Here is a 288,358-nt window from a genome sequence, read left to right as displayed (position 1 = left end):
GCGCTTGGGAATCGGCTAAATAACCTAATGATGCCACCATGTTGAACTAGCTTAGGAAGGGGACATTACAGCCACCTAGAAAATGCAGGTGGGAACTTGGATGGGAATGCCATTATTTGGAAGCATGATACTATGTCGTTCAAAGGTTAGGAATATTAATAATTATCAGTCAATCGATAATAGTTCACTGGACAAACATCTTACTCCTGATCATTAGTTTAGTTGGTGATCATTTTAGAGTATTTAAACAATCATGTGTTTTGATGGTTACATCTAGTCATTCCATTGAGAACAAAGAAAATAATAAATATCAAAAAGTAAAACTAGTTAAATGTTTAAATGAACAAAAAGTATGGAGTTCTATACAACCTAAAAAATTAAAAATTAAAAATAGAAAAAACTATAACTACTGATGAAAATTTCACTGAAAGCAAAGACATATTATATTGGTATTTGATAGTCATCATTATAATGCAAGCTGTTAAATTTTTAATAATAGCCACCTAGAAAAAGCTAATGAGAACTAGGATAAGAATGGCCTTATTTAAAAACATGATAAGGTGCCACTCAGTGATTGGCAATATTAGAATCAATCAATAAAACTTCAGTGGAAAAACATCTTAGTCCTTTTTATTGTTTCTCTCCTTACTAATACCTTGCTGGGAGCTGAGAATATTTTATACTAGAAAAATCTGTACAATTAAATGCAAAACGTAAAAACAACCTCAAGTCCTATTGTATATCTTTAGTGCTTTTAGCCCTTGCCAACAAAATATCGACAGTTAGGAAGATAACCAATGTGATTTATACATAAAAGAATAAGAAACTTCTGTAGGAAGATCTTGATTTCTAAGAGAGATTTGAAGAAACTTCATCTGAAGTCTCTTGACTTCTGGAGACATATTACTGTGATACGGAGAAATTTCTTATGCTCTCATCCGTGTAACTCCCTCAGTTATGTCAACTGTTTAACTACCCAAGTTTCCCAACAACAAATTCTAACTAATTAAAGAAGATACTGCAAAACTAGATTTTCAGTGAATTTTGTGGATTTTAGGCATCAGAATTCTTCATTTGTCCATTATATGGTTGAAATTCCAAACTTTTTGTATGACAATTCTAAGATCAGTATTTTCTGTAATGGATAGTATGTGCAGACGGAGACACATCTAATGCCCAGGGTAGTTGTTGATTGTCATTGTAGTAAAATGTAGTAATGTATACTGAGTTGTGTGAACTTATTATGATTTATAATTAGCATATTTACTAGTATTTAAACTTTTGTTTGTGCAGGTGAATCTCCTTGTTCATCAGCGTCTGATGTTGACAACTTGAATTGCCATGCATTAACAGTAGCGAATCAACAAAAACGAGTTGCATCTCTAAATGCATCAGGAAATTATGTGATTGATACACAACACTACCAACACTATAACCATTTGTTACAATTTGTAAGTTGAAAATTGCCTTGGGGCATTTGGTAGATGATACATGTTGTTCTAGAATATGAAATTGCACTGTGACATTGATCCATGTAATTTAGCTTTGCTTTATCCTCTGCACATTTTTTTGTACTTATTTCTCAGTCTCTATTAGTTAAAGCATGTAAGAGAATATTTTTATACTTGCAGGTTGATGATGCTAGTGCATCATTTGCAGCTTTTGCAAAAGCAGGTAGTGCTTTGGATGCTGCTAGTGATTCAAGTTATAGAGAACATGAAATATCTGTGGTGAAAAAGGCTATCAATATGAACTTTCATAATCTTGATGGACTGCTCAGTCTTGTAATCCCTCTCATGGAATCTGCATCTTTATGTTGACATCTATTATGGCTTCAACAACAATTTTTGCAGAAATAAGGAGGTAATAAGGATTATGGAGCAATATGCATGAAATTATTTCTACCATTTACTTACATGAATAGGTTGTGTATGAGTTACGACTAGTGTAAATTATGTAAATTACTATGTTATCTTGCTTGAAGAATCAGAAATGTGCAAGTAGGCAGGATTTGAACTGTGAACGAAAAATGCATGTATCCTGAAGCTATTTGTAAGAGATTTCATGTGATGTTCTTGATATAAAATATAAACATTACTTTTGAATTCCTTCCTGGATCTTCAAGTCAATTTCATATGAAGTGTTTTAGGAGTCTTATCGTTTGTGGAATGTACTGCAAATTCTGAAATATTTTCAATCAATATACATTTGACTACTAATTTTCATTCTCTCCTCTAAGGGGAGTTTACATACTTTGAAAGACATCGATGGATTCAATTTGACTCATAATTCGTAGCTCTAGATTGTGACACTTTTTATTTTGATACAGGTGCAAACATGCTCGAGTTACCCAATAATTCATGGCTGGTTATTATTCCTTAGTCACTGGTGGTTGGATAAGGTGTATTTTTTGGCTCTTCAACGCATTTTAATTTTTATATTATTCATGATTTGGTTAATAAATTGGGCATCATTTTGCATTGCAGGGCTTGTTTTAATGTCTCTATTCTGCAAGATTTCTTGCCAGTTTTATTTTAAGCCAATCTACAAATGCTAATACAGCTAACAGATTCACTTACAAATAAATGTGAACATTAGGACACCTGGCAATTGATATTTTTGGTAAAATAAAATTATTTAACTGTGCTTCCATGAGAAAACTCTGTAAGATCAGGATGGACATGAACAAGGTATCAGAGTTGTGCAAAAATGCAAGTTTATACAATTTGTAATTTTCTCAAGTGTAAAATACTAGATAATATGTATTGATGCAATTTTGGTGACTGACTATTTTGTGAAGTTTTCCACAAAAACTTACATACAATAAAATAAAATTATAATATGAAGGAAAAAAACATTTTTGCAGTTTATTACTAGTTATCCATCTTTTGTTTGTCTGGGAATATCTGTTCCCCGGTTGCACTTTTTCTTGTTGGTAACTTAGCAAACACATATTAAAAGAGAAATTTATCCATCGGGTTCCAATTGTGGAGTGATAGATTAAGCTTTACAGATTGCTACTTTGGAAAATAAAATTGTATCTTAATTAAATATCAGGTTTTCTTTTGGGGCCCTATCTTTGAAATTGTGAGGGTTTGTTTACAGGGTCCACATCTCATACATATCTTTGAAAGGACACTACTTTAACTAGTGCCCTATCGTCAATGGATATTGTTGTAATTGCAGTTCATCCTGAGTAGATCCTTCTTGCCACCTCCAACTTCACTTTTGGGCCTAGCAGTTACACAATCTCCAATTTGTGCTCCAACTTGAATGCTTATTCTACCTGTTTTCTCCTTTGGCCAGGCATCTACTACAGCTCTCCTCCATCTCCCTTCCACATCCATTTGGTGTGCTCTAGGTTAAAAACTTATACTTCAATGTACTCCAATAGTGCATCTACGTATTCCTCTCTCTCTTATATGCATTACTCAAGCATGCTTCACTGACATCATCTAGAAGACTATTGCTCTTTATCAATTGATTAGGGATCCTCATTTTAGCATGCTTCCTAGTGCTAAGATGTTAATTAGGGAGATATGAAGGTTTTTGAACTTTTATATCCAATGTGAGAACCAAACAGCTCTAGCAAAAACTGTAGAAATATCTAGATTATCACTTATATTGCTGACAATGTTAAGTTGCATTGCCCCTATGTTTTGTCACAGGGGCATGTTGGTGTTTGGTTGAATGTAACCATTTGTATGAAAAGTTTGTAAACAGTTGTCATGGAGGAAACTTGTAGGAATTTACAAATTAGATAGATCCTAAAGTAGTAATCTTTCTATAACAAGGACCAATCATATTGTTTACAATTATCAAGGTGATCTTACTGAAAGAAGCTCTATTTTTCTTTGTTTAAAGACAAATTGTGATGTAGACTGGAACATGATTTTAGAAGGCTCGGCAAGCACCAACTGTGTTCGTTTCAATTATCAAGGCCAGTTTATTGAAAGGGGCTCATTTTTTCTTTGTTTAGAGACAACGGAGTAGGATGGATGGTGATTAGAAGCAGATTATTTGTTTTGAATTTGAACAAAATGTTTTGACAAAAAATGTATAGTATGATAGAGGAGGCATTAGGCTTTTGGAACCCCTTCATAGCTTTCATCCTCAAGTATTATATACTTTAAAATGCTATAGAGCTTTTGACCAATGTGGTACGGATCAATCCTCTTTCTTAGCCTTGGTTAACAAATGGGTGGACACAAAGGATAGCTTGAACTCTATCCTCAAGCTTTCATAGTGCCTTCCCTCTCCTCTCTCCTCAATTGACCTTGATAGGAATGGTGTGGATTTCTAAAATTATTTTCCTTGCAAGGTTATAATCTCATTTTATATTTGCATATATTTTTGTTTCATGTGGTATTTAATAATACTCATACACGTACATTTCTCGCATGATTACTTTAAACTTTGATTACATGATTCTTTGCAGACCAATTGGAATTATTTCGTCTACATCCCCACATGTTCAACATTTTCATGTGCGTAAACATAGGGAAGGCTTGTTTCTTAAGGCATAACCAAAGCTTTCTTCCTTGGGGTTTTAGTCATACTTTTACATAGACTTCTTTGTTGTAGGTCTTCTAAAGTATTGGTTTGATGGTTTTTTTTTTTTTTTTTTGGATTATCTAACTTTTAAGATTGTATATAATGACTCTTTGTGAACCCTTTGGTAGGAATTGTGATCCCATTTTAAAGGGGATTCCTAATCTCTAAATCTCATTGAGATCATTTCGAACATGTCGAGTTTTGGAGACATTCCCGTGGAATGGTTTCTAATGTTTTGTTTGTGTTGGAGTCGACAGTGCCATTTAAGTTTCTTCCTAGCCTATAACTCTAGACATTAAAAATGGTGGTCCAATGAACCAATAATTTGCATTATAAGGGGGATGAAAATGTTCTTCACAAAAAAATCTAATGAATGCAAATGAGAATGTGGATTCAACCTCACACACCGAAAACACTAATGTCTTGCAATGTGTCATCACATCAATATAATCAAACCAAGTAGCTTACCTCATTACAAAGACAAAGTGAAAAATTGAAAATAAGTAGAAAAATTTTAATCAGTCAATAGAAGGCATCGAAGGGTGGAGGACTCAAATAAGTATGAATTATGGGTATTTTGCAGTAGACTGCTCTCGAAAGATAAACTAATCAATGAAACTTGGAGAGAACGATTTGTTTTTTGGAATAACAACATAAGGTTATCCCCTAATAATGATGTTAGGAGGAGGATTGATAGTCAAAATCACGGGCCACAACAAAAGCATTATTTTGGTATTAATTTTTTTTTTCCAATTTTTTTTGTGGATGTGTCTTCAAAATATAATTTGTCAAAGATATTTTGAAATGGAAAATTCTCATTATGTCAAATCGAATCACACACACTAAAGGGATTTGAATTTCTTTAAGGTCGATCAGTGTGCTAAGAGAGCCTTAGCATGATAACAATTGAAGTACAAAGTACAAAGATAATGCAAAGTCAATAAATGGAAATTTATTGTCAATCAGTGTATTCTACAATGGATATAGGTAATGAAGGTAAATCTTTAGTTTGTATATATATTTTGGTTAGTAGATGTATTAAAATTACAAAATATGAGGATTATTGTACACTAATACGATAGACTAAGGGTACTCTTTTAGATCTAATGCAAGATCATGGACTATTCATATACAACAAATTCTTTGGTTTTCTTCTTTGTTGAAGAAAATGAGTTTTCTTGTAGATTTGAACTGTCTATGTACTCCTGAATTTCTCGACCCTTGAATGATATGCTTATTGACTGAAATTTCTATCTTGCGAGTTGCAATCAAAATATGGATAATTTTTTTTTTTTTAATATAGAAATGACAAACAATATTATTAAATTCTATTTATTATTTTAACAAATTTTAATATGATTGAATGATCAATCTCCAAGAGGATTTCACTAATTGATTTCAGTGTTCCTCTAGGTCCAATCGGATCTCATATAAGTATATGTTATTTTGATTGGAAGGGACATGCCTTTTGGATTAGTGTCATTTCACTTCTCAAACTAGTCCCAGACTACTTTTGGGGTTTACACATTGACTTCCAATTACAAACTGTGTGTTGATACCATAATCAATGATCTACACAGGTAATGATATTATACTCGATTTGATTGGAATCTCTACACTACTAATCATGGCTTGATTGGAATTATATGTGGAACATGAAATAATAATCTATAAGATTAAATGCACATCACCATTATACTTGGAACCGCTTATATATGATATTTTGATTTGGTGTATGAATGATAGCCAATGTCAAATATTAGATCAATACGATGATATAATTCCAAGAATTTAGATATGTGTGTGTATCGATATACACAATGTATATTGATATATATACATACATATATATATACATATACATACATATATATTTATATCGTATTATTGATTAATATCATTCATATGTCTAACTGAAGCTATCATTTTTCAACACTCCCTCTTAGCTAGGGAAGATACAAGTTTAACAAGTATACAACAATATCACCTTACTCATGATATCAAAAGATATGGTATGTTTACGAATATGAAGTCATGTGACATTCTTCGTAACACAAATATCCATATTATGGTATGTGTAATGACATCAAGTCTCATGATGTCTACCATAATGAATCATTGTATATCCATGAATACATTATCCACTACCATTATCTCTTAAGGATCATAATTGTCTCTAGATGATATCAAGTCTCATGATATCTATTAGAATGTTGAAGAGATACTAACTATCATGTCATTTTATATCCATGGATATCAAGTCACGTGATATCCATCACAATAGTGAAACAAATCATTGTAAAGTTGTCACCTTATAATGTCAAATACAAGTGTTCGTTGTCTGAAAGATTGTCACCTTTCAATAATGTCCACAGGGGCCCATAAATTCATGGTGTCACACACATGATGACAAAAGAGTTTACACATTATAAATATTTTATATAAGCCTTGTTGCATTCTATATACCTGTCCACTAGCTAATTATTTTGAACCAGGGAAATGAGAGAATTTTATCGCTTGGTGCATTGATTCAATCAATCAAGAAGCAGATGCTTTTTCCCCCATCACACTCACCTCTATTAAAAAGTTCTAAATTGTTCACGATACTACAAACTAACTACCCTCCATACAACAAAAACATGGTGTGCTAACCCTCAGAGGTGAAGGGTACCCCCTACCATTCTATAGATGACGTGGGCCCCAAATATATTATCGCATGGTGCTAGAAGACCTTCCTTTTTAAGCTTTTTTACCTTGATAGATGGCATAGGCATTGATAGGGATAGTGGAATAGACAAAGATAGTAGTAGCAAGCCAAACAGATTGTGATCATTCCAAATATTGTGCAAGCCCCTACGACATAATTGTTAGGGGTTTGCTGGAAGGGTCCCAAAATTCAAGTGCAAAGACATGGGCAACTTTGGTATAGGCATCGCCCACATAGGCAATGGTTGCCAATGGCAATCCCACTACTACTAGTAATCATATATAATGGATGACAAGTGTGTATTGATTATATTCTGGATTGAGACCCCCCTATACTAGTAGTTAAGTTGATTCAATTGTGGGTTGGAAGATATAGTAGAGGATAAATTAATTTGTGGGTGGCGAAGAAGGGGCAATCATGCATTAGAAGACTCGATCCGCACATCTGACCAAAATTTATGGGTTGCCCTACTAAAACTACTAACAATAATAATTTTGAGACTCAATCTCAAATTTGACTTACATTTTCAACCATACTATGTTTTTTTTGAGTGTTCAACTTTTACCTTGGATATAGGCTTGGTGAGAATGTCTCTTGTTTGATCACTTGAACTAATATACTCCAACAAAATCACATTCCTTGCTACTATGTCTCTCACATAGTGATAAGGAATCTCTATGTCTTTTGATCTATCATTTAACATTGGATTCACAAAAAGCTTGATACAATTCTGATTAACTCACCAAATAATTGTAGGATTCAAGGGCTCACCAAATTATCCCTCAAACAATCTACAAAGCCATACTGCTTCTCTTGCTCCCTTAGAGGTTGCAATGTATTAGGCTTCTGTAGAGCTTTATGCAATTGATGATTGTTTCATATTGATCCATGAGATCATTGCCAATCCTAAATTGAAACAACAACTTGATGTTCTTTTTCAATTGGTAACGCTTTCAGCCCAATCTAAATTAGAGTATCCATGTAGATCTAGGTCAATATTTTTGTATGTAAGACCATACCCAATTGTACCTTTAGGGTATCTCAAAATATATTTTTCAACAACAAGATGTATCTCCTTTTTTTCACACATAAACCATCATAGAGCATTCATTGCATAACATGTATTTGGTCTTGTGTTGACCAAATATGTCAATGATCCAATTATCTATCTACAGAGTGGGATTTGCAAATTTTGATTCTTCCATTGTTTCCTTCAATTGGAAAATTGGTTTCCATAGGTGTAGAGATGGGTCTACAGTCTAACATTTCTCCTCCATGTCTTTAGGAGGATCTAGAATTTCTATCTCACAAGAGCTCTTGGATCTCTTGAATGCAATGTCTTCCTCAAAAATGACATCTATGTTGAGTTCAATAAATTTTTGTTTAGGTATGTATATTCTATAGGCTTTTTATTTTTCACTATAACCCACAAATATCCCTTTCTTTTTAGTGGGTTCTAACTTAGACCTCTTTTCTTTAGGCACATGAATGTAGATAGGACAATCAAAAAACCTTAGGTGACTTATGTTAGGTTTTACAATGGTGAATGCTTCTTCAAGAGTTTTTTTAAATCTAGGTGTGAGTGTGGGCATCTATTTTAAATGTAGACGACTATCTATAGGCTTCAGTCCAAAATGAATTTTCTATGTTTTTATCGTACAACATGGCTCTAGTAGCTTTTATAATTTTTGTATTCTCTCTCTCTCTCTCTCTCTCTCAAATTCCATTTTGTTGTGGATTATGAGGTACAATAAACTCCCTCTTATTCCTAACATTCACACAAAATTCTTTGACTTTTTTGAAAGTGTACTCTTTTCCATATCTGTGCTCAGTACTTTGAGTTTCTTCCCAAAAATGTTTCTTGTAAGAGCTTTGAATTCCTTGAACCTTATAAGGATTTCCTTGGATTCTTTACATTTAAGAAACTATATCCAAGTCATTCTAGAGAAATCGTATACAAAGATTATATAATATAAGAATTCTCCCATTAAGGGTACAGACATGGGTCCACATAAATTAGAATGAATTAATTTGAATACATTTTTAGTTTTACCAATACAATTTAGGAAATTCCCCTTTATATTCTTTCCTAGGGCACACCTTTTGCATGCTTCTTTATGGGATTGATTAGTCTGGGCAACCCAGTTACTATTTTTTCCAGTGAAGACAAAGCACAAAAATGAAGATGTCCTAGTCTTCAGTGCCAAATTCACTTGAGTCATATTTCTTATGAATTAGTGCAAAATTTGTAAAGACGTCCTTTTCTTATTCCTATAGTTTGTGCTTTCTTTATGGTGGAGTTCTTTGTCCATGCCAAAAATTCTCTATCTATAAAGGTAACTCTATTCCCTTTGTCTTCAAGAGCAAAAATAGAGACTAAGTTTCTTTTAATCCCTAGTACATATAGTACTCCAATGAGTTGAAGGGATATGTCTAACTTCAAATTTATGATGCAAGTTCTAATCCCCTTTACTTGACAATCTGAATCATCCCCAATAGTCACTTTGTTGGATGTCTTATTGGTAAATTGAGATACTGAAGGGTGGGGGGTGAATTAGGATCACAAAAACTTTAGCCTTAAAAACAGTGTGACTGTATTCACCACATTATCCATCTCATATCTGGATTATGCATAACATAACTTAAAACTTCAAATGCTAAAATAGATCTAAGTATCACATCCATGAAAATGTAAACACATACACAAGAGATTTTGGTTACCCAAAAACCCTCCAAGGCAAATGTAAAACTAGGGTGGGGATGACACCCAGAAATTTTCATTGCTGCAGTAACAAAGTTAGCCTATTAGGACTACAAGTTTGATCACTTCTGATGATCTACCCTATGAGGGGTCTGCCTTGTTAGGAGCTTTATAAAGACTATTAAGTCTACCTTGATTAAATGATTTAACACTTAGAATGAAGTAAGGAATCTATTAAGAGATTTGCATAGATTTGTTAGAAACACTTTGTTAAGAGATTTACATAGATCTGTTAGAACCACTATGTTAAGAGATTTACCCTGACTCAATCTACCAAAATTGATTTAGTACCTAATCCTTAGTCTGCACTTACAATGTTGATTACATGTCTTGTATTTGCAATCAGTGGCCTGCTCTTTTATTTGATTTATCTTTAATTTGTCCTCCATTGCTTCACTAGGTCGCTAACTTTGTTGCCTCACAACTCTCGGTTGCATCCTTTAAAACCTAATTCCTTTGCATAATACTTCACTTCCTTTCTCTTTCCATATTACAAATAGGGTTTGGATCTACCCTTTTAAAGACATTTGTAGAGTCTTTTAGAATAAGATCAACGGTCCAAATGTTTCCTTTTGCCTCTTCATCTGATTGGTTGTCCTACCTTCATAGGGATCGATGATCCACATCCAACACATAACAACCTCTGTAACAAACTCTACGATCATTAAATGTTATTTACATGTTGGCTCAAAATGGTTTACCTCAAAGTTTGTACGATTTTAAATATTTTTGTTCACTCTGTATTACTTGACACATATTGTCTATGATGCTCAGTCGTAATGGTTCTTCCTAGCATTATTCAACCTTAACTCACTCGGCTCCTTCTGTATGACACAACATCCATATGCTCTATTTTTTTGGCATTTACTGAAATCGTCTTGTATAGAAATACTTGGTGACCAAAGACTTGCTCAGCTCCTATAGAGGTCGACATATACAAGATTATTTAAAAGTCTATACAAATACATGACTCGACCTATATAGAGTAACTCAGTTGCAGTGAAACCAGAACTAAGAGCATGGAAATTATATAATAGAATAAGGAAGGAGTCAAGTTTAACAGATGGAGCTGATTTGAGTATGGCAATCGGGTGGAAAGTTGAAATGTTATTACTGAATGTACCATGTCACAACAAGGCAGTCGGGTGTAATTTAAAGGATGTTCATCTACCATACATGGCTTCGGCTTAAAGGAAAGAATCATGCCTTCTTGGCTTTTGTAACATAAAAGATTATTTGTCAATTCAAATTGCGAAGTGTTAAATCGGTTGAAAAGAAAGGAAAAATAAAAGGGTTAAGTCTTCTCCTGCAATCACCCTTGAAAACGCTTCCACCATAATAAAAATTCTATAATAATTTCATATAAACATTTCAAAAGACTTTAAATTATTAATCTTTATTTCAAAATTAAGCAATTGCTAACATCAAATAACAGTTGATGGTTAACAACCATCTTCATTAATAGTTAATACATTGTATATAATTAACTACCTATTTCACATGATCATGAAAGAATAATCCGTTAACTCCAACGGTCATGAGCAAGTTTAAAATTAGGTCAAAATTTTGGGATTTAACAACTTTCTTCTTTACTTTGACATCACATGGTCTTCTTTTTGTCAAATGTTGGGTATCTTATGATAGCATGATTAATCTTCTTTATGAGCTTGACCGACCCATTCTCTAGCCATAACTCCATATCGTGAATTCAACTTAGTGTAACCTTAACCCATTCAATTTTAAAATTTCTTAGAAAATCTAGGGCACACATTAACCCTTTCTTCTCAACAATCTTGAATTTGTCCTTAAGTACTCCTTCATCACACAAGTTCTGATATGCTATATGAATTTCATAATCTCCCACTTCACCAATTTTGCACATATAATCGCTCTATACATCGTGAATCATAATAACTTTAGATGGTATTGATGATAATGCACACATTGAATCTCCTTTCATAGAAATTCTAGGAATACACAATATTTAGGTGGAGGACAAGTGGCACTCTTCACCAATTGAATATTGCTTACCTCTTCTCCTTGATTCTTTGCCGCTAATGATGATGGTGATTCTATTTTCACGTTAAGGTTTTCATTTTGCTTTCTAAACAACTTAGCACAACTTAAGATCAATACTTGATCACACTTCAACAACAAACTCCCTTTCAATTTCCTTAAAAATTGCTTCACAATTTGCCCAAATCGCTCTGGACTCTTGAAATCTAAATGCAAGGTCTATAAAATGCCTTCAAATTTTTTATATATACCTTCATTCATTCATTCAAATTAAGGATCTCATAAATGTTTTGTACTTAGTTAGGTGGAATCCAATTGTCTTGGTCATTGTTAAACTTTTAACTAGGTCTCCATTATACAGCTCAACCAATACCATCTAACTTGGCCTATAAATTAGTTTGGTCATTTAGGTGCTCGGTCCACATTGCAATGCTCAGTCAATATAGACAAAAATTACTGATGATTGACGCTCAATAATGTGAATGATTCCATTATACTATCTTTTCCATAAATCTATTCTAATGCATATTGTCCTATGCAGATATAAACTTTGGCACAATTTATGTTAGGAACTGATGTAAGATAAGTCATTAAATATACATTTCCTTAGATAGCTTTCTTGATCAGTTTGAGAGAGTGTGATCACCTTCTCCTTAGGATTGGGTAATATTAGCTTGATTTAATCCATTGCTTCCAACTTCTACCTTTTTCTTCCAAGTTTGATTCATCTCCTTCTTATTTTCTTCTACATCCACTTTGCCTTTTACCTTGACATGTTCATTGTTTAGTGCTTGTGTTCGGGTCCTGCAATTCTTGCTCACATGTCCAACCTTTTGACAACTAAAACAAACTATGTTTCCATTCAACCATTTCTTTTAATTGCCTATGAAATGCCATGTATTGTTATCTCAATTGTAAGAGTTACCTTTCTTAGGTACTTTGTCTTGGTTCTTGGTTGTCCTGTTAGACTTTGCCTGTGATCTACATTTGTGTGCTCTACGTCCATATTTTTGACAATTATAACAATATCCCTTAAATCTAGGTGCAGTAGGTGTATTGTTGACTTTTGATCTCCATTCATGTGTTTGATGACCTTGCTTCTTGCAATTGAAATAGTAACCAGTAAACTTAGGTTTAGGGTTTTGCATACCATTTTTGATTCTACAAATGTTTGTTGTATGTCCAAGTTTACCACAATGATAACAAGTAGGTTTTCCTTTTGACTTTGCATTTCTTTTCTCTCGACTCTTGGATGATTCTCCTTCTTCAATAGATGAATTGTGCTTGGATGTTCTAAACCAAAAGTGTCACTAGATGACCTAGGTGATCTCATCAGTTCTTCAAAATATCTAATTGCTTTGCTAGGCTTGTTCATCCTTTCCACAGGTTCTTCTTCATATCTTAGCTCATTCCTCAATTGATCACTTTGTGATCTTAGATTTTCTATCCCCGTGTCTTTCCTGTTTAGTTCTTGATTTGCAAGTATCAATTGATTCGTCATATCTATCTGAGTGCTTGTAAGATTTTGTACATCAAATGACCTTTCTTCAAGTCTTATAACCATTTTTATTTTGTCTTCTTCACCCATACCTTTGTCTTCTTCAACTTTCTTCCTTTTTTTAGTCACTTCACATAGCCTTACTGAGTGAATTCCATGTTCTATTTTCAGTCCTTTGGCTTCTTCATTTAGAGTATTTTTATTTTCCAGTAGGTTTGCAATGACTCCATCACTTTCACTGGAACATCCTATTGGAATAAGTATATGGGAAACAAGATACTGAGAGGGGGGGGGGGGAGGTGAATCAGGATATTAAACTTTTAGCTTCAAAAACAATATATAAATTCACACCTAATTCATCTCACAAATCTACCATTAAAACTAAAATGTTGTAACATAAATGAAATACATCACACCCATAAATAGTTCAACACATAACACATTGACTTGGTAACCCAAAAACACTTCAAGATAAAGGTAAAACTTGGGTGGGGATGAAACCCACAAATCTTCATTATTGCAACAATAAAGTTAACCTGTTAGGGTTACAACGTTTGATCATAAATATGATCTACAATATGAGGGATTTGCCCTATTATAATATTAAGAGACTATTAGGTCTCACCTTGTTAAAGGATTTTACACTCACAATGAAGTAAGGACTTTTTTAGGAGATTTACATAGGCCTGTTGGGACCAGTTTGTTAAGAGATTTACCTTGTCTCAATTAACAATAACTTATTCAACACCTAACCCTCAGTATGCTATGCAAGCTGATATTGGGTCTCCTTCTTGTTGTATCACTGATTTGATTCTCCTAATCTGGTAACTTTGTTCAGTCCTTCATTGCTCTGATTTATCTATGTTTGCTCTACTCTCATACCTTTCCTACTTCATATTGTAGACACCTAAATTTGATTACACTATTTTAGTAATCCTATTTAGTTATCTAAAAAGGCATTATTAATTAAATTTCTATTTAATTAATCCTTTGTCATCCCCTAGTTGATTAATTTAATTAATCATCTATAGTCCTAATTGATAAATCAAATAATCTATTATTTATCAATTAAATCTTATTCTTCTATCTAATTCCGAAAATCCCCATTTATTAAGTAAATCTATTTGATAAATGAAATCCTCAAATTCAAAAACCCCTAACCTATCTCTAATCCTCCATTTAGCCTAATCCACCCCATCCACCCATACTAACCAAGTTTAGCCACTAACTCACCCACCCCCATTAATGCCATCCACTTGCACATCTCTAACTTCCCTAATCTAATCCTTAACCCAAGCCTAATCCACCCCCTAATGTTGTCACATTCCTTAAACAAGTTTAAGACTTTCCTAATCCAAAACAAAGTCTCCCCTCAAAAAACCCAACCACTAAGTCATGAGTGCTCTTACAAAACATAAAAGACTCTTACAAACCCACTCATGACTCTTACACCCATCTTCCACACTCTTCCCTCTTCCACACTCATTCCTCTTACATCCCTCTTACATACTCAACCCCACTCATCATGACTTTAACCAACCCTTAACCCTACCCTCTCACACTCATCCTCCTTGTGACAAGTGTCACCTTCCCATTGGTGCTAAACAAGCACAATCCATGTGCTCCCCTTTGAGTGCATCTTAGCCCTCCTTAAGCCTTCATCCATCCTTGCATCTAAGCCCTCCATCCCTCTACCCCTTAGCCTATAAATTGAATCCCATCCCAAGCCATTTCATCAACAATCTTTGAGCTAAAGTTACCATGCTATTTTGAGAACCAAAGCCATCAACCATACCCTTATAATGCCAAATTGAGAGCTCACAAAGCTACCAATTTGCCATTACCCATCTCCATTGAAGCAACTTTTGAGCATCTTGAGCATACATCCACAGCAAAAGGACACATCTACAGAATCAAGAAAGCATGGAGTGTTTTCTCTTGTGAGGTTTGCACTTCTTATTTTCTTTCTTAGTCTAAGCATATATGTCAATTTAGTTTTTGGTTTGTGAATGTTTACTTCATTTGTTAATGTTCTTTGCATATTGATTCTGGTTCTACACATATGATCACAATCTCTCTTTCATATGATTTGAGGGTTATAATCCTCCTTAAATAGACATTCTGCGAAGGTTTTAGAGCTTGATCGACAGTTTACACTTCACAATCTTTTGTTGTTTACATCCTTTTTTCTAATTGGTTGAATCAGTCACCTAGGGATCATTACTTTCTACAATGACATGTAATCAACATCTTAGCTGGCTTTTCAAATATTAAATATCATAGAAAATTCAGCCCAAATGGTATACATATGAGTTTGTGCCATTACAAACTCTCATATCAAAACTGAACTACTCGGCACATGAATGCTCTAATGCTTGGTCATGCATAAACCTCTATGTTGTTACTCAGCTTCTATATAATTTTTTTCTCGACTCTTGATAACTTATCACTATATTAATTCTTCATTATATTTCTTGGTTCATATCTCTATTTAGTCTCTACTGAATGCTTGACAATGACTATTATGCTCGGTATAAGTGTTGTATGCTCGGCCTTTACTAGATAACTCAATCATAGTTATGACCTTTTAATCTTTCCTAGTAAATGACTAATTGTTTGGACACTAATTGGTAACATAGTCTTAGAGATCAACAATTTCACCCTTTGACATTAGTGGCAAAAACTCTTTGTCATGAAATCATTTTGTTCAAAAAAATGTATACTCCCCCTGAGACTATAATGTGATCCTATAAAATCTAATATCTAATCTTTGATCTGCAAATTGACTCTCCTTGTCTTGTTCTCTCATATCCTCACATATCATCTCCATTTCCCCCTTATTTTTTTCATTGATGCAACTTGGAGCTGTTTGGGTTAGCTGATACTTATCAAAGAATTATTAATGACTTGCCACAGTATTGGCATAGCCTTTGTTCCATGTCTCATGTACTTGTTCCAAAATTTGAAATTAAATTTCTAGCTCAACAACTAGATCAATGAATCCTGTAAGATTGGAAACATGTGTCTTTTTCTTCAAAATATCTCTAACCACAAATATTACCTTCTAAATTATCTCTATATGCGACAATGAGTAAAGTTGAATCAATGCCAACTTGTGCCTTATCTCTATATATTTATTCATGAGCTCATCTAACCTCTTTTGATTGAATGTTAGGTCACAATAAGAGGATGAGCTTGAACTTGTGTTCTTGCCCAATGTAATAACATTAGGTCTTACATCCACATTCAATAGCTCTAATGAGAGTGTAGTATCTGTTGTAAAGAAATATATATCACACAATTTTAAATATAAAGAATTGATGGTCTTTGAAATTGTTTCCAACTGTGTAATATATGTAGAAAGCTCGACTTGTCTCTATACAAGTTCTTGTGAAACTTTTGTAACACTATATGCTCCATTCTTCTCTTAGACCATTATAATAACTTCACATTTGGGTGTTGCATAATTTTTAGCTTCTTCAATCATCTTTCTACCCCAAAGTGGTCTCTTTTTCTTTTGTTAGGTTCATCTACTAGAGTCCTTTGATTTTAATTTATAGTTTGTCCGTAAGACTCCCTCTGAACCTCAGGAGCATGATTCTCCTCCATGTCTTTAGGAGGATCTTGAATTTCTATCTCACAAGAGCTCTTGGATCTCTTGAATGCAATGTCTTCCTAAAAAATGACATCTATGTTGAGTTCAATAAATTTGTGTTTAGGTATGTATATTCTATAGGCTTTTTATTTTTCACTATAACCCACAAATATCCCTTTCTTTTTAGTGGGTTCTAACTTAGACCTCTTTTCTTTAGGCACATGAATGTAGATAGGACAATCAAAAAACCTTAGGTGACTTATGTTAGGTTTTACAATGGTGAATGCTTCTTCAAGAGTTTTTTTTAAATCTAGCTATGAGTGTGGCCATCTATTTGTAAATGTAGACGACTATCTATAGGCTTCGGTCAAAAATGAATTTTCTATGTTTTTATCGTACAACATGGCTCTAGTAGCTTTTATAATTTTTGTATTCTCTCTCTCTCTCTCTCTCTCTCTCTCTCTCTCTCTCTCTCTCTCTCTCTCTCTCTCTCTCTCTCTCTCTCTCGCTCTCTCTCTCTCTCTCTCTCTCTCTCTCTCTCTCAAATTCCATTTTGTTGTGGATTATAAGTTACAATAAACTCCCTCTTATTCCTAACATTCACACAAAATTCTTTGACTTTTTTGAAAGTGTACTCTTTTCCATATCTGTGCTCAGTACTTTGAGTTTCTTCCCAAAAATGTTTCTTGTAAGAGCTTTGAATTCCTTGAACCTTATAAGGATTTCCTTGGATTCTTTACATTTAAGAAACTATATCCAAGTCTTTCTAGAGAAATCGTATACAAAGATTATATAATATAAGAATTCTCCCATTAAGGGTACAGACATGGGTCCACATAAATTAGAATGAATTAATTTGAATACATTTTTAGTTTTACCAATACAATTTAGGAAATTCCCCTTTGTATTCTTTCCTAGGGCACACCTTTTGCATGCTTCTTTATGGGATTGATTAGTCTGGGCAACCCAGTTACCATTTTTTCCAGTGAAGACAAAACACAAAAATGAAGATGTCCTAGTCTTCAGTGCCAATTTCACTTGAGTCATATTTCTTATGAATTAGTGCAAAATTTGTAAAGACGTCCTTTTCTTATTCCTATAGTTTGTGCTTTCTTTATGGTGGAGTTCTTTGGCCATGCCAAAAATTCTCTATCTATAAAGGTAACTCTATTCCCTTTGTCTTCAAGAGCAAAAATAGAGACTAAGTTTCTTTTAATCCCTAGTACATATAGTACTCCAATGAGTTGAAGGGATATGTCTGACTTCAAATTTATGATGCAAGTTCGAATCCCCTTTACTTGACAATCTGAATCATCCCCAATAGTCACTTTGTTGGATGTCTTATTGGTAAATACAGATACTGATGGGTGGGGGGTGAATTAGGATCACAAAAACTTTAGCCTTAAAAACAGCGTGACTGTATTCACCACATTATCCATCTCATATCTGGATTATGCATAACATAACTTAAAACTTCAAATGCTGAAATAGATCTAATATCACATCCATGAAAATGTAAACACATACACAATAGATTTTGGTTACCCAAAAACCCTCCAAGGCAAATGTAAAACTAGGGTGGGGATGACACCCACAAATTTTCACTGCTGCAGTAACAAAGTTAGCCTATTAGGACTACAAGTTTGATCACTTCTGATGATCTACCCTATGAGGGGTCTGCCCTGTTAGGAGCTTTATAAAAACTGTTAAGTCTACCTTGATTAAATGATTTAACACTTAGAATGAAGTAAGGAATCTATTAAGAGATTTGCATAGATCTGTTAAAAACACGTTGTTAAGAGATTTACATAGATCTGTTAGAACCACTATGTTAAGAGATTTACCCTGACTCAATCTACCAAAATTGATTTAGTACCTAATCCCTTAGTCTGCACTTACAATGTTGATTACATGTCTTGTATTTGCAATCAGTGGTCTGCTCTTTTATTTGATTTGACTTTAATTTGTCCTCCATTGCTTCACTAGGTCGCTAACTTTGTTGCCTCACAACTCTCGGTTGCAACCTTTAAAACCTAACTCCTTTGCATAATACTTCACTTCGTTTCTCTTTCCATATTACAAATAGGGTTTGGATCTACCCTTTTAAGGACATTTGTAGAGTCTTTTAGAATAAGATCAACAATCCAGATGTTTCCTTTTCCCTCTTCATCTGATTGGTTGTCCTACCTTCATAGGGATCGATGATCGACATCAAACACATAATAACCTCTGTAACAAACTCTACGATCATTAAATGTTATTTACATGTTGGCTCAAAATGGTTTACCTCAAAGTTTGTATGATTTTAAATATTTTTGTTCACTCTGTATTACTTGACACATATTGTCTATGATGCTCTGTCGTAATGGTTCTTCCTAGCATTATTCAACCTTAACTCACTCAGCTCCTTCTGTATGACACAACATCCATATGCTCTATTTTTTTGGCATTTACTGAAATCGTCTTGTATAGAAATACTTGGTGACCAAAGACTTGCTCAGCTCCTATAGAGGTCAACATATACAAGATTATTTACAAGTCTTTACAAATACATGACTCGACCTATATAGAGTAACTCAGTTGTAGTGAAACCAGAACTAAGAGCATGGAAATTATATAATAGAATGAGGAAGGAGTCGGGTTTAACAGATGGAGCTGATTTGAGTATGGCAATCGGGTGGAAAGTTGAAATGTTATTACTGAATGTACCATGTCACAACAAGGCAGTCGGGTGTAATTTAAAGGATGTTCATCTACCATGCATGGCTTCGGCTTAAAGGAAAGAATCATGCCTTCTTGGCTTTTGTAACATAAAAGATTATTTGTCAATTCAAATTGCCAAGTGTTAAATCGGTTGAAAAGAAAGGAAAAATAAAAGGGTGGAAGAAAGAGTTGGAAAAATTATAATTCATTTTATTTTTATAATATATATTTACATATGTTCATGTAAATATATCAATGGGGTGACATCATTTTATTAAGTTATTATAATATAATGGTGCCATTATATATATATATATATATATATATATATATATATATATATATATATATATATATATATATATATATATATATATATATATATATATATATATATATATATATATATATATATATATATATATATATATATATATATATATATATATATATATGAAAGATCAATTAAAATCCCTTGAGGTATGTTTTATATTTTAATTAGATTATTTTATGTTTTCTTAGATTATTTTCTTAATAGCTCATGTGGGTCCCACAAATGTATCCTGTGTTCAAGTTGTTGGGTCTTTACCAAAGAAGTTTAAGGTCATACTTGGTAATCTTGATGACTAAACTAAGCGAGCATCCCATTTCGATATATGAATAGAATGTGTGTAAACATTGATGCAGAGCCACACCTTGGAAAACTCAGGAGGAATCAGTCACTCAACTGAGTTGCTTCAAGGGGCATCTACAACCTTCAGGATCACACACTAAAATCAGATTCAAAACAAAACTTTGAAAATAAAATCCCCCAAAATATCTTCTTGCTGCCTTCAGATAGACCCGCACTCAGACATGAATAACTTTCGAACCAAAAACGATTTACTCAATCCAACCGTTGATATTTGGCATAACTAGGTTTCAAACAACATATAAAGCTTTGAGAGAAATCCAACGGTTCAAACGTGAGTTATTGACCCCACATCAGAGTACATTTTTTCTAAAAATAAATACCCCAAAAAATCTTCTTGCTGCCTTCGGATACACCCACACTCAGACATGAATAACTTTCGAACCAGAAACGATTTACTCAATCCAACCGTTGATATTTGGTGTAACTAGGTTTCAAACAAGATATAAAAATTTGAGAGAAATCCAACAGTTCAAACCGAAACTATTGACCCCGCATCAGAGTACATTTTTTCTACAATTGTTATTCCCTAAACTGATTGCCATGAGAAATATATGAAGCATAACAGTAGAACCATAATCTTGAAAAAAAACGCAAGAAACCAAAGGAGACATAAAACTTCCCATTCCTCCCCAAGTTCGAATCCTTCTTTACATAAAAGATTGGCTTTTTAATAACCAAAGTCTGACTGGCCTTGCTGTCCAGTAGTAATAAAAATGTTTTCTTTTCCATCTAAGAATAGGAATCTGAAAGACGTTTTACCATCAATACCATGTAGCAATCATGGATATTCTTGTAATTGCTAAGAATAGGAATCTGAAAGATGCTTTACCATCAATACAATGCAGCAATCATGGATATTCTTGTAACTGCTAAGAATAGGAATCTGAAAGATGCTTTACCATCAATACCATGCAGCAATCATGGATATTCTTGGCAAAAACTCTTTGTCATGAAATCATTTCGTTCAAAAAAATGTATACTCCCCCTGAGACCATAATGTGATCCTATAAAATCTAATATCTGATCTTTGATCTGCAAATTGACTCTCCTTGTCTTGTTCTCTCATATCCTCACATATCATCTCCATTTCCCCCTTATTTTTTTCATTGATGGAACTTGGAGTTGTTTGGGTTAGCTGATACTTATCAAAGAATTATTAATGACTTGCCACAGTATTGGCATAGCCTTTGTTCCATGTCTCATGTACTTGTTCCAAAATTTGAAATTAAATTTCTAGCTCAACAACTAGATCAATGAATCCTGTAAGATTCAAAACACGTGTCTCTTTCTTCAAAATATCTCTAACCACAAATATTACCTTCTAAATTATCTCTATATGCGACAATGAGTAAAGTTGAATCAATGCCAACTTGTGCCTTATCTCTATATATTTATTCATGAGCTCATCTAACCTCTTTTGATTGAATGTTAGGTCACAATAAGAGGATGAGCTTGAACTTGTGTTCTTGCCCAATGTAATAACATTAGGTCTTACATCCACATTCAATAGCTCTAATGAGAGTGTAGTATATGTTGTAAAGAAATATATATCACACAATTTTAAATATAAAGAATTGATGGTCTTTGAAATTGTTTCCAACTGTGTAATATATGTAGAAAGCTCGACTTGTCTCTATACAAGTTCCTGTGAAACTTTTTGTAACACTATATGCTACATTCTTCTCTTAGACCATTGTAATAACTTCACATTTGTATCTATGTCATCTACCTGAATTCAGTCAACTACATACACTAGCTGATCCAAAATTGTATACTGATTGTTCACATCTATAATTCTAAATGCATTTTTTAAAATATCATTTATAGTATGAAGTACTTGTCTTCTCTTCTGCTCTCTTCATAGCTATTCTTTTTTTCCTTACGGCTCAACAAGATTTGCAATTCTTGCATTTTCTCTAGTGTAAGATTATTCAAATCATATGTACTTAATGTAATTACCTCATTGAGTTTCACTAACTCATAATCTTCCTCATCCGCATGAGTCACATCGTAAGATCTGGATGGTGTATCACTTGGCAATGATATTAGCAATTGCTTCTCCTTTTCACTTGATCTCACCTTTGGTTGCAACACTGGTGTAGATATCACCTGTTATATAGGTATCACTTGTGTTCGTTCTCTAGCCTTTGCACTTGACAATTGAATAAGAGCTTGAGCCTCTTGCTCTTTTTGTTTTATTTCATCTTCTACCAATTGAATGCAATAATCTTTCTCAAAGTTTACAATATTTTGCAAAGTTGGAATATAAGTTGGTGGCGTATATACAATTAATGCCTTACCAAGTTGTTCGGCACTTGGATCCTCTACAACTGATGTGACATTAACATCATCAATCCTCTTGACTTAAAGTTTATAATATGGTATTGGGGAAGGGGTCTTACATCCTCCCCCCTTGCATTTTCTCTAACGTAAGATTATTCAAATCATATGTACTTAATGTAATTACCTCATTATGTTTCACATTTATCTCTATGTCATCTACTTGAATTCGGTCAACTAGATAGACTAGTTGATCCAAAATTGTATATTGATTGTTCACATCTGTGATTCAAAATGCATTTCTAAAAATATCTTTTATAGTATAAAGTAACTGTCTTCTCTTCTGCTCCCTTCATAACAATTCTTTTTTTCCTTACGGCTCAACAAGATTTGCAATTCTTGCATTTTCTCTAGTGTAAGATTATTCAAATCATATGTACTTAATGTAATTACCTCATTAAGTTTCACTAATTCATAATCTTCCTCATCTGCATGAGTCACATCCTAAGATCTGGATGGTGTATCACTTGGCAGTGATAGTTGCAATTACTTCTCCTTTTCACTTGATCTCACCTTTGGTTGCAGCACTGGTGTGGATATCACCTATTGTATAGGTATCACTTATGTTTGTTCTCTAGTCTTTGCACTCAACAGTTGAATAAGAGCTAGAGCCTCTTGCTCTTTTTTTTTAATTTCATCTTCTTCTGATTGAATGCAAGAACCTTTCTCAAAGTTTGAAATCTTTTGCAAAATTGGAATATAAGTTGGTGGCATATATACAATTAACACCTTACCAAGTTTCTCAAAACTTGGATCCTCTACAACTGATGTGACATTAACATCATTACCTCATTAAGTTTCACATTTGTCTCTATGTCATCTACCTGAATTCGGTCAACTACATACACTAGTTGATCCAAAATTGTATACTGATCATTCACATCTGTGATTCCAAATGCATTTGTAAAAATATCTTTTATAGTATGAAGTACCCGTCTTCTCTTATGCTCCCTTTGTAGCTATTCTTTTTTTCCTTACGGCTGAACAAGATTTGCAATTCTTGTGTTTTCTCTAGCGTGAGATTATTCAAATCATATGTACTTAATGTAATTACCTCATTAAGTTTCACTAACTCATAATCTTCCTCATCTACATGAGTCACATCCTAAGATCTGGATGGTGTATCACTTGGTAGCGATAGTTGCAATTGCTTCTCCTTTTCACTTGATATCACCTTTGGCTACAACACTGGTGTAGATATCACCTGTTGTATAGGTGTCACTTGTGTTCATTCTCTAGCCTTTGCACTAAAAATATCTTTTATAGTATGAAGTACCTAACTTCTCTCTTGCTCCCTTCATAGCTATTCTTTTTTTCCCTTATGGCTCAACAAGATTTGCAATTCTTGCATTTTCTCTAGCGTAAGATTATTCAAATCATATGTACTTAATGTAATTACCTCATTAAGTTTCACTAACTCATAATCTTCCTCATCCGCATGAATCACATCCTAATATCTAGATGGTGTATCACTTAGCAGTGGTAGTTGCAATTGCTTCTCCATTTCACTTAATCTCACCTTTGGTTGCAGCACTGGTGTAGATATCACGTATTGTATAGGTATCACTTGTGTTTGTTCTCTAGCCTTTGCACTCGATAGTTGAATAAGAGCTCTAGCATCTTGCCCTTTTTGTTTTATTCCATCTTCTATCAATTGAATGCAAGAATCTTTCTCAAAGTTTGCAATCTTTTTCAAAATTGGAATATAAGATGGTGGCATATATACAATTAATGGCTTACCAAGTTGCTCGGTACTTGGATCCTCTACAACTAATGTGACATTAACATCATCAGTCTTCTTTACCTCAAGCTTTGGATATTCAACTATTTGTAGAAAAATTGGGTTAGTACAGAGTTTTCTTGAGTCTATCTTTAAACTTTGAATCTCTTCTTTTATCAGTATGTTTGGATTCGGTGGAGGGGTGTTAGTGTCATCTTCAATTGTTACAGAGTCTTTATATTCATACTCACTGACAAGTTGTTGGATCTCCCCAATCAGCTTGACTATTTCTTGCTTGTATTCATCTTTGAATTCAATAGCATCTCAACCTTCCCTCATCTCCACAGATGGAGTAAACACTCCAAATGCTTCTTTCCATTCTCTAATGTTGTCCTGCTCAACTTTATGAGCTTTATTCTTCAAAACTTTGTATGTCTTATCCCTTGGCATAAAATTCTTAACAAAATCTTTAAGGGTTGTAGACATGTGTGTCCTCCCTAAATCTGGCATTACTTGCGCCAATTTTTTTTCTCTTATTTTCTTCTCAGTGGATAATGGCCATTTCCACTTAGCATCCACTCTTTTGTACAATCCCACTGGATAACCAATTCCTAATTCCAGGGGTGTGCGGTTGAACTTGATCATCATATCAATCATTGTGCCTTCAAGCTTAACTTGAGCATCATTATTCAAACAATCATATTAAATATCTTTGAAACCCAAGATGCTTTAAGATTCTACTAGTTTTACACATACCTGATCCACAGTCATTGGAGGGACTATGTTCACTACTTGAAGTTTGGTAGTCTCATCAAACTCAGTATTTTCTTCATCTTCCTCCTCTTGTGCAACGATAAGAAAGAGTTTTACATGGAAGGGAGAGATGGGAGTCATGTATCTCACATAGACCCTTTAGAATAAGGTTATAAGACTCACTCTTCATGGGGACTCTTTGTGAAAGTGGCCCATGAGTCCCCCTTGACCATATGAGGTGGTTTGACCATGCACTAGATTATAGGCAAGGTGGTATAGTCTTGGTTACATGAAGATAAGAGTCCATGGGACTAAGTCTTATGAAAATAAGTGTCCATAGGAGTAAGCCACATGAAGACACATACCCTTCCTTGACCCCTTAAAAATAGGACTTGTGGGTGATGATAAATAGGGTTAGTTAATAATTAATTTAAGTTAATTATTGGAGCAAAGGGTGATGTGTCACATGACTAGGATAGATGAGGTGGGCTAGATGACTTAGTCAAAAGGTAAATGTGTAATTAGTAATTGATTAAATTACTTAAATAAGACTAATTGGGAGACTTAAGAATAAGATGAATAGACTAAATGAATTAACCAAATAAATTAAATAATTTATTTAGCCAATATAGGAAATAAGCATTAATTAAATAATAAATATTTAATTAATTTACTAAGCCAATTTTAAGTATGAACATTTTGCCTCTCCTTCAAATGATGTGCTTGTCACATTGTTTAAAATAATTTCTAGTGTGCACCTTGTTTCCTTGTTTCCCCTGCACTAGTCAAGAAGATCTTGAGCATGCCCCCTTGAGAGATTGATCAACAATTTATGATTTTTGGGCTTTAAATTTTTATTTATTTTTAATATATATATATATATGAAATTTTTTAATCTCATAATAAGTTTAGCAAAACTCGGGTGAAAATGTGAGAAAAAGAAAGAACATAAAAAATAAGTATGAAGAAGTCAACACCCCAAGCAATTAGGTCACCGTGAGGCTATCAATAGAAGAAAAGAATGAAAATGGGGCATCATTTGTACACTTAGCATTTGGAGAGATAGATGGAGAACACCAAGTTAATGAAGTATCAAATCATCGATTCAAGCATTTCCAATACCATACTAGAAGCCCACTGACTACTAAGAGGCAGCAGGTAATTAAGACCTCCTATGTGATTTAGTTGATGAACATGAATGTCATTGATAGATTTAATAGATTTTTTAGATTTATGTAGAATTGATTTTTTATTTTAAATTTTAATTAGAGTCATACGTATGCACAATTACAACATATGTGTGCATGGTGAGGTAACATGTATGGACAAGATTTGTCACAAATGTGCAACCAAGGAATTTGTTGCTTATGTTGCGCATATATGAATAGAATATGTGTAAACATTAATTTTGCACAAATGTGTGGGGCATTTGTGCATCTATGCAATTTAGGTGCACATATATAATTGTTTACCAGTGTTTGATTAATTGCACTTTTATTTAAAAAAGGTGTGCATGTATTTGAATGTAGCCTTTGACTTGGTTTTTTTTGCAACCACATCTATGTGTTGCACATTCGTGGTAATTTGATAGATTTGATGAAAAAATAAGAAGATCTATTAAACTTGTTAATTAATGGTTTCAAAAAGACAAGGAGTATGATTTTGCAATTATGAAATATATAAACTAATTTTACTTTATTAGTCAACATGGTCACAAAGTGTGTTAGCTAACAGACTACATAAGGAAAATGTTAGATTTTTACGACAAAAATGTAATAGGATCATTTGTAGGATAAATAAATAGATCATAGGTTTGATATAAATATATTTCATGATGTTTATAATAGTAGGAGGATATCACAGATGTATTAGTGTCAAGGGAGAGATAGCAACTGACAGAAGCCTTTAGACTTTCTATATTAGAGATATATGTTTTTTTGATTGCATGTATCAACTTTCACCATGTTCTTTATATGATCGAGATTAGGTATAACCTTGGCATGGTGATAGCACTCATAGAGAGATGGAATTATGTGACTAACACTTTTCATCTCCCTACAAGAGAGATGTCAGTCACCTTAGAGGATGTATATCACATTCTTTGACTTCTCATTATAAGTGAACTGATAAAGTAATTATTGTCATGGAGGCTTAGCAATATGAATAAAGGTTTCTTGGGATGATGATATAGATTAGTCAAAGATCATTCAGGAGGAAATAGTTGAAATTTCTTAGCAAGAGTCATTGAAGGATATGTGTGTCTAGATTAAAGGTCACATAGATTTGCATTTGGATGGGGGAGGACTCTACAAAGGATATTTGAGGAGGCTGCCTATTTTTCTTAAGGGTGTGTGTCTACTTGGATTCCTTTATCATGATCTTAATTAGGTTGTATACCATAGAGGAGTGTCATTTCCAATTGGTGTTAAATTGATGCATGTTTGGGCATGAGAACACGTAACTATTACATGTTTATTTTCTATGAAATAGGCTAGAAGTGGAGAGAGAGAGAGAGAGAGATAGAGAGAGATAGAGAGAGAGAGAGAGAGAGAGAGAGATGCAAAATAGGGAAAATAAGGCAGATCCATGCAAAGACTCATTCAAGGTGCTTGACATGACCCCGAACCACTTACTCGGAGGGCTAAACACTCTTAACGTAGAAGTGCCTCTATTTTAAGATGATATATTTAGCCCCCACTTTAGCAAGAGTATGGACTCGATGCAAACTCTTGGTAAAGTATATTATGATGAAAATATAATCTTATTAAAATCAAAGAGACAAAGAGATCCTTAGGCCCCCAGAGACTTAAGTCTTTGTCAACTCTGAGATGATAATAATAGAGACATCTCTAGAAAAAGAGTGTGATTATCTTGTCCAATGAGAACTTATGTCCCATTGTGAACCACACAAAGAACTATGCAATTGGAAAGATGACATTGAATAGCCTATTGAATGTGGCTATTCACTAGTTAACCCATCAAGAATTCACTCTTAAGAATATTTTATTCTACAAGAGTAAAACCAAAAAGTAAAAAGAGATCAAATCTTAAGGACACATTTGACCTTAAGGGATCAAAAATATATTTGAAACTGGATAGATGAAGAGATCCTAACATATAAATCCATGCTTTAAGGATTAGTGACTTATCGAAAAAGGAAGAAAGAGTATCTTGAAAAATAATATATGTATATTAAAAAGTGTGTGTGTGTGTGTGCAATAAGTGAGCAGAGCATATGCCCCCATGTTAAATTCATTGTTAACAATTTAAAAGGAGCAATAGCTTTGACAAAAACATAATCAACTCCATTGATTATGTTTCCACTATGAGATGCCCCCAAACAAAGACAAATAAAGGGAAATAGCACATAAACATACAAAGAGCATGTAGTGCCTACCCCTAAGTTACATTTTTTGCTATCATTGCCAAACTCGTTTAGGCTAGTTTTATGTTTGATGGTTAGTAGTATTGTTTTAAGATCATCAGATATTGTTTTACATTCAGTTTATTATATAGTGAGATTACTTGGTACTCTATATTTCACATATGTATGATGATTATTTAGTGTTTTCAGTTATCGATGATGATTAGTTAGATGGTTTATTATCACATGTGTTTTCTTATGGATACTTACCCCATACTGCATGTGTATGGTGTGTGTGTTCATTTTCTTTATGTATGGTGTTTCTAATGTGGTTAAGGAAGGGAATTGTAGTCACCTTCTAGTTGGGATCTACACGATGCACCAGTTCCTGCCATTACTTGTTTAGCTTAGAACATTGTGTCTCTACATGCATGGATTTTATGCAGGTTGCAGGTACTGGGTATCGACTTCCTTGAATTGTCAGGATGTGTTAGAATTCTTTAGAATAATTGAGATATGGGGGGTGAATCAGTTATTCAAAGTCCAAATTCCCTAATAATACTTTTTCACTACTTTTAATGAATCCATATAGTTTTCATCCATCCAAACTTAAATCAACCATATTAGCAAGTTACAGTAAATCAACATGCAATGATAAAATATGCAAGATCAACACATGACACAATGATTTATGTGGAAACCCAATTTGGGTAAAACCACTAGTAACATGCTACTTGATTCTCACTCTTCTAAAGTGATGCTATGTTAAAAGCCTGCCTTGTTAAAGGCTTATAACACATTGTTAAATGTGACCTTGTTAGAGGATTTCACCAAACTATTAGGAATGGGCCTGGTTAAAGGACTTTAGAACATTCACTTAGAATGTCACCCTGTTAAAGGATTTATCTCATGGCTATTAAACCAACCTAAGTCCATAGGATTTAAACTAACTGTTACAATTGCTAGAGAGTAACGATAATAGCCTTTTGATCTGATATAACTTACAACATACTTTGCAGATTTTAGATCACACTTTCAGTTCAATCCTTATGCTTGGCTTCAATCACTTCATCTTTGATTGCTTGTCTTCCTCTCAAGCTTCGTCTCCTTGAGTCTTCTTACTCATCATACCAATGCATCCATTTTTGGGGTCTTCTTATTGAAACAGAGTAACTATGCTCTCTTTCCTCCTTAGCACCTCCTTCAACATTTTATGTTTTCATGCTTGACCGTCTCTATATTCTTCATGAACTTATGACTCCTTTAAATAGAAATCTAATTTGCCATTGCCACTCAATTCTCCCTCTCCAATTTTAGGGTTTCAAATGGATTAGGTAGGATACAATGTATCTACCTCATATCTTGTTCTCATCTAGAAACTTCATCAGTTGTATCTTTAAAAACATTTTACATGGTGTTCTGTGCCACCAACTCATCATTCTTATCTTCCATTTAATTCACAAACTTCTAGATAACAACCTTGTCGACTTAGATCTAGCGAATCTTCGATTTTCAAAATAATGCAACAATTTGGCATTATTGATTTACTGGTGCTCGCCACCTCTGTGTTACTCGACACTATTAGTTTACTGGTGCTTGGCACCTCTGTGTTACTGGCACTTGATAAACTCTGTATCACTTGGCATCTAAAGTTTACTCCGCATCTGAAGTTTACTCGGCATCTGAACTTGCTCTGCATCTGAAGTTTACTCGGCATCTGAACTTGCTCTGCATCTGAAGTTTACTCGGCATCTGAACTTGCTCGGCTTCAACTAGGAATCTGTTCAGCACCTACTAGCTTGCTCGGCTCCCTCTCTCGAATGAACCTAGTTGGGCTTTACAAAAGACTTAGCTAAAGCTTTACATTTTGATATGTTTTAGTGTGCCCATTCTCTGTGTCTTATAGTATGTCATCAACACACTTTTTCATCAATGGCTTAGCTAATCCTTGTACTTCATTACAACATCATAACTTCAACCTTTCTCTAGGTGTTCTAGTTATATTTCATTGATTGCCTCCTCCTTGTCAATCAACTAATTGATAGTATTTGGATCACTAAAGCAATTGTCATTCCTGCGAGTAGCAAGTTTGACATCAATGACAAAACAATGATTGAGAGCATTCTTTACCAGTTCTATATGATCATTCCAACAACTTTCCTCATGATCTTTTCAATCATTTCCAACAATCTCCCTCTTTGGCATTGATGGCAAACCAAACTGATCAATTAATCAACTTAGTTACCACCAAGATTGTATACGTTATCTGCTACTTTTCTTGGCTGCTGCATCTTTACTAGCTGATCTCATATATCTCCCTCTTTCATATATATATATATATATATATATATATATATATATATATATATATATATATATATATATATATATATATATATATATATATATATATCCCACTTGTTTTGTATTGATCAGGTTTCTGCATATTTCTCCCTCTTTGACATAAATGCCAAAGATGTAGCATCTTTATCATGCAAAATATAAGCTTTAGCTTCTTGATGTTTTCTCCCTCTGTCACCATGTTTGTGACTAATTTGGAGTTTCTACTCCTGTTGTTATCCTCTACATCATTCTGTTGATATTTTATTGTTTTGTTGTTGTTGTTGATGCAAGGTAGCATCCTTGTTGCTTTAAACTGCTTGAGTTAGGGGTTTTACCCCCAACTTGCCTCTAAGATATTCATAAGCATCCTTGGGCAATGGTTTGGTAAAGATATCTGCAGTTTGTTCCTTTGTATGAATGTATTCCAACTTCACTTGTTTGTCTTCTACCAATTCTCTGACATAATAATACTTGATTGTGATATGCTTGGTTTTTGCATGCATTACTGGATTTTTGGATATATTTATAGCAGTTGTGTTATCACAATACAATATCACAGGTTTTGTTACCTCTTCTTTCATTCCTTTCCATAGATGTGTGAGCCACACAATGTTTGTGCAATTGACTGTTGTTGCCACATATTTTGATTCTATAGTGGACTAGGATGTGCATGTTTGTTTCTTGCTAGTTCAGGTAACAAGCCTTTTTCCTAAAAATAATGCACCTCCACTTGTGCTTTTTCTATCATCAATGTTGCCTCCCCAATTTGCATCTGTATATGCATTGAACTCAAATTTTCCATTCTTTTTGTAGTATAGACCAAAGTTATCAATTCCTTTAAGATATATCATTATTCTTTTTATTGCTATGAGATGATTTTCTTTAGGATTAGCAGAGAATCTAGCCACTATTCCAACTACTAATGCTATGTCTAGTTTACTATGTACAACATATTGTAGTTTTCCAATCATAGATTTGTACATTATTTGATTGACTTCAGCTGATTCATCATTTTTGGACAGCTTATTTCCTGTTGCCATTGGTGTGCTGACTGGTTTGGACTCCTCCAATCCAAACGTTTTAAGAATCTTTTTGATGTACTTTGATTGTGTCACAAATCTACCATGTTTGAGTTGATGTACTTGCAATCCAACAAAAAAATTGATTTCTCCAAACATAGAAATCTCAAATTCATGTTTCATTTTGTCAGCAAAGCCTTTACAAAGCACTTCCTTTCCTCCAAACACTATGTCATTCACAAAGATTTTAGACACAATAATATCCTTTCCTTCTTCTGCTTTGATGTACATGTTGTTGTTATCATCAGTTCTTTCAAATCTTATTTGTATTAGATACTTGTGAAGTCTCTCATACCATGCTCTAGGTGCTTGTTTCAAACCATAGAGTGCTTTATGTAGTTTACAAACCATATCCCTATTGTTTTCATCAACAAATCCTTCTGGTTGTTCAATGTAGACTTCTTCTTCTAGTATACCATTTTAAAAAGTAGACTTTGCATCCACCTGGTAGACTTTAAAATCTTTATATGCAGCATATGCAAGTAAAGTTCTTACTCCTTCCATTCTAGCAACAGGGGAGAATGTTTCCCCATAGTCTAGTCCTTCTTCTTGAGCATAACCCTTGCATACTAGTCTAGCTTTGTTTTTGGTAATCTCACCATTCTCATCTAGCTTGTTTCTGAATACCCACTTGGTGCCAATCACATTCTTGTCAACTGGTCTGAAAACCAAACTCCAAGTTTTGTTTTTCTTTATTTGATCAATCTCTTCTTCCATAGCTTTATACTAGTCATCATCTTTTAATGCACCATATACTGTCTTGGGTTCAGATTTGCTGACTAGACATGATTTATGTCTTAGTCAGTTCCTTGTCATTGGTCTTGCATCTTTGTCACCAATTATCTATTCAGCAGGGTGATGTCTTTTTACATATTTGGATAATCTTGGCTCTGTCCTTGTTTCCATGTTTGATCTCCTTTTCCTATCAGTTTACCATCAATATCATAGATTTTTGCAATTTTATTTCAAAATTCTACTTTGCATCCTATATTGCCTAACTGTGAGACACTCAGCAAATTGTAGTTTAATCCTTCAACATAGTATGCATTATCACATGAAATTTTCTCTGTGAGCTTAATGGAACCTTTTCCTTTGATTTGACATGGAGCATCATTACCAAATCTAACACTATTTCCATCATACTGAATAAAGTTAACAAACTTACTTTTGTCTCCTGTCATGTGATGTGAGCATCTACTGTCTATGATCCACCTGTCATTCTTGTTCATACATGTTACCAGTGCTGTGGGCTCTTCTTCATCAGATTGATCCTTCATGGCTACATAAAAAACTTCATCATCATTATCATTAGAATTTTTTTCAACAATATAACACTTCTTTCCTTTTTCTTTGTAATCTCTTTTGTCATCATCTCTTCTGTATTTGTTTTTGTTGCCTTACTTGTAATCCTTTTTCTATGTACACTTGGCAGCAATATGACCTACTTCATTGCAATTGAAACAAATGATAGGCATCTTACCTTTGAATTTTCCTTTACCTCTGTGAAATATTCTAGCAAGCAATGCTTCCAATTGTTCCACATCTTCCTCATCAGTGCTACTGTCACTAGATACATACTTCATTTTTCTTCCTTTCTTTGATTTCACCTATTCGGCATCTTTTAGTGATAACTTGGCCTTAAAGGCAGATTCAACATTCTTTGGTCTGTAGTTGTCAAAATTAGATAACTCAAATGCAATGAGTCTACCTATTATACCTTCAAAACTTAGATTGTTTCTTGGTACACATCTTAGCTCTTCTATTGCTGATACTCTAATAGCATAGATAGGGAGCAAGGTTCTTAAGAACTTACTATTAACATTATCTTCATCCAATTGACCACTCAAGCATCTTATTGCACTTACCACTTCCTTTATTCTTGCGCTATATTGAGCAACATTCTCATTTTTTTCCATTTTCATATCATTAAACTTTCCTCTGAGACTTTCTCTTTTTGCTCTTTGTACATTCTGATCTCCTTCACATCCTTTGATATCATCAAATTCAGCATAGTTGAGTGCAGAGGCAATTTCTAGCATTGTCTGATTGTGTTCGTGCTTGTTTTTCATGTCTTTTGCAGTAAGAGTACCAGTTGGATCTACATGTTCAGTAACAATTGAATTTTGGGCATAATCTCCTATGGATCCAAGATGTAGCTTCATTGAACTTTGCCATGCAACAAAGTTGTCTTTGTTAAGCTTGGGAACTTCTCTCTTAGGCATTTTGATCTTTTCTACTTATAGTCCCTTTAAACTAAATCAACAGTCTAGCTCTGATACCAATTGTTAGAATTATTTAAAATAACTGAAAGGGGGGAGGGGGTGAATCAGTTATTCAAGGTCCAAATGCCCTAATAATACTTTTTCACTACTTTTAATGAATCCATATAGTTTTCATCCATCCAAACTTAAATCAACCATATTAGCAAGTTACAGTAAATCAACATGCAAGATCAACACATGACACGATGATTTACGTAGAAACCCAATTTGGGAAAAACCACCAGTAACATGCTACTTGATTCTCACTCTTCTAAAGTGATGCTCTGTTAAAAGCCTGCCCTATTAAAGGCTTACAACACACTGTTAAATGTGACCTTGTTAGAGGATTTTACCAAACTGTTAGGAATGGGCCTGGTTAAAGGACTTTAGAACATTCACTTGGAATGTCACCCTGTTAAAGGATTTATCTCATGGCTATTAAACCAACCTAAGTCCATAGGATTTAAACTAACTGTTACAATTGCTAGAGAGTAATGATAATGGCCTTTTGATCTAATATAACTTAAAACATACTTTGTAGATTTCATATCACACTTTCAGTTCAATCCTTATGCTTGGCTTCAATCACTTCAGCTTTGACTGCTTGTCTTCCTCTCAAGCTTCATCTCCTTGAGTCTTCTTACTCATCATACCAATGCATCCATATCTGGGGTCTTCTTATTGAAACAGAGTAACTATGCTCTCTTTCCTCCTTCAGCATTTTATGCTTTCATGCTTGACTGCCTCTATATTCTTCATGAACTTATGACTCCATTAAATAGAAATTTGATTTGCCTTTGCTGCTCAATTCTCCCTCTCCAATTTTAGGGTTTCAAATGGATTAGGTAGGATACAATGTATCTACCTCATATCTTGTTCTCATCTAGAAACTTCGTCAGTTATATCTTTAAAAATGTTTTGCATGGTGTTCTATGCCACCAGCTCATCATTCTTATCTTCCATTTAATTCACAAACTTCTAGATAACAACCTTTTTGGCTTAGATCTGGAAAATCTTCGATTTTCAAAATAATGCAGTAATTCGGCGTTATTGATTTATCGGTGCTCGGCACCTCTGTGTTACTCGGCACTATTAGTTTACTGGTGCTCAGCACCTCTATGTTACTTAGCACTTGATAAACTTTGTATCACTTGGCATCTAAAGTTTACTCCGCATCTGAAGTTTACTCGGCATCTAAACTTGCTCGACATCTGAAGTTTACTTGGCATCTGGAGTTTACTTGGCTTCAACTAGGAATCTATTCAGCACCTACTAGCTTGCTCGGCTCCCTCTCTCTAATGAACTTAGTTGGGCTTTACAAAAGACTTAGCTAAAGCTTTACATTTTGATATGTTTTAGTGTGCCCATTCTCTGTGTCTTATAGTATGTCATCAACACACTTTTTCATCAATGGCTTAGTTGATCCTTGTACTTCATTACAACATCATAACTTCAACCTTTCTCTAGGTGTTCTAGTTACATCTTATTGATTGCCTCCTCCTTGTCAATCAACTAATTGATAGTATTTGGATCACTAAAGCAATTGTCATTCTTGCGAGTAGCAAGTTTGACATCAATGACAAAACAATGATTGAGAGCATTCTTTACCAGTTCTATATGATCATTCCAACAACTTTTCTCATGATCTTTTCAATCATTTCCAACAGGATGAGTGTACCCTATCGCAATATCTCAATGGTAAGAGAGGGGAGATAAATCTTAAGTCCAAATCCTAAACCCTTTAGCCATTTGTCCTAATTGATAATTAGGACAAGTATCAGAGTTGAGTACCCTCTAAATGCGTCGAATGACATTAATTTGTGATTATAACCCTTTAGTTTGATTTTTTATGTGTTCTTCTATGATGGGTTTTTTGTATGTTGTTTATGAGTCCTTGTTATATTTTCTATTAATTAAATATAATTAAAAGATTAATTAATGATTTAATTTTATAGAAAATTATTATGACATTTTAATATTTAATGATATTTAACAAAATGAGAAATTAATTAAATAAAAATAATTGAATTTTGAGATAAAAGTTTAAGGATAAATTTAGAACGTCATAATATTTATTTAATTTAATAATAATATATTTAGAGTTCATTTTTAAATAAATACTAAATATTATTCTAATTTAAGTTAATTAAATATTTTATCAATTAAGTTTCTAAAATAAATTAAAAGTAAAAAGATATTAAACTTATAAGAATTTTCCTAAGGGCAAAATTCACCCAGGAACTAAGAACTCAAACACTAGCACACAATAGACCAAAGTAGACAGAGAGTATGATCAAAATAACAATGTATTCAATAACTGGTTCATCATAAGAGTACACTAGGAGTGTCTGAATATAAAGGCCTCAAGAGAGATTCTAGAATGCATAGAAGTAGGCATCATGATGTGTCATACAACCAAGCACATGTCCACCAAATATGGTTTATCCTCCATTAAGCACGGAAGTAAGTGCAGTGATGTGAAGATAAGCCTACAAGGGTGTGATACGCAAAACATTGTTGTAGACACCATGTGCTTAAATAGAGTTGCGTACTCCTGTGTTGTCTACATGACAACTCAAAAGGTGTGCAAACTCCTAAGTGTCTCACAAATAAAAATAATAAAATAATGCAAAATAATTAAATAATGCATTAACCTACGTAAACTTAAGTAAGTGTAATAAGTAAATACTTATTTACGCCAACACCCCCCCTTAAGTGCAACTTAGGGGAATGCCCTTAAGCTTACGAACTAGGATGAAGATGCATAATGGGTCCTGGCTACTAGGCCATGTTAGGTACCCATGTACATAATGAAAATGCAATCTCCCATAAAGCAGGGAAAGAGGGAAAACCTCATGGGAAAAACCCTCCCCCAAAAAGAGAGATAAGTAAGGATGCATCGATGGATGGAGTAATCAAGACCCCCCCATTATGACATACATTTTTTATATACATAAGAGAATAAGAGAAGCAAGAGAGACAGAATAGGCTCCTCCCCCAAGGGAAGAATGCCAACAAGTGAAAGTTGCTCCAATGAAGAAGCTGGTCCAAGAATGCAAAATGATGTTCCTCCCCTTAGGAAGAAACAGAGTCAAAGGTACACGCTTGAAGATGTATGCTGGCCTTGAAACCTGGTCAAGTATCCCTATACTGATGCTAAATTTCATCCCTTCCAACTGTGCTGAAAAGAATGAATGCAGATCTGACAAGGATGTCTGTTGAACCTGTTCCATTGAACCATTAGTCTCCTCAACTGACAAAGAGACCTCAACTAATTGTTGTTCATAAGGATCCACAATCACGCCAACCTATTTAGATTGATCATGTAGAGAATGGACATGAGGGTCAGAGTGAGCCCTCGCAACAATTGTAGAAGAATCATCATCAATGAGAAGATGTAAGTCCTCAAGTCTGTCTCCCAAGTCAAGTGAAGCTGGAGCTAGAAGACGAAATGTACCATGTTGTGATGGACCTTTCACTGTGGCAATGTAAGCACATAGACTGGACTGATGTGACTTCACACTGCAACTATCGATAGAACCCCACGTGTCTGAACCTGTTGAAGCACTATCGCTGATGTCACTATCATTTTCCACTATATATATTATGTGCAGAGAGGAGTTGAGGACAAGCTTGGTGAACTCTCCTCACAATGAACATCCTTCTCCACAAAAATCTCATGAGTCTCTGGATCCATAACTCTGTAAGCCTTCACATTATCTTCATAACCAATAAAGGTACAAGGCCTAAGTGTCGGTGCCTTGCAACTCCTGGAAGATAGGTTTGCCCATGCTAGACAACCGAAGACTCTTAGGTGACTCACAACTAGTTTTTTACCGCACCATGCCTCAAAAGGAGTCTTACCATCAAAGGCTAGATGAGGAGACATGTTAAGTATGTGAGTAGCACTGCTAATGGCTTCAACTTCAAGTGTAGGATCGAGAGACTTGGCCTTAATCATGCAACTTGCCATGGTCTTGAGAGTCCTAATCCTCATAGCTGCAACATTTGTCTTGTGTGGACTGAATGCTGGTGAGTTCTGAAGATCAATCCCCTCAATTCTGCAAAAGTTCTTAAGTCTTCTGTCTACATATCTGTGCTCATTGTCCACCCTTAGTACTTTGATGGCTTTCCTTGAATTGTGTTCAACATGAGTCTTGAAGTCTTGAAGCTTATGAACCACTTCATTCTTATGATGAAGGAAGAAGACCCAAGTGAATCTCGAAAAGTCATCAACAAATGTGAGTATGTAGCGACCTTGGCTGACTGAAGTCACTACAAAGGGTCCTGCTAATACCATGTGAACTAGCTGAAGAACAACTAGAGCTCGAGAAGACTTCCCTTTATCATACTTCTCCTTGAGATTCATATCCATTAAACAAGATGAACACTCTCCATTAGAAAAGTTGATATTAGGTAGACCTTTTACCATGCGTTTTGAGAAAAGTTGTTGAAGAGAGCGGAAGTCAAGGTGACCAAACCGCTCATGCTATAAATTGATTTGTGAAGTAGAGTGAGTTAACAAGGCTTGGGAAGGACCTTTAGGCACAAAGTGGGAGAAGGAGTATAACCTCTTATCATCATTGACTTTCCCCATTGCTACCAATGAATCATCTTTGAGACTTCGCACCATCACTGAATCTGGAAGGAACTCAACCTTATGACCATCTCCAAGTTGAGTGATTTGGTAAACTGATAGGAGATTAGAGCTTAGATTTGGAACATAGAGAACATCTTTGAATTCCCCATTTTCCATTTCCACATGTCCTTTCCCTTCAACTTCCATCTTAGTATTATGTCCCAGAAAGATGTGTGGCACCTTTGACTGCTTCAATGAAGAAAAGTCTTCCCTTGAAGAACCCATGTGGTAAGAGGCACTTGAGTCAAGTATCCATTCCAAAGAAAAAAAATTGTTTGCCATAAGTGCTTGAATTTTACCCTTCGAAGAGGTTGGAGTAGAATCCTTGGAACTACCTGGCACTTGAATCTTGTTCTTCTTGAGTAGATTTTCTAACTCATCGATTCTTTTTGTCTTGCAATAATGCTCGTCATGATTTGGCTTTTTGCAGTATGCACAAAAAAGTTTGTCCTTCTTTTCATTACTTCCCTTCTTGTTTGAAGAAGAACTACCTTGTTGAGAGGAGGATTGTTGTGTCTCAAATTGTGTTTTTTGCTTCCACTACTTCTTCTTGTTGTTGCTTTTTCCCCCTTGACTTGATTTGGAATCATCATTAGACACCAAGGCTTTGGTCTTAGATGACTTGAGAAGGCCAAAATCCACCAACTGAGATTGTTCAACAATTAACATGTCTGCGAAGCCATCAAAGGAAGGCTTATGGTAAGCAGATCCCATGGTTAACCTATGAGTATTAAAGCTCGAAACAAAGTTGGCATACTCAGAAGGTATCTTCTTCAGGATGTGATGAATCAACCTATCATCCTTTATGGTATTTCCACAATCTTTGAGAAGTGCCCTATACTCATTGACTTTGATGATATAATCATTAATTGTGTCATAATTCTTAGGATCCAAGAGAAATAGATCATCCTCAATTTGAAATCTCTTTTCTTCATCCACTTTACCATACAACTGTTCAAGTTTGTCCCAAGCTTCCTTAGATTCTGAACAATTTTTAATATGAAAGAGAAGATCCCCATGTACACAACTCTTGATAACACCTAAAGCTTGTCGGTCTAGATTTGTCCAATCAATGAGTTCTTTAGCATCAGTAGGTTTGGTAATTGTACCATCTACATAAAGACTATCTTTTTTCCATTAATCTACTCCATGCAATATCTTTCCATGTAGAATAGTTGCGTGAAGTTAAAGGAGGACATTTAAAACCCATGATTCAGAAATGAAAAGAGTACAAAATAGAGACACAAGAAACATAGTACACACCCCCCCTTTTCACTCAATCAAAAGACCCCCCCAAAAAAGATGCTTTGGCACTTTATAAGTAGTGTGTTTACAATGGGCCACTTGTCAAAATGAACAAAGTGGACTTTCTACTTTTGCTTTTACAATTGCCTTATAAGGTTGAAATCTGTCACTTAAGCACTGTAGCTTAGATTTACAACAATTTTGAAAAAGAATCAAAGCTTTACAATGCCAAAGAAGGCCTAATTCTGAAAGTGAGAAAATGGTCCACACAACCCTAGAATCTAACTTCAGATCTGGAAAGTAGACAAAAAATACGCACTTTCAAAAAAAATAGGACCTAAAAAAATGACCAGATGTGCCCGTACAGAGCTTCTGAAGTTGCAAAATGTAAGATTATGCAGTATAGTCACCAAAAAATGCAATTTCTGCAAAATATGTGGACCAAAACTAGAAAACAACACCACCAATGGAAAATTCAGGAAGTTCTACCTGATTTCAAAAAAAATTACACCTGAATCAGAGTCTGGATGTCCAAGTTATGGGCTCGCAAAGTCAGGCTGCCAAACTGAAAAGCAAACTGGAGAGGGGTCTGGAGGAGAAATTGTGAGTCTAAATTTGATGGTCAAACGGTCATCACAATAGTTGTAAAATGCCTAGAAATGACGATCAAATGGTCATCAATTTTAACATAGTGAAATGATGGTATCAACAATAAATTCGTGCCCTTGGGTGGCATGGCAAGCTGAGTCAAATTTTCTTACTGTATGGAAATTACGTGGCACGTATGGCTAGGTTCCATGGGTGATGTGGCAGTCCTGGGTTTGCATGGCAAAAGAAGACTAACGTGTCTAATGTACATGTGCCAGTCATTGGAGGCAATAAGAAAATGTCATGTGTCTTTCCGTGTACCTGCGACTGCTATTGGAGGGTGGGAAAAGTTTCAGTCCATTTAACGCCAAAAAGGCATTGACTGACGTCGGAGACTCACTGACCCCATGCTGGAAAAAGGTACTGTAATCGTGTACTTGGGCGGGAGTAGAGGAAATAGCTGCATTGAAAATCTAAAAAAGCCACGGCAAAAGCTCAATGCGTGGGAACAGTCTAACACGTTGGGAATGGAACTGCGCAGGCGGGCCGAGAGTCTGCAATCGTCAAAAAATATAGATCTGTGGAGCTGAGTTCAGGAAATCACCTACGATGTTGAAAATCTTGCAATTTCACCGAAGGTTGAAGTCTGCGACCACATAATGGTATTCTACCACCACCGAAAATAAGACTGCTTGGACCGTCGGGAAACAAGGCTACCGCTGGAAAACTTGCACAGTGCACAGAGGAAACAAAGACTCACTGAGATTCGTAGAGAGATGCGCTGAAAATTGCCTTCGCTGAAGGGAATCTACAGGCGAAATATGCCTATCTTGCCGGAGGTATTTGAGACATCGAGTTTTTAAACCCTTTGTCCCACATACATTGTGGGCTGGCACTCAATGCTGTTAAAAAATAAATTGCCACGGACGGTGAAACAAAGAGACTATCGAAGGTGTCCCTCCCATCGATGAGGGTTGTTGCTAGGATCCATGCTGCTCATCTGCCGAGTTGTTGAAGGATTTGTGGCCACAGTGGATTTGGGTAGTATGGCCTGATCCGTTTAAAAATAACTCCTGTGGAATTAATAACAAACTCTCCAAAATGGCAGATCTGGGGTGTCACTACCCGGGCCTGCTAAAAAAAATTTCTCTGAAATTTCAACAAATAATGTGACGAAAAAATAACAAAGAATGCAAATCTGAAAAATCAAATTACAGATCTGAAAATAAGATCATACCCATACCGCAAATCGGGGCCTCCGAGTTCCGATTTGCAAAAAAAATTTGCCTCACGATCAACTTTGGGCCAAGGTAGCTGAGTTTATAGTCAATTTTTACCGGTTCAACATTCCGGACGCAATGGCAAGGTCAGATCTGATGCTAGGCACTCCCAATTTCTGTAGCACTCCGAATTCAGGCTGAGGTGATGAAGCAAGCAAGAGGTCTCGAACAGCTTGTGATGAGAAAATCTCCAAGTCACTCTGATACCATGTAAGAATTTACCTAAGGGAAAAATTCACCTAGGAACTAAGAACTCAAACACAAGTACACAGTAGACCAAAGTAGACAGAGAGTATGATAAGAATAACAATGTATTCAATAATTGGTTCATCATAAGAGTACACTAAGAGTGCCTGAATATAAAGGCCTCAGGAGAGCTTCTAGAATGCATAGAAGTTAGCATCATGATGTGTCATACAACCAAACACATGTCCACCAGATATGGGTTATCCTCCATTAAGCACGGAAGTAAGTGTGTTGATGTGAGGATAAGCTTACAAGGGTGTGACACGCAAAATAGTGTTGTAGACACCATGTGCTTAAATAGAGTTGCGTACTCTTGTGTTGTCTACATGACAACTCAAAAGGTGTGCAAACTCCTAAGTGTCTCACAAATAAAAATAATAAAATAATGTAAAATAATTAAATAATGCATTAACCTAAGTAAACTTAAGTAAGTGTAATAAGTAAATACTTATTTACACCAACAAAACTATTAAAAGATTCTAGATCGCATGATGCAAGCATGAGTTGAAAATAAAAAATAATAATTAAAAAGATAAAATAAGTGAAAATAATAATGTTATTTTAATTTCATAAAGTGCACATGGGATTAAAAGTAATAAATTAATTAAAAATAAAAGTCAAGTGGAAAATTAAATAAAGTTATTTAATAATTCAGTTAACGTGCATGAAAAGATAAAGCAAAAATTAATAAAAGTTAATTTTGAGTTTGAGTCTTGTGAGCAAGGAGTCCTCTCAGGTGAACGCACAATTAGTGCCCCGATTTGAGGAGGAAACTCCTTATCACAACTTTGGGGGTTCATTTTGAGGGACCATGAATTTTTGGAGACAAAATTTTTGGAAGCAAATTTCAGAAGGAGAATTCTAGGAAAGATTTTCAGCGAAAAGTTATTGAAGAGGAGAAAATTCTCTCACAGTTTTTCGTGGATTGCATATTAGCATCAGGATTAGGTAGGGTCTTGTGTTTTTTGATCATTGATTTATTACACAATTATCCTTTCTTGTCTTCTTCGTGCATGTGGATTGTAAATCCAAATTCTCTGTGATGAACACTTAATCATTTCAATATTGTAAATTATTAAATGCTCACTAAGATCTTCTGCATACATAGAGATTAGAAAAGTAATCAGAAACCCTCGTTTTCTAGATTAAAGAAAGTAGGATTTAAATTGGGAAGGATTCGAATTTAAAAATGAAATTCTAAATTGAAAATTTGGATGGTTGGCAATATTTCCTTTATCAGAGTAATGTGGTGATCAAATTTTTTTTTTTAAAAATATTAAGAGAGTTATTTAATTAATTTTTTTATAATTATAATTTGTATTAATTAAATAACAATGTTTTAAATGTTTCACATTATATAATTTTTTTTAATGGGTGGGGCTATCCCACGCACCCCCCCCCACACTTAATATTGAGTATAGCAAGCCGACTGTGACAACAGCTTGCGCTACGATTACTGCAATTAGCGATTTGAATATCGCTTGGTATGTTTTAAAAAAAAAACTTATATGTATATTAATGTTGTTTTTATATGAAGTTTTACTTATTAGCTTTGTTAATAGTTTTTAGATATTAATTTATAATTATTATTTTAATTAATATTAATTGTTATAAATATGCTTTGTATTTATTATTTAATTTACTAATAATTTTTGTATTATATTATAAATTTAGTTAATTTTTAATTAATGGATTTTATTAATAAACTTTATTAAAATTTAGTATTTTTATAAATAATTAATAAGTATTTTCATTAATATTATTTAATCAATAAATAATTAAATAATATTAAAATGGTTTTTTTAAAGAAATGCAAGTATTAATTAATTTAGTTAACATTTTATTTAACTAAGATTAATAAAGGAATGATCTTAATAACTTGTAAATTATTCTATTTGGAAATCGACAGATATTATTTAATAATTTGAATAAATTATTACTCACTGGTTATCTTGGGGAAAATTTACTTAAATCAAATAGGGATAATTTGTGAAAACTATTTAGAATAAGAATGGGTTAAGTGAGAAGGGTGAACTATGAAACTTAATTACTTGAAACATATGTTAACTGAAAACTAGGACCTTACTTCAACTCAACTATATGCTTTCATATCAAATCCAAACTGTGAGACTATGATGTTTTCTATGTACTGTCTGTGTTTTTGAAGTTTTTGGGGTTTGTCCTAGTGTTGACGAGTTTTAGGTTGTTACCAGAGGCTTGGGGGTTATACGATTATGATATTATGATGATTTGTTCTCAATCTTTATAAACCCAACCATGGTGATATGATTAAGTATGCTCTATGATGTGATGTGTTTACTGTTTGTTATTGCTTTCCAATCTTCTTGTGTGAAGCTGAGGTGTATGTATATGAGATACCTATCTTACCCATTTTCGAGTCTCAATCAGTTATATTTGATAACCATTTTTGAGTCTTGATCAGTTATACTTGGAAGCTTGTCAGTGACTCTCATGAGGATCATGGGAGAATCGAGAGACAAGTCTAACCACAAAGGAAATATCATGACATCTGTGTATCAGGTACAACAAACTACCCACAAGTTGTCTGTATAAAGTGGAATCCACTGTAGGAGTAAAGCAAGTGGTAGATAAAAAAACACTTGACTAAAAAGATGTGGGAGTAGGATTGTAATCAATCATTCCAAATGTTTGAAGCATATCAGGAGCATACTTCTCCTAGAGTATAACAATCCCATGTGAAGATTGAATAATCTATAGGCCCAAACAATAGTGTAGAAGTCCAAGATGTGTCATCTCAAACTACTCTCTCAAATGATTGTTGAACACCCTATATCATGGAGACTGAGCTTCCTATGATGATGAGGTAATTGACATAAAGTATAAGTATCAGTAAGTCAGCCCCATGATGTTGAATGTAAATTGTAGGATCAAAATGACACCAAGTGAACTGTGAAGCAAGCAAGAAGGAATCCATCTTCTCATACCAATCCCTAAGGGCATGTTTGAGACCATATAAAGACCTCCAAATTCAACATACCAATGAAGATTCATGCACAAAATCATGAGGCTACTCTATATAGATCTCCTCAAGAAGGTTTCCATGCAAGAAAGCACTTTTCACATCCATCTGAAAAATTGTCCATCCCTGTGAAGCTAGAAGAGAGAGTACAAGGAAAATAGAATTCATCTTGGCAATAAGGGAAAAGGTCTCAGAGTGTAATGTTCCTTTTTTAGCATTCATAGCATGTTGTTGTTGTTGGCCTATTTCCCCACTGTCTCGTAGGCTAACCAGGACATTAAAGGGACTTCGAGGCCATTTGGCCTAGATAGTTTTAGTTGCAAGTCTTTCTGATGGGTTTTGAGGCAACTTTGGGCATACTTACTATTTATAGTAAGTCATCTTGGACATGGTCGGACATCCAGTGGCAGCAGTATGTCGATGGTAATTGTTTAAAATCAACAAGAAGACTTGTTTATCATTAATAAGATTTGTTATGCATTGATCAAGCTATTTTATAAAGTTAAATTTAAATATTTAACTTTATTAATGCATAGACTATAGTTTGTGGGAAATATTTAAATTAAAAAAGTCCCCTTTATTTTATAACACATTGGAGACATAAGTTACATAAAGGGAGTTATGTTTTATCCTACATTGAGAAAACAAAGGATGGAGCTCTTGTGAGAACACTATAAAAGAAATGAAAGAGCTTCTTTTATGCATGCTTGGAAATATCAAAAAAATTGGGAAATTTTTTGGAGATTATGTCTCAATAGTTTGAAGGACAAAATCCCTTTAGGCTGGAAATCTTGACGGCATTGAAAGATATGGTCTTGAGATTCAACATTGTAGCAGTTTGAAAAAGCAAATACGAAAAAGCAGCCCGAAAAAGCAGAACCGAAAAAGCAGGCCGAAAAAGCAATCCGTAAAAGCAGTTCAAAAAGCGGATCCGAAAAAGCAGTCGAAAAAGAAAATTAGAAAAGAAAAGTAGAAGGGGCAGCATTGAAGGAAATTATTACAGCCATCTACAACCAGGTTCTTTTGTTAGTATTGCTTTTTAGGGTGTTATAAGCTCTCAGTTGTAAGTGTGCATTATACCAACATTATCATTTTGTAATCCATGTAAATGCCAAAGTCTTGGCTATATTTCATGAGCATTGTAATTTTCATTGCAATTAAGAAGATAATAGTTGTTGGTGTCATTTAAGCAATTTAATATCACTATTTATCAGCTAGCTAGTTTGCATACCAACTGTTTGTAAAAATGTCAGTTGGTTGTAGGTGTTCATTTCTCATGCTTAGATCATATATATGCACTGAATATTGTCAAAACTAGTAGCACACTCATCTTAGGTCATTGTGTAGTCCATTGTAGTCTTTTAGTACAAGATTCTCATTGATGCAAATTGAAGAAAAAGTCATTTGAAGCAAGCTGAAATACTATATCAGTCATACGTCCCTTGCATGTGAATTGTTTGATGAAATTCTTTGAGCTTTCATTAGCATTTTTTGAGGGTAGATTTGAGGAGGGTTATTACAGTGGTATCAGAGCGTTTTCCTGCCATCCTATGGAGGTCTTATTGGGAATTTGGAATAGCCAGATAGAGAGAAAAATGTTTGACAAAATGAATGCCGGTCCAGATCAGGGAAAGGAAAGATTGTTACAGTTATTAAACACCTTAGCACAGGGATAGCGATCAACAGAGCAGAGGACACAGGAACAAAGTCAGCGATTGGAGCTTATGATGCAGATGATGGCTCGTCAAATGGGGTTGAACGCTAACATAGGTGGAGGAAATAATCAGAATGGTATCAATTAGAATGGGGATAATCAGGATGGGACACATAATGGAGGTAAACAAGTTGGGAACAATTTCGGTCATGCACCCGAGCAAATTAGGACAATGAGTTCGAGGCCCATTATTCCCACATTTCATCCTAGAGCTCTAGAGCAGCCCGTACCAGAGCCTCAGACCACTGATATACAGGACCAGCTGAGGAGAGATTGGGAAGTCGGAGGTCCAAATTTTATTGTTGTAATTACCTTTAGGGAGTATATAGATGTGCAGATGAAGCATATGCCATGTGGACATGACAGGAACCAGAGTTATGAGCTACGGAAGAAAGTAGGGAAACTTCAGTTACCATATTATGATGGCTCGGGGAAGTCTATAGCAAGAGCTTGAGTTCAAAAGCTTGACACATACTCTCAAATGAACCCTATGCCTGAGGAAGAAGCTATTAAGTATGTAGCAATTCACCTGGATGGGTTAGCACACGAGTGGTGGCATCATGGTATGGTCACTATGGGTCATGCACACATTACCTCATATGTGGAGTTTACGGAGAGACTGATTGAACATTTTGATAGGCCTAAGGATCATACCTTCCCTATGATAGGCAGAAACTTGTATGAGGAGTTTAACAAACATGTTGATTCAATACAGGGAGACATTAGCACATCTTCAAGTAATGGTTTATCTGCATCATCTTCACAAGTAGAAGGGGTTTCAGATGTTGTGCAGGTTGAGCCAGTTGCATCAGAAGGTGATATCATAGGCACATCGAATTGCGTGATTGACACAAATAGTGATTCCTGTATAGTTGGGTTGGATGAAGTTACAACAGTTGAGGATATTGTCATGTTTGAGGATAGTACAGTTGATCAGAAAGTGAGCATTCAGGACATTGCAGAAAATGAGTATCAAGCACAGTTGGATGCTTCTTCACATGAGATAGAAGCTAATAGCTCTTCACTTGGTTTGGCAAGCCAGTTGAAGACAGGGGACAAGGATATTGTCATGGCTTTATCTCATCATGACAGGATGCATGGATTGATTGAGAATCACATTTGGATGATTCAACTGCAGGAGAGACAGAAAGAAGTCACAACAGGTTCTTCTTGTGACGACTTACAACAGATCAAGGAAGACATGGAGGCAATGAAGGAAAGTTACATACACCTACTTTCAGATCACGATCATCTCCTTAATCTTGCAGGCATCTATTTAGATGCATTGAAGAAGAAGGAGGAGGAGGTTGACCGGCTTTCTCATGAGCTGGAGGATACTTGAAATTCCTTCGTGTGTATTTAGTTGGCTCTCCAGGATTCTGAGAGACATGTGGACGAACTTTATCTTGAGTTGAGCTCAGTTCAGGAGTTAGCACGTATAGTAGGGACTCAATTTTCTTTTATAGTGAGGTCACATGTTGATGATTTATCAGAGATGACAGAGTTTACAGGAGAGTCCCAGGATCTGAGTATTACAGATGATAGTTATTCTAAGGTTACTCCTTTGGACAGTTTACTAGGGATAGAGTATAGGAGTTCAACCAATTGACACACTAATGTGTCTAGTCAGCTAAGAGTTGGCAAGCGAGACATTTCTATTGCATTCGAACATTTTGATGCTGCTTGCCAGTTGTTAGCAATTTATGGATGGGGTTCTCCTACTAGTGATGAGTAGGGAGGCAGTTATCTTTCCTTGACGGAGATCCACTCTTTATGGGAGGCTATTCGAATTTTGAGACAGAATTATATGTAGTTGGTAGCCGACAGAGATTATCTTATGGAGTTGGGGAGTACAGCATACGAAGCATTATTGGCCAAGGAAGATGAGGTGGGTGAGCTTACTCAGCAGCTCGAGGTGACTTCTGAAATTCTTGAGAGTACACAGTTAGCTTTTGAGGAGTCACAATTTTATTTGGCTAAGGTGACCGTGGAGTTAGAGCGACTTCAGTCTTTACCAGATTCTCTACAGTCACAAGATGTGGTGTCTGGTGATCCAAGGATGTCCATGGTCGAGATTGTCAAAGACAGTGGAGATGAGAATGCATCCATCCTTGATACTAACATTGGCATATTGGGTTCGTTCCCACTAGAGTCAGGATCAGTTGAGTTGGGTGTTGCAGCAGATTGTTGTGGTATGCCTGACATGGTGGTGGTCTCTAGTACTGATGGCACGAAGACTAGAGATGTTGTATCAAAGATCATGTGTGATATTGGTGAGCCGGCAGTTGGCATGGTTCCTGCTAGTAATACTACTCCCTTGGTGATGTCTTCGAAGGTAGTAGTCAGTTCCAACATGGTTAATGATCGATTGCAGTCTGAGCCATTGACTAATATTGGTGCATTCTATCGGCATTACACTGTGAGGTATGCTCATAAATTTAACTTTGATGACGATGTTGATGAGATGATGATACAGAGATGTACTTTGGTTCCTAGTGCTTGTCATCAGTTATGGGATAGTTTGATGCCTCAGGATGAGAATTGTGATGGGCATGACATGGTGATAGGTTCTGCAGTTGACAGCTTGATAATACATCACTTAGAGCAGGAGTTTGGGAGTGATGCTTCAGTGGTTGTTGTTATTGATTCTACACCTTTGGCTATGACATCTCCTGACTTAACTGGTGATCATTCACAATGGGTTGTATCACTTGTTCATGGTGAGTTGTTGATTGATGTTGGTTCTTTTTATCAGCATTATACTGTAGGGTATTTACATCTGTTAGCATTTGATCCTTGTGTTGAGGAGTTGATGGCAGGCAAATTTGGTTTGGGTTCTATTTCTTGCTGTTTATCTTGTGATGTCTTTTCACCATCAGCGGTGCATGGGAGTTATGGTTATGAGACAATGGTCGGTGATTTGCAGAGTTGTGTTGACTGCAGGAGTTGTGTAGTGTGTGGATTCTCCATACTTGGTGTAGTTTCATTTAGGAGCATTCACCATTGTTTTAGAGTTGGATTATACATTCTGTATAGGCCAGTGGGATGCGTTGATGGTATTTACTGTGTTGGTAGCTTGATTTTTCCACTTTACTTGGGTTCTGATGTTCTTAGAGTTTGTGTCTCATGGGTTTCTGACTGTGGTAGTTGTGATTTTGGAGTTTGGTTGAGCTGTAGTTGTCAATTTGATTATGGATTCCTCTTGGTTAATTTTCAAAGGTTGTTGAAGGAGCCTATGTTGACTGACAACAGTATAGTTCATGACTACATTTGGGATCCAGGTGGATTGATTGGGTTGTTGTTCAACCATTGCTTGGGGACAAGCAATTTTGGGAAGGGCAGACTATAATGTTCCTTTTTTAGCATTCATAGCATGTTTTTGTCGTTGGCCTATTTCCCCACTGTCCCATAGGCTAACCAGGACATTAAAGGGACTTCGAGCTCATTTGGCCTAGATAGTTTTAGTTGCAGGTCTTTCTGATGGGTTCTGAGGCAACTTTGGGAATACTTACTATTTATAGTAAGTCATCTTGGACATGGTCAGACATCCAGTGGCAGCAGTATGTCGATGGTAATTGTTTAAAATTGACAAGAAGACTTGTTTATCATTAATAAGATTTGTTATTCATTGATAAAGCTATTTTATAAAGTTAAATTTAAATATTTAACTTTATTAATGCATAGACTATAGTTTGTGAGAAATATTTAAATTAAAAGTGTCCCCTTTATTTTATAACACATTGGAGACATAAGTTACATAAAGGGAGTTATGTTTTATCCCACATTGAGAAAACAAAGGATGGAGCTCTTGTGAGAACACTATAAAAGAAATGAAAGAGCTTCTTTTATGCATGCTTGGAAATATCAAAAAAAATTGGGAAATTTTTTGGAGATTATGTCTCAATAGTTTGAAAGACGAAATCCCTTCAGGTTGGAAATCTTGACGCCATTGAAAGATATGATCTTGAGATTCAACATTGTAGCAGTCTGAAAAAGCAACCCGAAAAAGCGAAATCAAAAAAGCAGATCGAAAAAGCAATCCGTAAAAGCAGTTCAAAAAGCGGATCCAAAAAAGCAAATTGGAAAAGCAAAGTAGAAGGGGTAGCATTGAAGGAAATTATTACAGCCATTTACAACTAGGTTCTTTTGTTAGTATTGCTTAGTGTTATAAGCTTTCAATTGTAAGTGTACATTATACTAGCATTATCATTTTGTAATTCATGTAAATGCCAAAGTCTTGGCCATATTTCATGAGCATTGTAATTTTTATTGCAATTAAGAAGATAATAGTTGCTGGTGTCATTTAAGCAATTTAATATCATTATTTATCAACTAGTTAGTTTGCATACCAACTGTTTGTAAAAATGCCAGTTGGCTGTAGGTGTTCATTTCTCATGCTTAGATCATATATATGCACTGAATATTGTCAAAATTAGTAGCACACTCATCTTAGGTCATTGTGTAGTCCATTGTAGTCTTCTAGCACAAGATTCTCATTGATGCAAATTGAAGAAAAAGTCATTTGAAGCTAGCTGAAATACTATATCAGTCATACGTCCCTTGCATGTGAATTGTTTGATGAAATTCCTTGAGCTTTCATCAACATTTTTTGAGGGCATATTTGAGGAGGGTTATTACACAGAGTAATCAATACCCTCAACCTATGAAAAACCATTTGTAACAAGATGTTCCTTGCACCTATCAATAGAACCATCTGTAGCATACTTGGTATGGTACACCCATCGACACCAAACCAACTTTCTTCCTTTCGGAAGAGCACAAAGATCCCATGTGTGGTTCTTCATCAAAGAAGAGTACTCCTCATCCATAGTCATATCCCATTTTGAGCATCCTATCACTTGTGAAAAACTTTGAGGATCATTTGAAATGGCATGACTGAAAAGACCACTACCTATAGTTTGAGCATGAGTACGACGAGCATTTGTAGGATCACCTGCCAAAGGTCCAACTGCATCAATAGTATCATGAACCCACTTGCAAACTCTCAGAATATTTGGTGGAGGTGGTGAAGGGGGGTCAATGTCTATATCTTCCTTAGAGGATGTCTAATCCTATAGAGGAGTAGAGGAAGTACTAGGTAGTGAGGAAGAAACTAGAGATGGAGGATCCATCAGAGGATAACATTTATCAAACTAAACATCTCGCCTAAACAAGACATCTCTAGAATTAGGATCAAACAACCTATACACCTTCACATCCTCACAGTATCTAACAAAAAGGAATAGTCAACTCTTCTTCTCCATGGATTTTTGCTGAGCATCTGTAATAAATGCCCAAGCCTCACTGCCAAAAATGCAGAAATTAGAAACGTCAAGCTTGACATGAGTCCAAGCCTCCTCAGGAGTCATGTGTCAGAATACCAAGTATGAGGCATCTGATTCTAAATATAGTTGGCATAATTGATAACTTCAGCCCATAATGAAGAACTCATAGATCTAGACTGAATCATATAAATGGCCATCTCATGTATTGTCCTATTCTTTCTCTCTACAACCCCATTCTACTAAGGTATATAGGGAACATAGAACTAATGTTGCAAACCATGATCGATACAAAAATCTTTGAAAAATTTGATTCACATATTCGCCCCATTGTCAATGTGTATATGCCTAACAAAAAGACCAAATTGCTTCTCCACAAATGTCTTAAAGATTTGAAAGGAATCGAAGACATCAAACTTGTACTTCAAAAAGTACACCCATGTGCATCTAGAGAAGTCATCTATGAAGGTGAACACATATCAAGCACCTAAAAAAGATGGAGTGGGAAATGACATAAGATCATTGTGTATCAACTCCAATTGTGCTTTAGTACATGTGGATCTACCTGTTAGAAAAGGATCTTTGTGATGTTTGGCAAATACACAACCTTGACACACACTGTCAATACAAGATATATGAGGCAACCCAGTCACTAGCTCCTATGTACTCATCTAGTGTAGAAATTTGTAGTTGACATGGGCAAAACACTCATGCCAAAGCTTGCTCACTTTGTCTGCATGAGAAATGAGAGAAACACACCTGTAGAATCGAAGCTCTCAAAGCCATTGAACTAATAGAAGTGAGACTAATTATCAACACTCCCTATAGCAATAACCAAATTAGGATCATGGAGGTCTCAAATAACCACATCATGCGGTGAGAACTCAATTGTCTTTCTAGAGCTTGAATGACAAATTTGAAAGACAGATAAGAAGTTCGTAGAAATGGTCGAAACTAAGAGAACATCTTGTAGTGAACCACCTTCTAAAGAGATAGTTCCTAAACTGTGATTGAAAGCTTAGAGGAATCACCAACTACAATCTATGTAGTAACACTACGAGCAAGTGAGGTAACCAAATTAGGTGAGTGTGTCATATGATGGGAAGCTTCAAAATCAAGAATCCAAGAAGTTGTAGAAGATAATGCTTGTGTGAAAGAGCATGTCCTTTGCCTATAGGTGGAGGTGGAGGCTTCAGAGAAGCAATACTAGAATGTTGCATGGCCTCCTCTAATGCCTCAAGACATTTCCAACACCTGGAAATTGGATTTCTTTCCTCGCCACAAAAACTGAAAAATTCACCTGTGTACTTCTTAGTGTTGGAGGAAGACTCACCAAACTTAGAAGAATTACCCTTCAAAGAGGATTTTTTAGCATCTGATTTGGGAGAAGGCTTGGAGGAACTCTCACTACATGTTGAATATAACTTATGCTTCAATTTTTTCTTTATCTTTCTTGTAGATGTTTGAGCTACCAATGCCTTCATCTTAGAACTAGTCATAACATCCAATTGTGTAAGCTTTGACTTCTCTCTAGTAAAGCGATCACAAAAGACCTCAAAAGTAGGCATATCAAATCTATTCCCCAAAGCATCTTTCATGGAATAGAAGGTGGAAACGAAAATCTAAAATTTCCCTTGAAGCCTAGAGAGAATCAAATAGATGCACTCAGCATCAATCTTCGTCTTTCTAAAACCCTACAACATGGATCTCTATTGATTAAAATTCATCAAGAAGTCATCAATAGTTAGAGAGGAAATTGGTAAAAGAGAGGTACATTGTGCCTCTATCTGAAGTACCCTGAACTCATTCACAATACCAAACAAGCCATGAATCTTGGTCCATATATCTAGAGGAGCATCACACCCGTTCAAATGAAACTGTAGACTATCTGATACCTATAATGCAATCAATCTGATTGCCTCATCCATCTTGTTTCGGTGTTGCATGATCTCATAAGGCCTCTGAAAAATAGGTTGCACAACATCTAAACATGACCATAACTCTTTTGACTAGAGAAGTCGATTCATCGAGGTCTTCTAAGTGTGGTAATTGTGAGGGGTTAGAAGTTCTAGACAAGAAGAGGTCTTGGCCATTGTTTTAGAAGGGATTTTTGATATTTTCTGATATGTTGATATAATAACATTAAGCAATATCAAAATACCCCCCACAATGCAAATAACCCAACCCTAGCTTATAGAAAGGATGTGTGAATGAGTGAAGAGCAAAAAATCTTCTAAAATGAATCAAAAATACTTGGTACAAAATACTAGTGAAATTACAGAGAATCTAGAAAGTGCTCGAGAAGAGCTTTCGAGAACTCTTTTTAGAACAAAGAAGTTATGCCCCTCGGAAGATAAAAGTCATCAATAGACATCAAGTGCCAAAATAGGTACCAGATTAGAAAAAAATCCCCACAAATACCTACACCATTGTCTTTGTCTTGAAACCAGCTTTGCGATGCTTCTTTCAAATCGAGAAAAGACCCCTGTATGCTCGAGATATTGCAAGAAAACTGATAAAGCCCCCAAAAATGCAAGAATTTTTTTTTAAAAAAATAAATAAATAAAAATTTCAAAAAAAACATTGCTTACCAGCAGTGGTGGTGGGGCAGAGAGCCAAAGTCATGGGTTAAGCCGCTGGTGGAGATGCTAAGCAGTGCCACGGTGGCTAACCACTAGTGGAGACCGCAGTGGTAACCACAATAGTGTCGCTATAGTTATGTGACCACAATGGTATTAAAACTGCTTTAAAAAAATTGTGATTTTTGAGAAAAATAATGCCTCATAGTGTGTGTAGAGGTTGTACGACCCTATTATGCAAAACATTTTTGCCTCCTGGATTAATGTTGTCCAAAATTGACAAACTTTATATGAAAATAGGGGTTTTGACACCTTTTGAATCATTCCGTGAGGTCTATTTGGCCTCAAAGTGCTCCAAAAATCAAAGACCCCATTGTTTTCACAAGAAATGCCTGAAAAACTTCAAAAAAAAAATTTCAAACCCTAGTTCTCCTTTTTCTCTAAATAATGAACAAGTTATAACAAATCTAGCTCTGATACCATGAAGGATTTGATCAATACAAATCCAAAAAGCCCGAAGAATCCTTGTATGTAAAAACCTATCACAGAAGAAAAATATGAGAGGATGCAAGGGTTTTGCTCTAAAAATATGCAAACTGTAGTATTAGAAATGAAAAAGATATAAGATAAATACAAATGATCTATCCTTATAGAAGGAGATCGAAACCTGAAAAGGGTAACCTAAAAGGTAAATGTTATTTAATAATTACTAAATAATTATTAAATGAGAATGCAAAAGGTGCATAAAGTGAAATGTTAAGAAGGGAGTAAAGGGCATTTAATAAATGAAATGAAATTAACACTTTACTCTAATAGATCCTTCATAGGTTCTATAGGAGGATTAATAGGAGATTGACAAACAACAAGAGGAGCTTAATTAACATTTGTAGAAGCCATAGATAAAGGAGTTATGGAAGGTGTAGAAAAAATACCATGGTTAAGATCCTTAGGAGGTAAACTTAACTCGAGAATCTTATGATGCTTATAGAATTGATATGAATGAAAAAGATGATCAGGTCGAAAAGGACATGAATTAGGTAAAGAAGGACAAAAGAAGTCAATGATAGCAAAATCCCTAGGCCTAAAAGTATGATATAAACTATGATTAACTGTCTTGACTTCATCATAATAAATAAACTTTAGACATTTATGAATAGGTGAAGCAACAACATGCATGGCATTTAACCATGGTAAACCAAGTTTAACTTGAAACTGATCAGAAGTAGGAACAACAACAAAGGTGGTGTTCACAATCTTTTTGTTGGAATTCCAATAGGAAAGATAAACTTCTAGGGGGGTGGGGGGTGGAGGAGTGAATCAATACTTTAAACTTTGACCCATAAAACATTCACCACACATCCATCTCATACATTCAATGAGTAAATTGAAATATCATGCAAAGCATGTATATCTAAAGCATGTAAACAAATAAGAATTCACACATATATGACACTAGATATGATTACCCAGAAAACCTACAATGAGAAGGTAAAATTAGGGTGGGGATGGCACCCACAAATCTTCATTACTGCAGTAATAAAGTGTATCCAATGAAGGTTACAATGTTTGATCATGAAACATGATCTACCCTATGAAAGGTCTGCCCTATTAAAGGCTTACAAAGGCGGTTAGGTCTTACCCTGTCAAAGGATTTCAACACCCTATTAAAAGTGTGTATTGTTAAAGGACTTCAACTCACAAAAAAGTAAGCACCTTGTTAGAGAATTTCAATATAGACTATTAGGACTACTCAATTAAGAGATTTAAGTGATTCAGCTATTAGAATGTCTCAGCATTGATCCTATAGTTAGCACTTTGTTTCTTGATGATAGATCACCTCTAAACTAATGTATTCCTGATCCTTCTTGATCAAATGTCTCTCTATTGTTCACTATTTCCTTCTTTTGTTCTCCTTTAACTGATTCTGCAATGCAATTTTAGATCATAATGCCTTGGTCACCATGAATGTCCTGGTTTGTGCATGCAAAACTCTCCTTTATCATTCATACATTTCCTTTCATGCTCACAAGAAGTTTAGGGTTTTTCCTCCTTAAGAAGACCTGGGTGACTTAGGTTTAGGTATGAATCAATGGCTATGATTCACCCATATTTCCACTTAAACCTTCCCTTTGTTTGATTTGATGCATGTAATGCATAGGGATTCCAAATTAAGATTCATCCTTACCACCAAAATATCATAATTTAATGTATAAGTCAACTAAAAAATGGTTTACATAGTAGTTTGTGCTAATACAAACAACTATGACAAAATTGTGTTACTCAAAATCTGAAGTCTCTGATGCTCAATATATACTGATTTTGAATACTGTGACTTGGTATGCACTTCTTGCTCAACTCTTGAATCACTCGGCATATACTATTTGCTCGGCACTTAAGTCACTTGGCACATGAGTGACTTGGCACTCATTGTTGACTCAACATGCTCTAACTTATACATGTTGTGTTTGGCATATACTATTTGTTTGACATGAACTAAGTAAATGAATTAAGTGTATAGACACTCACTTGTCAAAACCAATCTAAGATCAACCCTTTCCACAAAGTTGAACCGGTAAATAAATAGAACCAAATGATGGATAAAGAAAACCATTACAAGTTTGAGTCCATACATCTAATTTATCATAAAAATCACGTTGCAAAATTTTCATAAAAATATTGTCTTCTATAATAACATTAACTAAGGAGGTAGGATCAATAAGACAACCATGAGTGGGCATCTTAGCAATCTTAGCATAAAAATAAAGGGGACCATCAAAAGCTTTAATAGTCTCAGAATCATCAAAGGTAATTAAAACTTCTAGAGATCATTTTTTCTTAGATTGTTGTCAAGGTTTAGGTTGAGGTTTAGGTTTCGGTTGAGGTGGAAGATTAGACTGAAGTGGAGATACAGATTGAACCACATGCTCCACTTGATTAACCACATGATTAAGATCATCCATCTTTGAATCATACACAATATCCATAGAATTTGGATGAGCAATAGTATTAATATCATGTGTAGGTAAAGGTTCGTATAGACTTGAAAATTTTGATTAGGAGGAGAAACATATTTATTCCCACTACCATCAAAATTATCAACAAATAAAGCATTATAATCAATAAATTCTTGAACCTTATGTTTTAAAGAATAACATTTTTTAGTATCATGACCATTATGGCGATAATATTGAAAAAAAGCTTTTAGATTAATAGGTTTGGCTACCATTGTAGCAAGTAAAAGAGGTTGAATATGAGGTAAAGTAATCATATTCATAGTTAACAACATATTCATAATAGAATGCAAAGATTCAAAAAGAGGTGTAAACATACGATTCAAATGAAAAGCAGTGGATGTAGAAGTGGCATTATGAGATGCAACAACAACTTGATCAACAATTGTTTGCTTGTTTATTTATCTTGACATAATTGTTGAAGTTTTGAACTTTATTTAGATTAGGAGTAGCATCACTTTTATCAATAGGAATATGATCCATTGGAGTGGTGCTTCAAATTGACTCACTTGTAATTGATAATGATGAAGCATTGCACAAAGTTGTTGAAAACAAGTAAATTCAGTAAGAAAAATCTTATCTCTAGTATCCTTTTGCAAATTTGAAATAAACATACATTGAATATCAATATCAGGAACAAGCTAGGAAATCTAGCCATGCAAATACTTAAATCTACCAATAAATTCAGTCAATTTGTCTTTAGAGTTTTGTTTACAATGCATCAAATTAGTCAAAGACACTTGTGGGCCAATGTTGTTTTGAAATTGTTGAATACAAGAATTAGCAAGTTGAGGAAATGAACTAATAGAATAAGGAAACAAAGAAAAAAAACCATTGTAAGGCCTTGTCAAGAAAAAATTGAGCCAATAAATTAGCTAAAGTCCTATGATCATGAGCGCAATCACTACAAAGGTTTTGAAAGGTTTTAACATGATAAATAGGGTCCCCCTTACCATTATAATTCTCAAGACAAGGCATATTGACTTGTTAAGGAATGAGAGTATGAATAATATCCCTAAACAAAGGACTTCCCATGTCATAAGTAGGGATACTAAACTTGTTTTGAGTTAAGGATGCAAGTTGGTTTTGTAAAGATGACACAATTTGAACTAAACTGATAATTGTAGAATCATGAGAAGAAATAGGAGGAATAACAACATTAGATACACTAGGTAAAGTTTAAGAAGCTACAAGAGTGGAAGACACAACTGGAGGAACACTAAGAACTATAGTTGGTAGAGGAGTAGAATAAGTAAAAAGAACAATATGATAAAAAGGTTGTGATGTAGGAAAAGACATAGCGAAACCTCATAGGAACAGAGGGAACTGATGCAGTCACCAAAGAAGGAGTATAAATAGGAACACTAGGAAGAGGAATAAAAGAAGGTTCTACACTACTAACAAGAGGAAACAACCCTAAATCTTGAGCTTCTTGAGCTAAAGGTTTAACATTGGAATGTGCAAGGTGAGTAATACTACACAATAGATTAACACCTTGGTCACTATCACGAAGAACTTTCTTAAAAGCCTCAATAGCCTAAATGGAATCTTGATTATGGTTTTCTTGAAGAAGCCAATTACCTATTTTATCAAGTTTGTTTGGAAGTTTTTGGACTTGTTTAGGAGGAACTCTTAAAGCATCATCCTCATCATGAAATGAGTGAGAAGAGTTTTGCTCCATAACATGATGAGAATCAGGAAGAATCAAAGTTTCATTCGGAATCCTAAGGAAAGGAGAAGAAGACATAGGCTTAAAAGTGCCCATAAGTCTATGACTGTGTCTAACCCTAAGATTAGAAGTAGGACTAGAAGTAATAAAGCTCATAAACCAATACAATGTAAATAACCTAAACTAAGAACACATAAAGCATACATATTTTTGTATTTTGAAAGAAATTTTGCAATATTTTTGTATTTTTGAATTTTAAAATGCAAGAGCATAAATGGAATCTAATCTTAATGAAGAAAAAACCTAACAAGTATGAAATGAAATATAACACCGCAAAACACAATAGGGCATATAATTCCATAAAAGAAAAGAGGGTAAGCATGTCGAATTCACCAAAATGAATAGGAAGAAACTAAGACCTTATTTTCAATGTGATGATCCAAATTGATTAAGCACAAGAAAGTGATCGATGCAGAAATGGACCATGTGATGAAAAATAGGGAGAGAGGAGATTATATAATATTTCTATTATGAGGGGTGTATGTTCTTAGATCCTGAAATAGATAAAAGACAAATAATAACCTTGAATCTGGAAAGTGTTTTTTTCTCTATATATAGTTTTTGAAAAATCTGCAACCTATTTCAGACTGGAAATGTTGAGATAGAGAAAACCCATAAATCTTTTATATTTTTGAAGGGAGGTCAACCTTGACCTTAATAGTGGGGAAAAATCCTACCTCGGGACATAATTCTACCTTGGAAATTTGACCTTGACCTACACTGCTTTGACAAAAAAATTGTTCATGGATCTCGCAAGTTCAATGAAGAGGGTATCTGAATATGCTCTTAAATTCGTTGTTCCACACCTTTATCTACAAGAAAAATGGTTTTACTTGTTTGATGGGGGGTTTGTCTTGGTCAAACCCTATTTTGGAATCAACCTTGAAATTGAATTGAAATTGCAGTATATGTAAACAAAGTAAATGAAATAATTCACCTTGTTTATATTGAAATCTTTGTGGAGGATTCGAATCCTTGAATCCACAAGTATTGATGCTCCAAATGGATGTAGGATGTCTCAAATCAATGGCATTAGATCTTCAACACCAATATTGAATGTACCTTTGCATAGGAAGAGGCTTGGATGAATGTGGATGGAGAAATCTTCAACAAGGGGGCTCCATAGAGATTGAATCCTTCAATGGCTAACAATAGATCTCCTTGATGAATTGGATCTTTGAACACTTGAATGCTTGAATGCTTGATAGATAGTAGATCTTCACTTCATATAGGTGAATGCTCAAATAATAATCAGATAGCTTGTGTGTCATAGATAGATTGTAGATGATAACTTTGCTCATAGATAGTGAATGTCAAAATGAGGGAAGAAGGCTTCCTTATATAGAGATCTAGGGAACTAACTCCTAGAGAAGGCCAACATAGGAGCATTAAATCCCATTTAACCTTAACCCCTAGGAATAGACTTAGATTAAATGTAACTTAAGAGTCTACCATTCTGAAACCCAAAACAATCAACCCGAAAGCGAGAAAAAGAAACTTTCTAAAGCCTAATGTCCTGATACTCCCAAAAATTGAAAAATGAACCTAGGGTCAAGGACAAGGTCGACCCTACCCTAGGTCAAGTTCAAGGTCATCCTTGACATAGGTCAGGGTTGAGATTGAGGTCAACCTTGATCCACTAGGTTGTTCTTGACTTAGAAGTCAAAGTTCTCAGTTTCATAGAGTATGTTGTTAGCAATAGGCTAAAAATGGAGATAGAGAAGCAAAACAGAGGGAAAATAGGCAGATCCATGCAAAGACTCGTTCAAGGCACTTGACATGACCCCAAACCACTACTTGCATAGATAATGATATCAAACTTGATTTGAGTGTAATATTTTCACTATTGATCATGTCTTGATCAAAATTATATGCAGAACAAGAAATAATAATATGTAATATTTGTTGAAAAAGGAGATTGTTGAAAATAGATTGATACAAGTATGATAAATGTGTTTAAATCATTATTTATCACTAATATCAAACCTACTTTTTTCTGGTAAGACAATTGCTTATATGATTTAAATACTATCACTTGTTTGATTGATGAAGAGGATTTGATAAAAAAGATGAAACAATAGCACCTAGAGGAAAGGTTGAGTTATGATATACGAAGGAGTACAAGAATCCTCTAAGATAGTGATATCATTGTGAATTAATAATCCACTTAAGGTTGCAAAGGTTGGTTACACTAAGCAAGTTCAAAAGAACAAGTTAAACAAAGTTTGTCTACCAAGCTTGATTGAATGGATAGTAGGTGCCAAGCAAAGTTAGTGTAAGCCGCGCATAAAATCAGTTGGAGTCAAATAAAAGTTCATTTTAGTTTATGTCATGCAAAATAGCGGATGTAGAGTAAATTTTAGTTGATGCTAAGCAACAATAAAATTTAACTAATGCCAAGTAAATTTTTAGAGGATGTTGAGCAATACAGTATGTGTCGAGCATCAGAAACAAGTTTATGCCGAGTGCCAACATTATTAGAAAGATCATGAATTCGATGGATTTGAGCTGACAAGTTTGTTTTATTGGATTATGTGAATCAAGTGGAAGACAAGATTGATGAGCTAGTAGCACAAAATTCATGGTAAACTATCTTGAAGTGAATTCAAAGAGGATTGAAGGAGAAGTTTCTATAAGTGATATGGAATGAGGGGTAGATTCATTGAATCCTATCTAATCTGGCCTAACCCTAAATTGGATGATGGAGAAAGAATAAAAAAAGATCTTAATTCTCTATTTATAGGGATGGCTAGTTAGAAGCAAGGGTTGTCATGTGCAAGAACCTAAGGAAGACAAGGAGTCAAAGGTATTGCTTCATCAAGTGACCTAAGTGAAGAGTTTGCATTGGCATGTTGAGCAGGAAGGCTTAAGTGTATAAATGCTTGAAGGGAAAACAAGCTATTAGAGTTGAAATGTGTGAAAGCCAAGTAGAATGGAGGACTGAAACAAAGATCCGTGATTTGCAAATGGAGTTGTAAGTTGTTATCAGATCAAAGCCTTACTGTTACTCTATAATAATTGTATTGGTCTAGGGTAGATCCTTTGGATTAGGGTTGACCTAACAGTCATTTGTAAATTCTTTAACTAGGTGACATTCCAAGTGAATGGTCTAAAGTCCTCTAACAAGGCTCACTCCTAATAAGGTGATTGAAATCCTTTGACAGGGTCACATTTAACAGTGTGTATTGTAACCTTTAAAGGGTTGGCCTTTCACATGGCATCACTTGAAAAGAGTGAAAAAAAGTAGCATGTTACTGGTGGTTTTTCCCAAATTGGATTTCCATGTAAATCATTGTGTCAAATGTGTTACTAAATCTGTTATGTTTCATGTTTACATTTCTGCAAATTGATTTGACAGCAACCTACAAGTTTTAAGTGATTGCATAATCTTATGGATACATGCATGATGATAAATGTTTTACAGGTTCACTAAGCTGTGAAAAGTTTTATTTATACATCTAGACCTTGGATAATTGATTCACTGCCCCCACACCCTCTCAGTTATTTTAAAGAATTCCAACAATATTAAATGTAGACCACCATTATACTTGGAATTGATTATATATGATATTTCAATATGGTGTATGAATGATAACCAATGTCAAATATAATATCAATACGATGATATTATTTCAAGCATTTAAATATGCATGTAAACGTATACCAATATACATTGTGTGTGTGTGTGTGTGTGTGTGTGTGTGTGTGTGTGTGTGTGTGTGTGTGTGTGTATTTCTATCACAGTATTGATTATCATCAATCACATATCTAACCAAAGCTATGAAGTTTCAGCATTCTTCATGTACATAGTTTGAAATTAATTTGATTCAATTGTGTGGGTTGATGAATGGTGTATAAATATTCTAGACTCATTTGAGATGTATTATCTCTTGATAGTGATACAACTCATACAAGTGATACCAACTATTGACTTTGACCACATATTTTAGATCTAGTCAAATTGGGTGTTATCCACATGTGAATTTGTTAAAATTCCATGTTTTATTTTATTTTATGTTTTTTTCTTTTTTATTTATATAATTTTAATTATATATATTTTGAATGCATATATAACACAAGGAATATTTATGCAATTATTATAATTAAAGACAATCGCAATGGGAGGACTTATTATTTGTTACTTTATTGTGGAAAAAAGTAAAATTGGACAATATAATATACATACATAAAACCTCAAGTACCAAGAAGACCAATAGTTGTTATTAGAACATGACAACAAGCAATTCCTAACACAAACAAAGAGAAAACTTACAACTATGGGGTTGTGTTTTCCTAGTGTAGAAAATATTCAATTTCATAATAGAATGAACAATTGTTTGAGTGTCTCCTACACTTGCACATTTTATTGTGTTACTTGAGCTCATTGTATGAGTGTGTATCCTTTCCCCTCATATGCTCATGCAACTTTGGGTGTAAGAGAAACACATAATGATGACCTTTTTTAATTTGCAATAGGAGACCTACATGGATCCTCATGACATAATAGTTCATCCTTATGTAATGTCTCACTCAAGAACCCAAGAGAAATTAACCTACTATGTTACTATTAGAATATATAGTCCACCAATATAATTGAGAGGTGGGGGGGTGAATCAGTTATCCAACTATTGTCACAATTATCAACCTTAATAAAACTTAACCATGTGAGCAATGTAAATATAAACCACAACAAGATACTTAGGCACAATAACACTAGATATGTTAACCAGGGAAACCATTGATCAGAGGGAAAACCCCAGTGGGGATGGTACCCACAAGATGATGTACTAATATAAATATTCCTTGTTAGAGGATGAAATTTGTGAGGAGTCTATAACAACATCCAATACATATCAATCCTTGTTAGGAGATTTTGAATCCCTATTAGGAGATTCCAACCCTATTAGGAGTTGTAGAAGGCAGATGGACCCACTGTCCAAACAACTTCAGGGGCAAGACCAATGAATCCACTCTCCAAATGATCTATGTATTATTCCTTGTAGAATAAGAGAATTGAATAGTACTAATCCTTCCTCTTTATTTGTCTTGTCAACCAAACTCCTGCTCCTTGTGACCTTGTTACTGGACCCCAAACATTACATCTAATAATCCCTTGGATCACTTACTCATATTCACCAAACACTCTTCTCCTTTTTGCACTAGAACTTGTTCAACATACTTACAAACAAGGAAGACATCTTTCCTTTATACCATATCTTAAAAATAATTCCTTGAGTCGGCCTTGAGGCTTTCCTAATTAATTATAATAAGATAATTTATTATTTTAGAATTACAATAGCACTATCAACTCATAATCTATACAAAACTTCACATTACGATACTAGGGCTTGCACACTTGCTGACATCACTGTAAGATTGCCTTCTGTCATTGGCTGATTCCACATCACCACAGTATATCTCCACTAGAAGATATAATAGGATCATCAAAAACTTCTTTCCATGCACTCTGTCTCTACACTACTCTATGTAAATCACTTATAGATTTCGTACATCTTTGACTTAGACTATGCACATATAACCTCGTCATCAAGATAGTGGGTACAACATGTCCTTAAACATGCTTCACTTGTACATCAAAATGATGTCTGTACAAGTATGATCTCTATCTGCTATTCTGCCAAACTTCATAGAATTACTGCTATGGTGACATCAATGACAAACACAAGCATGAATGCAACATGTCAGTTCTCTCCAATGCTTGGGAATACCATCAAAATTCATGCTAATAGTCTCCCCCTTTACATTGATGGCAACATAGATGAAAAACATATAAGTTCCAAGAATACCAAACAACTCTATTGTTGCTGGTGTTGCTTTCATCTTTTCAAATCCTCTTCATCAATCAAATCTAAAATCCTCTGGAACACTACTATGTTCTATATCTTCACTATGTATATCTCCCCCATAGTGATATTCATGAATCTTTCTACATCTCCCTAATAGAGATATGTACAATTTTCTCTCCCCCATTCAACTAGAGGATTTTTTTCATGCACTCTTCTCCCCCATCGACATCAATGGCAAAGGCCTCATTATGTCAATTATCCACTCCAAGTTTACAACCAACTCAAGTGTCCAAAGACACTATTTAATACCAAATACTAAGAGTCCTTAATGACTCTGCTCACATAGATACTCCCCCATACCAGAAGCATCAACATTTAGTCTAGTCAAACAATAATGCTTTGTACCACTGGACTAATGCAATCTCTACATCATCTACTCTAAAGTAGGTAGTGACATAACCCCAAGCATACCTATTAAGTACTCAAATGTATCTGTAGGTAAGGGCTTCATAAAGATATCTGCAATATGATCCTTATTACTCACATACTCCAATATGATCTCCTTCTCTGCTATCTTATCTCTCAAAACATGATAATTAATAGATATATGCTCAGTCTTAGAATGTAATACATGATTACTTGTGTTATCATAGTATATGATAATAGGTTCTGAAAATTCTATCCTAATATTTTTTAGCATCTGCTTCATCCACATCACTTGATTATAATTATTTGATGTTGCCACATACTTTGCCTCAGCTGTACTTTGCGAGATACAATCTTGTTTCTTGCTCAACCAAGAAACCAATCTTCCTCCAAGAAAGAATGTTACACCATCGGTGCTCTTTCTGTCATCCATACTGTCCAATCTGCAACTAAAAATGCACATAGAATGAAATCGCTCGATCTATTATACCATATCCCATAATTAGATGTTCCCTTCAAACATCTAAATATCCTTTTTACTATTGCATAATGATACTCCTTAGGATCAACTTGAAATCTAGCTACAATCCCAACTGCATTTGCTATATTTGGTTCAAAGCCTCAACGGGCCGTTAGGAGTTAATATTGAAATTATAGAATGTATGCAAGCTGAGTCCACTACCCAAACATGCAATACACAATAATATCCAGTATACATAAGAGTAGATAAAAACCTCTTTACAATTTGCTAATATCTTCAATATTTGATTTGACCTTTATAGCGCACTATGCCAACTTCACATACTTTTTCTTTGCACTACTTTGATAGCAAGTTCACATTACAAAAAAATTGCATTCAATCATCACATCATATTCACACTTGTACACAACTTCACATTTCAAAAACTTTCCTCTATACCCTAATATTTTATTATAACCAGCACGGTCAACCTTCATACCTTTACACGTTTGCCAAAATACAAAACTATACCTTGCTCACTTAGTTAACATCTAGGATATCATCCCTAATTAGTCAAGTAATTATTTGGTTACCAAAACAATTCCTTAACATAAAATACTTGATTCCTTATCTTTATCATTTTTAGTCGGCTCATTACTACAATTGGAAAAACTGCAGTAACTCTGTCTATACTACCTTGCGCACATACTTGTGGTATTTTGACATATTGTGCTTGATGTAGTTAAGAGCACATGTGCCAATATTTCCTCTATGAATTGCACCAAGCAAATCTCTAGCTATACTACCATATAAACTTTGTGATACTTATGCTGTGAAGACTAGAGGTGCCATCACTAGTTGATAGTCTCAACTATAGGCAAGTGAGGCACCAACCACACGTATTCCATCTTAGGCTTGTAATTGACAAGAGGAGTACACATATACCATTTCTAGTCCTTCTACTAGGGTTTGACTGGCTGGATGCCCAACTTGTGAAGCAAATGTGGTGGTAAATCAAATACTCATAAATCAAATGTTTGACAAGCTGGATGAGTCAGATCAAGCTAAACCTGCATATCTTCCAATGATCTAATATTCATGGTATCTATAGAAAAGAGATCTTTGGGAGTCTTGGTGTTACATTTGAAAAAACACAATGCATTGACACCCTAAATCTTGGCAAGGGGCACACCCTCGATAACAAACAAGGGTGACCACCACAGGTTGTGTTGATTCATGGAGAACCCATTGATTTTTTATGATCATTGTATGGTTACAAGTTTCCTTAAAATTTACATGTCTAATTTATGTTGGTTTTGAACATAGGGTTTTTAAGGGGTTGAATTAATAAGAAATGTCCCCTGACAACTAAACAAAAAGAAAATATTTCTAAATATCATCATTTTTTAGAGAAAATATAAGCAAACTAGCATAGTTACAAACTAGGGGTACATATTTAGTAATTTCATATTTATATGGTGTAGGATGAGCATGCGCATGATGAGAAGTAGACTTGAAAAATCAACCTAAGGTAGAGTACAAATTTAACATGCAAAACAACGAGTTGCTGAAGCACTCATACACCATTTTTAAATTAGAAATAGTTCGAGTATCATAATCTACACCAAAATCATACATATCTAATTATATAGTTAAGAATCCTTTATTTGGTATGTATGTACTTTAGCATTTACTATTTCAAAATACAAATATCCTGAATTAATTATCAACATCTAGGTTTGTAAGAATTTGGTATAGCTATGATACCATGAAGAATTTGCCTTAGGACAAAATAATGCCAAGATCAAGAAGCACAAGACTAGCACAATATGGACCAAATAATGTATGATCAGAATAACAATATGAGAATGAATATATGATTATCTTTGGATATCAGATCATTCGATAATAAATAAATTGATGGTGTATTGATGTTGATGTACACTAGGAGTGCCTGAATATAAAGGCCTCTAGAATGCTTCTAGAATGTCTAGGAGTTAGCAATATGATAAGCCTCACAACTAAGCACATGTCCACCAAGAGTGGATTATCCTCCATTAAGAATAGGAGTTAGTGCAGTGATAAGAGGATAAGCCTACAAAGGTGTGTCACGTAAAATTATGTTGTAGACACCATGTGCTTAATTTAGAGTGCAAATAACTATGTTGTCAATATGACAACTTAGTTAATTATGCAAACTCCAGTGTTGTAGACACCATGTGCTAAAATAGAGTTGCTAACTCTTGTCTTGTCAACATGACAACTCATATGAGTATGCAAACTCCTAGGTGTCTAACCTAATAAATAATAAAATAATGCATTTATCCTAAGTAAACTTAAGCAAAGTGTAAATAATTATTATTTACACTAAAACCCCCCCTTAAGTGCAACTTAGGGGAATGCACTTAAGCTCATAAAAGCTATGATGAAAATGCATAATGGGTCCCGGCTTGTAGGCCATGTTAGGTACCCAAATACAAATGCAATGCAATGAAATCTCTCTACAAATGGAGAAAGAGGGAAAACCACATGGGAAAAACCCTCTCCCAAAAAGAAAGATAAGTACAATAAAGAAAGATGCATGAATGGATGGAGTAATCAAGACCCCCCCCAGATTTGAACCATCTTCTACAAGTCCATATACACTCAAGTTCAGGCCTAAAGTTGAGATTTGTGGTCCACCATAATCCTTAAATGAATTTTCCTTTGAATTTGATGCTCACTTGAATAATCCCCCTAATAATCTTATAAGTGATGTATACATGAGAATCATTTTTCCATCTCCAATACTTTGCATACAAATCCTTTATTGTCAAATACATGTCTTGGAAGATAAAACTAAAAATAAAAACCAAACATGCATGTACCAATATTCAAAGCATCATCTAAAGACAAACATAATATATTGTTCAATTTTATCAAGACTAAGCTTTCTTTTTTTTCCTCAAGTGAGAATTTCATAGTCACCATAGCCAACTGGCAGCAAAGTTAAGCCAAAATAGTATAATTAAAAGCATATCTTGGCAACCTCAATGGTTCTTCATCAAAGTCTCCTAATATGAGCTAGGTAAACCTAGGGAATTGAGTAAATAAACTACCATACATCTGAACCAACTATAAGGCTTCTTGTGAAACTCTTTGCTCCATTCAACCTATTAATAGAGAATCCCTTGATGAAATCCCCCCCTTAGTAAAGGATCTCGTGATGATGAGTGCTTGAAGACAAAAGTAAATCCAATGCCGACAAACAACATTTCTCCTTTATGAAGAAGATACACCAAGTATAGGTGCAAATATGCTTCCTACTGTGGATAGGAAGATGGAAGAGGGATCCATATGTAGTATGTTGTGAATGTTGCCTCTGAAGTCTACTTATGTGTAGACAAGTCCTTGATGAATGAAAATGCCACACACCAATATGGTGAATGCCCAAAAGAAGGTGCCAAACAAGGTAACATGTCCATGTATGACATTGAATCAACCTCCAAAGACAATGAAGCATCCTTATAGGAAGATGTAGGAAGAGAAGCAATGTTGCTTCCCCTCAATGATGTATGCACACCCATGATAGAAGCTCCTTGATGAATGAAGAAGCTGCACCATGAAAGCTAAATGATATTCCTCCTTGTACGAAGAAATGGTACCATAGGTGTAGTAGAGAATGCTCCCCAACTGATAGGAAGAATCCTTAGAAAATATGATGTCTGAGGAAACTGGAAGACAATCTCCAAAGATTGATATGTATCCTCTAAAGTGAAAAAGTCCTTCTCCATCTACTGTAAAGAAATGTTTGCAATCATTTTAGTCTTGAAAGACAACTCAAGTGGTTGAGGGTCAGAGTGATCCCTCACAACAAGTGAAGAAGAAGTCCCTACAACAAAGAGAAGATGGATGTCATTGATGATGTCTCCCACATCTTCAATGTGAGACTCCACGAACAACAATGCAATGTCTGGAAGGAGGTCATCCCATGAAGCTGAAGTAGGAAGACATGGTATTTCCTACTGCACTGAATCAGGAGCATCTACAGCTAGAACTGGATTAGTAGAATCAATAGGAGCATTAGGATGTGGGATCTCGTCTAGAGTTGGAGGTACCATAACTAGAGTGATTGGAGGTAGAATGCCCTCTAAAAATGGAGGAATTGAAGGATCTCCATATGCTTTCCAAAGAGCCATCCAAATGTCATAAGGATCACTGAACTTATCAATGACATCAAAGCAATAAGGATTGACACTGAAATAAATGATATCTACAAATATTTTAATAGGGGTACGATCATCAAAGGGCAGTTCTTTGGAACATATATAAGGAAATACTTCCTTATGCCCTCTTCTTAGATGATCAATGATCAAGGCACTCCATTTGTGATAGTTCCCCTTTGTCAACCTCGATCTAACACCAAACTGACATGTGAAATAAAATTCCATGAGATCAATAAATGTATGCACCCCCCAAAATATAGAAATAATCAATCAACCCCCCTAATATATGATTTGGCACTTAGTGCGATTATAATAGGCACTTGCCAATTTTGGCCATAGTGGTCTTCTGATTTGTTGTTTACAACCTTGTCTTGAAGTTCAAATCTAGAACGTTGCATTTTAGCTCAAACATACAAAAATTTTGAAGTAATACAATGCAAAGAAAGGACCTATTTCTAAAAGTGATATTTCTATCCACACAAGCCTATTATTTGATTGCAGATTTGGAAAGTAGATGAAAAATTATGCACTTTAAAAAAAACAAAACCTGCTTATGTGTCTAGATAAGCTCGTACTAAGCATTTGAGGTTGAAAAAATTGGGATTTGCGAGTTGTAGAAAAATTCAAGAACAAAGATATCAAACATCCTGCAACAATGTGTAGATCACGAAATTCTACCCCAAAACAAAAAAATTATTCAGAAAAGGGAGAGAAAAAGGAGTCCGTTCGAGGGAGATATTGCTATTTGAAAATCACCTTTGTAATTATTTTTTCCTGAATCGCCGCTGTCATGCCTCCAAAAATCAAATGACTCTTAATTTCACCTCAGATGTTTGATTTTGATGAAACAAAAGTCAGTTTGGGGTTTTTTTGACCATTTGAATATGATGCAAATATCAGATTAGCACCAACAAGCTCTAACCTTCACATGCAAAAAATCTCTCCTACTAGCCTAATGGCCAATTTTTTTTCAAAAAAAATGTAGATCCAAAAAAAATTATAGAGATACAAATAAAAAATGCAGATATGAAAAATAATTGCACAAATCTAATGAGATCATACCAATTTCACAAATCTGGCCTTCGGGTTCCAGTTTGCAATTTTTTTTGGCCTCATATTTGACTATGGCCTAGGGTAAGCAAAATTATAATCAAAATTCACCAAATTGACACTCTGAACGCAATGGTGAGGTCCGCTTTGGCTCTAGACACTCCCATTAGTTGTGGATACTCCAAATTTGAATCGAGGTGTCCTTAGAGAGGTGAAGCAAGAACGGTCTCCAATGGCTATGAAATGATGCTCCTATGGCTCTGATACCATGTAAGAATTTGGTATAGCTCTAATATCGTGTAAGAATTTGGTATAACTATGATACCATGAAGAATTTTCCTTAGGGTAAAATAACACCAAGATCAAGAAGCACAAGACTAGCACAATATGGACCAAATAATGTATGATCAGAATAACAATATGAGAATGAATATCTGATTATCTTTGGATATCAGACCATTTGATAATAGAAAAAATGATGTTGTATTGATGTTGATGTACACTAGGAGTGCCTAAACATAAATGCCTCTAGAATGCTTCTAGAATGTTTAGGAGTTAGAAATATGATAAGCCTCACACCTAAGCACATGTCCACCAAGAGTGGATTATGCTCCATTAAGCACAAGAGTTAGTGCGATGATGAGAGGATAGCCTAGAAAGGTGTGTCATGTAAAATTATGTTGTAGACACTATGTGCTTAATTAAGAGTGTGAATAACTGTGTTGTCAATATGACAACTCAATTAATTATGCAAACTCCAGTGTTGTAGACACCATGTGCTAAAATAGAGTTGCTAACTCTTGTCTTGTCAACATGACAACTCATATGAGTACGCAAACTCCTAGGTGTCTAACCTAATAAATAATAAAATAATGTATTTATCCTAAGTAAACTTAAGTAAAGTGTAAATAATAATTATTTACATTAACAAGGTTGACTTCTACCTAAGTGGAGGCATTTATTTTAATTACCCGAGATTTACTTGAGGGGATGTTTATTTTCCCTCACACTAATATCATTACGAGCTAAATTGATGCAACTAATAATTTGTTTTAGTTCATGATTTGATCAATGTTACAACAAATGTGAAAGGGATCCCTTGATGCATTCATATGAAGAGGTTGATTTTCATTTCTGGACTCCTTGCCTTTTCTATTACACTTCTTCTTACTTGCACATTTTATTACTAGCACTTTTTACTCATGTACTTGAACCCACAAATCACTTTTATCAATTACTAGAATGACATGTACTTATTAATTAACAAACCTATTCAAACCTTATTGCAATTAGAAGAACAATAGATAAACCCAAATAATTAATTTTTCATACATTTTGAGAAAATGAAGTTGTAAAAAAGATTTTTGTATATGCTTTTTGAACAATGAGAAATTAACCTCACCAACTAAGAAAAACTTGTATTTTTAAAATGAGGTGGCAAGTTCAATCTCCCAAGACAAATTTGTTCTCCCGCCCTCTATAATAATATCCATCACAATAAGATTAATTTTGTATTATCACAAACATATAAGTTAAGATAAACATTATATTTAAAAAAAAAAATTACAATGACTTAATAAAAATAACAAATAATAAATATAAATAACTTTTTAATTTTTAGAAATGTTTAAAATATTACTCTTAGAAACTAACTATATATTACTTGTTTTTGAATTGAACAAGAGACGCAATGCGTCATAATTCCTGCCCAATGCATAATGGTTGTAGAGGTGTAGATGAGTGAGAATAAGGTTAAATAGTTATAAATTAACATTGTGAATGCATTAGTTTTTGCCTAGAAGTGCACTTGTGATATGGTAGGATGACTCATATTTTGTTGTTAAGTTCTTGTGTTATTATATATTTGGGCATTTAAGCCCAAGAATAAGAGGCCAAAGTCCTTAATATGGCACTAAGTACCTAATATCATACTACGATCAATACATATGCTTTAGACAAATTTGCACCTTCTACATTGACAACTTAAAATATGTGCAATGAGGAAAGTTATCCATACCAATATTTGAATTATAGAACTTGAAGAAGTGACGAAGCATTTGGAGTATCACATTATATGTTTAAGCATGTTATGCATGCTACTAGAGAACCATAAGTAGTTGGAAAACCCCCCCAACGATCAATGCATATAAATTTGATGTTGATGAATAAATATGATGTAATAAATAAGAAATAGAATATAGCTATTTAATTTTATTACATAGTTTATAAAAACTTAATAATAATTTACATATCTTTTAGAATTGAACTATTTCCTTTTTGTGGTTATTTCCTTTAGTATGTTTTTTAATGTAAAATATAATTATTAATTTAATATCAAAATATACATTTAAGTTTTAAATATATTTAAACTAAATGATAAATTGTTTAAATATAAAATATTAATAATAATAAATGATATAATTTACAAATTGTAACACTTATCAATTATACATATTACAAACACTATTATAAAATATAATTAAAAAAAATATTTTTTTAATTTATTTGTACAAAAGTAAAATAATACTAATAATTTAACAACTTTTATTAAAAATTCAAAGTTTTAAAAAAATTAGAAATTCAAATAGAAAGATATAAAATATTGAAATTATATTTTTATTGAGAATAAATATTGATTAGACGTGTGGGGTGGAAGATAAAATGATTGTAAAAAATAAATCTTATCAACTTGTTACAAATGTGGAAATAATAAAGTTGTAATTAATGCATTCATTAATGCAAATGAAGTTGTTAGAAAATATCTGTATTTTGTTGAGGAAAATTAATTTTCTCTCCCACCAAAAATAATATGGATCAATAGAATGATTAAAAAATGTGATTTATAAAATAATGAAAAATTAAAAAAATATATAAACATTTGAAATTTCATATAATGTTTTAAATTCTTTGATTTGATTACTTAGTGTAAATGTCATAAGTATTCGCAGGAACTAATATTCCTGCCTTTGGCAAGAACTAACAAAGGTAAATGATTATAATTAAAAAATAGCCATCCTAATACAGAAGTTTTCCCTTTTCGATTTTTTTATTCAGTGATATGAAACGCACATTTCGACTATGTGAGTACTGGACTCTAAAACTTCCCGGCTTCACTGTTGTGAGCCAATTAACTTCCTTTTGAAACCCGCTGTTCGCAGATGAACAATAATCTTACCGACGCCGTTGGAAGCATTCTCAATCCTTTGCGTAAGGGAGGCGCCAGTTGCTGCTTTTCAGACGCTGAATCGAAAAATGTCTTCTCCCGTGAGCCAAACATCTGAAGCCACTTCAGCAGAAGCCGAAATACAGCTCTGCTCTGAAGTTCTAAAGCAGACGAGTCTCGAACTCCCGACTTATTTGAGATCTTCCCCCTCTTTCAAATCTCCTCGGCTATCGTCAAGTCCTAAGAGCTTTACGAATCCGACGCCTCTTAATGACAAAATAATTCACGACAAAATGGACGCAGATCCTCTGGCCGACGACGAAATTAGGCCTCTACTCTTTCCTCCGTCAGCTGACGATAACTCTGTCGTCGGAGTTGTCATCGATGCAGGTGTTGTTCAGCCTTCAAAGATGTCGATATTTTCTGTGCCTTATGGAAGGCCTAGAAAGGTAAACACAGTTAATTTATGTTGAAAACCTGTAAATTTTCTGGCATTAATTTTCAATGAAAATGCATTTCCATAAAGTCCAAGTCTTTATTTTAATTTATATTTTCAATAAAATGCTAGGCAAGCAACATTAATAAACCTTAAGTACAATATCTTTTAACTCACTCACTTATTTGACGCACTGGGCTACTTCTCTGCAAACTTTCAGGGCAAGGTCTTGTGCAATTGCTTAGTCTATTTTGACTAATAGTCATTGCATAAGTCTTTAAGAGAAATATTAGAACTAGTGACCCATGCAACTGCTTATTTTGAAGCAGTCATTTTTTAATATTAGTTTTTCCTTATAAAATTTGGAGGAAAATATGGTGATAAAGGAAAGAGACAGAATTTTGGGGAAGTAAAGAAGGGAAATAAATTGAAAATACTTGGCCAGTTTTTTCAATAAGCCGCCATTGTTTATATTAAGCACTCTCTTTTTTTTTAATTGCATATTTTAATTTTCTAAATAAAAGCTGCTATACTATCCTTTTTCCATTTTTATTTATCTATGGGAGCACAGCTACTGCTGAAATTTGAGCACAAAATACACTTAAGCAATTGCATGCAAACATGACGTTAGTCTAGCTTATTTAAATCAAGTTAGCTTTCATATCTATAGATTATCTTCAGTATTTCATCTTGTATATTTTATGTGTAATCTGTAAAATTCTTACAATTCTTTCATCAAAGCCAAATGTTTTGATTTATCAAACTTAGTCCTTATATATTTACTGTTCGGGTTACAAATATTGTATTGGATTCATGTTCATGCTATACCTCTAGATGTCTTCTATGTTTGATCTTCTTTTAAGAGTTTATTTCATAGTTAAAAAACTTGGGCTTGACATACTATAACATTTTAAAATTTTTGGTTTGATCAAAGACTTGTCAAATTTTTGCCAAGCAAACTTCCAAATATTAAAAGTAATAAACTAAATTTTAGGATTCTCCAAAAATGAAGCTAATCCAAATCTCTATTATAAAAAGGATAAAGATGATATGATAATTTTGATATTGTAGGTTGATGTTATCTAATAATAGGTGATGATCATCTTATAGATCAATGCAAGAAAGATTTAATCAGAGAATTTGAAATGAAAGTTTTAGGACTCCATTACTTCCTAGGACAGGAAGTATGGCAGAACACTGATAGCATCATACTTAATCAAGGAAAGTATACATTAGACATCTTGAAGAGATTTTGAATGTGGTACTGCAGACCTATGTCTTCTCCTATGGAGACTAATCTACACAAACTTAAGGAAGCAGCAATAGAATCACGCTTCATAGATTCTACTCTTTATATATAGATGATTGGGTCTCTTATGCACTTGGTAAATACAAGACCTAATATTTGTTATGCTGTTAATGCCTTAAGTCAGTTTATGTGTGAACCAAAGGAGATTCACCTAGTTGCAGTTAAACACATTATGAGATACTTACAACGGGCTCAAGTATGAGAAAGTTGGCTTGGACTTACATGGGTTCACAGACTAAGATTGGGCTAGAAGTGTTACTAATAGGAAAAGCACTCCAGGATGCTGTTTTAGTTTAGACTCAGCGATGATATCATGGGTATGCAGAAAGCAGGCATTAGTAGCACAGAGTTCCACAAAAGCTGCATACATTGCAACAACAATGGCCTCTCGGGAAGTAGTTTGGCTTAGAAAGTTACTTGTGAGATTATTTGGTCAACCCATGAATCCCACTATTATTCACTGTGATAATCAAAGTTCCATCAAGCTTTCTCTGAATCCAATTCTTCATGACAGTTCCAAGCATATTGAAATTCCTTATCATTATGTAAGAGATATGGTAGATAGGAAAACTGTCAAGTTAGAATACATTTGCATTGCTTATCAGATATTAGATATTCTTACCAAACCTTTCTCTCAAGTGAAGATAGATCACTTTAGGAAAAGACTTGGTATGGTTGAATTATAATACAGTTGTATTCATTAATTATTAATAAAATAATTGTGTTAAAATTATTATTGTCAGGTTATTTACCGTTGTGGGCTTCACCATTTGTATTCATTATCTAAGAGGTGACGATCTCTGAGATAATGAACACTTGTATAAAAAACATTATGAGAGATGACAATCTCTAAGATAATGTACTGAACAGTAGAGAACTACTATCAGATCTGTATGAGTTCAAGATCACATTGTGATGTAGACATTTCTATGCCTATGAGTCACAACTTGGATAAAGGAAGAACTAATCATTCTCTGGATTTTATCCTGTGTACTAGTAGAACTTAAGTCAAGATCATAGTGTGATATAGGCCTTCTAGTACCTATGAGTCAGAACTTGGATAAAGGAAGAATTTAACCATTCTCTGGATTTTATCCTGCATTATTGCATTCCATGCAATATTGTTATCACAAGTATAAGTGATAAGTCATATCACAGATTTAGTAATATGACATAGTATCATGTGTTCAATGATACCACATGCTTAGAAGATTCAGATATAGATTATCAATCTATGCTTATTCATCTTAATTGATGGTGCTAGATATGTTATCTCTTAGTATGATTATCAAGTTAAGAGGCAGTGTTAATTTTGTAATACTGGTCTGATTCAAATCGTACAGATCTGATAATGCACGAAATCCCTTACTAATAAAGGCCTATATATATAATTGTCTTTTTCCTTAGTTGTGATCGACATCTCCTGGGGCAATATTGTTGAAGACTAAACTTGATCAACTTGGTTAGTTTAATCACTAACAAAAATGTCTTCCTCCATTAGACGTCAATTTCAAGAAAACAATTAAGGCTGACCCAAGGAGAGACATGTCCTTTCTAGGGACATACCCCTTGGTTGCTATATTTATGTAGGGTGTGATTGTGGATAAAGAACACACATTGAACCTAAGTCTGTTCCTTTAGCATTCACTGCCTCATATGACTTATAGCAGAAATATATATTATTGCAGAACTGTACATCATAGTAAGAAGAATACACCGTTTGGTATTGATAAAGACCTTTTTCAGCAATAGTAAAGGCATTATATCCGTATTGACCTATCAAAATTTGCAGAAAACTTACTAAACAATTGTGGTAAGAGTGGAGGAAATTGGTTGATGAGATTGGAAGCTTGCAAGAGCGGCAAGGGCGGCAAGTGCATGGTTTTAATGTAGTGCATCCTTGTAGGCGGTAGTCTACTAGACTTCGTCGGCGTCAGATGGTGGTGAAAGTGGAATTTCCTGGAGGGGATTGAAGGGGTGGACATGGCGCTGTAAAATTTTGGCAATGTTGACAATTTTGGGTTAATGAATATGAAAGTTGAAAGAATAGCTAATGAAGCAGAAGGCTTTTTGAAACTAGCCTAACGAATATAGATGATGTTTTGATTGAAGGCTGTTAGGGATAGGGTTTTGATGGAGGAATGAAGGTTAATCCAATGAATGCAGTAAGGAGAGATGGAGGATGAGGTAGGATGCACGAAAATTATGGAATATGCTTGGTTTTCTTGTGGAACAAGTTGGTTGGGTGACTGTGAAGATTTGATCCTGCAAAGCGTCAGCAAAGGGTCATGGGTTTTTGCAAGAATTGGAATCGGTGAACAGGAAACATGAAAGTGAAGGCGAGAAAATTCGAAACGTGGGGGGTCTATTTTGGTTGATGATGTCATAGGTAAGACTGTTTGTGTATAGGCCTTTAGTCTCTTGGTATAAAAATGGAGGGTGGTATAGGGAGACTTTTTTATGATATGTAAAGGGATAATGATATAGGTTGTAGTTTTAGATAGTGGTTAAAGTCATGGGATGTAATGCCCACTTTTGATGATCTTTATATGTAATGCTTTCTTTAAAGATGAATAAAAATACACTTATTATTAACCAAAAAAAGCACATGTTTGTAAAATTATCTTAAAAAACAAGCTTAGAATTGCATTTTCAATTTTCATAAGTAGACTTTCCTTTCTCTATAGATAAAAAATTTAGCTTAAATCGTACCTTGTTGTCACATTGTTATAACTTACATACACATTAATATATTACAATTTCCATAAATGAAAACCATGGGCTCAATTTGTTTTTAACTTAACTTTTTTTCCTTTTAAAACCAGGGTGGACATTTGAGGATGGAATCCATAGTGGAGTTGATGGATGATGCCCACGGGGGTTTGAGCACATAGCAACTTTGTGGGGTTGGAGGGTAGAGCCCCTAGGAAGGTTTGGGGGCACATGCCTTACCCTATCACATTATAGGTTGGCTTGAGGGTGGATCCCCAATGTCAAGAGCAAATTAAGCTTTTGAGACATGCAAACCTTCATAATGCATGCTTGAGGATACAAAACATTCCAAATGCTCAGAATGAAAATGTTAAAAAAGAAGGTTGTTCACATGGAAACTATTTATGAAGAGTTTTTGATGTTGCAAGTTTTTCTCAAGTTATTGTTGAGTATGTTGCCATTGATGTCAAAGGTTGATGATCAAGGTTGTATAAATTTTAGAGAATTGGATTAAGCTGTTTGAGGTGCTTGAGCTTGTTGCTTGTCAAAGTCAACAGCTTAGTTGTCCATTCTTTGTGCCAAATCAGTCTTAATGCCATGTCAGATATTATGTCCTGTCAAACAAGTGAATTTACAAAGGATCGACCCCTATGTTTTATATATATTCATCAAATATATATTGGTTTAAGAGTTTGAAAGATTTCTTTTGTAATGTTTGAAGAGCATTGAATATATGTTTGTAGTGTATGGATTTTGGAAGCCAATGTTAAATATGATCAGATTTGTGTGTTATCGGGTTTTAATGTTGCTGAGATATGATATATTGGACTGCTGTATCTTTGCTTTCACTTATTGATTTCTGTACATGCAAGATACTTGGATTGATCATTACATATATGATAGTGTGGAAACATGTCTCTATGTGAGACACATCTCATGACCGATCACTAACTAATCAATATATTAATTGATATTTATGCTGTTTAATCGATCCTCGTTATCGATTTAAGTTATAATTAATATTAACATTAAGATAAATAGTAACAACAAGTTTAATATCAAGAGCATCATCAATAATTGTTATATCAAACTCAACCATGTATATTACGTCTATTTAATAATATACATTACAATATAAAATATATCTATATATATATATACATATAGATATATACATCTATATATACATATATATACATATATATGTATATGTATATATATATCTACATCTATATATACATATAGATATATATATATATACATATGTATATATATATATACATATGTATATATATATGCATGATTGTTAATTTACTAATATTAATCATGTTTTGTGATAATTATAGTCATAACAGCATACAAAAGAAGGATAGTAATCAAAATGCTGAAGGCTGATAGGTCACTTATGCATTTGATTTCATCGATAGGAATATCCGACCGAAGCTACAATTCATTAACGCTCCCTCTTAGCTAGGGAGAATGATTACTATCCTCAAGTAAGCACAATAGATCCATATATTGTGTGAGAGATATCACCTCAATGTGATGTCAAGAGTTTTGGCACATCTATGAATATTAGGTCTCATGATATCCACAATAAATAATGTCACCCCACAGTGATATTAGTATTATGGCATACCCACAAATATCAAGAGTTTTGGCACATCTACGGATATCAGGTCTCATGATATCCATAATAAATAATGTCACCTCATAGTGATATTAATATTATGGCATACCCACAAATATCAAGTCACATGATAGTATCGTAGTAACGAGACTCGTCGCGAGTCATGCGAGTCACCCAGGTCGGTGAGTCGGGTTACCTCTGTTAGGTCAAAATGACCTGTGACCCTGACCCGCGAAGTCATCAAATACTTTATATTTCTCTAAGGTATTTCTATTAATATGCCCTAACTCACCGAGTCACTGCCAAGTCATGACCGAGTCTGGGGCAGGTCACGAGTCAAGTTGTCCTTGCTGAGTCAGAGCCGGGTCTGAGTCTTGTTACTTTGCATGATACTCACTATACACACAATATTCGTTATGGTATGTGCACATGCATCAAGTCACATGATGCCTACCATAAGGATATCTCTTCATGGCATATCCACGGATATTAGGTCAGATAATATCTACCATGAAATATCTCAGTAATATAACTCCTTGTGGCTATCCTTAAATATTAATTCTCATGATATCCACCACTCAGTTAATATCGCTTAAGATATATCAACTATCATGACATGTCCACTGATATCAAGTCTTATGATATCCATCATAATAGATTTTCATAGATATCACCTCATGTGATACACATGATATACACCATTATGGATTTTCAAAGATCTCACCTTATGTGATATCCGCCATTATTGTGAGATCGTCACCTCAGAATGATGGTAAGATGTACAAGTGTTCATCATTGAGAGATTGTCACCTCTTAATGATGTTTACATGGGCCCATTTAATCATTTGAACAAATGGACTCACACATATGACACCCACCATGAAACATATCAGAGGGTGGATCTACCATGGCTCATCCTAGAGAGTGGAAACAAGTACTTTCACCTCAAATTTTTGCCTTAAAGGGAAGAATGCATAAAGATACAAATAATAGGCCACCGGTGCTGAAATTCCCTTTCAGCCAAGGCTTCATTCTCCAATGTATCAAACTTATCCCGAAAGTACACAAACTTCTCTCTAGCATGAGGCTTGGTGAGAATGTTGACCATCTATTTTTCTGTAATAATCTACCTCAACTAAATGTTAGAGAAACCATCTCGACATGGTCTACACCCTTTGAATCAATATCGTTAGATGTTAATTGAAATAGATCCTTAAATTGCTCCCTCTGTCACGGAGGGACCTCTACGATAGAATGAAGCGATGTATTATCTGCATTATCTGGATAAAAAATATCCACTCTATTTTGATCAACTTTTGAACAAGATCCTTCAAACCCATTCTCGAAGGCTTTCGCAGCTACAAAACTTGTGGCTGCTTCAATCTCTCAGAGCAATGTCCAAAAGCATGTCTTCATCAACGTTCTTGGTGTCCACCAATTGATCATGAACAATGACCTCTCTTGCTGCTGAATTGAGAGAACAATCTTGCCAATGTCGTCCATTAAAGCAAAGTAAAGCGGGGTTTAGCCATTGTTGTCTTTAAAATTCTCTACATGGTACACAAATATCGGTAGGTTTGCGATTACATTTTTTTCAAGCTCGACTATGTGAAGTCTTCGTGTCTCAAGAAGGCCAATCAGCAACAGTAAGACAATCCACCTTGCTGGCGATTCATTCCTAGCACTGACGAGGATTTCATAACTGAATGTAGTCTAGCACTTTGCAACACCTTTTCTACCGCTAATTATAGTGTCATCTATTCCATCTCCAGTTAGCATTCTATTATATTTGTTACCTAGCATATTAACACATTCCTTATAAGCTTTAGTAGTCACATGGACAATCAATCAACTTTTACCATGGTTATATTGCCCTGGGGGACGACAAAATGAGGGGACAAGTTTCCAAGGTAGGGGGACAGAGGGGCCTCAATTTGGGGACGGTAGGGGACAGGGGCATTGTAGTACTTAAAATGCTAGTTAAGAAAATATGTATTGCAATATAAGATATAAAGATGTAAAAGAGTGAATACTTGAACATTGCATTGAATTGGAACATCGAACATTGAACGTAGAACATAAATAGTCGAATCAGCAAATAGTCAACACTGAGACATCCCTCCATCGTTGGCGAACTATGGTGGCGCTGCTGGCGATGAGGGCATGGAGTCCTCAAGTCCCCAATGCATCCCTATCTCCGAGATGTGGGGCAAAAGGGGGGGGGGACCCATCTCCATGTTACTATGACTTTCACTCATCTTTGCAATTGCGTTAATAGAAACAATAATACTTGTATAATCACCACTACTATCCTTTGCCACTCTCACCACATTTACCATCAATTTCACGCCCCTGGCTACATGAGCAATCTTATATCCCCACAATACATTTGAATAGTTTGCTTTATTGTCAATCATTGAGTTTTCTAAATGGTTTAGTTTTGGCATATTGTTTCTTCCAAGTTTGCAAGTCTAATTGATTCAAATTAGTAGACCATTCTTGATTGCAACATCCTTCAATTTGAAGAAAATGCCAAATTGTAGTATGTACTTATGAGTCCACAATATTTTGGATTAGCATCCAGTCATAATGCCCATCTATTGTATATGGTGGCTGGAAAAGCTAGTTAAAGATTATGCCACCTAGATAGAACTCTTCAACATCCTTAATCTCACACTTATGCTCTAGAAATGCCTAGTAATTCTATAATTTCTACCACAAATATATTCTTGTCTAGACTCCTTTCAATAGGAGCCAATGCTATGTTGTTTTCCTGAGGAACCCACAACATCAAACCCAATACCTGCTAAGAAAGTGAAACAATTCTTTCTTGCTTCTTCCTTTTCTGAAGAGTTGAGGAATACACCTCCCTATATGATGTGCTTTTTTCAATTTAATACCCTTTTAATAAAGATAAATATTTCTTGTGTCCATTGTCTCTTCAATACTTATCGTGATGTCCACCCCAATACTCAAGCCTGATTTTAGTCTTTCAAGGATTAACCAATGGGCCTTAAGACATCATGATATTATATATATGCCCTCAATTATTTTTCCTCATGCGATGATGTTCCATCTGTAGATTCAAGTATGAGTGAACAAAATGAGATAGCTCCTTCCTTATTCTTTGCCCTAGCCCTGACTAATTGGAACAACTATATATCAACCGAATCCCTTCTATCACCTTCAATTATATTCCAGCGATTTGTATCAGGCAATATAATGATTGTAGACTAGTTTGTAAAGACCTTGGGTATTTATTTATTTGTTTTCTGACATAGTATCATCAAAATCTTATATTTGATCAACTATCCAAAGTATGAGATCTGTGTTTGCTAATGTTATACAATCCTCCTTGAGAGTCCTTGTTCACTTAAGGAATTGATAGATCTTTGATATTAAGTCATTCCTCTATTATTTCTCATGCATCACCTGTGGAAGGTATTTAGTTTTAGCCTCAAATTATCTTGCTTGGTAATATGCACAAGCATGGAGAAGCAACAATTCTAGTCTATTCCCTACAAGAGCTATATACCAACTCAATCTCTGTTAAGCCTCATGATCATAGGCTACCATGACAAGTATGGTATCATTTTTAATCACCCAATGAGCTTCCCTTGATTTCCAAATCATTCACAACACAAGATTTCGGACTTAATCATCATTCGTGCTGTAACGCTCTATGAGATAGATTATTTTTGGGGGTTTGAGATGTAAAATTTCCACCCTAATCTTAGATTGAATCGACTGCTTCTTTAATAGATGGTCCATAGTATCATAACAACTAGGGAAGTTGAATCAGATTAGCATCCAACCATTCCTATGTTGCAACCAAGGAGGGATGCAAAATCTCAAGTTTATAGGCTGAGTTGAAGGAATGTCTAAAGTGGTTGCTATTTCAGATTCCCCACGTGATATTATTGAGTCTGAACACAACCGCTTCGAAATTGATTGGTTTTAATGATGTGGAAAGTGCAATTGTTGATGTCAATATGACCTTCGTCAAATTTATAGCAGAGTCCTCTTCTTGTCCTTTTCCTATATGTGTCCACTTCTTAATTTCTAAAAGTTTGTGAATGTCTCAATTGACGAATAGTGAAGTTAGAGGGAGAACCTACAAACTTGAAGATCTAACATGGGTGCTTTAACCAAGAAAGAAAAATTCAAGTCGAACCTCCCTTTTACCAAACGGTCAACACAATCAACCTATTGGCACCTAAAGTAGCTATAGGATAGTTCTATTCTCAATGTAAATTAAACTCCCATTGGATTTTCTCAATAGTCATCTCCATATAACATAAGGCCTTCTCAAAATATTATTTCTTCCAATTTGCCCCTATGCGATATAATCAAATTAATTTCCAATGTGATATAATTAGATTAATAAGTAGGAGATATTTTCCACAAGTCAAATTGGGATATTTCTATTAGGATTTAACGGTGTAGTTTTTGAGTCAAACTCATTGACTCGTGTTTCTTGAGTAGTGATTCACATGAATCCATCACTCATGAGAATAACTGAAACACTTAATGCTCATTTGATTTAGGCGATCCTCACAAAGGTGAAGCACCAAGACTTCTTGGGAGGTCACCCATCCTAGTACTACTCCAACTTCTTAGTGCTCATTTGATCTAGGTGATGCTCATAGAGGTGAAGCACTGAGACTTCCTGGGAGGTCACCCATCCCAGTACTACTCTAGCTTGAGTGTGCTTAACTATGTGAGCATCACCTGGATCCAATAAGTGCTAAGTGTTCCATTTATTCTCATGAGCGATGGATTCATGTGAATCACTACTCATGAAACACGGGTCAATGAGTTTGACTCAAAAAATACACAGTTAAATCTTGATAGAAATATCACAATTTGACTTGCTGTGGAAAATATCTCCTAATCAATTGATGAGCTTAAGGGGCTTTCTAATGAATGGTTCATAAGGCACAACACTTGGTGAAGGTTTTGCAAATGGGGTCACAAGCAAAGTGGTTTTAACCATGGCGGAAACTCCGTAGTTAAGTGTGCTCAAGCTAGAGTAGTACTGGGATGGTGACCTCCTGGGAAGTCCCGGTGCTTCACCTTTGTGAGCATCACCTAGATCCAATGAGTGCTAGGTGTTCCATTTATTCTCATGAGCAATGGATTCATGTGAATCATTACTCATGAAACACGAGTCAATGCGTTTGACTCAAAAACTACACAGTTAAATCCTGATAGAAATATCGCAATAATCAGATTCATTTCGCACATGAGGGATGTCCATAATATGATTCTAAAATAGAGTTTATGCACAAGTATATATATTTGGGACGCCATATTCAACTCCTTTTGTGTCAGGAACAGTGTATGATGGTGATCAATGGCAATGGGCTAGCAATCACTAGTAATGGAAGGATGAATTTTCCCCTTGAATAGACACCCAAATTCTTCAACTCATAGGCGACGTAATAATCAAAACCTCCACCTTGACAATTGTCACTATGCATCATGCCCTGTTAAGATTAGGACTTTTCACGGTAGCGCTGAAGTGTTTGCTTCTGAATTAGATTTGTTTCTGGTTAACTCTTCTTCAAATCCTTTTAATTGCTCATAAATCTCACAAATCCTACAAAGGAACTTGGCTCTAATATAATGTTAAATTTGATCAGATTTATATGTTATCGGATTTTAATGTTGATGAGATATGATATATTAGACTGCTGTATATTTTCTTTCCACTTATTGATTTTTGTACATGCAAGATACTTGGATCGATCATTATATATATAATAGTGTGGAGACTTGTCTTTGTGAGACATGTCTCATGACCGATCACTAACAAATCAATATGTTAATTGATATGTATGTTGTTTAATCGATACTAAATATCAATTTAAGTTCTAATGAATGTCAACAACATGATTAATAATTGTTATATCAAACTTAATCATGTATATATGTATATTTAATAGTATACATATGGACTATATATATACATATATATTTGATTGTTAATTTACTAATTATTAATCATGTATTGTGATAATCATAATCATAGCAGTATGCAGAAGAACGATAGTAATCAAAATGCTCTAGGCCTTTAGGCCACTTGTGTATTTGATTTCATTGATAGAAATGATCCGACCGAAGCTACAATTCATTAACAACTAGGGTCATCTTCCCTTTTTGGCAAGGACATTTTATTAATGTTGTCGTTTTTATTTGAAACAAATAAATTTATTCTTCCATCTTATTTTGGAGTGGGGTGACTGTTGGATATGTGCTATCGATAGCTGTGTAAAAAGATGGCATTATATAGTCATGCCTTTCTAAATGGTTTGGGTGGTGAAATATTTATCGTTGATAAAATAGGTTTTGATTTTTTGAATGTACAGAGATAGAGATTTGAGAAAAGTAAGGGCATCGGATGTAGTGAGCATGTGATTTGAAAATAGTTGACTTGTTGTATTTGCAGCATACAGGTTACAAGCTGTAGCATTAATTAATTTTTTCAACTGTTGATCTTTTTATAAGTTGCAGCATTATAAACAGGATGATAAGGAATCAATAAATATAGCAGCCCAACAATGTCTTGTTGGTTACTCATCAGGGCTGTGGAAAAGTTTGGACAGTATGTAGCTAAGTCAAAATGTTTGTCAAATTTTCGGCTTCATATTCGAAATTTGGCAAACCCCAAAAAATGAAAAAAAAATTCACTAAATTCGTTTGAAGATTTGTACGGAAATGCTTCCCTTATCATTTTGCATAAAACAATATGCGTTTGAAGGTGTCTGAGGTTTACTGTTCAACCTAGCACAACAATGACTACTCATCTTTGGCATCTGAAATTGCCGTTCATCTTTGGTCTTTGAAGTTTTCGTTCATCTGTGGTTGCTCTTCTCCTCTGCTTAGCAATTTGAAGCTTGCATTTATTTTTTAGACTGTTAATCCTGATGCCCAACGATCTCCCAGTAGCGGCAGCTCTACCATTACCAAACTTGCCTAGTCATCGACGGTCGGCTATGTTGGAGTAAAGTATTTTTTTATTAATTAAATCATATTGATTTAATTATTAAGTCATTTATTATCTCAGGTTTACTTAAGCTAAACTTTAGGCATATAATAATTAATTCTTTTATTAATTATTATCATGCAACCAAGGTTAGCTACCTATTAGGGTTTTGATCTCCTTTTATAAGGATTGATCTCCTTGTAATTTATTCATTCACTTTTGATAATAGCAATCTCTCTTTTTGCTCATTAAGAATGTCTTATTTGTGGATCTGGGGATTCCAGCCGCCATAGCTTTTGCTTCTCTTGCTGTGACAGGGGTTTGCATGCAGGTGATTCTTGGGAGCTGTGGGGTTGATCTTTCATCAACTTCAATAAGCTATGTAACATATTTATCAAATTTTCATTTTGTTTTAGAGGTTGGAAGTTTATTAGTTTTCTATTTATTCTTATTCAACAATAAAATATTATTACAAGTTTAAACATTTCTAATAATATATGCTATTTTTATTAATTTTTTTCAAAGCAAAATATTTTATGTATTGTTTTTACGAAAACATATATATATATTGCTAGTAATATATTAATGTTTTGTATGTATATTTTATTTCTTTATTATTAGTAATATATTAATGTTTTGTATGTTTAGTTATGATTATTAATATTTTTTGGTAAAGTATTTTTTATTGTATAAGATTAAATAGGAAGATTATTATCTTTTATTTTGTTTATTAGTAAAGAGAAATAATTTTTTTATACTTCAATTTTATATTTTAAATAATTTAGTTGATTTTATTTTGTTATGTTTTAATATATGATTTATTGCACATGTTTTTTATGGCTCATATCTTATAAATGATATTTTCTATGTAATGATTTCAAATCTATTTTGTAATGTCAAACTATTTTGATAATTTATTGTATATGCAGTTGGAGAGATGTTTTGTTTGTAGATTTGATTTGAAAAGTTATTTGCATTTGTTAAAACTTGAGCCCCAAAAAAACAAAGATAAACAACAATAAGAAAATAGCCAAAACTGAAACAATAAAACACCATAAATACCTTAGGAAAACCCTTCCAGAATGAAGGGAAAAACCCATCAACCAATATAAGATCTTCTTTATTGATGATAAATATTCTAGTGTACATTGCATATCGCTTGATGCGATATATATAACCTAAAGAGAGACTCTTCACATCCCAACCAAAGGTCTGTCCAATTTCCCAAAACGTGACTCTTTATTACAATTACAATTACAACTCTTCAAATTTCCATGCCTCAACACATGTTTAATGACACGCGTCATTACATTTAATATTACAATTTAAACATAAGTGTCCTTTTCATCTGAAGGTGACAATAACTATAAGAATGTCCATATTTCCAAAGATAAAGATCTCTATCGCAGCTACAATTTTCAACACTCCCTCTTAGCCAAATAGAGATATTTAAGCTGAGCAATCACACAGGACTATAGTCAAAATGTTAATGATAAAATCTCATCATATAGATCCTATAAAATTCATGGAATCAATCAACATGAAAACTTGTAACCAGTACTCATATTCATGGAATCACTCAACATGACAAATTTGAAACCCTTACTCATATTCATGGAATCATTCAACATAAAAACCTAGAACAATTATTCATTGTTAATAATCATAGAATCACTAAACATGACAAATTTGTAACCATTACTCATATTCATGAAATCACTCAACATGAAAACCTGGAACAATTACTCATTGTTAATAATCATGGAATCTCTCAACATGAAAACTAGGAGCAATTACTCATTGTTAATAATCATGGAATCACTCAACATGACAAATTTGTAAGACTCAAAGCTAAGCACGGACTGTCTCAATGTGAATTCTCATGGAATCTCTCAACATGACATCCAACCCCCATCACAGAATCTCACAACGTGATGACATCATGGACTATCTCAACATGATGTTCACTAACACATATGAAAGATTTATCATACCTAATCTTACAATCTCATTCACACAAGAACAAAAAATAAGACTTAGTTCCATTTAAGTCTCAAATTCAACCATATCTAGCTTGTTTCCAAAATAAGAGAATTTGACATGCATAAACTCACAATTTAAACTATTTTGCAAAACGATTCTCAAAATTACAAGCATTAGAAGCATGTATAATAAAGGCAAGGATTCCATAAATACTCCCTCTTAATCAAGAATTATTTTGATCAGAACAATAAGCAAGATGATACAACCTTCCGACTGAGCATCTCCCTCTTAATTATAGCAACATCCTCTTCTCATTGTTTTTCTTGTTGCATCCTGCAACAAGGAGAGTTTAGTAAATCTATTATAGATAGAAATGAATACTGGAATAAAACATACTACCAATTGTAAAAATTACGATAAAATACTTATCTTTATGTAGTCTTACTCTCTTTTTATGTGTATTATAGCCAATACCCATCCCTCCGAGAAGATAAACAATGCATGCATGTATAAGGCATGCACTTCTAACGAATCCAAAACTGGTGTAAAATCAATAGGACGCCTTATGCAAATAATTGTACACATCTACTCTGCCTGTAGATGTATAGCTTTGGGAGCTAAAGAATTCTAGCGAACATGGAGAATTTCTATACTTGTAATAATCCTTAGTAGACATCCTTTTGTGAAGATGTAGAAGAACTACTCTGTCATCACTATTGATCTCCCTCTAAAGAGAATACATCTTCAAGCGATCTTCTGTTTGAAAAGAGGATATAGCAAAGCGAGAGGTAGATGACCAAGGATAGGAAAGCTATCGACCGACATGGACTAACATGAAACGCCTATTTTGAACCATTACTTATATCACAATAATATTGACAAATCATTGATAATGTAACGTTCAAAGACCCAAGCGAGTTAAAATATGCAGCTACACTTGCCATCAAGTCACACTCTGACTGTCAAAGTAATCGTGAACCAATCGGCACATATAGAAATCTAACAAAAGATTCGATGATACCTAGAAAGATAGAAAGAGAGAATAAAGACGAAACCAAAATGACAATATAAATGAAATTGATAAATGTCGTTGGAGCAGAGTGGCCTTCCGACTCAGCCTCAACTTCAAAAAGATACAAACAAATATTCGAGAAAATATAAAAAAAACTTACTGTGAAGACGATACTGGCAAACTCTTTAATTAATTATCGACAAATGACAAATACGAACCATTACCAGTCTTCACCATCAACTTTCGCTCTAATAGCTCACACACTTGTCAATTCTCTCTGATTAAACCTATTTAGTGTAACTGCAAGGACTCTAGTAATGTAGAGAGTCTTGGCACATAGCACACATGATGCTATTTCAGAATGAAATGCATAGAACAAAGCTCATATTTGTACAACTCAACAATGATGAAAGAAATGATCTTAAGATGTGATGCCATCTCAATATCCGAAACTCATACAGAATGCTTGGAATGCTACCGAAGTGTAGAACCACATCAGCGAGAGAGCTACCGAGGTTGCACACAAGTTGTAATACTCATTCTAGAGAGTACTCCTTGTCTAAAACTTCTTTCTCAAGAACATAATTGAACATGTCTGCACTGCTCCTTTTATTGTTGTTGGGGAAAAATTTAGGATGCAATGATCCCCTTGCATGCTCAACAATGCCACCAAGGCCAAGCACAAGATCATCTTCATATTCTCCTGCTTTGCTCGGAGTAGAAGCCAAATAAATAGGGTCTATTGTATTTGAGATGCCGCTCTGCTGTACCTACTAGCCTTGCTAAAATTACATCACTTTGAATCGTGGGCCACTCGAGGCCATCTTATGAATGCTCACCAAAAACTTTGATTTGTATTCAGCGTATCAATATTGTATTCAACATATCTCTTAAAGGCTGCTATCTAACCTGGCTCTAATACCATGTTAAAAATTGAGCCCAAAAAAACAAAGATAAACAACAATAAGAAAATAACCAACATTGAAACAATAAAACACCAGAAATACCCTGGGAAAACCTTTCCAGAATGAACGGAAAAACCTAGCAACCCAATAAAAGATCTTCTTTATTGATGATAAATATTCAAGTGTACATTGCATGATGTGATATATATAACCTAAGGAGAGATTCTTCACATCCCAACTGAAGGTCTCTCCAATTTCCCCAAACGTGACTCTTTATTACAATTACAATTACAACTCTTCGAATTTCCATGTCTCAACACATGTCTAATGACACATGTGATTACATTTAGTATTACAATTTAAACATAAGTGTCCTTTTCAGTTGAAGTTGACAATAATTGTAATAATGTCCATATTTCCAGAGATAAAGATCTGTATTGCAGCTACAATTTTCAACAGCATTAAACCTATAAACATTTAAAAATTATGTATATATATATATATATATTTTTGAAATTATACAAGGCAAATTAAATATCGATTTTTTTCAATTTTTTTGGCTTGTCGAACTTCATCTGAACTACATAGCTGTCAAACACGAACTCAAACTTGAACCTTTGACTTAGGTATGTAGGATATAAAAGTCCACAGTTAAAAAAAAAAATATAGAGAGATATCACTGAAGAGTATGCAGCTGAGTTTGTGGAAGTGGTGTAGCAAGAAAATAGGATTGAGCAGAATATACACAATAGGAAACTCCGTAGTTAAGCGCGCTCAGGCTGGAGTAGTACTGGGATGGGTGACCTCCCGGGAAGTCCCGGTGCTTCACCCCTGTGAGCATCACCTAGATCCAATGAGTGCTAAGTGTTCCATTTATTCTCATGAGAGATGGATTCATGTTGAATCACTACTCATGAAATATGGGTCATCGAGTTTGACTCAAAATCACACAGTTAAATCCTGATATTCATATCACAATTTGACTAGCTGTGGAAATTATCTCCTACTTATCAATTGATGAGCTTAAGGGGCTTTCTAATGAATGGTTCATAAGGCACAACACTTGGTGAAGGTTTTGCAAATGGGGTTGCAAGCTTTGGGTTTAACTAAGGAGGAAACTCCGTAGTTAAGCGCGCTCAGGCTGGAGTAGTACTGGGATGGGTGACCTCCCGGGAAGTCCCGATGCTTCACCCCTGTGAGCATCACCTAGATCCAATGAGTGCTAAGTGTTCCATTTATTCTCATGAGAGATGGATTCATGTTGAATCACTACTCATGAAATATGGGTCATCGAGTTTGACTCAAAATCACACAGTTAAATCCTGATATTCATATCACAATATGAAATGTGTTAATTTTTGGTGATTGAGTGGAGCTGCTGGGCTTGAAAGGAAAAGATTGGTATAGAGTTGCTGTTTCAGTTTCAGTAATTATTGAGTTTTGCATTTAACGTTGGTTCCTCAGCTGGCTGGAGTTGGTGCTTCAGTTGTTCAAAGTTGGTGTTTCAAAGAGGGTCGGTGCTCACTTTTGTAATTTGGGTTGTGCCCATTTTTCCTCAATAATAGCTATTGTATGTTGTGTTTGTTTAGCTGAAAGGATTTTCCACAAGGAATCTGGTGTATGTGTCTTGATGGTTGCTCTCATTATGTTTTATGTGGTTTATGTATTTAGATGTTCTAAAATACTCACTCCCCTGCCCACCTTCCCAGTGTTGCAGTGTGCTCTTCAGTTACTTGGTGATTAACTTGTAATCCTAAGTGACTTGTGAGTATTCACAAGCCGTGCAAATTTTCTATTGTTTTTTCAAATGTGGTTTATAGTTATTGTAAACTCTTTAGTGAAGATCTAGTTAATAACCATATTAGACCTTTAGTTGATTATTTGATATCCTTTAACTTGTTCTACATGGTTTGTTGTTGATTCTGTAAATTCTTTGCAAAAAACCTATGTTATTGGGTTCCATTGACCAACCATCCCACACCCTTTATTTACTTCTATGTGTATGGTTTGGGTCCGGGTCCGGGTCTAGGTCTGGGTTCCTCACTAGTTAAGAAAAAAAGAGAAAAAGAAGAAAAGTAACTTTTTAAAAACAAAAAATGCTTGCATGCATAATTTCGTCCCTATGTGATAAAATTTGGAAATCGTCACATGTCGTTAAGGCTAGCATTTTCTAAAATACTGACTTCCCTGCCCCCCCTTCCCCAATATTTCCAATTTTCTCTTTAGTTATTTGGCGATTAACTTGTAAGCCTCAATGACTTGTGAGTATTCATGAGTCATGCTAATTTTCTATTATTTTTCAACTGTGGTTTATAGTTATTGTAAATTCTTTAGTGAAGATCTAGTTAATAACTATATTAGACCTTTAGTTGATTATTTGATAACCTTTAACTCGATCTACATGGTTTGTTGTTGATTTTGTAAATTCTCTTCTAAAGCATATGTTATTGGGTTCCATTGACCAACCATCCCACCCCTTTATTTACTTGTATGTGTATGGTTTGGGTCCGGGTCCGGGTTCCGCACTAGTTAAGAAAAAAAAGAGAAAAAGAAGAAAAGTAACTTTAATCAAAAATATTTTAATAAACAAAAAATGCTTGCATGCATAATTTTGCCCCAAAGTGATAAATTTGGAAAATGTCACACATCGTAAAGGCTAGTTTCTCAAAGGCCTTAATTTGGGCTTGGTAGGGATGGGCTTTGCCTCTTGACCCTATCATATATTGGCACAGGGAATGTGCTACGGATGTTGCCCTCAAACCTTGCCAGGGGAGTTGCCTCTTGATTCCATTGGGGTTGATGTTTCCAGACCTCTGCGAGGGTTACTGCCCCTCAATCCCATTGGGTTTTTTGAGACCATAGGCCCCCATGAGGGGTGCTGCCCCTCATCTTCGTTGGGGTCTCCAGTTCCCAACCTCCTCTAGTTATTATGATTACTTGTCATATAAGAAACTTGATTACAATGAGGGGATTTGGAGGAATTGAGAACTAATTCATGAGGGTGACGACTTAGACATTCTTCTGATACTTGTCGAAAAATATCTTTACATGGGCAAGCTTATACAATATATGGCTAGTGAGAATGGAATTGTAACTTATTGTGGTTTGATTGAAGCAAACATTGAAATTGATGCTTTTGATGCAGAGAAATATGAAGACTATTAAATATTGCTTGTAATTTTCATTATGTATTAACATGTGGCAAATCATTAAATTATGAGTTGCTGTGTTTTCATTTATTTTGCAAATTATGAGATATTTTAATTAATTTATTTTTTAATTGACAATTGTGAGTAACATTGTTTTGTATTATATAATTAATCATAGACCCTTTTTGTGTTGAAAATGTTGATTCAGAAATCTATATAATGTTTGATGTAGAATCTACACGAATTTCTGATATTTTGCTAATATTGTGTTTATATCATAATAATCAGTGAAAATTCAAGCCTGTAGGTCATTAATAGTTATATCTGGTATTACTATTTCTCTATATACATATACATATAGGTGAACTTTTACCTATGTTGGCTTACTCTAAGGTCAAACCTTTACTTGTACCCAAGTAAAAATACCAGATTGCCATGCCCAAGCCTTGAACCCATACCTATTTCTGTACTAGGTTTGGTACCTTAGTTAAAAACATGCTCACATAAATATCAAACCTCTTTGATTGTATTTTGTATATTATGCATTGCTTTGCAAATTCTTAATTGAGCTTTTTGTTGTTATATGCCCATATCTGTCAAGTTGTGGGCTGCCTTAATGTAAGGATTCAAACACGGGCCATTCTTTTGGATGCCTTATTTTGATTTCTTGGTAAGATTTTATAGAGGTTTTTGCTCTCTGACAATGGTATTTCTTCTACATTTGGATAATAGCATAATATCTGAAGGAATCATGGGATAAAAGTAGTGGGAGAGTTTATATAAATTCAAACTTAAATGTGATATAGCACAAAAAAGAGACACAGAGTATCCAGAAACCTTTTCAGCATGTGACAGATTATAGACATGTACAATGGAAGATGCAAAAACTTTTCGGGGTTCTTTTAAGTTACAGGAAGGCTCCTTTTACATGCTTTTGTTAGGTGTTAGTTGTAGCAGCACTGTTGCTGGTGTTGGCTGCACTGCCATTTTTACAATTTTGGTTTATTTTGTTAATCTTAACTTCTTTAACATTTTTATCAAAAATTGAATATTTGGTATTTAACTATATAAAGGCGTTGTGTATGTACTATATATAATTAGGACATATTGTTTTGATGTTTGTAAAGCTGGACATATGTTTTTGAATCTTTATTAGATGCGAGAGTATTATGTAAGTAGAAGATATGCACTTTTTCAGAAGGTTAATTTGATTATCTATTTTACATTTATCGTTTCTTTACATTTCAAGCTTCTGAAGTTATAAATATTAATCTGTTCAACTTTCATGTGAACTCTATTGTTGTGTATTAAGGATTTTATAATGTATATGTCAATATGATGAGTGATTATTGTGATTTTATCAATTTATCATATGAATATTTGAAAATTTCTTTTATTTTAAAAAATTTCCTTTTTTTTTTTATGGCCATCCCCTAGCATCCCAAAAATGGCCTTGAAAAGTCGATCCCCAAAATGTGTGCCCATGCTGAGAACTTGGTGGAACATATCCACCCACACATGCTTTCCTATGCAAGCATGTGCAGTAACATGCACACATGCTCTCTCTCACACACACAGATGAACACATCCTCACTGACGCATGCACATGCTTACACGTGCATGTGCATACATGCACACTGTACACATGCTGTGTATGTGTGCACAAGTGCTTGCATGCTTATAGGTACTTACTCTGTCTCTATCTCCTCTGTCTCTGTCTCTCTCTATCACACACACCCGCACCCACGCACACATGGTAAACATGCTGCACCTATGTTCTATGTAACTCTTAAAATTTATTTAGTTATGCAACTAATGGAATCTGCATAAAATCTACTTGCATTTGTTTTGCAGGAAAAAAGGGACAAACTAACAGAACCAAAATTTTCAAGCTTTGATGACTTTCTAGTATGGGCATGGGGTGGATCAAGACATTCAGGAGTTATTTGTATGGCCTTCTCATCATTTATCTACAGTATAATGGGGCTTTTGGTGGAGTATTTTGCAGGTTTGCAACTCACATCAGAATCATGTTTCCTATAATAGCCAACTTTTTCTAAGTGTTGGCTGAATTGGAAGCAAAGCAATTATTTTTCACCACTACTTTGGTGTTATTTGGATTGAACATTATGTTTAGATTTATGGATCCTTATCTACTCTGTCCATTGGTCTTCTGCAAAGCTAAACATCTCATTACATGCATCTATGCATTCTAACATTTAGTACGAATGTAGACAAATTACAGAGGAAGGGCCATTGCTTGGTTAGGACTCGCTGAAAGATTTGTTCAAATTTTCTTTTGAGTGGAATTTTGGCAGAACTATCTTTTATTGATAACAGTCCTAGATAGGTGCTTCTCTCATTTTTGCTTTGACTTTTCTGTGCTATTCTTGAATGACACAGATGCATGCATGTATAAGGTTTAAACATAGCATAGGGGTTCGTCTTGTAGAATTTTTAACTATGCATAGATAAGATAGATTTATCTTATCTTATCTATCTAGAACTAAAACCTTTTGAATTTTTTCCTACGTCCTATTATGTCATGTATATTCTATGTGCTGCATTTAAATTCTTTTTCATTTCTCGTTTATTTAGATATGAAGAAAACAAATTGAAAATAGAATATGCTTTCAGATAGGTCCTAAACTACATGAAAGTTTTGGACAAGACAGACCTTATTCTAATGATCTATGTCATATGTTTATTTGTAAATAAAACTTATTTGTTGCCCTACAGTTAACTTGATCTTTATCTCTTATATAACTATATTTAAAAATAGTTCTTTCCTAGATATTTAAGACATTTTGTGAATCTATCGAGCATGTAATTTCTAGACTTCTAATTCTTCTCGTGAACAGAGTGAGCATACTATTCTTTATCTAATGGGTCAAAGATTTTGGCTGAAAACTATGCATCAAATTGGTATAAAACGTCATATAATTATATGCCTGCTCAGGCTCTCTGAAAATAATGGTGGTTGGTTTATAGAAGTGATCTCAAGAAAAAAGACTAATTCTCTATGACCATAAGTCATAACTAAGTTTAATTTTTTAAATGATCAACAGTTACAGCAATTCCATCTTCCGAAACTATATTTATAAGGTGTGCAGTCATCCTTGTTGCTTCTTTTATTTGGATCAGAAGGACTGGACAACCTCTGATTGGATTACCTCATGTTAGAGGCCTTCTGGTTGCCAGAGCAGTTGCAGGATACCTGTCTCTTTTAGGATTCTTTTACAGGTGAGCTCTCAAACTTTCTCTTAGTTATTTCATGGATATAACCTTTGCTCGGGGACTTTCATAATAGCTTTTAGGTTAGTTTGTTCTAGAGCATGTTACTTTTTATTTGTATTTATACTAGATTCAAATAATATTTTGTTCCATCAATAAGGTAATTTCTATTTGACAAGCTTTATGTGTTACTAAAATATGGGGCTTTTCCCACATTTATAGATCATTGATCGCTTGAGTTTCTTGGGAATCTGTTGTTAATTTCCATTAAAAGTTGTGACAATGTAAGTTTAAGCCGATTAATGTAATGTAACCAACTAGAAATTTTTGTATATGATTTCTGATACAAAACACAACTTGGAACTGGAAAAACAAAATGAAACCAATAGCTTAAAACTTGTTATCAGAACCCTCAATGGCTGGAAAACAACTTCAATGTCACCTGATTTAGCAAAAAAAATAAAATTTACCTATGGATGACTAGTAATCTAAATGATGATGCTGGTTAAGGTCTGTTGTGAAGGGTACAGCCAACTGTTAATGTTTGGTAGTTTCAGTTGGATAAACTCATGAGACTAAACTGAAGTTATATATATATATGTATGTATGTATGTGTTTGTGTGGTTATATAATTAATTTTTATATTAATAAAATAAAATGAATTGACATGTCCCTTGAAGGGACATCTCTCTCCATGTATCATCCACAATATAAAAAGAGAGAGATCGCTGCCCTCGAACAACACATACCAAAAACATTATGGCAGTGCTATTGCATATGCAACATCCTCCAAAAATCAACATGCTATTAGAGCAAAGCCTGGAAGGAGGATATCAACGAAGACATATATATGAAAAATCAGTCTTTGAAATGGGAGAAACAAGTACAAGACAAGAAATTAAGAATTTATGTTAACAGGCAAATTATTATAAGAGGAAATGACCTTAAATGAAGTAGCATATATCTGCGGATTATTGGTTATCAGCACCCAAATATATAACACAGAAAATAGAAAAGATATAAATATAAACCCGAATCCATTATCATAGGGTCTGTTTATTGCCTTTGTTAACATTGGGCAGAAATGATTGTGTAGTGTGATGTGTATGAAATAATATTTGAAGATATTAATGTTTCAAATGGTAATATTTGTGAACAAATATTTTCTTGCAAACTATAGAGAAATATTTTAGATATTTGTTCGCAAACTATAGTGGAGAGAATATTAACTGAAAATGAGTTGGTCAAGGATTCCATGGCATAAAAGTCTTATATGCTCCAATCAGAAGTTAGAATCTCATAAATATGTTGTTGCAGCTCCCATATTTGTAGGTCAGACGATGATGCCAATAATATTGCTTCTCACTAAGTGAGGTGAGAGCGCAGCTATCACCGCCATGAGATGGTTATCGCTATGCATTCTCAGAATACTGTGATCAAATGAGAAGATGCCATGGTCTGTGATCGGCCTCTACCTCTGTTTCACAAGCATTATCTTTGGCAGCAAGTGTTGATAGAGCCCTGCAACATTAAGTCAGGTCTCACTGCTATGGAGAAGATGTAAGGAGAAAGTATGATCTGAAGGTGAATTTGAAAATCTCGCTGGAACATGACATACATCTGCCGCAAAATCAGAGTCACGAGACGTGACGTGGAGTATGGTCATCAGACCCACATACCTAGGAAGTATGTGCCTCGAGAATTGAATCCACCAAGGATGGACGGACGACAATACACAAATGTCCAGTTGGCACACATAGATCTACACAACTACCCATTGCTACTTCACTGTCAGACACTGATTATGGGAGAAGTACATGGATAAGTAGTTAGAACTGGAGTTGAGATATTAACTCTTTCAAATAGGCAGATCAACAACTTAGCCAAGAGTGGCCCTAACATGAATATATATATTATGAGGACTGTCACCGATGGAAACTAGTATATATAATCACAAATATATGCAATTTACTTTTTGGGAGGAATAGAGGTAAAGTTCACGCGGAAGTATGTGAGAGTTTGGATGAATAATACTATGTGACAAAGACCTTGAACCGATGCTATCCAACAAGTGATCCTACCAAATAATTATTATGAAGTAATTGGTAAATACTTGCTTGTTATTAATAGAGACCAAGACTTCATTATATACAAAAAAAAATGGAACGATGTTTCCTTAGGAAACGGTTGTAAAGAATAGAAACATTCTATTCTAGCTGAAAGAAGGCTAAAAAAGCTAACAGATAACTATAGCTAACTAAATATTAGAAACATTCTAATATTTACAATATATTACAAATAGATTACCATAAACTAATAATAGATGTTTATCTATTATCGTAATACTCTCCTTTAATGGTTAATCTATGCACAAAACCAAGCTGTTCTTTGAATTTGACAAACTTATCAGGACCAAGAGGCTTGGTGAGAATGCCTGCAGTCTGATCTGTTGTAGGAACATATTGCAAATCTATTGTCCCGTCTTCAACCAGCTGTTGTATGCAGTGACAGTGAACATCCACATGCTTGGTTTGTTCATGGAAGATTGGATTTCGGGCTAACTTGATAATGCCTTCATTATCAACAAACTAAGTAGTCGGTTATCACATTTCGCAGCCACATGACCAGTTTGAAAACAAATCCTGCGCCTAAAAGAGATACCTTCATAAATTAAGTCATGTATCCAACAACCTTTCAAAGGTTTTATCTTAATTTCAGCAGGAAGCCAATCTGCGGTATCCATTTTAACTAAGATACGTGCATATGTTGAGGGATAGAAGATTGTGAAATTCTCATACACTAGCGAAAAATTCCCCAACAAATCGCAAATTGCCTCGAGACAAGACTCAAACCATAAATGAAGAGGGAGACTCGGTAGCCTTACCCAGACTGGTGTTTTGTGAAATACTTCAGAGCAGGGGTTGAAATCTGGGCCAAGGTTTCAAAATTTATGCAAAATTATCTTCCCAACACCACACTTGGTCACAGAGAATCATTTTTCTGTCGTGAATATTTTCAAAAACTAGAATAAAGAAACCCTTGGCAATAGGGTAGATAGAACAAAACCTGTGAGCAAGGGTTCCCACTTGACAGAAATCCATGGATGAAGTTGCGGCAGGCTTGGCTAAAAACCTCTAAATTTTCCGATCAAACTCATCTCAGAAAAAACTGAAAGATTGTGAATAACCTCCTTATTAGCTGCATCAACCAAATCAACAGAAAAATCTTTAGAGGAAGTTGGTATTTGTCTGTCCATCAGCTGGTTCGACCTCTGCAAACCTAGTCTTTTTATGGGACCTCTTTTGGGACCGCTTTGCTGTACTGCTGACACAACCATGGGGGTTGTTGGGCTTCGTTCTGGAGCCAATACCTGACAACAACGGGTTGGGCATTGAGAGGGGAGGGCCTCCGACACACATGATTACCATTCAAAAAAAACAAAACTGAAACTGCTGGAGCCTGCACGGCCTTGAGCTTCGAATGCCCATGGCTAGATGAGCCACCAGGTTCAAAATGAATCTGCTTCTGCCTCACACACACCAAATCACTCCCCACAGAGCAAGCAAGGTCGGACAGTAAGGAAGTATAGGAGGAAGGAGAATTGGGAGGAAACCTAGCCCCTGAAGAATGCAAAACTGCCCGCAGAGCCATAATTCTCCAATTCAAGGGTTTGTACATGACTGTTAAATTTTAAGAAAATTATTTTCCTTACGTTTCTGTATCATTCTTATTGGAGGTTGTAGAGCATTGATGATTGGTAAACAAAGGGACATTTTTTAGTTAAGACTTGGTTGCATGTATATTGCTACTCTTTGAAACACCAGAGAGCCTAGTTAGGTGTTTGCTAGAGCATGTTTGTATGCTAATGCCCATCTTCAATATCTTTGCTTCTCTTAACAACAAAGCCACATAAATGTTAAAAAAATACATGGTTTTGTGTTGTAATCTGATAAACTCCTTACATTATAAGAAGGTTTTAAGCAGCTGCACGCTATAAAAGTCCTGAGAGTTCTTCTCTTCCTTTTGTGTGATTTGTTTTTTGTGTTTTTCATTCCTTTTGAAGGCCGCCAAAAAATGAACATACATTGTTCCTAGTTACACATATAAGTTTGTAAATTAATAATTTAATAAAGGTACTTAATTCGTTTTATTCTAGAATTTAGAATTTGAGCTAATTGTTGAGCTACTTATTTAGACAAAGGGAATAATTTTTTTTCAAGTTACTCATATAAGTTTGTAAATTAATAATTTAATAAAGGTACTTAATTTGTTTTATTGTAGAATTTAGGATTTGAGCTAATTCTTCAGGTACTATTTCTTCTCTAATTGTTTCTATTGGCTCACATTTTGTAACTATGTTTTTTTAAATTTTGATTTATGTGGAGCTATTGATGGTTACCTAGTTAATAGTGCAAATTATAGATGCTTTTTACTTTTGTTTCGCTCCAGTCTCCCAGAATTCTTGACAGGGAAAATGTTGGCTGCTTCACATTCTCTGTTGCAGCATTCAAGTGTTGCCCTTGCATGATGCCATTGTGCTAAACTTTACAACCCCATTTATGTCAGCCATTCTTGGAAGGGTCATATTGCAGGAGAAATGGGGAGTTATAGAAATTGGAGGTATGTCGTACATTTGAACCATTACAGCAACTATTCCTAAGCCATCTAATTTCCACTTTCGTTATGCAATACTTTAATCAATTGATTACAGCCCTTCAGAAATGTATTTGACTTTAGCTTCACATTCTGAGAAATTTTGATTGAAATGATATCCTAGTTGATATAAAGAGTTATAATCCAGGATTAAGCAACCATATGCCTCACTGTTTATGTCTGGATCTTATAAGCTCAAGATGTCAAGATGACAGAATTTGGGGAACTTGGCCCCATTTAAATGCTGCTGTTCTTGTAGGAGCTGCAGATTCTAGGGTCACCTGCAAAAATGAAGATGCCTTCCACAAGACAGTACGCAGGATAATGAGCTGCTTGATTATATAGGCAAGACATGATGGAATAAGTAAAACTAACTTGAGACAACATCAAATGCCCAACACAAATATTTAGGTGATGTTTTAAGAAAAGCTAACACGAGAAAAACATTGAATGCCTAAGGTATTGCGTGTTCTTATCTTAACAAGTAAGACTTCCAGAATGCTAAGTAGGACCTAAGATAACATGTGAATATGTACCCTCATTAGGTGATTAGGTACCAGACATTATTTACTCTAACAGGTATTATTTCTTAGTAAAAAAGTGTGGGAACCTAGATTGGATATTGGAACTGTAATGTTGCAATGTAGTCTGCTCCAGGCTTATTTTAGAATGTTACTGCATTACAGGACCTTGTCTTTAATATGGAGAGCCCCATGAGAGTCCCGTGTGGGCACTTCATCCAGTCACAAGATACTTTGGTTCTTGGCCTTCAAATGCGAGACTGTGAGGTCAAGATTCATCATAACAGTAGAGATGGCAAAATATGCTAATGAATTGCAAACAGAACAGTCACCTAGCTCAAATATTTGTAATAATTTTTCAAGTAACTGGAATTTTTAGCGGGTAAATTGCAATTTATTGAAAAATTACCAATTGCCTGCCACACATTGATGTTTTATTGGCGATATCTGAATTCGATGTTTTTCCTTCGGTAATTTAATTGCTATTTTTCATTTATTTTTGAATACCAAGTTTTAATCAGAGTAGTTGTAAACTTCTTATCCCTCCTCAGGTGCATGTATCCCTATGTTTGATTTGAATATGTTACTGCTACAGTCTGGATACAAGTCGAATATTGTACCACTGCACTCTACTATTGTTTCATACTGTAAAGTGTTAAATTAACTTAGAATAATTTATGTAGCAATTCTGTGTCTATATTGCTTTTTATGTAATGAAATTATCCTCTAATAACTAAGAAAATTGTGTTAAATAGAAGTGTGCGTCTTATATTAGTGTCATATCCAGCCATATCAATATTGGGGTCTTAAAAGAGAGTCATATCTGTATCCGATACCATATCTCTATCCATGTCCATGCAACTTTGGTTATAATAAATAACTTGAGAGTTATTCTGATTGTTAAGTTCTTACTATTTTAATCTTGAGCGATTGAATTCTCTTTATATGCTCCATTGTTGAGTGAACCCTTATTCAATTGAATGCTAGCATGGAGTTCATGGCTTTGGAGGTTTATACCTTTTTGCATGCTAGGACTGTATTGTGCAATTTGGTCTTCCAACTACATTTAGGATATCAATGCATCATAAGATCTCATATCTCTTGCGATGATCTAAGAGATATTTTAGCAGTCACTCTGTCCAGGCCTAAAATACTTACGAGTTATAACCTTCAAATGTGAGGCTTATAGGTCAAGACGTGTTTGTGACTTTGGAGATGTGGTCTTTCTCTTTTGTGACTATGTTTACTCTATAGTATCAGTACCAGAAATGGGCATGCATCCTATATATATGTGGCTTCAAGTCCTATACTCCTAAGCTCACTGGCATGTCTTCTTTGTAGTTTGTTATATCTTCTTAGCTTCATTTCCTTTTTGTCATGGCTGCTGACAGTTTTGTATCATAATCTCTTGTTTGCATTTTAAATACTTCACAAAAGAAAATTCAATTCCCAAATTTTGTTCAACTAGTTCTAAGATTTAATGAGTTGAAATAGTTCTAAATCAGGTCGGTTTTCATTTTAGATCCAGCAAACCGTGATACAACATTAAGTTCAAGCCGGTGAAGTTATCTATATTTTACCTTCACAATAATATTATAGTCTTCAATGATCGAATAAATAAAATGTTTGATCTTTGGTAACTTATTTGGGCCACCACAATCCCCTTGTTAGCATTAGGAGAACCTGCATTGATCATTTTGTTGGGATGAATGATAATAACGTTGGTTCTTCAAGCTTGAAACTTTCAATACATAGATGACATCACTGTCTTTGTTATGGTTTTTGCTCTTGTCTTCATCAGCTACATGCTTTCTTGAGGGGTTGCAAGCTCACAAGGCTGTTTCATATGACTTTATGAATTAGAGTTTAGTCATTTTAGGTTTACACATTGTTTTAATATGCTTTAGAATTTGTTACTTTTCATAAGTTTTGAGTGGCTTTAGTCTTCTAATTCTCCATTATAACTGAATGTACTTTTTGAGTTGTGTTGATCTCTTCCTTGTCATTGGTGTGGCCTTCTCCTTTCAACCTTTCTCGTACAGACTAATTAGATGTCTAGTTTTCTTGGTTCCCCTCGCGGCGTTACTGAATGGTTGTGGGTTTGTGCTGCGTGTTCGTCTCTGCTCTGCTCTTTGTTGATGCTTTTCCCTGCTCGTTGTTGGTCAGCCGTGGTCGTTCGTGGCTCTGTCTTTCATCTTTCCAGTGGTGGTGCTCATTGAGCATGTTTGGTGTTGGCTTCTATTGTTTTTAAGCCTGATTTTGGTTTCACTTCTGGCCTGTGCTTGGTTGAGCCCTGTCTCCTTTGGCTCTTTCACAAGCTTTTGTGCTTCCCGCGGGTTCCCTAGACTAGTTTTTTCTTGTTGTGTAGCTGCTGCTCCTCTCGACTTGATTTGGTGTTTTTTCTGCTTTGCCTTCTGTTTGTACATGATTTGTGCTTGGCTTGAGCATTGTCCTCATTGTTCTTTCCTAGTCTTTTGGGCTTCCCATGAGAGCTATCTTCTGTTATAGTCTGGCCTTTGTCTTTTTCCGTTATTCTGTGGCTTGCAACTGCCTTTCACGAATTTGGCTTTCTTTCTAGTTCTGTTTAATTGTTGTCGATGCTCTCTGCCTGCATCTGCAGTTGTGTTTCCTGTCTTGTTTGGGCCTTCGTGGTCTCTTTTTTCTGTGGGTTATTCTGGTGTGCTCGGGCCTGCTTCTGTCCCATTTTTTCCTATTTCTTCCAGCTCCAGTGCTTCGCTTTGCATCAGTTGTTTCCTTCACATCTGGTTTGTCTCTCCCTGTAGTCTTGCTGCACTGGGCTCCATGGACTCTAAACTCTTTCTCAACCTCCGTCTATTACCTATTAGTGACTTATAGACCAGATGGTTAAGATTGAAGCTCAAAACCAGAATCTTTGGGACATTGTTCACTTCCTATCTGCATCTTTGAGTGATCTAAAACATGTTTATTCTAATTCTATGCTTATCAGTGACTTCTTTGAAATGTTTACCACAGAAACAACAAACATCAAAACTCACATTGACTCCATTATCAAACTGTTTGGGGAAATTAGTATCATCAAGGATAAGCAGGCCACACTTGTTAACAAACAAACCTCTTTGATTTCGGAAACAAAGCAATAGATTAAATCTTGGGGCTCCATTTGTAACACCGCCAGCGCTGCACCTCTTTTTGTTGTGGAAACGATTGTATAGGAGAAGTTGATAGATGAGTCTGTTAGGAGCTCAATTTGGGAGTTCAGGGCCATTTTCTCTCTTTCCCTGACCCCATTCTGGGTTGATACTACTTCCTCAATGACTAGTTAGGCATCTCAGATATTACACTTTGTCATCGGTAGAAATTGTGTATCAGCCGACGGGTCCCTTCGGAAAGGTTCTTGTATTAGCCGACGGGTCCCTTTGGAAAGGTTCTTGTATCAGCCGACGGGTCCCTTTGGAAAGGTTCTTGTTATGTAGTCAACGGGTCCCTTCGGAAAGGTTTTTGTTATGTAGCGACATGTTGTATGTGGTTGACGGATTGCTTCGGGAAAGTTCTTCGGAAAGTATTTATAACCCCTTCGGAAAGCATTGTATTCATCTTATCATTGAAGCATAATGTAATGTTCTGGCCTATGCGAATAATGATAAGAAGAGTTCTACTGTTCGTGTTCGTGTTCATTGTCTGTGTGCAATTCTTAATTAACCGTATTTATAACCCCTTCGGGAAGCATTGTATTCATCTTATCATTGAAGCATAATGTAATGTTTTGGCCTATGTGAATAATAATAAGAAGAGTTCTACTGTTCGTGTTCGTGTTCATTGTCTGTGTGCAATTCTTAATTAACCTATGCGGTAAACACACTTGACGAGGTTTGGGTTGGTCCTGATGGTGGTGAGAAAGATAGGGTTTGTGAGGTAGGTAATGCAATGTTGGCAACATTGAAGGAATAAAAGCCATTAAAGCATAGGTCAATCGAGTCAATTTCTTGTGCGGAGAACCACGGGGTAGGAGCATGGTTGCAAGAAATGAAATACCATACTGTGGAGCTACTAGGAGTAGACCGATGATGAAAATAAGGATAGAGTATTAGAAGCTAGAAGGGAGAATCAACCAAGGTCAGGGGCATATCGAACATGAAAGCATGACAATATCACATGGTGAGAAGGCGAGAAAGAACAAATTACCACAACTAAGCAAGCCGTCCAAATTCACATGAGTGCATAAGCAGGCAAGTTGCAAGAAGGCATTGCTGAATTGCATTATGAAGGAAGAAGCCTTTGGTATACCCTAGCTGTTTTCAACAATCATTGCACATAATGACAAGGAATTCGTTATTGATGGATTCCAGGATAGCAAGAAAGAAAAAATGGAAAGAGGCAAGGGTTTTACTAGTAGTTCTAAGATGAATAAAGACACAAAGGTTTTACCTTTCAGTGTGAAAATTGCAGGAAGAGAGGATGTAGGTGCTAGTATAAAGAAGCAACTAATACCCAAGATTCAAATGGCTGCCCAAAAGGATGCTGGTACATTACAGACTGTGCAATTCAAATGCTTGAATGGTTTAGAAAGTAGAACGTGGTGTTAGGAGATGACAAATGATGATTTTATGGTAGGGAAAATACAAAGGGAAAAGGTACAATGGGCCATAAAAATGCCTATCTTTTTACATAAGAGATCAAGAGGAGGCTTTTAGAATGATGATAGATACATTTGATAGATATAGTCTGTTGGTGTACTTTAGGTCTTCCCAGTTTTGAGCTCCTAAGTGAATGGTAATCCAATGCAAAATATGTCAAGTCTAGATTGCCATTAGGATGGCATTTCTTCTCATTCACCCCTGTGAGCCTATCCATGCGGGAAATGGACCAAGTCAAGCACTATTAGTCAGCTAGATGATTCTAGGATGAGTGGACAAGTGGCAAGCTTTTCCTAAGATGAGAAGAAAGCTAAATGAGCTTTATCGATACATCTATCCATGCTCAGAACCTGCTTGAAGTGAAGAACAGGTTCTATGTACATCAGAGGAAAAGATTCCATGAAGATCCAGAGCTAGAGCGGTGAAGAAGCAACCAGTTGAACGAAGAGATCATGGAAAGTGTAGACAAAAATTGGCGATGCGTTTCGGGTCATTGATGTGATCAGAGCAACGGTCGAAATCGTGATCAACCACGTCGGGAGGAAGAAAAGTCGAATATCATATAAGTAAGGATTTGTGTGACTAAGCATTGAAGAGTCAAATCTCCAGTCATAAAGATCCATGTGGTAGTGGACCCACAACGAACCAAGTGAAGTGGTTAAGCGATTGAATCCAACGACCCTCGCTTTACCGCTTTAGCTAGATGCAAACTCTTTGATCTTCACAGTGTAGCGAGAACCGTAGATCTCCTTCTACCTAATAAGTTGCAGGCCCAGATCATCAATTCATCCTGATTGTCCAACAAAGCTAAAATCAACGACTCCAAATGAAATTTGGGCCAATTTTGGCAACAATTGTCTTGTATTCACATCCGGAAAGAGGACATGTGGCATACTTGATATAACATCTCTTACGGCATCGATATCCTTAACAAGTGTTACACATCATTCAATTAACAGAGATTGAATGGCCCTAGTCGTGTTTTGAGCCTAAATGTTAAAGGACAAAAAGTTTTGGAGAAAATCTTTGGAATAATAACACTTGTCCACACTCAAATCCACGGGCCAAAAATTAAAAGGATCAAAATTGACTTGAAAAATCATCCAAAGATACGACCAAGGTAGTGAACATAAGTTTGTAAAGGATTTTATGTCTCCCAAACTTATGCCCAGAAAGGAAGGTGTATGAGCGCAAGTGCAACTTAAGGGTGCTCACGATGTTATGTCCAAAGTGGAAAGCGTAAAGGTGTACGTCCATGGATAGTTAAGCGTAACATTGTATGGCTCAATTTGAAGACTTCCAGGTTACACTTTGTTGCCAAAAGATTGAACAAGAGGCTCCACATGCCGAAATCTTGCAACCGCAAGCCAGAGTTGTTAGAGATGAGAAACAACGAGATGATCCCATGTGGCAATGACATGGGGAAGCACCCAGGTGTAGTATGACAAAGCAGGTGACAGGGATCAGGGGACCAATCGCAAATGGCCATGTGTCAAGAAGAGTCAATGAGGGATTGACTAAGCTTGGAAAGGGACTGATTTTGATTCAAATATATGAGTATTGTATATCAATAGAAAGAGGAAAGATGAGAGATGCTTTGTAGCAGCAGCAAGATGAGATTTCAAGTGGACACTTGTCATGAATAGATTAGATCCGGGATTCCTCATTCTTCTATATCTTCTCTTCTTTCTCATTGTAGGGGGGTTGGTTCTAGTCTATTGAGCAGAGTTGACAATATCCTCATTCCAGGTATTATGGAGTTGAACAATGTAACTGATGCAATGAAGGCCTACAGAGCTAAATCCGTAACTTCGAAGAAGAATTGATAAACTGTCAAAAGCATTACATTCTCCTTGCAAGATGTGACAAGTGTCACCCCTCCTTCCTCTCTCTTCTTCTAATATTTTGGCCATACTTGGCATTCTCCTCATACACTAAGGCTTTGTAATGGATGATTGATCAATCAATCCTATTTTTAGAACACATCTATGCTTTGTGTAGTAATCATGAAATGTAACTGGCTAGTTCTAAAGGGCCTATAAATGTAACTTTTTGAGAAGTAATCTTCCCCCAGTAGTTGGGACTACTAAGTGAGACTCGAAGTTGTAGAGAGAGGGTTGATTGATGAAAGAGTTGGGAATTGTCTGAGTCTTGATAGCTTAATGGGGTAAGCAGTTCTCGTGACTGATTGTCACTTTGATTCTTTCATTGTCACCTTACTGCCGAGCCAGGCTTGTTAGTTTGTTTGAGGATTGGAATGTGAACTGGTTGGGAAGTCACTGATAGTGGTTTTCACATGGACTGTGATCCATTTAGGTTGGGAAGTATTCCAGTTTTCTTTGTGTTTGGATTTAGTTAGTTTAGATGCATGTAGAAGTAGATAGTAGCTTAGAGATAGTCCTAAAATTTGCCTGAGTATCCTATAGTTATAGGTCACTTGATTCTTCCTCTATTGCTCTCGGGTTAAGAGCATACCTTTAAGTTAGTTGTAGGACCAGAATAGATTGAAAATCATTCTAGAGGGGAGGTGTACCCTTAAATTTAGGGGTCTTTGATAGAGCACCTACCTAGACCCATTCTGCTGGTATCAGTTTGTTCCTTTAGTTTTGGGCAAAGAGTCGAGGCTAAGACCATTTTCAAGAAAAGGAAAATCTGTTATCCAACATGTAGGAGCGAGTTCCAATAACTCGACACAAACATCACCATCAGTTATGCAATGAGTTATTTCACGAGATTGTTTGGGATCCCTAGTAGGAAAGGCAAAAAGATTGAGAGTAGGGAAAAGAAAATGCCTCAGAAGGATAAAGAAAAAAAGATAAAGTGAGTTTCATGGAATTTGACAACCAGAGATGGACTTTATGGGCAGTACAACCTCTAAGAGCCATGGTATCAAGAAATTTGTAGCACCTATTGAGTGACAATGTCTCATGGATATGGTAAAGAGAAGACTTACTAGTTTGAGCCGAGCCTTTGATATCACCCTTCAACAAATATTGTTGATGAATGGTATTTGGATGCTAGTGCTTGATTGGGCATCTTTATTGGCGAAGCGTATGTACGAGTTTATGACTTTTCAACACAGGACATTCTATATGCCTTACTATGCCATAGGGTTTTTTCTGGAGGCCACTCATATGTAGATACGAAATGATAAGTTGAAGTATAAGCCGAGGCAGCCTAGCACTAGGGGAGCAACCCACTTTCTATTGGTGACATTTAAACACGGTGTTCCAACAAATGAGAAGAGGAGCTGCTAGGTGTTGTTAGAGTTAGAGTGTGGAGTTGACAGTGGCTAGGAAGATACTAGCGAGACATCATGAAACAATGGAGGTAGTGCGATGGATGGAGGGAATAGAAATGGACATACCACTCCTTCGGGTGGTAGGGTGTAATACCCTAGCTGGGTATTGTCTTCAAACTCTTAAATGAAAATCACAGAATAATGAACAACAAATACTTGCAACTAATTATATCAAATATTGAACAAATAACCAACAATTCATCCAGTATAATAGATTCCAATAATCTCAAGTTTGTTATTGTATTATACATCAACAATACAATAACTACTATTATCACGAGAAAATCCAATCCCAAAAAAGAATTACAATCAGATTGGAGATGCTAAAACAAGAGATGCAATGAAGCGCAAGTGAGACACTTGAAATGACGCCTCCATTGCGATTGGTTTTCGTCCATCGTCTTCCGACTTGTGGGTGTTTGTCCTCTAAGCTGGCTGAAAGCTGAAGCTTCTAATTGACCCTCCAAGAGAGCTCAATATCCAAATCAAATCCAAGCAAATATCCTAGCATGCTGAAGTGAGCTCCTCCTCTTTTTAAACACAACTTGGTGACCTTTCATGTCCCTTTGCTTGACTCATCATTTTCCAATCCCGTCGTTGTCCTTTTGCTAGTTTGTCTCTTATTGACTCCCCCTTTTAATATTGAATTGACTTTAATAACTTTGTATTAAGTCCTCAATAGTTAGTATTAATATAAATGGGGTTGGTTAATTAATTTTCAAATGTCCCAAAAAAAGGGGACATTATAGTCCTCCCTCCTTGAGATTGTTTGCCCTCTAACAATCGTGTGCATCTGATTGTGATACTTGGTTCCCATATCAACCTAATGAAAATTGCTTTGACAATCCACTACGCTACTCTGGTATGAACAAAGGACTTAGAACTGCAAAGCCATTTACCAACTTCCCATAACAACAATACATCAAGCGTGCTAATACTAGGATCCCAAACCATGTTGTTATGACCATCAGATATGATGAGATAAAAATGTATGAAGGAGCTATGTAGATCACAATAGATTGTGACGACCCAACCTAAATTGTTGATGTAAGAAACAAGATGCTCAATAGTAGAAATCAACACCATGGGTGCATAAAGGAGAACCCCTAAGTACATAGGTGCCATTGTTGTCAGTAAAATCTAAATTGTAGCCGATGGATAGAATTGTATCCGAAAGGGCGCGTGACAGTTGAGCCACCCCTTTCGGAGAGTATATGTACACTGTCCAAAAGGGACTTTGGAATCATTATTGTAATCATATTTTTGTAATCATCATAATCATATTGTAAGCATTGGAGTCCATATTGTGTATATGAATAAAGTATTTGTTCTTTGTTATATCTTGCTATACTACATGCGATAAGTATCCTTATGATCAAAACATTCCCTATTATCAAAACATAACTCTCAACAATTCTCCACCAAGATCTATTCAACTACTAAAGCATGAAATCCATCCAACTCATATATAAGATGGAATCTGGAACCATGTATGGGCTGATCAAAGGATAAGTGATAGTAGTCAATTCACCACACCAATCCTATGATCAAGGTTCACTGCTAGGAATTGCAACTGGATCCAAAATTTTGAAGTCGAGATCATCCTCTTCATGAAAATCAAGAAGAGCTCCCTCATTTATCTCAAAAAGTGGATTACTGGAAGTCCTATTAGCATCTACTTCAAACAAAGGGTTATCTACCAATTGAGTGTGATTTGAAATTTCGGTGCTTGGTCTTTTGGGACAGCTATCCAAATCATAAATCTGCTGAATGCTATCAAGTTCACTAATTACTTCTTGGAAAAACTCCTACCTCTCTTTACACTCATGTTCCCTGGTGTGATTTGTCTCTCTACCCTAATTTTCTGCGTTATGAAGAGCAACCTATGTATCATCCAATACCTCTTGAGCATCGTTAAGTTCCCTGCTGAGCTCCACAATCTCATTCTTTCCTTTACTCAACTGATCAGCATATAATCCAACAACATTCAGAATATAATCCTTGTCGGAAAGCAAACATAAATAATCTGATTTCATAGATTCAAGGGTTGTTTTGACTGCCTGCAAATCAACAGCAAGTAAATCTCCTTCCACTCCCTTATGGAGACCCTCAATCGTTCTGTGAGTGATGTCATAACATACCAAAGATGCCACAACCATGTTTTCCCTAACCTTTAGCTGATCTTTTAGGGTGTGCATCTCATTATTGTTTGTTCACACAACTCATCGTCTTGTAGTGTCATCTTGGACTGTTGCTCTACGCTAATATCATGTGTATAAGAAACACATGGTTCATCACACCTCTTAAGAATATAATCTTAGGCCTCAATTTCCTTGTTCCTTTGATTTGCATGCAAATGCAAATCAATTGCTATGTTATCTTTCTCATGCAAAGACCCATCATACAAGGATTCCAACATGCTATTACTTTGAGTAGGACCAACCTCATCAAATTGTTTGCCAACTTCATCAAATTGTTAGTCAAGAGTAATCTCCAAATCACCAACATAGAAACCTCTACGTTCCTCATCTATATTCTTCCCATTGCTTGTCTAAATTACTTTGCCTTCCTCCCATTGCTACAAATCCCACAAAGCCTCCTAGGAGTTCCTTTAACTGGTAAACCCATGTAGATTAGCTCACTATCCATTATGCGATTTTGAAATTTGTTGATTCTATGCTTAATAAGTTCATCCAAAAGCTCGAAGGCTGCAAATGAGAGCATCAACTTGAACAATCCTTTGCAAATTTAATGTTCCCTCCTCCAAAAAGCTAACAAGGTTGATTGCAACATCTTGCAGATTTTAACATCTGCACAAAAAATTGAGGATCTAATGGCGTGCATGCAAGCTTTTACTTTTCCTGAATGGTGCTTCCCAATTCCAAACAAGAAGCAATAATAGCTGAAAAATTAAATTGTTGCATTCAAGATTAATCATAATGTAAATGATTCTCTTCTCTGCCATAATATCTAGAATCTGAACTCTCTTGGCAAAAGTAGGGGCTTTGTCATCATGTAATCCCTCAAGTTTTTCACAAGCAACTGTAGAAGTTTCCTCAATGCATCATCGATATAGGCTGCTATAGGAGTGGTTATTTGCATAATCTTACTGTACTTAAGGCAACTGCAAGACTGACCTGTTTGTTTGGATGCTCTAAAAATCTAATCTCAACCAAAGTTACCAATGAAGGGTGTAAAGCCCAATTCAGGGGCCTACAATCAGCCTATTCTACTTTGGTCAACAATGTTTCTATGATCTCCAAATTCGAAAGAATGGCTTCTAATGAATCCATGGAGTCTAATTGTAATCTGGTCACATATAACCAATTTCCAATTTCTTTTCTTTCTGTGGGTTTCGTAGCTGTTCACCATTAAAGGAGTCATTACATTCTGAAGAAAACACTTGTATCAGCAACTTTTGTGATGGGCTGCTTAAATCACCATTGTATCTGCAACTATGGATGTGGAAACTTTTGTTTGTTTACTCTTCTTGAGTCACAGTTTACTATTTCCCAAAGGACCTTGCATTCTTGTTTTGGTAAATAAGAAACAAGGGAAATCAATCACACAAGTTCTGCCAATACCTCCGCAACATTCTAATCTGCTCACTCCAAAACATGCTCTAAATGCTTATAGAACCTGCAATGAATTCCTACGTCATTTAGAATTTCTTTGTCCCTAGTGTGATAATAATAATCCTAAGTGTTCTTTGTGCATAGCTCAAAGAAACAACTTCAGCAATGTATTCATTACATCATTTTGTTTTCACGATAGAAAGGACTGTGTGCTTAAAATGTGAGCACACTTTTATGAATCATTATATCCAAGATTGCCAAAGAATGAGGTCTCGAATGATGGCTCATAGCTCTCTATTCATGGAGTGCAAGAGTTTGTAATGAAGGCTCTTAGTTTTGACCTAGTTTGTGCCCATGCAAGTACACCATAAAATGAGAGATTCAAAGATCCAATATGTATGCAAATGGAGAAGAAAGCTAATCTATATGATAACAATGCAAAACAATGCAAGATCTAATCTATCAATGCAAGATCTAATCTATGAAAGTAAGCTCTAAACTAATATGAAAATGCATGGATGAGATATGATAATGGAAGCCATGGATGCATGAGAGAAGAAAACTAGAAGATAAAAGTTCTCCACAAAAAGCTTTAATAATCAAACTCTTTCAAAAATCGCTCTCCAAACTTGCAGCATAACAGTAGCATAAAGTGTGAGTATGTAAAATGAGGAGAGAACTCTCTCTTATAAAGAAGATTGGATGATCAAGGTTAAGAGGCAAAAAGATGTAATCAAGGGTGAAGAAAGAATGATCCGTGTGAAATAAAGATCCACCAATGAGAAAATAGGAAAAGAATTAAATAAAATCCCACTTAGAAATATGTGCATTTAAGTGTAGAGGAATTTATAATTTTAATTTATTTTATTTCCTCTTTAAGTGGGGATTTATTTAATTAAAAGGGAGTAAGTTCTTTTAATTAAATAAGAAATATTTAATTAAATTAAAGAGGGGTTTTTCTCTTAATTAATTAAATATGGATGAATTATTTAATTAAAAGAAACATTTTCGTTTAATTAAACGGGGACTTATTTTATTTAATTGAAAGGGAGATTTTCTTTTAATTAAATAAGACTTAGGATAAAATGATCAACTTTAGTTGAAATAATCAAATTTGATCAAACAAATTGTTTTGAATTGATTTAATAAAATATTGCAAACCATTGATTCAGGAAATTCATAAATTGATAAATTGAATAATGGGGTCCCATAGTCTAGGTGACCATTTTAGGGTGCATACATTTGCCCCTCTTTGACTAATGTGTGGTCGACTCGGAAACACATGTAGTCAAAGAAAGAAATTGAAGTGTGAGATTGATTTGGGATCACAAAACAACCCAGATGTGTGCTCGATTCGGGAACACATCAGGACAGAATACAAATAAATTTTGACTTGAAAAAGTCGAGGATAAAATTGATAAAATTGAATCAAGATTTAAGTTTGATAAGTACTGCCCCCTCATGATCGAAATCGAAATGAGGGAGAAGCAACAAATTGATAAAATTGATCAAATCGAATTAAAGATAAGGTTTTTGATGTAAGATGAAAGATATAAGAATCACAAAACCATGGTAGATCATCAAGCATGAAATATTATGCCCTAAAGTTGAATCAGAAGAAAAGATGTGGGGTGAAAGTAAATGGAAGATAGAAATTTGGAAGAGATGGAAAGAAGAAAGGGAATTTGCCTAAGAAAGAGAATGCTCCGAAATCAATCAACTGTTTAAGATGGAAAATTTTGATTGAGATCACGAAAGAAGATAAGGAAATGAAGATTAAAATGCAACCACAGTTGATTAAAAGTCCACAAGAAAGATGAAGGGTAAACCCTCTCAAACTCGTAATGCAGCCTAAAAATGCAAACTAACTTGAAGCCTAACAATGCAAACTACATGAAAATGCAAAGGTGTACTTGCAAAAGAGCAACTATAAGATAAGATTTTGTGTTCATCATTCATTAGAGAATGTTAAGGAACTTATTTTCATCATTGGGCCATTATTAACAAACATCGGAAAATTACACGATCATCACTAGTCACAAGTGCAACTATGAAGATATGAATGTGATTTATATCGGATTGGAATGTGGAAAGATTCTAACATAAGCATAAAAAACATAAAGGTCAAGATGACTTTGATGTTAGCTTACCCAATTTAATGTAGTAAATAAAATATATGCCTCATGCCCCAAGTCTTCTAGCTATGCATCCCGAAGAGACTTAGGAACAATGACACTCAATGAAAATCAATAACAGTCAGCACACAAAGAAAAGATTATGACATAGCTCAAACATTAAGTGTTTATGTTTAAAAAGTTAAGTGTGTTAACTGATATCATGTTCCGAGGATAAGGATCGAATGCTTGCAAACAGGTAAGATTACATAACAAAACTGGGTAAGATCAAACCAATAAGTGTTGCAAAACATTCGATGTCATGGGTTGCATTGAAAAATACAATTGGGGTGGTGTTGAAAAGCATTGTTTGCGAGGTGTCCTAAAGACTAACGCATCCAAGAGACTGAAGCTAACACAATTATGCCCCCTAGACAAAGACCAATTCCAAACCAAGCCAATAAGGACACGACATGATGGAGAAAGGCTAAGTGTCGAGGACGCGCTAAGAAATAGGGGTGCAAAGGCCTCAAGTAGCGCCTATTTCTAGGTGTTCACCACTTGGATTTTTTTTTCAGGACGACTTCTAATGTTTTTTGTATATTTGCTACCAAGGCACCTATTTCCATGTTTTCACCAAGGCACTTTTTCTATTTTTTTGAATTTTTGAATTTTTTGAATTTTTTTTGTATTTTTGGAATATATAATTTGTTTTGGAGATACATCAAAGCGCCTATTGCTAGGTTTTCACTAAGATATCATTTTTTAGGACATTTTACAATTTTTAGAATTTTCACAATATATCATTTTTTTTGAATTTTTGAAATATATGATTTTTTTTTGTATTTTTTTAGGATCAATAAATATATACAAATAATATACAATGCCCTTAGACAAAAACAAGGACCAAACTCTCAAGCAAGATCACAACGTGCAGTCCCAATGTTTAGCAAGGTGGAGGACAAGAGTGATTAACAAGCTGGTGGAAGAAATGAAAGACAAGAGAATGAAGGAGAATAAAGGGAAAAAATCGTCAATGGAAATCTCCTCAACAGTACCCAAGCTAGGAAAAAATTGTCATGTAAAGCACATTTGGACAAGAAATGAAAGGCCAGCATAGGATAATTCACGAAAGCATAATGTAAACATGGGAAAGATGCAATCCAAAGGAGTAGACATGTCAAGAGGCTTCATAGCATCGTATTTTACTCTTTTTTATTAGATCAAGACCAAAGGCGTGAATGAGAAAATGATAGCAAAAGACTATAATGAATGGAGGAAAATAGATATGAAGGCTAAACATGAAAGGAAGGAAAACAAGATCATCATAAGATTGTTCACATGATAGCGAAATGTTTGTGTATAGGTCAACATTGTCAAGATCAAAGAGAGAAGAGAGAATGGATGAAGGATGTAGAAGAATTATGCACGATGCCTGATTGTCAGGTTTTCATCATGGTACTTATCTAAGGTGTCACAAAGGAGTGGTTTTCACCATAGGACGAATTTATTTCTATTTACTTTTGTTACCAAGGTGCCTGATTACTAAGTTTTCACCAAGACACATTTTCAAATATTTCATTTTTTTCTTTCTTTTATCAATTATTTTGAAATTTTTTAGAAGAAGTCAAGCTTTTTAGACAATGCTCCTTGAAAGTTTAAACCATGACATGCAAAGGAGTTGAAATGATATGCTCAAAGATGCTGATAGGGAAAGGAAGATGGAAGACAAAAATAGAGGATATGGCTTTATGCAAAGCGAGTGAGATTGGAAGATGGAATCAAAAGCAAGATCAACTTCAACACACATCTTGAAGGGTGGCAAGAGGATGGAGAAAACGTGAATGAACACTTGAAGAAATATGATGAGTGGATAGAAGAGGTTGCGGTTTAGGTGCATGGAATAGAAGAATACTTTTGGAAGAAGATGAAGTGGAATTCTTTGAAAGCTTGAGTGTCAATTTCAATTGGTGTTCAACATTAGACTCTCTAAAGAGAGACTTTGGAATCCATATAGTTGTAGGCCTCTTTTCATTTCTTTTTGATGATTTAGAGATGATATCTTCAATGATGGATTTTGGAACCCATACTTGTCTTATATGTCGATTAAAGGAGACATGGTGGTCTTCTTTTTTATATGGATTCTTGTATTGAACATTCAAGTTACTTCGAAAAGACTTGGGACTTGTGGAAGAAGAAGGATGATATAATTGGTTTAGGCGAGTGGGTGGATGAAAAGGATTCAAGGATATGCATCTATGTTGATCTTGAGGAAAGATAGGAGAGGGAGGGACGTAAGGACCCGAGATGGATGATGAATTAGGAGAGTTGGGAGGGGAAAGTGAAGGCACATAAGGACCCAAGATGGAAGGAAGACGTGAAGTATTTAGCATTGGTGAGGGAGGTCCAACGATGGATGTGGAAGATGCAAAAGGGTAATCAATAAGTTCATCAACATCTATATGACAATCAAGGACATCAACATCTTTAGAGTGATCATTAGGATTTTCAATAGGATCATGAACATCTTGAATAGGAGAAACTTCTTTGCTAGGAATATTTGAAGTTGAGAAGACTTAGGAAGAGTAGAAAGTGAAAGGCAACATGGAGTGGTAGAACAAGAAGATGGAAGACTTTGATATTGACAAGGATCTTTGGATAGCATAAGTGTAGAGTTTTTCTCTTGATTTTCAATAGGCTCAATATTGGAAGTAACAACACTATTTTTAATAACCTTAATGGAAGTATCATCTTTGGGAGGCGCAAATGTATTAAGGTCATTTTGATTGTCAATAAGCTCAGCGGTGTAAGTAGTAGCTTGACCTTGCTTAGGAGAAGACTTAAGACATGGTGGAATGAATGAGGAAGGGCATAGAGGATGAAAATGACCATGAAATGGATCAGAGACATCATGAAAATAATTAGATGACATGGAGGGTTCTTGATCTTGATCTTTCTTTATATTCTTTTCTTTATCATTTTTAAATTCCTCTCGACATGAAGCCACTGTTATCCTTTTGACCTATTAGTCCAAAAAGACAAGATTGTGTTGCTAGCATATTTTTTTTTTCTCTGCACTAGATAGTTCATTTTATTTTATGGATTATGAATTACGTTTTATGACGAAAACATAAAAGAGGCAATGTATAATACAGATACAAAATGTTTTCTGAAAATGTAAGTTCATTTATTAAAATGTCCATAGTGTTTCACACATGCTGTGAAACTAACCAAAAAAAAAAAAAACATCAGAATCAGACTTTTACATATAAATGCAAGTACAAAAGGAAGTAATGTAAAAGTAAAGGGTTCATAGGTGCCAACCATTGCCTAGAATGACTGGCTTGCCGCTGTTTGTCTGTACACTTGCTTTTGTCATTCCGTCTTGCCGTGCTCCCAGTCCAGATCCTGCAGATGCAAAAAGTTTGAGTTAGATCAAAATGATCTAAGCAATAACCGACAAGCTCGACCTTTATCTCATACATTGCATTTACATCTAAAAATCTCAAAAAACAAAATTCTAATCCATTTTTTCTCTAACATGTTTGTTTCCTGTGCAGCATCCAAACTCTCACAAGTACGCGGATATAACCGTAGGCTCCCACGAGGGTTATTGAGCCTGGTGTACTTGTAAGAGATTGGAGCAACTAAGGAGGTTGAAAAAATAAACTTTTAGAGTCCATGATATCAAGCAGTTAAATAAATGTGATACTGATCCAAATCAGGAACCCATAAAAGATTTGATAAAGCATCCATCAGATGTTCTTGAAGCACAAAATGGGACTGCATAAGAACTCCTAAGACAGGATATAATCATGTTTGTCTTCTCTTAAGCTCAGAAAGTTCTTTACAGCTGAAAGAAAGAAACAAAAACTATTTGGAACCAAAGGTAGCCTTTGGATTCAATGCCTCTGATTCCTCAGGAGGTTGGTAGATTCAGCAGAAAAAAATCCTTCTACGAATAAGAAATCTTGGAGAGATTCAGGAAACTTTTTTCCAGAATGGCATAGTGCTAAAAGAAAATACATACTACCTTAGGCGGATTGAAAGAAAATGGATAAAAGAAAGATAATATGCAAGAAAACATCAGATCTGGTTTTTTTTTTTTAAAAACCCAGAAAGGAGAATATCATGATTTATTTATTTTTGCACTTGAAGAAACATTCTGCCAGCAAAAAAACCAAAATGTGTTTTGCAAAAGTCACCTGCAAATATATGATGAAACATGGCGTTTTTGTTAACAGATGGAAAAAATGCATCTAGAAAAGAAAATCAGAAACCTGTTTTTTAAAAATGAAAACGTCCAGAATAGTGATTTCTAAAGTAATAATTCATACAGCAGGAGGAAATTGTGCTTCCAGCACGAAATAACAACTGAAAAAATACTGATGTATACCAAAAACGTGCTTTGCAAAGGTTACCTGCGAAGTATGTGATCGAAAATGGCATCATTAACTTGAAAAATACCCAGAAATCATTGCTTCCAGCACTAAGCCATAGTGCAGTCAATAGTATGATGGCAACTTCATAATCCGAATGCTCTTTCAGGCGTTGTCATGGTAAAAAAAAAAAAATTTCTTCAGCAAACCCTAGCCGACCCCTTAACTTGCAGCTCTCCAGGCATTTGCATTTTTGCAAATGATTTTAGGTTTGCAACATGAGATGTTCATAAAAGAAAGTCTCATGTCAGATTTCATAAAATTTTGAAATCCGACATTTTGATGGGATTTCTTTTATTTATTTATTTCACAAATGTTGTGTCATGTATAATGCCGTGGGGGGGGGGTTTAGTGAGACACTTTATATCATAGCTTATTTAAAATGTATGCATAGTTTTGAATAAGTAAACTATTTAGTGGTCATTTAAAACCATGAAAATAGGTTTGTTTATTTTTAGAAAATGCATTTAAAGACTAAGCCATGTGTATCTTGTCATGTGATGGAGATTTTTGAAAATCATGAGTCAGTTTCAAAATAGGTGCAAGGAATATAGGAGACCAAGGTCGAATTTGACCTTGTCTTATCAGTTGGAGAGTCTTCATGGTCATTTGGAGAGTTTTATGGGCAGTTTATGATGAGTCATAAGGTTGTTATGACTTAGGAGATATTTTTCAGAAGTGGAACTTTATGATGGAAGTTTCTAAGCCCTTTTTCTGAGGCTTTTTTCTAGCATCCGACCTCAGAGGTTGTGGAAAGTGATTAAGTAGGTGAGGAGCTCATTTTTTGTATGGAGTTCAAATTGGTGATTTGAAAAGAACTTAGTGAAAATTTTGTTCCTGGGTCTTTTTGGCATCATTTCTTTATAGCTCATTATCACTGAAAATCAATATATTTAGCAGGTATTTCTTCCATTTTGCAGAGTTTTTTCCTACTCATTACTGCATTCAGTATGACATGTGATTGATGAAACAAAAAATGCAGATTTTTTTCCTTTTGAACATTCTGTTTTTTGTAGTTTTTTGTCTCACTTACTTTCATCTTTCTGCAAGTGACTTTTAGTGCAGGTTATTAACTGTGTTGTAGAGGTGACAAATACTAACTTGTAAAAAAAAAAAAAATCTTTTCTTGCTAGTGTTTACACCGTTCATACCTGTTAATGAAATATTTATGCACAAAGGTCCATAATAGGTTGTGATTTTCTTTCTTTGTATTTTGAAAACAAGTACTTGTCACAGAGCAATTTACCTTCTTTAAGGGTTTTATTCTTATGTTCAAGGTCATTTTTTCTTAAGGATTATCTTTTCTTCCCTTTTCCCTGAAAGTAAATATTTTGTTGTGTGAGAAAGTTAGGAGCCGGCCTTTTTCGGAGATTCACTTCTTATACAGTTCACCCACAGCTTAGAAGTGTTTCCATTGTTCCTCTTGAATTTTTTTTAGGTTTTATCAAATTTTTTTTTTTAGGGTGTAATTTCAAGAGATAACAGCCACTTCTAAGGAGAAGGAAGCATGTTGGAATTGTATGGAAGACTTTGGAATAGATGATTAAGGACTAGCTGAAGTAGACATTATAGCGCATGCAGGCTTAGGCTCTTTAGGTTTAGATTTATCAAAAGCATTTGCAGCCAAGTGAAGGTTAGCTTGGGTTTCTTTAAGAGGTAGCCTTTGAGGATAACTATAGGGAATTGCATGAAAAGCATTAGGATCTTTGTTGGATGAAGGATTGGTAGAAGATTTGAGAAACTCAGAATCATTAGGGGAGTTATGGATAGTGGAGGAAGTAGAAGATAGAAGGGGAGCATCAGAAGACAAAGGTTTAACATTAACATGATCTTGCTCAAGAGTGTAATCTTTATTTTCAGCATGAGGATTCTTAGAAGAGGAAGTCTTATGGCATTGATGTTTTATTTCAGCACAAAAAAATGCTCTCTTCTTCAAAAAATGCAGATTTATCATTTAGGTATTGTTCATAAAATTTATCAATGTTGTTTTCAAAATTCGAGTCATATGGATTACCATCAATATCTATCCGTGACTCATCCCCTTTAAGCACAAGCATAGGACTAGGAGGACTTTTAGGACTCGTAGGAATATAATAGTCATCGTCATCATAATCATTGTCACTATAGGCATTATACATAGGCATATCACAAGACTTTTCATGTTGTTCATTATGGTATGTCTCAATAAGAGGAATAAGACCCTTTGTAGAAGTAGAAGAAGAATGATATCGTGAAGAAGAGGTAGGTGAAGATCTACACGAATGATATTTAGAAGAATCATGGTAAGACTTGGAATATGAAGAACGCGAATGATATTTAGAAGAATCACGATAAGACTTGGAAGATGAAGAATGTGAATGATATTTAGAAGAATCATGATAAGACTTAGAAGATGAGAAATGTGAATGAAATCTAGAACAATCATGGCGAGACTTGGAAGATAAGGAATATTTGGAAGAAGGATATCGTGATATGATCTTGCGTATAATCCTAACAAGATTGTCTGATTTTTTCCCTTTTTCCATCATTTTTGTCATAAGGTTAGCAACCATATATGTATTGGAGTAACAACATTTTTCAAATTCAATAAGGAGGTCGAGTTCATTTGTGCTCAAACAAGGGTCCCTAACAAGATATTCAAGATCCATGGTTTTAGAAGAAGAAGAATCAAGCATGGAAGAAGAGAAAGGATGAAAAGAAGAAGGTAGACAATATGATAATAGGAGGAAAAGAATCAAGAAGACATGAAGAAGAGGAAGAATGGAAATGGGAGACTAGAAAGACATGGAAGATGAAGAAAAAAGAAGACCAAGAGTCATTTTGTGAAATTTGATACTGTTTGAGTTCATTTAAATGTTGAGCAACATGTAATAAAACTTGTAACCAACATGAAAGAAAATGAACTAGTTGATAGGATAACCCTAAGAAACGTTGGTACCAAATTAGGATAGTAAAAGCACTCACTTGTCTAAGAAAGAGATGATAAGATAGAATTTTGCAATAGGCATAAATCAACACTGCCATAGAGGTGCCCACAACTTTGGGTGAATACCCTAGCACATATGGACCAGGAGGATGATTTACCCAATTTTTAATTAATTGAAATTGAATTTTGATGAAAGTGGATGAACAAGAGATTACTAAGACTTTCCAAGCTTAATATCAAAGAATTCCAAGGTATATCTTTCTCAACAAGAAAGGTCTCTAACTCACAAACTCCAAACAAGGTCACTTGTGAAATCAATGATTACTAATTCAAGAGGTCAACGCATAATAACCCAAAGTGCAAACAAGCTTCTAACAATAGGGTAAGTAGCCTAACCTAAACCTGATCAACCTAGGGAGATTGGAAATAAAAGGACAATAAAGTAGTTTGATCATAAAGTCTTGACTCAGGAACTTAGATTTTGTTTGTGTTAAATGTCCAACTAGGTGTATCAATAGATTTTTAATCATGAACCAGGCACACAAGACAAGAAGGATTTCAAGCAAATGTCTTTAAACAATGAGCAAGGGACAAAGCAACCTTGCACATGAACAAAAATAGTGTCGCAGTATCAGTCTAATCCCTAGAACCATTACTGTGTATATTCTCAAAATGTTTTCCAATCACACACAGTCTTAGAAAAGAAAATTTGGCAGCACTATGGTTCTTAGTAATGTTCAACTCTACAGCTTTTGCAATCTAGAGTAGGTGAAATCCAATCGCGGTGCACTAGAGTTTTGACATATTTCGAAAATTTAATTAATCGGAGATACTGAGGAGATTTGATAGTGCAACACAAGACTACACTCGTGAAGATTTCCCTCACAAGAATATTTATATAGCGGTTGCTACTACCACGTCAAAAATGACTATTACTACGTCCACGTAGTTGACCCAATAAAGGGAATGTTCACTACGGTTAACCCTCTCTAATCAAGGAAGACTCACAAAGTTGTACCACATGGGCATTTGGTTTGGATTCAAGGGTTCTAAGTTTTTGATGTGCTCAAAAGGGAACAGAGCATACTCCTCTAGTCTCTTCACTTTACTCAAACATAGCAAACAAGATTCTTTGACACACTAATTTGAAATCACTTCACCAACATTTTGGAAAAAAATCAACAACAAACACCACCAATCTTAAAAGAGAAATTACTAATGGATGTTGAGGACAAATCCAAGCGGAATAGTGAGATAATAACAAATATCCTTTCCTACCTACAAGGGGATCCGTTGTTGAGAGAAGTTTCGCATGTAAAGCAAACAAATGAAGTTCAGTCTCTCAAGATCTCCCAAATAGTGTTCATAGGGCCTAATTACTATGTAAAACACAAATGCGTGAAAGCAAATTTAAATCCAATTTTAGAGCATCAAATGAAGTGTGAATCTATGAAAGCATGTAAAAACACTCAAGCCAAACACATGAGATGTTCATTTTAGTTCCAAATCCAAATGTTATAGAGATCCAATAAAATACTTGATAATCCTTGCAATGTGTCTTTTCTCTATTGTACCTTTCATTAACACTTGAACGTTTGCTCGCAACGAACAAAGCAACAAACAAACATAAGATATGCAATATATAGCCAACTTATGCAAAACTAGGGTTGGATTTGGAAATCTGATTTTTAAAAGTGATAATAATTAACAAATAACCCAAATGAAAGCTCACATCATACATTAATCCATTGTGAAAATTAAATGCACGCTATTTCATTAAATGCTCTTTTTTAATATTGATTTTTGACCTAGTCATCAAGATTGGACTTATATGATATGAACTCGTATCCGAAACCCTAAATGCAGAAAAGAGACCCTTGTCAAAAATCAAAGAGCTTTCCAAAAATGTTAGAATTTTAAAAATATCTTTTCATTTGTGCCCTAAGGAGTCATTTTGTCAAAATAGACCAATTTTTGCAAATTGAATTATTGAGCCTTAATATGATCTTTAAAATCAAAACACAAAAAACCAACCCTATTTAGAATTCAAAGACCTTTCCAAAAATACAAATTTTTTCGAAAAATGTGTTAATTTGCGCCCTAACACGATTTTTCATGAAAAATCAAGAAAAAAATTAAAAAAAATAGAAAATACCTCGGAAAAATCTGAAAGTTTCACTAAAGCTTCTCTGATGTGTTGCCAATTTGCAAAAAAAAAAAATCAAACCAAAACACCAAGCCGTTTGGGAGATATGATAAAATCTTTAAGATCTAAGGTTTTTCGTCTCCAAACAAATCCGTACAAGGGTGTTAGATCTAAAAATGTCCAAAACCAACAAGTAAAGGTGGGTTGCCCCATGGTGGGTGCCAAAAATGTGTGCTTAAAATGTGAGCACACTTCTATGAGTCATTGTATCCAAGATTGCTCAAGAATGAGGTCTCGAAGGGCAGCTCATAACTCTCTATTCATGGAGTGCAAGGGTTTGTAATGAAGGCCCTCAGTTTTGACCTAGTTTTTGCCCATGCAAGTACACCATAAAATGAGAAATTCAAAGATCCAATATGCATGCAAATGGAGATGAAAGCTAATCTATATGATAGTAATGCAAAACAACGCAAGATCTAATCTATCAATGCAAGATCTAATCTATGAAAGCAAACTCTAAGCTAATATGAAAATGCATGGATGAGATATGATAATGGAAGCCATAGATGCATGAGAGAAGAAGAGTAGAAGATAAAAGTTCTCCACAAAAACTTTTAATATTCAAACTCTTTCAAAAATTGCTCTCCAAACTTGTAGCATAAGAATAGCATAGAATGGGTGTGTGTAAAATGAGGAGAGGACTCTCCCTTATAAAGAAGATTGGACGATCAAGATTAAGAGGCAAAAAGATTTAATCAAAGGTGGAGAAAGAATAATCCATGTGAAATAAGATCAACCAATGAGAAAATAGAAAAAAAATTAAGTGGAATTCCATTTAGAAATATGTGCATTTAAGTGTAGAGAAATTTTTAATTTTAATTTATTTTATTTCCTCTTTAAGTGGGGATCTATTTAATTAAAATGGAGCAAGTTCTTTTAATTAAATAGGAAATATTTAGTTAAATTAAAAGAGGGTTTTTTCTTTTAATTAATTAAACGTGGATGAATTATTTTATTAAAAGAGAGGTTTTCTTTTAATTAAATGGAGACTTATTTTATTTAATTAAAAGAGAGATTTTCTTTTAATTAAATAAGACTTAGGATAAAATGATTAACCTTAGAAAATATTGAAATAATCGAATTTGAATTGAATTTATTTGATAAAATATTGCAAACCATTGATTCAAGAAATTGATAAATTGATAAATTGAATAATGCGGGCCCATAGTCTAGGTGACCATTTTAGGGTGCATACAAGGATCACTTGCAACAAATCTTTATGCTTGACAATTATTCCATTGGAAACACTATTCATTGCACAACAATAATAGCTAATTTCACTTTCAACAAGTTACCAAATTATAATATCAGCTCCAATATTGTAGGAATAGGAGATCAATTAACCAAAATTGACTCCCAAGGATCGTGACGGGAAAATTTTCAAATGACGGGAATATGATTATTCCCAAGATCCAAACTTGTTTACAATGTTTACAATAGGCAATTGATGAAATGTTTAAAGGAATATATTTAGTATCTGTCAATAATAACTTTGGCCTTCAATCTTTTCTTTAAACCCTTCAATACTTCAAAACAATTGCCACTCCTAATAGCACAAAGCTTACTTCACAATAAGAGGAATTTCAAACTTAGCAAGACCAAAATTATACTTCAAAGAAGTGATGATTTTTTTCTTTTTCCATTTGTTCTCGTTCGCAAGAATACCACTAGTCTACTATTAGCGAATCAAATACCATTATCTCCCACTTATTGTCGTTGTCAATTCCTCAATGGTGCACAGATTACCTTAACGCTGTCGTTGGGTCTGTTGATCCTACCCACACAGATGCAAGCATCACATAACCAACTGTTGTAACGATAATATACAAGAAATGAATTAATGTAATGTCTCCACAAGCTCCCATCCAGCTGAAAAATGATTCCAGTCCAGGACAAACGACAACAATATGATTACCATAGGAGAATATGAACCATAGGAGAATATGAACCATATACCATAGGAGAATATGAACCATCAATTGACTTTCTCAAGAGACTATTTTGTTTGTTGCCAATCCGTTGTTTTTAATGTTAGGATATTTATTATTAATGCAAACTTGATTGTTATGAAAAAATGCCTACTTCCATTTTGTGTGGGCTTTACTTGCAAGCAGTTGTTTAAATATTTCACCTGTTGAAAGATTTCTGTCAAACACAATCTTCAAACCTTCACTTGGCACTTAACACCCATGTTACCAATGCTCTGCCATTACTTATTTTTCTTCCACACCTGGACACATTCTTCCTAGGTGCAAATGGTAATGAAGCTTGGAGATGTCTTTGCCAAAAATATTAATAACGACAAAGGTGGTATTTCTCACCTAGACATTGACTCAAATGAAACTCTATTTATTGTAAGTGCTCTTCAAACATTATACTATTGGTGCCCAATAAACTTGCTTCTACTTGTAGTGCGAATGACATATGGATGGTAGCCGCTCAACCTGTTGCCAGAACTGTTCGACTCCTTACCTTCTACTCTCCTTGGGCCCAACAAAAGCAATACATGATGGAGCTGTGATACTTGTTATGGAGTTCCCATTCATGTTCGACCCACTTCTCACGACTTGCAGATATAGGAGAGAACTCTACAGATATAAGTTATAGCTCACCTGATACAGAGAATCAACAAGCCCTATCAAATGTTTGTCTAACATTTTTTCCAAAACTTCTTTGTCCAATGTCAAAATTTTGATATCCGCCTTACAGAACCACAGTGTGAATATTTGGGATACTGTCAGATTTCTAGAGACCATTCGTGTTCTCTAGACAATGATTTTATTTATCACCAAATTTAGTTAGTTGCCACACCTTGATAAAACATTACAAATGCCTTTATAATATTTGCCACTTCGACTCCTTAGTCTTTAGTGTAACAAGAATTGTGGCTAGGCGATCATTTGTCAGTCGGTGAATCGAATCGACGATTTCTTGGCATGAATTGCCACGGATCACATGAATCGACATGAATCGCCATGAATTGGTTGCAAAAATTGGGCAGCCCAATTGGGCAACTTAAAAACATAAAAAAATACAACCTTTTTAATGGTTTTTTTTTCTTCACATTTCTCTTTCTTATAACTCTAAAAGGCCTTCTATTTGTTGAGTATGACAAAAAGAGAGGAAAAGTGAGAGATAGACTTGAGCTAGAGCTAGAGCAGAGAAACTCGTCTTTTCATTTTGTTTACATATAGACATATGTTTCATGGATCTTCATTTTACATACATTTATGATTTGATGTCATTGGTTTTATGGATCTTCATCTTACATACATTTATGATTTGACAACATTTATAATTCTATATATTGTAAATTTCTGCAAATTCTTTTGTTCTTGAATCAGACTTATAGTTCAGTTTTGAATTGCTAAGAATGATCTTTTAAACAATATATATATTGAGATTTGATTGAGGCAGATATTACTAATGTTTACCGTAGGTCCAGCCCTTTATATTCGATCTTCGATGATTAATAATATCTCTGCTATGGAATTCGGAGGAAGTAGAATGCTTGGAAGATCAGACTGCTGTGTATGTGTGTCATCCAAACTGCATTCACAACCCATACATATATCCTATCTAGAGGGTATGTCCCTCAAGGGACATAACCCTTGGCATTAACAAACAAATTGTTATCCTTGAGCCGACGATCTTTGGTAAATAAATTAGTTACGACTAAGTAAGTTAACCAAGAACCAAATAAGTTATTTGTCTAGAAATTGCCAGCACCTTTAGAGACAATATATATTAAATTGATTGCCATTCATTAGGATTATATGTATAGAAGAGTAGGTACGGTCTATACCATCAGACCTGTAGGTTTATCTAGGTTATATTCTTAACCCTCCCTCTTAACCTGATAATCCTACAGAGAGATATCATATCTAGCAACATCAATACAGATGTTTAAGCAAGAACTAATACTCTATATCTGTCTGTCTCTTCTTAGTATGTGATATCATAGAACACATGATACAAAGTCATATTACTAAATTTGTGATATGACAAATCACTGCTACTAGTGATAGACACATGTTGTGACTCATAGAAACTGGTATTTCTATATAACAATGAGATCCTGAGTTTAAGATCTACCAGAATACAGGATAAACGTGGAGAATTCTAAGACTCTTCCTTTATCCAATTTGTGACCCATGAACATAGCAATGTCAATGTCACAATACGATCTAAAACTCATCTGAATCTTATAGTAAAATCTACTGTTTAGTACATTATTTAAGAGATCATCATCTCTCATAATGCCTTTTACACAAGTATTCATTATTTCAGAGATCGTCATCTCTTTAAATAATGATTACACATGGTGGAGCCCATAATAATCAATAGCCTGACAAGCTTAAAATAATTTTATTAATAGTCAAAAGAGTACAAATGGATTACAGCTCAACCATATCAAGTCTCCTTCTGAAATGTTCTATTTTTACTCTAGATAGAGGTTTTGTGAGTATGTCTATTGTCTGATCTGCAGTACATATGTATTTCAATTTTACGGAATTCCTATCTACCGTATCTCTTACATAATGGTAAAGAATTTCAATATGCTTGGATCTGTCATGGAAGACTGGATTCATTGAGAGCTTGATGGAACTCTGATTATCACAATGAATAATCGTAGGATTCATGGCTTGCCCAAATAATCTCACAAGTAACTTCTTCAGCCATACTGCTTCTCGAGAGGCCATCGCTGTTGCAATGTATTAAGCTTCTATGGAGCTTTTAGCTACTGAAGACCGCTTTCTGCATATCCATGAAATCATAGCTGATCTTATAAACTGAAACAACATCCTGAAGTGCTTTTCTTGTCTTTAACACTTCCATCCCAATCTGAATCGGTGAATCCATGCAAATCTAAAGCAACTTTCTCATATTTGAGTCCATAATTAAGAGTGCCTTGTAAGTATCTCATAATGTACTTAACAACAACTAGGTGAATCTCCTTTGGTTCACACATAAACTTACTTTAAGGCATGAACAACATAGCAAATATTAGGTCTTGTATTTACTAGGTACATAAGGGACTCAATCATCAATCTGTAGAGAGTAGAATCTATTAGAGGTGATTCTGCAGCTGCTTCTTTAAGTTTATGCAAATTGGTCTCCATTGGAGAATACATAGACTTGCAATTCCACATTCCAAATTTTTTCAAAATATCTGAAGTGTACTTTCATTGATTAAGTATGATACTATCAGAATTCTGTCGTACTTCCAATCTTAGGAAGTAATGGAGAAGCCCCAAGTCTTTCATCTCGAATTCTCTAGTTAGATCTTTCTTGCACTGATCTATAAGATGATCATCACCTGTGATTAATAAATCATCAACATACAATATCAGCATTACCATATCATCTTTATCTCTTTTATAATATAAGTTTGGATCGGCTTCATTGTTGGAGAATCCTAAGCCGGTGAGATATTTATCAATCCTTTCATAGCAGGCCCTGGGAGCTTGTTTAAGCCCATAGAGAGCTTTCTTGAGCTTGCAAACAAAAGCGTTAGGATCATAGATTTCAAATCCTTCTGGTTGCTCCAGATAGACTTCTTCTGAAATTTTTCCATTTAGAAATGCTCCTTTACATCCATCCGATGTACTTTCCATCCCTTAGATGCGGCAATTGCTAAGACTGCTCATACAGAAGTATATCTGGCAACAGGAGCAAAGGTTTCTTCATAATCAATCCCTTTTTTTTGAGAAAGACCTCTGGTTACAAATCTGGCTTTATATTTCTCAATACTCCCATCAACAACATGCTTTGTTTTGAATATCCATTTGGAAGAAACAACTGATTTTTCTTTTAGTCTTGGAACTATTTCCCAAATGTCATTTTTCATAATTGATTGATATTCTTCTATCATAGCTTCTTTCCAGGCTGGATGTTTAATAGCATCAGAAGGATTGGTTGACTCTATTTTGCATAAATCAATCATATTTGCTGTATAACCAGAGAATCTTTTAGGTCTTTTACTTTCTCTGACTGATCCTAAAGGTGCAGCAAAGTCTTGTGTTGCTTCAACTGTTTTTATGGCCTAAAGTGGTCTTTTCTTTGAATTTTCCTCAAGGTTCATATTTTCATCTTCGACCTCTTCTAAGTTCTCCCTCTGGGATTCAGATTCACTAATTCTTTCAGAACTTGATAAAGGAGAAGGTTCAGTGGAACTTATGACTCTTTTGAATGCAAGATCTTTTTCAAAGATTACATCTCTGCTAAGTTCAATAGTTTTTTGTCCAGGTATGAAAATTCTATATGCTTTAGAAGTTTCACTATACCCTACAAAGATACCTTTCCTCTCAGATGGTTCTAATTTGGTTCTCTTTTCTTTTGGAACATGAATGTATACAGGACATCCAAAATTTTTGAGATGACTTATATTGGGTTTTACTTTTGGTAAATAATTCTTCAGGGGTTTTATCTTTAAGATAGGAGTAAGGGCTTTTGTTTTGATTATATACAGCAGTACAAGAGGTTTCTGCCCAAAGATAGTATTCAAGATTTTGGTCAAAAATCATAGCTCTAGCAGCTTCTATAATTGTCCTATTCTTTCTTTCAGCTACCCCGTTTTGTTCTGGGTTATAAGGAATAGTGTACTCCCTCTTGATCCCTGATTCTTTACAAAACCTTTTAAACAAGTTTGAGATATATTCTCCTCCATTATCTGTTCTAAGGGTTTTAATTTTATGTCCTGAAAATTTTTCAGTTGATGCTTTGAATTCTTTAAATCTTTGTAGGATTTCTTCTGATTTCTTGCATTTAAAAAAATAAATCCATATTTTCCTAGAGAAGTCATCTATGAACAAGATATAATACCAGAATCCTCTAGGAGAGGGAATGGACATAGGTCCACATAAATCTAAATGAATTAATTCTAGTACATTATTTGTTTTCCTAGTACTATCATGAAAGGGACTTCTAGTACTTTTACCCAGAGCACACCCTTCGCAAATATTAGGGTGATCTTTATTTAATTTTGGTAATCTGGTAACCATCTTTTCCAATAGTTGATAAGGTTTTAAAGTTTAGATGCCCTAATCTTCTATGCCATATTTCGTTTGAATCTTCAGCTTCGTGAACTAGGGCTTGAATGGATCGACTGGGTTTTGTATTCAATTCATACAAATATCCCTTTCTTTGACCAATTAATTTAGCTTTCTTGATGGAAGAGTTCTTAGCCCAAGTTAATACTTTGCCATCCATGAATGCAACATTGTGTCCATCATCTTCAAGTGCTGTAATTAAGATTAGGTTTCTTTTAATCCGTGGTACATAGAGTGCACCATTAAAAAGAAGAGTATTTCCTATTTTTAGTTTCAAAGTGCAGCTACCAATTCCTTCAATTGAGTGTGCAGAGTTATCACCAATAGTAACTTCACCGTTAACTTTCTTTGATAAGGAATCTAGAGTTTCTTTGCATCCCGTTATATGTCTGGAAGATCCACTATCAATTACCCATGCTTTATTTGAGATTTTATTTGATAGAGAGGAATACAAAACATAGTTCTCAAGATCATAAGTATCTTCTTCTCTAATGACATTTGTACAATTTGCCTGTTGTTTGGAATTTTCTGGACAATTAGAGCTATAGTGTCCAAATTTTTCACATTTGAAACACTTTATTTTAGATAGATCTTTCTTGGGCTTTCCATTTTTCTGATTTCCCCTTTTTTTCTTGAAGTACTTTTTCTTGCCTTTATAGGAGTTTGCATTAAGAACGTGAAGTTCTTCATCTTCTACTTTTGGTTTTCCTCCTTTCTTTAGTTTTCTAGACTCTTCTTGAAGACAATCATTCTTGAGTCTATTAAAGTTCGGAAGCTGATCTCCAACATTTATTCCTTGTGCAAACGTTTCCCATGATTCTAGCAATCCATCTATGGCCATCAGCGTTAGTTCGGTGTCATTAATGATGGTTCCTATGCTTGATAATTCATCTCTAATGCTGGCAACTCTTAAAAAATAAGAGTTTATCGATTCTCCTTTATTTGGATGTGGTTCAGTTTTTTTTTAGTGCAAGAACCCTAGTTGCATTGTTTACTTCATATGCATTTCATAATGCATTCATCATATCGTAGGCAGTTTGGTGTTTCGTAAGCATAGGTACAATATCATTTTTAACTCTATCCAAGATGATTTGAATGGCTTTTCTATTTCCATTGGTCTATATGGATTTGTGAGGTTCAACTGGGGGCTGTTTGGATGCTCCATCAACAAATTGTGTAACATTGTTCTCTTCAAGAATCATCAAGATTCTGAATTTTCAGGCTTCAAACTGTTCCTTCCCATCGAATCTATCCTCGGGTCTGATTGTATATGCCATTGAAAATGGGAGAAAACTACTGAATATATATGAGGTTTGATTACTGAAATTTTGCAGAGCCCTAGATCTGATAACTTGGCTCTGATACCATATAAAGTTTTGCAAATTCTTTTGTTCTTGAATCAGACTTATAGTTCAGTTTCGAATTGCTGAGAATGATCTTTTAAACAATATGTATATTCAGAGTTGATTGAGGCAGATATTACTAACGTTTATTGCAGGTCCAATCCTCTATATTCGATCTTGGATGATTAATAATATCTCTTCTATGTAATTCAGAGGGAGTAGAATGCTTGGAAGATCAGACTGCTATGTACGTGTGTCATCCAAAAGGCATTCACAACCCATACATATATCCTATCTAGAGGGTATGTCCCTCAAGGGACATAACCCTTGGCATTAACAAACAAATTGTTATCCCTGAGCCGACGATCTTTAGTAAATAAATTAGTTATGACCAAGTAAGTTAACCAAGAACCAAATAAGGTATTTGTCTAGAAATCGCCGACACCTTTAGAGACAATATATATTAAATTGAATGCCATTCATTAGGATTATATGTATAGAAGAGCAGGTACGGTCTGTACCATCAGACCTATAGGTTTATCTAGGTTATATTCTTAACATATATCTATGTCATGACTCATTATGATCTTATGATTTCTATTTACTTAAGCTAAAATTTATATTATACACATGTGATGGATTTATCATTTATGTTCCTTGTTATGTATGTTAGATTCTATTTGATGATGTTATAGCTTGTTTAAGTTATATTCAATAAAGGGTGCATGAAATAAGTTTTAACTTTTTAAAAATCTTTGAATTTCACGGGTTTTTAAAATTTGTCGATTCCTAGCTGATTCGATTCTGATTCATGGCCAATTACGATCCAATTCTAATTCTCGTTACTTTGGGACTCTTCATGACACTCTCCACCAATATTTAGAAAAAAGAATGAAACTCATGGAAGCAATATGCCATTTTGTATAACTCAGACCTAGGAGAAAATATTTTTGCCTTTCATAAATAAATTGGATACTTTATCTAAGTTCTGACTTTATTTTTATTTTTATGCTTCTCCATAGAAAACATAATTCCAACAAATCTTAAACCTTCGTTAGTTTTGACAAATAACAAGTTGAACGAACTTCAACAAAGTATACCAAGTATACAAAGGCCTTCAAATATTCAACTATTCTTAGTGGTGGGAATGAGTAAAATTTGATCTCAAATGCAATCCCTCATATTTTAATTTAATAATTCCTTAGGGCCTCTTGATATTTTTTTCCCTTTTTCTCTCTATATAACTCCACAGGTTGGTCTGATTTTGTAGCTCCGATTTTGTAATACCCCGGCCAGGTATCGTCTTCAAATTCTCAAATCAAAATCATAGAATAATGAACAACAAATACTTGCAACTGATTTTATCAAATATTGAACAAATAACCAGCAATTCGTCCAATGTAGCAAATTCCAATAATCTCAAGTTTGTTATTGTATTATACATCAGCAATACAGTAACTATTATTATCCCTAGAAAATCCAATCCTAAAAACATAATTACAGTGAGATTGGAGATGCTAAAACAAGAGATGCAATGAAGTGCAAGTGAGTCACCTCCACTATGATGGGTTTTCGTCCACCGTATTCTGACTTGTGGGTTTTCATCCTCCAAGCGGGCTGAAAGCTGAAGCTTTCAATTGACTCTCCAAGAGAGCTCAATATCCAAATCAAATCCAAGCAAATATCCCAGCATGCTGAAATGAGCTCCTCTTCCCCTTTTTAAACACAATTTGGTGACCTTTCATGTTCCTCTGCTTGACTCTTTATTTTCCAATCCCGTCCTTGTCCTTTTGCTAGTTCGTCTCTTATTGACTCCCCCTTATAATATTAAATTGACTTTAATAACTTTTTATTAAGTCCTCAATAGTCAGTATTAATATAAATAGGGTTGGGCAATTAAATTTCAAATGTCCCAGAAAAGGGGACATTCATAGGGAAGCATGGGTTCTATTTTCCTTGCCACTCCCAGACATAACCTCCTTGACACCATCTATACATGTGAGTACAACTCTCGATGCAGTTCCATTGCTAGGATTTGGTCAACGAAGAGTACCGGTCACCATGATAATGCCATGTGTTGGTATGCCACGGGGAGTTGCACTACTTGTGACAGAGTTAGTGGAGTTGGCAATAGGACCTCCAACAACAGATTAGATAGTAGAAGCTAGAGGAGAGACTATGATCGAGGAGTTGTAAATGGACATAGTTGATTCCTTAGTCACGGGCTTCACTGAATTTCAGCCATGAAGTTTGAAATTCGGCGAATCTCAAAACCCTACTAACAAAATGTTAAAACTTGCCTTATATTCATATAGGTAAATGACGCAGTTTTTTTAAATAAAATATATTTAAAAGAAAATGCATTTTCCACGGTGTTGTCAAGTCTACTGCTGCAAATGTTATTATCTGCGAATATTTTTATCAGTTCTTTGAAATACCAAACAGCCAGTACGAATGCATCTACCACTGACTAGGATGAAGTTTTTTCGAGCCTTTCTTAATGATGAATGATGTAAATTTAGTTGGGAGAAAACCTCATAGTCCAACTGGTCAAAAGAATTAGAAATGCAAATAGCTAGATAAAATCTAAGTTACCAGATTCTCTCCAGCAACTCTCAAAGTCTGGTTCAGTTCTGTACAAAGTCTGGTCCTTGTCACATTCTCTCCAAATTCTCTTGCTGAGCTATGAATTTGCTGCAAATTCTGTCAGAGGAACCCGGGCAGAATTTGCAGCGAATTTTGAAGAATTTTCTGTCTAGACCTGGGCTTAATTTGGTCTTGGACCATTCTTTTTAGATTTTTTAAAGTGTTTTTTTGATCTCTCAACCCTATTGTGACACTAAAAAGACCGAAAGAGATGTTTATATGTCATTTATGCATTTGCGTTTGAAAATGAAAACTTGCTTGTATAGGAAATCCAAATTGACAATAGGTGACATCTAAATTGATGATTATAGAGGGATGTCTTTAAAAAGATATGATATGTTTGAATCCGGGACTTCAAATTTGTATCTCACCTTTTGATATAGCTTGGTTAGAAATGCTCCAACCAATACAAAATAAAAACTTAGATAACTGCTTTTATCTTTTGACAATTCCTTTCATTCTCAAACTGGGCTCATCATATGGAAATACGTTCCATGTATGTGACCAAGCAAGTGTATCAAAGTTGTATGTAGTGCTAAATGATGCAATTAATGTCCTATTGAACTGAAACATAGATTTGGTGGTGTATTTTTCTATGTTCCTTTACTATTAGCAGATTCAATTATAGATTTATTTTTTGTTGCATATATATACATTCATATACATCTTTTAGAAAAAAAATGTTTTTGTATGGATGAACCCAAAACAAATCCGAACCCAAGCCCAAAAAAATTTAGACAACTTTCGAACCCGAATCTTGAACCCGCATTCGTATCGGAATCCGAACTGGCAACTTAGGATAAAATGATTAGAGGATAAGCACACAAATTTTATGCTTTGCGATCAAGAATGGTCAGCTACACTTTATATTAAATGTTGAGATTTAATTTTTAAAATAAAAATATAGATGTGATATTGAAGTGTTTGCTTTCCTTTTCTAAAATAAAAATTAATAATTTTTTATTAAAACATCTAGTTTGTTATTTAATTTGTTTTTATTAATATATTAAAATTTAATATTTTAATTATTTATGTTATATCATATTAAAATAAATAAATTTAATTGTTTTGTATAGTGTTCTTTTTTTGATAGGTCTTATATCATGTTTTTATTTCATTAGTGTTTTATTATATATATCAAAGATTAATTTTTTAATGTTTACACTATAATATATATATTAGTATACAAATCTAATATATTTATTTATATATTAAAATATTTATTTTAAGTTTTAAAACATTATATGTATTGATATTTAAATTCAACATGATATAATTTCATTTTCAAAGATTTATTATTTATTTTTTAAATAAAAATAAAATTAAGATAAGATATAATACCAATTTTTTTCCAAACTTTGGCCTAGTCGAACTTCATCCGAATTTAATTGTTGTCAAAGTTGAATTGGAACTTTGTGACATAGGTTGTGATAGAGGCCGAGAGGGTAGAGATGATTGATGAGCCATTGGGAGGGACATAGATATTGGGAGTACTGCTATGTTGGAAGTGAAGATAACGGTAGTGAATTCTTGGCTCAACAAGTATAACATGACACTGATGGCATTGGTTGAGACTACCATTACCTCCCCACGATGAGCATAGTGGATATCGATGGGGAGAATTCACTTATGAGGGAGATAGATTTTAGGGCAGGAGTGTTTTCCAATGAGACACAATTTAATAGAGCTGGAACAAAAGCATTCGCTCGAGAGAGACACTTTGCCTATTGTATTGTTGACAAAAATTCTTGAAAACGTCCGTATACAAGAGCCTTTGAGGGAGCTCAACTATAGTGGCTTAGAGCAGTATTTGGAGGAGATCGTCATAGGAGCCAGCTGGGTCGTGGCCTCTACTCAGTCACAAGCTGAGGACGCAACAGGTGTATGAATTGTAGCCTCACATGATGTTGTTCACTCCGCCACTAGAGCCTACATCTTCTGGGATGCATTCTTAGCCCCCTCGGTCTTGATTTACTTGTTTTGTCTTGTACAATTGTTTAATTATCATCGTTCCCATTTTGTTGTACATAGTCAAAGACTTCTTTTTTTGGGGGGATGATGTTGTTTGTTAGTTTAACTGAAGGGTAAGCAGTTATGGGTTGCGAAGATTTGCCTTGTACTCCCTCAAGTCTATATATGTACTTCTCTCGGATGAAATATTATGTCATATTGCTATCATGCATTGTAAACTGTTGATGAATTAATACAAAAATAGTGGGTGTTCTATGGCATATCATGTTCTTTTACATTTTTTATTGTTATAATATGCATTTAACTTGTTACCCCATGGGGGCAAACAAGGATAGGCTGGTTTTGTCTAGAGGAGGCAGAGTAATTCTTCACAAGGTAAGGGGAATCTCAAGATGGGGTATGCACATGTATTACTAAAACCGCGAGGGAGAAGTTCCAAGATGGGTATGAATATGTGTTCTAGAAACCTTGAGAGAGCCTACTTGTAGATATTAGAAAGGCTAGTGTTGGTGTTGCACTTAAGATCGACCTGTCAGTGCTTGATATAACCAATAGTCTTATAGAAGCAAAGGAGGCGATTAAGCCATGTTGCGAACCCCACGAGGGATGCTGGCCCATTGCCAACAATCCCCCTCCCAGCGCCACTCCTCGTGGCCTGTGGGATTCAAACTTATGCCCAAGCTTTGATACCAATTGTTAGAAAGGCCAGGGTTGCCATTGCACCAAAACATCGACTTGTCAATGCCCAATACAACCAATAATCTTATAGAAGCACAAGAAGTGATTAAGCTATGTTGCGAACCCCACAAGCGACGCTGGCCCACTGCTAACAGTAGATTGGTTTGCAAGCATCCTAAGGATAAGTGATGCCCCAACCTTCTTAGCACTTGATTTTTGGGAGAGAGCTAAGGAATCAACACTTAAGCATGTCAACTGACAATTGTATTATGTTTCATTCATTTTTGAACTCACTTTAATCATATAGTCATCTATGTTAGTCATTTGGAAATAGGCAGCCTTCTAGTAGGAAACATTATAGAGACTAAGTAAATTGCCATTGGTAAGTGCAATTTAAACCCTAGATGGGAATTTTAGAGTAAAACAAGTAGAGTCTTAATTGGGGGCATCAAATAGAACTAAGGAAACACAGTCCATTGCTTGATAATAATTGCCTTTCAACAAAAGTGCCCTTTGTGCTTTAAAACAAAACCCTAAAGGAATTGGTTGGTAATAGACATGTGCAGTCCAACCCTAGCAGAAGTAAGCTTGGAAAATACTGGGAGTGGGAGGGAGTGAGTCAATATTTTAGCCTTCAATCCAACAAGTTCAAGAGAAATTGATCCAGAGACACAAATTTATCTCGTGGAAACCCTTTAGGGTAAAAACCATGGTACCACTAATAAAAAAGTACTCCAATCTAGTTACATAAGATATCTCCAACCCTCAAAAGAGCACCCACTCCCAGAGGCTGGAACCTTTATGAGCACCAACTAAAAAACACTAGATTTTTACTGAACATGTTTTAGACATACATTTAAGTATCATGTTCACTTAGAAGTTGTTAAGATTATAGCTACAGTCGGGTTGATTTAATCTTAAGATGCAATGTTGATATATATATACCATATATATATAATATTATAATTATACTACATATATATAATATTATAAATATATATAATATTATATATATATGTATATATTATATATAATACATATGTTATATTGTGATTTATATTGTTCATATATATTAACTAATAATGATTAATCATAGAGACATGTCTTCTACTCTTATATTTATAAGAGATTGAGATCTGCATTTGTAACATATCTATAACAATGGCAACATAATTACATTTGTAGAAACGATCCATGTTACTTAACATGGTATCAAAGCTAGGTTGGGATGCAAATGTAAGGAAATAAATAAAGATATATGAGCAGCGATAAAGCATGTAAGTGCAAAGAGCATTTGGAAGTGAAGGCAACAATGGTTTAGAGATAAATATCTACGAGCAACAATTTTGTATGTAAAATTCAAAGATAACAATATATTGCGAACGACTATGTAGTTGAGCGTGAAGAATTAACTGCAAATTTGTACAAGAAGAATTGAAAATAGCAATGATTGTATGTATACACCTAGGATTATAGGGTTATACAATAATGTTTATAAGAATACTATGATACATATTCTCTACAAAGATGATGATGGGCACCATAGGATGATTTTGAAATCCATTTCTCCCTTAAATAATCTGCACACGTACGTGATTTGAATCAAAGGGTTGTACAGAAAGAACCTTGAGGCTTGAGCATGGAGGAAATCAAGGATTTGAGCAAGAGTTGCACGATGCTTAGCGTCAACAAGAAGCTTCTAATGCCGAGTGACTTAGTGGTCTATGCCAAAGGTGCAATACATCCACTTAAATATCTCTCCCAATATATTGTTCCCCCAAATATGTTAGGCATAGTGGACCTAGAAGATAGTGGCTTTGAGGGACGAAGTTAAAACTGAATTGAATGGTAAAGTCCTCTCAAATTGTCGTTTGTAGTAATCCCAACTGGTTATAACTTCGTGAAACACCAAATCTTTCTCAAATTCAATTGTTTGACATTTTTTCAAACACTTTGCAAGCAAACTTTGATACCACTGGAATATCCCTTGCCCAAACTGACTGATTTTAGCTCAAGGAATATTATCAAACACTTTTATGCTGCCTTTCTCTTTTCTGATTTTTTTGTGTTTCAGATTGTTTGATATAGTTTGAATGATGCTAAGAAATTTAGAATGTTTGCAAATGATATTAGAATACCTTTTTCAATGAACTAATATGTAAGTGCAGTTCTTTTTGGTATTTTCAATGCATATACATGGATATTAGAGAGGAATGCATACCTACAGGCAACTGACATTTTTACAAACAATTGGCATACAACTATTATGCTAATCATATATACTGTTAGATGGACATTTCGTCAACAAATGGTATGTAACATATATCTCCTTTATTGAATTCATTCCAACGTGCAATGTTGCTATGAGTTTGCCAAGACAAATGGGCTTACAATAATGACTACAACAATGCCAAATCTGATTCTGAATTATCACTTACAACAACAAAATTATATGCCTAAAATTACAATGCTAACTACTAATAATTGCAAGAGGAACTTGATAATAGTGATGCCCAAGGATGGAGATGAAAGTTGCAACCGGAATTAAGCATAAATGCTGTAGTGCAACATTGTTTACGTGTATTGTAGCAGCCAACAATAAATGTATTCTCCAATTTAAGCACAAATAGAACTCCAGAATGAAGCTCTCGTGAATGCCAAATTCAATGGATATTTCACCAACTCAAATGGTTGCAACATTGAAGAAATGACACTCTCCAATGGCTAATTGGAATCAGAAACCCTTAGTTTCTTCTCCTAAGTTCATATCAAATGCAATTCACAATAATCAGATGCTTGACAATGAAGCTCTTGCCACTATTTATTCTCTTCCTTCACCCTTCTAGAAGGAAATAAAATATTATTTAATTGCACTCCCTAGAAATTTCCCTCTTTTCAAGGCAATAATTATTTGTACTTCTAGAAAAGACACTCTCTAGAAGCTTCTCCCTTCCCAATACAATAATTAGTTATGCTTTTAGAAAATTAAATTAATTAAATATAAAGTCACCTTTTAATTTTTATTTAATGACTTTATAAGAAATTAATTTAATCAATTTCTCCTTATTTCTCCACTTAGTCTTCGGAGAATTTAAAGGCTAAGAACTCTGCGGAGAGGCTACAAAGATGGGGACATTACATTGTTGGAGATGGATATTCTAAAGTGACAACATTTATTGGATCGAGCCATTATACAACATTAGATGCATCGGTTGAGAGATGTAGTTAATTTCATTGTGCGATGACATGGCTCCATGACCTATTGAATTGGCATTATTGAAAGTCTTCGTAATTGTGTTGGGTGGTTTTGTTACAACTTTAATGTTGTGGTTTCAGTTCTCTTTTATGCCTGATGGTGTCAGTTCATTTATGCCCGCTCTCTATTGTGGGGGATGGTTTATGTATGCGATATTGGAGAGACTTCACTTTTGTGGAAGTTCGATGTGCACTTGTTAGTGTGTGTCATCTCAATCAAAATATTTTTGATTGAAACAATAGTAAGGATGTCTTTAGTTGAATGCCCTAATTGCAATGATTAAGGATTATTTGAATATTCAGAGCTAAGCCATATCAAAAACAAGCATGATGCTTATTTGGCACAAAGCTCCCACCCAAGTCAATCAAAACACCAGAGATAGGAAGATAATGCGATGATATAAAGGAACAAAATTTTGAAAGAAATCGCTAGTGACCAAAGGACTAGACATAGAAAGATAAGGCAGTGTTGTAAACAAACACAAATCCGAAAGTGACAAAGTAACAATCAACAAATTCATACAAGTGGCATCGGAAGAGGAGATAAAAGCCATCGTTAAAGAAAAGTACCGCATGACACAACATGGAATATTATATTTCTAACCAATAAAAAAAGGGAATAACATATACCAACAAGGAGAAATTAAATGCCATTGCAGTTTAATATTGAATTGCATTGCAAATTAAACAGAGTCCGCAGGGAGAGGAATAGGAATTGAATTTAATGGAATAGGAATTGAATTTAATGGATTTTGTTATTCAACCACAAGAGTCAATTGTTCTCTTGGACCGAGAGAAGAACACAAAATGCCAATGGAAAATATTTAAAGAAAGGTAAATGGGTGGGGATAAATATGTGGAAAAGGGAAAAATAAATAAATAATGGGAGGAAGAGGGAGATTGAGATTTAGAGGGAGCCCGACATTTTGTTAGAGGAAACCTTAAAAGAGAGGGAGTGGGTAGAGGATATGAGTTAGTCAACCTTTAGTGATTACGACCATATTTATTCAAAGGGAGTAAACCATGTTGAGATAGCTTATCCAATGATCAATAAATTGTAGCAATCAAGAGGACTGAAATTCATGCATATACCTTGCAGTTATATGATTTTATTGGGCCTACCCTTTGTGCACATCATGAGAAAGTGTTGACTTCTAAATGATGTCACTTGTATTTTCAGAAGTTAGTGTAAGGAAATTTGAGTTGTTGTGAGACATTAATGAAGTTTTTAAGAATTCATTTGAACCATCTACGAGTCTCTCTTTGATGAATGAAACTTGACATATGAGTTGTAGAGTCATTCATGTGACACAATCATACTCAATCAAGATATTGATGTATTGTGGACGAGTTTGTGTTCGCTTCTCCTATTAAGCTAAATGAATGTTTGAACCTTCAATAGATAAAAAGAGCAAGTTTGAACTTAGAAAGGAGTTGTCACATTTGATACAAAATTGTTCAACAATATAAGAATAAGTGGAAAATTTACATTGTGGGGGGAATAACAATCAATGTTCCATTCCCACTTTTAAAGGGACGATGTTCCATTCTCAAATAATCTAAGAAGACAACTCTAAATCTTCATGTGTAGATAAGTATTCTTATTTTTCACATTTATCTCTCGCTTATTTGTAATTTCTATACATACTATAAAGGTTATTTGCCTTGATCTTTTCCTTTATGTTTGAGGATTTCTTATAGGAAAAGCAAGGTGGTACTTTACACATGCTATCAGATATTGTGTAGACTCAACCTAATGATAGTAGCTCCAAAGACCCTGATGATCAAAATGGATAAAATGAGGCTCTTGAAGCAAACACCTTTGATGATTAAGATTATGATATTCTTCTACATTAAGAGGGAGTATGACACTTCTTTGAAAGCAATTCAGGAGTATAGAAGATTGATACTTAGAGGGAGTCTAGAAATACATGTGTGTGATTGCATGAGTTTGATGGGCCTACTCTTAAGTGCATCATGAGGAAGTATTGACTTATCATTAGAAAATCAAAATATTGATATCAAATTCAGAGTGAGTTCAATAGGCATCCTTGGGTGAAGAGAGCTTCTGAGGAAGTAACTAGAGGAAGTGACTTCCTAGGATCGATGTTTAGAGGGAGAATTTCGAGGTGCAATCCTTTGTAAATGATATCTTCTCTATGAGGAGAAGTTCTAAGTAAAATTTATTGTAATGTATTCTTCTTTATGAGATAGAATTGAGGTGAAAGCCTCTGTACCACCTTTTGACCTGGTTCATGGTGGTTACTATTTCACATATGATATGTAATGAAAGGTGACGATCTTTCATTGACATGTATAAACAGAAGGTACTCATTGTAAGTGTTATCATGGTTCTTCGGGCCGGATTTTGCTGGACACCTTGATAACCAATTTATCATGGTTCTTCGAGCCAGATTTTGCCGGACACCTGGATAATTAACTCATCATGGCTCTTCGGGCCGGATTTTGCCGGACACCATGAAAATCAATTTGTTATGGTTCTTCGGGCCGGATCTTGCCAGACACCATAACTTAAATCTATCATGGACCACACTTAAGATGGTGTTCAAATCTTGTAGTGTAATTGCTTTAATTCTCTCTTTGTTAAAGAGGGAGTGTTGAGAAATTTAGCTTCATAGTGAATTGAAGCAAATTCCGTATGTAATAAATGTTAATATATATATGTGTGTGTTGATGTATTTATGTTGATATTCGTAAATATGCCATTCTAGGAATATCACATTGAGATGATACATCTCCATATGCTTGAGAGCATATTGTGTTCCATAACAAATCCTCCCTTGCTAAGAGGGAGTGTTAAGATTATAGCTATAGTTGGATTGATTTAATCATAAGATGCAATGTTGATAAATATAATATTATAAATATATATTATGCTATATATAATATTATAAATATATAATGTATTAATATATTATATTATATATGTATAATACATACATATTATATAAAATACATATGTTATATTGTGATTTATATTGTTAATAAATATTAATTAATAATGATTAATCATAGAGAGATGTCTCCTACTCTTATAAGAGATTGAGATCTGCATATGGAACATATCTATAACAATGGCAAAATAATGACATTTGCAGAAACGATACATGTTACTTAACATAAATAAGTGAACCCTGAAACAAATAAGCAACATCAACTTCTGTTCTTCCAGCATCAATGTAGTGAACTAATATCTGATCCTGTTCATTGTGCCTCAAAAAACACACACTAGTGTCCATCCCATCTGCTTCATAGATCACTGTCTTATTTTGAAGACACCATCTTTGTAATAGCTGCTACTGTTCAGATAAAAATCACGCCTTGTTCTTCACCTCAGATCACCAATGCATTTTTACACAGAAAATAAAAACGTTTTATCCGAGACTTCTTCAACCACCCATATGTTTTTTGGCTAATGATCACGCTTCCAAATATCACTGCTTACTTCTCCAAAAACCTTCTCACCCTTTTCACCGTGTTCTGTGTCCTCAGAAGTATATTAAAAATTCTGCTAAAAAACTCACCATTTACCATTTTTGACAGTCATATGATACCACTCATAAATAACTCATTTTTTTAGATTGCTCAACACCACATGTTATTGTCTGCATACACTGTTTTTCAGTCTGTATATCTGTTTTTCAGTCTGCATATGCCATATACATGTTATCGTTCCAGCATGCAGCAATCGTTTTAGTAAAGGCCTGTTCATTTTGCCTGTGACGCCCTACCGGAAGCATCCACTATGCACAAAAAGGTGACCCTGAAAAACATTTTTTCTTGGATTTGAACAAATAATGATCTCATGGCCTGCAAAGACATTTCATATAGCCAGATCTCAGGTTACAGAATTTGCAGCAGTTAATTGCCACCAAATACTGACAACCCAAACAAAGAATTTCTCTGCAACATGGACGGATAAAACTGCAACTAGCAAACAGTTTCATCTGCCAGCTCACGAATAGACAAACTTAACCAAATGTGAGGGTAGCAACCATATGTCATGGACAGAACTGGAGATCAGAAGCAACTCAATCAGATCTGATACATTAATCAGATTGAATTTCAACACTTGTTGATCAAGGGAAAATACCAACATTCTTCACTTGAACACTATTCCACTTTTGGTGTTGGATGCTCTGAGAAGTTGATTATAGGATTTTTAAAGGTCCATTTCTTACAGTTCAGATATGTTGTCATACCAAAAAAATATGCTTTACAGTTTACACAACCCTATTATTTCTTATGCATTAGAACACTAAGGAGCCAACCATAGGGCAGCAGTAGAAGGCCTTGACAGTTGACACATAATTTTAGAAATGTCAAATCACTCATCTCCTTGCATTCAGATTTTAAGTTAGTGTAATAAATACTTTTTCAGTTATTCTTTTGGGTATAATTTAGAGAATGCATTACTAAATGAATATTTTTATTTTTATGTATTCACTATTCACTTTTTCATTTATCAAGTTGGGTATGATGTGCATTTTTGTGCAGTATATACATTTAATTCTGTTATGTTTGGGATTTTGTCCTGTTTCCTTTGTGCAGGCACAGTTTGCAGCTTTCTAGGAATTTTCCTTATTTTCTATCCTGTTCCTCTTCTACAAGGTAAGGCTTTTGTTCCACGAAAGCATTTATTTGTAATAATGTATGTTTTTAATAAGTCTTTTCCTGGATATTTTATGTGCCAAGTCTTACTTTATGCTTATGGATATATATTTTTTTTTCTCTTACATTACGCTTATGTAGCTAAAATACAGTAATAGTTAATGGTTGAAACATTTGTATTTGAAAAAGTCACTTGTTTTTTTCCCTTGAATTGCCGTTTCTGATCTGATTCCGATTCTCGATTCCGATTCTTGTTAGTTTACTAGTAACTGAGATCAGATTTATCAGATAATGATCTAGCTATTGTTAGGAAAAATCAAAAGTGGAAACCATTTTGAAGTGATGTAAGACTTCCATTGTGGTTGAGGCAAGGAGTTTTGTGAGGGTAGTTCATTATTTGAGAAATCTTTTCAAAAATCATATTCCACAATTGTAATGCTTTATATCCCGTACTGGCAACTGATAGGTCCTTTATATGGGGTAGGATTCATCAAAAGACATTAATTAGTTGAAGTAAAATATTAGCAAGCCACTGGTTTTGGCAACTAGTATTTGTAAAGTTTTTATGTGGAAAGGATCTGTTTAGTAGCATTGTTCGCTTTCATGATATGTTATAAATGTTTTTTACATGTTTTTCAATTTCATGCCCAACTGGTTTACTGTGAGATGTCAAGATTTGCAATGCATATATAGTAAAATTCAAAGCTTGAAACAACATAAACATAGATGCTAAAACATCAAATCTTAGAGCATAAAAATGAAACGCACATTGAGCTTTAGGATAACAATGTTTTTTGAGCTAATGCAGAAGGATAAAACTTCAGAAGGGGAAAACCCAGAACAACGGAGATTTATTACAAAAGCGCTTTGGAAATCATTACAAATGTAAAACAAAACTCTTAATATCCCCAGAAATTACTTGGCTAAGAACTATGATATTCTTTTGTTGACTCATAAAAAAATTACAACAATCCAACATCAGTGCTGTATTGATCAATTGGGAAACAAAATTAAATTTCACTTATATATATATATATATCTATTGGTATTTGTAACTATTGTTGTCTATTAGTGTCAAACATTTAGTCATATACTAGGTAGAGTTAGAAGGTCATCATTGCGACCGAGCTACTCTATACAGGTTGAGTCATATAAAAGACTTGTGTATAAACATGTGTATGCCAAGCTTTGTAGGAGCAGAGCAAGTCTTTGGTCGCCAAGTATTTTCATTATAACCTAAGCCTAATGATTGCCGAGCAGTTAGAGCATATTGAAGCCAAGTTACATGGAAGGTGCCGAGCATAGTAAAGACTGAGCGTCAACAACATATACAATGAATGTCGAATAATAGAGACAACAAGTGCCGAGCAACGCAAAATTAACATTCAAGTCAGGAATGATACAAACTTTGATGTAAATCGTTTCAAGCTGACATGGACAAGATATCTAATGTTTGTAGAGGTTGTTACAGAGGTTATTATTTGTTTTATGATGTGGATCGCATATCTCTATGTGCTGTGATCAACCAATCAGATGAAGAGGCAAAATAAGGAAGCATCTAGAAAACTCTATATGGAATCTTTAATCAGAGTAGATCTAAACCTATTTTCATATGATGTGATGAGATGGAATAAAAGCGAGCTATTCGTGCGATCAAAGAGATCAAGCGTGAAAGCGCGAACTTTACGAAGAAGGCAGAATAGTTAAGTTTTGTTATTGTAGAACAGAGGAAGCGACCTTGACAAGCAGTGAAGGATAGTAAAGCTATACCAGATTAGATTGAAGGGAGGAGATCCAAAACCAGCTTTTTCAGAGGAGACCGAGGATTAGGTACTGAATCAATTTTAACAAATTGAGCTAGGGATAATCTCTTAACAGAGTGGTCTTAATAGATCTTTATAAATCTCTTAATCGAGTCCTTACTTTGTTGTAAGTGTAAAATCGTCTCATAGGGTAAGACCTATCAGTCTTACAACCTTTGACAGGGCAAACCCCTCACAGGGTAGATCATCAGATATAGTCAAACATAGTAACCCTAACAGGTTAACTTTACCATTACAGTAGTGAAGATTTGTGGGTGTCATCCCCACCCCAGTTTTACCTTCACCTTAGAGTGTTTCTAGGTAATCAAATCTTTGTGTTTTGAGTTTACATTTCATGCATGTGATTGATAGATTAGATCTACGTGTTACTACAGTTTGAATTTACAAGTTATGTTATGCATGTACTAGATATGAGATGGTAGATATGGTGAATGCACTAAAGTTGTGTTAGAAGAAGAAAAAGGTTTAAAGTGTTACAGATCCTGATTCACCCACCCTCGGCCCCCCTTTCTCAGTATCTTAGTTTCCCATTTAAGACTTCCAACAATATCAACTATTTCAATACAAGTGGCTGCTACTGCTGCTGTAACATCACCCTTAGAGAATGAGCCTCTTGCCACTAAGAAGAATGTGTACTCATACTGCTGTTATATCTGCAAAGACCTCTTTTGTTTTGTTTCACTCTATTCTCCTTAAAATGCCCCAAGCTCATTGTTTACTGCATAGATTAAGTGGATTAATACACATAGACGATGGACAAGAACAACAACAACAATACTCCTTTATTTGCATATGCCAAGAGATTACATTATGCTTCATCAGATAAGATGATTTACAATGAACCCAGACGGGTTATAAATACTTTCCGCCGATTTGGCTTGTGCAACGCGTTGGCCACCTTCCTGTAGATTATACTGCACATCTTTGACAAGATATCCGTGGGAAACTTCAAAGCGTTCCTCAACGATTGGTCTGTATTCAATGCGGAGGACAGACATCTGGCAGCACTTGGCGAATGTATGGAGAGATGTCGCAAGGTAGCGGACAGGATTGTAGCCGAGAGATGTCTAGCGGTTGAGTGGGAGGCTAGAGAGAAGTTAGTAGCGGATTTGGCCAGTCAGCAGTCAGCATGGGCAGTTGAGAGGGCAGCTTTGTTGAGGGATAAGGAAGCGGCTGTGTAGGATAAGGATGCAGCAGAATAGGAGTTGCAGTTAGCCAGGACGTAGGCTATGGATGCCGCGCTTCTTCTGAAGGAGGCCGTAGAGGTTAATTCACAGATTTAGAAGGATCTGCGCATTCAGACAGATCAGGTGTATGAGTTGCGTCCCTAGCAGCACTTTTCTGGGCCACCACCTTCTCTCTAGTATTTCTTTTGTTTGTTGTATGTGGGTTGTCTCCTAATTTTGTTAGTCGTCAGGAGATGACTTTTCTTTTTGGGGGGGATGATGTCAGCTGACTTGATTGTCGTCGGTAATTTTGTACTTTGTAGCCGACATCGTCGGTAAAGATTTTGTAGTCGAAGGGTAGATTGGTGGACCCCTTCGGGAAGATTTGGCGGAAAGTATTTATACCTCGTCTGGGTACATTGTAAATCATCTTATCAGTTCGGATGCTCTGTATGTAATCTGCTGGCATATGTGAATAAAGGAGTACTGTTGTTGCTGTTCGTGTTCATTATCTGTGTGCATTTCTTAATTAATCTATGCGGTAAACACTCACGCCACTACAACATGTAGGATGAATCACTCGATTTTCGAGGATTAAATACTAAATACTGAATCCTCTCTTGAGGATTAAACACTAAATATTTAATTTTCTCTTGAGTAAGTATGCTAAGGATTGCAAGGAAAGGACATCAAGGTGACTCCAGGGTTCCTTCTTAATGTGGATGCTGGTATCACAAAGGGCCTTACACTAGTTCGCTAAGACTTTATCAACTTCCTTTCAAATGTTATGGCTTCACAATGTGAAGTGAAAATGGTTGACTTCAACTTGTGAAATGAAATAAAAATGAACTTAAACTGAAGGATCTCAACTGTTTCTATTTTACTATAGGATGCAAGGGATAATTTAAACTTGTCCTTTGATTTTATCATTTAATTGCAATTTCTAGAGTTGAGAAAAACCAACTTTGAAGGGTGCAAAAGAAATCTAAAACTAAATGTGGGAGATTTTAAGTGTGAGGAAAAGTCTGAAAAATCTGTCTGAGGACCAGGCCTACATACAAGTCTAAGATCAAGAACATTTAAGAGTGCAAAATTAATCCTTGATAGCTACAAACTAGAAAAAATTAAGAATTTTGAAGTCCTGAATTTGGAGGACCCTGCAACTGAGTGAAGGTAAATTGTTTGGATATTTTCTGGTTTTTTCTATAAAAATTGAATCTTATAGGAGTTTTCAGACTTATTTTTGAGCAACATGCACTTACAGCCCCTTTGATTGCTTGTATGTTGTCTTAGATCAATGTGTAATTCAGATTTTTGCTCTTGAAAACATCCTGCAATGAATCATAATACAGATTAGTGGCTTTTCTCGAGTCTGGAAACAGTAAAGTCACAGCCTATTGATTGCTTAGATTTTGATCTTGGACCTTGTACTCGGTTCTGGCTTTTCTTTTCAAACAGCCTTGTCACAGGCTTTGGTATTGCTGGTTTTATTTGCAAAAATAGCAGCCATCTGAGAATTTTCAGGCTTGGAGTATGCAGATCTCTCCCCTTCACAATCTTTTATTTTCACTTGATTGTATTCGAACTCCCTTTGTTTGCAGTGATTGCATATGGCACTTTTGACTTATGATTGTCGCCTCCAATACTGGCCATCTTTGTAATGGTTGTAGCTTCAACTTGTCTTTGGCCTGCACAAGTCTGATAGCCGCTTGTCAGCTCCTCTAATACTTGCTTTCACCTCCTTCCCAAATTGTCCAGGTCTCCTTGTCTTTCTTTGTACTTCAAGCCTTGGTCAACTCCTCCCTTTATATTTTATTTGCTGGTGTTGGCAGGCTATTAAAGAGGTTTTGGCATTGAATCACACCCACACAGCCAATGAGGGATTAAAAGATTTTGCCTCGAAAATCATGTAGTGGTGCCTTTATTTAATTTCCCTTAATATTTTTATTTAATCTCGTTTATATCAACTTGTTTAGGGGCAAATGAGATCCTTATGTATTGCTTTCATCTCATGCATTCTTCCCCAAAAGGGAGATTTGGTGCTTGTAGGGACAACCATGGTCTTTCACTTCATTTAACTCATGCCCTAATTCCAAAAGGGGGAAAATCTATTTGCACAAGTACTGACTCTTGATCACTTTTATCCAAAATCCATGGGGAAAATGGAAGTGTTCAAGGACTATTTAGATTCCCACACTTTACTTTCTCATAGATTTACATTATTCCTCAAGGGGAAAGTCAACTCTCTTAAGGGCAAGGGAGTTTTCATGGTTATAGGACAAGTTGCAGTCCATACTAGCCAAGTGGAAACATAGGTCATTGCACAAGGACAAGGCTGGGTGGATTTTCCTCATCTCATGCCCAAAAAACATTTCTAAGTGTTGAATTAGTATAAAAACCACTTTTATAGGATCAAAGGGATGACAAAGCACAATTTTAGGGTGGAAATGCTATTCTCATAGGGACAAATTGCAACTTGAACCCAATGAACCTTAAACTTTTACACCCTTGTCCACTCATGCAATCCTAATGACTTGATCACCCATCCACTCCTTAACCCTTCGAGATCTGAGATGTCACTTCAACCATGAAAAAACCCAACAATTACACGTGAAAATGTTGGGTCCCATTTGCAATGGGGTGATGGTGTGAAGACCTCACAACACACTCCTTTTTTTTTCAAATTCCACTAACAAGCATAAAACATAACCCTAACATTAGGCAGGGGGTTAGCACAAAGGGATGGTCTAGATTGAATCTCATCACCAGTGTTTGCATTAGGTAGTCACACACATGACAAATAAATGGCCACATTAGGAAACTAGAAAACTAACACAAAGAAGGGGACCCCACATTACCCTTTCAAAAGATAGGAGCATAAAATATTTTGGAAAGTCACCTTCTAAGCTAACATTTAACACTTCCTCTTACCGAGGAAAGTTTTCTTCACAACTCCCAACTTGTCCCTGAAAAAGACATGCTTGCCTCTTGGCAAGGACTTTGTGAGAATATATGCAGCCTGCTCCTGAGTGGATATTTAATCAAGGTCAATGGCCGCTCTTTAAACTCAATCGTGAATGAAGTGGTACTTGATTTCATTATGCTTCGACTTGTCATGAAAGGCTGGATTCTCTATGTGTTTAATCCAACTTTGATTAGTACAGTACATTCTCTGTGAGTTTAATCAAACTTTGATTATCACAGTATATCACTGCAGGCCTTTACTTTTGACAAAATAAAACACTTAGTAGCTTACTTAGCCCAACAACTTCACAATTGACCTAACTAGCTATAATAAACTCAATGACACAGTACTCAAAGCTAGTGACTTTTGTTTCTGGCTAAAATAAGACACAATTGTTGAGCCCAACCCAAAATAACACATTGAGGTGCTTTTCCTGTTTGTAGCACACCCTACCCAGTCTAAGTCTGTATAACAAATCAATCTAACTCTAGCACCCTTGACATTCTTTCAGTCTATAATCCACCATATCTGCTATGTGTCTGAGAATCTATTTTTCGGCAATCTATTGCACTCTCCTAGGCAACACCATGTGCTGATTGAGAGTGTTCACAGAAAAACAAAATTTTGATCTTGTGTTGACCAGGTAAATGAAAGAGCCAATCAGCCGATGATACAATGTAGGATCCACCAACTTTGGCTTAGAAGCACTCAACTTCTTTCAGTAGGTGGTCATGGGTGTAGACATGGGCCTGTATTCCTCCATATGAAATCTCCTCGGAATGTCTGCAACATATTTCACCTTCCCTGGAAAGATGTTCCCATCCACTTGCCAAACTTTGAATCCCAAGAAATAATGCATCTGTTCTATGACCATCTCAGACTCTGAAGCAAGTTCCTTCTTGCAACTAGTTTTTAGCCCAATTCCTCCTGTAATGAACAAGTCACCAACATAAAGTACTAGAATAAGTGGATCATCCCCAACCATTATATAGTAGAGATTAAAATCTGCTTCATTCTTTTTAAAGCCTATCTGCTGCAAGTAAGAATCAATTAACCACTATATAGTAGAGATTAAAATCTGCTTCATTCTTTTTAAAGCCTATCTGCTGCAAGTAAGAATCAATTCTAGTATACCAAGCTCGTGGAGCTTATGCCTTCTTTAGACAACACATGTGAGACTTTTTGTCGAATTGCTCGAATTCCTATGGCTGCTTAATGTATATCTCCTCTATGAGACTGTGCAAAAATACAATCTTTGCATCCATTTGATGAATGGTCCAACCCATCTTTGCTGCAATGGCTGACACTTGATATGGAAGTGTATCTTGGTACTAGAGCAATAGTTTCATCATAATTGATTCCCTCCATCTAAGAGTCCACTAGCCACAAATTCAACCTTATACTTCTCCATGCTACCATCTGCGACACACTTGATCTTGTATAGCCACTTGGAAGTCATCATTGACTTACCCTTTTGTCTAGGCACAACTTCCCAAACATCATTCTTCATGATGGAGTCGTTCCTCACTATGGCATTCCTCCAACACTTTGATTGGTTGCTTCCTTGAAAGTGGAAGCTTTAGAATCACTATTATTTGTCACCATAGCCATATAGCTACAAAACCTATCATGTGCCCGAATCTCTCTAACCATCTTTTGTGACCCACTCATTGATTCCTTGGTGTCTTTCAGGGTGTCTTAAAACCATCTTGACTTCCTCTTCCTTGAAGTGGCCTTCTGTGAAACAACATTATCAAACCCCCAAGTCTCCTTTGTGAGTTTACCAATAGGAGATGTACGTTTAGAACCAATGCTAGTTTTTGTGCCATTCGTTGTCCTGCATTTTGTCACTACAAAATGTAGGTAACAATATGAAACTATTTCAATTGAGTTTTGCATTTCTGTGAGATAATTGATTGTTTGATTGGCCAAGAATGATCAAGTGATCGTTCCCAATCCGTATAATGGATCCTTTTTCTAAAGGCTCTCATCAAGTCTTTTCCGTTCTTTTAGTTTGTTAGCCTATACTTGATTTTTGAGGCCTTCAAAAAGTCCCCTTTTGCTTTTTTGAGTGTTGTTTAGATTGTTTTAGTCTTTTAATTTCCTTTGATATCTCGCTTTCGGTTTTCCCTTCAATTTGATATCTCTTGGGGCTCATTCAAAGTTATCAGTCAAAAGATATCATGGTTTAAGTGCCTAAAAAGTGGGTTCTCGAAGTTGAATTGGATATTTAATATATTGACCCTATATTCTAGTGTTGACTTCACTTTATGAAAAATATAACTTAAAATGACTTTATGTTATGATTTGAAGTTACTTTATCACCTTTGTTTTATCACTTAATTGTTTTAAGTCATTATAGTACACTTTATGTTATAATTTAATTTTGAGTTGCTGTTTAAATTTTCACTTGAGTGACTTTATGCACTTCATAGTCTAATTTGATGTTGAGATTTACTTTAATGTTTTATATTAAAACATTTTAAATGAATTATTATTTTTTGAATATATTTACACATATAAAGTATATAGTGTAAATATTGTATTTGACCCCTCTAAGTGATATTTTCTCAATAATCAATTAGAGATGTGCTAAATAGAAAACTTAAGTGATTCAAATCCATTACAGGTTATTTATGAAAATGAAATACATGTAAATGCATCTAGAGAAACCAAATTTGGATTAGATATATAAATGCATGTAAATGCATTGCATATTTAAAACATGCACTGACATCTAGAGAGTACGATTTCCTTCTGAGTTCAAATGCATGACATGTTAAAGCCTCTCAAGACCCTGATTCTGGTCTTCAACTCCAAACACCACATGCATATGCATCTTGAGAACTTGTTTTTCCAAAGGAAATGAATTTTGGTCAAAAGCATGTAAAATGTTGTGAGGTTCTCACGCCATCACCCCAAATTCTTTGAGGACCCCCTTTTTTTTGATCGCCTCGGCAAATTTTTGGGTTGTCCAAAATTTTTGAGTTTTAAAAATTTCACGCCTTGGCACCTTCAGGACAAGTATTGGAGAGACTTAGCTTATTTTCACCCAGCTTCACTTGATTTTACAGAGCCACCAATTTCATCCTTAGGCCGGACAAAATTTTAAAGAGCAATATTTGGCAGGATAAAATTGTAAATTTGTACTTAGACGTTTTCTTTTGAAAATCCAGATATAAATGTGTAAATTTGAATAATCTTTCAAAAGGAAAGTTTTGTTAGACTTAGGTTTTGTAAAATTTCAAATTTTTCTACGGTGAAAATTTTAATTTTGTTGAAATAAGGCTAAATTGCAAAAATCGATTTTTGGCTCTAGAAGAAATTTTATTTTATTTTTGTCAAAAAAAAAATAAAAATTGGCATAGCAAAATCGATTTGGAGAAAAATTGCAAAAAATTGGCTTTAATAGATTTAAATTGCCTTGAAAACCTTTTGCCTTTAATGAAATTGGTAATTTAATATTGAAAAATGGCTTTTGGTTAGCCAAAATCCAATTTTAATGATGTATTAATTACTAAATCCTCATTAAATGGAAATATTTAACATCTCCAAGGCACCATTTAATTTCCTTTTGCAATTTAGAACTAATTGGCAATTTTAAAAGGCAATTTTCATTTTGGCAAAATTAATATTTGGCTAAGTATTTAATTGTGGGCCATAATTTTGCATTAATTATTGTTTTTCTTGCTCCCAGGGTCCAAGTCGGCTAGCTTGGGGGGAGTGAGAAAGTTGGGTATAAGAGGAGGCCTCTCTCCCATTTCTTCCTCACTTCTCACTTCTCCTTCTCAAGGCGTTGGCAATTTTGCAAGAGCAGATCTGTACTCTTCTTGCTTGGCGAATTTTGTGGATGGAGAAATTTGTGGAAGCCGAATTTTATGGAAGGCGAAATTTGTGGGAGCCGAATTTTGTGGGAGATAAAATTCTGATTTTTGCAAGAGGCTGCAATTTTGGCCCTAGGTTGGGTAATTTTATTTGGAGGTGAATTACATGATAAATTTCTAATTTGCAAGGGATTTGAAGTTCTTAAGGTCAAGTCCTAATTCCGAAAAGTCGCTGTAAGATTATTGGTTAAGGTGAATTTTCATCATCTAGAGTTGCAAGGGGTTCTTAAGTTGACATCCTTCTTTCGTTCTAGTCTTAGGATTGCTTCCCTTGGTTCTACTTGCCTTCTAGTCCACCACTCCACCATCCCGTAATAGGGCGACGAGCATGGATGATGTTAGTGCAAGTAAGAATCCCAAGCGGACAAGACTAAGAAAGACAAAGAGGATATGATGCCCAAAACGCCCTTCTCGAAAATGAAGAAAATAACCGACACCAATATCAGTACAGTGGATATGATACGGATGAAGGACAGACTAAAGGAAGGACAATCCCCCTTGGGCGACGAGCATGGATGATGTTAGTGCAAGTAAGAATCCCAAGCGGACAAGACTAAGAAAGACAAAGAGGATATGATGCCCAAAACGCCCTTCTCGAAAATGAAGAGAATAACCGACACCAATATCGGTACAGTGGACATGATACGGATGAAGGATAGACTAAAGGAAGGACAATCCCCCTTGGCAAAGAGGATGTCAACGAGACAAATTTTGGATTGAAGTTGGATGAGTTGGGAACGGTTGCTATCAAGAAGAAGCATTTGGGCACCCTTTCCTCTCTCAGTGCTTTTATTGGATTTGCGAAAGAATATGAGAAGGATCACGAAAAGATACTACAAGCAGCGAATGGCGTGGTGAAGTCAGTGGAACTTAGGGCAAAGCGCACACCTTGTCCTCCTATGGAAGAAGTTAACGAAAGGTTAGCTAAGTTCATTGCCTTAGCTAAGAAAATGAAAGAAAAGGGAAGATTTATATTAGAAGATCATTTGATGTAAGCCCAAGTGGCAAATTTCTCTTTCTTCTAGAATAGGACAAGTGTCTATTTCTGATTGGCCACCATTTTGGTGCCTTCTCATTGGTTGCCACTTTTTGCACTTTTTTCATTGGTCCATTGATGAGGTGGCATCTTCTCATTGGCCGATGCGGTGGCAACCCTAATTAGGGTTTTTAGGATCCAATCTGGATTGTTGATCTTGTTTTGATCTCCACCGTCCGTTGTATTTCTGGCCCCTATATAAGGCCATTTGCTCTCATTTGTAAAGTATTGGAGGAATTGTTTCGAAGATAATACCAAAATTGCTCTCTTTTTCATTGTTGCGATTTGCATGTTGATTAAGAACATTGGGTATAATTGCCTGTTTTCTACTTCCACATAGTTAGATTTCTTTTCAAGTTGTTGAAGCAAATTTCATTTCAAGTTGTTTAAGTGAGAGTAAAGTAGATGAATAGTTGTATGGTAGCATTGGTAAATGTTTGATAGGGATCAATACTAGACCACTAGCATCCTAGTGGCTGCTTGGGAAGCTTTGTGTGGTGAACTAGTCTATTGTTCCTTTGAATCATTGCACCTGTGGAAGTGAGGCTGCTGGTCAGCTCTCATTAGGTTCAATCCCCGTCCATTTGCTAACCTTCCATTCATAGGAGTAGGAGTAAAATAGTGAGTAGCTGGGTAGTTGAAGTTTAGAGAAGGAAGTTAGGGAAGTTAGTCAAATATTAGAACTCACCCACTCACCTTCCACCACCACCTCTTTCCATCAACATCATCATCGGCAGACACACCCTCCATCATCACTACCATCAACATTATTTGCGACCCGCACATTTCACAAACCGAGCCACCATCACCTTCATCCCACCAAAGTCCAAGTCATCCTTGAATGAATAGCGAAGGCCGCCTACATGATTACCAGCAAATCACATCGATAAAACTGATCGAGTATCCAACGGTTTAAGGAACATTGGAGTTATACTCATGTCTCATGAGCATTAACTTTTCAAGAGAGGAAATGCATGTTTGATATCCCATATCGAATATTCAAATCCTAATATGTTATGTAAGTGATACAAAACTCACATCAACAAACATTACATGCATCTGGCTCTTCTAACCCCAGTTTTAAGTCTTGCTTGTAGAAACACATGTAATTGCTCCTTGAGACCACAATTTGCTTTTTTTAGTGTTCAATGTATTGACATTGCATTTTTAAAACATGTGATTGCATCTTGAAAACCTTTTTTTGCTTGAAAGGTAAAAACATGACTGTAAAGGCCCATAGAGAACCTGATTTGCCTTGAAAGAGTGCATTTACATTAAAAAAAACGTCACATGTAATGCCTCTTGGAGAGTGCAATTTGGGTTGTAATACAAATAACATGCATTTGCCTTGCATTTTCTCTTCATGCATTTGGAGTTTGAGATTTCAATCTCATTCCTCAAGATGGCATTTCATGCAAAAAGGCTCCAAGATCATGATTTTCTGTTCCAAAGCCAAAAACATTGATGCAATAGGGCTCTTTAAACCCGACCTTGCATAAAGTGTTTGAAGGAAGGAGTCCCTTGAGGAATTTGCATCAACTACACCCACATGTGTTTGCCCCTTGAGACCACAATTTGCCTTGTAGATGCATTTTCATACATGGAAATTCTTCCCTTAAGAGTGATCTGCACTTAGGAAGACATTTGCAAGTTCATTGGCAACATCTTGCACATGTATTTGCATCTTCTAAACCCGATTTGAAGCCAAGGTTTGAATCTTTCAAAGACTTTGGGTCATGGCATGCAAATACACTTGGAGAACCCACTTTTTAAAAGAACAAGTTCATCCAAACTTCTCTATCTCCCAAATTTTTCTCATTGCTCTGCAGGTAAGTGTGAAGATTCGATTTTGCTTGCATTTCTTTCTTGTTTTGTTAATTTTTTGTATTCGTTGGCTCATTGTTATTGATTTGTTCAAATGCGGCCCTAGTTTTTTGTAGTAAGTTATTAAATAAGTTTGAAATCTTTATCTTTGTTGCAAATGCAAAACTCTTCCATCTCAAAAACAAAGTTGCATGCAAAGTGAAGCTTTGGAGTTTGTCAAAGTTTTAGTCAAAGCAAGAGGTATGTCTTTCTTTTGGTTTTTAGTTTTTGTATATATTTTGTTACTTGTTTTGGTTTGTTTTTGGAGAAAAGTTGAAGATTTTCACCCAAGAATGTAATTGCATATCCATGCTTTCATCTCCCATGTCAATCCATTTTTCAAATACTTTCCAAGTCCATCTTTCTACATATGCAATTGCATCTTCCAAACCTGATTGCATATTTATCAAGCAAAAATGATGAATTTTTACCCCATGTAATTACCTTTCATGAACCTGAATTTGGTGAAAGATCACACTATTAAACAAAATTCTCATTTTGAACACATCTATATGCTTCCAACTTCGGTTCTTGGCCATTCAAAACAAAAGACCCACTTTACCTCCATCTAATCCATCATTGTAAACCCGATTTTGGTCATCTTTGCTCAAAATATAAGCTATCTCATTCATTTCCATCCATCAAATGCGTTCTATAAGTATCTAATCCATACTTTGAACACCTATCCTTTATAGATCTGCCTTTACAACCCAAAATCCAAAGCCTTCATGGATCCAATCCCGTTAGACAATGTATTCACGCTTTGGAATTTTCGTGTTGTAGCACGAGATATGTCCACACCTCCAAAGGCCAAAGGAAAAATGAAGTATCAGTATGATAAGGACCTAGCCCGCACAACTCCATCACACATTTCATCTACCCTTGATTGAATCTGAGATACATAGATTGGTTATGTAGATATGGCCAATTTCTTGCAGAGGATTGAGACATCTTTTGATCATGACATGCAACATATCACGAGGAGTCATATCCATCTAGTATCCACCTTTTTGATGAGGAATGTGCAAATCATTTTAGCATCAAGTAAAAAATAGTTAAAGATGCAGATAGGAAGGTACTTTTTAGTTTGGATCCGGATGTGATTGAGAAAATCTTCGAAGTTCCTGCAACTCCATAATGTGTGGATCTATCCAAGGAAATATCCTTGCATTCGTGGAATCAAAGCAAGACAGGATTATTAAAGGCATGTAAATGACAAGTGGCTGGTCAATAAACAACCAAACATCTCTAGATGGCCAATGGCAATACATAGATTTGACTTCTCTCAAGAGGTCAACAATTTGATAACTTTTCTAAGCAGGATCTGTGGTCTCAAAGAACCCAATCACTTCAAGATCTAGATGTTCAGATTCATCTATGAGATTCTTGAACATAGAGAACTCGTCTATTGGGGATAAGTCATAAGCACAACATTGTGAGCAGGTGATTCATGTGGGTACTTCATCCTTATTCCACATGAATTCATACTTGGTCTATATCGCTGCTGCTTTGGGGACATTCTTAGGACTCTACCAAGGGAGATTGGTCTTTGGTTCTCATCTGGAATTACTATGATCAGCTCATGTTAACACAGAGAAAGCATCATTACAAGAGGGTGCATGATGCGTTTTTCGGCATTTCAAGTGCCTTTTCAACAAAGAGTTAGTGACAAAAAGGTTAACAAATGAGGCATGAGAGAGTAAATCAATATGGGTGTATTTTTCTACAATTTCTAACTCAAGTTACTTGAGAGTTAGTTATTTTGAAGGAGAACCATATACTTTGCCGAGATATCCTATTGATAGGACAATTCTTAGAGAAATGGCTAGGCAACTAATGGAAGTGCAATCATATCAAACTGGCCAGCACAGGCCAGGATTCAACATTACCACTACCAAACCTCCCCAGATTAGCCAATATGCACTTACCTCAGTGTATAAGGCAAAAGCCATGGAATCCGAACTTCAGCTGATTATATTGAAGAAGTTCAAGGCCAGATCTAACTTTGACCATTGAGGTATGTGTTCAAAGATAAAAGGGCATTCACCCACATTTTTTGCATGGAGGATGTATGGATTGACCTATGCAACGAGGTATATATCATCAAGATGGAGTAGTGCAAGCTTACTTTGCAGCAAATCCTTGACCTCAACATGATCCATATTCCAGAAGGGGTTGAAATTGAGGAGGATGATATAATCTTGGATCCGAAGTATCACAATAGTTAACTGGAAAAGCTTTTTCCCATTCCCATTCAAGGGTAACAAAAAGAGGGAATTTCTATCTTTGATAGATTTTAGTCTATTTTGCTGAATACCAACAAATGGGTAAAAAGCAAAGGTCTAAAGAGAGTTCATTTGAAGGATGGAGTATAATGCTAGTCATTTTGGCCCAATTGGAAGAACATCTCAAGTGGAGGTGAAAAAGGACGGTTCATCAGACATCCTCAGAGCCAGCTAGAACTTTCAAATTGAAGCTCAAAGGTGGAAAAGCTATGATTCCACCCTCCCATTCTTCTCAAGCACCCCTGCAAGGGCAAGAATTAGCTGAAAAAGAGGAAGAGGGAGAGAGATAATGATCATATCTCCTCCATAACCACCTAGCAACCAAGAGCCATCTACCTAAGAGGAACCATTCTTGGCTGCCATAGACAATGATGTGGACTCATTTTCTACCGTATTCATGCCTGTAATTCCCATTTTAGAGGTGAATATGTTAGCACTACCTATCTCTTTTGCGGTTCTTCCTATCCTCACAACAGAACAATGGGAGAACTTAAGAAATGTGTTTGATGATTTTCCAACTCTTGTAGAAGGGCAAATTTCCCAACTTGATACCTCAGTTTCAGGGTTCAAGATGTTCATGACATATGCATCTCAAAAAAGACCCATGGTTTCGACATGCAAACGAAGGCGTGTATTATGACAACAAAAATACAATTAGGATCAATGTCTTCAATAGCAACCATTCTAGCCTCAATGGGCAAAACGTTCAACTTGTCTCCCAGGTTAGGAAACATTACCATGAAAAGGAGAAATATCAAGCAGCTCTTAGATGATCTCCTTGCAAAGAAAAACAAGTCTAAGCTTCCAAAGGCAAAGGTTGTCTCAAGAATCCTTGTTGATTCTGCGAATACCAAATATGTTGAGATTGCAAAGCCTCTGGTGGATAATCTAGCCGACGAGCTTAATCACTCTGATTACAAGTTTCCCAAAATTGAACATTGGAAACAATCATGGTTGTGATGTTAGCAAGATGCCCAAGATGCAGTCTCTACCTAGTTAAAGAGGAATAACGAGCTCGGGGAGAAGAGAACTTAGTTGAAGTTGGAGAATGCTCATCTTCATGAGATCATTCGCCAACAATCCTCGCATCGCATGGTCATCACATCACAAACAACTCACGTGAATCGGAGGGCTGAGGTAGCTAAGGTTTGGTTCAAGGAAATTATCTCAGAGGGAGTTTAGTCAATTAAAGATGTGCTCAAAGTCCTTGAACATATTAGAGGTGTTGAAGAATGACTTCATATGATTGCCTCTTTCAATTAAGAGACCAATGCCCTAGAGAAGATTTGAGCACGTGTGATCAAATGGTAGAGGGTGATTTGGATGTCTTGATTATATGACATCATTCCAATTTCCATCCCTAGATATGTTCTATGAATATCAGGGACTCATGGGTCACAAGGCATAGGTAATGGAATTTTTTTTGATGAAGACATAGGAAGCCCTTGTGCCAGGGCATGGAAATAGAGATGATTGATCTAAAACAAATGGGATACAAGGTCCTCACAGAGGATAACAATGTTGTAGGGAATAATTATAACCTTCAAGAGTAGTTTGTAAACCTTTAGGAATTGTTATTAGTTAAGTGTGTAAGTTTTCTGGTACTGAGGGTAGTTGGAACGCGACGGTTGAGTTGCACCTCTTCAGGTACCATATATACACCGCTTGAGCGACATTAGAGGGGAATCAGAAGTACATTATCTTATATTGTGTTGTCATGAACATTAATGGTGGTGTTCTCTCACAACTAGCCGATTTACCAAATCTTGAAATTGTGTACTTGTCTCACAACAAATTTTCTGGGCCTATACCGGCAAAGCTTTCTTGTCTTCCTAGATTAACATACCTATTTTTGGATCATAATTCATTTTCAGGAAGGATTCCTGAGGCTTTTTATCAGCATCCGCATTTGAAGGAAATGTATATCAAAGGAAATTGGTTTCACTTTAAGAAACTAATTGGTGTTCTTGGAGCAATTTTGCAGCTTTTCTGAATTGTTGTTTTGATTGGTTTTTCAGTTTTCATGTTGTTTCCAGGCCTTGGATGGCCAGGTACGGCCTGCAAACCATGTATAATTTTTATATTTTGACAGTGTGATGAATAATCTTCCTTCTCTTTTTGGTTTGGAGTAATTTCATTAAGTTTTGAAAAAGTTGTAAACATTTTGGTGAAAGTGGTTGTTTTCAGATTTGAGAATCCTTGACAACAATTATATTGCAGGGTCTAGTATGGACACATTTGGAAGAATCAGGGCCTATAAGTATATTCATTGGAAAGATATGTGAATCATCTTTCATTCCCTTTTTGTTTGAGTCGTTCTCATTCCAATTTGTGGAAGTTATACATATCTTAGTGATTTAAAAAAAAAAATACCTTAAATGGAGTTGCAGGAAATGATTTGTGCTCACATAATAATTTATAAATTAAAACAATTAATGGCCTACATATTTGGAAACTAGATTCACAGCAGGTTACTTTGAAGTTGGTTTGGGATCATTTGGATTTGTATTGAGAAAGATATTGGATGCCCTAGGAAGGGTTGCATGTTTTTTTTCTATTTTATGACAATGAAAATGGGTCTCGGTGCAAAGACTATAACTTGTAAATTATGAATTGGATGTGTCTCAGCTTTGGATATGTTTTAATAGGCTTAGTTTGAAGCAATTCCTCCCAAGGGTTTTACATGAATATATCGGGAACAAAAGTTATGAATAATATACTCTGAAGTAGAAATCAGACTATGTGAATGGTGAAATGTTGATAAAACTTGTGTTGAAAATATCTTGTTTTACCTCAAGAGATGCCTCTAATAATGGAATTTTTTAATGTATATTGAATGGATCAGAATAGATCCCTATTAATTGGTTGGTTTGTAAGATGTTCTACATCAGATTGGTATCAGAGCTTGAAGATCTTGAGTGTGTGGGTAGAGCACCAAAAGAGGGAATCCACACCAAGACCTTGAAGATTTGGTTTTGTTTAGTTGATGAGATTTTGGTTGCAGGTGCTCATCCATATTGCTGCAAAAGAAGGTGTTGTGTTGTTTTGTAGAGAGACAAGGAAGTTCTGTTAGGACCATGGGAAGGTTCGATGGCTGCCAAAAGACTATGGAAAAGAGGAAGGATAGGACTCCTAGGTGAGGCACACAAGAGAGTTGTTTGTGTTGAGTTTGAAGCAGCATTGTAAAGGTGGATCTTTGACTGATAAGGTGCCATGGAGTTGCGACAACTAATGCTCCACTAACAAGAGTATTTGAGAAGATGGTTTTGAAGACATTCCTGTGTCTTAAAAGAAAATATGATGGTGATAAAGGCATGAAGAGGCGAAGAAAAGTGAAGGTAAAGATGAAGATTTTGGTCTAGTTTTTTGTTGCAGGTTATTAGTTCCATGTTTCCAAGAGACTTGAAAACTTTTTCTAGGTTGGGAGTATGGTGTAGGAGCACATGAAGTACAAGAACACAAGGAGGCTAATATTTCTTATAGGAGAAATTGAAATTAATTTGAGTCATTTATGATGTAGTTGAGTCTATTAAGTCAAGATGTAAGGCTAGAGAAGCCATTAGTGATAAGTTGTCAAAATTGTGTAAGGAGGTCTTAGTGTGATCAATACTATCAAAATGGTTATTTTATAGTTTCATAGACATATTTGATCCATATAAAGTCATTGGAGTTATAATTTTGGTCTAGGTTGGGGTTATACAAAAGTTCTAATTTAAAAAATTGCATAATGTTGTATAGGGGAGGATTATTGGTTTAAAAGGTGGTTGGGAAGATATAAACCAACACAACCACTATAAAATCATTGTATTGGTCATTGCAAAAAATGATGAGGAAACATTTTGGAGCAAAAAAAAGAAAAAGAAAAAGAAAAGAAAAAGAGAAAAAAGAAAAAGAAAACCAAGCAGAAGTCACCACACGATGAGGTCACTGTCAGCAAAAGATCGCTGCCATCATCCAAGAAATAAAAACCGCTGTAGACTAATAAATACACGGACACATTTGCATGGAGCCATCAAAACATTCGCCCATGGTGATATTAAGACTATTAGCCAGACACTTGAGAACAAATGTGCATCATCTCACATAAATGTGAGCTATTTACATTGAATTTTTTTGGCAAGCATTAAGCATTTGCATGGGAGAAGGTAGAGGAAGTTTGCAAAGAGTCAATCCACGAACAAAGTGAGGCCATCGGTGGAAAAGGATTGCTAAGGAGAAGGAAGAGCCCATTAGTGGAAGAAGAGTACCATCAGAGAAGGAACATGTGACATATAAAGAAAATCGGAAAGAAAAGCCGTACGATAATTGGAAGAATCAATTATTGCAAGAGACGACACAAGCAAGACAGTTATGGACTTAGCTGGGAAGCAAACCACTTCTTGGAGAACAATGTTACGTGCAAACTTCTCGAGTTCGAGTTTCAAGATGACCAAGAATGCTCAAATTTTGCCTTTAAGCGTAAAAGTTGCTGGCAGTATGGACAAAGGCATGAAGATGAGGAACTTGAGAGTATCTACAACCCTGGCTAAAGAGCACGTGATGCTACGAACAATAATGTTTGAAGACTTGAATGGCTTGGATTGTTGGAGGTGGTGGTTTGAGAGTGCGACCAACACTAGACAACTAGGTTATTAGAGATAACCGGAGGCATGCGTAGGTGCAATGGATGATACAGACACCGATATTCTACATCAAGGATTTTGAAGGCCCTCTTTGAGCAATGATTGAGACCTTTGATAGCCTTTCCATGAAGAGCACAGTGTTATGCATGAACCATCAGGTAGTAGTTTCTTTCACACCATCAGAATTTAGGCAAGTTTTTTCCTTACCACTGAAAGGGCATAAAGTGAAGTTGAAGGCACAAAAATTGACTCCGAAAGTAAGGGATTTCTACATTCGACTACTTTGTTGAGATGACCTCATAGAGCCCGAGAGGGCATTGCTTAACAAGGCTTCACAAAACAGGAGGATAAATAAGTTGTTTATTAGAGCCGCATTGGAGATGCTTGATAGACTTGGTCAAAAGTCGGCTAACATGTTCTAGCCGCATGCGCAACATTTCATTTCAGTAGGTCTCCATCATGAATAATTTGTTGGGAGGAAGGGTTTATGATTGGGGCTCATTATTAGCTGAGCACATGTACAAATTTTTGACCCTTCAGCACAGGACGTTCTACATGCCGCACCATGCGATCGGATTGCTTATGGATGTCATGGTTAACCAAGTGTCGCATGAAATTTTGATGAGTGGTTAAAGTAGTACTTGTGGTACTAGATGAGCCCCCTATTATGAGATGGCGACATTTGGACTCTCCAAGTGGTCAAAAAGTAGCATGATAGAAGAGGTCTAGACAAGCGACAAATGTCATCTTAGGTCTCGAGGATACAGATAATAGGTGCTAGGAGACATTTGATGATGAGAATGACATAGAAGAGGACGAAGGGAAGGAAATGGAGGTGATATCAGCAACCTCATTGTTATTTCGACAACCTATGTTGTCTAGCACAACTCACTTGACACCCATTGCGGCCAACAGCCTTATTCTAGCATTTGGTCAGGTTAGAGCAACAATAGATATGACTTCACTGACAGTGACGATGACGAGGGTTTCGAGGGTGGCCAAGACTACGGTGATGGAGACCACTCCAGTGGCAGTATCACACACAAAGCTTTTTGGCAGCTGTCGATATGCCTTAGACAATTGAAGATTTGGTCGGAAATGTGATAGAAGTAGTTGGGGATTGCAGGTGATGGATTACAGGAGTAGGTTTGGCTGGAGATGATTAGGTTAGATGCTGTGGTGATGATGCCACATTATTAGTTGACCCAGTAGGAGGTAGTCCTGGGGTAAGCATGGATGTGAGTATTTCAGAGTAGGAACATCATGCACCAGTAAGACAAAGCAGTTCATCGGGCCGTGCGAGTGCATACCTGACATGATGACTACTTCCACCTGCAGCACGGGGACCTTCCATCCAGTCCCCAATGAGAGAGGACCTTTATCCAGAGGTAATGTTATTGGACAATGATGTCCCTAGAGATGTTGACACACCTTTGCTAAGAGAGATGGGAGAATAGAGTAGAGTAGCACCAGGAGGGGAAGTAGAGACTAATATGTAGGCAAAAGATGCAATGCTAGTAGATGATAGGAGGGATGCGAATGTACATACATACCTCCATGGTATTATTGAAGTAATGGATAGAGGTAGGTTGCTTGCAGAGGAGGTGATTGCAGTGCGACGAGAGAAGGCTAGGGAAGAGGCTTGGGTAGCATTAGAGAAACCTTGGGAGGAGATAACTACTCGACTAGCCACTTAGCAGACTGCTTGGAAAGCGGAGTGTGCAATACTGGTAGCACAGCTAGAGGTAACAACAAAGGGTAAGATTATGGTGGAACAACAATTGACAAAGGCAATGAAGGAAAAGGAGGTAGCAAAGGTAGCACATGATAATGAGGCTGAATTACAGGAAGTCACAGTGATGTTGAAGGAGGTAATCGAGGAGAATTCAAAGATATGCGTAGATTAGGATATTCGCAATCAATAGGTGTACCAGTTGTGGAGGAAATTGAATGCTTCTATGTCCTAACCAATAGCTTTAAGCATGCTTCCTCCCCACTCTTCTTAGTGCGTTTTTCATATATGTATTCAACATTGTCCTTATTTTGTATTTGTCATCAGGGGACGACCTCCTTTTTTGGGGGGATGATGTTGCGGGAATAATTGTAACCTTTGGGAATAGTTTGTAAACCTTCGGGAATTGTTATTAGTTAAGTGTGTAAGTTGTCCCGTACCGACGGTAGTTGGAATGCGATGGTTGAGTCGTACCTCTTCAAGTACTATATGTACACTATCTAAGCAACATTAGAGGCGAATCAAAAGTACATTATCTTATATTGTATTGTCATGAACATTAATGGAATCAATAGTTCAGTTCTATCAAACTCAGTGTTACATTCTTTGCTTTTCTATTATGCATTAAACCTGTTTACTCGTGACGGTAAACAAACAACTTGTTCACTGAAGAAGAAATGACTTCAGAGTTCACTGACAAAGTTAATGCTGAATTTGATTCAGAGGATTTTGGAGGCATACAATGAACAAGTTTGCAACATATAAATTTGTAGGAAAGCACTTGCGGGATTCCATTGGACATAATTACCAAGTTGTAAAAATAGGTCATTCCAATGCAATCAGGGTTGATGCCATTTCACAGAAGATGAAGATTCCAGATGTTCCCATGTTTATGATTGTATTGGCAAGTATAAGACTTTTGTCGATAATATTTAGGATTGATTCAATTTTCTCCATCTTTTTCTTTTAGTTTTTAGCAATTTTCAGCCTTTTAGATGTAGAAGATAGATTACATGCAATCCAATTGCATGTAATTCGATTACATGAACCTTTAGTACATGTAATCCAATAAATCATCTTTTCTAGTTTGATCGAGTCAAGGTGGTTGAGTTGCTCCCACCTTTTTCTCTTTTTCCTGTATAAGGATTGACTGATCCCCCCTCCCAATTGTAAAATCATCTTTTATTATATGCATGAGAGTTTTGCCAAACTTCTGCAAGCATAATTGTGATTGTGTGGTACAAATTTGAAAGAAAAGTGAATAGAAAGAAGCATTTGGATTCTAAGATGTGAAACAGTTGTGATAGAACAAAATGGAAGCTGAGACTATGATTTGTTTCTATTTTTTTTCATTCATGTTATTTATGTATGTTTAATAGAGCATAGTGAATATAAGAAACAATTGGACCCAAAGTTGTGATTGGGAGCAATTGTCGTAATATATAGACTAGAAGCTACGACTGTAGCTTATATTACTGTCTCAAATTCACGCATATAGTTAGAAATTCTCTACTTCTAGAAGTCTGTCTGCCCAATGGTAGAGATTTTTCTTACATAATAGATAAAACTAGACATAGATCTAAGCTAGTACGCTCTTGACCAGCCCATGAGTTGGTGTTTGGTATTGGTATCATAGTTTCCAACTTTTAGATAGAAGTATAGTGTAAGAGATTCAACTTGCCCATTACATGCTCCACAAGTAAGTGGATTCTTTCTTGAATGAAAGAGGAAAGAATATTAGTAAGACCCTAAACCCATCTCTTCACTTCTTGCTTGCCTTGAGTTGATCCAAGGAACGGTGAGAAGGGGGAGCCTTCCCTTAAAGTTATGAGATACTTTGTCTCACACACTGTGGGTGGTCTACCTATTTTGTGATTGAATTTGCATAAATTCTTTGTTGCAAAATATCCACCCAACACCATTTATTCGTAAACTCTGTGAATTTGTTCTTTTACCTTGTATACTTGGAGTAATTGTACTAGGTGAACTTGTAACCCTTAAATCTCGTGTCCTCGAATCTTGTGATTGTGTTCCCTTTGATGTACCACACTCCACCTATGAAACTTGATCATGATTGCCTCTCAACTGACATGGCCTAAAGTCTCATTCACCAAAATTTGACATCCCTCACAACAATCTTCGTTTGTGTTGGAACGTAGGGCCAAAAGGCCTTTGAGGTCTCACTGTAGCTTGTAGGAATGTCCTTTCTAGTGGGCTCTAGATAGATGGGACATGTATATCATACACACAAAGATGTGAGTGTGTCTAGTATTTGGTCTCCTCCTAGTGGAGACCTCCTTAGGAGTCCTAGTACCCAATGCATTATGGAGACTCTTTTAATGAAGGTAAATTATCGTGGTACAAGCCTTAACCCATAAGAGAAGTGACAACCCTTGATTATGCATCATTGTTCCTCTTGCCCCAATAATTGCCTTGTTCTTTCTCTCGACAATCCCATTTTGTTGGGGGAATAACATACTCTAAACTCCCTCTTGATGCCCTCTTGTTTGCAATATTCAACAAACTCATTTGAGGTGTACTTACGCCTGTTATATGATCTTTGGACTTTGTTATTCTTCCTTGTCCAGTTCTCGACAAGAGCTTATAAGTCTTGAATTTGTTTGAAAATTTTGCCCTTTGTCTTCAAGAAAAATATCTAGATCCTCTTTGAGTTGTTATCAATTAAGGTTACATAATACTCATGACTTCTCAAGGAAACTATACACATGGGCCCACATATGTGAGGGTGTACCAAGTCTCTTAAGCTTGCTAATCTACTATCACTAGTGGGAAAGATTGTTTTGGTGTACTTACCCAAAGTATACCCCTAGAATACCTTTTGGTACTTGATACTAAATTGTGGCAATCTTGTTGCTATCTCTCTCTGATTTCTTAAAACTAAGCTACATGATGCAAGTGAACCATCTTTCTATGCGCCAACTCACATGAGTGTTTTCTACTACCACTGCTTGTCAAGGCATGGCCCAATCACTAAAGCTGAAATAACACTGTACCCCTTGGGGTAAATAAGTACATGCCCTTGGAAGGTCACCTCAAATCCCTTATTCTCAATGGTAGAAGCTGGAATAAGATTCTTCCTTAGCCCTGGAATATACAACACATCCCCAAGCACCATAGGAGACAAAGTCTCTCTTTGACACAATCAAAGATATGACAGTAGTAGATTGGCATATAATTAGTGGGAATTCATTCTCAAACTTTGAGGCAAACTCGCCAACCTCAGTGAATGCTGCTACACCCTTATTCTTGTTAGGGCATTGACTAGCATAGTGTCCCATCTTCGTGCTAGCAAAGCATTTTATTTTACTTGAGTCCTTCATTGCCTACTCATCCCCTTTTTGATGTTTGGCCTCACCCTTGGAATCATTGCCCTTGGTCTTCTTGTCCTTGGCTGCAAGAGCTACATTCTCCTCCTCATCCCAACCATAACACTTGCTAGATAAGATAGAGATATGATAAATGTATTAATGTCCAACAAGAGACCATGAAAAGGGTCTGAGGGACTAAAAGCGTACAATCAACGAGACTAACAACAACAGGATCACCAAATGGTGTATGAAGAGAGCAGAGCAAAAGAAAACAAGAAAGTGAAAGAGAAACAAGAGCAAGAACAAGAGCAGGAACAAGAACACCACTAAGGCAAGGCCTAGGGATCCTTCCTTGGTGTAAAGAAGTCTAGAACAAAAGGGTAAGGCCTAGGGCAATCAAGAATCCTCGTGCATCTCTGAGTACTCCTAGAGGGGTGACACTGCTCGAGTAAGACCAGTGTAAGGTCTCACGGATCTGGAATGATCGATGGTAGAAGTGTTGACTGTATGCTTCACACCCCAAGTGGGAGGTAGGGGTGAGAAGAAGGCAGTGATAAGCTGATCCAAAGCCTGGCTCTGGGGGAAAAGAAGTAGTAGAGTATTGTCATGGAGTTGGATGTCTCTCGAAGGTAAAGCGTGAGACATCTTTGGTATGTATGATTGAAGAAAGTTAAGAGGGTCTGACAATCTTTAAAAAGTAGTAATATCTCCCTCTAATCTCATTATAGGTGGGGCACTAGAAAATGAAGTGGGTCTTTATCTCTGCCTTTGCCAAGGGACATAGCCAACAAATCCGGTCCTCCCTATCAATGTGGTAATTGGTTTGGATCCAAAGTCTATGAGAACCCACCCAAAAGGAACCTAGGGAGATCTGCAGAGCGTGGCTTTAGAGCCGTGACAAATAACTTGGGCATGCAATAATCCCATCCTGATTATCCTAAAATTGCTCAGCGTAGAAGGTCATCCATGGATGTAACCCCCTTGGGGGATTACTCCAAGTCATGGCAATGTATCGTCTATAGATCATGCCCATTCAACTCTTGTTGTATAGGAAGGAGGTGAATGAGAGCATCTAGTAAGAACTGAAGGGGGGAGACTGTCAATTTGAATTCAGTTGAACCTAATAAAGTAGTGGTTTAAACATACTAGCAATAGGCCCTAGTGGCCTAGTGGTTTGAGTGTACTAGCAACAGGTCCTAGTGGCGGAGTCGATGTCACCTATGGGAACTATAGAGCAATAGGCTAGATAACAGTAGCAGTGCCGGCACGCAGTGGAGTCCACAAAGCCACGAAGACAGTGAGAAATCAGACCAAATCAAAGATAGTCGCCATCTTGAAGGGGTGGACCCTAAACTCAACAAGAATAATGTTGTGTGGAGTTGACCGGTAGCATCTGATAATTGGCTAGAGAAGTGTTTAAACCCACTCAATTGAGGCTCAATCCGAATTGAGGAGTGAGGGGCTCCACACCATGGAGCCATAGAGAGTAGTCGGCCTAACCAAGGAGTCCAGAAGGGACAACATAGACCCAGTGTCTTGGAAATGACGTCTCAAGCACTGTTCTCTAGCATGGCTAGGGAACCTATCCCTTTGTTGATCCTAGGTTGAATGGCTAGACTCAAGCTAAAGTGAGGTCCAGAGAACTTAACCCCAAGGTAAGTATAAGAGAAAGCAGTCTCAACCCCTTGACCCTGAAAGTAAAAATGAAGATGTGAAGTCTTCAAGCAGTTGAAGACCATGACACGAGTCTTGCAAAGGTTCACAACAAGATGACGTAAGTCACAAAAGGATGTAAGACCATCCAGAAGCCTCTAGAGACCTTCCAAAGATGAGGCAATAACAATCCCATCGTCATCGAAGAGGATGGAGATCATGACCTGATGCAAGTAGCATCTATTACTGGGGGGCGAAGATTACCTGAGAAAAACCTCAAGCTCATTGATAAAGATGCCGAATAAGGTGGGCTAGAGAGGGTAACCCTGTTTCACACCAATGGTGCTCTGAATAAGGTTGGAGAAACCCTTTGGAGACCTGAATCTACTCTCAATAGTCTCATAGAGCCTCATAATAGCTGTCATTAACATGTCAAAATCCCAATGTCTCTAAGTCTTTAGAAGAGGGCTACCTGCGGGATGGAATCAAAGGCCTTACGAAAGTCCACAAAATAGCAATAGACTTTCACTGAGCATTGCCGAGTGCATGCAGGTCAATATGGTCCACAATGTGATAGTCTGTGTAAATCCTAGCCTGACCCTTGGCACAACAAAGTCTCTTGTCAAGCACTTTGGACAAGATAATGTTCAATGTTGTGGCATAAAGTTTGAAAATGATGTGTTTGATAATGATGGTCTTGTAGTTGCCGAGGTCATAAGTGATTTTGGACTTATGTATCAGATAGATCATGTGCCTCGAGCAAGACTCGGGGACACTAGTGCATACCACTCTATTAAAGAACATGGGAAGGAAAGAGCTCAAGACTAGGATGCCTTGCTTGAAGATCCAGACTAAGTCTTAGCTCCTACATAAAATCGTCCCAAAATCTCTCCCAAGTAGGCATGTTTTCACATGCAACAATGCCTCTCATAAAGCTCTTCGATGGCTTCAAAAATTTATTTTGAGTTGTCCGTACTAGTTTAGTTAAATCAACACTCTCACGTACAACAACTAATTTTTGAATGGGCTTTAGCTTGGAGGAAACTTAATGGGTTGCACTTGAGTTGGAGTATTACTGGGATGGGTGACCTCCCAAGAAGCCCTTGCGCTTCACCTCTGTGAGCATCACCTAGATGCAATGAGTTCTAAGTGTTCCATTTATTCTCATTTGAGATGGGTTCATGTGAACTACTATTCTTGAAAAATGGGAGAATGAGTTCGACTTAGAAACTACATTTTTAAATTCTGATAGCAATATCACAGTTTGACTTGCTATAGAAAATATCTTCTGCACATCCTTTGATGAGCCTAATGGGCCTTTTAATGAATGGTCCATAAGGCGCAACAATTGCTGAAGGCTTTGCAAATGGTGTTGCAAGCAAAGTCGGCTTAACCTTGGAGCAAACTTCAAGGTTAACCACACTTGAGCTAGAGTAGTACTAGGATGGCTGGCCTCCTGGGAAGTCTCAGTGCTTTGCCTCTTTAAGCATCACCTAGATGCAATGATTGCTAAATGTTCCATTGATTCCCATGAGAGATGGGTTCTTGGGAACCACTTACTCATGAAAAATGGGCCAAAGAGTTTGACTTCAAAACTATATAGTTGAATCCTAATAGCAATATCACTACTAGATAAACTTGCAAGGTATGTAGAGGAGATTTGTTGTGCAAACTCATGAGAGATATTCCACAACTTTCACACTAGCTAGTTTTAAAAGATTACCAAAAGAACACTGTAACTAGATTTGACGTTACAGTATGAGGCCAACGCCAATGTATCTGCTGTTGTCGAACCCTCAATCTATAGTCCAAGTTCACCTACTAGAATAGCAGATTGGATAGTGATCAAGGTTACAATAGGATTGGACAAAACAAAAGGTGCTTGTGAGTTGGGGGAAGAGGAGGTACTAGTGACTATGCTACCTATGTGTTACCACATTTACATTGGGGTTTCTCACTTCTAAATTAAGAAACATTAGAGAGAATTTTCAGCCTAATCTGTTTCTCAGTGCCCATGATTGTTCTTTTACTGTCAAAGCTCTAAGTCTCCTATGGTTACTTCTTAGAATAGAATAAGTTTCAGAATAGATGACAGCCTTTTGAAGATACAGGATACTAATTCCATTTGATTTTGTTGCAAAGGTAAGATACGATCATCTGTAATAGGCTGCCCTGTTTGTGTCTTTTTTTTGTTTTATTTAAAGATTGAAGAGAGAAGATATAGTAATTGAAGGGAATTTTTATATTGCAAATCAATAACAATAATATGCTGAGAACCTTTAAAATTAATCACCCAAAATCTGATACAATTCTGAAAATAAAATAACATTTTGCAAGTTGTGAATACCCGGATGATTTAATCAGATTATAAGCACATCTTCAGAGTACCCATTTGCTGGAAATGAATAAAAATGTCTGCAGCAATTTCAATCAGCAAATGCAAAGGATTTCAAGCCCTGGCTTGCATCAGTAAATTACCAAAGTGGCACAATGGAACTGTTATGCAGCAACAACAATAAATACAGCTATGAGCTCACTTGTCAAGCTTCACAAACTTCTCACAACTGTTTCTATAAATCAGATCTACAATACTCACAGCTGAAGATTGAGGCAATTGCTCCTGATAAGCTCCAATTGTGATCCCTGTTGTGAAGCCACTCCCAATGCTACAGATTGTATCTCTCATCAACATGAAGAGTGTTGCTGGTAACGATTTGTGTCCTGACAAACCAACAACAAGAAATACTATCTCCTTCAAGGACTAAAGCATAAGCAATAGCAATATTCAAACAAGCATGCTCAAAAAGAGCTCTTCAATCTCTTTTATAACATTCTCAAGAGAATTCATTCATTCACCTTGCCAATGTGGGAAAATCAAAATGGTTTTTTGTCTTTCCCATTTTTTGGGGTTTTGTTTTTTTCCCTATTTTCTTATGATCGTTTTGCCCCTATTTCATCAGGAGTCCTATTTTCCCACGATTCCTATTTTTCCACAATGCTTTTTCCTTTAATATCATATCCCCAATTATTTTATATCTTCATTGTGTTATTGAATAGAGGGACTTCAGACATTTTCCACTTAATTATAGTTCTGAATTATTGAAGTTAAATATCTATTTTGAACTTTATAAATTAACTTTCTTGCATAAGTAAATAATATCATTGACATGTCATCACTGAAGGTCTCAACCATTCCCAAAATGACTTACTATAAATAGTGCCCAAAATTGCATCCAAACATGTTGGATCAATCTGTAATTGAAACTGTCTAGGCCAAGTGGCCTAAAAGTCCCTTGAATATCCTGTTTAGCTTATGGGACCGTGGAGAAACAGGCTAACATCAAACTCATACTTCTTGTGCTAAAAAGGGAATATTGCACTACCATTCTTTTTTAAAAATTGTGGTAATACACTTTCCCACACTCTTCATCATCTAATGCCTGATAATGAATTGTACTTGCTAGCGCTTTGAGAAGCGAGAATCACATTGAGTGGGGGATCGACAAACTATTGAAGTCTTGAGTTGTTGATGGTGGAGGATACAAATTTTCAAAGAATCTGCGGCTGGACAACTAAGAAGACTATTGTTACTATGTGATTGACAACTCAGATTAAACACTTGAGGTGTAAGGCAATCTAGTGGTTCCGGAAAGAATGAGATCACCGATTGGTTTCAAAAGATGGACAAATAACGGACTATGGGTTAAAAATTAACATAGTAAAGAGGGCAATTTTTAAACAAGGGGCAACAATTAAACAAGGGCTTTGAATTTGACAGAGGTAGATAAAGAATTTCAAAATGAAGGTTAAAAATCCTCAAATGCTCAAATCTTGAAATTTCAAAGGTTTAAAGTGAAATAATACATTATACTAATCCCATGTAGATTTGATTCCAATAAAAAAATTGTGAGATGAGCACAAAAAATGGCCTTTTTGACCCTTTTAATTTCTGGATCTTCTTTTCTTGGCTTGTTGCAATAGGGTAGTCCATGCTTAAAGCACACGAGTCTGCGTCTAAAACATGGCTAGTTTTTTGTATTCTGGAGAGACTTAACAGTTATCCGATGTGGAGTAACCACTGAGCCTGGTCACTGCAGTACCTTGTGGATTTTGATTTGCTAGTCCCTGCAAGATTTCGTACTATGCACATAACTATGAAGTAGTACTTGTGAATAAGTGGTCTTATTTGACAGGGCATCACAAACAATTGCCCTTTCACATATCGCAAGAGATTTTCTAAGAAGTAATGTGTTCTAGTTACTCACTAGAATACAAAACAATTTGTAGCATAATGTTAAAAAAAGTACTATTGTAATGCTGACATGATTATCATTTCTTAGTTGTTTGTAGGTTTTATGAAATGCTCTTGGATAGTTCCTTTTGAGAGCTTTGAGAATGGGTCCATTCTGAGCACTAACTGAAAGCCTTGAAAAACTCCAACTGTGAAAATGCATTGTTTGGTCTGTGCTATGTTCATATGCTTCTGTGAATGCATGCTTGTGTGTTAGTATTTATGTTGGTAAAAATCTAATGCTATTTTGCTTTTGCTTCTCTGGATTTCCAAAAATGTCTTTTAAAGAACTTATGCTTGATTAGTTTTGACTGTGGATGTCCTTACATGGGAACCAACTAGTGAAGTTGCAAGGCCAATCTATGATTCTAGTGGATCTTTTACCCCAAGAACTACAGATTTGTTATAGAGTCTAATGTTATCCATCTACTTTTGATATTGTCTGGATCGCATTCAACTCCACAATGAGAATTATGCCATTTTTTTAGTAATTGGAACTTCATCATATAGGTATAAAATAGATTATTGTATGTTCTTATGGATCTGATTGTGTGAGTTTTTTAATCGATGCTTAGGATCACACTCTGTGTTCCATCATTAGGATGCAAGAGAGAATCCTTTTTCTCTCTTGCATCCTGACGATGGATCAAGAAGCGTGATGCGAAACGTTGATGAAAAAACTCTCACACAATCAGATCCAGAAGCACATACAATACTCTATGGATCGTAGAAACCTAATAGATATTAATAAAATTGATATTGAATTTTTTTCCTCTTATTAATGAAGTTTGAATTTAATCTGATAAAAAATTGAATATAGAAATTAACTTTTATCCATTGAAATCGCTTATGTGCTTGAATATTAAGCTTTGATGAAATGATTTGCAGGACAGACTTCAGAAAGTGACGATTCAGCTGGTCTATACAAACCTGGAGAACAGAACTATATACATGCAATTCTAATAACCCTATTATCTGCTGCAAGTGGAGGAGCCAATTACTGTTTTATACGGGCAGCAGCAAAGGCTTCTGAACAACCTATGTATGTTCTTCTTTCAATACCCAAGGGCTTTTTCTGAATCAAAAGAACAGGCCAATTTAGATTTTTCCTAGGGGACTTCTTATATTGTATTCATAATTGCATTATGAAGTTTGTAGTATAGCTACAACCTAGGGGATGTACTGAGTAGCATATTATCATATAAATTAAGCAGATAAATATATATCCTGGAATGCATGTACTTAAATTGGAGGACCATGCTTCTATCCATATTCGGCACAAGGCTATTGAAACCAGTGAGATCAAATTGTTCAAATAATGGCTGAGAAACTTGTGCTCAACAATAATTTGGCTGACCCAAAATTTTCCCAAAAACTTAATCTCAAGAAAAACTTGATATATTTTCTGAATATTAATAAACATAAATGTGTGGAAAATTCTTTAAAGATGCTACTGAATTTAGGGAATTTCATTTATCGGCTTCCTTTATATATAGATTAAAATTAGAGTTCAATAAACATCATAGGACCAAAAATGTGTCAACTTCAATGTGAATGATAGTTTGAGCTTTCAGTGTTTGTAATCTAGAAATTTCTTCTACAACTAAAGCTCAAAAAGGCTGCTGCTGTGTAGGCGTCTAGAGCTGGATGGTTCTGCTTTAGCTTCTTGTTGGCTAACAACATCATCCTTAAAGAGTATATTGTGAATAGGATGTTCCTCCCTCTCGTGGTATTCCAATACAGCTATATTTGATGTGTTTTATGCCTCCTCTCTTATCCGTCCTACAATAGTTGTAAGTTACCATTCTATACATTGTACCTAGTGTCCTATGTTTCCAAGCAAGGTACCTAGGCTTGCCAACATAATCCTACTTGAAAATGTCATTTTCTTTTTTAAAAATAGAAAATTAATGCTAGCAAACTGGAAAAAATTTGAACAAAACCTTACCAGCTTAGTAATATATACAAAGTAAAAGTAGTTACTAGACTTTTAACAATGAAAAGAACCAAAACCCTCGGAGCTTAGAAGAAAACATGTAGAGTGATCTAGTAAAGATACACAAAATGATGAAATGAATGATTTTTAATGACGTCCACGAGATTAAGCAGTCTAAGGGACCAAATCTATGCAATACTATGCAATTTTCATATTCCTTTCCATTTCCAATCTTTTGCTATGTATCTTAACCAAAAATCCAGCAGTTTGGTTGATCTTGTCAACGTCAAATAAGCTATGCATGTTGTCCGCTTTTAGGATGACATTATAGTATGTTCGGATGTTGTATGTTGTGCATTCAAAGAGAAAATACCCTTCCATTTCAATTCCACCCATCCTACAAAACATCAGAGTTTTCTCCTCCCAACCCTTTTTGGGCCTCTTCCATCTACCCGTCTCATATCTAAGGTTATGAGATCCCGTCCTCAAATGTAAGATGACATGACAGCAGTTGTGCCTTTGTCTGTCTCCTGATAATCAAATTGTCTTTGTCTTTATGTGACAGCCCGTATCGCTTTCCATTCAAGCATATGTACAAACCATAAAAACTCATATAACCACTATAATTTTGTTTATTCTGAATTATAGTGCAAACTCCTGATACCTGTATATCTCCAGTACTTAACTTTCTTTCAATAAGTCATGGCTTCTGAACTGAATCTTTTACTATTGCTGCCTTATCTGATTGATTGTTATCATAATCAATTTAGTTATCTATTATATTGGGCCATTACCACTGTTATTTGTCTAATGTGGCTACCTGTATCATTGCAGCCCAAAACATTCTCTTTGTATAATATATCATCATTGATATATGATGTGTGACTAAGACTCACACCACATACATCTGACTGGAAATTTATATCTCTTGCAGCACTGTTAACTTTCACTGCATATATATATGCTGGAAATGATAGTACCCCTTTTTTTAATCTTTGCTTCCATTACAGTTGCCATGTAACAAACAGATTCATATAGCATGGCTTATCTCAGACTAGAACTCACTTCAAACTCAATGGATGTCTTTCTGTAGTATTTTGTTCAATCGTGTCCATCATAGAAATTTCTGTATATATACATATCCTTGCTTATCAAATATGTACTTCTGTCACTTCTTTGTCTACATGCTGCCATTTGAGATTGCTGCTAGCAGTGCATATGTGGAATACTATAATTGACTGTTGGGATATTATTTCTGCCTTCATTATTGAATATTAGTATATTATATTAAAATACTATTTCTGCCTTGAATCATCAAATGTTGATTGCAGATATCTCTGTCATACTGATCAATTTATTTACTGTGTTCTTTATGTCTCCAGTAATAAACTTGGCATCATGCCTTTCTTTGTCCTTTTGGCTTTGATGCTGATTATTCTAACAATCTTGTTCTTACCCGTGGAGTCCTTTGACATCAATGACAATATTTCCATCAATCTCCCCCTTTGTCATTGATGGCAACCTCTCAAAAATATGGTCTTGATAATGCATGGCTGTAATAACCCCAATAGGTTATAACTACTTCAAACACCAAAAATCTTTATACTTCAGTTGTTTGACATTTCGTCAAACACTTTGCAAGTAAGCTTTGATACCACTGTAATAACCCCAATAGGTTATAATTTCTTCAAACACCAAAAATCTTTATACTTCAGTTGTTTGACATTTTGTCAAACACTTTGCAAGCAAGCTCTGATACCACTGTAATAACCCTCCTCAAATCTGCCCTAAAAAATGCTGATGAAAGCTCAAGGAATTTCATCAAACAATTCACATGCAAGGGACGTATGACGGATATAGTATTTCAGCTAGCTTCAAATGACTTTTTCTTCAATTTGCATGAATGAGAATCTTGTGCTAGAAGACTACAATGGATTACACAATGACCTAACATGAGTGTGCTACTAATTTTGACAATATTCAGTGCATATATATGATCTAAACATGAGAATTGAACACTTACAGCCAACTGGCATTTTTACAAACAGTTGGTATGCAAACTAACTAGCTGATAAATAGTGATATTAAATTGCTTAAATGACACCAGCAACTATTATCTTCTTAGTTACAATGCTCATGAAATATGGCTAAGACTTTGGCATTTACATGGATTACAAAATGATAATGTTGGTATAATGCACACTTACAGCTGAAAGCTTATAACATCCTAAAAAACAATACTAACAAAAGAACCTGGTTGTAGATGGCTGTAATAATTTTCTTCTATGTTGCCCCTTCTGCTTTTTTTTTTTCGAATTGCTTTTTCGGCCTGCTTTTTCGATTCTGCTTTTTCGGTCTGCTTTTTAGTACCCGCTTTTTCAGCTTGCTTTTTCGGTTCCGCTTTTTTTGGACTGCCTTTTCGTACTCGCTTTTTCAGCTTGCTGTTTCAGTTCCGCTTTTTTCGGACTGCTTTTTCGTACCCATTTTTTCAGCTTGCTTTTTCGGTTCTGCTTTTTCGGACAGCTACTATGTTGAATCTCAAGACCATATCTTTCAATGGCGTCAAGATTTCCAGCTTGAAGGGATTTCGTCCTTCAAACTATTGAGACATATTCTCCAGAAAATTTTCCAATTTCTTTGATATTTCTAAGCATGAATAAATGAGAGCTATCTTCTTTCTTTTAATCCCTTCCTCACTTGCTCTACGCTTCCGTCTTGCCAATGTGGGATAATACATGAGTTTTAATATTACTTTTTTTTTTTTTTTTTCCTTTTACAAAGTCCATGTATGTACTCGAAAGGGGAACTCTTGATTTTTTTTATAAAGTGACTTTATAAAATATTTTATAATTCAAGTCACTTTATTAAATTAATTAAATATAAAGTTACCTTTTAATATTTATTTATTTGATAACTTTATAAATAATTAACTTAATACCACGTATTTATGTAATTAAAATAATTAATTAGTCATCCTCATAAAATATTCATTATTTTGGACAGCCTAATTAATTAAATTAATTAAATCAAATTGCCTCCAAAATGGGGACATGACAGTCCGCCCTTCTTGAAATTGCTTGTCCCCAAGCAATGGCTGAACTATAAACCAATCAATCTGCCTGGATCCCAAATGTAGTCATGAACTATACCACTGTTAATTAACATAGGCTCCTGCAATATCCTCTGCAATATAACCAAGAGGAATCCATAATCAAACTGACAAGTACAGCTCAACCAAACTCCAAAATCACAACTGCCACAGTCAGAAACTCACGAGACACAAACTCTTAGAACATCAGAACCCAAGTAAAGTGGGCAAATCAAGTTGCCAACACAGTAAATACCATCAACGCATCCCACTGGCCTATACGAAATGTATAATCCAACTCTGCAACAATGGTGAACGCTCTCGAATAAAATTGTACCAAGTATGGAGAATCCACACACTATAAAACTCCTGCAGTCAACACAACTCTGCAGATCATCGGCCACTGTCTCATAACAATAACTCTCATGCACCGCTGATCGTGAAAAGACATCACAAGATAAACAGCAAAAAATGGAACCCAAACCAAATTTGCCTACCATCAACTCCTCAACACAAGGATCAAATGCTAACTGATGTACATACCCTGCAGTATAATGCTGATAAAAAGAACCAACCTCAGTCAACAGCTCACCATGAATAAGTGATACAACCCACTGTGACTGATCACCAGCTAAGTTAGGAGATGTCATAGCCAAAGGAGTAGAATCAATAACAACAACCACTGAAGCATCACTCCCAAACTCCTGCTCTAAGTCATGTATTATCAAGCTGTCAACCGCAAAACCTATCGCCATGTCATGCCCATCACAACTCTCATCCTGTGGCGTCAAACCATCCCATAACTGATGACAAGCACTAGGAATCAAAGTATATCTCTGTATCATCATCTCATCAACATGGTCATCAAAGGTAAATTGATGAGCATACCTCACAGTGTAATGCCGATAGAATGCGCCAATCTTAGTCAGTGGCTCAGATTGCAACCCAGATGAAACTAACTGCAATCGATCACTAACCAAGCTGGAACTGACTACTACCTCCAAAGACGTCGCCAAGGGAGTAGTATCACTAGCAGGAACCATGCCAACTACCGGCTCACCAACATCACACATGATCTTTGATACAACATCTCTAGTCTCTGTGCCATCAGTACTAGAGGCCACCACCATGTCAGGCGTACCACAACAATCTGCTGCAACACCCAACTCAATTGAACCTGACTCTAGTGAGAACGAACCCGATATGCCAATGTTAGTATCAAGGATGGATGCATCCTCATCTCCACTGTCTCTGACAATCTCGACCATGGACATCCTCGAATCACCAGACACCACAACTTGTGACTGTACAGAATTTGGCAAAGACTGCAGTCGCTCTAACTCCATGGTCACCTTAGCCAAATGAAACTGTGACTCCTCGAAAGCCAACTGTGTACTCTCAAGAATCTCAGAAGTCACCTCGAGCTGCTGAGTAAGCTCACTCACCTCATCTTCCTTGGCCAATAATGCTTCGTATGCTGTACTCCCCCACTCCATAAGATAATCTCTGTCGGCTACCAACTGCATATAATTCTGTCTCAGAATTTGAATAGCCTTCCATAAAGAGTGGATCTCCGTCAAGGAAAGATAACTGCCTCCTTGCTCATTACTAGTAGGAGAACCCCATCCATAAACTGCTAACAACTGACGAGTAGCATCGAAATGCTCGCAAACGATAGCAATGTCTTGCTCACTAACTCTCAGCTGACTAGACACATGATTGTGCTGGCTGGTCAAACTCCTATACTCTACCCCTGGCACACTCTCCAAAGGAGTAACCTCATAATAGCTATCGTTTGTAATACTACCATCCAAATTCTGCAGTCCAACTGCTGAACTTGTATCATCAAATGGAGTGACTAAAGCATCAACATAAACCTCCGTATCAAAGGAAACTGTTGAGGAGACTAAGTCCTCAAAACTGTCCACAACATCCCCCTGGGTGTCATCTGTAATAATCAGATCCTGGGACTCTTCTGTAAACTTTGTCATATCTGAGAGATCATCAACCCATTCCAACAAGAATGGTCGACTGGATACATGAACAATGCCCAACAAAGGTTTGTAAAAACTAATTCCAACATCAAACAAGCTGTTGGCATGGATGAGAATTACACCTGGCAAACTACTAATCAAGTCCATGATGGTGCAACAGATACTACTACCAAAGAATGATAAATATCTCCAGTCAAAACGATCCCAAGTACTAAGATAAGGATCCCAACATCTAATCCATGAACGAAAACCAACTGGCAATTCAAGTAAACTTCTCACCTGAGTAATGTGAACAATACCAACTGACTTCACGAACCTGTCTACAGTCTCTGAATCCGGAGTGTGAATGCTAGACGTACTCATATCATCATCAACATTTGACCCAACTGTAAAAGGAAACTGAGTCCCTGCTATATGTGCTAACTCCCGAACTGAACTCACCTCAAGACAACGCTCGTCCACATGTCTCTCAGAATCCTGGAGAGCCAACTTCATTGCCTCCATGCCTTCCTTGATCTGCTATAAGTCGTCACAAGAAGAACCTGTTGTGACTCCTTTCTCTCTCTCTTGCAGTTGAATCATCCAAATGTGATTCTCAATCAATCCATGTATCCTATCATGATGGGATAAAGCCATGACAATATTCTTCTCCCTTGTCTTCAGCTGGCTTGCCAAACCAAGTAAAGAGCTACTAGCCTCTATCTCATGTGAAGAAGCATCCAACTGTGCCTAATACTCACTTTCTGCAAAGTCCTGAATGCTCACTTTTTGATCAACTGTACTATTCTCAAACATGACAGTATCCTCAATTACTGTAACTTCATCCAGCCCAATTGTACTGGAATCACTATCTGTGTCAATCACACAATCCGGTGTGCCTGTGATATCACCTTCTGATGCAACTGGCTCAACCTGCACAACGTCTGTAACCCCTTCTACCTGTGAAGATGATGCAGATAAGCCATTACCTGAAGATATGCTAATGTCTCCCTGTATTGAATCAGCATGTCTGTTAAACTTCTCATACAAGTTTCTGCCTGTCATAGGGAAGGTACAATCCTTAGGCCTATCAAAACGTTCAATCAGTCTCTCCTTAAACTCCACATATGAGGTAATGTGTGCATGACCCATAGTGACCATACCATGATGCCACCACTCGTGTGCTAACTCATCTAGGTGAATTGTTGCATACTTAATAGCTTCTTCCTCAGGCATAGGGTTCATTTGAAAGTATGTGTCAAGCCTTTGAACCCAAGCTCTTGCTGTAGACTTCCCCGAGCCATCATAATATGGTAACTGAAGTTTCCCTACTTTCTTCCGTAGCTCATAGCTCTGGTTCCTGTCATGTCCACGTGGCATATGCTTCATTCGCACATCTATATACTTCCTAAAGGTAATTGCAGTAATAAAATCTGGACCTCCGGCTTCCCAATCTCTCCTTAGTTGGTCCTGTATATCAGTGATCTGGGGCTCTGGTACGGGCTGCTCTGGAGCTCTAGGAGGAAATGTGAGAATAATGGGCCTCGAACTCACTGTCCTAGTTTGTTGGGGTGCATGACTGAAATTGTTCCCAACTTGTTCGCCTCCATTATGCGCCCCATCTTGATTATTACCATTCTGATTATTTCCTCCACCCACATTAGCATTCAACCCCATTTGACAAGCCATCATCTGCATCATAAGCTCAAATCTCTGACTCTGTTCCTGTGCTCTTTGCTCTGCTGATCGCTGTCCCTGTGCTAAGGTGTCTAATAATTGTAAGAATATTTCCTTTCCCTGATCTAGACCGGCATTCATTTTGTCAAACATTTTTCTCTTTATCTGGCTATTCCAAATTCCCTATAAGACCTTCACAGGACGGCAGGACTTATAACTCTGATACCATTGTAATAACCCCAATAGGTTATAACTACTTCAAACACCAAAAATCTTTATACTTCAGTTGTTTGACATTTCGTCAAACACTTTGCAAGTAAGCTTTGATACCACTGTAATAACCCCAATAGGTTATAATTTCTTCAAACACCAAAAATCTTTATACTTCAGTTGTTTGACATTTCGTCAAACACTTTGCAAGCAAGCTCTGATACCACTGTAATAACCCTCCTCAAAACTGCCCTCAAAAATGCTGATGAAAGCTCAAGGAATTTCATCAAACAATTCACATGCAAGGGACGTATGACTGATATAGTATTTCAGCTAGCTTCAAATGACTTTTTCTTCAATTTGCATCAATGAGAATCTTGTGCTAGAAGACTACAATAGACTACACAATGACCTAACATGAGTGTGCTACTAATTTTGACAATATTCAGTGCATATATATGATCTAAACATGAGAATTGAACACTTACAGCCAACTGACATTTTTACAAACAGTTGGTATGCAAACTAACTAGCTGATAAATAATGATATTAAATTGCTTAAATGACACCAGCAACTATTATCTTCTTAGTTACAATGCTCATGAAATATGGTTAAGACTTTGGCATTTACATGGATTACAAAATGATAATGCTGGTATAATGTACACTTACAGCTGAAAGCTTATAACACCCTAAAAAACAATACTAACAAAAGAACCTGGTTGTAGATGGCTATAATAATTTCCTTCTATGTTGCCCCTTCTGCTTTGCTTTTTTCGAATTGCTTTTTCGGCCTGCTTTTTCGATTCTGCTTTTCTAGTCTGCTTTTTCGTACCCGCTTTTTCAGCCTTTTTTTTCGGTTCCGCTTTTTTTGGATTGCTTTTTCGTACCTGCTTTTTCAGCCTGCCGTTTCGGTTCCGCTTTTTTCGGACTGCTTTTTCGTACCCTTTTTTCAGCTTGCTTTTTCGGTTCCTTTTTCTCGGACTGCTACTATGTTGAATCTCAAGACCATATCTTTCAATGGCGTCAAGATTTCCAGCTTGAAGGGATTTCGTCCTCCAAACTATTGAGACATAATCTTCAAAAAATTTTCCAATTTCTTTGATATTTCCAAGCATGAATAAATGAGAGCTATCCTCTTTCTTTTAATCCCTTCCTCACTTGCTCCACGCTTCCGTCTTGCCAATGTGGGATAATACATGAGTTTTAATATTACTTTTTTTTTTTTTTTCCCCTTTTACAAAGTCCATGTATGTACTCTTGATTTTTTTATAAAGTGACTTTATAAAATATTTTATAATTCAAGTCACTTTATTAAATTAATTAAATATAAAGTTACCTTTTAATATTTATTTATTTGATAACTTTATAAATAATTAACTTAATACCACTTATTTATTTAATTAAAATAATTAATTAGTCATCCTCATAAAATATTCATTATTTTGGACAACCTAATTAATTAAATTAATTAAATCAAATTGCCTCCAAAATGGGGACATGACAATGGCTGCCCTTAGTGCACTGCTTCCCCTTTCTTCGATCTATCCCCCTTTGGCATAAATGGAAAAGGGTTTCCAGGGCTATAGACTAGCTCCCCCTGGACACATGCTCCATATGAAACTTTTAGTGAATGGATGAGAGTGACTACTTCCAATTTCTCCCTCAGGTACTCAAAAGTTTCCTTTGGAAGGGGTTTTGTGAAGATATCCACAATTTTCCTTTTTGTATTAATGTACTCCAAGGTTACTTGCTTGACAAGTAGTTGTTCTCTAAAAAAATGGTATTTAATTGATATGTGCTTCATTTTAGAGTGCATGACTGGGTTCTTTGAGATGCTGATTGCACTTGTATTATCACAAAATATAGGAATGGGATGATCAAGTTCTATCTTAATATCTTTTAGAGTTTGTTTCATCCATAGCACTTGTGTACAACTTGCTACTGCTGCAACATAGTCAGATTGTACGGTAGATAAAGTTACTGGTCCTTGCTTCTTGCTTATCCTTGATACTAGACAATTACCAAGGGAAAATGCATCTTCACTTGTACTTCTGCTGTCATCAATATTGCCTCCCAAATCTGCATCTGTGTAAGCTGTGAGTGAAAAACCTTTTCCTCTTGGATACCATAACCAAGATCCATAGTACCTTTTAGGTACTTAAATATCCTTTTAACTGCTAGAACATGAGTTTCCTTTGACATTGCTTGGAATCGGGCCACCATTGTAATAGCTTGCAAGATATCAGGCCTTGCAGCTGTTAGATATAACAAACTTCCAATCATGGATCTATATTGAGATTGATTTACACTTGGGCATTTATCTTCTTTACTAAGCTTGCATCCAGTAATCATAGGGGTACCAACAATAGCACAATCTTCCATTTGGAATTTCTTGAACATCTCTTTGATATATTTACCTTGAGAAACAAGTATTCCTTTCCCTGTTTTCTCTATTTGCAATCCCAAAAAGAAGGATAATTCTCCAAGCATGGACATTTCAAGTTCTTGTTGTATACTCATGGAATTCTTTACACATTTTATCACTTCCTCCTCCAAATATTACGTCATCTACATATACAAGTATTATCAAAAGTTTGTCATTTTCAGATTTGATGTATAGATTACTATCTGCCATTCCTCTTTTGAAATCTTGATCTTATCTAATCTAGAATACCAAGCTCTTGGGGCTTGTTTTAGTCCGTAAAGTGCTTTTCTCAATCTGCATACTTGATCCTCTTTTTCTAAGAATCTAAATCCTTTAGGAAATTCAACATATACTTCTTCTAAGTCTCCATTTAGAAAAGCTGATTTTACATCCATTTGGTAAACTTTGAATGCTTTATGACTTGCAAATGCTAGAAACATCCGGATTGCTTCCAATCTTGCAACTGGAGCAAAAGTCTCTTCAAAATCCACTCCTTCAACTTGAGCATAACCTTTACAGACAAGCCTTGCTTTGTACATAGTGAATTCTCCATTTTCATTCATTTTAATCCAAAACACCCATTTGGTTCCTATGACATTTTTATCTTTTGGCCTTGGAACAATTTCCCAAGTGATGTTCTTTTCGATTTGGTTCAATTCTTCCTCCATAGCTTTTACCCAATGGTGGTCTTCATTGGCTTCTTTGAAGTTCTTTGGTTCTATTTTTGATAAAAGACAAAGATAAACATGCTCATCATTGTTTGTTGATCTTGTCCGTGTTTGAACTTCCTTTTCTAGATCTCTTATTGCCAAGTCTTTTGGATGATTTCTTTGGACAAATTTTGATGGAGTTTTTGTTGGTGTTGATGGAACTCTAAATTTTTGCAAAATTTAGGGTCTCCATTTAAGCAATAATGTTGGAGATTTGATGAAGCCTTGTCATTGATTCATGTTAAGATGCTAAAGCACATTGAGAAATTTGTCAAAGAGTATATGATTGTGTAAGTGATGGATCATATTAGAGCCAATCAAAATCATTGTCTCATCTTACTCAACTGAGCCTTGAATTGAAAGAGGAATATGGGCTGCATGTTAGCAAGGTGCCAGGAATTCATATCTCATTTTTTAATCATTAAGAAGACTATGTATTTCAAGCGCAACATTAGATATCTTATGCAATGATATGAATCGAATTCTGAAAGTGCACAACTCATAGTCATAATTCAGAAGACAATACTGTGAATGTTTCATGTGTTACAACTTGATAATTGAGAGTCCAGACAAAGGGATATGCAGTTAGATGCAGCCATGAAATCCTATTGAGAAGATTGTTTTCAACAGAGTTAAGTACAGATATCAACTGGAAGGATGTACAGATCTTATAAGCAAAACATGAACAGCAAGTATGAGACATTTTCATTAGTAGTATGTGAAGCAGATGGATACCAACAAGAATGTTCAAGCTTTCACATAGATATCTAATAGATAGCTGAGAATGGAGAAGCCCATGAAGAATGAATTGTATTCTCATTTTTTGAGTCACCTCTGCACACATAATTCTTGTTCTCTGAAAAGAGCAATTAATGATATTAAAATAAGAAATTTTAACATCTCGGAAGATTTTCTTATCAAGAACTTCATTTGAGTTTTCAGTATGTAGTCTGCAGAACCTTTCATGATTCGCTATAATATCACACAACACTACCTTTGAAAATATGCTAAAGAAATGATAGTGTGCTTATGAGGGCAGCAGGCCCGTAAATAAGTATATTGAGATGTGGTACAAAGAGTCTTGTGCATATACGAGTTAACGTTTCACTTTGAAAAAATTCACGCACCAGCAACAAAGGTTATGTATTGAGGTGTCAGGAATAGTCCGGGCAGCATTTTTCTCCTTCTTGCTTGGGCGAATTTCTGCCCTAGGGCGATTTGGAGCAGATCTGATTTTTTCCAGCATGGGCAATTTTTTTTTGGGTCAGATTTTTCCATTTCTTGGCAGTGAATTTCAGAATTGGGCAATTTTATTTGGTGAAGAGGCTATATGATTGGAGGTCTGATTTTTTGGCATGTGTGGGCGATTTCAAGGAAGTCAAAATTATGATTTTTGCTAGGGCATCATTATTTGCAAGGAGGCTTGAAATTTCCGAGATCTGATCCGTATTTGAAGAGGGGTCGATTATTGGTAAAGACAGATTTGAGGTAAAATTCTATTCATTTTTAGAGGTGAAGATTGGTTTTAAAGGTGGATTCTATTCCTTGTTCTTACTTGGTTCGTTTCTCTAATTTCTTGCACTGATCATCCACCACTTCGTCATTTCTATTGATAGGCTGAAGTTGGGAGATATAGAGATTTCATGATAGGACATTTGGAGAGGCAAAAATAAGCTAGACTTGAAGTTGGAAGATATAAGTGTAGTCCATCCTAAGGTAACTAAGAGACAGAAATAAGTGGTAGTCCCACCCCTAGGTTGAAGGTTGCAGATTGATAAGTGTAGAGATAGGACTTGGCGAGGTAGAAATAAACTCAATTCCATCGATAAGAAGAAGGTTGGAGATTGATAAGTGTAGTCCATATCATTTAGAACGAAGGGGCAGAAATAAGTGTTTAGGATGGTAGATGTTAGTGCAAGAAAGAACCCCAAGAGAACGAATACAAAAAAAGACAAGGAAGACATGATGCCTAAGATCACTTTATTCTCGAAAGTGAGGCGAATAAGTGATACCAACATCGGTACAGTGAACATGATACAATTGAAGGAAGGACAATCCCCCATAGCGAAGAAGATCTACAAGAGTGGAATTGTACACACGGCAGCTTTTCCTCCTACCTTGCCTTGTCCGGAATTGGTAATGGAGTGTGCATCCCGGTTTGATATTATTACTAAGTCCATCATTTTTGATGAAGGGAAGAGAGTGTAGCCAACATTGGCGGATAAGTGGTCAAAGAAGTATTTAATATTCCCTAGTATAAAGGCATGACAGTGGTAATGATGGATCAGGCGGCCAAGTTATTTCAGGATAATCAAGAGGCTTACTTCATTCATCCAATGCAAAATTGGTTATACGAAGGCTCACCAAGTCATCAAAGCTCACCAAGTCAAATTTCAAATCAGAGTATCACAATCTTATTGTGCTTCTTAGCCAAATCATAGGTGTGGCTCAAGGTATGGAATTCAAGAACTGGATGGACTTCTTTATTGATGAAATTGAAAATGGAAAGAAAAAATTTGATTGGGCTAGAATCATAAGTGAAAATTTAGAGTTGCAAATTAGGACAGTGCAAAATCAAAAGCAATTCTATATGGGATCCTACCTTTTTTATCTGATCGCAAGACTATATGAAAATCTTGGACTTAAGGCCTTAGGAGTGGTTGGCAATGGGCAGGGACAATGTTTGGTGCATGAGTGCTATCCACAGCTTCATTTGCACAACACCAATGATTGTAAGATGTTTTATGATACCTTTGGCATGAAGATGGTAAGGATATTGCAAGGGACACCTGCTAGAAGGCTCTCATTGGAAGCGGAAGCAAAAGTTAAGAAGTATGAGATTTGGTTCATCCAATTTCCACAATTTACATGCATTAGAGTGCAGGAAGTACAGTTTGTCCCAAGAGACTTCCAAAGTACCCACCCGACAACATAGTTTTGATGGAGTTGGCTAGGCAACTTGAGCATTATGACAAGATGATGAAACTTAAAGGTGAGACAGGGATTACCTTCTCATTTGGAATAGGCAATCATACTTGCCCCAATCTTGTCGCCTTTGCAGTTGCAGAGAAAGAGTTAGAATGGTATCATCTAGGATAGAGTGGTATCATCTAGGATGGTATAGAGCAAGACAGGGATTCGATCCTAATGGTCTCATCAAGGCATCTCATGAAAACACATTTAAACATATTCCTACTATAGAAGATTTTTGGGCGAATGCACAGGATGAATTTCATGTGAGAAAGCTAGCTTTCTCAAGATTATCAGTGGGAATGATGAGGGCAATCAGATGGAGATGCCTTGATATTCTCGATAAGCTGGAAGATGATGAAAATGTACTAAGAGAAGATTATGATATAGTGGATGGAACGGAATTGGGTCTAGTGGATTGGGACGATCATCAAGATCCTTCCTTAGAGGTAGTTACAAGGATAGTTGATGTACACATTGAGTTGTGGTACAATGAGAAGTTAAGGCAATTACAGATCGGAAGGTATGCCTTACTTATGAGAAGATGAAATCGGAGGACAGTCCAACAGAGTTAGTTGGATAGAAAGGTGAAGGTAGTAGCCAGCAACAAAGGGTATTAAGAGCAAGAAGAGAAGTTTGGAGGTTGAGAAAAGTAAAGAACATCAGGAACCTTCAACAAAGAGACAAAATGCAACATCGTCAAGAGAGCATAATTGAGGCTAGAGACCAAAGGGATAATTCAAGTGGACAAGAGGAGAGCATCAATGAGACAGAATTTAGATCAAGACTGGATGAGTTGGGGAAGGTTGCCATCAAGAAGAAACATATGGGCACCTTTGCCTCCCTCAGTGCCTTTATTGGATATGTGAAAGAATATTAGAAGGATCATGAGGAGACACTGCAAGCAACGAGCAACGTGATGAATTCAGCTGAGCTCAAGATGAGGCACATGCTTTGCCCTCCCATGAAGGAAGTCAACGATAGGCTAGCCAAGTTCATTGCCTTGGCTAAAAGGATGAAAGAAAGGGGTAGAATTATATTAGAAGATCATTTGATGTAAGCCCAAGTGGCAAATTCTCCTTCTTCTTTGGTAGGATATGTGTTTGATTTTGATTGGCTACCATTTTGGTGCTTTCTAATTGGTTGCCACTTTTTTTTTTTCATTGGTCCATTGATGAGGTGGCGTCTTCTCATTGGCCGATGGGGTGACAACCCTAATTACGGTTTCTAGGATTCGATCTGGATCGTTGATTTTGCCTCTTAATCTCTACCGTTGGTTGTAATTTTGACCCCTATATAAGGCCATTTGCTCTCATTTGTAAAGGGTTGAAGAAAATTGTTGCTTAAGATAATACCAACTTCTTTAGCATTGTTGTGAGTTGCATGGTGATTAAGAACACTTAGTGTTATTGCATGGTTTCTACTTCCAATAGTTAGAGTTAAATTTCATTGAAGCTTGTTAAAGTAGATTTCATTTCAAGAAAGTTGTTAAGAGTAAGAGTAGATGGATAGTTGTATGGTGATATTAGTGGATGTTTGATAGAGATCTATAAATTAGGCCACTAGCATCCTAGCGGCTGGTTAGGAAGCTTTACGTGGTAATCTAGTCTTTTTTCCCTTGAATCATTGCATCTATGGAGGTAGAGCCGTTGGTAAGCTTTCATCAGATTCGGTCCCTGTCCATTTGCTAATCTTTCCATTTATAGTAGGAGTAAAGCAACAAGTAGTTGAGTAATTGGAATTCATTCTTAGAAGAAAGTTATAAAATCAAAGCATCATTGGCAGACATACCCTCCATCATCATCACCATCACCATCAACATCATTTGGCGCTCATGTACTTTACCAAACTCAGACATCATCACCATCACACCAAAAGTCCAAGTTATCCTCGAATGAAAAACGTAAGGCTGCCTATGTGATTAACCAACAAATCACATTAATATAACTGAGTTAGTATCCATAGGTGTAAGGAACATTGGAGTTTTTTTCATGTCTTCATGAGTATTTACTTTTCAAGAGAGGGATTGAGTGTTTGATATTTCATGTTAGGTATTGAATTGCTATATGTTATGTAGTGGTACAAAATTGACGTCAATAGAACCAATAGCTGTCTTTGAAGGAGTTTTTGCTGGTGTCTTCAAAGGTGTTTGTTCAATTTCTTCTTCATCTCCTTCATCTTTTTGATCTTCTTCTTCTTGACATGTACTTGGTAATTCTGCATTTTCTTTTATCTTTTCAAATCCTTCATCAATTTTACACTTGCGCTTTCAACAATCTTGTGAAGGCCTTTATTGTAACATCTATATGCTTTACTATTAGATGAATATTCAAGAAAGATTCTTTTATCTGCTCTAGCTTCAAATTTACCCAAGTCATCTTCATCCCTTCTTATATAACATGTACTTCCAAAGATTCTGAAATATTTGACTGATGCTGGTCTTCCTTTCCATAATTCATAAGGTGTCTTGTCATGATTTACTGTTATTTTTGCTCGATTCAAAATGTAGATTGCTGTATGTACTGCTTCTTTCCAAAAGGTATTGTACATTTTTGTTACTATTTTTTCATCATTACGTTAGAGTCTATGGAGATGCTTCCATTTAGTTTTCTTCCTGGCTTCCAAATTTGTGTACCAGTCAATAGCGATGCTCCTTAGTGTAATGTCCCCAAATTTGTTGGCATTTGAGTTTTAGGGATTAGCTTATTATTGTGATTTTCATAGGCTAATTATTGTGGATAGAGGGTCTTTTATGGTAAAGGCTTGACTTGGGAGGGTCTTATCTTCTTCACATTTCAGTAAGCTACAGGTTGGCCTTCATTTGGCTTAGATCAGACTTTGTTTGGGCTTAGTTTTGTGTACTTACTATTTGTGGTAAGTCGGTGTTGATCGAGATGGACCCTTTCTATTTTTGGAAAGTGCATTTGGTCACATGGAGAAATAATAGGTATGACTCCTATTTCAGACGACATATTTAAATGATGAGTATTTTGGAAGTTATTATATTTTTAGTGGCCAAATTATTATTAACTATTAAATGACTTATTATAAAGTTATAATTTAACTTTATAATTTCACTTAAGTTGGGAGCTGAGTTATCATTGGAAAGTGCCATTTATTAATTAGTTAAGCCAAGTCAAGTGAGAGAATTTAGAGGAAGCTTCTAATTAATGTTGTATGGTGAAGCTTCTTGAGTGAAGTTACATTTTTGCAACAAAAAGAATTTGGCCCATTTGTTGAGAAAAACACGCTTGAATATATTTTCGCTTTTGTTGCCTTTGTGGCTTTTTCTGAGTTCTGATTTTCGTGCCCTTGCTGAAGTATAAGGGTCTGAATTCTGGGTTGTTTCATTGAATCTACAGCTGAAGTATTGTAGACTCAAAACTGAGATTTACTTTTAGGATTGCTTTGCAAATAGTTGCTGAGGTAAATTTCTCCTACTGTTTTACTGTGGCTAAGGAGAAGCTTAATTGTTGGAGTTGATTATTTTCCAACCTCCTATTGAGGTATAGTAGTTTTGGAATTTGAGTCTTGTTAATTAATTTGGGAGCCTTCCATTTTTGCTCCTGCTGTAGCTTGAAAGACAACTACCGCATTATAAGTTTGTGATGATTCTTATTTGCATTTGGGAGTTTGATCTCATTGAAGTTTGGCATCCATCATCCTTGGATCAGCATGAATGTTATCTACAATTACAAACACCTAATATCCTTTCTGATTGGCATGATTTTTGTCATATGTTTGGCAATCAAATCCCTGCCACTAAATGTCAAATTGCTGCACATTTGGGCAAGCTTTCAGTGTGGTTCGATTTGCATATATAAGCTGAACAGGATTGCCCTATCGGGCTGTACACATTTCCTTGGTCTGGGCAGTATTTGGATCTGAATTTGGGCGTGGTATTTTAGCCCTATCAGATGCTTTAGTGGCCTACTATAAGGAGTGACTTTGATCTGCTTCAATGGTATGTTAAATCTGCATCTAGTCAACACTTAATCTTTTGTTATTGGGCATCATTTTGGGAATGCTGTAGCATTACATCTTAGGCTGCAATTGGTGGAGAAGTTTGATACTTTTCTAGGTTCACTGTTATATTTTGAATCTCATTGTATGGGTGTTTAATAAGTACTATTTATGCAATGAATAAAGAGGATATGTTCATTTAATTGTGTATCATTATTCTGATATCAATTGAAGATGTGTATGCAAAGTTTTTTTTTGAATAAGTTGAAGAATTTGGTGTTTGTCGAAATTATAACCGGTTGGGGTTTCTACACTTAGGGTGGCTGGAATTGCCTTTAACCATTCGTCTTCATCGTTCTCTTCGTTAGCCTTCCATATGTTATGCATGTTATACAATGTTGTGTTGAATTCTTCGATCCTTCTCCTGTGAATCAAGGAAGTTTTTGCTTGTCCATGGCCATCTTGGTTCTCGCACTCTTCCCTTGGTTGGTTCCTCCTATCGGGACAGTGTTCCTTCTTGTCGGGACATTGTTCTTTCCTATCGCGACAATGTTCCCTCTTGTCAGGACAGTGTTCCCTCCTAACGAGATTATTACTTGAGTACTGGCTCTTGTTAGGATAGTGTTCCCTTTTGTCGGGACAATGTTCCCTCTTGCCAGAACAATTTTCCCTTCCATCGGGACAATTTTCCCTCATGCTGGGACAATTTTCCTTGCTGACATGATAGTTTTTCCTTCTGATAGGACAGTGTTTCCTTCTTTATGGACAATATTCCCTTCTGTTGGGACAGTTTTCCCTCATGTCGGGACATTTTTCCCTCAGTCTAGGATGGTGTTCCCTCCTACTGGGATGGTGTTCCCTCTTGCCGGGACAATGTTCCCTCATGTCAAGATAATATTCTCTCCTGTTGGGACAGTGTTCCCTCCTACTAGGACAGTGTTCCCTCCTAATGAGATTGCTTCTTAAGTGCCTACTTCTCCTTGTCCTTGTAGTTCTTCTGTGTGACTAGAGTTTTGTTCTTGGATAGGGTGGTGCTCTCCATGTGCTGGGATTTTGGGGTTTGTCCACCCCTCCTTTCTTCCCCATTCTTTCAATTGCCAAATTGGCTATGCCCTTTATAGTGATTTCAATCAAGTTTTCTTCGGTTTTGTTACATGAGTCTAATTAATAACCCCTTTGAGATAGCGACACCTTTCTTCCTGCTCCCTAGTATGTAGGATCCGTTGTAGGGAAGTTTCCCTTTCAGTATTACCTTCCTGTACTTGCCTCGGGTCCTTATTTAGGATTAGGGGCATGAATTGTTTTATTGTCTTGTTGTTCTCCTAGGATTTTCTTGTTCTTGGAATTCATGAGTATTGCTTTCAACAAACTGTTGGAGTACTTGTTGTCTTCTTTACTCTCTTTGAACTTCGGCTATGTATTCCTTCACTCGTACCAAGTTTCTAGCTAGTTACTTGTTGATGTCAGTTTTGTACCACTACATAACATATAGTAATTGAACACTTGATATGGGATATCAAACACTCAATTCCTCTTTTGAAAAGTTAATACTCATGAAGACATGAGAAACAATGTTCCTTACACTTGTGGATACTAACTCAGTTATATCGATGTGATTTGTTGGTTAATCACGTAGGCGGCCTTACATTGTTCATTCAAGGATAACTTGGGCTCTTGTTGTGGTGGTGATGATTTTGGTATAAGTGCCAGATGGTGTTGATGGTGGTGATGATGGAGGGTATATGTGCCAATAATGTTGAGGGTTGTGACGATGGGGGCAATAATGCTCTAATGACTTTTATCTTCCTAAATTTCTTAGAATGAAGTCCGACTACTCAACTACTTGCTATTTACTCCTACTCCTATGAATGGAAAAATTAGCAAATGGATGGGGATCGAATTTGATGAAAGCTAACCAGCGACTCTACCTCCATCGATGCAATGATCCAAGGGAAAAGACTAGTTTACCACAAAAGGCTTCCCAACAAGGCGGTAGGATGCTAGTGGCTTGGCTATAGATTCCTATCAAACATCCATTAATATCACCATGCAACTATCTATCTACTCTTACTCTTACTAACTTTCTTGAAATGAAATCTACTTTAACAACTTCAAAGGAAATCTAATTCTAACTATTGGAAGTAGAAACCATGCAATAACACCAAATGTTCTTAATCACCATGCAAGTCACAACAATGATACAAAGAGGCAATTTTGGTATTATCTTAGCAACAATTTTCTTCAACCCTTTACAAATGAGAGCAAATGGCCTTATATAGAGGCCAAAATTACAACCAACGGTAGAGATTAAAAGGCAAAACCAACGATCTAGATTGGATCCTAGAAACCCTAATTAGGGTTGCCACCCCCATCAGCCAATGAGAAGATGCCACCTCATCAATGGACCAATGAAAAAAGGGAAAAGTGGCAACCAATGAGAAGGCATCAAAATGGTAGCCAATCAGAATTAGACACCTATCCTACCCAAGAAGAAGGAGAATTTGCCTCTTGGGCTTACATCAAATGATCTTCTAATATAGTTCTACCCCTTTCTTTCATCTTTTTAGCCAAAGTAATGAATTTGGCTAGCTTGTCGTTGACTTCCTTCATGGGAGGGCAAAGTGTATGTTTCATTTTGAGCTCAGCTGAATTCATCATGGTGCTCGCTGCTTGCAGTGTTTTCTCATGATCCTTCTCATATTTTTTTGTGTATCCAATAAAGGCATTGAGGGAGGCAAGGGTGCCCAAATGTTTCTTCTTGATGACAACCTTCCCCAACTCATCCAATCTTGATCCAAATCCTATCTCATTGATGTTCTCCTCTTGTCCATTTGAATTATCCCTTTGTTCTCTAGCTTCAGTTATGCTCTCCCTTGACAGTGTTGCATTTTGTTTCTTTGCTGGAGGTTCCTAATGTTCTTTACTTTTCTCAACCTCCAAACTTCTCTTCTTGTTCTCAACCGTTCTTAGCTGCTGGTTGCTGCCTCCACCTTTCTGTCCGACTGACCCTGCTGTACTTTCCTTTGGTTTCATCTTCTCGTAAGTAAGGTGTATCTTCTGACTTTGTAATTGCCTCAACTTCTCATTGTACCACGACTCAGTGTGCATATCAACTGTCCTTGTAATTGCCTCCAAGGAAGGATGGACTCAACTCCGTTCTATCCACTATATCATAATCTTCTCTTAGCACATTTTCATCTTCTTCTAGTTGATCGGGAATATCAAGACTTCTCCATCTGATTGCCCTCATCATGTTCACTGACAATCTTGAGAAAGCTAGCTTTCTCACATGAAAGTCATCCTGGGCATTGGCCCAAAAATCTTCTATAATAGGAACATGTTTAAATTTATTTTCGTGAGATGCCTTGACAAGACCATTAGGATCAAATCCTTGCCTTGCTCTATACCATCCTAGATGATACCATTCTAATTCTTTCTCCGTAGCTGCAAAGGCAACAGGATTGGGGCAACTATCATTGCTAATTCCAAACAAGAAGGTAATCCTTGTCTCACCCTTAAGTTTCGTCATTTTGTCATAATGCTCAAGTTGCCTAGCCAACTCCATCAAAACTACCTTGTCGGGTGGGTACCTTGGAAGTCTATTGGGACAAACTGTACGTTCTGCTACTCTAATGTATGTGAATTGCGGAAATTGAATGAACCAACTCTCATACTTCTTAACTTTTGCTTCCGCTTCTGATTAGAGCCTCTTAGCAGGTGTCCCTGTAATATCCTTACCATCTTCATGGCAAAGGCGTCATAAAACATTTTATAATCCTTGGTGTTGTGCAAATGAAGCTGTGGATAACACTCATGCACCAAACATTGCCTTGACCCATTGCTAATTACTCCTAAGGTGTTAAGTCCAGTATTTTCATATAATCTCCCAATCAGATAGTAAGGATAGGACCCCATATAGAATTGCTTTTGATTTTGTATGGTCCTAAGTTGCAATTCTAAATTTTCACTTATAATCCTAGCTCAATCAAATCTTCTCTTTCCATTTTCAATTTTATTTGTAAAATTTAGTTAATATTACATAGTTTGAAAGTAAATAGGCTGGCTTCAAATTCTGATTTATAATCAGCCAACAATTAAATTCCCTTTTCATTATATTGCTATATGGTTTTTTGATGAATGAATTTAGAGGCTGGTGTGAATCATTTCAAAATTGTTTATTGGCGTTTGATATTTATTTATGCAAAACTTATAAGGCCAAAATTAAATAAATTTGTGATCAGTTTCCTGTACATCTTGATATTGTGTTTGAAAATTTAAGATATCATATATTCAGTGGTAATTGGGTTGCTTGCCAAGTGTTTAACAAATTGTCAAACCATTGAAATGTAAAAGAAATTGATGCTTGATTTAGCTAATAACAAGAAAGGGTTATTACAGTGGTTTCCTGCCAGCTTGTAGGAATTGGGCTCAGTTTTTTTTTGTTCGGTGTTGATTTTGAAGATTTTTAGATCTCATTTCTAGAGTGACCAGCATTTTTTTCTTGAGTTATGGACAGACATAGGACTGGCAGTTCTAGAAGTCAGTGGAGTAATGAGGAAGTCAGCGTAAAAATGAATGCCTTGTAGGAGAGTTTGGAGAAATTGAATCTTCAACAACAAAGGTTGGCAGAGAGCTTGTCGGATCTTGCGAGAGTTGAGAGGGCAGCGAGGTATATGGTTTCTGCCTTTAGAAGATTGACATCGAGGTTGCAAGAAAGGAAGCTTGAGTTTTCCCCGACAGGTGTCTATGATGTTGTTGTACCTATATTTAGTACGACACCTGTTAGCCCCATCTGCAGTGTTGATGATGGACTTATTTCACAGAGATCATAGATGTGTCAGTACAGCATTGAACTTCAGCCAGTTGAGGCTCCCAGAATTGTTGCAGCTAGTGTAGAAATAGTTGAATGGAGTTGTTACTACTAACACTTCTAGCTCTCTCGAGGAGGGGATTATTATTGGGGATTTGTATGTGAGTTATCATAGTGTTACTCTAGTACAAGAGGTAGTTGCTTCCTCACGTGGGACTAATGCATATATGGAGTCACCCAACTGTGATGTTGGTGATTTGTATGTTACAGCAGTGTCAATAGATGTGGATGCAGATAGTATGGACACATCTGATGATACATTTGGTGATGCTGTAATTTGCACCGAGTACGATATCCCTTATTGGGTATCAGCTGATTACTTTGAGGAGGTTTTGGATGGGTCCGAGGATCAGTGTTTACAAGATTTATCCTTTGAGGTGGAAGCTGAGAGATGTGGGGATATTGATATTGTGAGGGCTTCCATTTCTTCAGATGAAGAGTTGACTGAGGTACATAGTAGTTGTATCTCGGATGCAGAGTTGTGTAAGGTCGATAGCACACATGTAATGAGTGATCTTGTGGTGGGCAGTTCTAATTCAGTTTCCTATCACAGTGTCATTAATGAGATAGAGAGATTGCATAGGAGTCAGGGGTTACAGAGACATCATGTGATTAGTTAGTTGAAGGTGAGTGATAGTGACATTTCTTCAGCTCTCGGGCATCATGATGCTGTCCGTCAGATGCTAGCTACACCTAGTTCGGGTGCTCCTATGTCTGATGAGCGCAATGATAGTACTCTTTCTCTAGTAATGGTTCATACACTTTGAGAGTTTGTCAAGATCTTGAAGCATAGTTACTCTTAGTTAGTTGCTGATAGGGATTACCTTCTGGAACGAGTTAGCACCTATTATGAGACATTGTTAGGGAAAGAGGAGGAAGTAGTTGAGCTTACCTAGGAGCTTGAGGTGACTATGGACTCTCTTTGGTATACTTAGTTGGCTCTTCAAGAGTCATAGTCATAGTTGGATGAGGTTACCATGGAGTTAGAGCGGGTATAGTCGACATCAGCCCTTGACCCTGTTTAGTCACATATTGTGGTTGGTGGTGAGTTTGCTTCCACGGTTGGGGACGAGGGACATGATGATGTGGCCAACACATCCATCCAGTATATGGGTGCAATGGGTACAGAGATGAGAGCATCAGGGGAGACGAGCCCTCATGGTGATTTGCTTCTTTCTACTGAAAGCAGATCTATTTCTTCACTTCATATAGCTAGTACCATTAGACAGATAGTAGTGCCACATTTTCAAAGGGATCAACTGTGGGTCGTAGGGTAGCAGGTTGATGTTTCCACATATAATTTCTACTGCACAGAGTCCTTCATGGAGTATCTATTGGAGAGTTCAGATGTGAGGGAGAATTCATACAGAGTGTTTGAGGGTACGCTCATCCGAGGCTCTCATGCTATTCAGAGGTTGGTGGGAAAGATTGTAGAGACTCTGTCTACTATGCTTCCCCATAGGGATTTTGAGGTTAAGGTTTGCTGAGAGGGTTGCCTAGGATCCTGACCGACCAATAGTTCAGAGTCAAAGATTGGAACCATCTTCTGATTCCCAGTTTGATGATGATGAGCCCTTGACAGAGATTGGGATTTTTTATCGGCATTACACTGTGATGAGTGCTTATCATTTTTCTTTTGACTCACAGGTAGACGATTTTGTTTCACTTTGGCGTGGGTTGGCTCCAGTTTCATGCCATCCATTATGGGATGGATTAGCACCATCTTTTGCAGATGGGATTGATAACTGCAAATTAGACCCCTTGCAGTATCTGCACACCTAGGACAATTTGACAGAGGTTGGAGTTGGTGGTAGTGTTTTAGGTATCTATGGTTGTTACCATTTCCACAGTGCAGTTGGGTGTGAGCATCAATTTGATGGGGACTTAGGTGTGGACAGAGTTGGTATTTCAGTTGGGTTGAGTTCCGATGAGTTGTTGGCTTCACCAACACCTGCGGTTAGTTTTTAGATGATCTTGATGTTGATGTTCGTTATTTGGGGGTTGGTGCTATAGGAGTTGTTTGTACACAATAGGCATAGTACGCAGTTCTACCTTTGGGATCCAAGTGGATTGTGATGTCCATTTTGCTCCAGGATTGCTTGGGGACAAACAATCTTAGGGTGGGAGGACTGTAATGTCCCCATTTTTAGCAGGTTCTTGCAATTGGCTAGGTCAGTACACCATCGCGACCCTTGTGAGTTGACAATAGGATTTGAGGGTCTTAGTTGTTTGGTTATAGGCTTTCCAACAGCCCATGGTGTGTTTTGGCTCCGTTTGAGAGACTTACTATTTATAATTTTATAGTAAGTCAATCTATTGGTTGAGTCAGAGGAGTTGGAGGATGCTCTCATTTTTTATTTTGGGCTTCGAGTTTGGGCTCCAAGAATCTATCTTGGAGGGAGCATCTATTTATAGTAAGTCACCCTATTAGGTTCATTCATTCTCTTTCATCATCAGGATCACTTTGGTGTTGTCAGATTTCGATTCTGATGCTTTTTCAGTTGTTTGTGCAAGATGGCTGAATTATTATTATTATTCATATAAATACGCTGAGGTTGCTATTTTTAATAGTGTTGTTGGTTGGTCACCTTAGTATCATAGCTCGTTGGAAGCGGGGCGAAAAGTTTTAAATCATGAGAACAAGAAATAGTGGCCTTACGTGTTAGAATTTTAAGTTATGGTGGAAAAGGTTGTTTTCGGAGCCAAAAGCAATTAATAAATCAGATTATAATGACACTTTATTATAGTTTAATGTTTTGTGTGGGATGCTTCTTAAGTGAAGTTCATTTGAGAAACTTTGTGCCATTTGGAGATTATAAATATTAGCCTATTTGATGAGTAAAGCATCCAATTAATTGATTATTTAATTTTTCTTTTGTTGTCTTTGTGACATTTCTGAGTCTCAAGTTTGTGCTCTTGCTGAAGTATAAGGGTTTGGGATCTATAGCTGAAGCATTGTAGATTTAATTCTGAGAATCCATAGCTGAGGTATTGTGGACTTTTTGAGTTTTATTATCGTCTTCTCTTTCTATATTAACTGTGGCTGACCAACATTCTCTTTCTAGATTGTGAACGCTAGATTGAAATTGGACTAGGCGGCTTTCAGTTTGACTTTACAATTACATTCTATGGCAAAGACCAGGTTCTTAATTTGTAAAATTCAGTTAATATTACATGGTTTGAAAGTAAACAGGCTAGCTTCAAATTCTGATTTATAATCAGCCAACAATTAAATTCCGTTTTCATTATTGCTATATGGTTTGTTGATGAATAAATTCGGAGGCTGGTGTAAATCATTTCAGAATTGTTTATTGTCGTTTGGTATTTATTTATGTTAAACTTATAAGTCCAAAATTAAATAAATTTGTGATTAGTTTCCTATACATCTTGATATTGTGTTTGAAAATTTAAGACATCATATATTCACTGGTGATTGGGGTGTTTGCCAAGTGTTTGACAAAATGTCAAACCATTGAAATGTGAAAGAAATTGATGCTTGATTTAGCTATAACCAGATAGGGTTATTACATAGAATCTTTTTTATTTTAGATATCAGAGCTCATTTATGGCTTGCTTCCATTGTTTACTAGATGTACTGTTGAATCCTATCAAACTAATTTTTATCATTAATTAATTCTTGATTTCTTTGAAAATAATTGTTTCAGCCTTCAGGTGCTTATAGTGTGGAAAGAATGTGTCATATAGGTGAATAATTGATACACATCTTTGTCTTGCAGGATAACGGTTTTTGCATTTGCAGCATTTGCTTGTCCTGTAGCAGCAGCTTATATGTTTTCCTTTCAGGTGAGATCTAATAATCCATGCTTCCCTTTCTGCAAGACACTTCCTATCCTTATTTTTATCCAGAGCCAACATTACATGGGAACATTCCAACAAATAGTGATATGTTCACAAAATCTAAAATCTCTGGGTGTTTCCCTGAAAATTTAATTATTGTAGGAGTATTTATAATTTAGAAGGTTTCAACATCAGTATTTCCCTGAAAATTGAATTCTTCTAGGAGCATTCATAATTTAAGGTTTCAACATCAATAAATGTCTCTGTTTGAGATTGCAAAGGATTTTTATTGCAATGTTCCATTACCTTTAATTTGATATATTTGCAAAATAGACAGGGATAGTTCTACATAGGAATTTCATTCTGCTCAGAAAACATAACATATATTTGATGTGAACTACTTTTGAAATGGAAATAGCCAACCATGTTACAGGTTGAACTCAGGAAACTCAGACTTGGCTCAAATTTGCCAGGTCTATTCTAAGGCTGAGTTGGACCCCGCAAAAATTATTGACAAAATAAGCTTCAAATTTTAAAAGATGTTTCAAGATAATTTGGATTTTCATTCATTTCAAAGCTGAAAAACATCAATAACACATTAATCATATTGGAAATCCTCTCAAAATGTTGGGACAAGTTACTGTCACTCTATTACACATAACAGTTCCCGACCTAGATTATTTTTACATAATCCCATGAATTTTGAGATTACAAATGAGTGCTTAAATGAGGATTTTGAAAGATATTGTTTAAGGACTTAATGGATTCGAATGCTGGCGATAAACTTTCCTAGTTAGGTTTTTAATACATGATTTGTTTCTGGATTCGATTGTGTCTATGATTTTTAACATCAACGTTTTGGATCACACTCTGCATTCTCTTATCTTGATGATGGATCACCAAGTGTGATCCGAAACGCTGATGCTAAAAATCATATACACAATTGAATCCAGAAAGAAATCATGTATTTCAAAATGGATTGTGGAAACCTGATAAAATTCATAGGTCTTTAATGTTTAAAATAAAATGGGCTCAAGGCTGACTGTGTGTTGGCTGAGGCTGACTTCTGCAAAAATTCTGAAATCACAGAAGATTCTGTGAGCTGCTGGCAGAGTCTTGAGTCTACTGGATTGAACCATCAAAACTTGCTACTACTGGCCCAGTATGTCTGCTAGAGACTTCCAGAATCTCAAACCATGATCTAATTTTAAAATGTAGTTACATGCATTTCCACCTCTGATGGCCAGTGTGTAGCTCGAGTCACACCTTCATACTGACTGGAGGAATGTTTATTTTGGTCCTAGAAACTCAAAACGTAAGACGATAGTTAATTTTGAATTTATTGGACATCCATAGAGTGAAGGCTTATTGCGAGAAAGTATGTCTTTAGAGCTTTGTATTGATATATGGTATGTACATATATGATTAAACTATTGAAAAAATAATCTTAATTGCAATACTTTCAAAAAAATTTAAAGGTTGAGATCCATCTTTCTTGAAGATAATTTTATTAGAGGTCATATCCTAACATACACACTCACACACACACACACACACACACACACACACACATATAAGTAAATGGCTGGGCCTTTTATTAATATTAAAATAATTTTACAATGTTTCCTCCATTCGGTGCGGGTACCAGAGGAAAAAAAACGGAGGTAAGAAAAACCTCCGGTATTGCCCAGGACTTTCGTCCAGCACATTGATATATTGTTCAAATAGAATTTATAAAATTTTCATGCATGTTATATTTTCCATAAAAGATATACCATTTAAAAAATTAATAATCAGTGTTCCCCAAGTTTCCGGGATTGGGACGGTTGGAGATGGGGGGACGAGTTTTTGGGATGACAATTTCTTTTACCAAGTTTGGGGACGACAAGGGATGGCAAAGGGGACGGTTATACAAATTTAGGGAAAATATAAAATATATAGGGAAATTTGCATATATACATTACATTCGTATAAAGACATGGATAAACCATGTCATTTAAACATCATAAAACCTTAACATACAACATTTCAATAATCAAACTTATTCCTCAATATGCTATTATGCATTCATAATTTGGAATTATTGTCAATGTCATGTTAAATCAAAATAATAACATAAATTTTTAAAATATACCCAAGACCATAATTTAAAATCTAGTTTCAATAGCAACACGAACAATAACCCAACTTCCAAATCAAAACACATTACCATCATTTAATTCGGAAACTACACTTCAAATTCATTATAAGTGGACTAATATTAATACAAAAAGGTCCTCTATATAGTTTTGATCATGATATAGGTTTGTTATAGTAAGATGGTATCTTGATGCAACTTACAATATTAACCATATTTTCCACAAAGGATCTAGATCAAACCAAGACCAACCAAGCATTGATGTATGCCAGAAAATGACGTAAGGATGCATGTTCTAGGTCTGTTATGCACTTTCTAGACTTTCCCAACACCTTGCAAACAGTTTGCTATATAATTCAAAGCATACAACATGACTGTACAATATTAATTCCATGATTCTTAACGTAATGTTGTCAAATACTAATCAGAGGGCCCCAAACAATAGGAATTAGCTACCAAACAATAGTAAGCATGTTAGGGTGAACTTGGAAGGAGGGCCCCACTTTAAAATTAAAAAAAGGTAAACGTTTTATAAAAGAAAAATATTTTATAATTGCTAATGTTGTCTATCAAATTGGGGACGCCTACTCGTCCCAGGGACTTCCAAGATGTCCTCAATTGTTTGCCAGACATATGGACGTCCCCCAAAATAATTCCCCAATCCACCACGTTTCCGAGACGTTTCTTGAGAATTCTCAAAAAAGGGGAACGAGGTGGGGAAGTCCCCTAGCCGTCCCCAAGTCCTTGAAACGTTTTTGGTACGGGGAGGGGGGTTTTGTAGGCCGGGTACGTGTCCTTGGGTAACATAGTTAATAATCTAATAAGTAGAAACTTATGATTTTTTTGTGTATTATATGTTCCATAAAATGTGTACCATTTAAATAATTGATAATCTAATAAGCTATTAGATTATCAACTAATTATAATAGTAGTTTTGAATGTGTGGATGTTGGGACTAATACCTCTTCAAGGATTTTGCCATCCCTTCTATATTTGAAGGATTTTTATGTCATTGAAACAATAGAGTTTGGAGATTAATAGGGAATTCTATCAATATGCACAAGAGATATTATTGGCTACACAGTAGTAAGGAGAAGTGTTTCCCTAGGTTTTGCCTATGTTTTGATTGATCATTTTAATTTCTAACAATCCTTTAGATGTTTCAATTACTCACAAGGTCTTTTTTAATCTTAGCACAAGTACAAAATGTATTACTATAAGTATAAATAACTAAAACCATCCTCCATTTTCATCAACAGTTTCACTGTAATCCTCTTTTAGAGGTTGTTCCTTTTTTGAAGATTTTCATTTGGGATGGAATGTTATAAAGCAGGGATCAGATCAGTGAATTAATCCAAAATTCCTTGAGGTCTTTTTTGAAGTTTTGAGGTCTGCATTAACATTAATTTTTGGTGTTATCTATTCCTTAGAAGTTGTGGTAGCTAGTGAATTAAACTAAAACAAGAAAAAGTAATTGTGCAGGATCCATTGAGTGAGTTCATCTAAAGTTTTGAAAATAATATTGATACCTCACAATCTATCAAGGGATCTAACTTGGTAGATAAGATAAGATAATAATATTAATGCCCAACAAAAGACCACAAAAGGTTTATGGGACTGAGAGTTTACAACAATACAACTGACAACAACAGGAGCACTAAATGGTGTCCGATAAGAGCAAACAACAATAAACAAGAAGAAGAAGAGAGAGGCACAGAGAGAGGCCACAGTAAAGACTAGGAGTCCTTCCTTGGCAAAAAGAAATCAGTTACAAATGGATAAGATTACGAGTGGACATGAGCGTTGATTTGTCTCTGTGAGGTCATAGAGGAGTGTTGCTGATGTAAGAAACCGCAGTAGGGTTTGACAGATCTACAATGACCAATAGAACTGGTAGAACTAGACGGCCTTTTCACACCTTGTAAAGGAGATAAGGGTGCAAAAAAGGCAATAATAAGCTGATTAGAGGTATGCCAATGAGGAAGTAGTGACTCTAAAATACTATCATGGAGCAGGGTGACCTTCTGAAGATAGAGTGCGAGACACCGCTGGTCGCAATAATTGAAGAAAGCTGAAAGAGAAAAAGAGTCCCAGAATAGACAATAAAATCTCCCTCTGATCTCATACAAGGTAGGGCAACGTAAAATAAATTGAGTCTCCATCTTGACCTCTGCTAAAGTACACAGCTTATAGATCTGTTCTTCGGTGTCAATATGATGGTTGGTCTGAGCCCAAAGACGATGAGAACCAACTCTTAAAGACCTTAGAGAGATATGCAAGGCATGCCACCACCATCGAGATGGGTAACTAGGATATACAATAATCCCATCACTGATCTACAGAAAATGCTCCGCATAGAAGGCCATCCTCGGACGTAAGCCACCAGGAGGGTTAGTCCAGGTAATGATAATCTACTATTTGTAGATATCTAGTCTGACATGCTCATTTAACTCCAGTTGAGAGTGGAGGACATGAGCAGGAGCATTCAACGAGAATTGATAAGGAGGGAGATGGTCAATATCAATCCCAATCGAGCTCAACAGAGAAGATGCTTGTGCATACCAGCAATGAGCTTGAGAGCTAGTATCAGAACTCGTAATAGCAACAAAAGGACAATACGCTAGGTAGGAGTATCTATCATGTTCTCCAACCAAATCCGCAAAATCACGCAGGCAATAAAGGAACCAAATCAGATCAAATATGGCCGCAAGAATAAAGGGATGAGCATCGAACTCAGCAAGAATGATACTATGAAAAGTGAACCTGTGACATCTAATGATGCATCATAAAAGCAATGTTTGAACCTGTTCGATTGAGGCCCAATCAGAGACAAGGAGAGAAGGCCCCCTAACCATGGAGCCATAAAGAACAGTCGGCCGAACAAGGGAGTCCAAGAGGGATAACTTGGACGATTTATCCTAGAAATGGTGTCTGACACTGTTTCTCAAGCATAGCAAGAGAACCCATACCCTTACTAAATCTGGATTGTATTGCCGGTCTCATACTGAAGCGGGGTCCAAAAAACTTCATTCCTAGATACATATATGAAGTGATCTCAATCTCTTGTCCTTGAAAAAAGAAGTGAAGATGAGAAGTCTCTAAGCCTTAGTTGCCGATTCGTGACATGAATTCTATTCGGGGATGTGAATCAGATCTGTTGATTTGGCATTTTTTTTCCCAATTATGATTCATGGATATATATATATATATATATATACTAAAAAATAAGAGAAAGATACATAATTCTAAGCTAAATCATTTCATATATTGAATCTATTATTCTAGTATGCATCTATAAATCTAGTATGCTTGCTAATTAATCTATTTTTACGATCATAAAGAAAATCAACACATTCACATTGAATTACTGAAAGTGAAAGTTTGTAACATTCAAAATATAGATCATTAAACTTAAGTTTGTAACATGATTTTCTCATAAAAGAGTCAAGAGTCAAGACTAAAGTATTTGATGTAATCATCAAATGAATTTTCAAGAAAATCCACATCAAAGGGGTACTGATAAGCTGCAAGTGCTGCATCTGTATTAGTAGAGGAACCCAAACCACCAGTAGTAGAGGGGATTGTGAACTCATAATCATTCTTTTCATCATCCACATCAATCAAAGTGGATCTAGCAAGATCCCAGATGGTCATATCTAAATTAGGAGTCTTAGGTGCTACATCCCAAAGCTTTTTGGGCCCCTTCTTATCCATTGGATCCTTCCGTGACAACAAGCGCAGATTGTTGTGAATGAATACAAGGTCTTCTTTTTTTGGAGCCAATCGGTTGCTTTTGACTAAGTGGATAAAGGAGTAAGCACTCCAATTCTGCTCAGCTGCAGAAGAGCTGGCAACCTAAAGAGAAAAAAAAAAAAAATCAATACAACAATCAAGATAAATTCAAGGAATTGAGAGTGTTAACCTTAAGCTTAAGAAATCAACTTTAGGTGCTAAATTTTACAAACTTACTTGGGATAAGACTTTTATGGCAAGAGGTTGGAGGTACATGAAGGCTTGCCCATTAAGGTACAACCATTTGATGACATCCATTTTGCTTTGGTCGGCTATAGCAATAGGGTGGAAATTCTCACCTAAGATGAAGGTAACAAATTCACTCCTCAGAATTGCTCCAATCTTTGGATCTTGGAATGTTTTAGCTAGTGCCCTCTTATACCCATTTGCAATCTCTACATCTCTAGATGGTGGCACTCTACCTGGAAGGTGAAGTACATTTGCATTATAATACCTGGGGATAACAAAAGACAATTGGACACTATCAAATATCAATAGCAAAAACATTGGATAACCTAAGCATAAGCATTTGGTAAGCACTACAGTACCTCGGGGATAGAGCATATGCAAGGAGGTGCAAAGGTGTGGTCATCTTGTTCCATCAATGATGAACAATTGTTTCCACCTTGTTGTAAAGGGTGTCCTCAGGATCATTCTCCCTCCTTTGTATGACCTAGGATATGAGATATGAATAATAATTATAATTAGCAATTGTGTCAATTTAAACTTTAAAATCTAGATATGTCTCAAATAAATAATTGTTGTAAAAGACCATAGAACTTACCATTTTTATTTTTACCATTTTTATTTTTTCCAACATAGTGTCCTTGGAATCATAAATATCCCCAAGGCATGGCTCATCACTGTCTGCAAAGCGAAGCATTGCCATTAGTGGATAGGTGACTTCCAACACATAAGTCACAAAACCCCACCAATCCTGATCCAGTATCATTCTTCTCACATTTAAGGCCCTTGTTGTATTGGAATTCTTCCAAATGCCCCACTGGGGGCTAATGACCATATATTTCAATGCATGGTGTCCAAAAGATATGATCATATCTAGACTCTACAATTATCCCTGTAGCCCTGCCAACTTTTGCATTGTCTGTGACCACTTGGATAACATTATTAGGACCCATTGCTCTATGGCATCAATGAGAATGCGTGAAATAAATTTTGAATCTTTCACTTGCCCTTCACAATCAACCGCCTTCAAGAACATTGCCTCCTTAGGGCATACAACACTAAAATTGATCAATGGACGGTTTTTACAATCTTTCTACCCATCCAAAATAATAGACACACCCAATTGAACCCAAGAATCTCTTATTGGTTGAAGTTCAACCTTTACAAATTTCATCTCATCATGTAATATCGTAATGCACAAGTTTTCATAACCAAGTGTTTTGTAACCATGGGGTGCTTCATTTATTGCTTGCACCATCCCCCTAAAATAAGATGATCTCACAAAATTAAATGAAACACCATTTACAATTAGACAACGTCCAATTTTGTGATCAGCAATGTCTCTCATTTCACTTTGAAATGCCCTATCTAGTGGGCCTCTGTTGCGGGTGAGTGGAGATGGGTCTACGTCTTCATCATTTGTAGTTGGTATAGGCAAAAAAGGATGTGTTCTTGTGCTTGTTTGATCGGATGGTTGTGCTGGTATATTTGCTCTTTTAGAAGCACCACGTTTTGCTTTTGCAACTTCTCTATTAGCATCTTCTTACTCTTTTGCTAATGCTGCTATTTGTGCAGCTGTTAATCCCTTCTTATCACTACCTTGACACATGTTAATTCTTTCACCCGCAGGGCCCAAAAAATGTAGTTTCACTCAGGAATAGGAGCTTCTATGTTGTACATTGCAATAATTACATTTCCATATGTATGCCCCACCCCCAGGACATTGTGTGACTCTTGTTGTGTGTCTCCATAAAGGAGACCCCTTATCAATTTTGAAGCTTGGTGATCCAGCCCCACCCACGGAGCCTTGACTACCCATTGTTCTATTCTTGCAATCTAGAAAAAAAAATGAAAGAAACCATGCTTCACACTTACACAAAAGCTTGAAAGTTTGGAAAACTAGAAATAAATCAATAATCTATGAAAGAACGCAAGAATATGGTTGAAATGCATACCTTAATCACTTCTTGCAAGCTATTTGGAGCTCCACAACCTATGTCCTTCGAATCCAAGCACTTTACTTCAAACTAGCAACTATGAGAGAGCAAAATAGAGAGCAAATGTGAGTGTAAATGAACTTGCATAATGACTTAGAGGGTTGTTTTTAGGGTTTGGACCAAAAAAAATTTAAAAATTCGATTGGGCCCACTTTTAAAACTTTTTTATGCCGAGTTTAAGCAATTAAAGATTGCTTACCGTACAGGGTAAATGGATACTTATCACATTAAGGTACTAGAATGTAACGTAGAACATTATACTTTATTCATATAAGTAGTATGCAACAATGATTACAATGATAATGATGATTCAATAGTCCCTTCGGACGATGTACACATACTTTCCCGAAGGGGTGATTCAACTGTCATGCGCCCTTTTGGATACAATTCTACCTATCAACTCCAATATAGATTTTATCGATAACATCATCCCCCCCAAAAAGTAAAGTCGTCTCTGGACGACAAAATAGAGACAACAAACTCAAAAATATGACCCAACAACTTAATCCCTTAATTACATCAAAATTCACAACTAGGAAGGACATGTCCTTGGTATAGTAGATGTCCGTGATCTAAGCTTGTCTACCTCTACTCGTAGCTCATGCACTTGTCCTGTCCATACCTTCAAATTTGCTTTAGCCTCCATCTGAATCTCCAAGGTTGATTGCATCATTTCAGCAATCTCTCCTCGCTCCCTCTCCTTCTTCACTGCCACTTGCTATAGTTGACTTTGCTGGGCCAAAAATGTTGTCCTCTTGGATTCCTAGGCTGCTCTCTTTGACTCCCAAACTACCTTCTCTAAAGTCGGTTCCGCCTTCATCGTTGCCACCCTGGCAGTTTACTTCTCTCGAGCCCTCTCTGTCGCTGCCTGATTTGCTTGGCTCCTCCAAAGGGTATAATAAGCCTCCTTGTATATCTGGATTATCTCCTTAGTCAGAGCCTCTATGCAGCTCTCCATAGCCATCCCTCTCATAGTGGCCCAATTCTGGCGCATCTCCGCAGTCTTCACACTTGATCATCCACTCTCCTTAGAACAAACTGTATAGGTTGTTGGATACACTACCCTCATGAAGGATATGATGTGCTCCAGCTCCTTTACCACTGAGTCCAAGGCAAGTGTCTATGCAGAGGCCACCACTTAGCGAGCCCGGGTCGCACATCGGCGAGGAATGTTTCCATAACCTATCCCATCGCTGCCTTTGGCCCCACTGTAGGCTGTTGCTGGGCACCCATGTCCGTCTCCACTACTTCTGCCATCCGCTCAACAGTGCTATGTGGTATCCCACCGGTCGATGTCTGGTGACTCTCCTCCACTTGTGTTTGTCGTGGATCTCCTTTAGGGGCTACTTCCCGCGTAGGTGTGCAAATGCTTATTGCTCGTGTGGTTGGTATATGGTCAAACCTCGTACTCAAGTACGTGCTCAACCTCTGAGCTCTACTTTCTCTATCCGTCTTCTCAGGTGTTGCTAGCAATGTTGTATCTATTGTAACCACCACGTCTGAGCCCACTACATCCAAATGAACACTGAGTGTCGTCAAACCCTCGCTTGCTGGTATCTCCATTACTCCCTCCTGAGTATGCATAAGTATATCAACCCCTACCTTTGGTATGGCTGACAAAGTCTCTTCGACAACCCCTTCAGGTAACCCCATGGCTACCTTCGGTACGACTGTATTAGGTACTGTATCGAGTGAAGGCTCGGTACTCCCTGAATGTGCTAATACTGCTGACTGGGGTGCTGATGGCCATGCTGTTGGTTTGGTTGCTATGGTGACTGGTGTCATGACAACAGATTGCCTAAACTATCTGAACCGAGGAATGTGAACGCTTGCGGGGACTAAGTGCAAGTGAGAGGTAGTTGTGAGGGTCCTCGGAAATAGTAGTGGTGGTGCTGTAATAACTTCGACTTCCTCCTCATCATCCTTGTCCTCCACTTCCTCCTTTGAGTCGTTAGTGTCCTCAGAAGATGTGTCTTGTCTACCACTATTCGTGTTCCTGTGCTCAAAACTTTCTACCTCCTGTCCAATCCTTTTCTGTTTGATGGCCTTTTGTCCTCTAGGAGTATCAAGATGCCTCCATTGCATAATCGGTGGCTCCCCTAGTTTTGTCGTACCTAGCTTGATCTCCAGCTTATCATTCGGTATCATTTGTGCGGTAGCATTGAGAAATAGGCCGATGGCGTAGTGTGGCATGTAAAAGGTTTTGTGTTGCAATTACATAAACTCTTGCATGCGCTCAGCTAGTAAGGATGCCCAATCATACACTATGCCATTCATGATACTGTTCATCATAGTCACCTGCAGAAACGATATGTCCGATGCCCTGCTCGAATCCATGAGTCTACTCTTCCTTAAGTCCATCGGACAACGCTAATGTCCTTCCAGCACATTAGATTTCTTTAGTCCTCTTGCCTTCTAGGAATCCATTGATGCTTCATTTTTTTGCCTCCGATCGTTTCCCACATACTAATTCTACCAAGTGCTTGTTAACTTTCCGATTGAGTTTTTTTGGCTTATTATTGATTTTCCTTCTTCCTTGCGTGTAACTTGGTGCCAAATACCCTGGTGAAGTCCGGGGCTTTAAAAGATATCACCAAATTCTGTCCCAAATAAGGAAATGAGCATGTTTGTGAGAATTTGTCGTAGGTTTCTAGCATGGTGCGAAGAAACCCTTCGAAGTCATGAATGCAAAATATTGGCATCCACGGCGCCCATTCTACTTGTGCCCTCGGCATGCTATCTTTTGTAAAGTGATCATTTAGATCCTCCTGCCACCATTTTCTACACTCCAGCCCATTCAAACCCTCGAATGCCACATTCTGAGGTATCAGATGTGTTGTTGCAGCCGATTGTGTCCTTGCTTTTTTTTTGCCTATATTGCCTGCAATACGTACACTCGATGGTAAAGACTACATATTCTTGCTCATTGTACTGCTTATTGAATCTTCTTCCAATTTCTTCTTCCACGATCTCTTTCCGACTGAATGCATACTATCACTTCCTTGTCTTCTATCACTTCCTTGTCTTCTTGTGTGCAGTCAACGATCAGGTTTGTTGCTTTCACTTGTAATGACTTCTCTGTAGAAGACTTGATGGTACGGTTCTTTGTTTCTTTGTATGATGGCCATACTATATGTTTTTTCGTTCCCTTTGTGTCTGCACTTACGGGCTTGTGAGATTACCAATTGTCTACTCATGCTTGAACTCTTCCAGAATACCTTACAATGCCTTTATTTTGTACCGCCTCTTCCAACAAGTCCGTACAATACTAGTCAAATAGGAATGGCATACAACGCCTGTATGGTGGTATATGATATTGCTCTGCGCTCGTGGTCTAATATAGTATCAATGACCGTATGGTGGACACATGTTTACTTGCAGTTGTACAGTCACATGGTACCCTGTAATGTACCTGTGTGTCACTTAGACCGTACGGTATCAGCTCTCAACGTTTCTCTGTTTCTCTCCATACAGTATCACTCCTCTCTGCCTAATCCGTACCACATAAATGGCTTATACTTCTAAGGCTGTACAATATATCTTTTCTCCTTTGCTGTACGATAGATTGCCCGTACGAGCTTCTCCATGTGTATTCCCTTTTAGCGTACGGTATATCTTCTTCAACAGGTCATACTCCTTCCTTCCTTTAGTTCGTATGACGCTATTGTTCTATGCTTCAGTGCTTTTTCTCATGAAGGCCGTACTGTATTTTCCTTGTCTCCTCCTGTAACCATCGTACAGTGTCCTCCCAAAAAGGACACTTGCCTTGTTTAGGAGGGTTGTACGGTATCCTCTATTGTGTTGTTGGTGATGGCCGTGCAACTTCCTCCTCTCAGATTGCTGCACTGTGTCTGTTTCTTCCCAGTCTCCTTTTGCTGGCCGTACGGTTGCTCTATTCTCCTACTTCACTTCTTGAGTGTACAATGCTCTATTATTCTATTCATATGATGCTCCTTCCCTTTGCTAAGTGTTTTGCTATTGTGTCCGTATGGTACTCTTTTACATATAGGTCGTACTGTGTTCCTTTTCTATTTGTTTCCTAATGTTGCTACTGTACATTGTCCTCTCAAAGTTGTACATTGCATTCCTAAGGTTGTACAGTGCTATATAATGTTTTGCTTATTTTACTTTTTCATTGCTCTATTCATCTATTAAAATTTTCTCTTTGACTTCTTAATACTTATACTTATTTACATTTACTTATCTTACTTATATACATTACTTCTTTTATTATTTTATACTGTCTCTGAAGTGTTTGTCCATGGAGGCACGTTATTTCTTTCATGATAGACTTTCAGCTTCAACCCATTCATTGCATTAGGTACTTCTTTCCTGTCGAGTGTCCATAGTTTTATTGCCCCATTATCACCAACTTCACGAATTTTATATGGTCCTACCTATTTCACTTTAACCTTGCCGGGTTTGATTTCATTGCATCCATTATACTTCAACACTAATTGGCTCGATTGAAACTTGTTCAAGTGCTTGTCATGCCATGCCTTACGTCTATTTTGTGTAACCTCCGTGGCCCATTGTGCTTGTAGTTGTCACTCGTTAAGTTTATTTAAATTATACAATCTCTGTAATGCCCCCTTCTCGGCGCTGTGCTAGCTATATTGGTGCCTAGTTGGTCTATCTTTCCATCCGAATAGGCTAACGACATTTGGTTTTAGGATGCCAGCTAGTCACAGGAGTTTTGGTTTCAATTGAGGAGATTTTAAATGGGATATTCTAAGGTTAAGGTCACTTTATTTTATTGAGTTGGAATATAAAGTACTTTATTGTTTAAAGTCACTTTAGGACAAAATGACTTAAGTGACTAAAAAATGTAATAGCCTTTTATCCCACATTGCTAAGTTGTTTGTATCTCTTCGCACTTTGAGGTTATAAAAGAAAGCCTTTGCATTGGGATTATCACCATGAAATGTTATGTTATTTCCTAAAATCCTAAGAGTTGCTTAAATGTGACTGGATACTTCCTAAGGACGAAACCCCTTGAGGAAAAGGGTGAGGCTAGACGAAAACCTAGTGTTCACATTATATGCTTTAGGTACAAGAGTTGAGTTGATGTGTTGATATTCATATTGTTGAAACTCTACAACAAGTAGCAGGTTTGGTTATCAAATTCTATAGAGTATTGAGCACATACATGATATTTGACAGAGCTAGGTATTTACGACAGACAAGGTTGGCCGACAGTTCCATAGTGGAAAAGGAGCAGAGGCGGAGTGTCTTTCTTACAGTCAAGTAGGGCAAAGTCGTCAATAGGAGCAAGATTCAGTGATAGAGTGATTGCCAAAATGTCTAAGAACTGGACAGTGTTTCACGGGACTGCACATGATATTGAGGAAGGCTATTTCACTATTCCTAGGTCATGGGCAGTTAGTCGAGTTGTTACCATATGAAGTTACGTAGATTTTGAAGGAGAATCTAGCAACAATCGGGTTAATGTATTTCACACAGTGGTAGATGATAGGTTGGCTAAGCATTGGGAGTTGAAGACATGACTCTGAATCTCAAATCCACCTTAGCCTGCATCTGAATCTCTAATGCTCTCTTCATCATCTTTTCTATGTTTCGGAGCAACACCTCTTTTGCATCCGACTCCATTTGTAGTCGACTATTGGTTTTCTTTGCGTCCAACTGAGATACGAATGTTGCCATATTTGACTCTCTCGGCAATGAGTGTTGCTCGCTCTATCTCCCAAGTTGACTGTTGTGTGGCCAAATTGGCTTCTACTGTGGCTAATTTGGTAGTTGTCTCCTCCCAAGCCCTCTTTGCTGCTACCTGATCTGCCTCACTCCTCCGTATAGCATAGTACGCATCTCGGTACACTTGTACTATCTCTCGCGTTAGGTTCTCAAATCGGCTAGCTCCTTAGCAGTCCACTCCTGCCGCATCTCTGGAGTCTCTGTGTTCGGCCAACCTCGTGCCTCAAAGCATATTGAAAAGGCCGCTGGGCAACCAACTCGCATGAAGGACAAAGCCTGCCCCAAAACTTGACTGAATGGTTGAGGGAAAAAAATCTGTACTACAAGGAGTTAAATATTATTAATGCTGAAGTGTTATTATATCATTGAGAATTGTTTATGCTTTGAGCATTAATCTCTATGATGGGTTGATTTCATAATCTCTTTTTGTTGCAAGACGAAGCAATGAAGTGAATATTAGTTTGCATTGAATGGGAGATGTTTCAGCTTCAGAAGGATGTAACATCAGCTATCTTATTATGGTGATTAGAGTTGTCCTTGCTGAGAGGGAGTGTTTGTTGAGAGATAATCTCAACTGTTAATGCATTCTTCTCTAGGAAAAGTTTGAGGGGAAAGCCCTTGGATCCACTCTCTGTGCTGAGGCATGGTGGAAATGCATTCTTCTATAGGAGAAGTTTGAGGTGAAAGCCCTTGGATCCACCCTCTGCATTGAGGCATGGTGGAAACGCATTCTTTTTTTGGAAGAAGTTTGAGGTGAAAGCCGTTGGACCACCCTTTGTGCCTAGGCATGGTGGAAATGCATTCTTCTCTAGGAAAGGTCTGAGGTGAAAGCCCTTGTTCCACCCTGTGCGAGTAGGCATGATGAAAGTCATTTGTGACCCCATGACTTTAATTTTATGTGTTTATGAAGTAACTATGGTGAATTATGTTATGTTGAGATGACATGTGTTATGTGATGTGAGTTCATCATCTTTGGTTGCAATTGTGTAACTTTACTAAAGATCTCTCTCTTGCTAAGTGGGAGTGTTGAAGATTGTAGCTGTGGTAGAGGATATTTATCTTTGATTTTATGAAATAGAAATATGTTTGTTATGACCATTATGGTCATCTTTAGCTGAAAGAGATATTTGTGATAATATTAAAGATTATATTATATATAAAGATGTGTCATATGTCATGTGAAGAAGCATGCATATTGAAATATGAAGTGTTGGTTATTTGGAAATATGAAGGATCTTGTATTTGAAATTTGAAGAGACCTTTGTGTGTAATATGATGAGTCTTATTTCAATCTATTTATGTGATTGCTCAATGTATTGTAAGCAATCAACTGAAAACTTTGTATTTAAACATTTTTATGGTCAATAAAAGTGATATTTTTGGTTGTGTGGTTGGGTTTTTATCTTCATCTAGAAGGGTTTTTCCAGGATAATTTTTTGTGTCTCGTGTATCTATCTTGATCTATTTTGTTCTTTTTTATTGCTGTTTATCTTTGTTGCTGGGTTAATTTTAACAATGCTTCCCTTAATTAGTTTCTCACATTTTATGCAAATCACCGTCCCATGGTTTGGTCCTTCATAGGCATGCCTCTATGTCTCATCTATAACAACTTTAGGATGAGTGCCTATTAATCTAGATGGGCATGGTTCTAGTGGTCAATCATTCCCTGAATCTGCCATGCTGAATTACTGGTTAACTGCTAACCTGCACATAGAAAGTGAAAAGGCAACAGTAATATATTAGTTAAACAATTAAGCAAACTATCTAGAGTAGTTTCCATATTTATTGACATCATTCAAAGAGGAAAATAAAAAAACCCCCTAGGGTTGAATTTTAAAAAAAAATTAGATTCTTCCAAAAAATAATGAAAGAATCAACATTTAAAAAAAAAAAATTGTGTTAAAGTCTTGTCCTAATGATTTAAAATCATTTTTAACTACTTAGGATTGATTTTGTATTCATTTAGATGCATAAACAAATAAATAAAATGTTTTAAGAAAAGGTAGAAACAAAATCAGAAAGCCTACTTGAGAATATGTTTTTTCTTCAAAAACCCATTGAAACCGCTCCTAATCAATTGAAATCAGTAACCAGGGGCTTGGAAGCCTGTTTTCTCTCCTCACAGTCAAACACAAGCAATAAAATCATAAAAAATAAAGTGAGACTGCCATTTTTTGGCTTTAAGTGGCCATCCACAGCAGCTGCTGAGCACTTGGCACAGACTCTTGCCTATGATAGTATGAGTATGTTTTACATCTATGTTTCAGATCACACTCACTGATCCATCATTAACAAGAGAAAACAAAAGCAATAGGATCGAGATCTGGACATAAATGAAGAAGTAGAGGCTAGTGAGGTCTGGAATGTGATTCCTACAGTATTTTAAAAACGCCAGATCTATAAGCTGCTCAGAAAGCATGGTCTGCAACTTCATGAGAAGTTTGGATTTAAAAGGACGTTCCCAATTTGTTTTTCTACAGTCAATATTGAAATAATTAGGTAGCTTTTGGATTTGTTGTGTATTTTTTTTTCCAAATCCATTTTGAAGCATACTCAATGGTACAACATCAAGAAGAGGAAAGTTAAGAAACAAGATGCAGGCTTGGACTTACAAAGAAGTGGTAGAAGGTAGTGAGGTTTGGAAAACCATCCCTGCAGTGTTTTAAGAAGTCTGGATCTACAGGTTGCTTGGAAATCTCAATCCTTAACATCATAAGGAGTTTTCCTTTGAAAACAATTTCCCTCCTATAAAGAGCAGCAATAATTTATTTTGATTTTCCAATGTCTGTTGAAATAGCAAGATAGCTTTTGGATTTACTGTGTAGGTTTTTTGCATTGACGTTTGAGCGATCCATCATTTATGAGAGAAATGTGAAGGAATGTGATTGTTTCTATAGTGAAACATGATAGAATAGTTTAAATAGGCATTAGGAAAGGTGACTTGTATAAAATTGTTGGCCTTGCTACAAGGCATAGTGTTGGTTCAGTTGTATTTGTGTTGGTTCATAATTAGGATGTCAGTGATGTTGTAAAATCTAATATTGTGCTGTTGTTGAGAAAGATGAACATATATGCAGCGAGTCAACCTTTGGCTTGTGCTTTTAAGTGATGCAGAACTGAAGGTGTATCCACTCCGTCTAAGTCTCTGTTCAAATACTGTTCATCTCAGACTTTACATGAGATTTCAGCTTTGTAGTGTTTTCCTATGCTGCATTGCAGATCTAAGGGTATTTATCCACTCTGGAAGTTGTTCATGAGAGAACTTCGTCAATTAGATGAACAATCTTAAAGGAAAACAAACTTTTGATGCAACTGCTGAGCTTGTTCATTTTTCTCTTTTTCTCAAATTGTTTTTAGATAGGAGCTGCCATGAAAGTTGCTTGTGTAGACATTTTTCTACATTTTGCATACTACTTTAACACTAAACCTCTTGGTCTTATCTTCTTTCTCAAAACTTTGAACAAAACTATTTGTTTTCGGTTTAGTCCTTAAGAGGGTATTAGAATAATATTATTTATTGCTAGAATAAGTGGGTAATATCTAGTTGTAAGTGCCCTCTTGGTCTTATCCTCTTTCTCAAAATTTCAAAAAAATACTTGTTGTTTTCAAAATAGTCCATAAGAGTGTATAAGAATAATATTATCAATTGCTAGAATAAGTGGGATATGTCTAGTTATAAGTGCGTGACTTCCATTTGAGGTAAGTGCAATCTATTTCTACATTGTAACTATATATATTTTTAAGACTATTTTCAATAATAAGAGGTTCTCCTCTCTTTGATTAAACATGTCAATTTTTCTCAACCTCATTTCTTCTGTTTTACCTGCATTCTTCTCTATGTACTTGAAAAATTTGTGCGAAATGCTAGGAGATCTACTGAAAGCTAAAAAGGTTTTCTTCTTGATAGACACAACTTGACCAAACATAGTTATTTTGCAAACCACAAGCCACAAGATTTATTCTGGTACTACTTGTCATCTAGCAACAAATACACAGTTAATATGTAATGTCTGCATGGCAAGAATAATAATAGGTATGTGTTTATACGCAAATCAAGTGGTTATTTTGATGGGCTGTGTCCCATTTAGGTGATAGGTTGCGTCTCTTGCTAGGCACTGTTAATAACTAATTGGTATTTGATTATGTCTGTGACATATCTTTTATATGGAATTGATTTGAGGTTCTTGTTTTCTGCTCAGAAATTTGTGGTTCCAGACGTTTTTGCATTTATTGCCATGATTATCATTGCTCTCTTGGCTTTTGTGGCAGAGGTAAGGGTTATTGTTTTCTTCAGTTGCAAACAGTCCACTTTCTCATTTTTAATTGCCTGGATAAATGATTTACTTCCATTTTTGTTTATTCTTCATCCTAAATAGCTGCACATGTTACAGACGAATAAACTCCATGCCTTCTAATACATCATTGTTTGCAGGTGCTGCTTGCACGGGGACTGCAGCTTGAAACGGCGGGCCGAGCAACAAGCATTCTGTTTGTTGAGGTTGTCTTTTCTTATCCAGGTGCTTGTGGGAAGGTGTAAATTTACCTTGAAATGATAGTACAGAAAAACATAACCTCCTCTGAACCCTTTTTTACTGCCTAAACTTTTGTGGAGATGCTACGAATAACAGTTTTGTTCAGTTGCATTTAGTAAACTGAACTGCAAATATAGAGAACCTAGCTTATTCTCTTTCCAAAAAAGATATAAACCCAGTACACCTGGATAGATTGTAGAGATGGCTACAAGGATACTTGATGGGTTGTGCCTTGTCAGGGGTCAAGGTTTGGGAGTATCATATATTATTTCACCATGTCAATGGGATGCCTACATCTTCTACTCCGCTAAGATGCAAGCAGGAAGTTATTGGGCATTGGGATTCAGAGATGCTCAGGAGGAAGTATTTGGTAAAGTGGATGGATGAAAATCTGCCACCAAAAAGATACATGAAAGGAATCAGTGGAGCTAAATTTTCAAGGATGACAAGGAACAGATACTTGGATAGAGATAAGCTTGAAAGTCCGGTTCCAACAAAGGACTTAGTGAGAATGTTGTGGACATTCGGGTCTAAAAGTTGAGAATATTCACTAGAAGGTACTCAAGAAGGGACAACTCCAAAAGTTTGGCTTTCAAAGTTCAGGTAGTTAGAGTTAATTGCTGTTTGACTGAATGGATGCTGGGACAGTCAAGTCTGAGAATCTAGCTCAACAAAGGACTTAGTTCAATATCAGAGCTTGGAGGTTCAAGTGAATAAGTCTGTTAATAATTTTGACCCAAAAACTCAGAGAAAAGACCTTAAATATCCCACATGTAGATTTTTCTTCCATTTCTTGCAGTTTACATAAGGGACATGCAGGCATGATAGAGGGCAACAGTTAGGCAAAATTGACATTGATTACAATTTTTAAGATAAAGTACAAAATCTAGTGGTGAATCATCCAAGATCTTTAGAAATTAAATCAGCTATTGATAGTAAACTGTCCAATTGTTAGAATTTGGGTTTGAATAAATAGTTGATTATTCAGTGAACCCAAAAACTGAATCAATGCATCCTTAAATTGGAAACAACTTGGTACCTTGCATGATGGATTGATATCCAAATATGCTGATTTAAGTATAGTAGCAATGTTTAGAAGTTGCAAATGAAACCCACTGCTGAAACAGGATAATAAATTTTTTAATATATTGAAAACCTCTGTCGTAGTGGTAGAATGAAAGTTTGCAAACTTGGAATTGGCAAGGCTGACTCAACTCTTGGCTCGGCAAAAGCTCGGCAAAACTTGGGAAAGTGAAATAAACCCTTCAAATTTAGAGATTTTTTGGGATTTAAAACTTGTTTCATGCACCCATTACTGAATAAAGCCAAAAGACATGATAACATCATCAAATAGAAGCTACTTTTTTCACATGCATAAATATTATCGATCACGTAAGTACCAACACAAATTAATACATTGATGGCAATTAATGCACTGACAAATTAACTAATATTCTCAAACACAGCAATAGGCATTTTATGTTGACTACACCATCACCCACCAAAATGAAAAAGTCATCCTACATACGACAAGTATATATAATGTAATATCTAGGAAAATTAATGACAAGTCTGTATATAATGACTCCTATTGTGCAAACTCAGAGTTATTGTGTATTTCAAAAATAAAATGGAGGTCTGGGGGCAATGCTCCCAATGGGTTCGTGGGGTAGGGCTTGTAGGGCAATGCTCCACATAACACTCCATAGTGTGCATCATTTTCTTGAATTTTTAAGATTCCAAAAACAACATTGATAAAGCCCAAAAATGCAATTTCCAAATCTCTTCCTGCTAGATCTTTTGTCGATCAAAGCACAAGAACTCAAGGAATTGCAATTGTTGTAGGGAAGGGTGGCATTCATATAGTGGCACGATGTGCGACATGATAAAAACAACTTAAGACATACATTTTGTTATTCTTTTGCAAAAATGAAGATTGCTTCTGGTTGTCCCATCAAGATTTGGTGAGTCACATTGAGACTCACGACTTTCCATGACTCGACAAGCAACTTGCCTAACCCAATAGACTCGGCAAGGGCGACTCAACTTGTGACTCATCTAGACTTAGTGTTTCATGTTGAGTTTGGGAACTCTAGGTAGAATCCACCCTTTATATTTGGTATGGTCTCAAAATAAATTTGCAAGAATTTGATTAGGATTGAGGAGTTTGGTACTACTTATAGAAGCCTACTAAAATCTTACATTGATGTATGATCAATAAAATAGCTCAATAAATGATGCAGATTGATGTTGGACAACAATAAGACCTATTATGGCCCTGTAGAGGAAGTATGGTTGGCAAGAGGAACCATAAAACAAGCAAAATAGGCAAAAATATTAGACCTGGAACCCCAACCAGAAAGATTAGAAGGTGCAATCAGGTTCAATTTTTCAGAACATTGCAATCTTTTTCTTTCAAAAATATTGTCTTACTAATGATATTTGTTGACCAAAATAACCCTGAAAACATGCTGACCAAAATAACCCTGAAAATATGCAATCATAATAATATAATACTCCACAAAAAATTGAAAATATCACACCGAGATTAGAAAACCAGCACAATAAAATTTGAAAATTTTCATCTGGCACACTAGCAATCCTTGACTAGAATTGCATTGAAAGTCTAGGAGAGTGTTCATCATAAGGGAAAAGGAAAAATAATGCACATTTATTCTTGAGAACTATCAAAATTGTAAGCTTGAAGTATACCCATCTTTTTCTGTTTTTCTTATTGAGATCCTTCTGAGTTAGGAAATATTTCAAACTGTTGGGAGGAGTCTTCACCTTGAACTTACCACCAACAAGGCAAGGACTCAACACATTGTAAAACCCAAGAAATTCAAAGATTTTTAAGGATTCAAAACTTTTTTGTTTAAGGTTTTATGATCATTGTAAATGTAATGACACTACCTATGTAGTATGTGCCTTTTAAATGTAGCAATTTCCCTTACATTTATATTGGAATGAGGCAAGGAGAGAGGCATGTCCGTTCATGGGACATGTCTATTCATTATGGTGAGACTAATGTAATAATAATTGATTATGTAATCAAATATATATTATATTATATTAATTTCTCCTAGTAGTATTATATATATATATATATATATATATAATGTCCCCTTTTTCTTGGACATTTGAAAATTAATTGTCCAACCCTATGTATGTTGATACTAACTATTGAGGACTTAATACAAGTTATTGAAGTCAATTTAATAATAAAAAGGGGGAGTCAAAAAGAGACGAATTGACAAAACACAAGGACAATATTGGAAATGAAGAGTCAAGCGGGGGGAAAATGAAGAGACACAGGGATAGTTATAAAAGGACATTTAGGTGTTCATTTTTGACATGCTTGGATTTGATTTGGATATTGAGTTCTGTTGGAGAGTCAATTGGAAGCTTCACCTTTCAGCCCGCTTGGAGGACGAAAACCCACAAGTTGAAAGAAATTGGATGAAAACTCATTGTAGTGGAGGCCTCATTTTAGGTGTCTCACTTGTACTTATTTGTATCGCTGATTTTCCGTACTTCCAATCTATCTATATCTCTATTTGTAAGATTAGATTTGGGTGGTAAAAAGAGTTATTCTATTGCTGATGTATTGAAATAACAAATTTGAGGTTGTTTTAATCTATGATATTTGTGAAATTGGTGGTTTTGGGTTGAATAACTAGTAAAATATGTTACTTGCATTTGTTGTTCATTATTTTTTGGTTTCATTTTGAGGATTTGAGAATGATACCCAATCGGGGTATTAGAGCAGTGCATCCTGCCATCCTGTAGAATTTATTGAAAAATTAGTTTCCAATTTTTCTATAAAAGGTTTATCAGGGATTTATGAGTAACAAACCATTTTACAGAGGTTTGAGGATTGATTCTAAGTAAACTATATTCTCACAAAATAATTATCCGGCTTGCAGTACTATTTATGCAATGGAAGCTGGGCACTTTTTTTAACAGCCAATAAGAAGAATTTTTAATTAGTGATATATTAAAAGTTTTTACATTTGTTGTGAATGAATGCACAACAAATATGATTGGTGAATTTTTTTGAGTGGGCCATCTTATGTTTGGCGGGAGAAGAAATTTAGTTGAAAGTGTTGAAATAGAGGTAGTTTCAAGAACTACATACCAAGAATAGTGATGCAATGAAAGACGATTGCAAACACTGAAATTCTTTTTCGTGATTTTTTTAACTGTTCGAGTTGGTGTAGCAGGCGTTACTTCTTATTTGCCATGAGATATAGTTCATGTTGAATATCTAAGTCACGATATTAATATTTCCAAAGGTGATTTTTCACATGGTGGTGTGTCTCTTGAAGTTTGAGCATTAACAACTGACTAGAGTAACAAAATGTTTGGCTTGATATTCCTCTGTGCAATCTCGACTAGAAGTCACAGTCGCTTTGAAGGAAGCTTGGTTGTGGAATTATTTGCTGAGACTACAATTCTGGAAGGAACAATCCCCGCAAATCATGGTGTTTCCAATCACAGGTTGTTAAATTCACTAGGAGTTTAGTTGGAAGTTGCAGGGAGGTGCATTCGTAAATTCATCAGAAGAGAAGTGAAGGAATTGTTCGAGAATATTAAATGACATTTTTCTTGTGGAGTCTTGGTGATTGCTGTGAGTTTAATTATCAATGAAGAACGTATCATCTACAAGAGTTAATTTGAAAAAAAAAAAGAAAAAACTTTGGATAGTTAAGAAAGCACGGGAATGTGACACGACAACTCTAGGAAACGCTACTTGACATTACATGGTCTTGAAAAAAAAGACATTCCATTTCTTGGGAGATAGAATAGTAAATACTAGCGATAACTGAAAACGTTTATTTCCAAGCATTTCAATAGGCAAGTGCTATTGGCGTCGCTTAAGTGCAATACCTAGAAGCTGAGATAAAATAAGATAAGATAGATAATATTATTAATGTCCAATGAAAGAGCACAAAGGGTCTATGGGACTGATAGCATACAAACAAGAGAGCTAACAAAAGCAGGAGCACCAAATGGTGTCCGAGAAAAAGCCAGAGGCAAGAGTAGAAAAGCTAGGGCAAGAACTATTGGTCCTTCCTTGGCAAAAAGAAATCGATCACAAAAGGGTATCATTGTGGGTGATCAAGAGCCTTGGATCGTCTTTGAGAACGACTAGAGGGGTGTCTCTGCCTGGAAAGACTGGTGCAGTGTCTCACAGATCTAGAATGAATGATACTAGACGACCTTTTCACACCCTGTGGCGGAGACAAGGGGGAGAAAGAGGCAGTGATGACCTAATCAAAGGTATGACATTGAGGTAGCAGTGACTGCAGGGTATGATCACAGAGCTGGGTGGCCTTCAGGAGGTAAAGTGCAAGGCAATGCTGGTCAATATAGTTGAAGAACACTGAAAGAGAGAAACAATCTCTGAATAGGCAATAGAATCTCCCTCTGATCTTGTAGTAGATAGGGCAATGAAAAATAAAGTGAGTCTCAGTCTCAACCTCTGCCAAAGTACATAGCCGACAGATCTGGTCATTGCTATCCATATGGTGGTCGGTCTGGGCCCGAAATTATTTCAAATATTTATCCTTTTCCGAACAATGGTCATATTTAACAAGGTAGTTCTGAATCAGCACGTAATCTGCTAGTCATATTTTTGAATATATTCAGTGGTACATGTTATTGGTAGGTAGTCGTTTGCATTTATGACAACCTGACTACTTCCTAGCTAAAGATTTTAGCTTGAGCATAGAATCAATGGCATAAAGCTGTGAGAAACGACAATCCTTAAGCTAGGCTATTACAATGTTTGATAGCCATGAATATTTAAGAGTTTGGTGTTTTTGCTCATTTTCCTGTATAGGAGCTTATAAAAATATTTACTAAACGAGGATTATAAGAAGACTAAGCAAGAAAAATAAAATAAAATAATACAGTTGCTTGGTGCAGTAGTATTTAATGAAGACTTTGAATCGATGAAATGTAGTTCTGTGCAAGGTTGGATGACATTGTGAGCCATTTGTGGTACATGATGTGGATGCAGGGAAGTATTGATGCGGCTAGAAGTTCCGAACATTGGCTTTCTAGTCCATACCAAATATTTCATAAACTCATTTGACATCCAGCATGGAATGCAAGACTAGGAGATATGGTTTGCTCTTTCCAATTGAGAAGTCACATGCAGGGTGTTGTGAATAATTTGTGAATTCTAGGTGTGTTGATGTGTGGTAGCTTCAGTTGTGTAAAGCTATATATAATTATCTATGAGATATAATTATATATATGTTTATTATTATACGAGATAAATTAATATAATAGTAAGATAATTATGGTTATATTTATTATAATATTAATTATTAATTAACAAATAGACATGTCCCCTATTCATGACTTATGCTTATTAATATGAGGGGAGCTTCCTTTGGAACACACATACCGCATTATGGCAGTGCTTAGTACATTTGCAGCAGATCCGAAACTCAACATGGTATCAGAGCCTAGTTGCAGAAGTACAAAAGCTGTTAGAGAATATATTATTAGGTGGAAAGAAAAAGGAAATGGACAGACACATCATAAGAGAACCATCGTATTGATTAGAGTCTCAATCGATTACGGGAAAACTTCCATTTTCTTTGACAGTCACTGTGATTTTATAGTCATATTCTTGAAAGTGTTCAGGATACGTTTAATCCATAGAAATATGTATGATATACTAATCAAACCAAAGGAATACATTAGCAGCAGAAGAAACGTAAGGGCATTCCATATCAATGACAGTTATCATTGTAGACATTCAGAGCATCTTCGTAGCGTAATTATCATAATGAATGTACATTACACTCTTTGCATACGACAAACAAAAACATAACCATGATAAGTGAATACATATGACGCTAATTTACAGAACTCTATAGGATCTTTTAAAAGCTACTATGAGAAGAATTTAGACCTAAAAATATATCATGCTTGCTGATCAAATCAAATACAAACTGATCATATATGTTTGCAGTGAACTCAATGCTGGAAATATTAGACAAGAAACAACAGTCTATTCAACATATATATGCCACGTGTAGGTTTCAGACATGACCATTTTTGGAATGACATCAATGGTGGTCTACATTCTTTGAGAAAAGACAGGGAACTTTTGATGTGGATGTCCACCGCACATAGAAAGAGGCGAGCCTTTCCACAACAACATATAATGTTGGAAGAGGAGAGATAAAATACAGTTGTAATAAGAACAAATGCAATTTAATTTACCCTTGATGGAGACTTGGAAAATATAGAATATCAAAATTGGCAGTCTTATTGGCTCGACCTGTCCAAAATCTTTACATGGACCATCAATGTGGAAGCAAAGAGAGGAATAATATTAGAAAGCATTTGAAAAAACTTATATATGGATATCGACAGTACCAATATTATTGCAAAAAAGAGAGATAAGAGAGTGCACTCCTCCCATAATAAGAGAGATAAGAGAGTGCACACCTCCCCTACAAACAACTGTGGAAGCAAAGAGAGGAATAATATTAGGAAAGCATTTGAAATAACTTATATATGGATATCGACAGCACCATTATTATTGCAAAAAAGAGAGATAAGAGAGTGCACTCCTCCCCTAAAAACAACTATCCACATGGACACTGTGTGAGATATGGACATTATAACCACGAAAAGAAGGAATGACATAGTATGAAAGGAAGCCACGATGGACATACGACGACAGAAAAAAAACAACAAAAAAATGACGGTGCCAAATTGATTCTTGGTGAAGGTGGTCCTACCATAATTGACTAATAAGAAGATACTCGTATGTGGCCAGGCATGAGGAGGATATAAGATCAGATTAAGAGGATAAGAAACCAGTTAAAAAAGAAGTAGCACCTATCGGGTATAAGTAACATTAGGTCCCACATATATGTATTAAAGGTGGAATGAAGGGATACAACTATAAGGGGGTAAGACATTGAGGATCGACCCATTAAGGTATCTATAAAGAAATCATTTTAAGCATTTTATTATACATTCATTTTATATCATACGAAATATTATAGTTAAAAAGATATATGTTTAATAATATATAATATACCTTGTATAGAATATTGTGAAATATGATATATATATGTATTTAGATACATACATTCATTCAAATATTTGATAATTTAATATAATGATTGTGAGATTCATTATGGGAGTATCAAGGGTAAAAGATATTATGTTATCTTATTGAAAATATAAAATAAATGATACAATCATTTATATTATTGTTAGTAATAGGCACGAGTTAAATTACTAACATTCTAATCAATGTTAACATTCTTATTATTATTTCTATGTGTACTTTAAAATTTATTGCCTTGATCATTTTTTCGAGGATGTTATTGTAGGAATAGGGAGATTGAGATTCAGAGAGAGGTTGATATTTTAGGCAAACTTGAAAGAGAGGGAGCAGATAGATGATATGATCCAGTCAACTTTTGGTGATCTCAATCATATTGATTCAGAAGTAGTAAACCATGTTGTGATGGATTCTTCAGTGATCAATGAATCGTAGCAATCAAGTGGACTGTGATTCATGAATATATATCGTGACCATGTGACTTTAATGGGCCTAACCCCTGTGTACATCATGAGGAAGTGACGATTTCCAAATGATCATCACTTGTATTTTTAGAAGTTGTTGTAAGGTGACGATCTTACAATAACTTGTATTATGAGATCAAACAAATTGAGTATATGGTGAATGTCTTACATCTCAATATTCTAGAAGACCATTACTTAGAGTATTTGGTGAATATCATTGATATACTGGGAGGCCGATACTCTTGATATCAAATGTGATATCAAACCTTATTTTTGAGTAATTGGTGAATATTGTATGATATTCTGGTAGACCAATACTCGTAATATCAGATGTGATATCACATCTTATTTGAGTACTTGGTGAATATCTGATGTTGATATTCTAGAAGACCAATACCCTTGATGTCGGATTTGATATCAAAGCCCTATTTGAGTAATTGGTGAATATCATATGTTGATATTTTGGAAGACCAACATTTTGATATCAAATGTTGAATGTCTTTTGATCAAAGATATTCTTATATTGAAGTAATATATAATCATGTGTTTATCCCAAAGTAACAAGAATCGGAATTGGATCGGAATCGACAAGGCCGAATCGAATCGTGAATCGGCAATGAATCGGCAAATTTGAAAAAACCCTTTAAATTTAAAGATTTTAACAATTTAAAACTTATTTCATGCACCCTTTATTGAATATAACTTAAACACACTATAACATCATCAAATAGAAGTTAAAACTTAACATACATAAACATGGAACATAAAATCCATCACATACGTAACTATGTTATCTAAAATGTAAATTGCAGGCTAGCTGAAGTAAATAGAAATCAAATGATCATAATGATTTAAATCATAGAATGTATGTAAGATGATCCATAAGACATCAAATCATAAATGTATGAAGAATCTAAGATGAAGATCCATGAAAGTTTGAAACATATGTCTATCAATGATTCAGTATCAATATTTGTAAACAAAATATAAAAACAAGGCTCTAGCTCAAGCCTCAGACTCATAGTCATCATCATCATCCTCAACGTCATCTTGAAGCTTGGCTGCAACCTCAGCCTCAGCCTCTGAGTATCTAGTCTGCCTAGTAGCAAGGCGTCTAATATAGGTCCTAGAGGACTGCCGAGCCATATCTTCCGCATGTAAGATGGGCTCACAAACGTCGCTAGGGCCTGTGCCTATGCGTGCACGTGTGCGTCTACCAATGCCTGAAGAACGTGCTTTAGCTGCCTCAGCCTCAATATCCCCCTGGTCAACCCACGCACGGTCTTCCTCAGTGAAGACTGGATCCACAACCTCTGTGAGCCACTCTGATTCTGGATCAATCTCCTCCAGAATGAATGAAGAGGAGTCAGTGCCCAAAATCTGTCTGATCCTAAGACGAAGGTTGTAATGAACAAAGACAATATCATTCAACTTCTGCACTGTCAACCTGTTTCTCCTCTTCGAATGGATGTGCTCAAACATGGACCAACTGCGCTCACATCTAGAAGTGCTGCTTGGTTGACTCAGAATACGGATGGCAATTTTTTGAAGTTTTGGGGTTGTGGCCCCAAACATTTGCCACCATCTATCTGCAATAAGAGAAAATAGGAACAATTAGTCTCATTTACAAATAACAAGTTAACTCTAAAATTACATAATCAAATTTAAGTTTAGAATCTAGATTCATGAACAGTTTAGAATCTAGATTCATGAACATTGAATATATTATTTAGTTTTTACCTGGCTGTAGTGTTGTTTGAGCATTTATGGCCATCCTGCCAGAGAAAAGTGGCCCCTCTTTATTGTTGAACTGGTCTAGCTCAACAATCGCAGTAGTGCTATCTTTATCACTACTCAACCTCTGAATCACTGTGTATAAACCAGTGAGAACCTCCGCATCCACCTCGAACTCAGGTCAGAAACGAAATGCCGGATTCAGAAAGTAAGCTGCTGCATGGATGGGTCGATGGAGCTGATTCTGCCATCTCCTATCGATGATGTCCCAAATAGGGCCATACCTCTCCTGCACTCCTGCATATTGGGCTCTGATGGCCTCCTTGGCCCTATCCATGCCCTCATAAATATAGCCCATAGAGGGCTTTTCCCCATCAGCAATTTGTAGCAAAGCTACAAGGGGCTCAGTAATCTACATATAAAGTAAAACAAAAAATTTGAGTCAAAACTTAAATATAAAATAATATAACTTAAAGTAAAAATAAAATACTAAATGTTAAATTGCAATAAATTTACCTTCAGGATTTCTCTAGCGGGTTTCCAAAAACCATCCTCATCAAATATGCAATCCGCCACATCTATCCCTGCAGTGGTCGTAGCATAGGAAGAGGAAATCTAGTCCCGCCCAACAAACATGCTCCTTAATTCATCCCTTGATGTCAACAAGGACTGCAGGGTGATGAAATTCGAAGCAAACCTTGTGATACCTAGGTGAGCTAACTCCTTGCCATTTGTGTACTTCCTCATTGTGCTAAGGACAAATGAATGATTATAAATGAATTTGCATATGTTTTTGGCCCTTTCCACACATGACTTGACAAACTCAAGTTTGCCAGTTTCCTCCAACATGAGGTCAATGTAGTGTGCTGCACAAGGGGACCAAAATATGGTGGGGTGCCTCTCCATCAAAAGTTTACCTACAACAATTTTAAGTCAATTAGAAATTAAAATTTCAAAATTCAAATAAATTTATTTTCAAAACTTGAAAAGTTAAAAGTTTACCTGCAACAACATAACTTGCTGCATTATCTGTCACCACTTGGATCACATTTTGTTCTCCCACCTTTGCTATGACTTCCTCAATAGCCTCACATAAGTATGTGGCATTTTTTACATGTGCGGAAGCATCGATGGATTTGATGAACATGGTATATCCTACAAGTAACAAAACAATGAATTAGAATATTAAATGGATCATTAACAAATTAGCATTCAACAAATCAAAATTTACAATTATGTATGTAGGAAAGTAGAATGATCAATCACCTGCACAGGATACAAGAAAATTGAGGAGTGTTCTATTCCTCCTATCTGTCCAACCATCAGTCATGATGGTCCAACCCTTTGCAATCCACTCCTTTCGGTTCTCCTCGAGCTTAGCCCTCATGTCCTCTACCATCGCATCCAAGAGGTATCCGCTCAACTCAGCCTTAGTTGGGGCTTTAAACCCCGGACCACAAATAGCAACCGCATCTATCATGTTTTGCCAATAAGGAGCCCTGTCACAAATAAAAATTTAGATGTCAAAGACTCAAATTATAAAACAAGTAGATATAATTAAAGTTTTACTTTTACTTTTAATTTTAACTTTATAGAAAACAAAGAAAAAATAATCAATTACCTGACTGCAATAAATGGAATGTTGCAAAAGTACCAAAATTTGCACGTCTCCTTTCTGGCAGCATCATGAATCTCCTTGATTAAACCCATGCCCTCAAGCGTGGGTTGGGAACCGGTAGTAGTGCGGGGCACAAAGTAACTATCCATTCTATTTTTCCGCACTCTAGGCTACAATAGGTTGGTGCGGGACTCTGTCTTAGTATGTGATTGACTAGCACTAGCACTAGCACTAGCACGAGCAGAAGAACTAGGATAAAAAGGAGGCCAGAAGAATCCTCTCCAACACAACCTACGGATGTGGAAGTTGATGCGGATGCAGATGTGGATGCGGCTGTGGATGCGGGAACATGGGAGCCAATACCCCTTAACCTTTCAAGTTGCATTTTCCTATTGGCTTTGTCTTTTTCAATTTTTTCTAATGCCATTAAGCAAGTGTGTTTTGCCTTAGGAGTTTGGTGAGTGCAAATTGTAACATCGTGTCCAAGTATAGTAGCAATGTGGTATTTCAATCTATAAATACCCCCATAAGTTATTTTTTCTTTACAAAAAATACATTTTGTTTGATATTTGGTTCTTCCAGGAAACTCTTTGTTATATTTCCAACATTCATCTTTTCTACCCATTGCGAATTTGCGAAAAATGAAAGCAAAGGCTGCTGCAATAATTTTTTATATGTAAAATATCAAAGTTTGAAGCTAATAAAAGCTACAAAACAACAAACCCTAGTTTGCAACTTAGTAAAAATAAAGAACATTCAAGATCTAAACTAAAAATCTTGAAAACTATAAAAATTTATCAAAAAATGCATAATACACTAAAAATTTAACAAAAATGCATAATACACTAACATGCAAAAAAAAAGTGAGCACTTACCTCTTGCAAATGAGTTGAGGAGTGTTGAGATTGGCTCCTTAATGCTCCCAATGCAATTGATGGCCTCCCTAAATGGATTGCTGATTTCTTTTGTGCTCTTCCTTCTTGCTGGTTAGAAACCTATAGCTTTTCTTTTCTCTTCTTCTCTCTCACTTTTCCTCTCTTCTACTCATGTTAAACAAATAGAAGGCCCTTTAGGGTTGTAACAAAGAGAATAGTTCAAAAAGAAAGTAAAAAAAACAAGTGATTTTTTTAAATTTTACAAGTCCATACTTTACTGGCCACAGACGATTTCTTGGCGATTTTATTAGGCGATTTGGGCGATTTTTTGGATGAATCGCCAATTTGGGTGATTCACCCGATGAAATCGGCGATGGCAATTTTCGACTCCAAAAAAATCACCATCCATGAATCTGATCGATGAATCGTCGATTCACGCGATTTTTGGGCGATTCTCGTTACTCTGGTTTATCCTCCCTAGCTAAGAGGGAGTGTTGATGTGTGGTAGCTTCAGTTGGATAAACCTATATATATATATATATATGTTTATTATTATATAAGATAAATTAATATAATAATAATGTAACTATGGTTATATTTATTATAATATAAATTATTACTTAACAAATAGACATGTCCCTTAAAGGGATACGTCTATTCATGACTTATGCTTATTAATATGAGTAGAGCTTCCTTTGGAACACACATACCACATTATGCCAGTGCTTAGTACATTTGCAACAGATCCGAAACTCAACAAGGTGTTGGTTTATCTGTGAAGCTGTGATTAGTTTTTATTTCAGACTTTTGTTCAATATTGATGATTTATACATGCTTTCGTATTGAAATTATAGCACACATCTTGGTGCAGCAAAGTGGGCATTCAACTTTGGATGAAAAAACACATGATCCTAAATTGAATTAAAATTCAGTAGTTGTAAAGTTAATAGGTGTATTTGTGTTGCCTGAAGCAGATGTCAGACTAAGAAGGAAAGTTATTTGTGATTGATAATTCTTTAACTGAAATGAAATCCGTTATGTTCATATTGAAGTGAGCAGTGAACACTTAATTGGGTTTATAATCTTTTTAGCAACTGGGAAGATATCATTTCTGTTCACTTAGAATATTTCAGTAATTAATGTTTGTATGTGATTGAAAATAAATTGCTGACCTATTACAAACATCCAGTGAAAGTGGGAAGGTGATTTTGGACTTTTCAATAGTGAATCAATTAGTAGGAAAGTGTGCATTAAACTTGAGGGAATTACGATGGGGAATTTGAAAAGCAATCTCTTCTCTAAAGAGTTTAATGACACCTTTAATGGTGAACAACTGAGAGACTCACATAAAGAAAAGAAATTGGAAAATTGGTTATATGTGATTGGATTGCAATTAAACTCCATGGATTCCTTAGAAGTCATTCTTTTGAACTTGGAGATGATGGAAACATTATTGACCGAAGTAGAATAGGCAGATTGTAGGCTCCTGAATTGGGCTTTACACCCTTCAGTGGTAACCTTGGTTGAGCTTAGGTTTATAGAGCATCCCGACAAACAGGTTAGTCTTGCAGTTGTTTTATGTCTTAGTGAGATTATGCGAATAACAACTCCTATAGCAGCCTATAATGATGATGTGTTGAAGAAAGTTTTGAAGTTGCTTGTGGAAAACATAAATGGATTACATGATGACAAAGCCCCTGCTTTTGCCAAGAGAGTTAAGATTCTAGATATTATGGCAGAGAAGAGAATCATTTACATTGTGATTGATCTTTAATGCAACAATTTAATTTTTCAGCTGTTATTTTGCTTCTTGTTTGGAATTGGGAAGCACCATTCAGGAAAAGTAAAGGCTTGCGTGCGCACCATTTTATCCTCAATTTTTTATGCAGATGTTAAAATCTGCAAGATGTTGTAGTCAACCTTGTTAGCTTTTTGGAGGGAACCTTAATATTGCAAAGGATTGTTCAAGTTTATTGTCTCGTCTGCAACCTTTGAGCTTATGGAGGAAGTAATTAAGCATAGAATCAACAAATTTCAAAATCGCATGACAGATAGTCAGCTTATCTCCATGTGTTTACTAGTTAAAGGGACTCCTATGAGGCTTTGTGGGAGTTGTAGCAATGAGGAGGGAGGTAAAATAATTCATACCAACGATGGGAAGAATGTAGATGACGAACATAGAGGTTTCTACATTGGTGTTTTGGAGGTTATTTTTGACAAACAATTTGATGAAGTTGGCAAACAATTTGATGAGGTTGGTCCTACTCAAAGCAATGGCATGTTGGAATCTTTATATGATGGGCCTTTGTATGAGAATGATAACATAGCAATAGATTTTCCTTTTCATGCAAATCAAAGGAACAAGGAAATTGAGGCCTATGATTATATTCTTGAGAGGTGTGATGAACCATGTGTTTCTTGTACATATGATATTAACTTAGAGGAACAAGCCAAGATGACACTACAAGACAATGAGTTGTGTCAACATGACAATAATGAGATGCATGCTTAAAAAAACTAGTTAAAGGTTAGTGAAGACATGGTTGTGACATTTTTAGTGCATTATGATAGCACTCATAGGACACTTGAGGATCTCCATAGGAAGGCTCAAAAGGGAGTGGGAGTAGACTTATTTGTTGCTGATTTGTAGGTAGTCAAAACAATCCTTGAATCTATGAAATCAGATTATTTATGTTTGCTTTCTGACAGGGATTATATTCTTGAGGTTGCTGGAATATATGTTGATTAGTTGAGTAAAAGAAAGAATGAGATTGTGAAGCTTAGCAAAGGACTTAAGGATGCTTTGGAGGCATTGGATGATACACAGGTTGTTCTTCATGAAGCAGAAAATCAGGTTAGGGTCACAAATTAGACTAGGGATTAATGAACTTGATAGCATTCAATAGACTTATGATTTGGATAGTTGTCCCAAGAGACCAACTACCAAAATTTTAGATCACATTCAGGTGGTAGACAAACCCTTTGTTTTAGGTAGAAGTGGATTGGATTTCCAATAATCCACTTTTTGAGATAAATGAGGAAGCTCTTCTTGATTTTTATGAAAACGATGATCTTGAATTCATAACTTTGGATTCAATTGCAGTTCCTAGCAGTGAATCTTAGTCACAAGATTGGTGTGGTGAATTGACTATTGCCACTCATCGTTCGATCAACCCATACATGGTTCCAGCTTCCAACTTATATATGAGTTGGATGGATTGCATACTTCAACAGTTGAATAGATCTTGGTGGAGGATTGATGAGAGTTATGTTCTAATCATAGGGAACGGGTTTTCAGCCTCATTCTTACTCATGACACCTATGTACTCAGGGGTTCTCCAGATTGATGATGGCAATACTATACTTTACGCGCCCAAGGTGTTGATTTCAGCTATTGAGCATCTTGTTTCTTACATCAACAATTTAGGTTGGGTCGTCATAATCTATTGTGATATACAAAGCTCCTTAATACATTTCTATCTCATCATATCTAATGGTCATGACAACATTGTTTGGGATCTCGGTATTAGCACACTTGATGTATTGTTGTTATGGGAAGTTGGTGAATGGCTTTGCAATTCTTAGTCCTTCGTTCATACCAGAGTAGTGTAGCAGACTGCAAGAGCGGTTTTCATGAGGTTGATATGGGACCGAGGCATTGTGATCACATGCATGCAATTATTTGAGGGCAAACAATCTTGAGGAAGCAGGAGTGTAATGTCCCCTTTTTCATGGACATTTGAAAATTAATTGTCCAACCCAATTTATGTTGATACTGACTATTGAGGACTTAATACAAGTTATTAAATTCAATCTAATAATAAAAATGGGGAGTCGGTAAGAGACAAACTGGCAAAAGAACAAGGACAATATTGGAAAATGAAGAGTCAAGCAGGGGAAAAATGAAGAGACACAGGGATAGTTATAAAAGGACATTCAGGTATTCATTTTGGACATGCTTGGATATTTTCTTAGATTTGATTTGGATATCGAGCTCTCTTGGAGAGTCAATTGGAAGCTTCAACTTTCAGCTTGGTTGGAGGACGAAAACCCACAAGTTGAAAGACGGTGGACAAAAACCACCGTAGTGGAGGCATCATTTCAAGTGTCTCACTTGTACTTATTTGTATCTCTGATTTTCAATACTTCCAATTTGACTGTATCTCTGTTTATAAGATTGGATTTGGGTGGTAATAAGAGTTATTGTATTGCTGATGTATAATGCAATAACAAATTTGAGGTCGTCTTAATTTGGTGAAATTGCTGGTTTTGGGTTGAATAACTAGTAAAATCTGTTACATGCATTTGTTGTTCATTATTTTGTGGTTTCATGTAATGTTCAGTTCCAAGTACTTTCAGTTCAGAAACTAGAAGGACGAGTTGATTGTACCATGATGACCATAGTCAATAGGAAGGGCCGTACGACTGTACGACCGTGCAGGTGACAAGGGGTACGGTGGTATGGGATAGCATACGGATGAAGGCCGTACGGTCTATATTGATGGCCATACAGAGGAGTAAAACTAGTTGTACGATATATTTGTGATGACCGTATGAGGTATGAAGGTGAGCCCGTATGAATTATTTGCTGGCCGTACAAAGTGGGGTCGTATGGCGGTAGAACATATAGCCTTACAATGAATTTTGCTGAGTGGCATGGAGGGGTGGGAGGATGGAGGCCGTAGAGATAATGAGTGCCATATAGAAATGCCTGGTTTCCACACGCTTAGGTGTTGGGACCACCACAAAGATTGCTAACTCATTCATAAACACCGGTAAATCAGACACAATAAGGGAAACTTGAAACTTGAATACAAACAATTCATTTAAGAAATATTTATGCTGTAAGATGATGCTCCGATTTGCCAAATCCAAGTGAAGTAATACAGGCCATGGAATAGGGTGAAAGTTGAATTCCATCGAAACTGGAAGAGCCAAATAGGGAAGATCTTTCACTTTCGAAATGGCAAAAAACAGAGAATCTCAACGGGAATTTGCAGTACAAAGAAATAATCTCAAAATTGCATGCCTAAAGACAACCTACATTTCGTGCTTAAATACCCGTCAGGAACAACTTTCCGAGGGTGTACAAATATAGCCGATAGCGACACAAATTACGGAAACAAAATTAAAAAAATGGGTCCGAGATACATTAAATCAATTGGCCTATTACAACATTTGGATAAACAATTTATTTTATAATGGAAAGATTACAGTCCTCCTGTCCCAAATTTTGCTTGTCCTCAAGAAAATGCAATGTTGGGTGCTGGAGAATGTGCTCGCCCTTCCATGTCGCATCGTCCAACGGTAGGTGTCGCTAGCGTACCAAATATTTCTTCACAGTGCAGTTTCGTAGGATCTTTTCACATACTTCAAGGATATCGGCCGGTTCCAAAATGAGCTTTCCTTCTTCATTGAGTGGCGGAAGGTCAGTAGCAACTGTGACATTCTACCCTAGGGCTTTCTTCAGACAAGAAACATGGAAGACATTATGAATATGGCTACCCTTCGGAAGTTCCAACTTGTAGGCAACTTCATGCGGTGAGTTACATGATAGGGGCCATAGAATCGGGGTTTCAATTTTTCTGTTCCCTTTTCCTTCAACGAGGATTGCCAATATGGTTGGAGCTTGAGACAAACCAAGTCCCCTACTTCGAAACTCCTCTCTAGTCTGTTTGTCGGCATACATCTTCTATTGATTTTGTGCGTGCTGTAAGTTTTCTTTCAAGCATCTCAGTATGTCTTGTCCCTCTTGAAGCCAGTCCTTCGCCCTTGGTGCGCGACTGTCTCTCAAAATTGTGTTGATGAAGGAAAGGGGTTCATACCCGTACAGAGCTTTGAAGGGTGCCATTCCAATGGACATGTGGTACGTGGTGTTGTAGCAATATTCTCCTAGATGTATCCATTTGACCCATGCCCGTTGTTGTGTCGAAACATAGTTCCAAAGGTAACCTTCGAGCCATTTGTTCACAATCTCTGTTCGTCCGTCAGTCTGCGGGTGGTAACTAGTACTTGGTGACAATTCTGTCCCTGCCATTCGAAACAGTTCTGTCCAAAAGATACTGATGAATTGCCTATCTCGATCACTAACTATATTTTGGGGTAACCTGTGCAGATGAAAGACTTCTTTAAAAAATAGCTCGACAACTTGTGCAGCTTGAAATTTTGAGGGGATGGCGAAGAAATGTGCGTACTTTGTCAACTTGTTGACCACCATGAAAATATAATCCTTTCCGTTCACCTTGGGAAGCTCCATTATGAAATCCATCGAGATACTTTCCCACTTATGTTTTGGAATTGGTAGTGGCTGCAGTAACTCGATAGGTAGGGTATGTTCGGATTTGTTCTGCTGGCAAACCACACACTCTTATATATTGCAACACGTCCCCTTTTAATCCTTTCCATGAAAACCTCTCCTGTAGACATTTGTATGTTTTGAGGAAGCTCGGATGTCCTACCAAGGGTGAGTCGTGTACTTCCTTTAGGATTTTCTGCTTCAATTTAGATTTAGGCACTAGGAATATCCGGTTCTTATAGTAAATGATGTCATCTACTACTCTGTACCTATCATCTTTGGTGATGCCATCCATCAACTCACAGGTAAATGTGTGTTTTTTGAATATTTTACCAACAACTGTGCTTTCCAATCAGCTGAAATCTGGGTTAGTAAGCAGACGGCGGGCTTTTTGGACAAAGCCTCTGCAACCACATTGTTTCTTCCTTTTACATATTCAATATCAAAATTGAAGGCCTTAACCTTGCTTACCCATTTCTACTGTCTCTTGTTCAAATCCCATTGCTCCAAAAAGTATCTCAAGCTATTGTAATCCGTGCGGACGACAAACTTGGCACCTACCAGATACTGCCAGAACTTGGTTAGCGCATGTACGATGGCCAACATCTCCTTGTCATAGATAGAATAGAGGCGTTCTGTTTGCGTAAGCTTTGTGCTCTCATAAGCTATGGGGTATCTATCTTCCATCAGTACTGTGCTAATGCCTTCTTCGAACGTGTCGCACTCCAAAATGAATGGTCGAGTGAAGTCGGGTAATGCCAGTACGGGACAAGTGCTCATTGCCTCTTTCAATTTATGAAAAGTGAGTTGTGCCTTTTCGTTCCACTAGAAAGACCCCTTTGTCAGATCCATCAAAGGTGCATTGAGCTGAGAGAATCCTTTGACGAACCTCCGGTAATAACTGCATAGTTTGAAAACTCCTCGCAAATCCGTGAGTGATTTTTGGGGAGGCCAATCAAGGATAGCCTGAATCTTCTCTTGATGCACTTGAACTCTGTATTTACTGACAACATGCCCCAGGTACAATATTTCTGTCATACTGAATTCATACTTGGACTGCTTGGCAAACAAAGACTGTTCCTTCATGATACTTAGGACTTCATTCAGATGCTTTAGGTGCTCCTCCCATGTCCTGCTATAAATAAGATCATCAAAAAATACCAATAAGTACTTACGCAGTTGTTTGTTGAAAATGCGATTCATGCATGATTGGAATGTAGCAAGTGCATTTATTAATCCAAACGGCATGACCAAAAATTTGTAATGTCCGTAGTGGCAACGGAAGGCCGTCTTTTCTATGTCTTCCTCCCTCATGCAGATCTGATGGTATTTGGAACAAAGATCTATTTTCGAAAAATAGATTGCGCCATGCAACTCATCCAGCAACTTGTCTATCCTTGGAATGGGATATCTATTCTTTATTGTTTTTTTGTTCAACGCACGGTAGTTCCCACACATGCACATCGTCCCATCCTTCTTTTTGACTGAAACCACAGATGACGCGAAAGGGCTAGAATTGGGTTGGATCTATCCTTTCTCTAGCAGTTCTTGAGTTGTTTTTCGATCTCATTTTTTAATTTCTTCAGATGGTGGTACAGTGTGGTTATGACTGGATTGCTGTTGCTTTCAACTCGATAGTATGCTCAAACCCTCGATGAGGCAGTATGCCAGGAGGAATGTCAATGAAAACTTTATCATGTTTACTCAAAATATTCTGGAGCTCATCATCTTGTGGAGGTTTTCGATGCCATTTTATAGGTTTCGCTGAGATAAAACAATGCGCAACCCACGCAACGTTATCATGCCAAAAAATTGCCTCCATTCGATGCGCAAAAAATTCCTTCGGTCCTTCATTTGCCATTCCATGGAGGACAACCTTCTTTCCATCGACAACAAAAGTGAAGTCCATCTATTTGAAACTCTGAGTGTATTCATCAAGTGTCTCCATCCATTGTATGCCTAGAATAACTTCCATGTCATCCAGGTCTACTATGAAGAAATCCTCAGTCACCGTGTGATTCGCCATTGTGATACTTTGCTGAGGGACAAGGTGCATGCAGAGTAGAAGAGTTCCTCTGACAATCTTGACCTGAAAGCTTGCGTGCGTCTCGTAGGTAGATTTCTTCGCTTTGCTAAGGATGGGTTTATGAAATTTAGAGTAGCTTCGCTATCCAGCATCACCGTAACCCGTTGTCCTTGGAGGGTTCCTCGTACACGAAAAACTGTGCACCTCGGGCTACTGGCTAGGGCAATGGTTCCTCCGCGCCATACCAAAGCTGCAATTCTTTCTGCACAATTTAAGCTAATCATGTTGGTGTCATCGTGAGGTTGGTTGTCTTCGACAGGAATTTCTTCCTATTCGTCCTCATCATTAGATACAACCTCAATGTAATGGATTTTCCCTTTTCTGAGGCATCTGTGGCTAGGCTCCCAAGGTCCCTTGCAATTGAAACACAGTTTCTTTCTCTGGAGTTCTTGTCTGGTAGCTTCGTCCAATGACGCTTCCTGGGTAGAGGTTTATTTTCCCTCGGAAACGTCGACGGTTTGGCATGTAACTTTGAGAGGATGATGTGGATGACGATGCCATACCCCGTGCCTTAATGATAGCCTCCGACAGGGTGGCAGGGTTGAACCCCTTTACCCAACCTTTCAGAGGTTCTGTCAGTCCATCCATGAAGAGTACTACTCGTCTTCTTTCGAAAATGTTTGTGACCAAAACAGAGAGTTTCTAAAATTCCACAATGTACTGATCGATTGATTTGTTTTGTCTCAGTTGTGCCAAATCTTTGAAATTGAGTTCCGGGTCTTTACTATCGAACCGCTCTATCAACCTCTCCATGAATTCCGCATAAGTATTTATTTGATCATGTCCTAATGTGATGGTGCCGTGATGCCACCACTCATGCGCAACTCCCTCCAAGTGTAGCGCCACAAATTTGATTGCTTCTTCTGGCATAGGATTCAATTGGAAGTATCAGCCTTAATTACCCACGCTTACGCAGATATGGAATTGGATCCGTCAAATGGAGACAAATTTACTTTACTCAACTTTCTTTTGAGATCATTAAAATATCCTCTTTTACCGCCTCCTGAATATCTCATTCTCAGATCTGCATAATCTTTGTAGGATATATCTTCAAAATTTGCATTCTTCTAGTCTTCTCTCAGTTCTTGCATGTCTTCAAAGGTTGGTTATTTCCCTCCGTGTTGTGAAGGAAAAGTCGGCATGGAAGGTCGAGAGCGTGCTGGATGAGGGTTTGATTTATCCGACATCGAGTCTGCGCTGTGACCATTTTGTTCACCGGATATTTAATTATCAACCAACTTCTTGAGAGACTCTTCCATGAGTCGTTGCATATCAATGATCTGTGCCTGGTTCCTGGCAAGTTCCCTCAGTAGTGCCACGAGTTCAGTAGCTGTTAGTTTCAATTCGACAGCCATTCGATCAACAGAATGTGTCTTCCTTCTCTTCCGTCTATAAACTCTCATTCACTGTCCAAAGGCTAGCAGGATCGAAGAGCTCGAATACCACTGGAATGTTCTGTTTCAAGTATTTTCAGTTTAGAAACCAGAAGGACGAGTTGATTGTACTGTGATGACTATGGGCAATAGGAAGGGCCATATGGCCATATGGTGGTGCAGGTGACAAGGGGTATGGTGGTATGGGATGGGGTACGGTGATATGGGATAGCGTATAGAGTGGTCGAACACAAAGTCGTACAATGAATTTTGCTGAGTGGTATGGAGGGGTGGGAGGATGGAGGCCGTATAGATAATGAGGGTTGTGTGGAAATGCCTGGTTCCACATGCTTAGGTGTTGGGACCACCACAAAGACTGCTAACTGGTTCGTAAACACCAGTAAATCAAACACAATAAGGGAAACTTGAATACAAACAATTCATTCAAGAAATATTTATGCCGTAAGATGATGCTTCGATTTGCTAGATTCAAGTGAAGTAATATAGGCGACAAAATAGGATGAGGGTTGAATCCCACCAAAATTGGAAGAGCCAAATATGGAAGATCTTTCACTTCTGAAATGGCAAACAACAGAGAATCCCAACGAGAATTCGTAGTACAAAGAAATAATCCCAAAATTGCATGCCTAAAGTCAACCTACATGCCGTGCTTAAATACCTGTCGGGAACAACTTTTCGAGGGTGTACAAAGATGGCCGACGGTGACACAAATTATGGAAACAAAATTAAAAAAAAGGGTCCAAGATACACTAAATCAATCGGCCCGTTACAACATTTTGATAAACAATTTATTTTATAACGAGAACATTACATTTTAGAAAGAGGTATTTTGTTGCTTTGTTGACTTTAAAAAGGCTTTTGACACCGTCTCGAGAGACAAGCTTTGGTTTAGGATGGAAGAATTGGGGATTCCTATGCATCTCAGAGCTGCTGTTCATAGGATGTACGAAGAACTTCAGATGGCATTTCAGAATGTTTTAGGAGCGATATCGGGGTCAAACAGGGCTGCCCTTTATCTCCTACTTTGTTTGGTTTATATATTGACAAACTGGAAGAGTGGTTAAACATGCAAAAGGGTGAAGGCATTCAGCTAGGTGAATTTGTTATAAAGCTGCTCCTATATGCGGACGATCTCATTTTAATTGCCAAATTTGCCTGTGGTTTGCAAGATCATCTATCTTCTCTTGAGCGCTTTTGCGGGATGGTGGGGACGCAGGTCAATATCAGCAAGACTAAGGTTATGATTTTCTCTAATAATAAAAAACAACACCAACATGAATTTTATTACAATGGAAGTGTTCTTGAAGAAGTTGCGGAGTATAAATACCTTGGCATCGATTTCAACAAAAAACTAAGCTGGTCTAGCTGCAGGTATAAAAGGATATTAGGTGGATGGAAGGCTTTTTATGCTCTTCAGAATAGGTGTTGTGAAGCAGAGTTGTGGGATTGGAAAACTATTCAAACCTTGTTCGGTCTTCTTGTGCTGCCAGTTTTTCTTTACGGGTGTGAATTATGGGCCAGCAACACTACTATAACACAATGGAAACAAATCGAAGAAATCCAAAAGCACTTGATCACAAGCAAGTTTAAAATCAAAAGCACTGTTCCATATGATATCATGCTAAGTGAAATGGGGGCTGCTCTTATTGAGGCACTTGCTATGGTTCGCCTTTTAAGCTATCTAAAAAGAATCGAAAAAATGGAAGAGGATAGATGGCCTAAAGTGGTCTTTAGTGACACACTATGTAAGCGAAAAAGGACATGGATGCAACAAAACATCAAATGGATGAGTAAATGGAATATTCAATTCAATATGTGCCCCACAAATAATAAAAAAATAAAGGTCTTTGTCATGGAGAAATTCTACAAGACAAATTGGGGAAGCGAGATCGGAAGGAAGAAATTCTATTATATAAATGAGTTCAACCCCACTTGTGATCAAGTTCAAAAAGCATACATAGGAGCCAACATTTCTTGGAGGGCTAAAATTCTTATTGCTCAGCTGAGAACCAACTCTCACCAACTTCGTTGTGAGACCGGACGTTGGAAGAGGCCAAAGGAGGCTTGGGAAGAGAGAATTTGCAGATTCTGCAATTCTGGGAAAGTGGAAACTGAACAGCACTTTATTTTAGAATGTGAAGCCTACAAGAGTAGTAGAGATAAATTTGTGGACACTATATGTGGCAGTTCTTGGCATGACCTATTCAACGAAGAGTACATTGAGCAATTGGGTGGACTCATCATCATCCTGCACAAGCAGCGAACTTTGCTACTTAACTCTGCTTGAGTTGTCTTGCTGTCCCATAGGCTATTTTTAGCCTCGTGGACGTTAAAATTTTATCTATCTATCTATCTTTCATTTTGAGGAGTTGAGAATGATACCTAGTCAAGGTATTACAATATACTTCAATATTTTAGTCTCATATGATTTATTCGACAGAAGCTACAAAACATCAACACTCCCTCTTGTTCAGCCCGTAGGTAAACAGAAAAGAAACATATAATCAATGCAAAATAATATTCATTTATCAAATGCTTTCCGTACACAACAATGATATTTCATACAATGATAATGATGCCAAAGTACATAAGTGTTCACGACATTTATAATGTCCAAAATAGTACCAATGAAATGACACAACCGTGTCCGTACTGGTAATTGTCTAACTACTCATTTTGCCTGACAACATCATCCCCCCAAAAAAAGAAAAGTTGTCTCCTGGCGACTCAAGAAACTAACAAAATTAGGAGATAGCATACAAACATAGAAACAAGATAGACCAAGGAGGAGGTTGCATTCATGAAGTGTTCTGCTGCCGATGCAATTCATAAACTTGATCAGTGCGGATGCGTAAATCCTTTTGCGTCCGTGTGTTAACCTTCTCTGCTTCCTTTAGGAGAAGTGTTGTGTCCATGGCCTGGGCCTTAGCTGTCTACAATTCTTGTTTGGTCACCTGTAATCTTTGTTCAGCTTTCTCCTTATCTTGCAAGATTGTTGTGCGCTCAACTGCCCATGTTGCCTGTTGGCTAACCAATTGAGTAGCTAACTTCTCTCTAGCTTCTATCTTGACTGCCGTAGACCTCTCTACTGCAATCTTCTCTGCTTCCCTATCCGCCTCTGCACACCTATGAGCATAGTAGACACCTTTAAGGCCCCCACTATCTTGTGTGCTAGCTTCTCTATAGCCATGTTGCATGGTCCCAACTCGGGCTCTGTAGCCCAATCAGCCAACATCTCTGGTGTTTTCACCACTGGCTATCCCTTGGCCTCAAAGCAATAGTGAAAACGCTTAGGATAGACCCCCTGAATATGGGCTCAGATCAAGTGTAACTCTAACCTATGAGTCAAAGCTTGATATGCAACGATGCGACCTCTCTCCATCACAACTTTCATAGCTTTGAGGTATGCTTTGCATCTATCCTCATCCGACCCATAATCCTCTTTTTCCACATTGTCAATATTCCACTCCCTATCAGTATCCATCTCTACCTCTCCTGGGGTAGCCATGTCCACATCCAATGTCACCTCCTTTTCGGGTGTATCCTCGGACTGTGGTACTCCCACCTCCTATGGCTCCTAATATGGCAGTTGCTCCTAGGGATTCCTCTCCTTGCCTTGGGGACTAAATGGAGGGACTGACCTCTGCAAGAATGAGTCAAAATCGCTGTTGCAGGAATGCACTAGTTTTGTCCATCACCTCAACCTTCCTGGGTTGTGCTGTCTGTGTCAGCTCAATGCTCTTGACTGGCTGTACTAGCTATGTTGGTTGGGCCTTGGCTAACAAAGATGAAGCTACAGTAACCACAGCGTCAAAGCCAATCACATCTAGTCAAACCTGAGGTTCGGGTTCTAGTGCGTGCATCTCTACTAACTTTGCGGCTGGTACAATTGGATCTGGTGAAACACTCAGTGGAGTCATAACATTTGTTGTGGTTGTCGGTAGAGTCATGATAATTGGTGCATGCCTCTGGCCAAACGGAGGAATAAGCGAGGTAGTGGCTGTCAAGTGTGTCAAAGTTGGCAACTGGGGAGGGGTGAAAAATGTGAATCCTTCGATTGCTGCATCGCTCCCAACTTCCACCGAGGTACTCTCTTCCTCGGAGTTGGCCCCGTTGCTTTCTGTGGTTTCCTCGCTTTTGTTGTCCATGTCCCCATATGTATCCAACCCTTGCAATACCCTCTTCTGATTGGCCGTGGTTCCACCCGTATCCAAATACCTCCAGTAGAATACTGAAGGTTCTCCTGGCGCCAATTTCCTGCTTAGTGGAACTTAAAAGTTGTCTATTGGAACTTGATGAAGGGCTACTTTCAGAAACAAGCTGATGGCATGATGTGGCATGAAAAATGTTCAATGGTATAATGTCATAAACTCCATCGTGTCAATGAGGACTGTGGTCCAATCATACACGGTACCATTCATGATGTTGTTCATGAATGTAATCTGAGGCAAGGTGATATCTAAGGCCCTACTTGCCCCTATCAACTTGCTTTTAATTACATTCATAATACATCTCCAATGGCCCTCTCGAATGAAATCTCTCCATAGTCCTTGGCTCTTGGCACCTTTCACCATAGACTCCATTTCCTCTGATGTGAGATTGCGGCCCACCAATTTTATCCAATATTCCTTGCATTCTTGTGACAACTTGTGATTCTTGGTCTCCACCTTGTGACCTCTATAGCCAGGAATGCCAAAAACCCTATTGAAATCTCGCGGTTTGAAAGAGACTGTCATATAGTGCTTCTTGTAAAGAAATGAACTTGTTCTGTTGTTCTTGTTGTACATTTCTATCATAGTTCTTAAGATCGACTCAAATAGTCGAATAGAAAATACTGGAAGTTGTATTGCCCAGTGTACTCGCTCTCATATCAAAATTTGTTTGATTAAATCTGTATCTACAGTCTCTTGCCACCATCTCCGGCACTCACTACCATTCAACCCTTCAAACTGAACTGTGAGATGTGATAGGTCAGCCTTCACTTTCTGCTTCTTGCTATTGGATGCTGTTGGCCTTGCAAATCGAACTCCAGAAGCCAACACTCTGGCATTCTTTTCCATATTTGCCTTCAATTGGTTTTTCCACCATTTTCTTTTCCCTCCAGACTCCATAGTAACGGTCTCTTATTTTGTCTTTTAGTGTAACCAAAAGAAATAGTTAGGGTTTGCTCTCTCTTTTTGTCTTCTGTGGCAGTGCTTCTCCAGTGGCAATGGTTCCCACGCTGAATGCCTTTGTTGTCTTTTACTTCCTTGCAAATATTCTTCTGTTTCCCCCGGTCACTATGATTTGAAATTTGTTTCCTTTCCCATGGGATGTGGCTTTCTCCAGTAGTGGAAGCTTTCTTTTCTCTTTTAGCTGAATTTTTCTTTCCTCTTTGTACACTTGCTTGTGGCGTTGTTTTTGGTTTTCTGAAGTTGTTCTCCCCTCTTTGTGGACACTTCTCCATAGAGGCCGATGTTCTCTCTTTTCCATGGACGCTGTTTTTTTTTTGGTTACTTTCTTAATTTCCCACAACAATCCTTTATCTTTTCCTCCACGGGGGCACGAAACCCTCTCCGTGGACACCCCTTTCTTCTTTCCCGTGGACTTGCTCTCCTTTGTCGCGAGTATTGGTTAGTTTTTCCTTCACTGCAGTTGGTCTTTATTCACTGTGAGGGGTCGTGACTTATCAGCTTGTCCACAACAAGGGGCCCGCAAAGAAGAATAAAGACAAGATAGATATTATACTATTGGTAATATTAGGAATGACAAATTTTATGGATTTTTTTATCAAAATCTCCACCATTTTGATATCATGAGTATTGGCCTTTTGAATATCAACATAGGATATTCACCAAGTGCCTATGATATATCTATACAAATAACTCATAGACCGTCAATTGAATGACATCTAACACTTAGTTGTTGATTTACAAGATATAATCTATCATGATTTGTTTAAACATCATAAGATATCCATCATAATAGAAGATTAAGTTATTGTAAGATCGTCACCTTCTAATAACTTTAACAAATACAAGTGATAATCATTTGAAGTTGCCACTTTCTCATGATGTACATAGGGTGCAAGCTTATACACACATGATGTCAAAAGTTTACATGAAGTCACTATGAATATTGTCATGTGGTGTTGTCATGACATCCACCATGAACCGTATCAAAGAATAAGGTTTTCATCTCAAACATATCTCTTATAGAGAAGAATGTATTACGAGGATTGCACTTGGAACTCCTTCATGAAGGAACACTAACCTTTTGATTTCCTTGTCAAGGTTACTTCTAATTAAGTGTCAAAATTCCCTCTGAATCTGATATAAACTTTTGAGCTCCTCGTTCAAAGTTACTTCTGATGAAGTGTCAGATATTAAACTCCACCAATTTAACTGAAACATATCCTCTATCTACTCCTTATCTTTGTCCAAGGTTGTCTCTAATGAATTGTCAGGCTCCTATTAGTTTGTGGTGACTGATCAGGGATGTATTGTACATACTCCATAATTACATATTTTATCAGCATTTTTGGGCCAGCATGTTATAACTAATTTTAACCTGAAAGCAGCAAAAATACTTGTATAAAAAGGGCATAGGGTTAGGGATTTTCATAAGGTGTGATGCGATAATTGCTTCTTGCGGCGATATTGAGTTGTAAAGGATTATAGATTGTAATTAGGTTGTAATCACTGAATTGTAATAATATTGGACTCGTTGTTTGGTGGACGTAGCCTAGGGATTGGGTGAACCACATTAAATCTTGCTGTCTTGTGTTCTCTTTTGTGCAATTTATTATTTTCGATATTGTTTATATTTGCATGTAATTGTTACTTATGTCCGTGGTTAATCCTCACAACTCCCTCTTGATATAAAAGGATACTCATTATCTCAATCATCAAAGATATTTGCTTCAAGAACCTCACTTTAGCCAGCATGATCATTAGATGACTAATGAATTCTAGATTAAAACTTCTTTGGAGCTACTGTCATAAAATTGAGTTCTACACAATATTTGGTAGCATGTGTAAAGTACCAACCCTCTTTTTCTATAAGAACATCTCAAGAGACAAAGGAAAAAGATCAAGGCAAATAGCTCTTATAGTATGTATAGAATTACAAATAAGAGAGAGCCTACAATGAGTAGATAAATGTAATACTCAAGGAAAATACTTATTTGCACATTAACATCCTTGATGCAAATTGCTCCATTGAGGGCCCATATACATCATATCTGAAGATTTCTTCATATAAGCATTTGTCAAACAATAGGAATGGAACATTGATTAGTATTCCCCCCTACAATGTAAAAGTTCCCCTCTTAAAATTCCACTGTAATGTTCCTTGCTTGGTTAGCTTTAAAATTCCATTGTAATGTTCCTTGCTTGGTTAGCTTGAAATATAAAGACATTGTTCTCATAGATTCAATTGCAGATACTTCTTTCCCAATTTTCCACTTCTCTATTTGTCTGATTTATGTCTCCATAGATATGCAGTGGGCCATGAGGTTCTTCTTCATCATATGTTGGAAATGTATGCCTTCATAGATATGCTATTCAGTAATTAACAAATATTTGTTTACCAACTATGTATGTGCATATATTCCATTTTGACAAATGTGAGGATTATGTCATGGATATAGATAGTCTATATACCATTCTTACTACAACTATTAAGTGCACTAATAATGTCTAAAGCAAATGCAGATGATTGGTTGATGCAGATACAATTATGTCTCACATATACAAAGATTGTTGTTCCAGTTCCAATGGAATCACACTTCCTTACACTTTGCAGTTTCAAATTCTCACAATCTTGAGAAGCCATGTTGTCACTATTACCTTTAAACCTTCGGCAATATAAGGAGAATGCCAATGAATACTGTTGAGTAATTAATTTGAAGCATAATTACAACATTCATCACAGCCACACGATTTCCGACTGACCATCTTCACCATCAATGTTGGCACTTCCAACCTTTTATTAAGGTCTCGACGGTTACATACAGCTCATGGCACCCAGCTTCCTTAGAACATGACCCTTTATAGTTTCTCCATCTGTTGATACTTTCATTCTCCAAACTCCCCATGGCATCTGATGTGACGATTATCTACGTTCTGGCACCAACTTCATTGAATGGACAGTTTATTCTCAAAATGACACATTCATATTCATTATAAGTTCTTCAGGCGAATGACTGAGATGTTGCAGTTCCATGCCTCCGCAACAGATATTATGGTGAGTTCTGCATAGGTAACCAATATCTCCAACAACACAATAAGGAGTCAGACAGAACCAGTCATATCATTTGAAACGATCCTTTGCACATGTGGTGCTAATTCTCATTCCGTCTACCAAAGTGATTAAACTCCTCTGAGTGATTATCGTCTCAGTCGACCATGAAGTCTGTAAACATTAGCTCCTTGAGTTTGGAATGGACCTCTACTTGCACAGTTAAAAAAATGTTCATAAATGTTGTTTATTGAAGAATTGCAATCAGCGATATGAAAAGCTATTCACTAACTTCTAAACGAAATCCTCTTTAGTTATGCAATAAAATATGTTCCATCATTTCCTTTTGAATGCAGAATGGATGTTCCACCAAGGATATATATATCTTTGAACTGAAAATGACCTAAGTGTGTTGCTACATTATATAAAGTGTTGTCTGCTATCATGGTCGCTGATAGGATAGATATTCTACGATATACACATCAACAGAAATTTGCTGGTAGTACTGGTTGTATCATAGATGTACACTATCATTTTAAATGGTGAGAAAATTCTTGTTATATTAGAAAATACAGTAGTCTTTGCTATAAATAACATAAACAAAAGTTTGTTTCTTCCTTCAATCAACTACGCATCTCCAAGGATTCATGAAGAGAAGGATAATCTATATTATACGTTTGAATGGCGCAGTATATAACAAAGCACTCATTTTTTAACATCCTAACATCGAGAGTAAACTGGTATGAAAGTTATTCCCACCTGGGCAAGTCTTTGACTGCTGCTATAATAAATTTAGGTTCTACTCAAGCTGGTGGTGATCAATCACACAATGACATTGTCCAGTTAGCGATATGCAAAGACCCTACTGCAGGCCAATAATGGGGATTAAATGTTGCATTCCAACAATAGTGGTGATATGATGCTCCAAGATTTCAACCTCCAGAAACAAGTAATATAAAGGAATGATGCTCCCGACCACCAAAGTACTCTTTGTGTTGTTGCGCAAATGATCCAATGTTGTCCTCTCAATACACATCCCTGTGTTCTTCGACTGTTGCACAAAATAGGGAAATGATGCATCAAAGATTTAGTTTCAAAGTCCTGTGGAGGTTCTTCACTCTAGATAAAGAGTCACAGCATGAGAAATGATCAACCTTTATAATGGTGCTTTTGCTAATATCGATAAAACTATCTCTGGTTTATAATGGTGCTTTTGCTAACATCGATAAAACTATCGGCGCAAGTGTCAAACCAGAGATGTTATTGTTGGAAGTTACTATGTTGCAAGACAATGCCAATGTGGATCTCAATCAATATCATGTGAATATTTCCTAGTTGTTGGCTAGCAGGCCAGGTTCATTCCTGCTTTGATACCATGTTAAAGTTTTACGATCGCTGCAAATGTAATGGCACTGCCTGCGTAGTATGTGTCTTTCAAATGCAGCAATCTCCCTTGCATTTATATTGGAATGCAAGGAGAGAGACGTGTCCCTTAATGGGACATGTCTATTCATTATGGTGAGATTAATATAATAGTAATTGATATATATATATATATATTTCTTCAATATTTCAGTTTCATAGGATTTATCTGATAGAAGCTACAGAACACCAACAAACTGCTTCTATATACCCCATTGGTTGCTAATAACTGTTTGACCTGATGCCTCTCGCACGTTCACAGCTCGTCTCATAACAATTGAATGAGATACAAAGCGGGTCTCAGCAACCTAAGAAAGTGTTAATAGTAAGTTAATATTACACATTAAATAGATATAAGTAACACAAAATATTTTATTCAATTATGTAAAATACAACATAAATGAAACAAAATAAATTAAAATTTACCTTAAACAACTCCAATCTTGAGGAAGTACTAAAGATTGCTTGTCAAATATGGTGGTCTATCACAAACATCAAGATCTCCTTGACCTTTTGGTGTATTTCTTTTGTCCACCCTACTTGGGTGACAATTGGTCACATCGCAAAGTTGAGGGAGTATACAATGCATAATGTCCAAAAAATATGCTCGTGTTGCCTCAACCAAAGCACCTACAGCTCTACAAACTTTTGCATTGTTTGTAATAACTTGGACCATATTCTCATTGCCCACCATCTCTAAGGATTCAATGAGGATCCTGGAAATGATATCTGCATCTTTGATTTCCCCTTCACAATCATCCGCCATAAAAAATCTTGCCCCCTCAAGGGACACTGTAATAACATTTGTCAATCAGAAATAATAGAAACATCTGTTTCAATTCAATAATCTCCATTTGGTTTCAATAGGGCCTCTACAGGTTTCTTCTTTCTTTGCAGCGAGGTATTACACAACTTTTTATACACAACTTGTTAAACTTAGAGGTGCACTATTTATTGCTGACACCATGTCTTGTGATCTCACCAAGTTGAGTGGAAGATCATTGGCATAGATGCAACATACAGTTTTTTCTTGCTACCATTTTAAACACTCTATTCAATGGACCTCTCATGCGGGTGAGAATTTCTTCATCTTCTTAGAGGGCATTGGCAAGAGAGGATGTTTGGAGGCTGCTACTATATGAGACGGTAAATTTATTGTTTTTTCCTTTCTGGAACTATATGCACTTTCTTTTCCTTTTGCAAACAATTTGTTAGCATCTTGTTCTATTATAAATCTCACTATTTGTGTGGGAGATAATTGTTATTATCTGGGCCCTCACACATATTAATCCCTTTACCACTAGGGCCATTAAAGTGAGATTTCACTCAAGAATAAGAGCGTTTAAAATTTACATTACAAAAATAACATATTTTAAATACATCCCCCACCTCTAGAAAGTTGTGAAATCCTTGTGGTATGACTCCATAAAAGAGATCTTAATCTATTTTGAATTTTTGACTTCCTTCCACACACTGAACTTTGACTAAAGAATAGGATTTAATTGCTTAACTTTGACACGTAAATCTCCTTTGTAGAAACTATTCGACACTCTGCAAACAATCTCCTTTGAAAAATGCCACCAGCCCTTCAAATGCCAAAATGGAGAGAAAATATGTTAAGAGCAACACAAGAAGCAAAATGATATGTTCTTCAGTTGGGAGGGCTCATAAAGGGCCATACAGGGTTGAGGAGAATAATAAATTAAAAAGAACACTTTATGTTGTTTCTTTGGTCATTTTATAACTTTTCCACCTGTGGATGCACCCAAGTGTGGGCTGGGTGCACATAGGATGCATGCCCAACCCTGGGGATGTGTCTAGATGTACAGGGCTGGGCGCGCATCCTGAGCACACCTAGTGCACATCCACAGGTGCATCACCTGTGTGGGCTTGCAAGAGGAGCATCCTGCTATGTAAGTTTTTTGATGATTGTTCATTGAGCGAGATCATCTTATATCATCATCATTTTCAATACAATTTTCCCCATCGCAGGAGCAGCTTTTAATGTCTCAATATTAAGTGGTTTGTATCTTTAGCTTGACAGAAAGTCATTTTAGTTTTGCTCATGGGCAAAACACACCTTGGTCATTTAGTCTGAAGGTCACAAATGATAGTTGGCAACCATTTGGACTGTAGATTGGCACTGTCAACTCAGTTTCTTTTCACTCACAAAAGTGGCAGATATAAAAGTTGGACAACCTTTTTGCAAAATTCATCATTCAAAAGAAAATGGTGGTGAAAAGTCTCACAGAATATGGGTGCAGTATTTTCTATAAATGGGATATAGCATCATAGAAAGTTCAGTCAGCTTGAGAAAACATATTGAGGTCTATATACCAAGTCCATGTCTTGGTTTTTGAAAATTAGCAGAAGGGATCGATTAGGAAAAAGTCAAAACCTTTTGCGAAATTTTGGAGCCTTGTGTTAAGAAAGAACAGGTGTCATCACATGAAGTCATTGTGCAACACAAAAAGTGGTTGTACCATTACCATAGATTAGGGGGGATACAAAAATGCTTTACATGATCATGGGAGTAATAATAGTTTGTATTTCATAGCTAAATTAGAAGCTAAAGATTCATCTGGAAGATGAAGGGAATAATCATTTTCATATTGTTAAACATGCATAATTTGATTGAATGGGTGAACCTTTCATTGCATATTTGTTTCTGATTGTGCTACATATAATATGAAGTTTGGATGGAATAAAGGAGAGTTTGCTAAGGGTGTGTCAAAGGAAAGGGAAAAAATTGAATGTAGTAAGTTCGAATATGATCCCTTTAATTTTATATTCCCATTGAAGTTCTTAAAGTTCGAATATAGTAAGTTCGAATACAATCCCTTTAATTTTACATTCCCATTGAAGTTCCTTTTGAAGTTTGAAGTTTATTTCTCTTTTGAAGTTTATATTGGAGTTTATTATACAGAGAGAATTCTAAGTTCATGAATATAAATATAGAAATAAAGCAGAAACAAAAAATAAAAATTAATGATGAACTTCCATACATTTTAAAATGTTTTTATACCTATTTGTAATTACCCCTACTATTTTCTATATTTAATATTATTAATAAAACAAAATATTGAAGTTATATATATGTAAAATATATTATATTTATAGATTATTTTTAATACATATTTGTAGATTGTAATTATTATTAGTTTTCTCCCCCCAGTTAGTTTTCAATCAAAGAATCTATTTTTACAGGCTAAGGTTTGGGACTTCGTATTTTTTAATTCATTTATCACAGCCAAAATTTTAATTTCTGATTGATCTAGCTGAATTTACTGGGGTTTATACCTATTTTAGTAAATAGAAAAATCAGAAAAGTATTAAATACATGCCCGTGGTCTCTGACTAGAAATTAATGAATGGTTATCCTTATCCAGACCAGCGGTGATGTCTCCTAGCCAACTGTGCTATTTTCATTGGGTGGTTCAGTTTAAAAACTACAATGTCAATTCAAGAGATGACATTTTCATTCTCGGCTTGAGTGCACTTTGGAAGCAGTAAGGAAAACATTACATCTAGAATAGGCTAATCTGACACTCCATAAAATAGAAAAAAAACTCGTATGTGGAGTAGTTGGCTGTTTTGGTGGAAGGACGAAAAAATCAGTTCATCCATTTTTAGCGGTCGTTTCATATTTTGAGGCAATTCAGTGCAAGCTTTGATTTATACGTTTTTAATGTGCTGAAGCATTGTAGGTGAAAAGTTATTCTTTCATTGAAATTTTTGACTTCATTTTTTTAATATTAAAGAAAATTGATAAATTTAATATATCTTTTTAATTAAATTTTTAAAACTAATATAAATGTATGATTATACAATAATCTTGGAAACATTTAAATTATTTAGTTTGTTCATGAATCTCTTATATTTATTAATTGACCTCTTATCATTTTTCATTTTGACATTATTAAAATCAAATTAATTAATACATTCACTAATTATTTGAAATTATATGTAACATTGCTATATTAAATTAATTAAACATTGTGACTGGTTAAATTTCTTATACTTGCATTTACATTTAATACTTCATAACATTAAAAAAACTATACTCTTTAACGTTAAAAAAACTATAATTTGTTTCACTAATAACAAATTCTTCTACCCTTAAAATGCTTCGTGTGAATTACTTTAAATAGTTTACTTCTTTGCATTAAAAATTTGATATTTATCATAATATTAGAAGTTTCAACGACACCAGCAAATTTATGCTTTTTCCGATTAGATTTGAACTCAGAGATCTCATACCTAAAAGACAGGGACTACAGCTCGCAAAGAGCTCTTGTTAATATTAAATAAAATTATATATAATCTATATTTTATTTATTGGCAATTATGAATGTGTACAGTCACGGGAAAAAAACTGCTCTAGAGTACTCATTTCCGTGTTGGGATGGGTTAACTCATAAGTTAGTTGCCAGGTTACAAAACAAAGTTGGAGAAAACAAAATACAAACAGCTTTTAAGGCAACCATGATTGGTTGTGGGAAAGAAGTTGATGCAGCTCTAAAAATGCAAAATGGGGATATCAAGGAGCATACACAAATGCGTACATCTGTGGTCCAGCTGGTAATCACAATTTTTTTGGTTGCGTGGTTGTAATCACACGGGAAAGTTCGAAAAATTGTTTACATGTTGCCTAGAAGAGAGAGAATAAAATGTAACTAGAAAACTTTGAACCAATCTTAATTTCTAGCAATTTCCTGAAATTATAAATGTATTCTTCCTAATATTAAACTGGTCGAACATACATCCATAATTATTAATATTTGAAATTCAGAACTGCAGAATTCCTGATTATCACGAGAAGTTTCAGAATTCTAATTTTTTCAACCTTAAAATTGAGATTTGAGGCAAAAATAGGGCCAACAAATCTTTAAGTAAGTTACAATATCACATGACAAAGATCACAAGTTGCCAGTTGCAATTGAATTTCCAAATTTCCATGATTTTCCAGTGCAAAAAAGGATTTAAGCGGATTTCTGGAGCTGTAAAAAACAAAAAATTCAGTAACCCTGACCCAGATTTGCCCCATTTATTTGAAAAAATCCTTAGTGGATTTATTTTCAAGAAAGATTTTTGCTGTTATGATCTAAACTAATATTTTACTCTTTACAATTTCTTTGCTCTGATGTAACCAATGCTGCAAATCTATGATTTTTTTTGTTTCAATAACATATTTTTCGCTAGCCAGCTGATAATTTATGGATGGTATGCAGGCTCTTACGTCATATGTCTTACGGATTGTGTGCCTACAACAAACGCCTTCACCTATTGGTCTTTCCGGAGCAGCAATTGTTTTTGTATCAACTTTAACCGTAGCTTACTTTGGAAGGGATTCGATTCCAGATTCTTAATCTTTAATTATTCACCACCATTTCTGGCGTAGGATTAATTTATTATGCATTTATATTAAGAAGATGATCCATCCATCATTATTCTCTCTGTGGTGCACACTTTCGATTTCTATTGTGGGAGAATATTCATTTTGGCCAATGTAAATTTTGATCGGAGAAAAAATATTCGCCGTTCAAATAAATCTATGTATATTAAATGTTAAAAAAAACGTTTACATAGGTTTTTCATGATTCTATGTACCTTTGTCAAAATGGATTAAATAGTTCCAGAAAGCTAGTTCAGTTTCCTACTAGTTCTTAGTTTCTTCCTCTATAGCTGCCAGCATTTCGGAGCAAATTCTTTGTTGTGTCACATTTTAAACTTTTAGTACGATCCAAACTTTAATCTAGATAAAAGCAAACACTAAATATTTTGAATAATACATTTAATATATAGAATCTTGAAAATCATTAAAAAATTGAAGGCATCAATGCTAATGTTTCAACATAGTTTTTTGTTTGAAATATACTAATATCTTTCACTATGTCAACATTTGGAAAACCTAAAATTTGTATAAATTTTGCTAAATTCAAAAGCTTATCAAAAACCTAAGACTACTATAAATTTGGCTTGACTCAAAAGCTTGGCTAAAACTAAAATTTTCTTTAATTTTTGCTTAATTCAAAAGCTTGAGAGGGAAAAAGGGTACGCCTTCAAACATCACACACTAAGGGAAGAATTAAGCTTGAGAAAAAGAAGTCAATTTTGACTATTTAACACTTTTGGTTTAGGAGTTAAGCTTAGTGTGTGATGTTTAAGCCGTCTGGGAAAAAGTGATTAGAAAAAAAATTAGGTAAATAAAATTTAAAAAGCTAAAAGTTTGTTTAATAATGTCATGCTTTATGCAAAATAACATCACGCTATTGTTCTCCATTCTTATCCAAGTAAAATGTAGCCCCTCATCTTCCTCCATGTGGCAAACATGTGGTGGTAGTTGAGCATAAATCTAGTGTAACATGTTTTTTTGGTAGGTAAGGTACAATCAAATTTGCACTTTGTGGAGACCAGTTTGGCCTGATCAAATATGAGGCACAAAGGGACATGTCATGCACCATAGCTATAGAGGGGGACCATTCCAACTAGTTAAGATGATAGGTGGTGCCAATGCCTGAACATGAATCAATAAGGCCAATTTTCCTCTTTTCTTTGCTACCCAAAGGAAATAAAATCGAGGGCTCTCTCTAGGTAAATCTGATGATTTTGTGAACCCTAATATTTTTTGTTTTAGCTATTTTAGAATGTTTTCTTGAGGTCCTTTAATGGTGATGATGGGGAATAAAATGATGAAGAGATTGACATATTTAAAGGCCCTTGGAGAGAGCTCAACCCCTTTGTTGGCTTTGCTTGGGGGAAACAAATACATTTTGAGATTGAACTCTAGGTGAGCCTCTCTTATAATGGGCTCATTCTAGGTGTTGATCCAAGGTTTAGATTTGTTGCCTATTTGTGATCAGTTCTCCGTGCAGGTGCTGAACGGGCTTTGTTCCTTTCACTCACTACATGAGTTTCTGGATTAATTTTTAATAGGCTTAACCAAGACTAGAATTTGATGGTTGTATTGGCCATTTTCCCACTTTTTAGTTGTATATGACAGGTTAAACATTTGTTGGACCGTATTGGTTGATAGGTTAAGATTTTATAAAACCGTCAATATGATACTTAAGTTTATTAATAAACCATCAAAATTCATAATAGACAATATTTTTAAAATTCACTATATAAACAAATTTTTTACCAATTTAAAATATTAGTATGCAAAATATAAATTTAGAAACATTCTTAATTTACATATATTCTTATTACTTTTTAGAGTTTTATATTATTTTATAAAACGAATGAATTTAAAAACTTTTATATGAGATTTTTGTGAATATTACTAATTTATACTTTATATTGATTAAATATTAAGTTATTAAGATAAAAATGACAATTAATAAATATCTTAAAACATAAAATGAAAGGCATTCATATTACCAAATTGTCATAAAAAATCCACTTGATAGGTAGGGGTGATCATCAAATTCCAGGCCTGGGCCTAACAATATGGCGAGCCAAACTCCTTGTAGGGACTTAATGTTTGCATTGGATTTCAAATAGTTTGTAATAATCAACATGAGCCTAATGTAGCTCTGCCAAATACATTACTACATAGTTGTCCTCTCTTGTTTTTTCATTCTAAAAAATAAAAATAACCCCTAGCAAAATTGTCGTCAACCAATAAGAAGTAAGAAATTTTATCTTAAAAATAGATTTAAAAAATATTCCTATCATTATTTGTTGCCCATGCAAATTAATTATATGCCACTAACACAAATATTAGTTAAAGACCACATGATTATACTGAGGCAGGGGAGACAGGGTTGAATCAGTATAATAATGACTTGGCCAATTTAAAAACTTTTATCCAAACAATTAACTTCAAATAACTTTAAATGTTGAAATCAACAATTATGTGCATGAACACAATGACACAAAGATTTTACATGGAAACCCAATGTGGGAGAAAACCACGACAAATAGATGTTTATATATAAACTTGTTCTTTTACAATGTTTCGTAGGCTACAACCTACTAGAGGCTCCAACCCCTGTGTTTATGAGCATTGACTCTCTAGAAGCTCCATCTCCCACACTTCATAGGCTCCAACCTACAGGAAACTCCAACTCCTTTTGCTATCAAAGTGAGCACCAACTCACTGAACTTGAACTTTTTTTCCACTTTGATATTGTTGCTTACTTCAACTGATGATGGATGCTTTTGTACAAAATTCTTCTTCTATTCTCTTTTACTATTGCATATCAAGAATAACGAAAGAGTTTATACAAAATTAGGAGACCAAAAAAAGAGGATTCCCTTATCGATAGTTATATCAGACATGAAGTATTAAGACTACATAGACTAGATACAAAGACATATATATCCAAAAAAGAAACAATAGTAAACTAGATCACTGATCCTATTCTTCCTCCTCACTAATCTCTAGAGTAGTGAAGTTTACTGGAGAAGGCATATAAAATGACACAACTTTCATCTATGCTTTTCTCTTCCAGTTTCCTTCATGTTTAAGCTTATGGATGAAGTGTGCTAGTGGCATATTGAAGTCATCCCCATATTTTTTAGTAGTGTATCCATGGGCAAGATCCTTCTTTTCTAGTACACATTTCCCATCCTATATCAGCTAAGAGAACTGACTTTCTTTTATCTTGAAAACAACAGTGACCTACAAGGCAACATCAACAAAATGAGTCTCAAAGACTCAGTAAGGCATCCACCTTTACCCTAAAAGACGTCATTATTCGTATATTTCCATAGAAAACCAAAGAATAATAGAGGAAAGAATAGACCAGAACATATTATATCATTTATTTCTACCACTAATTTTGCCAAAAATATTATCAACAAAAAAATTCCCATCAAGTTTGAGACCAAATAGACTCCAGATCTCTCTAGCGAAGAAGCAATGAAAAAAGACATGAAAGATGGATTCAGGTTGTCTACAAATGGAACAGATATTTGGCTCCCTTCTCGGCCTCTTGAAGGGCAACTCATGCAACAAAAACCTTCACAAAAAACAAGAGACTTTGGGTTCAATGGGTCGGGACCAAAGACTAGACAAGATTTTCCTCCAATCAACATGGGCAAGGGAGAGGGTCCAACAAGTATTAAGGTGGTCAAAGATAGCAGGGTTGGCTGAAAGAAGAGAGTAAACATATTTGGACTTGACAAGATCAATGCGGGTAGAGTCAAGCCAACACAACTAGGAACAACATGAGGTGGGTGAGCAAGAAAGGGGTCTAACACCAGCATCATCAAGGGCTTTCTTAACAAGGCAATAAGTCCTCCAATAAGGAAGAGGGACTAAGATATTTGTCTCTGATCTCCTCTCATTGGATTAATCTACCATCACAACAAATATCATTAAATGTACAGATGCTTGCCTTGACCTTCTTAGCAGAGCATCCCTAGACAAGAGCTAGAGGTTTAGAGTTGCTTTGCAAGTTCCACCAGATAGATCCTTTGCCTCACTATATATTTCCTTCCTTTGATCTTTGTATCTTACCAAATACTAGTCTAAAATTTGCCAACTTTTCCACAAGGATATGAAAAGATTAGAGCCTCCCACCAAAGTTTTTGTTTCTAATGCCAAAAAGTCTAAAGTATCCAACCTACCCCAAAACTTGGCACCACAAGGATGTCCAATACTTAAGTTATTTCTGATGAGGACTTTCCATGGCTCCTCCCCTTGGACAACTTTTGCAATCCATTTAACAACCAATGTTATTCCTTGTTGTCTAAGGTCCTTCAATCCCAGACTACCAAGTTCTTTACTTTTCATGCACCAATCTCATTTAACTGCATGAGTTTTCCTAACTCCTTTCCCATTTGACCAAAGGTAGTCTTTGATAATCTTCTGCAAGAACTCAAACTGATTGACATTAAACAATCGGGCTGAGGAGAAATACACTGAGGATTTTTTGACATACTTGCATCCTTCTAGCAAAAGAGAGGTAAAATGAGTTCCACTTATTGAGTTTAGTAGTGACTTGTCTCTGATCCAACTCCACATATCAATGCCAATTTCTCACACCATGGAGGAGGGGACAAGTCCCAACCTAACATGCATGATTTAGATATGGAGATTTTTCTTCCTGATGAAAGAAAAAATTAGTCTAACTTGATCATCAAGTATTCCATGTTTTTCTTTTCTAAAACAAAAATAATAGTTGTATCATTTGCAAATTGTACATTAGGGATCTCTTCCATGTTTGGGAGTTTAGGGCCTTGCACTCTAGGGGAAAGAGAAGAATATGTAAGAAGATAGTGAAGGGAGTCAATAGCAATAATAAATAATGCTGGAGCTAAAAGGCAACCCTGTCTAATTGATATAGATAGATAGAATTTTTTTGATATGTTCCCATTGACTTCAACAGTAGTTCTGGTGTCCTTCATTAGAGTTTCAACCATATGGGAGAAAGTTGTAGAGAAGCCAAGAGCTTCAAGCATCATTAGCATGAGCCCCCATTCTACCCTATCATATGCCTTCTCATAGTCACTCAACAACATCCTCACATTTTGGTTTGAATTTTTTGACCAATCCATTGTCTCCCAACAGGTGATGAGGTTCTCAAGGATGGATCTGCCTTTCACAAAGCTTGATTGGGTGGGATTGATAATCTTGGGAAGAATATTTTCAACTCTTATAGCTAGAATCTTGGCTAGAATTTTTTAAACCATGTTGATAAGTGTGATTGGTCTCCAATAAATGTCTCTCAATAGGTGATGAGGTTCTCAAGAATGTATTTTCCTTTCACAAAGCTAGTTCAGGTGGGGTTGATAATATTGGGAAGAATATTTTCAACTCTTATAGCTAGAATCTTGGCTAGAATTTTGTAAACCATGTTGATAAGTGTGATTGGTTTGCAATTCTTAATGAGTGTATTGTCTCCTCCTTTATGAATCAGCTTAATCACCCCTGAATTAATATCTTGGCCCAAGGATCCTTGATTCAGGGCAAAGTCAAAGACATCTTTCATCACTACGTTAATCCATTGGGAATTAGATTTGAAGAACTCTACAAGAATACCATCTAGGCCAGGGGCCTTCTCCCTCCCAATGAGTCAGATAACACAACTGATTTCTGTGATAAATGGGGACTCCAAAATGCAAGGATTCTTGAGTTGACAACTTCCTAGGAATAATAGTGCATATTTTGTTCCTAGCTTCCTTCATGTTGCAACCAATATCTTCAGAAGAGAATAAAATTTTGTAATATTGGGCAAAAGTATCAAGGATGCATTATGGATCATAAATGGTAAGTCCATTATCACATACACAATCTATCTTATCCTTAGCCTCCTTGAGTTTGAGTAACTTGAAGAAACTTTAAAGCCTCCATCACACATCTTAAGCCAATTGACTCTTGATTTGATTCTAGCCCCTTAGATCTTTTTGGACTAAATTATTTTGAGGTCATGCTTGGCCTTGGCAACAAGTTCCACAGCTTGAGGGTTGGAGTGAAGGGCTTGAATAGCAACTTCGACATCTCAAAGAGAGTTAAGGAGGGACAATTCTTGGGCCCTAGTATCCTTGGCTTTCTTTTTACCCACAAATTTAAACATATTTTGCCAAGAGATTACAATATGATTCCAACTAGAAATGGGGTTCTCATGCTGATCAAATGAAAGAGTTGTTCCTTTATTCTATGCTATTTGCATGACATGGAATGTGTTGGACCTTGTACTCCACATTTGTGGTTATTCAATGCCTCCTTGCATAAATAATTTTGTTTTACAGTAGCCAATGCATTTACACATAATTTCTTGAAACCATTTCGATGAACCCATTCATTCATATCACAATAGTGGAAAAGACCACACTTTTGCAAACCATCGTGTGTTTATTCTACAAACATCTATTTGCACCCCTTGTTCATCAAGTGTGTAGGTCACAGCCAATAGAGTTAAACATAGGTTTGATTTTACACCAACTCATTGCATTTTCTTTGAATGTTTATAGTTTTTTTTGTTATTCTAATCTTCATTTTTAAATTTTACTTAGTAGGTTCACCTTGCATCCGTTGGCCTTGTGCTTTCCTTTTTGTTACAATATGGAGATATTCTTTGGCCTCTATAGAAATTCCCATCTTTACATAAGAGATTAACATGTCATTTACCTTTGAGTATCGACATCATGTGAGTGTTTCTTATACCCTAGGCCTTGCACATGTCTTCCATTAAGGGATCAAATTACAAGTGTTAGCTCGATTATTTGATTGTTTTAGGGATCAAATTACAAGTTTCAGTCATCCTTGATGAAAACATAATGTATGTCACCCTAAGACTTTCTTTTATTGGTTTCATTCATTCACCCTTTGAATATATTTTTATTTTGGTGGGTATGAAATGATAATATATAAACAATGGTGTACAATTCATGTGTACAATTTTGCTACAAATGTGCTTCCATGTGATTGATCATTCAATAGCCTTATGGTCCATAGTCTTAGGTATATTTATTAATATTTTCAATGTTATCACCAAGTATTCTATTCAACTAAATGATATACTCTTTAGGGTTCATGTCATCATCCTTCTTCCTAACATCACTCTAATGTCTCTTATACTCCAATGAAGAGAAATCTTCCCCAATGTTGTTGCTTCCCACATTGACTATCTATTGATCACTTGGCCATATAAACATCTTATATTATGGTGGTACATCAAATAAACGGTGATTGCATATGAATTTGGTGTCAACGTGAGATTCTTGGATGGGTCAAGCCAATAAGTTGTCCTCTTTTAATTGCTTTTTTGTTTCTATTCATCTCACCTTGTGTGTTGTTTGAATCTTTCAAGTTCTGAGGTGTGTAGATTGCCTCTGAGTTTCCTAGCCATTAACCATGGATAATATGAAAGTACGAATTGGTGTAGGAGCACCCACATAAAGATTGTAAATGTTGCCACATTTCAAATTCTGCCGAGTTATAGAAGTTACCAAGCACCATAAATTGTTTAGGATAAGATCTTTTCTTGGGATTTGTTTAGACCATTGTGGGGTCATTCTTCCCTATTCTATACTGATCTAGAATATTTTATAGTTTGCTTTGGCATGCAGTCTCTTCGGGTCGGCTTTCCTATTTTGTAATAATTTAGAATGTTCCGAAGACCGTCCTAGCAAGTATAAATAGAGTTTTTAGGTTTAGGTTTAGTCAAGTTTTTAGATATGAAGTTAAAGGGAGAAGAAATCTTTAGGAGAGCAAGTGTATATATTGTTCATTTGATGAATCAATTGGAAGAATATTGTTATCTATCTCTTTCTGGTGTTGGTTCCTTTTTTTTTCTTCCGTTGAATTTATCTCTGCATCATTTTTGGTATCAGAGCTTGGGGAAAGCTCCTAAGGCAATATGATTTTATGTTTGGATTAGAGTCAGACACTGAAACATCAAACATGGTCATCAATACTGAACTAGCAAAGAAGATGCAAGAACATGAGAAAACCAATAAGTGGTTATTGGATGAATTTGAGAAGCTGAAGGGCCAGATGGAAAAGAGAGCAAAGGTTTCCTCAAAGCAAGAGGAAGAAGGGGACGAAGAGGATACCCCTAAGCAGGAGGTGGTTAACTTACCTGCAAACCAAAGATACTTCATAGAAGCCCTTGAAAGAGTTGGCAAGAAGGATGCCAAAGGTGGCCTACACATCTTCTCGAGAAAGAAAGATGTTGATGCTATTGTGGATTGGATAGAAGCCTTGAACAACCATTTTGAATGTGAAAATATAGCAGAAAAGGACAAGGTAAAAATTGCCATGTCAAAGTTGAAGGGACCAACCCTCACTTCATGGAATTTAATTGCCATGTCAAAGTTGAAGGGACCAACCCTCACTTCGTGGAATTTAACTCAAGGAGAAAGGGTCAAAGAAGGTAAGAACATGATAACTTCATGGGAAAGGATGTGTGCCAAGGTAAGAGAAACATACTTACCTAAGGATTATGAAATTCAACTTCATCGAAGGAGACAAAGTTTAAGACAAAAGGAGCTAGATGTCACAACCTATACTGAAGAATCCCAAAAATTAAGCCTAAAGGCAAAGTAGAGTGAATGTGAAAGTGTAAAAGTTGCTAGATATCTCAATGGATTAAGGTTAAACATTCAAGAAGAACTTAATTTATTGTGTCTTGATACAGTACAAAAATGTTATCAACTAGCATTGAAGGGGAAGCCAAATTGAAAAGAAGGCAAGAGAAAAATAGCAGAGGAAGAAATCAAAGGGGAAGAGAAAATTTCCAAGGAAGAGGACAAAACCATGAAGATCATAAGGAGATAAAGCAAGAAACTAGTCAAAGTGAAGGAAATTTCAGTGGTAATTTTAGAAGTAGAAGAAGAAATTCAAAAGGTGGATTTGGTGGTAGAAGGGCAAGTCCGATCATTTGTTTCAATCGCAATAAAGAGGGACATTATGCATCTAGGTGTCCAGATAGAGCTCGTTCAAGTTCACAAGGTGAAAAAACACATTTGGTACAAGATGATGAGTACCAAGAGAAGGAGATGGCTGACTCAAATAGTGTACCTGAAAGAGGAGAAAGTTTAATGATGAAAATAACACTTTTGAAAGTGCCTACTACCATGGAACCACCACAAAGGAAAACTATCTTTAGGGCTACTTGCAAATCCGAAGGTAAGGTATGTAAAGTCATTATTGACTTAGGATCTATTGAGAATTTAGTTTTCTCTTGAGATGGTTCAGAAGTTAAAACTTAGGAGAATACCTCATCCTTTTCCCTATAAGGTTTCATGGCTAAAAAAGGGTCAACAAATTCTTGTAAATGAGCAAGCATGGGTTGATTTTCAGATTGGAAAGGATAAGGATAGAATTTTGTGTCATATAGTTGACATGGATGCATGCCATCTATTATTTGGTAGGCCATGGTAGTACGATTTGTAGATACAACATGATGGAAAACTCAATATATACACCACCAAGAAGGATGTCAAGGTGATTAGATTGATTCCATTTGTTGATCATGAAGAAGTGGAAGAAAATAAAGAGAGGGAAGCCAAAATTATGATGGTTGATAAAAAGGATTCTTACGAGACATGAAGGATGAACCTAAGCCTTTTTTTCTTTTGATGCCTAACTCACAACGACAAGAACCCATTGGAAATGATAGAAAGGAGGCTGAAACAAAGAAGGCAATTCCTAATGAAGTGAAAGAACTTTTGGATAAGTACGAAGGTTTGATTTTAGAAGGTATACCAAAGTCTTTACCACCTATCCAAGATATTAGTCATTGTATTGATTTCATTCTTGGAGCTACTTTACCCAATAAGGCTGCATAGAAGATGACACCTTAATAAAATGAGGAGATTGCTAGACAAGTAAAGGAGTTACTCAATTCTAGCTTGATTGTGAAAAGCTTAAGCCATGTGTTGTACCTATTATTTTGGCACCCAAGAAGGAAGGAATTTGGAGGTTGTGCATTGATTCTAGAGCCATTAATAAGATTACAATCAGACATAGGTTTCCAATGCCAAGAATTGAAGATTTGCTTGATTGTTTGGGAGGTGCAATGTATTTCTCCAAGATTGACTGAAAAAGTGGGTACCATCAAACAAGGATAAGAGCTGGAGATGTGTGGAAGAAAAAATTCAAAACCAATGATGGATTATATGAATGGAAGGTAATGCCATTTGGACTCTCTAATGCTCCTAGTACCTTCATGAGACTTATAAATGAAATACTCAAAGACTTCAATGGCAAGTTCATCATAGTATATTTAGATGACATATTAATTTTCAGCAAGATGAAGGAAGAACACAAAGACATGGTTTTGAGAAGACTTCATGAGGAGAAATTGGTAATAAACTAGGAAAAGTGTTTGTTCATGCAAGAGGAGCTGACATATCTTGGTTTTGTGATCTCCCAAGGTAGCTTGAAGGTGGATAAAGATAAGGTTAGTGCTATACTATCTTGGCCATCCGCAAAACTAGTTGGAGATGTTAGAAGCTTTCATGGTCTTGCTACATTTTATAGAAAACTCATAAGAAATTTCAGTCATATATGTGCTCCTATGTTAGAAATTATTAAAGGAGGAAGGGAGTGTAAGTTTGCATGGAATCAATTAGAAAATGAAGCTTTTGAATTGCTTAAGAAAAAGGTTAGTGAGCCGCCAATTCTTTCTTTACCTGATTTTAACAAAGTTTGCCAAGTAGAATGTGATGCTAGCAAGATTGCTATAGGGGCAGTTCTTAGTCAAGAAGGAAAACCAGTGGCCTTTTGAAGTGAAAAGCTCAATGAAGCCAAGCAGAAATACTCTTCATATGACCTAGAAATGTATGCATTGGTTCAAGCTCTCAAAAGCTAGAGACATTACTTGTTGCCAAAGTAATTTGTTGTGTATATTGATAACCAAGCACTTAGTTTTTTGAATAGCCAAGACAAATTAAGTCATAGGCACATGAAATGGGTGGAGTATTTACAAGCCTATACCTTCACCATCAACCATAAGTAGGGAATATTAAACAAGGTTGATGATGCTCTTAGTAGAAGGAATTTGACTATCTCCCATATATAACTAAAAAGTGTGGAAATTGAAGCACTCAAGGACATGTATGTAGCAGATCCAGATCTTGGTGACATCTACAAGGTATGTATGGAGTTTGGTGAAAGATACCATACTGATATTCTAGATTTTTTTGATACAAGTCAGACTTCTTTTCAAAGGAGGACAACTATGTGTAGTCAGGTGCTCTATGAGGACAAACATTATCAAAGAGAAGCATAGTGGAACAATGGGTGGACATTTTGGTTTAGATAAAACCTTAGAATTGGTTAGAAGGTACTACTATTGGCCTAAACTTCCAACTGATGTTAGAAACTTTGTGGAAACATGTATGATTTGTCAAAGGGCCAAAGGAAGGACTATAAATGCAGGGCTTTTATCAACCTTTGCCAATACCATCTAGACCCTGGGAAAGCATAACAATGGATTTTGTAATGGGCTTGCCACAGACACAAATGGGGCATGATAGTGTCTTTGTTGTAGTAGACAGGCTCAAAAAAATGGCTCACTTCTTACCATGTAAGTCGACCAATGATGCTTCCCATATAGCATATCTCTTTTTCAAGGAAGTCATAAGGAGTCATGGGCTACCTCTCAACATAGTTTCATATAGGGATGTGAAGTTTTTAGGATACTTTTGGATAACTTTATGGAGGAAACTTGGAACCAATTTATCATTCTCATTAGCCTACCACCCTCAAATTGATGGCCAAACAAAGGTAGTGAATAGAACATTGGGAAATTTGTTAAGAACACTCACAAGACAACACACAACAAAATGAGATGTAATCCTACCCCAAGCTAAATTTGCATATAATGATTCCATCAATAGAAGTATAGGAAAGTCAAACATTTCAACTGGTGTACAAAATTCATTCTAGAGAGATCTTCGAGTTAAGAGATATGAGTTCACAACAACAAGTTAGTGCCCAAGGAGAAGAATTTGCTACAGCCATAAAAGATATTCATGGTGAAGTCAAAGCACAACTCCAACAAACCTCTGACAAGTATAAGAAGCATGCAGATAAGAAATAGAGACACTTAGAATTTGAAGTGGGAGATTTAGTATGGGAAGATCTCAAGAAAGTGAGGCTACCAAAAGGTAAATTTACCAAGCTTATGTTGAGAAAACTATGTCCTTGTCAAATATTGAAGAAGTTTGGAACCAATGCTTATGAGATTTGGCTGCCACTTGAGATTGGCATCTCTCCCATCTTCAACATAGTAGACCTCACACCATTCAAAGCACCCAATGAAGAAATTGATACGAGATAGATTGCTGATACAAAAGACATTCAAAATCTACCATTTAAGAAGACACCACAACTAGAAAGGATACTTGACACCAAAGTCATAAAGTAGATAAGAGGAAAGGAGTCCAAGCAGTATTTGGTAAAACTTAGAGGTTATTCAGATGTAGATGTGTGGATGACTGAGCAAGATATCAAGAAGCAGGGTTCCACTCTACAAGAGCTCATCTCAAGTGGGCTTGAGATAAAATTTCCTAGGGAGTATGGTGTAGGAGCACCCACATAAAGATTGCACATGTTGCTGCATTTCAAACTCTACCAAGTTGCAGAAGTTACCGACCACCAAAAATTGTTTAGGATAAGATCTTTTCTTGGGATTTGTTCAGACCATTGTGGGGTCATTCTTTCCTATTCTATATTGATCTAGAATATTCTATAAGCTACTTTGGTGGGAAGACTCTTTAGGTTGACTTTCCTATTTTGTAATAATCTAGAATGTTTCGTGGACTATCCTAGCAAGTATAAATAGAGTTTTTAGGTTTAGGTTTAGTCAATTTTTTGTATATGAAGTTATGGGGAGAAGAAATCTTTAGGAGAGCAAGTGTATATACTATTCATTTGATGAATCAATTAGAAGAATATTGTCATCTCTCTTTCTGGTGTTGGTTCCTTTTGTTTTTGCTTCTATTGAATTTATCTCTGCATCAAAAATTTAGCATTAATATCATGGATTTGTATTGTCCTATTATTGCAAATTAATTAATTTCCTCTCATGTCAATTTTGTAGCTTGATTATATCGCTGTAATATATATTCATAATGGATGAGGAGCGTTCTTTGCGGGATATCACACTAAGATCTTTCATTCACTTCAAATATTTATGCTGCTTAAGCATATTCTTAAGAAGGTCAATGTATTCTCTCTCACTTGTAGAAATGTAATCAGATCTTTTTAAAACATTGGTTATTTACTTCCATGACTCACAATATTATGATCAATAAAAGCAAGGAAGTATGTATCAAATTATTTATGAAATTTTTCAATGAAGAATAAAATTTAATGATTCAAAAAATTATTCATATTATATTTTGTCAAATACACTTTATGATTGACATCTCCAACATTTTCATGCATTGTTGAATTGTTTTAGGATAGCAAGATATTGAAGACTTTATAATTCAATCTGATCAAATCAGATATTGCTTTCTATCTATCTAGCATTGCATATAATTACATTTATAGTTGGCTTTGATACCATTTTGTTTTCTAAGATCATTGCAAATGTACTAACAATTGCCATATATTGATTGTTTTTCGAATGCAATTTGAAGGCTTATTAAATTTGAAAGGAAGAGATGTGTCTCTATGGTTAATCATCACTAGTTAACATATTATTTATATTAGAAATATAAATAACCATATAAATAATATATTATTATGTAATATCTATAACTATAACTATAACTATAACTATAACTATATATATATATATATATATATATATATATATATATATATATATATATATATATATATATATATATATATATATATATATATATATATATATATATATATATATATATATATATATATATATATATATATAATTTTAACATGGATAAGTATATATAGGAAATGATAATTTGTCAATATAATGTATATTAGATCAAATCAATCTAACTAGAGCTACAACTTTAACAATAGTAGCATGCACTTCATGGTCCTCAAGGAGGGAAGAATTTAAGACAAATGCATTAGCCTTCTTCTTAAGATTAGGAATGGAGGAATCGAATTTGATGATATCAACAAGAATGGGGTGATGATTAGATAAAGAGAAGGGTATAACTTTAACAAGATAATGATCCAAGGGTTTAGAGCAACTGAACACATTTTTGTCAAAATAGACTCTATCTAGTCTTGAATAAATCCTTTTATCCCCCTTTTGAAAATTAGACCATGTGAACCAGATCCCTTTGGGTTGATTCTTGAGTTCAACTAAGGGGTCAATAAGATTAAGCTTGGATAGGAGTCTATTCCAAAAATATCATTCATTGCCCTTCCATTCCAATTTTAGCCCCTTGTTTTATCTTATGCCCTTTCTACCATGTTAAAATCTCCTATTAGGATCCAGGGGATGTTAGGGAGGTTGGAGAGCCATTGCCATACGTTGATTCTATCAATATGCTCATTAGGGGAATAGATAGAGAAAATTCCAAATTCAAATGGTCCTACTTTAAAAGAGACCCACATAGCTCTATTGTAAGGGGAATCACCTTTTTTTATCAGTGCACTTTCTCCATTTGGGCCCAATTAGAATGAATGTACCACCTTTTCCTCACTTGTGGTTGGTAGACATTGAAACAACATCTTTCCAGATGCACTTAAGGGAAATATCTAATAAAAACCCAACCAAATTCACTTCTTGCAACAACATGATGTCAATATCCTTAGTCCATCTAAGGAACCTCTTAACAATATATTTCCTATCAGAGGATTTTAATCCTCTGACATCCCAAGAAGCTAGTTTTAGAAATTCCATGAGAAATTTTATTTGTCAATTTCCATGGGGGATTGGAATTCTTTGGAGCACCCAAGCATTTTAATTCTAGCCACCTTGCATGGCTTAGGGTTACCATTAGGCAAGGGAGGCCTTCCTCTTTTTCTCTAAATTGCTTCACCATTATTCAACATTAAAGGCTCGTACTTCTTGGGCTCTTCTTGTTGAACTTAATAGCATTGAACACAAAAGCACCTTTAACAGGATTGGATTCAACAATAGAGCCTTCCCCACTGCCATTCCATGGGATTCAAAAGATGACATCTCACATTCCTTATGATTACCCCCATAAAATACTAGAGTGAAAACAACATCAAGATTGGTTTTGCTATCAACATCATGAGGTTTACCTACAGTTGTATTAATTACAACCATGGAAAAATCATGTAGCCTTTCTTCTTTATGAAGGCAATCCAAAACATGATAAGTTATGGCAAGATCTTGTTCTTCCTAAGAGATATTAAGCACAGTAAGGGTAATAGGAATAGGGGAAATAGCCTCTTGACTGCCCCAAATGGGGATGGAAAAGGATTTCTCAATTGGTTGCAGATCTACTTTCTTAAATCTAGCAGCTCTCTCATTGATAGATTTTAGTGCAATTTGTTGGGTATTTAAAGGGTGAGCCTTAATGAAAAAGGGGTAGTATCCAAACCAAAGTAAATGGTGTGTACCTCAGCTAGAGAATCTAGTTCTTTCAAGGGAGAGGAGGGAACCGCTGACTCTAACCCAAAGGAAGGTTTAACAAACTTATCTTTTAGAATGTCAAGGGAGGCTCTAATAGTATTTGTATCCTTCAACCACAAAGATGCATTGGGGTCAACAAAGATTTTCTTAGGTGATATTGGCACAATAAAGAACTTTAATTTAGGGATTTGTCCCAGAGTGCTTGTGCCCTTTTTAGGGTTTGGTTTCTTAGGTATTAATGGGTAATCTTTCCTTATGTGTATAATTCCCCACCTATACTTCCTTGGAAAAAGGATAAATAAAAGCCTATATAATCTATTTTTAAGAACAAGCATGGAATTAAACAAAATCAACATGAAATTGGTCATAAGATCACAATGGAAGACTTAACCAACCAATCTAGGTGAGCAACAAATCTCCAAGCGATACTAATTACTAATACGTCCAAAACCACCTATACAAGTTTATCAAACGAGAAGCCAAAGATCTCTAACCTGTTGGGGCCTAGGAAGGGGCATGTCCCAAGAGGGTAACCAAAACTCCCTTCAACTCTCGACTGAAAAGTCTAGAGATACCTATTATTTGCTTGAGCAGGTTTTTGCAAAGATACCAAGAGATACTTTTCTAGTATCGTATGACATTTCATAGTACTACTAAGTGATACTTTACCATTATCACACGATACTTCTTATAACTACTTGGTCACACTTTTAGGGACCACATGATAGAATTTACTACTACCATATGATACTTTACCAATGTTGCACAATAAGACTTATAACTATCATGTGATACTTTCAGCTAGTATCATACAATATTTCTCCTTAAGGTGTGTGATACTTGTCTAATATTGCCCAAAGCTGAACTTCTATCACCCATGATTGCAAAGAAATAGCTTGATGAACAATCAAAAGGGAAAAAGAGTTAGAACCTCCACACTGGGGGGTATTGGATCCACAATAATTGAGGCTCAAACACTCGAACGAATGTAAAATAAGTAAGCATGCTAAATGGGATGAATCAAGCATCTAATCACCTAATCCATAACAACTAGTGAGCATGCAGAGAAGTAACATTGCAATAACACACATGAGAATAAATCAACTATCTCTATGAACTAAAATAACATAAATCACATAGAAACATACTCCCAAAGTAACAAGGAACAAAGTGACCATCCAACTTTGGAACTCAACAAGGAGAAAGGACAACTCTATATGCTAGTCCCCAACAACAATAAATGTAGCTACACCTCCCATCCATGTGAAACCCATAGGCCCATTCCATAGTGATGATGGAGATAGTGATCTGACCTCAAACATGCACAAGACAATCATCCAAGGCTAACACTCATGCCAAACAATATGAAAGACTAAACCCAAGATAATGAGACAATGCAATACAATAGGTCCTGGTCATACAATCTATGGGTCTACTATATAGGGATTCTGTTGGAGAGTATGTTGCTTGGAATCATAGAGCCCTAGGTAAACATCATATGAAAATCTCCCTTGGAAGGCCATCACACTATTTCCCTTGGACAAATGCTGTATAGACACATGTCCTCAAATATACCACTAGGAGTGTACCTTCAGATCAACTACTAGGTACTCACATTTTAATTATCTGAGTTTTATTACCTAGTAATTTATTTAGTTATTACTTGTTTAGAAATATCTTCATACTATCTTGTCTAGAGGTAATCGAGATATTGAGAGAAGCCGCTCCACATGTTTACCCTATATACCCATGCTCATCACACGATGAGAGCCTGTAGGCAATGTAGTTTCCCAAACCAACCCCAATGAATCATAACTCCACCAATGACAACTAGGAATTTGGGCCTCATAAGCACTTGATAGATGCATGCACACATGCTCATGTGTGGTACACCAACAACATGAAGATCATAAATAACAAGGGCTAGATGAGAAACAAAAGACACAAGCATCACAACACTCAATTGAATACAGATCGAGAGTACGGATGCAACACATATCCCAATGTAGATATAAAGATGTAATGGTGGTCAGATTGAAATTCTTCAGATACTCAAAATTCATGACCAACACCATGCCAAGAAAACCTTATAAAAATGGGTGGCACACAAATTGAGACAAAAACCTTAAAAAACCTAACATTGACAAAAAATTATGAAAATGAAACCCATTCTACCCTTTGGTAAATGATCCAAAAAAATCCAATAAAAATTAGGTTTGAACCTCGTATACAAAAACAACAAGGATAACAGTGCAAAAGCCCAAATCCCCATCCGAAAAAATAGGAAAATGCTCATACCTGCCCAACTAGGTAGAGCTAGCAACTAGAAAGAGAGGGGAACACTAGTTCTCAACCTCATAATAAACAACTACCAAAAATAGAACTTGAAACAAAGCTGAAATAGTAAAATAGGAGAGCCCCTACCTGACAACCAAAATGTAAAATATGGGAACCTTACCAATAAAATAAAAACCCTATAGAAATTGTTGAAAGTCATGGCAATCCAAGGTCTCCTCAAGTTGGATCCAATGAGACCAACCTCACAATGACCCCATGCCTATAGCTCTGACAACGAACATAACAATATTTCCTCTTGAAGAGGATTTGGAATTTTCTCTCAATTTTCTATTTCAAAAGGTGAGAAGTGAGGAATAAAATTCCTTTTTGGATTTATATTTACTTTTCAAGTGAATAAAAGGATTAGGGTAATTAACTAGACCACCTAGTTAAATCCCTAATCAACCCAAAAATAGGCTATTCCAAGTAATCAGAATTCCACTATGGAAAAGCTGTCGGGATTTAAATTAAATAAGATAAAGCCCAACATTTCCTTAAACTATTAAATTAGAGAATTCCTTAATAACTTTCATGAAAAATGTGAACCTCAAAATGCACAGTCATGCTCACTAGTCTAATCAAATAACACAAAAGCGTCCAGATTTATTAAATCACCAGAGGGTTTAATTAATCAATTAAACAAGATACATTGACCATACAAGGACGAAATTGGCTTGGTAAATACAATGATCAATAACTCCACGTGCCACTGTCGGGGATATAAATCCTCCACACTGTACACTATGATCAAGTGCATTAGCATATAATAATATAGCCGAAGCGATAATGTATTAAATCGCATTAAATAACCATTTATTTAATCACATTAAAACCATCTATTTAAATCACTCACTGCACCATAAACATCACAAGGTAAGAATGCAGTAAATAACCATAGCATCAAATCCAAGTATCTAGAATCTAATAAGTCCATCATATAATCATAAATAGAGTATATATCCAAATATGAATAATCAAATATCATCATAAAGCATCATGTCACATCAATGCGCATCATCATGCAGATATGATTCAATCGAACAACATAGCATCTAACATCTATGATGCTGGAAATTAAAATATAGTATCTAACCATTAGGTCATCTCGAAATCAAAATATAACAAGGTACAAAATGAAAACATAGAAGGCACTACATCCACTCACACTAGGCATAGGCTTACTCCTAGAAGCCTACAAAAAGATAAGGGTACAAATTTCTCAACCGTGCAACATCTTCCCAAGTATCAGAAGTCTCATCGCTCAGGTCCCACTAGACCCTTACATGCTCTATGTCTCAATCCCTAAGGGCCAACCTTTGATGTTGAAGGATATGAATGGGCTTCAAAGAAAGTTACTCGTCCTCCACCTGCAAAGGATCCCAATCAAGAATATGGGTAACATTAGGAATATAATATTAGCATGAATGCTAATGCTATGGGGGAGCATTATAGAACATCGATATGATGTATTTATAACTACATTTTTCATTGATGACAACATAGTAATAAGCTTGTAAAAGACTGACAGAGTAGTAGACTATGATTTTTGTATTGAGAACATTGTATTACTTATCTGATGATGCGTAGTTACCAGTGCATACTATAGTATGTGTTTGTTACTATGGCAAGTGTGCAGAACCTAATGTAAAAATGTATGAAAGATATGGTTGATCTACAAAGAACTGTATGGAAACTGAGTATTAGGAAAGCAATTCTTATTGTATGATTGCTAGAATTCATTACAATTGTAGTGAAGGGTTGCACAGTCAATTGAAGATAGTATATTGACCACTGATTATGCTAGAGAGTTCACATGTACAAAAGTTGCACGTGTGAATGTTTTTGTATAACTTTGATTCTATAGCATTTATTAAATGCATTTCATTTAATTAACGTGTGGAGAGCTAACTCAAGGATTTATTATTGAGCATGGTATAAAGGAAAGATGTTTTCCATGTTTTGTATACATAGAGAGAAGAGAAGACTTGCAAATTACTGAGTAGCAAAGCAATAAAAAATTAGAGTAACTTACCTATGCATGTAAGCAACCATAAGGGTTATTGTTACTGAGCTTAGAGTTCTAGATCTAATTGCATGATCTAAAGGTGAAGTAGTCTGATGAACTAGATAGAGGAAGAAGTGAAACCTTGTTACACATCTATTATCTTGAAAGGAATAGTACCGAGGTCAATTGGACAGTGGGTTCATTAATTTGATCCTAAAGCTATTTGGATAGTGGGTTCAATTGCCTTCCACAACTCCTAATAGGGTTGGAATCTCCTAACAGGGATTCAAAGTCTCCTAATAGGGACTCTTGTACTAAATTTTATAATAGACTCCTAACAGGGTCCATCCTCTAACAAGAAATATTCATATTAGTACATCATTTTGTGTGCATCATTCGCACTGAGGTTTTCCCTTTGATCAAGGGTTTCCCTAGTCAACATATCTAGTGTAATTGTTTATGTGCATCTCTTTATAGTTGTTTTTTAATTTGGTTGAATGGTCAAGATTGTTTAAGAGATTAAATGTTTTTAATTTTCATATAACTAATTCACTCCCCAACCCTCTCGTTATATTGGTGGACTACTATTTGTAACATATACAACCTCAAAATAGAAACATGGAAAATATCATGGATGGGCGATAGGCTAGGTGGCAAAGCTAGTTGATAAGAAACAAGAATGATCCTCTCAAGGATCTCAAATGGTTTGACAAAACATGGCACCAACTTAGAGCCTTTCCCATAATGGATAGGGCTCTTCCATAGATGCACTCTTAGAGATACCTAGTCACCAACTAAAAAGTGACGATCCAACCTATGCACATTTGTATACTTCTTTTTGCCTATCCTATGTAGTAACCAAATGTTCTCTAATATGAACAACTTGCTACTCCATATCCTGAAGCATCTTTGGACCTAAAATCACGCAGTCCTCTAAAAGATCCTAAATCAAAGGGGTACGACATGGTCTACCATACAAGACTGAAAGATGACATGCCAAGAGAACTATGGTACCCATTTTTATAGGAAAACTCAATAAGGTACATATGATACTCCCACTTCACCTACCTATCCATCACATACATGCAAAGCATGTCTTCCAGAACTTGGTTCACTCTCTCTATCTGACCATCATTTTTTGGGTGGTAAGCCAAACTAAAATTGAGTTGCATGCCCAAGACATGCTGGAGAGATGTCCATAGTGATGAGGTAAACACTAGATCTCTATCCAATATAATCCAACAAGGGATTCCATGCAATCAAACTATGTCTTCCAAGAAAATATGTACTACAAAAGAAGTTGTGTAGGATGTTCTCATGGGTGAAAAATGTGTTATCTTGGACAAATTGTCCACTTTCACCATGATACAATCCTATTGTCATGATGAAATAGGCAACCTTATGATAAAATTGATAGATATAGTGTCTCACTTCCACTCTAGAATCGTATGCAGTTGCAAAAGGCCTGGCAGATGCTAATGCTCTACCTTCATTCTCTAGCACTCAAGATAGACATTGAGCAACAAAATAAAAAACATCATACCTTATCCCTACCCAGAAGTAAAACTATCTAAGGTTGGCTTTCATCTTCTTGATGCTAGGATGTGTAGAATATGGTGCATGATGTGCATCCTACAAAATCAAGGTATGAAGATCACTAGATATCATTGCATAAATGCACCCCAAGTATCATAGCAGACCATCATACTCTAGAAAATAGCTTGAAAACCTCTCTTTAAGAATATGTCCAAACTCATTCTCTACCCTCACCTCATGATACGATGTGTCACTAGGAGAGGCCTCCAAGATACAACCTTGTAAATCCACTCCTAGTGACAAAAATGATATCTCATGTTGCCTCCTACTCAATGAATTTGAGATGAAATTTTCATCCCATTTGATATAGTAAACATCAAAATCATATTCTCATAGGAACTCCATCCAACAATGTCATCGTTCATTTAGATTTGGCCGAGTAAAGATATACTACAAGCTATGATGATTGTTATGCATCTCAAACCTGTGTTTGAAAAGGAAATGTCTCCAGTGCAAAAGCACATGCAATACAACTGCAAGTTCCAAATCATGAGTGGAGTAGTTTAGCACCCAGTCCTTGAGTTTTCTAGACTTGCATGCAGTCACATGACCATCTTGCATCACCACTACACCCACACCCTCCAATGAAGCATTTGTGCAAACCATAAAATTGCCTACAAGATTAGGCATTGCAAGGCTAGTGCATTGGCTAATCACTCCTTCAAAGCTTCAAATGCTGACTCACACTGGTTTGACCAAACATACTTCTTCCCTTTCCTCAAAAGAGAAGTGATAGGATGAGCCACTTGTGGAAGTCCTTCACAAATCAATGGTAGTAACTTGCCAATCCCATGAAACTACAAACCTCAAAAAATTTATAGGTGTTGACCAATCCATGATAGTTCAGATTTTCTCTAGGTTCACTACAATACCATCACCTATGATGATATGCCCCAAATACTTCACCTCAGACTAGAAGAATCCACATTTTCCTAGGTTTCCATACAATTGATGGTCTTGTAAGCATTGCTTTACTTGGCATAAATGGACCTCGTGCTCCTCAATAGTCTTAGAATAGATCAATATGTCATCCAAGAAAACAAGGATGCACTAATCAAGGTATGTGTGAAATACTCCATTCATGAAACTCATAAACATTGATGGTGCATTGGTAAACCCAAAGGGTACAATCGTAAAATCATAATGCCCATAGCATGTATGAAAAGTTGTTCTATGAATGCCAACCTCATGAATACAAAGTTGATGGTATCTCAATTTAAGATCAATATTCAAGAACACTCTCACTCCCTTCATCTAATCAAACAAGTCATATATTCTCAACAAGGGATACTAGTTGTTCACCATCACCTTATTCAAATGCTGGTAGTCAATGCACAACCACAATGATCCATCTTTCTTCTTCAAAAAGATGACTGGGGCACCCCATGAGGATACACTAGGAAGAATATGGCCCTTGGCCAAAAATTTGAGCTCACTCAACTCTTGAGTAGTCATATGGTAAGGAGCTCATGAAATAGGCTCTACTCTTGGAATGAGATCAATACAAAAGTTAATGTCACATTCAAGTGGCATTCCTGGTATCTCATTAGGGAATGCATCTACATACTCACAAAGGAGTGGGTGATCATCTAACATCACCTCAAGGCTCTCAACCTTATCAAGGTCATTGACAAAGACCACAAACATCTGACATCCATATCACACACTCCACATCAGCTACTTAGATGAGATCATCCAAAGTGACAATGGCCTCTAGACCCCTACAAGCTTTGCCTGCCCACCTATGTAATTGATGTAGGAGCATCCTAGGTGTAAGAGAAATCTTGCCTCACCCAAAAAAAATTTCATTTCAATCTTTTCTATTTTATTAATGCCTAGTAGATAGGGTGGTTACTATTTATGGTAATTTGCCATTTTTAGTAAGTTTGTCATACGAGCTCAAAATGTTTTAATTTTCTACATGAAGGTTCATTTTGGAATTATAAAACTACCATAAAAATATCATTGCTCTAGCTTAAGTATCAGAAAAGTTATTGTGGATTTTTGGTGGAAAAAAAATTGGAAGAAAATCTTTAGGCTCACTGTTGGAGGCCTTAGAATGCTTAGATGAGGTTTGAAAAATTGATGGAAGAGTGCTAGTGCCATTCCAAATCTATAGATCAGGAGCTGGCATTTTTGAAAAGTGGTTGTAATAGCCAATTGAAGCAACAATTTGAGAGTTATGTCCTTATGAAGTTGGGCTAGCAAAATTTCTAAAATGATTTGTCAAAGATGTATTTAGCCAACTCTATATGTATTGTTAGGGTATATCATCTAGGTATTAAGTTTGAGCATCTAGAACCTTCTTTAGTGGCATAGAATTTCCTATTTAAGAAAGGCCTAAAAAATTGTCTAGGATAGCTCTAGGTGATAGTTCATAGCTTGTCTTACAGATTATTGTAATGAAGGCACCCATGTGGGTTAGCATATTGTATTTTTTAATTTTGCAATACCACATTTGTGACACAGATAAGAAGTCTATATTTTGTTCTTACTTTTGTTGTTATTTCTTTGTTTCTGTTATGAGTTAATGGTATTAAGGGGAGAATCCTTCATCAAGTGGTATCAAAGCTAGAGTTCTTGAGTTTGTGGAAAGATCACTGATTGTGAGGCAATTTGTACTAGGGTTTCAATAGAAGTGTGAAAATGCCTCCATGAAGACAGCATGGCAGAAGAGCTGTGGGTGTTACACCTAAGGGTTTCTAAGCCCTCTGAAGACAAGAACAAGCATTGGAAGAACAAATGCACAGAGGAATAAATCTTCCTATAAGAGATGAAAGCAAGGATGAAGATAAAATAGATGAAAATGCCAAAGCAAAGGCCATTCTAAATCCAGAGGAAGAAAGACTTTTTAAGGCCATATCCAAGATTAGAAAATGACCTAAGTTTGAAATTCCCACATTTTTGGGAAATCTTAAACCAAAGGAGTTGATTGATTAGATCAATGAATTGGAGGAGTACATTGAGTATGAAGATATTGATGATCCTAACAAGGTTAGGTCTGTGAAGGCGAAAGTGAAGGGACATGCAAAGATTTGGTGGCAAGAGGTTTAGTTGGAGTGAAATAGAAAGGGAATCGACAAAATAACTAGATGGGATTAGATGATAGCTAAACTAAAGTGACAATTCATTCCCATGGATTATGACCTTGATTTATTGAAGAAAATTGAAGGGTTTAAGCAAGCAAGAAAATCTATTCAAGAGTATACTGAAGAGTTCTACCAAGTTCTCATTAGAACCGACCATGCAGAAGCTGATAAGGAGAAAGTTATCTATTATCTTAATGGGTTAAGGCCAATCATTCAGGATGAGCTAAGTCTAGTTTGAATGAGTAGTATTGAGGAGGCATACCAATTTTTCCTAAGAGTTGAGGAGAAATTGAGCAAGAAGTTTGACAATAAGAATAGTGGAAGAGGTGGGGGAAGATCTGGTGGATGATCTTATGGTGGTTGTAATGATGATCAAAAGAAAAAAGGTGAGGCTAGAAGTAGTAGTTAGAACCAGAGGGGAAACAATTTCAATCATTTCCATGATCAGAACAATAGAGATCAAAGAAGAAGAGGCAGAGGACAAGGATCTAGAAGAGGAGGCTTCTATGGAAAATGTTTTCACTATGGAGAAGAAGGGCATAGAGCATTTGAATGTACCTAGTGCCAAGGAAGGAAAAATTGAAGAACAGAAGGTCAGGCGAGAGTTGCAAATGTTGATAAAGATGCCAGATCCTCGCATTTTGAAGATGTTGAAAGAGAAGTTCTAGTTAACCAGGGAGTCTTGCTGAGTGGTGAGAATGAACCTAATCAAAGAAGGAGCTTGCTTCACAGAAGGTGAAAATGTGAAGATAGGTGTTGTGATGTGATCATTGATAGTGGAAGCACTGACAATTTGGTGTTAGAAATGATGGTGGCCAAGTTGAAGCTGAAGAGGTAGAAACACCCGTGTCCATACTATATTTCTTGGGTGCAAGATGACCACAAGGTCATGGTCAATGAGCAATGCTCAGTGAAGTTCAATATTGGAAGCTACCAAGATGAGGTCTTATGTGATATCATACCTATGGACATATTTCATATGTTTTTGGGTAGGTCGCGGTAGTTTGGCAGGCATGCTATACATGATAGGTGAGCAAATACCTACACTCTAACTAAGGATGGAGTGAAACATAAGCTAAAGCCATTGAAGGATGAAGAAGAAAATGTATATAGTGCTACCAGAATATGTTTTTTTGATGGAAAAGAGTTTCTTAAAGGTATGAAGTATGAGCATATGTGTTTTCCTATAATTCCTAAAGATAGTAAATAAGAAGTAGAAGAGGTACTTGCAGAAGTTGTAGATATGTTGGGAGAATTTTTTGATATTATATCAAATAATGTACCTGATGGATTGCCCCCAGTGAGGAAGATCAATCCCCATATAGATTTGGTTACAGGAGCCATTTTTCCAAACAAGGTAGTGCACAGAATGACACCAATAGAAAGTGAAGAGTTAAATAGGCAAGTTCACAAGTTGTTGCAAAAGGAG

The 288,358-nt window shown here is 36.0% G+C and overlaps 1 protein-coding gene and 1 pseudogene across 2 annotated transcripts; both read left to right on the top strand.

The window, feature by feature from the left end:
• Positions 1–1,820, top strand: part of LOC149559341 (uncharacterized) — an 11,266-nt pseudogene extending 9,446 nt beyond the window's left edge.
• Positions 1,821–74,644: 72,824 nt separating this feature from the next.
• Positions 74,645–262,544, top strand: LOC149559340 (putative transport protein YPL264C). 2 transcript variants are annotated; one of them, XM_089833274.1, is made up of 10 exons: positions 74,645–75,262; positions 96,792–96,945; positions 98,006–98,180; positions 102,676–102,791; positions 148,040–148,099; positions 179,637–179,790; positions 206,311–206,377; positions 224,395–224,466; positions 224,628–224,693; positions 262,171–262,544. In XM_089833274.1, exons 1-10 carry the CDS (start codon positions 74,903–74,905, stop codon positions 262,306–262,308), a joined length of 1,362 nt encoding a protein of 453 aa, XP_089689400.1. In that variant the 5' UTR covers positions 74,645–74,902; the 3' UTR covers positions 262,309–262,544. The 2 variants fall into 2 exon arrangements, with proteins under 2 accessions (XP_089689400.1, XP_089689399.1); XM_089833273.1 differs by having other exon boundaries at positions 224,628–224,712.
• The last annotated feature ends 25,814 nt before the right edge of the window (positions 262,545–288,358 follow it).

Source organism: Cupressus sempervirens, chromosome 5 (genome assembly GCF_028749045.1).
Source record: "Cupressus sempervirens isolate cs-2001-9-10 chromosome 5, ASM2874904v1, whole genome shotgun sequence".
NCBI classification, from domain to species: domain Eukaryota; kingdom Viridiplantae; phylum Streptophyta; class Pinopsida; order Cupressales; family Cupressaceae; genus Cupressus; species Cupressus sempervirens.
The sequence above is the reverse complement of the archived record's forward strand: the minus strand, read 5'-3'. Positions and strand labels throughout refer to the sequence as shown.

Excerpts from the sequence above, each read along its gene's own strand:
- LOC149559340 (XM_089833273.1), top strand. The coding sequence starts at position 74,903 with ATGTCTTCTCCCGTGAGCCAAACATCTGAAGCCACTTCAGCAGAAGCC. Across the intron at positions 102,792-148,039 it reads GGGAGTTATAGAAATTGGAG|GCACAGTTTGCAGCTTTCTA; the intron begins GTATGTCGTACA and ends TCCTTTGTGCAG. Across the intron at positions 179,791-206,310 it reads AAGGCTTCTGAACAACCTAT|GATAACGGTTTTTGCATTTG; the intron begins GTATGTTCTTCT and ends TTTGTCTTGCAG.